This window comes from Pezoporus flaviventris, unplaced genomic scaffold, assembly GCF_033815535.1.
Source record: "Pezoporus flaviventris isolate CSIRO_AGI_PZ_B2104156 unplaced genomic scaffold, CSIRO_AGI_Pfla_v1 ptg000031l, whole genome shotgun sequence".
NCBI classification, from domain to species: domain Eukaryota; kingdom Metazoa; phylum Chordata; class Aves; order Psittaciformes; family Psittacidae; genus Pezoporus; species Pezoporus flaviventris.
The window spans coordinates 40963852-41207644 of record NW_026892579.1 but is presented as its reverse complement, the minus strand read 5'-3'; the positions used below and the strand labels follow the sequence as shown (position 1 = coordinate 41207644).

Sequence of the window (243793 nt, the reverse complement as noted above, 5' to 3'; positions counted from 1 at the left end):
TGGCTTGCGGAGCAGGCGGTCATCTCGCTACTGTGGCCGCGGCCGGCTGAGCGCAGAGGGGCGGCCCTAGGCCTCCCCTTAGCCGCGGGGAGCTGAGCTCAGGGTTATAGTTAGGCGGTGAGTGAGCGCTGAGCTATGCGGCGCTCGCAGCGCGGCCTTGTGGGTAAGGGAGGCCGGGGGAGGAAGAGGCCGGGCCAGATCGGGTCGAGCCGAGTCGACCAGAGCCGGGCGAGAGGCGGGCGCCGCGGGCAGGCGGGAGTCGCGCAATGGAGTGAGCGGCGGGGGCGGGCCGGAGGGACAGCGGCGAGGCAAGGCCAGGCCAGGCCGGCGGTGCTCGCAGCTCCCGCCCGAGCAGCAGAAGAGGCGGAGTACAAGGAGCCAGAGTCCGAGTCGGTCGCCGCCTTCCCCTTCCCTCCCCGCTTTCCTCCCTCCCTCTGCTCTCGCAGCGGGCGCGGAGCCCGCGCGATGGTCCGGCCAGCGGCAGGGAGCGGGCAGTGAGCCGGAGCCCGCTGAGGGACGCCCCGAGCAGGGGGAGAGGCGGGGGCACGGCGGGAAGCGCTTCCTCCCACCTCTCCCCTCCCTCTCCCCGCGTCCGGGCGGAGCAGCGGCCGCTTCCCCGCGCCCTTCATGCCAGGGCGGTCGCGGGACGGCCAACGGCGGCGCAGTGCTCTCCGCTCCCGCCTCTCTGCCCAGGCCCGGCCCGCCGGGCCCCCGCCCTTCCCCGGCCTCTCCGCCGCGCTAGGCCCCGCGCCGGCCGGCCCCGCTCAGTCCCCTCCTCCTAGCAGCTGGGGACCGTCTCTCGCCGCCGCTAGGCGGGCCGGAGGATGAGCCAGCAGCCGGCGGGGAAGATGTCGGCGGCTCCCCTCGCTGCGGAGGCGCTGGAGCCGGCCGCGGGGATGCTCGAGGGCCGTCAGAGGAAGCTGGAGTCCATGATCCGCGACCCGCGCTCCCCGGTCAACGTGGAGAGCCTGCTGGTGAGGGGGGCAGCAGGGCCGCTCTGCGCCGCACCGCGCCGCGGGGGAAAGCGCTTGGCGGGGTAACAAAGGGAGCACTGCCCTCGCCTCGGGCGGGCGGGAGGAAGGGAGGGGGAAGGAAGGAAGGAAAGGGCTCCCGCGTCCTGGAGGAGCTTTCTTGGGGGAGGACGGAGGCTGCTTCCCCGGGGTTGGGGGGGGCGCCTCTCCACGCCCCCGGGCGGGCCGCCGGCGAGGGGCGCTGGGCAGCTGACGGGGGGCCCCGCCGGCTGGGAGTGGGCTCTTGGTCCTGGGTCTGTTCGGGGGGCACACACGGGACGGACACTGCACCAAGAGGCAGCGGTCTCCCTTTAGGTACGGCTTATTTTGGGGAAAGTGAGAAGCGTCTCTGGAAAAATCTGACCTGGGGAGGAAAGCGCCTTTTTTTCTTCATTTCCCAGCATCGTTTGCATCGTTTGCTTTCGCGCCTCGTAATCCTAACGTGTCCGTTCCCAAAGTACCTGCCTTTGTGTGCGCTGCCAGGCACCCAATCCCCATCTTCTCATATCCCCCTCGTACCCGCACCGTAAAACCAGCCTCTGGTGAAGCTGAGGTTTGCTGTGCGATGTGGAAATAGTCCAGGAAAAGGGCACGCCTAAGGGAGAAATGTAAACTGGGGTGGAGGGGAGTCCTATGGGGTCACTATTATTTTCCATTGGGGCAAATTGATTTGTCTGTCTTCTATTTCAAATAGCATGTTTCTGTGTAACTGTATGAAATAAAATTTCGTTTAGGTAAGAAATCTGTGCCCTCAGGAAGAAGTGGGAAGAGAGTTATATTTCCCCATTTAAAACATCCAAACCCTGGAAAGACAGAGGCTATTATTACTGCTATTGCTGGGCTTCAGAGTCTTAAAACCTTTTATTTACAAATTTCCAATCTGTCCCAAGATTTCCAATGTGTCCCACTTAGGAGGAGCAGAAAAGGGGGCAGAAATCCCAGTCCTTCTAAGAGCTGCTCAAGGCGCTTCCATTGAGTCTCTTTTTTTTTCTGCTTTCAAATGACTCAGTTCTGTTTGGCCAAGAATACAGGAACTGACTGAACAGTATGTATGTCTGTGCTGTGTGGAGAATATAAGAATTTCCTATAACATCTGAAAAATGTTCTTCTCAAGGCTTGAGTACTGTATTACTTCTCTCATGGATGTTCAGAGGCATAATGACAGCCACAGTAGTCAGTGGAGTGGGAAATAGTGCTGCATATCTAACTGGATTCAGATAAGTTTTCTCCTAGGCCAGAGCAAAGAGAGCTGTCTCTGGGCTTTGCTCCCAGCATTTTCACTTTGGTATTTTGCTAGGAAAACTTTGACCTGTGGCCAAAAAAGAGCAGTTAAAAATAGTACAGTCATTTTGAAAAATGCATCAGGTTAATACTTAACCCCAATAGACTTCTTCACACTCTCTGCTTTTATATTCAACAGTGTTTCTTTTATTCCCTCACCCCCTCTGCCTTGAACATAGATACACTAAATCCCATTTATGTTTCTGAAGAGAAATTCTAATTGCAAAATTGAGACTGGGCTGCTTAGCACTTGATTATTTGTTTGTACTCTTACAATGATGACCACCACTTCATGTAATACACTGGAGAAATTAGCAAACCATGGGAGATTGTAAGCTGGATTCTGAATGTGTATTTTTTTTTTTTTTTTTTGGCAAAGTTCATCACTTCGTTCTCTGCGCTCTTCCTGTAAGTGTGTTTTACAGAAATATGATTTCTTTCTGTAATTATATTTTACTGGCTGCTAAAAATTAGCTGCCAGTAAAATATAATGCTGATCAATGAACTTTCCTAGCTTGTGCTTTCTACATGTCTGTGTATGAAATGATGAACTACTTCAGGCGTATCTATTTGTTTTTCTGGTTTAGAAAATTTGCAGCTGAGTTCCTGTAAAAGCTTTTTCTTTTGGGCTTTGGTATAGTTGCTTTATGCTATTTGACATCAGTTTTGTAATGGCATTCTGCTAGGCAGTCCGAGTATGAAAACATATTCAAATGGCAGAATTTACTAATTTACTAAACAGCTCACTTTAAGTGTAAATTATCATGACTGGAAATGTGTTTTCAATTAAAAGTAGAAGTACAGCAACAGAAACGAAGTGTCAGGGAAAACATCTTAAAAAGGCTAGCTGGAATGCCACTATTTCATCCTCCAAAAATAACATAACCAAAACTAAAAATGTGGAATGGAATTCAAAATGGAATTCATTTCCTTACACTGCAAAAAGTCATAAACAGCTGCTATTCTGCATTTTGTATGCATGCTTTATTTTTGGGAAGTCGTAAAAAGCAAAAAAGTAACTGTTAATCTGCAACACATGGTGCAAATTTGAAAGACGTGAGAAGCAGAGGTAATAAGCTGCCTTCCTCTAGTTACCAATTCCACAGCTTATCAAGAAAGATTTTATTCAGTGGCTCTAAATTAAAAGACTTTCTTTATGTACCTTACTGAGCACAGGATGGCAGACCACATCCATCTCTTTCTTCAGCAGGAGAATCCATGAAGCCAAATGCATTGATTGATTATTTTCCTCCCATCCCTCTTTGGGCCTTAAGAGAAACCGTCAGATTTTCTAATGGGATTTTTGCTGTATTGTATGCCTTAACTCTTGTCTATTTATGCCTGTGTTGAGCATAATCATTTGTGTTTGATGGAAACATGCCTTTGAAAAAGACAGGTAGTCTCAATTTAGAGGCATTAAGAGATGGAGAATTTGCTACTTAGTTTATTCTGGTAGTTATGAAGGCAGAATTTAAAAACAATGCAAATTGAAATGTGTGGCATGATCACCATCATCCTTTTCCTGCTGGATAACTCCCCCCCCCCAAACAAACAAACAAACAAAACCCCCAATATAGAGGACTTTCTGCTCATTAGCATGGGTCAGATGCATAGCCTGTATTTGATGGGTGTCTTCAGCAAAGATACGTACAAAGGGAAGTGGTTTTTGCAGCCTCCTTTAGACATTCACTGACTGCTCTTTTTCTTCTTGTATCATATTAAAAGCCTGTGTAAGGTTGCCTGTGCTGAGATAAATAACACTTCTATTGTCGCAGCTTTTTGTCATACGGTCTCTTACTCTTTTTGGTTGTGTAACATTGCATTAGTGGCTATGAAGACCTGTTTTATGTATTATGTTTACCTGGTGCAGATCACTTCGTAAAACTACTGTATTATTATTTGTTCTTCTGCCAGTATCTGTCATCCACTAATTTAATGAGGTGACATTTTTATGTGTACTGCATGTACACATTGATGGTAGTGCTTAGTGGTATTTGACCTCGGGTAATCTATAAGAAACACTTCTATAAATACATTCCTCCCAAATAGTTCCTAGTTGCTAGCTACATTTAAGAAGAGCCTAACAGTTCTCAAATACATTTGCGTACTTATACTTTTGCATATATGTTCTATCTACAGTATTAACTGTATTACACATGTTATTTAGGGGTGCATTGGTAAGTGTTGGCTGAACGCTGAATGTGTTCTAAAACTAGAACAGATAGGTCAATGTAGGCTGTGCAAAACTAATCCAGACCTCCACTTCCTTGCCATGTGTAATTGTATCACTTCAGCACATGCCGAACTCAACTGTAGAGTTTTATGGTGGTGACGGACAGCTCTGATAAACCTTATCATCCTCATCCCTGCAGTTGTCTGCCTGCTCCTTTTGCTGGAGCTGCAGTTGCCTAGAGAAAGGAAATGGTGTCTGCCCTCTGTATTGTTCAGTGCAAGCCTTAGGATTTTAGTGTTAAGCTTAAATGTTGTCATTATGCCAGAGATGTGAAGTGTTGACTATCTTCTGCCTGCTCTGCTGTGGTTGTGTCAGTGTTTGAAAGGGGGAGTTCTTAAAACTGTTAATTAGGCAGTGCAGCAGCAAAATTGTGGGCACAGTGCTGGGCTAGGCTGGGAATGCATTCATGTACTGAGAAACCGAGAGATGATTAGCAGGAGAGTGGTTAAGCATCTCAATACACATGCCTTAAAACTTAAAAACAAACAAACTGAACTAAATTGCTATTTGTGTCTTTAATAATAAAAAAAAAGCTGTCAGGTAAAGTGTGTATTTATACTAGTTTGAATATAAATAGGTGTTCATCTAAGTTGAACCTTACCATGGAGACCCTAGAATTCCACCCCTAACAAAAGGTGGCCTGCAGATACAGCAGTGACTCTGATCTTTTCAATAGGTGCATCTGTCTGTAGCAATCTCATCAACTGGATAGATAACAACTTTGTGCAAAGAATGTTAATTTAGCAGGTCACTAGACTGAGCCTTGTTAATACAGGGTCTCCAGGTCATCATGGTTATACCCCTACACTGAATTTTGGCCTTGTGAGCTTTCAGAGTGTTTCGCATTTAACATGGAGCTTACAGATTTGGTGTGAAAGTTGTCTCATTTTCCTGAATTTATTGCCATATAATTTTGAATCAGCAAGAACAATCTGTTGTGTTAATGTAAGCCAGCAAGCACAGGGAAGAGCCGAAAATGTAGCAGTTAGCAGGATCTGACCTGAAACTTACTGCCCAGTAAGTAGTTGAAAGGCCAAATGATTTCTGTTCTTGAAGAAATAATTTATTCCTTGTTTGTTATAGTTATTGTGCTGTTATTTCTCTCTTAGCTTCTGACTCTTTCTATAAATTTTCTATCTATAAATTTTTTATTTTTGATCTGTGATTTCAGAACATCTACTGCAGGGTTGAAAAAGATGAGCTTTAAAGAAACAGAATAGTCTTTTGTTGATTGTTCCCATGTGATTGATTTATATATAGCAATATAGTTAACTCAAAAGGGACAGTTCTGTTTTCTGACAGTTTTAACGTGTTCTTATATACTGTGTTATTCTACGCTAGGCTTAAAATACTTGTAGTTTAAGAAAGCAGAGAAGCCAGTTTGCTCAGCTTCAGTGCATTTACCACCACACATGAGATGCATGCAGATCTTGTGTGTGTACTCCCAAGAGTATGTTCACTCCCAGTATTTCATCTGTGTTGATCAGTTTGCAGAGTGGGTCATTTGTTCAGTATCTGTAACAGCTTAAGGGGTGGGGGAAAGAAAAGGGCAGCCATGCTGTCAAATGAGCACGGTTCTCTTCTGCTTTATATGTGATGGAATGAGAATCAGAAACTCTTTACTTTTCCAGATATTAGTAACCTCATTGTCAGTTGGGGATTGTGTGCAAATGCTGATATTGAAAATATTATTTTTTTTTTAAGTACATCTGCTATTTTCAACTAATGCCACAGAGGAATGACAGAGTGTTTGGCTGCTTGTCTAGTAATGCAGTCCATAACAAAAGCTGCCTAATTTAAAATAAAAAAAAAAAATGCTGCCACAGTAACCAATCTCTGCAGCTTTCAGTTGATGATTTCTTGCCAGTGTTTGAGCTACAAAATATGACTGGAATTGTATCACTGCCACAGAGGAACTGATGTTGGATTTTAAGGATGAAAATGATTGAAACTTGCTAGTGGAGTTTTACATAATGAAAGAATATATATATATTTAAATATATGTATGTTTTTATAACCCATACGCATGGGGTGTTTTGGGGGGGGGGGTGGTTGGTAGGGGTGCTGCTATGTTCTGTCCAAGGTCGGTCTAAACTGTTATAATAAAAAGCACCAAGTGTTTCTGGTAACAAATCTATTTAAAATACTTTTGTCTTGGTACATCACATTGGTTAAGAACAAGAATACTATGTTTATATTGGCAGCCTTTGCTAGTAATAAATTTATTTTAATGAGTCTTTTGCTATGTAAACAGAATGGTGAATGTAATGCTTGGTTCCAAAGCCATACCTGCTGTCATGGAGCTTTTGCTGCTACAGAGTGAAACATCAAAGCGCTCCTCATACTGCCAGCAGCATCTTCACAGCCAGTGGCATTTAAGCTTCTTTAGTGCAGGTGAAGCATCACCTGCATCCTTATTTTGGAACATTATATTAATTACCTGCTAACAAAGTTTTATGACTGTATGCTTGAAGTGGTGATTTGGCTACCCTCTAATATGCAAGGGCTCTATATTTGGAAGATTATGATTCAGTGAATTTTGTCCTGATTTCACTAGGTTGGATAGTCTCAGTCAGTAAAGGCTGCTTATGTGGCGTGGGCTTAGCTTTTTCTTTTTTTCTGTGTTCATCTGCTATGGATACAGAGGGGCGCTTTTTTTTTTTTTTTCCCTATTATGAAATATTGTGAATTTAGTTGGCTTGTTTCACATGAAAGGATGGACAGAAATTCTTTATCAGCTTGTGAAACATCCCTCTTGTTCAACCTCTGCTTCTGTTAGGGGATCTAAAAGGTGATAGGTATGAGAAGAAAAACAATCTGGGTGCCACATACAAGTAATTTTTCATTGTTCCTGTTTTTCATTAATTGTATGTAGAATGATTTACGTAAGACAAATCTTTTGCAAATGATCACTAATTGCATTGTTTGCGTTTTCTGTGTGGCCAGTTGGAGACTTGGGTTTGATGACTGCTGGGATTTGATGTTAGTGTGCAGCAGTGCTACTTTAATACCATAGTCATCTCATTGTTCATTTCTGTTAGCAGGACAGTGTGGTTCAGATGGTACAGGCAGAGAGATAAATAAAAAGGATGGTGTGCAGCAGGATCTGAAGCCTAATATAATGCTGGTGCTGCATGTCATCAGAGAAATCTTTCTTCATTTCCAGCTGTATGAAATGGAGATGATGAAGCTTTTTTATTTGTTTAAACCTCTACTAGAGAAGAATTTAAAACTTAGAACAAACTTATGTGATATAAAAAAGATTGTCACGAGGAAACTTTATATGAAGGTGTTTAATTCTGAACCTTGAGGATTCAGATGACTGCGTGGTTGCTTTATTGCCTCTTGATTGTTCTAAATCACAGATACTGATTTATTAGTCTGTATTTAAAGTACAGAATAACAGGATCCTACATTAAGCAGGGTAAAGTTTGGGTGACTCATCCAAACACAAGATTTTTTTTATACTTTTCTTCAGGAGGAAATGAAGAGGAGGTCACATTCAGACAGGAAAGAAGGTTTGAACCATGATGAAAGAAGAAATGCTAATCTTACCAAATATTCTTCTTATATTTTTTTTTGTAAATCTTAAAATGAATGTTGACTGACACCATCACCAAATAAATAACTAGAAGGAAAAAATGCTGAAGTTCCATACTTTCTTCTGAAGGTATTTAAAGTTTAACTAAAATCTTGATTACTATTTAAAGGCTTGTAATACATTATTGTTCTTTGTCCATGTCTGTCATTGCTGTTATGGGTAGTTGTCCAAAGTCTGTAGCTTAGTTGTTGATTAAGTATCAAATGTTGCACTCTCAACAGTGTAGATTTACCCTAGTGTGGTAAATCTGTGCTTTTGTTCAAGATGAAGAGTGCTGCATCGCTAAATTCACTGTAGTGTGTATGTACGTATCTGCAAAGAGATTATGCTCTAAAAGTTGTAATAGCATGTTCTTGTTGAGGGGTTTACAGTCGTTTGGCTTACCTATGCTATGAAAATGTTCTATTTCATACGGAAGCTAGTTTTAAACTGGTTTTCCTTGTGGTTTCTGAAACTGGTTTGTTCTGGTCTCTGTTTTCAGTTTAACGTGGATTATCTTGAGTGTGAGATTAGGGGCACAAGCCTTATAATTTCTTGCATGTATAGGACAGGTTTTTATTTGTAAATTACTTTTAGCACCATCTGGTATACACGGAAGTGTATGTTGGGGTACTTCTAATATGTGCAGCTAAAGTCATTTGGAACAAGTTGTAGTAAGTAGATAGAAGATGTTACGGAGTTACTTAAGACTGTTTCTGGCCCTTCTTACACAATCATATGATCATGCCTGACTACTCAGTGCTTTTTTAGTGGAGTTTTTAAACCTTTGTGATAGAATAGCAATGAAGTCTCTCACTTTAGGAATAGAATTATTCTAACAGTGCAAGAAAATGAAAAGCAGGGAATAATACCATGTTGGAAGCTGTTAGTTTAGTGAATAATGAAAACCTTTCTAATGCCATCTGTATGCACACATGATCTGTTTCCATTAATGAACATTTCAGGACCTGTTCCTCTAACAGTAAAAGTCAGCCTGCTTAGGCATTAAGCCGTAGTTTTTATTTCTTGGCTTATTCAATTTAATGACCTCTTTAGGTTGTATAAGTGTGTGTGACCCCTCCCCCCCCCCCTTTTTTTTTTTATTCTTTCATCTGAAAAGTGACTGAAAACAACTACTTGAATTACGCATGTATTCCCCATCCCTCTGGGTTCTCTGCTGTTCATCTCCCCAGAATTGAACGGTTTATCTCTTCTTTGGAAATGGCATTTATACCAGTGAGGGTGGGGAGCAGCAGAAGACCTGTTGTCAAAATCTTGGTGACAAAACCTGAATGTAGCAGCAAATAAGGTAGCAGAAACACCTGGTATATGTGTAGTGTTCATTCTGTTTTGGGGATATGTTAAGCTTAAATTAGAAGGTAAATATTTAAGAAATAATAAATATACTAATACAAGCTGCATCTCCTGAGAAATATACAATGCTGGCGAAGCCTTTTAATTGTAGATATCCAGCTATTATTTGAAAATAATTTTTTTAGGAATATGAAGAAAACCTTGAAATATGGACAGTATGATTAAGAATGGTTTGTACGTGTAGAAGCCTGAAACAGTAGCACCATGAGGCATGAATCACTTCATCTATTTTAATGGTTGGCTGCCTCTGAAGAAAGGCAGTTTAAGTGTCAAAATAAACTATTTCAGTGCTCTTCACTTTCTTAGCAGAAATACCAGTATTTTTCCTATGTGTGTGCTGCATGGTGTTTCTCAAGTGCCAGAAGTCCCAAATGTCCCTTGTCTACCTGTGAAAATATCTTAGACAAAATCTGGTATATTAAAAATGGAAAATAAACTTTCAAACTGGTTCTGTAAGTGACACTGCTCACTAGTAGAAGATTTCCTAGCTTTATTTTATATGACTCTACTGCAGGACTTTCTTCATCAAATCAGAAAGCCAAAGACAATGTTGAGCCCAAGTGTAGAGTTTTCTGCATAGTATGGTATGCTTTGGTTAGACTGTATTGCTTGTAGTATATTTGATAATACAGGATTCATGGTTTGAAATCACACTGGCAAAATTTATGAGGGAAGATGTACAGTATGTCTTTCAGACTTTATGTATATCGGTGAAGTTTCATTATACCTGCAACTCAAGTACTTTTTTATTAAACCAAAACCAAGCAGTGTACAATGAAGTTACTGCTGTTTATCAGCATGTTACATCAAATGGAAGCTGAATGTGAGGGAGGGGAGAGAAATGCCATTTTGTGTAAGATACGGCTTTTTGTAGTATGTAGAAAGCAGGATTGAAGAAAAGTCTTAACATTTCATTCCAAGATAAAACTTTCTAGTTATATTTTGATTTCAAGCTTAATTTGTAGAGGAAATAACCACCAGAAGAGTCTGCCATGTGACTGGACATCTTTCTTGGCACATGAGAATTATTCTTGGTTTTATACACCGAATAATTTTCTGAATTGTGGTATTGTATTTATTGACATTATGCTTTGGTTTATTTTCTAATGTATGAAATCTTACTACCTTTTTGTTAGTTGCCTTCTAAAATGGAAGGTGGGGAGAAACAAACATGCTTGATGCTGTAATAGCGTAGGGTTACTGGTGCTGAAAGTACATGAGAATCGTAACATTTTTTCTCTGTGTTTGATTATATGCAAAATAATCATGAATGTAAAATACTGCTGTGGTCTGTGAGTCTGTATCTATAATGGTAAATATAAAATATTGCTGTGGTCTGCGAGTCTGTATCTATAACGGTAAACCAGAGAGTGCTGGGGTCCTGCTGTGCTGTAGTTGGCATGGTATTGCCCTGTCCCTAGTGTTCTTGACTGTGGTTGTCCAAAAGCTGTGGTTACAGCATAGGGAATGGAGAGCTGATCAGCATGGTGGGAATTGATCTTCTTAGGTCTAATAGAAAGGAGAGACAGGCAGATACTATCAGAACCAATTCTTGCCAAAGCTTAAGGAAATTTTTTGAAACATCAAGTTACTATCTATGGGGAAACTATTTTCCACTTATACAACCGTGATGAACTTGAAATCTGTTTTCTGTTTTCCTTTTTTTTTTTCCCCAAGTAACTTGGAATATTCACTTAGCCCTGAATTTCTTCCCACATTTTTGTTTCACAGTCTTTTTTTGTTTTAATCGTTTGTATTCCAAATTAAAATTTACACAAAAAGGGGAAAGTGATCATTTTGGAATAAACACAGGCTAAATAAACTGAAAAATATTCTTCCATTGGCTACCATAATATCATCTTGGATAGCATTGTCATTTAACTGTCTCTTTAGTGGCATTTAGGGATGTGGTTTAGTGGTGGACTTGGCAGTGCTAGGTTAACAGTTGGACTCAATGATCTTGAAGGTCTTTCCCAACCTGAATGATTATATGCTTAAATCAAGACATGGATGTCTTCTGCTAAATGACATGGGGATTAAGGCAACATTTCATTGCCCAATGTATGAAGGTAGTACCACTACCTTGCAAAGCTATTATCTCTTGGTAGAAAACATTTATACCTGTTGTAAGTTTTTAAGTGCCTGGAAGTCTTTCCTTGCAGTAGTTTTGTCTTGAAAAGACTTTGAGCTAAGCCTACAGTTCTGAAGATACAAGGTATTTAATTGTCAGATTGAGACTGAAGTTCCTGAGGATGTGGGTTCCTTTGTGAAGATCTCTATCAGACACAAAGACCATTGGGATGTCTTTCTATCTTCTCAGATAAGCTCTGTCGTCATCCATGGGTAGTCAACGGATTAGGGAAACCTTCAGATGGTGTAGGATGCAGTATCTGGTTTTGAATTACTTCTAGAAGCAGAAAGAGATGAGATTTTGTAGATAGGAACTTACCGAATAAGCAAGTGTGGTCCTTGGGCCTGCAATGTGGAAGTAAATTAAGCAGTAATTAAGACTAGCCTAGTTATTCTCAGGTAGTCTCAATGCTCTGAAGGAAGGAAGATACAACAAAGAAGGTGGCCCTTTTATTTTTAAAAAGATGGGCACAGCAGAGGACAGACATACATTCTCAGTGGTATGCATGTGCAAAAATTAATGGAGCCAACTTGGCTTTTCTGCCTTAGAAGTAGCGTATTTAGAAGAAGAGTAGACATGATGGTCTTTATAATTTAAATACGGTTTTCTGGAGTTTAATAGTGTAGATTTTATAATTTTTTTCTGAAAGGTGTGTATGTTTTTGTATTTAAGGGCTTCAGTCTTTAAGAATACTAGCAATCAAGTTTTTGTATATTTAACAAAAATACATTCATCTTCTAAGAGTTTGTGAATAAATCAATAAAATTGCACACTTAGTCGGAGATACCAAGCAGCTTTTGATAATAGAACAATAAATGTTCTATTATTAAAATGCGAAGAAGAGAGAAGTTTTTCAGTATGGGAAAATGAACCTGAGTGATCTCAGAAACTTTTTAACCTGTGTCTTTCTCCCTTAAGTTATATGGATCCATTTTAAACTAAATGGCTTTACAGAGTTCCACAGGTAGTTTTGCTATCTGTTAAAGAAGTAGCTCCACCTTGCTTCCTTGGGGCACCACCTTGATGGTGACACAAATGTTTGTGCTGGTGTGTTGTGAATTGACTTGAGTAACCAGTCTGGATTAAAACTAACCTGAATCATTTTCCCAGTTAATCTGGGCAGATTTGCAGAACACAATGGTAACTACCACTGTGACATTTTAAAAAAGAGAAACGGCTCATTTCGATCCCAAGCCTGTCCGAAACAGACTAAAAAAATCCACACTGTGTTTCCTTTCCTCAAAGAACTAGGTTTCAAATGAATGGTGTGTTTATTAATTCAAATACGCAGGCTACTTTTTTTGAGTGCAAGCCATTATCTGTGTGTCCTGACACGATGTTGGTAATGAAACTTTGAAGGGAGCATGGGGACAAGAGCAAAGGTCTGTGTACTGTTGTACAAACACTGTAGCTACTTTCAAAATTGCAGAGAACTTCAGTTCAGCTAGAATCTGCTAATATAAATTTAGAAGAAAAAGGAACTAGAAAAAAAAGTGAAATAAGTTCTGCTATCACATTCAGATCTATATAAGAAAGTAGTGGGTAATAGCACACTGTCATGCTAGCCTGTGTATAGAGAAAATTGTAGAAACTGGAAAGTTTTATTTTTTAAAGGAACTTGTAAAAGGCCAATTCCTGTTAGTACTTGTCTATGCTTGAATTTGGGTAACGTGAACCTATTTTTTTGTTATTGTAGCCTGTTGCTTTAATCTGTTGTTTCTTTCCCTCTGTTTTAGGAAAAAACAACATTGTGTGTGTAAACAGGCTTGTTTTAAAGATGAATACTGGCTGATATTTACTTCTGAAAACAGTGGAATCCATCAGCGTACAAAATGCCAAAATGACTAATTTGAGGTTTTAGCTGCCAGTGCATATTTGGAACTTGTTCTTAGTGCCATGTTACTATTGCTCCATCTCTAATCTGCATTATGTTACACTGGCACAAGGAAGACCAGATCAGTCAGCCTGCTTTGATACCTGACTGGATTAAATTTGTAAATTTATAAATACTAATTTTACCTTACACTTCTGCAGTTTTCTGATTCCATATTCTCACAGCAGGGGAAAAACATCAACTAGTAATGTTACGTTGCATCAAGAATTTTTAAGTTTTAAGAAAAAAACAGGGTTAGTTCTAGGTTGGTGGGTATACTTATCACAGATAAAACTATTCTGAAGTTTCCACAGAAAATAAATGCTTACTTTTACAGTTGGTAGAAGAAAAAAGTATTTTTAATCCACAATTGTAGAGGCTGGAATGGATCACTGGAGGTCATCTAGTCTAACCTTCCTGCTTTTGTTGGGCTTCCAGAGCTGGGTGCAGTACTCCAGGTGGGGGTCTCATGAGAGTATAGTAAAGAGGCAGAATCACTTCCCTTGCCCTTCTGGTCATGCTCCTTTTGATGCGGCGAGGGTACGATTGGCGTTCTGGGCTGTGAGTGCCTGTTACCAGCTCATGTCTGTTTTTCATTCACCAGTACACCCAAGTCCTCCTTTGGGCTGCATTCATCCCCAGCTTGTACTGATACTAGGGGTGCCCCAGTCCAGGTGCAGGACCTTGCACTTGGTCTTGTTCACCTTCATGGGGTTTACGTGAAGGATAGGCCAGTAGTTTACTGGAGTTACAACTGGAGTTGGTATTCTTCATTCTTTGTCTGAAAATCTTATGAAACTCTGTCAGATATGATTTATGGAGGGAATGGACACATGCAATGTCACCACACTCAGTTTTATGTTCAGTTTGTTTCCTATTTGTAGTGTGATACTAAGCAATTCAGAGCTCTGTGTTTGGTAACAAGGCAGACTGAGGGGATGCAAAAACACTTTTTCCACCATTACAATACAGGAACCTTGACAGGATCACTTTCTGTAGATACCAGATCTTCTGATCAGACATGCTAATAGAAATCTCTTTTCAGAAAAGTGTGTATCCCAGGGGATGGTATTAGTTAGTTATTTTCATGAAGTTCCTTTTTATTTTTTTTGACAATGCTAATGTGAAAGATCAAATACAGCAAATTGAAAACCTGTATTATTATGCTGTCCAGATATTCCTAAACCGTGACTTTATCGGCTAGTCACAAAAAAGGTGAAAAAAGATTCTCTGTCACACTGGGGAGTTTCTTTGGGTGTTTGGACTTTCTCTCATATCTCTCGTCCATTATAAATTCCTTTCCCTGAGATAAACAGCTGAGATAGATAGATTAGGGTATTTAAAAAAAAAATAATCATTACTTAACTAATCATGACAGTAAAAGAGATCCTTAAGAGAAGTTTCCTGAAAGTTCTTTCGAAGGTACTTTTTGGGCAGGAGGAGAGTTCTTCAGATGTATTATTAGGCTGTAGATTTTCAAGCACTTAGATTGTTTAGCTTAAAACATTCTAGTAAATATAACTAAGTGGCTAGGACTACTTTATAGGCCCAGATTTAGGCATGAGGTTGTTTTAGTCCAGAGGACAGTGGATTTTGGTGAGTGTTGCCAGTGAGTGTGTAATTATTTTTTTTTTGTCATGTCTTTGATTTGTAGGATGCTTGTTGTACTGATTCATTTTAACCTTTCATCTTAAAGCAACATGGAGCCATTTCAGTTAAGACTAACAACTGAGGTTTATTTCTTAGTAAGAATACATTTTGTTTAAGTGGATTCCTGACATCTTAGACCTGAAGTTTGAATGTGTGTTTTCTTACTGTGTAGTTCTGTGAGCTTAGTCATTACTGCTTTGAAGCCAAACAGTTTACCTTATATGAAATTTAGTAATACATTCAGTAATTTAGTGATGGGTTCAACTGACTTCCATGGAATGCTACCCGTTCTTTCTCAGGTATGTCATTGTGGTTTTTGGAGTGAGTTTTGTATGCCTCATGGAGAAATAATTGGAGGAAGAGGAAAGGGCAGACATCCTGGGCCCAGTGATGATTTAATTTTTTTCAGACTCCAGATGTTTTGTTCTATTACTGGAATATTCGGGTGAAACTTGAACTGGAATGTAACAGGAATATTTACAACTGTGCCACAGTGATGAAAATCACAGAATTAAAATTACTGGTTTATCACATCTTTAAATAGGAAGAGATTTCTAGAAGCTTTTTATTATTTTTCTTAAAGGGTTGTATTTTTGAACCTTTTTCCGTAGTACTGGCAGCCTTTTTTTGAGATCACTGATTAGGAGTTACAGTGTGTCTTGTTATGCATATATGTATGTGTACATGGAAGTTTCTGTGTTATTTATCCACTTGGACAAATTTGAGTATGTAACACTGGAAATGATAATAAAAACTATTTTTCAGTGTTTATAGTGAGGAAATACATACATAACCTGTCTTTTCTTTCCTCTGTGCTTTTCAGGAAGTTTAATCAGGTGATATGGCTAACAGATGTTCTGTCCTGTTCATCTCATTTTATGAAGCATTTAGGGAAAATTACTTCAATTTTATATATAGTTTGCTCATCTTGGTGTGGGCTGAACTACCTTTGTTAGGCTAGTCTTTGAAAAGCAGTTTCAACCCAAACTGTCAAATAATAACCCACTGCTATCTTTCTCCCATTTCTTTCCATATGCACACAGGCCATCTTTAAAGAATAAATATACTTTTAAATTCTGAGATAAACTGTATTATTTCCTAACCACTTATTTTATAAGTAGTTACGGTAACTACTAACTTTTATATTGTATGTAGGAGAAACTTTCTGCCACAAACATCAAATGTTGCTGAAAGAACACCTTTCAGTGTTAGGAAATGCATTTTGAAAACAAGCTCAACATAGGTAAAGAAAACTGAAGTCTGTCTCAGACTTGCAGGGCTGGAGGCCCTCAGTGCTTGTCCTTGGAGACTGGGGAATTATATTTCCTTTTCTGTAAGCTGTTATGCTGGCTTCCTTAACTATGATATCTAGAGACAAATATTGTAGCAAATAAGCAACATCTGACTAGGAAATGCAGCTTGCACTGGAGAACTTGGTGGGCATTTCTGTGATGCTTAATTAACGTGAAAAGTCATTCTCTAGTTTTGGATCAGTCTCTCAAAAGCTTAGGTTTCTGGATGGAGATGATAAAACTCATCTCTTTTTAGAAACCCTGTTTGTTCAAGATGCAGTTATAGACCAGGATCTTCAGGTGGGAGATTTCACCAGAGCCTTGGTAGTGTAAGGTGCGGTTCATGAAGACAGTGTTTCTTTATTCCAAGTCTAAATCAACCACAGGAGCCAGAGGCAAGTGTGTTGAGGGAGCCAGTCTGGCTGTGGAGGAATACTGCGGTGTTTTGGACAGCAGGACTAGGCTCCAAAAGTCTTCATGTCCATAAAATTGTATGGCTGTACTCCAGCCAAGATTTAAGATGAAGTGTATAACCAAGGTTTATCTGCAGAACGGGATAGGAAGTTGAGGAGGAGAATATGAACAGATTTTTGCAGGGTGGGTTTTTTTTTTGAAGGAGAGGGAGGAAAGAGGTTTTCAAGTCGACAGCACAGATACACAAAACTCCGGATAAGCAATTCTGTCAAACTAATTAATATAAATCCAAACAACACTTTTACGAGGGGGGTCATGACTATTGTCTTAAATAGAATGAGGAAGAAAAACTATTTGAAGAGGTGAAGTGATGGTACTATTTCTTTGTAGAGGATGGATCAAATTCAAATAGAATTATTTAAATGAGAATAGTTTGTGATTAATCTTTTCCCAAAATACATACTTACTGATATAGCTGTGTGTTAATTTGCAGCTGAATGTGACCCTTGTGCAATATGTCAGTGTGACTTTGTTACAAATTACATTTCCCTTTTTTTACTGTCTCTAAATTTCCTGCTCTATTTCATAAGGAGGTACAGCGTTAATGTTTGAATAGTGTTATATTCAATGAAATAAATACTCACTGTTCTGACATGTTGCTGCCTTTTGTTTTTTGTTTGTTTGTCAGGAAATAAAAATGAATTTACTGGATGCCTCTTTAAAGTATGTAGGGAGTGTTTTGTTCTTCAGACATCTGTCTGTCCGCTTGGATGTGAACCATAACTCAGTGAAATGCAAAACATTTTCTGTGGGTAATCTAATAGCTATTGATAGTATTTTCAGCATGTTTTTCTTGCAGACTTATGAAAATACCTTCTGTTCTTAAAATAGACTGATTAGTATGACCAGTATATCTTTTTAATTGAAGTTTTATTGGTAAAATAAAAGAAACAAGTTCTTTACAGTTCTTGGTGGGTTGGTTGGTTGGTTGTTTCTCCCCCACACTCAGTTTTTCAAGTTTGAATGAAATGACATTTTCGCAGGATTAATTCCCTGTGCATCCAACTGATCTGTCATGGTTGATGTATTCTTTCTGCTGCCTTTCCACTGATTATTTTCCTTATACCTGTTTACTGCATGGCCAGATAAGGAGCTAAATGTCCAAAAAGGAAAACTGCAAAAGGCCTGTCCCGTTTAGCTTCCTAAACTGGCTTGCTCAGGATGGGAAAGGCATCGTTGAGGGTGAGGTGGGGATTTTTGTTTAGGGGACAGGGAGACTGGTTTAGACTGCCCTGGAACTTCATCCTCAGACCATGAATAGATCATTGCTGTATGCAAACTTATGCTGCTCGACTGGTTGCAGCCCTGAAAATTACTGTGGGTTGCTGTAATTAATTTACTCATTGTTAGATGCCTGCAACATACCCAGCTTTGGAAGCACATGGTAATGTTAACCTGCCTTAGAAGTTTGTTCTGAGAAGAGTCAGGTCAAATAAGTTCTTGAGACATCCATCTTAACTGCTGTGGATATCACATTTTACTTAACTATGGCATAGCTGAGCTTCTGATTTCTCTGCAGTTTCTATTGAAATGCTTCCTGATAGCATCAGCAATGTAATGGCTGTTGGGAGCAAATGGAAAGAAATAAGCTTCAAAAGGTTCTTTTACACTTGTCCTTGATACTGCATGTATATTAGATAGCCATGTAATGATAAATAATTCATATGAAAGTTATCATTTTCATTTGGAAAAAGTGAAAATTGATTAATCTTAATGAAAAAGTACAACCTGTTCACTAAATTCCGTCTTGGAATCCCTCTCAAACTACTTTTGATTATTTGTCTTCAGTGAATTAAAGCAGTTACCAACATATCTTAGATTTACAACATTTTCACATTTGTTATTTGTGGAAGTCCTCCAGGCTTTGTTAAAAAATGCAGGAAATAACTACTTTATCGTGTATTCCAAGTCATTTACTACAACTTCTAGGCTTTTTCTCATTTTATGTTTAACACAATCCCATTTAAATGATTTTAATCGACTGTGTTTAAAGGTAGGTTTCAAATTTCTCATATTTATTTTTTTTAAAACATGCATTTTTAAATAACTTTTATACATTCTGTATAGTTAATATGTGCAATATCTGTTTTGTGTAAGTCAGACATTTTGAGATATTGAGACTTGGAGATAGGCAATGTAGGAGGGGGGATACAATACCTAGATTTTATTTATAAACCTCTTAGGTGGTTACTGTTAATGTCTCGTTAGGGAATGAATGTGTAAGAGGGGAGAGCTTGTATTAATGTTCTCATTTACATAAGCTTTTTAATGAAAGGCTTAATTGGCTGAAAGCTGTATCTTGTTAAAGAGGTGAAATGACATTGAAATGACATCACACAGCTAAAACAAAGATTGGGAAGGTTTCTACACTAAACTATGAACTGCTTTCCAAGAAATTATGGAAAATAAATACTATGAATGTAAGGCTGCAGATTCATATGGCCACCCAGGCACTCTGTTGATGTTGGTGTTCTAAAACCCCAGTGGTTTATGCAGTGATGTGAGTCTCCTCAGAAGATGGTGCAAGGCTAGATCCTCTTTTTCTTTCCAGTGAAGTTTTTTAAGTGCTCTTAAATAATGCTTCTCTCAAACATTGTCTAAGTTATTGACAGCATTTTTCAGTTACATTGGCTACTTCTGTTGAATTTCACTGTGTAGGCTTGCTCACTCAAAAATTCTCTTTGAAGCATATGGAAGTTACATGTTTATAATAACGCTACAACTTAACTCAGATTGTGTCATAAGTGTAATACTTCCATAGAGAGTGCTGAGGTAGTATCATTCCATACAGTAGACCTCCAGAAACTCTTTCTAAATGGTTATTAATAGTAGTTATTTAGAATTTCTGTGTTTTTGTGAAGTTGGTGGGGTGCCATTGTTTAACACAAAATAGGCTTGACTATTGTATTTTGCCATTGTGTAGACTGAAAACTGAAAAACCTTCAGAGAGCAATCTAAAGAAGGCACTAAGTTCAAGGAGAACATCCTGGTGTCCTCAGGCATGTATGTGCATCTGAGGGGGAAAAAAGAACACCTGAACTGTTGTAATATAAAGGGAAGAATTCTGATAATTGTTTAAGAGCTTGACTTGCCTAAAAATGTCCCCAGTCTTCAAAAGTTTGTGGTCTTTTCAATCTGAAGGTCTGAAAAGGTCTTCTACTACATGATGTGATACATTTCAGGTCAGTACAGCAGACCTCTTGTAATGAAGAAGAATTGTCACGGCAGCGTGGACTGTATAGATGAGTTTAAAAAGCTGTAAATCTAATGGCTGATTATGACTTTACAACTCTGAATAAGGTATATGACCATGGTCAAACATTTCATATTAAGATCAGTTAATGACAAATCGTGTAAATAATATAAGATCAGTTTTGAAAGAATGAAATTTTATCTGGGAATCAAGCTGAGATGAAGATACAGCAAGGAATGAAACCGCAAAAAAGAAGGAGACATGAGGAACATAGGAATGTGTCTTTGTTAAATAACTACTTCTGACATTGTATACTGACACAGACACTTTTTGAAGAAGCCTTAGATATTAAAGACAGACAGTTCTGCTGACTTCAGTAGAAAAAAAGTGAATCTTAACTGAAGTGCCTTATTGCAGCATGAAGCAGTAAGAAACTTTCAGTTTTTCCCTCATTTATGTAAGCATAAAGAACTGGTGCAACTTAGTTTGCAAGGGGAAGTTGTGAAAGAAGTTACCTCATTTTCATGCTCACTGCGCAGAATAGCTTACCTCTGCATTTATGGGGACAGTATTTCATGTTCCTCTGTGTTGCCCAGAAAATCACAACATAAATTTCCATTGATCTTCAGGCTTCTGTCTTAACTTTAAAGTGTACATTCAGTCTGTTTCTGTCCAGGGAAGGAGCTAGATCTTTTAGTAGAATATGAGGTGCCAGTGGGAAGGTTGTGCAGCCGGAGGTGGTTTGTGGCATAGGGCTTTTGGAGAGGTTGTTGAAGGTCTTTGAATGCCTCCTCATTTTTGACTTGGTGAGAAAATTTCAAAGGAGGGAGTTAGTTTACCCAGATCATTGCTAGTTGGAAGAATATGTGTAGTTACAGCATGCCATAATTACATAATCACTCAGAAAGTGAGTCTGCTTAGAGCATTGTGATTTACGTTGCTACAGCTACATTGAGTGTAGCTGTACTTTTTTATGTTGTGAATGTCAAAGTGTGATGATATCATATATTTGTTAGAGTTTTAATTTTGACATACACATAGTTTGGGTGAATTACAGGTGGCTGTGATACTGTTAAAAAATCCTGCTTTTGACACCAACATTCACACAGTAGCTCAAGCAGATGGCTGTGTGTTATGTAGCACCTTCTTAAATTGGAGGCAAATCAGGAAATTAAACAGTACATCTAATCATGTACTTACCAGAGGACAGTATTTGAGCAGCTGTTCCCAGGGGTGGGCAGGTGCCCTATTCTGCTTTTGTTCAACTACTTCCTGCAGTGAGTGGAAGATTATTTTAGGTGAAGCAAAGGCTGACTATAACTTCCTAAAGATTTGAGAAGGTGAAAACTTCATGCTGTTAACTTTGCACGTAGAATCTTAATTACAGCCACTGAGGGGGTAGGAATCAATATATAGCAAAGCGTGGTTGCAGGTTTCCATGAATATTATAAAGTAAGATTAGATTGCAAATTTTAGAACTTGGGAGACTTGTGGAAATGTCTTCTCAGTATGATTTCTACTTACTTACTGCTAATTTTCCCATCATAGTTTGTTGCTGTTTCTTTTTCCTAGCACTTTTTAAAATATAAAAACCATAAAATTGTGCTAGGAAGAGGTTTCATATTTAAAATACTTCTCCATGACAAAGGGGGTGAGTTAATATCTTCACTGGTATTCTTGTGAATTGAATAGTGCAAATGTAAATGTAAAATTGATATGCAAAACAACACATTCTAGCAAACAACCCTGATTTCTGGTAAACTGACATTCACATGCAATTGAAGGACAGCCTCCTAGGTTTGAAAATGCTTGTCTGTGGGTTTTGTGATTTATTTTATTTTCTTTCCCTTTTGTGGTCTTCAGACAGACAGATGTTATCGTGAGATAGAAGGGAAGAGCTGACAAGTACTGGTGAGGAGGCAGCTCCAAAGGCTTCTTGGCACAGGGGGAATTCTCATTTTCACTTCACATAAGGGGATGTCCACACTCTTGACTGTACCTGTGGAAGAAGGGAACCAGAGTGGCTGTTCCCTGCCTGTGGCCATGATTCCTGCGCTGAGCAATGCACTGTGTGTTGTGGATCCCTGACTGGCTGCAGGGGAATGTGGTGCTGCTTCCTGGCTGCTGCACTGTGAAGTGTGCATCTGTACAGCCCCTGCTAGTGGGCAGGGAATAGCTCTTGGCTTTGCTAAGAGTGCTTGATAAGCGCAGAGCAATATATCTCTTTTAAGCATGTATTTGTATATAGTATATTTTGGATATTTCATGGAATTGTAGAATATTTTGGGTTGTAAGGGACCTTAAAGATCATTTAGTCCTAAGCCCCTGTCATGGGCTGAGACATCTTCCATTAGACAAAGTTGCTCAAAGCCCCATCCAAACTGGCCTTGTTTGAATTTATTAAAGCCAAATAACAATCTGTAAAATTTGAATCAGCAAATGAATTATATAGTGAAAGGGTCAACTTTCATGCACAGTTCTGAATGATGGTGGTCAGTGAGGGTTTTTTCCAAGTTTAAAATGTTACAAGTTTATTACTTTGGAAGATATGTCATAAAAAGATACTGTACTTTCTTGTTTTACTTAAAGTACTCTTGCTATATACAGCACTTAGCACTTCTAACAAATGTATTTATACAACTGTAGACAGGGGACATGTCAAGTAAGTGCAAGGTTTTGAAGTGTTAGGGAACTCCTGAGCTGGCACAGCTACGGGTTGAGCAGAGAAGAGATTCAGAGCAGCCGTGCGGGGGAAGGACCTGGGGGTGTTGGTCAATGAGAAACTTAACATGAGCTGGCTTCAGTGTGCGCTCGCAGCCCAGAAAGCCAACCGTATCCTGGGCTGCATCAAAAGGAGCGTGACCAGCAGGTCGAAGGAGGTGATCCTGCCCCTCTACTCTGCTCTTGTGAGACCTCAGCTGGAGTATTGTGTGCAGTTCTGGTGTCCTCAACATAAAAAGGACATGGAACTGTTGGAACAAGTGCAGAGAAGGGCCACGAGGATGATCAGGGGACTGGAGCACCTCCCGTATGAAGATAGACTGAGGAAGTTGGGGCTGTTCAGCCTGGAGAAGAGCAGGCTGTGTGGAGACCTCATAGCAGCCTTCCAGTATCTGAAGGGGGCCTATAAGGATGCTGGGGAGGGACTCTTCATTAGGGACTGTAGTGACAGGACAAGGGATAACGGGTTAAAACTTAAACAGGGGAAGTTTAGATTGGATATAGGGAGGAAATTCTTTCCTGTTAGGGTGGTGAGGCACTGGAATGGGTTGCCCAAAGAAGTTGTGAATGCTCCATCCCTGGCGGTGTTCAAGGCTGGGTTGGACAGAGCCTTGGGTGACGTGGTTTAGTGTGAGGTGTCCCTGCCCATGGCAGGGGGGGTGGAACTAGATGATCTTAAGATCATTTCCAGCCCTAATTATTCTATGATTCTAACTGTAAAAATTCCTGCCAAAGTGGGAACAAGCAGGTGATACAACAGAAAATGATGCTACTGAGCTACTCTTAATTGCTTTCACTGCATTGGTAGATGTTTTGTCACGAATGATACTGGTAAATATTTGTTTATTTTAATGTATGGCATGTCACAAACTTAGATCTTGAGACCATTGTCTCTCATTCACAGTGTGCATTTTCCTGCTGAATTTGGCTGATAAAGGGATGGAAATGCAGCATTTTTGTTAAACTATCCTATTTCCCAATTAAGGAAGTCAGTTGCTTACCTGAGTGTTGAGTTTGCAGCATGGATGAGATACAAGCTGTGCCACTGGTAGAGTGAAAATTAGTAAGAGGTAGGAGAAAGGAAGTGCATTGGTGGTCTTAGGTGGTTGTGCACCTTCTCCAGGCAGGAGTTTCCTTCTAGAAGTCTACTGGCATTTCAGGTTACAGTGGGAAGTGTAAGTAACAGCTGTTGAGATCATCCACCTTGTCATTTGCAGTGCAGTGAAAATTATAAAGCCCTATGCTTATCATGGAATCATTTAGGTGGAAAAAAAACATTAAGATCATTGAGTCTGACTGTTAACCTAACATTATAAAACAACAAGCTTTCATTTACAGATTATTTATTCCCATGTTATTCCCATGGATGTAATGTGGGGGATCCTGGAAACCATTTACAAATAACAAATCATATAATGTGTGATGTACAGTACTGGTGAATGATCTGAAAGAAATCTATCTTACTGGCTCAACAGGCAACTTTAAGGCACATGTATTTTTCCATAGTTGAAACTGGGAAGAATTCAGATGAGAGGTCGTAAAATGGGATTGTTAATTCATGATGCTTTATTGGTGTGATATTTTTATATATGTATGTAGGAGAACCTGCAAAACCCTTATGTGGTCCTTTTATTAAAGACAGTTATGAACAAAAATTGTACCTGATTGCAATGCTGGTCTAGAATTCTAGCACTAGTCTGTGTTAATAGTATTTTAAAATTTTATGGGAAATCTCTCTTGAAATAAACAATTTCAGTTTCTCCTATGGTATGGTTCAGTGGTAGTTAGGCATCTGAATTTCTATTTAATTAATTTGCTGACATTTTAATATAAATTTTAGTATATAATTATTAGTTGTCATACAGTTTGGTGGCAAATACGATTTAAAGACAATGCAGAAACATTGGTTTACAATTTGACTTAAACCATTCAGATTGAAAAGGGCATAGCAGTTTCATCTGGTCCTCTCTTCTTTTGCCTGGTCTAAGTGATAACAATATTTAGAATTCCTTTCAAAATCACTTTAGAATGATCTTTGGCATTTACCTTTGTAACTCTTTTCTGTCCTTTCATCTTCTTAACTGTTGACTCTTTTTCGTCAGCATTGTGTCTGCTGAAACTCTGGCCTGCTTTTTCTGGTTTATTTTTTAGTATAAACCTGATTTTCAGTGCCATGATTTACTGTACAGACTTGTTTGTTGATTTTCATTCTTCCAAATCCTTTGCATGAAAAACTGGGATCTAGTTTTCAAGCCAGACATTCATCAATATTTATGATAATTAATGTTTTAGGTCTTAAGTATTTCCAAATTTGATGATTGGGGTATTTCTTAGCCTCTTTAATACTTCTTTGCCTACTCTTTTTAGAGAGAAAACCCCTAAAACCCTACTCTAAACCATCCCTTTTTAAAAGAGATTTTACATTGCTGCTCTTAGGCAAATACAGTTATATGTACTTTTCAAACAGGAACTCCATTGCCTGGTTATTATACAGATGTTTTTAAGTTAACTGTGAGATCAGGCAAACTGTCAGGGAATAATTGCATGTTAGTCAAGTTTCACAAGTAGCTGTATTGTGTGAAAACTGTAAGTGTAGTTCAGTGTTTCTGAAAAGTACATTTAAACTTGGGTGATTTGAGCACATAATCATAGAATCATAGAATAGTTAGGGTTGGAAAGAACCTTAAGATCATCTAGTTCCAACCCCCCTGCTGTGGGCAGGGACACCTCACACTAAACCATGTCACCCAAGGCTCTGTCCAACCCGGCCCTGAACACTGCCAGGGGTGAAGCATTCACAACTTCCTTGGGCAACCCATTCCAGTGCCTCACCACCCTCACAGTAAAGAACTTTGTCCTTATGTTCAATCTAAACTTCCCCTGTTTAAGTTTTAACCCGTTATCCCTTGTCCTATCATTGCAGTCCCTAATGAAGAGTCCCTCCCCAGCATCCCTATAGCCCCCCTTCAGGTACTGGAAGGCTGCTAGGAGGTCTCCACGCAGCCTTCTCTTCTCCAGGCTGAACAACCCCAACTTCCTCAGCCTGTCTTCATACAGAAGGTGCTCCAGCCCCCCAGTCATCCTCATACTCCAAGTTGGAGTATTGTGTACAGTACTTACAAGAATAGAGTAGAGGGGCAGGATCACCTCCTTGGACATGCTGGTCATGCTCCTTTTGATGCAGCCCAGGATATGGTTGGCTTTCTGGGCTGCGAGCATACGCTGAAGCCGCCTCATGTTAAGTTTCTCATTGCCAATACTCCCAAGTCCTTCTCCACATGGCTGCTGTGAATCCCTTCTCTGCCCAACATGTAGCTGTGCCTGGGATTGGTCTGACCTGGGTGTAGGACCTTGCACTTGACATGGTTAAACTTCATAAGGTTGGCATCAGCCCACCTCTCAAGCATCCCTTCAAGGTCCCTCTGGATGGCATTCCTTCCCTTCAGCGTATCAACAAACCACACAGCTTGGTGTCATCAGCAAACTTGCTGAGGGCGCACTCAATCCCACTGTCCATGTCACTGACAAAGATGTTGAACAAGGTCGGTCCCAACACCGAACCCTGAGGGGCATCGCTCATTATCTGTCTGTGTTTGGACATTGAGCCATTGACCACAACTCTTTGTGTGCGGCCATCCAGCCAGTTCTTCACTCACCGGGTTGTCAGGCCAGATGTCTCTCCAGTTTAGAGACAAGGATGTCATGTGGGACAGCCTTGAATGCTTTGCACAAGTCCAGGTAGACAATGTCAACTGCTCTACCCCTGTCCATCAGTTCTGTAGCCCCATCATAGAAGGCCATCAAATTGGTCAGGCATGATTTGCCCTTATGAAGCCATAGTGAAGTTAGGTATATGCTTTCGCAGAACGAAAGTTACATTTTCAGATAAATGAGTCAGCATAAAGGATTATTGCTTCTAGGAGTTCTATTTTGGTATCATATTTCCACTGAGAGTGATGGCATTCTGACTGAAGACATGGTTTAAATATAGAATTGCATACTGTGTAATACAAGGTGATACATAATTTAGCAGTACATATTAGAAAGGAAGCTGCATTGTGGGTTATTTCACCTTTAAGTCATTAAAATCAATGCACCAAAATTTTATAGTGCTGGATTTCTGCATTACTGCTTTTGCTGGTATGTTAGTATTATATTAGAAAAACAATAAATGTTTTTCTCTTTCATGTGCATACCATTGTCTTCCCTGTTTGGGCCAGGAACTCTTTTAAAGAATAAAGAAGATAAAGATGCATGTCAACTTCAAAATGTAGTGGATTTAGACAGGATATTTTCTTGAGAGGTTGAAAACTTGTGTGTCCATCTGAAAATCACATTACAGGTCTCGTGGCTGAAAAGATGAATGTGCGTAGTACAGCAAAAACTTTAATTTTACTTTATCTATAATGAACAGTGAGTGTACAATAGCTCAGGGACTTCTTTACTCTGAAAAATATATTTACTTCTAATTCAGAACAATTTCACAGGACTACTTCTGTTAATACAGATAAGTCTTTTGAGTTGGATTTGAAAACGGTGAAATTGTGCAGCTGATACTAAATTTTAAATTGATTTAGTAGTTGTGTCTGAAGAAAATGACACGAGTTCTCTTAAAGATAAATCTTATATTTAAAATATTGCTGCAACTTGAAACTATTTTCACTCTTAGCAATTAAAGGCTATATAATGCAATTTGCATTATGATTTTGAGTGTCTTCTATAAAGAGTGCAGTTTCCTTTGCTAATTTGATATGATTCCTTTCCAGAAATGCAAAAAAAATGATCTTGTATACATAAGCACACCAAACTGTTTGATTTGCGCCTGCCGCTCAATCTTTAGGAGGAAGAATGTTCTGGGAACTCGTTATGCAAATACCAGACCAAGTGTCCCACTTTATTTCAGTGTTAACAGCTAGAGTATTACCACAACAAACAGCCTTTTCTAACTAGAATGAGGTTTAACCAGCTGTAAAATCGATAATCAGTCATGATATTTCAGAAACTGCAGTTTGAGTGGTTTTTGCATTGTCTGTGTAGTAATGAAAATCAAGTTCTAGAACATTGAGTGTACCTGAAATGTTCTTTCTAAACTACCATAGAGAAATTTTACACACTTAGTTATGTTGGGTTTGTTTTCACCAAGTGAGAGATGAAGTTGCATGTGGGAAAGAGAACACAAAGCAGTATTGCATAGCCACATGTTCCATGCTGGATTATCATGATGTGGAAGCGGAGGTGAAGAAGGGTTGGGCACTCAACCTTTGTTCTGTTATATCCTAAGTTGCGATTTTTTTTCCTCTTTATATATAATTTTATGTGTACGTAGCTGTAACACTACTCCCAAAATTTATGAGTTAGCTTAAAATAGATGCCATATGACTTTAAAATGCCACTAAATGATAAATAGTTTTCTTGTAATGTGTATTGCCAAGATTTGAAAAAAAAAATTGTTTTATTCCACATAGGGCTGATACTAAGTCCTTTCAAATGTTTCTGAAAGTTTTTAACCTGCTTTATAACAGTAGCACTTGGTTTGGCTGTTTCCAGAGCTGGCATTTGAAGCCAGCCTCTATTTTTTCATGTTTGAGTCAAAACACAGTGTACTGCTGTTTTCAGAATGGCTTATCTTCGTCTCTGTTGTTGAAGCTCTTCTCTTTTTCCTGGTGTATTTTTGAGTTTGACATGTGATGTCCTCTTTTGTCCAGGCATGCAATACTGCGGCTGAAAGACAGCCTCTGTCTTATTTACTTGTAATTACTTGTAGGGATTGAAGCAGCCTCTGTGGAAATAAAAAAAGACAGTTGCACGAAATATTAACATGAAAGTGGATCACTAGGTTTGAATCAGTTTGTCTAGCCTAGCTACCCTGTTTCTAGCAATAGCCAATAGCTCAGAAGTGCCTAGGACAGGGTGTGGGAGAAGGACTCCATGTACGTTCTCTCACTCTGTGCAGATGAGGCATTTTGAGTACTCTCTGAGGTAGGTATTGGTGTTTTTCTGTCTCATAGATCTTGACAACTTTATCTCCTTTGAATCAGATAGGTTTCAGCCTGTGATCAGTGATGACACTGTGATAATTCACAATGAAATATTGTTTCACAAAATATCCTGTCAGCTCTTCTAACAGCAATGTGTGGCCAAGTAACTTGCAGTAGTTCTGGAGATTTACATAGCACCCTGTCAGTAATTGAGCTCTGGTTGAAGCTATTTTAAGAAATGAATAAAAATACTCATCATAGGATAATTTAGGATGCAAGGTTCCTATGAAGGTCTTCTGGCCCAGGCTACTGGCAGACTTAAGCAGGTTCAAAAAGATGATGCTTAAGAATTAATTCGAAAATCTCCAGATACAGACATGCCACATCCTCTCTGGGCAACCTATTCCAACGTTTGACCATGGTAGACAAAAGGTTTCCATATAGCCAGCTGCAATTTTCCATGTGGCGACTTGTGCCTCTTGCTTCTTGTATCCCTCTGCCACAGAGCCTGCTGCTGACTCAGGGCCTGCTTCTTGTTCATCAGGGCCCTTGGATCCTTTTTCTCAGAGCCACTCACTAGCTGGCAAGTGTAAGTCTATCCTGGTGTGTGGTGGAATTCCATCTCACATGGGGGAGTCTGCATGTGTCTTTGAACTGAGTGAGGTTCACAGTATCACAGTATGCTAGAGATTGGAAGGGACCTCGAAAGATCATCTAGTCCAATCCCCCTGCCGGAGCAGGAACACCTAGATAATGTTACACAGGAATGTGTCCAGGTGGGTTTTGAATGTCTCCAGGGAAGGAGACTCCACAACCTCCCTGGGCAGCCTGTTCCAGTGTTCCGTCACCCTCACTGAGAAGAAGTTTCTTCTCAAGTTTAAGTGGAACCTCTTGTGTTCCAGTTTGTACCCATTACCCCTTGTCCTATCATTGTTTGCCACTGAGTAGAGCCTGGCTCCATCCTCGTGACACTCCCCCTTTATATATTTATATACACTAATAAGGTCACCCCTCAGTCTCCTCTTCTCCAAACTATAGAGACTCAGCTCCCTCAGTCTTTCCTCATAAGGGAGATGCTCCACTCCCTTAATCATCTTCGTTGCCCTGCGCTGGACTCTCTCCAGCAGCTCCCTGTCCTTCTTGAACTGAGGGGCCCAGAACTGGACACAATATTCCAGATGGGGTCTCATCAGGGCAGAGTAGAGGGGAAGGAGGACTTCTCTCGACCTACTAACCACCCCCCTTCTAATACACCTCAGGATGCAATTGGCCTTCTTGGCCACAAGGGCACAGTGTTGGCTCATGGTCATCCTGTCGTCCACTAGGACCCCCAGGTCCCTCTCCCCTACACTGCTCTCTAACAGGTCGTTTCCCAACCTATACTGGAACCTGGGGTTGTTCCTGCCCAGATGCAGGACTCTACACTTTCCCTTGTTATATTTCATCAAGTTATTCCCTGCCCAACTCTCCAGCCTGTCCAGGTCTCGCTGGATGGCAGCACAGCCTTCTGGCGTGTCAGCCACTCCTCCCAGCTTAGCGTCATCAGCAAACTTGCTGATAGTACACTCAATTCCCTCATCTAAATCATTGATGAATATATTAAATAATACCGGTCCCAGTACTGACCCTTGAGGCACTCCACTAGTTACAGGCCTCCAACTAGACTCAGCCCCATAGACTACAACTCTCTGGCTTCTCTCCTTCAGCCAGTTCGCAGTCCACCTCACTACCTGATCATCCAGTCCACACTTCCTCAATTTAGCTGTGAGGATGCTGTGGGAGACTGTGTCAAATGCTTTGCTGAAGTCAAGGTAGACCACATCCACCGCTCTGCCATCATCCATCCACCGTGTTATTTCCTCATAAAAGGCTAAGAGATTGGTCAAGCATGATTTCCCCTTGGTGAAGCCATGTTGACTGCCCCTCATAACCTTCTTATCCTTGATATGCCTTAAGATGGCACCAAGGATAAGGTGTTCCATCACTTTCCCAGGGATGGAGGTGAGGCTGACCGGTCTATAGTTACCCGGGTCCTCCTTCTTGCCCTTTTTGAAGACCGGAGTGACATTTGCTTTCCTCCAGTCCTCAGGCACCTCTCCCGTTTCCCAAGACTTGGTAAAGACGACGGAGAGTGGTCTAGCAATGACTTCTGCCAGTTTCCTCAGCACCCGTGGGTGCATCCCATCTGGACCCATGGATTTATGGATGTCCAGATTGCTCAACTGATCTCTAACCCATTCCTCATCGACTAAGGCAAACCGCTCCGTTGACCTGACTTCATCTAAGGTCTCAGGGGTGCAGGGCTCTTCAGGACTGCCTGCAGCAGAGTAGACAGAGACAAAGAAGGCATTCAGTAACTCTGCCATCTCTGTATCTTCTATCACCAGGGCACCCATCCCGTTCATCAGTGGGCCTACATTGCCTCTGGTGTTAGTTTTATCTGCCATGTATTTGAAAAAGCTCTTTTTGCTGTCCTTGACCCTTCTCGCCAGGTTTAATTCTAAGGAGGCCTTAGTCCTCCTAGCTGCCTTCCTACATCCTCTAGCAGCAGCCTTATATTCCTCCCAAGTGGCCAGCCCCTCCTTCCATGACCTGTAAACTCTCCTCTTCCACTTGAGCATACCCAGCAATTCCCTATTTAGCCACGCAGGTCTCCTGGCCCTCTTCCTTGACTTCCTACGTGTCGGGATGCTCCAATCTTGAGCTCGGAAAAAGCAATCCTTGAATGCCAACCAACTATCTTGGGCCCCTTTACCTTCAAACAGCCTTGCCCATGGGATTTCCCCTAGCAATTGCTAGTTCCTCTCAGCCCGTTTTCCCAGTCTTTCCAGGTCCTTCTGAATAGCAGCCCTGCCCTCCAGCATAGCAGCTGCTGCCACTGGCTGTTGATACCCAGGAAGCTGCTGAAGGTACGTGGTGTCCTACCTTTTGAGTCATTAGTAAAAGCATTAAACAATATTGGTCCCATTATCAGTCCCTGGGGAATGCCAGTGGTCACAAGCTGCCACATTGGACATGATACTAGTGATCGTGATGATTCTTCAAGCCTGATGGTCCAACCAGCTCATCATTCCACCCAACTGATTGTTCATTACCCAATTGGCTCATGTGATTACTATGGGAATTCATGTTGAATACCTTGCTGGAAGTTCATATAAACAACATACACTGCTCACTCCCTAGGCGCTGAAAGTCATTCGTTACATATTTCAGACAGGTTTATTAGGCACAATTTGCTTGTGATCCATTTATTCGCTTACCTTTTTTCTTCGGGAGTTTGGAAATGGTGTCCAAGGTCGTGAAGTTAACTGGTGGTCATGCCTGTTGTTCTGCAGATCCTCCTTGTTTCCCTTGTTGAAGATGAGCACATTTCCCCTTTTCCAGTTACCAGAAATCTCCCTCAGCTGTCGTGACCAGACATGTCATGACCTGATGATGGTTTTGACTGTCTCCTTCACCCCCCCCCCCCGCCCATCCTGCCCCCAAATGGATGCCATCCAGGCTCCCTGACAAGGAGCTGTGTACATCCCAGGGGACAACAGTAAAAAAGTCATCAAACACCCATCTTCTGTCCCTAGGTGCCTTACCCCACTGAGGTGGTGTGCCCCATTTACTTCTTTAGCTGCTGATTTATTCATAGAAGCCTTTCTTCTTGTCCTTCACACCCTTTCATTGCCAGGATCTGAACCTGTCTTCATGTGCAAGAATGTGTATGTAGATTTGTATATTTTGGTTTTCTGGTGTAATTCTAAATGATTCCCCGTTTAAGAGAAACAGGTTTAATCACAGTCATTCAGATATTTACCTGTTTTTTTTAAACTTGGCATAGGATGTTCTGCTGTAAGTGAGCTGAAAATACGCTTATTTTATTATGGTCTTGTACGGCATTTGAGTATCTCACAAACACTGACAAGGTGATGTTTTTTCCCCATTGAAGTAAACTGTGCTGTGTATTAACACTGTGTATTAACACAAATATTTACTGATTATAGTTGGTTTAAGCTGCAATGTTTTGGAGTTTTTCTTTCGTGTCTGATATTATGTAATGTTTAGCTTTTTTTTTAGATACAGTTCCTTGTGATATAACTTGCAATTAGCATTATAAGCTTCTGCAAATTGATTCATAAAGCAGAGGGTATAATAATACCCACTGACTGGGAGTTACAGCTAGATAAACAGATCATAAGTCAAGAGCTGTTATTTTCCTGTTTGTGGTAGGAATTTAAATTGTCAATTGTGGTAGAAATTTTAAATTTTGTAATGAATTCTTCTGCTAGCAACTTCTACAACAAGGCTTTGCACTTAACTTTGATGTCTGTTAAACCTTGCCGTAAGTGGGTTTTAGTCACTAAACAAGTAACAGTTCTTCCTGACTAAATTAGTTCATTGATGAAGTAGTTGAAAAATTCGTCAGAAGATATTTCCTGCTCTATTCTGTAGCCCTTTGCATCACCTCCTCTTCAAGGAAATACAGCCAAAGATCTTAATACAGTCTATCCACAACTTAGGGGAGTGGTTGTTTGCGGTGTGAAAGGCCTGACTGATCTCATATATGAAATAGATAATTAATATAAATCCGTACACAGAACAAACTTGTCGCTTAGGGAGTGAAAAATGAGTAATTACAGCAGCACATTGCAGTAGGCACTCGCTTCTTCCAGCCTTCTGAATCAAGTCTCTTAGAATCTGCAGAGAGGAAGTTCCTATTCTTACTTCTTTGCTACTGCTTTCCTTCATACTTTTTTATAGTAAAGAAATTCCTTATTTAAGAACTATCTTCAAAAACTTCTGGTCTACAGGATGATTGACTTGTTGATACAAAACCCGATTTTAAGGGTGCTGACCTGCATACAGTGAGGTCAGAGGTAATTGTAGCATCGCAAAATGATTGAGCTTTGAAGACTTCAGGAGGTCATCTTGGTTCAACCTTTGCTCACAGCAGATATCTTCCCAAGTGTGGATCTGGTCTCCTTTATACGGGATAGCCAGTTATGTGGGTCTTATAGGCAGGGAAGGATTGCTTTTTGCCCCTTCGCTTTTTTCGGCAGGTATTTCAGGGATAAGAAATCTTCTCCAAATTATTTCAGACAACAAATACAATCTTACTCTTTCTGTTCCAGAGAAAAACATGGGAGATTAACACTTCTATTTGGACTTGTCACGAAATCCAGTGGGTTCTTTTCTAGTCCTAAAGACTGAGGCTAGTGACCTCTTAAATAGCTTTTAGTTACTGAAGTTGGTGAGAAAACTTCAATTCTTTGATAGTAACCCATCATCATGAATTTTACCTATGATGGAATTATTACCAAATGAATCCCTAGAAGCATATGTATTGAGTTTTAACATAAATCCTCCAGATAAGTTCCTGTTCTGCTTTAAAACTAGAATGTTGCATTAGTAGTCCCAACACTGTGGAATCAAAGTGTTATTTCTGCTATTTTACATATTTAGGCACATCTAATATTTACATATTTTAACATCTTTACATCCCAGTTTATTTTAAGGGAAAATGCATTATCTGTTTGGGAGACAAAATTAATCGTGAATTTAACTGCAGTCTGGAGTCATGAGTGAAGATTGCTCACAGATGCATGTTGGACTGTGGAACTATGTGCAATAAACGTGTGTATTTATTTGAAACTCCAAATGAATGTAATATTATGCAAGAAATGGGAATTGTGCCATGTGAACATACTGTCCTACAAAAAACCCAAACTTAAATACATTTATTCATACAAATTCCATGAAAGTGTGTTTTTTTTTTTCCAATTTGCATGCCCTTATTTATCACTAATAGAGAAGGTCTGTATTAACAAAGATTGTGAACAGATAGAACTACTTTCAAGAATGTCAGCCTTAGTAGTATTCATATTTCAAGAAAATGCTGTATATTTACTAATTACATATTTTTAAATTATTATAAATAATTTATTGTCAAATCTGCTTCTGTGAGGAAGCAGAATTTTAGGGCTGCTTAGTTATTTGGGTTTTTTTAATTAAAAACCTGTCCTCTTGCCAATCAATAATGCATGTATACTATTGCAAAAAAAAAAAAAAAGGTATGTTTTCCTGATGTTGCTACTTCTGCCACATTTATTTTAGATATTGGTGATTGATATAAATGGATATATGTACTCATTTTGTTTAAATTACATTAGTTTTCTTATCGTGTCATTAGGAAGCTACTCATGCAAAGATAAACTTAAAAGAATCGTTTTGTCCATATTACTAGACAGCAGACCAAGAGTAGTTTAACGTTGAGCAAGGCCTTTTGACTCATTGTTATTTAAAATCATATTTTACCCCTTCTGTGTTTTTTTTCTGTGTCTGTTTACTACTGTCTCTTACCTGCAAGCTCCCTGTCTTCCAGCAGTCATTTTTACGACCATTGACTTTTCCAGCAGCTTTTCTTAAGGCATTTCCCTGTGTTACTATGTGAACATCAGCTAAATGATAGGACTTAGTCTCAGTTTTGACTGTTTCTATTTGACTTGAACTGCTTTTCACCTGGAGTAGAAATGGTGCCTTTTTCTGCTAGTGTATGGATCAGCATATCCTGATACCTGATGGATTTGACTTGGTATCTCTAAAAAAAACACCAAAAACCTGTTTCTCCATAATGCACCCAAGTTCTGTACTACAAACTTAAGATGTGATTTTGATTGTTTCACTTTTATTTATCACTTTTAACTGGAAATTCAGGCTCATGGAATTCTGGTGGAGTACTGCACTTACATTTTAAGAAACACGTGGTGCAGCTGATTAGAATACACTGCTGACATCAAGTATGAAGTAGGCAGGAGATAACATGATAGGCAGGCTATTATTTATCGTGCTAAAATGTTCTGAAGAGAGATTTTGAACAGTTGCTGATATTTTTAGTACAGGGAAATTTTGTAATCATTTGTTCTGAGTCAGCGATAAGAAAAATACAAGTCCTTTTATTATTTCTAGTCAATCAAGCTTTTGGGGAAGAGGATTCTAGATGGTATCTTGATTTTTCCTTTTAAGCCTTGTTATTTGGAATTCCAGGTACTGTAAACTACGTTGTTCTAACTTTTGTTATTTACTGTAACAAGTGTCTTTTTTAGTAATTAGTTTGTGTTCTTGCATCTTATTTATCTAAATAAATTAGTAAAAATATATGATAAAGCTATCTGCATTATATGAAGGAACATGTAAGAAATATATTTATCCAAAAATCAGCTGACATTGGAATGAAGGAATGAATGACTCTGATGGTGGAACATGCCACTGTTAGTTGCTGAAACAAACTTGACACACTGAATTGTTTGAGTGTACAGAAAGGTAAACAGAATAGTTTTCATAATGGAGAAGCAGGAGTGTATTTAACATGGAACAAGAGTGGCCTTCTGTGAAAACATGGCTTTAAGAATTGACTGTATGGCTGTCTCCTACCTCTACCATAGATGAGTGTCCTTTTTTATCTGTGTTCTAAATGTTACTTCTGATACCTTATTCATTTGTAGCCCTAGAAAGCCGTGATTAGGAAAAGAGAAATTAATAAGAAGCTGCGCCTTGCATTTGTATTTTTATGAAACAGCAGGTAATTCCACTTTTTCAGGGTGTCAAGAGAAACAATTCCAGACATGGGTTTGGTTTTTGGTGCACTTGTAGCCTTTTTCCAGTTCTTGTACTATTCTGCTTGATTACTTAGAAAGTCTTCATCTGAACTGATCATAAATGCTTTGCTGTGGGAGAGTTAACAGTCAAAATTACTAGACAACTTTTGCTTTCTCGTTGAAGAGCTAAGCTTGCTGATAAAGGCCTTGGAAGGTTCCAGTAAATCAGAAATTATCTCCACTGTTATTTTAACAGGTTTGCAGTTCTAGGCTTGGGTGCACAGTGGTTTTTTGAATACAAATTCTAAAATCAAAGGTAGATTTTGAAGAAGCTGGAAACGTACAGTGACTTCACGTGAAAGTACATTATGCTGAACTACTGAACTTTAACACGGCTACAGTGATAACCAGCAAGACACACAAGACTAGTTTGATTTTATTAAGGCTTAAGGAAAAAATAGCAAGAACTGATTTGGGAAGAAAATGTGCATTCTTGTAATGGTTAAGTGTCAATCCATTGTTTTTTTTTTTAAACTGAATAATATTTTAGAGATTAAGTTGTATATTCATAGTCTACTTCTCTTTCTCAGTTTTTGCTCTTTGGCTTAATTTACTGCTTTTGTTTGTTTCTTCAGTTAATTTCTGAAAAGTTTTCAGGTAGGCTTTCAAGGAATTTAGGATGTAACGAGTAAAGTCCTCTTCACAGAGGCAGGATCCACAGCTGCATCTACTGTAATAAATATTTTTTTAACTTGTGAACTCTCATGAAGGTGATTTCTCAGCTTCATTGGGTAGGTTTATTACATCAGTACTTCACTAATGCTATTTAGATTTTTTTCCTAATCTGTAATGTAAACCTTCACTAATTTCATTAAATAAGCTCATTTTTCACATTGTTTCTGGGGATGTGCAGAGATGTCCATCATCATTGCTCATAACTGTTTTTTGTTGTTTGTTTTTTTTTTTTTTCCTGAAAGAAGTTGTCCTGCCTTATTAGGCTAACCTTTTTTTAAGTTTAAAGTCTCGAGTCTTTACAGTCTTCCCTAGCACAAATTGCTAATCACTTCCCTGCTCTTGTTAACTTCCCTTCAGTTCCTTTCCAGCTTGTGTTTTGCAGTCCTCTGTGTAGGGATGCAAAAAGCTGGACACAATATTCTAGCTTAGTCTGTAACAATACCAGCAAATGATTTCTGATCTTTATTTACAGAAGAACCTTATTTTCCCTGTGAGGTTTTATACAATACACCTCCTGTTTATACATCCTAGATTGGACATCTAGTCTGCTGTACCTTGTGTCTTTTTGTTATCTTCCTGTTTATTCATTACTTCCATTTTCGTGTTCTGTGCCTTTAACTTACATTAATGTAAATTAATGTTGGCGGGGATTTTTCTTCTCTTTTTGCATGTGATTATATTTTTTTTCTTCATTTGGAGATAAATTTAAATGCAATAAAAAAGATACTCAGAACACTGAGCTTGGTATCATTTGCTGATTTTTATTTGCTCTTAATAGGTGCGGGTTTTTATTCTGCTCTTTATTGTGGTAATGAAAATTCTCTGTAGAACTGGAACATTACAGACTCAGGGGAGGTGGTTTTTTTATGCACTTTTCCAGGTCCTTATAATTGCTGAAGTCCTGATAATTATCTTTTGGACATTTTCTACATGATTTCCTATACTGTATTTTTTTTACTTTTCTAACAAGAATGGTGAGTCTTGTGTTTTATTCCTATGTTAAAAGGCTTTCCTTTATCGATTACATCATATAATTTGCCAGAAATCAGCTACATGACACTTTCATTTTTGAGAAGGCAAAAAAATTAACACTCTTAATGTTAATCTTGTGGGTGTTTACAAGTTGATTAATGTCTTGTTCTATTTCCTTCTCCCCAAGTATTGTGATATGTAGCTTGGAAAGCCCTCCCCCATTACAGAAGTGCTTTGATTTGTCCTTTTCAGTCCTGATAACCTCTCCTGTTCTCCTGAATTCACAAAGAAAATTAAGACAGTCTCCTTAAATTAAATTTTAGACTGCATTTCAGTTGTTCTTACTTCCTCAGCATGTTTCTTCACGTGCCGTGATTTTCTTTAGGATTATTTTGTTCTTATCCCTTGTAAATACATCCAGATAGGTAACATTAAAAAAAAAAAACAAAAAAACTGTTGAAGCAAGCATGGAAAACTTAAGCCTCCTGTGCTCTCTTTGCCCTTTTTAACTCTTAATGGACTTTTGTTTTAATCTCTCTTATGCAAAATATGTTCCATTATTTCCTCTTGTCAGTTGTAAACTACAGCTTATTATACACCTTTGCCTTTCTGATCTTTATTTACAAGCTTTTGCTGTTCCATTGTGTTGTTCCTTAAAGTTCTTCTTATGGATCTTGAACAATTTTGTGATTATTTTGTTAGTGTTTAAGAACGAAGCTCTTTTTGGTATGTTATCATCCTGTGCTTACAATGGAACAGTTTGAAACTGCAATACCAAGGTGAATTGTATAAAACCATTGAAATCCACATGTAGGATGTAGCACATGAAATGACATTCCTTGAAGAGTAGTGCTTGTATGATGAAGAAAAATTTGCATTTATTCAGTAGTAGACGACATTAAAAGCCTTTCAGCCATTTAAAATTTTCAATATTTGTTTACTTTCATATGTAGAAATCAAGATTGTAAGTAAAACCTACTGTTAAGTAGTTACATATTTGTGGACCAACAGTTGCTTTTACGTTTCTCAACTGTACATAATACTGTTAAATCTGTTAATTAATATTGAACTACTAAAGAACTCCTCGAATAGCAAGACTTTGCAGTGGTAAATGTTGGCTGCATTATCATGCCCTGAATTATTCCTTCACATACTAATTATGCTAAAGTGAGGGGAAAATTAACTGCAACGTATCATAATGATATGTAATAGTATAACATGGGGAAAATGGTATATTTATCTTACATGTAACCTTTCAGTTGTTTTTGTATTATATGCTCTTACTGATCTGTTCACCGTGTATCGGAAGGTAGACCAGAATTATTTAAGGGACCATTTGGCATATGGAAGAATGTAGTGGGGGTTTACTGCTGGTGAAGTCATTAGATAGATAGTTCCTGTGTGCATAGATTTAGGAAGTTCTGCCTTAAAAGTATGTAGGTCAAGTTAGAAAAATGTAATCTGAAGTTACAGACTTCTCTATCCTTCCTTTCCGCTGCATTTATAAATAAAATTTTATTTAATTTTATTTGAGGGTTTGGGAGGGAAAAGCCATAGGGTTTTGTTTTTCTTATATGTAACGTTTTAGTGAAGTTCTCATAGAACAGCATGGGTTTGAGCTGGGAGGGACCTTGAAGGATCGTCTGGTCCAACCTGTCTGCCATGGGAAGAGACATCTTTCACTGGATTACACTTCTCATACTTTCCAGTTATTGCAGGATTATGAATTGGTTCCTGAAACAACTGATACCTCTCCTGTTCAGCCATCTTATTTTTCAGTCATCCAAAGTTTTATGTTTTTCTCACTGTGAAAGCGAGGAATAAATCACAGTAGCCAAAGCTGTTGTGACACCCTCTTTATATGTGCATATCAATGTTAGACAGGTTCAAATACATATTTTAATTTCAGACATTTGTAACAGCAGAGCATGATTTAATTTGGTGAGGGCTTTGGTGGGATTGCCTGGAACTAACATCAATCTCATTATTGAGCAGCTGCCATTCTCCCTATTGCTGTCCCTTTTTGTCACAGGAGAACATAAATATTTAGTTCCTTATCATGAACTTTTCTTGCCTGTTTTTTCTTCAGCGCACTCATGTCTTTAACACTGCAGGCTGTTTGCTTGGAAAGCCAGGCTCCTGTGTTGTCCCTAGGGGTGGCGGCTGCAGCCAGGAGTGACCAGGAGCTCTTTTCCTGGTGTATGAGGATGTTGCAAAACTATCAAGTTTGGACTTTTCTCTTGGAAAATAATTTGTGGAGAACATTTTGGCATGTTTGCATGAGCAAAAGGGTTTTGATGGGGGCAGAGCTGTCTTTACCAGCAGTGCATTTGTTTGGAAGTTGCTATTTTTGGCCTGTTAGCTTCTGAGCCTTTTGTAATAGCAGAAAGAGGAAGTGAACAGTGAAATCCCTTTAATAACACATTTCCTGGTTGAAGTGACTTATCTGTGAGGCCGAGACAGAGGAGATGTCATTTCCTGGATTGCTTCTCTTCAGTTTGAACGGTCTGTTTTACTGTGTAATCTTTTGACCCAGCTTCTTAATTGTAGCATAATCTTCATCTTGAATAATGTAAACTAGATTTTTAATGAAAATGTAAACTTCAGGGAAAGACCCCTTGACAAAATGCTAATGTGCAAACAAGTCTTTCATAACCTACACATTGATATGAACTGGAAATCCCTTACCTTAAAATTACATTCAAGAGTTTAAAATCTTCTCTTTAAAAGAGTGTGATAATAAGGTTTGTTCACAGGGATAAAAATAATTAACACTGTTCCTCCTGGTGCTGGTACTAATCACCTCTCTTTGATGCCAGCTGTAGCTGACTGTCCTCAAGAGTTAGGACACTTCCAAATAGTTAAGAACAGGCAGTTGTGCTGTTCTCAAATTTCTGTTCATTAATAGCTACTTGTGAAAATTGTTTCCAGAAGTCCATGAAAAGGAGGCAGAAAGAGCTAATAAAATTAGCTGCAAATATGGTTCTCAGTATTTATAGCCCACAGAAAGGCCATGGAATCAAAATGACGCAGGGGAAAACCAGTGACGTCTGAAATGATAATATAGAGCTCAGTTTAAATTGGAAGTTACGGTTGTTTTGGACCTTGTAATACAACTTTATTAAAATATCTGTTGGGGATGATAATTTTATTATTTTCCCTGACTTTGTGCATAAGTAAAGCACACTATAAATGTTTTACTCAGTCAACATCTAAAATACCTTTGCATGAAAAGCATTAAAGTATCAGGTGACTAGCTCCTCTGTCTCTCCCCCTCAGCCCCCCAAAACAAAGACCAAAAATATGCCTTGTTGATTTGTGTTAGCAGAGTGCTTTTAAATCTCCCTTAAAATGTTTACAGAGTTGGTTTTGATCATTAAAACATTAAAATATTGTTTCAATAGAAATGGGAGAAGATATAAAAGGAATGATAAATTAAGGTATTAGACTGTGAAGAGAGAGTAAGAAGGTGCTCAGAGCTCTAGAGAGCTAGTTTTGATTTTTCAGTCTGTGCAGTAGGAACAAGAACTGTAATTCATAGGAAAAATACATTCAGGACTAACTGTGAAACTAATAGCGTTAAGGTATTCTAAAGAGTAAGAATGACCCTTACTTTGATACTGTAAGTTGATACTGTAAAATACAGCCATATATTAATGCAGTTATATTGCAAATATGTTAATGAAAGTGTAGCTTCCAGTCATATTTGATGTTTGAGTTGGGTGTGGTGTGTAGGCTGCCAACTAATTGGAATTGAGACATCATTGTGCTAGGTAAAATAGAAGATGGCCCAGCTGTTCTCCATCGGGGCATTCCGTATGATTCTTTTCTGCAGTTGCAAGGTGAAGAAGCATACACCTGCTGACACGCTGTGTTACAGAAAGTAATAGCCTTTTCTGAAGGCAGTATTTGCTAATTTGGTATTACAGATTCTATTACGTTATTTTTATGGGAAGTCACCTGAAGTCAGTACCTTCCATTGTGTTTGCCCCAGGTTATTGGGCAGTTCTTGTGCAGTTCATGCAGTGACTAATCCATAAACATTTAAGTTGTTGTTGGTTTTTTTGTGTGTTTTTTTTTTACTTTGGTTTGGATTTACTGCATTTTTTGTAAAATGTCATTAAGACCAGGTGCTTCTACACGTGGAAGTGAGTACCATGGCCTAGTGCGTTACCCCTTTATCCTTAATGGGTCATGCAGAGCAGTTGTGGTCAAGGCTGAAATAATGCCTATAAATATTGTTCTTAAAGTAATTAAGAAACTCTTCTTAATTGACTTTCATTTTTGATTATTAACACTTTCTGTTTCTTTTTGTAAGAAAATTCTAATACATGATATACAAGACCTTCATAATGCAGTTCATGTTAAATCAAAGTGTAAAATTTCACCTTTTCTCTCTGTGGCAGTGTAAATACCTTTGGTGTGTATCACAAGATGGTTGAGGTTGGCAAGGACCTCTTGAGATCATCTGGTCCAGCACCTGCTCAGTGCAGGGCCAGCTAGGATAGGTTGCCCAGGAGTATGTCCAGTCAGGTTTTGAATATATCCACCAATGGAGACTCCATGACCTCTTTGGGCAGTCTGTTCCAGTGCTTGATAATCCTCACAGGAAATTGTGTTCAGGTGGAATTTCATATAGTTTAACCTTGTATCCATTGTTCTCTTGTCCTGTCAGTGAGCACTACCTTTTCTTCATTCCCTCCATCAGGTATCTGTACACAGTGATGAGATCCACTGCATTAAGTCTTCTCCAGGTTGAAGGGTCCCTGCTCTCTGAGCCTTTCCTCGTATAAGAAATGCTCTAGTGCCTTAATCTTCATGGCCTTTTGCTGGACTCACTCATTTAGGTCCCTGCCCTTTTGGTTTGGGGAGTCCAAAAGCGGATACTGCACTCCAGGTGTATCCTAACCAGTGATGTGCAGAGAGGAAGTGTCATCTCTGTTTCCCTCCTGACAGTGCTTTCTCTAATGCAGTGCAGGTTATTGGTCTTTTTTTTCCCCCTGCGAGGATGCATTGCTGGGTCATGATCAGCTTGTCCAATAAGACCCTCAGGTCCTTCTTTGGAAAGCTGCTTTCCAGCTTGTCAGTCCGCAGCCTGTACTTGGTGCCTGGCATTATTCCTCACCAGAAGCAGAGCTCAGCATTTCCCTTTGAAGAACTTTGAGATACTCTTTTCTGTCTAGTTCTCCTGCCTGTTGAAGTCCCTTTGAATGGAAGCATAGTGCTCTGGTGTATCAGCCCCCCCTTAACCCCTGGTTTTGTATTGTCTGCAGGGTGCGGCAGGTGTAATGAAGGTAATGAAGATATTAAGCAGTGCTGGCCCCAGTGCTGAGTGCTGGGGCACATTACTGGTGCCTGGCCTCCAGCTGGACTTGGTGCTATTAATCACGATCTTCGGAGCCTGGTCTTTCAGCCTGTTTTTAATCCACTTCACTTGCGTAACCTGTACTTTGTCAGCTTGTCGTGACACTTGCCAAGACACTTCCATTTGTTAGGTTAAATTAAAAAAAAAAAAATTGCAATCAAATAACTTAATTTTTTAAGCTGTGCTTAATTATTAATTCTTTCTGTGGTGAAAAGCGACATCTCCACACATGAGGTAGCCTTATCTGTGTATGTGCTTATTTAGGACAGTCTGGCATTCAAAAAGTATTTGATAATTATGGCCCTTGCCTTGAGCTCTATTTGCGTAGATGCTTTATTACAATAAGTTTAAAAAATTTCAGTGGTATTTGCAAAAAATGACCCCTTCCCAGATATATTAAGAAAATAGAAATAAATCAGCAGGCTTTTAGCTGTAGCATCAGTTATTAAGGGGACTGAAAAGCTGCCTAGTTCTGTTGGCAACCTATTAATAAATGTGATGTGGCCTCTGACTTAAGTCTCTGTGATGCCCTGTCAAGGTTCAAAAACCTGAAGAAACAGTCTCGGGCTTTTTCCTTAGAGCAATGAACAAAGCTGCCAGTTCAAGCAGATCGCTGGAGGTGCCGAGTATGAACGGAGTCTCTGGCTCTTCTTAGTATCTGAAAATAATTTTTATTTCTCCCTGTGTAACTAGAAAGGCCTTTGTGTTTTGAAGAGCAGTTTTTTAAGTTTTTCTAGGTTGCTGAAAGCTGGAATTAAGTCTTGTAACAGGTGTTTAAAATGCTATTTTTAATTTAGATTTTGGTGATCTCATCCCTTGCCATTTTAAGAGATCTCAGTTAATTTCTGTGGGGGCACTGATAATTGGTGGCAGAATAGCATGCAGAGTTCTGGCTTGTCTTCTCTTGAGTGGCTTAGAAGAAGTAATCTAGTCTTGTAAGCTTGAATTATGTCGTGAATTGTCATGTTAAGTTTAGGTTCTGTCTTGCTTCCAAGAAGAAGAATGTGCAGATGTTTTTTGAGAATGAGAAGATAGAGACTGATCAAAGCAATAATAGGGGTAATACAAACATGAAGGTTTTGAATATGCAGGAAAAGTGTAACGGAAGTAAGAGCACAGATTGACTTGAATATCTTAAATCAGTGTTTAATGAGTAAGATTACTTAGCGTTGAAGATTAAAACTAATACTCCATGAAGTCCCGGTGCCACACTAATCTGTGGTAATGTCTGTACTGTTTATAGACCAACTTGAAGTCAGTCCGTGTGTGTTAGCTCCTTTGGTGGTTTATAAACACACTTGAGAGCTTGTTTGATTTGCCTACTAGGAATGTGTAATGCGTGCTGGAATAATGTATCATCAGTCTCAGTGCAGTAGGTTTAAGAAAGTTGTTAATTAAGACTTTAGAACTCAACTTTTTTTTATTTTTTTTTTCCCCAGGATGGATTGAATTCTTTGGTCCTTGACCTGGATTATCCAGCACTGAGGAAGAACAAGAACATCGATAATTTCTTAAATAGATGTAAGTTGTGAGTGGCTCTTAAGTGACGACATTATGATCTCAGCTATAGGAAGCTGAGCGGTCAGAAATGCAGTAGTATTTTATTACAGAGAAATTTTATTTTGGGGGGTGATTGTATTGCTGAAAATATGTTGGAAAATAGCAGCTGTAGATTGTATTTTTTCCAACTGTAGTTGGAAAAATTGGTTTTATGTTATTTTTTTATCTTAAGTATGTGCAGTGACGTAATTTGTGAAACATATCCCAGTTACTGTTCTTCAGGATTTAATTACTGAAAATGTCAAAATTGTCTATACAGTCTTGTTTAATCTAGCAGAGAAATCTTCTGTTGATTTTTTTTAAGACTAAATTATTGTACCTTAAAATCTGTTGGTGTATTTTTGAACCTTTGTGTAAATGTTTGTGATTCTTCCCAAATTAACTGTGGACAGGATCTTGGAGTTTATTTACTGTATGAAAATGGAAGACTTACATCAGAGTAGCTGTATTTTGTTTTGTTAAAGTGTTTTTTATCCATGTATATAAACAATTTTTTTTCCCTTGTAAAAATAGTGGATTATTTGCTTTAAAATGTGACGAGAGAAATAGCTCTTACCACTGAAGTGTTACTCTATGTGTGTCTGCCCTCTGTTGCTCTGGGACTCAGTTAAATGGTGGCTGGTGTAGTAAATTTGTGGTGAGTTCTTATGTTTGGGAGTCAGTTCTTCTCCATGAGATTTAGCAGAGCCCCATAGCTGGACATACAGCTTTACAGTTGCCAGTAAAGTCTCATTTGGAGAAGTCACTGGAAACAGAGTAAGAAAGAAACAGCAGATTAGAAAGGAGAGGCATACATTGGGATTTTTCTCACTTTGAGTTTATAGGAAATCGAGCAGATATTTATGAAAGAAAGGGTCAGGAACAGCACTTGTAAGTAATTTTGTTACCTGAAGCTATGCACTGTATGTGTGATGTGAGGGAAAAGCCCTCTCTACAGGAAGAAAAAATGACAGTATCGGTAACTTTCATGGGCTGTTCAGATTCACTTTTACATTATTACTCTATTTTTCATTTGAACAAAATTAAAAGCTTTTCTAAACAGAAGACCATTATCTTCAGCCATCAAAACTAGCAGTTATGGCAAAACAGCTCAACCTTGGGAGCAGTTGTTTTTTTCTGCAGCCCCTGAACATTCTGTCTGCCTTCCTTTTTCTGAAGGCTGTTGCTCTTTCTAATCTAGGTTCTCTTCCCCTTGTTGTAGTAAATATTATTAAGCATCTGTTGTGGCCTGCAGGCTACCAGCAATGGCTGAAACCCTAAAATATACTTTCATAATTTTATTACTGACTTTTTTTAAAAAACAGCTGACAGTTTACAGTTGAAATAGTCAGATACTAGTTTAAGAAAATCCTGAGATGTATTAAAAGAAAAATTCACAGTAGTTAATTAAGAGCTTTCAGGGGTGCACTTCATCCTTACCCACTGAACTTTAGAAAAAGCATGTAAGAGCTGACTGTTCTGGCTCACACATTGTGAGGCTGTGCATTTCTCTCAAGAATCACCCATGTGACTTATGTCCTGTTTCTATACTGGATGGGAAAGAATGAAAAATAGTCCTGCAGATCTTCTGTAATTTACACTTAAAAAAAGAAAAAAGGATTTCTGAAACAAGAATTTTGTAAAAATTTGAACCTGATAATATTTTTGCGTTGCAACTGAAAGAATTAGTCTTAGAATCATAGAATAGTTAAGGTTGGAAAGGACCTTAAGATCATGTAGTTCCAACCCACCTGCTATGGGCAGGGACACCTCACACTAAACCACGTCACCCAAGGCTTCATCCAACTTAGCCTTGAACACTGCCTGGGATGGAGCATTCACAGCCTCCCTGGGCAACCTATTCCAGTGCCTCACCACCCTCACAGGAAAGAATTTCCTCCTTATCTCCAATCTAAACTTCCCCTGTTTAAGTTTTAACCCGTTACCCCTTGTCCTGTCACTACAGTCTCTAATGAAGAGTCCCTCTCCAGCATCCTTATAGCCCCCCTTCAGATACTGGAAGGCTGCTATGAGGTCTCCATGGAGCCTTCTCTTCTCCAGGCTGAACAGCCCCAACTTTCTCAGCCTATAGTCCTACCACAGTGATCTGTGTCAGAGTCCTCTCTGCACAGGTGTTTGTGTGGTTGTGGAACTGAGTAGAATTGATGCAAAGAGTGGGGTGGGTGGTTGGTTTGTTTCTTTTTTTAAAAACTAGTCAGGCAAAAGGAAAGCAAAGGCCAATTTCTGATTTTAATTTTCTGCACTGATACTTGTGCTAGCACAATGGAGCTGCTTAGGTGCAAGAAAAAACAGGACAACTGGGTTCTTACTGGCATTGTTGTTCTATGCAACTTAAAGATGCTGAACCCATAGCTTTTTTATTTCTTTTTGGAAACTCTTCTGAGTATAGCAATTATCAGTGGGACTGAAGAGTGTGTATACATGTGCTTGCTGCAGCCTCTCACTGTCTTGGACTCGGGATTGTATTAATTTATGGAACAGTAAGTTGTTGCTTTCTTTGGTTAAGGAACAGCGAGTTCTTGTCTCTCCTGATTTTTCGCAGCATCTGAAGGGCTTTAGCAAATGCCTAGATGAGAACTACTGTCAAAAGATTCTGACAGAATCTGATGAGCGGTCTGTGCCGTGGGCCTAGAGTCTGCATCCCTCCTTGAGGCTTCCTGAAGCAACCACATAGAGGTGGCAGGACTGTCTTATGAGCTAGCTCTCTATGCAAAGTGAAGCAGCTGAGGCAGAGTTGTTGCTTATGATTCTTCTAATCCATATTGCACAAATGTTCAAAAACTATGGAGAACACTGCAATAATCATCCTACTTCCAGGCTCACTTAATTCTTCCACAGTAACACTGAGAAGGAAATTTTTCTTTCCTACCATATTCCCAGGGGTTTGAACACACCCTACTTCAGACTTGCTGCAAGTCATTACTAATCAGGTTAAAGTTTTATTAATAGCTTATTTTAATTTAAAAATGAAGTATTTTGTGTCTCAGCTGAGACATTGGTATTCAGCTCAAATCACAGTTTCAAGCTGAAACTCAAATGTTGTAACTCACGTCACAAAGCTACAATTTATTAATTGCCCATACTATAGGAGTTTGGTGTATCCTGTATCTGTGACTGCTTTGCCAAAGCAGCTTCTTCACATGTTTAGTATGCAAGAAACTTCTTCATTGCCTGCTTTCCCTTAGTATTCTTATTTCTTACGACTTTCTTTAAGGCACTGAACCAAAGTAGAGCATGTCTTTATTTATAAGAGACACGTAAGTATCTCATGTAATACAACCATTCCTTTTCAGTCTTCTCTATTGCTTTAATGAACTGTTAGGATTCTGTTTAAATTGCTGCTTTTTTTTGAGTATTCATGAGGCAGGAAAGCATAATGTAGTATTTAGTTTCCAAAACAGTGAGAGGAATCTTGTAGTCCTCTGAGAGCAAATACTAGCTTGTTTATTATAGAAAAGAAGCTTGAGCTTTCCAGCATGGACTTGGTGTAATAAATATTTCTTGGTCTTTTGTTTTTTTCTTCTCATCTTGGCTATGGCAACAGGTTGAGTAAATTCTTCCAAATCACTTTTTCTCCCATGTTGAGATTTGATAAATCTTAGTGACATGTGCCTTTTGTGGTGGTTTCACATGCCGGTACTACATAGCCTGTTAACTCTTTAACAGAAAGTTGACTCCTTTAGCAGAGAGTTAAATAATTAAGCAACAGTTTTAAAGAACAGTTTAAAATATTTAATAATTTATAATATTATTATGAGAAATACAAGGGCATGAAGAATGGATGTTGAGGAAGTCTACGCAACAGCACATGGATTGGTGCCATCAACAGACCAGGTACAATCTAGAAGCCTAGATTCCCTAAATGGGTCAGTGACATCCTATGCGTTATTCAGCATCACTCAAAAATTGGAAATCTACTGTTAAAATTATTTGCTGATGTTTTGGAGGTTGGAAAACTTCTAGAGTATTAATGGCATGGGATGTATTTACAGTAGAAGGAACTTTTAGTACAGGTACGTCACTGGTGCAGCAGCTTTGCTAAATCCTTGAATAAACATCCTGGAAGGTTGTTTTGCCATTTTTCTCTTGTCATGCTTACTTAGAAGATCTCTTTACTAAGCTTAAATTCTTGCAAAAGTGACAGTTCTGTTTCCTTCCTTTACGTTTTGTTGCATTGCTTGAAGTTCCTGAATCGTGCCAGCTGTGCGGTTAGCAACAGAAATGCATTTTCTGGTGTGGTGTTAATGCCTGTCATGACTGTAATTCTCTGTGCTGTGACACAGAGAATTCTCTGTCAGTGACACAGATAAAATGTGAGATGCCAAAGAAGAATCTTAGAAATTTAGTGCACTGTGGAACTTGAGTTAAGGAGCTGATTGCTCCTATAGTTTTCTTTTGGCTTCATTAAGGCCATTTCTTGCCAGGTCTTTGCAGTCACCTCTGCAGGTCAGGCTCTGATTCCACTCTTAATGATACTGTTCTGGTAAGAGTAGTGATGGGAGAGGTATCAAATAAGCAACTTCTCTCAAGCAGAGCATGAATTAGAGCCACAGTGTTTAAGAATGTCTTAGATGTATAAGCAGCTTACTCATCAGAGTTATTGACCACTTTTCCATTTGGGTACTTTGTAGATAGAAATTCAGTTCTGCCATCAGGCTTACTTTCATTGAGTCAGGGGTATGTCCTCTCATGTCAGAGGACTGTTGCTTTCTGTTTCTCTATCTTCCACTCCTTTCATCTGTGCAAGACACAGTACTTCTTGTGTCCCCTCTTCTTTGATCTGGAGGGGGAAACTATGCCTGCTAGTTTCTCCTGCTTCTGTAAGGTCTCCAGCAGCTTCTTGTTACTCACACACCTTTGACCAGGTAATATGTATACACCCCTAATTACTTCAGTCTTTCTGTTGTGCTTTTTGTTTGGTTTTGGGCAGGTGTGGGATTGCAGCAGTTGCTGGCCGTTCTTCAGTTTAACTTCTGGCTAGACTTTTGCCTAGGGCAGCAACTTTTGACTTAAATGTGCTCCATAGCATCACTCATTGACTGTTTTTGCTCCGGGTGGATAAAATTGCACTTCCTTGCATTTTTATAGCTCATATATACATGCCCCAGAACTGCCTGATATGCATTCTTTTTAACTTTTAAGAAAATAACCTGAACATGGGGTTTTATCCCCCTTTAAGAGCAGAAAAGCTTGGTTTTCTTCTCCTCCCTGCCCCCTTTTACTCTTCGGGTTCACGTATCTATTCCATTTTCGCAAGCGCTTGTAACCTTCAGCCACATTCTTGCTGCCAGCTGTCAGTGATGATCCAAACACTCTGCCCTTTCAGAAAGTGAAGCTTCATTTGTTTAAAGGTTATAGTGCCATTTTCGAGTAGTAAATCAAAAGCTGTCTTTAAATACTCTTGCTATCCAGCATTCCTGGTCCTTTCCTGTGTTAAAAGAAGAAAACTGAGTCATATGTGATGACATTCTCTCATTTTAGGGCTTTTTCTCAAATGTCACAATGTTTTTATGAGATTCCATTATATTCTGGGGTTGGGGAGTCCATCTAATATCTTCCTTTAACATTTTTGTTCTGCTGGGCTTTGTGCTGTTGCAAATTCATGAGGCTGTTGGGTACAATCTGTGCATATAGATATCACAAATGTACAAAGTCATCCATGTGAAACCTTCTAAAAATATAGTCTTCTGCTAGAAGTATAATGTTCAAAAGGTCTACTGCACCTTGAATTAGACCATGTTATGTGATACATGAACTAAATCATATGATCCAGCATGTTGTAATTACAACATTGCTTCAGGATTTCTCTGCGCTTGCTTTCTTGTAGCCAGATTTTTGTTTCAGGTTATTTCCATGCTTTGATTATCTGCTCCGTATCTGTTCAATTTTGTGACAAAATAAACAACCTGTCCATATAACTGATACCTCCACAATGTCTTCATCCCTAGATGATGATTACTGTTATTAACTAAGATTATTAAGTCTTAGTTAAAGGAGTTAGGAGGGGCAACCTTATTGCTCACTTCAGCTTCCTGAGGAGGCGACATCAGGAGGGAGGTGCTGAGCTCTTCTCCCTGTTATCCAGTGACAAGAGGCATGGGATCGGCTCAGAGCTGTGCCGGGAGATTAGACTGGGCATTAGGAAACGTTTCTTTACTGAGAGGGTGGTCAGGCACTGGAACAGGCTTCCTAGAATGGCGGTTGATGCCCAAAGCCTGTCAGTGTTTGAGAGGCATTGGGGCAATGCCTTAATAACATGCTTTGAATCTAGGTCAAGCCTGAAGTGGCCAGGAAGTTGGATAGGTCCATTCCAATGGAAATACTCCTATCATGTAGGATTTCTCTGTCCTCAGTGTTTCACAGGGTTGATAAAACTGGTAATTCCTTGGTTGGTTCTCATTGCTTACTTGATACATTGTTGGGTTTTTCATTGCTTAACTGCAGTGTTCAATGCTAAAGCCGTTTCACTGGAGCTCTGTTAATGTTGTTCATAATTTTTGTATTTTACTTTGAACAGAGAAGTATTCCTCTAATAATGGAGCTGTGTAAAACTGCACCCTATTTATCGACACGTTTAACTCCCTGCCATCTCATCTCACACATCTAAAAACATTTGAAACATCTCAGAAACATTTGAAAATAAATTCATGTGATTCTCCTCCCTCATGAGATGTAACATTGTGTTCAAATGAGTAATTGCACATTTTTTCTGACTTGAAATTTGCTGATACTCCTTCTCTAGTGCTGCTTCCTGTGAATTTGCATTTATCCTCCTTGTCTTGTGCCAGAGCTTTTGATCTGCAGTTAAGTCCCAAGCAGTAAAGTTCCAAGCAAGTCTTCCCTTCTCAAACTGCAAAATTAATTCATGTCATGACTGAAATAATAAACTTGGTGTGGGTGAAGCTGTTGCTGTCCTATGCTTTCTGTCTAAGCCTTCATGATTCTCTGTAGAAAACAGTCTCAGAATTCTCTCAACTCTGGATTACTTCACAGTCTTACTGTTACACTGAATGCAGCAGATTTGTCTACTTTTGAAGTTTTAGTTGCCTCTGTCGTTACAGCTTTACTAGCAGTCTCTCTTCCCTCATTATTAACGGTTGTTGAGGGGTGTTGTTTTTGGTTTTGTTTGCTTGTTTATTTAGGGTTTGTTTGTTTTTTTAAATATCTCCCCTTTCTCCAATGAGTTTTTCAGTCACCCTGTAATTCCTCTGTGCAATCCATGTTGGCCTAGTTTGGCTACAAATATACTTTGAGATGCTGTCTTAGAAGTCACGGTACAGTCAAGACAAGGAAATGTGTACATCTCTCCCCTTATCCACAAGACAGGCATTTTGTCCTGGGAGGCAGTCAGCTTAATCAAACGCAGTTTGTCCTTTTTTAGATCCATTCTGGCTGTTCTCATCCTTTCTTGCCTTTCAAGGGCTTGGAAGTAGACTCCAGAGGATTTGCTCCTTAATTATAATGCTGTTCCAGCCTGTAGCTTTCTGGATCCTCCTTATTGCCCCATGCGCATGGCATTTGCCCTTTACCTGTCATCAGTAGCCTCCCCAAGTTCTTGTGACCTTTCAAAGGTGATAGAGAACAGCCTGGCAATGGTGTTGACTGGCTTCTTCAGCACATTTGGGTGCGTTTGTCTTGTCTTATGGCCTGGCACATGTCAATTTTGCTTTATTGGTCCTTAACTCTGACTTCCTCTACTGCAGTACTTCACTGCCCCACGCTGCTGTTAGCTCTGGGGAGCTGGCAGGCATGTGAGCAAAGCTTGCCAGTGAAGTCTGAGACAAATAACGTCATTGAGTACCTTGGTCTTCTCCAGGTCCTTTGGCACTACATCCCCCTACCCCACTGACAGCAGCAGGCCCACATTTGCCTGTTTTTTTTATTGTCAGTGTATTTATAAAGGCTCTTGTTTCCTTTCATAACCCTGGCTAGTTTCGATTCCAGATGAGCTTGGCTTTCCCAAGTCCATGCCTGGGAGATTTCCTGCTGGGTGCCCCTTCCCTGCTTCCATGTTCCAAACCTGGTTTTTGTGCTTGAGTTGAGGCAGAGGTTACCCTTTCAAACAGACTGGCTCTGTGCCATGCCTGCTCTATTTCTCACTAACTGGAATGAACTGTTCCTGTGCTGTGAACATAATCATTTTTGAAGATCAGCCCACTCTTCTACCCTCCTCAGTGGCTTCCCACAGGATCCTGCCTGTGAATTCCCCGAACGAGCCATCATCTGTTCTTCTGAAGTCCAGGGTCTGCTGTTTTCCTTCCTCAGTTCTCTCAGGGTCTTAAATCCCACTGTCTTATGGTTGCTTCAGCCAAGCTGCCACAGACTTTGTCATCCTTGGCCAGTTCTTTCTGGTTTGTGAGTAATAGATCCGAGTGCCTTCCTGATTAGGCTTGTTGCTCAACTGGGTCAAAAGAAGTGTTCTTGGCATCTTCTGGATTGCTTGTAGCTTCCAGGTTCATGAATATGTAGGAATGGTTAAACTATTTACTGGATGTTCATTATCATTAACTCCGCTCTGACAATTTTATCTTTAATGTCATACTGAATTAACTGATCTCTGATCCCTTTTTGTTTTGCTTGTATTCACATGTGAGATCCCCTTTAATGCCTTTCTTGGGATCAAATTCCATGGGCTTTGATGCTAAACATGATCCCGCAATATACGCCTCTGCTCCTCTCTGAATATAAGCATCCACAGCTTTTCATACAATTTCTTGCCTGGTAGGAGTCTCACTCCACACAACCTGTTCGCTTTGTTTTGTTCTTCCTCTAAGCATGTATGGGGGTAGTATCAAAGCTTGCCACGCTTAAGAAAGGTTACCTCCAGTATTATGGATTCTGTTCATTGCTCCCATTATCTTTTGTGCTTGTAATAAGAATAGATTTTTAAAATGCATTTAGGCAGGAATGCATTCACTAGTGTGCTACATTTACAGAATTGAAGAGTCTGGGACCTTGCATGTTTTTAGAAGTTGTCAGAGGTCAAGATTTCACTGGTTGCATTTACAGATTCCTACAACTGCCAGCAAGAAAAATACTGAAAGTTTGTCTACAGAATATTGCACTAGAGGATACTTCAACAGGGCATTGTAGACCTGATTTTAAAAAGGGCAGAACTACATGTGTAGTGAACACAAAAAACACTTTGAGGTGGCCAGCAGCTATGTAGACATACATAAACTTGAATCATTATTTCATATGGAATGAGGGTGAGTGGATTTCAAGCCATATGCTTGCATGATCTGAAGTTGTACGTGAAGGTTACAGGGAGATATTCCTTGTTGTTTGACTGCTGTTGAACCCTCCAGGTGTGTAGGAGCAAGTTGCACCTGCAGTGCTTTGGTGTGAACCAGGTACTTCACACCCCTGTGTTACTACTGGTGCAGTGTCAGTGAATCGTGGTGCAAGGAGTAATTGAAATTTCAAGATAGGTATCTCTGCTTCTCATTACCAGAGTCTTCCCATAAGCTCAAATGATTATTAGAGGTGTGAAACAAGAGTCAGCAAAACCCAAGAGACACTTCAGTTGCTACAGCTACAGGTAGATGGTTAGTGGTTTCCAACAGTAATGAAAAGGTATATTAATAGTGACTGTAGATTTCAAGAATTCCTAAGGCGGCTCTAAATATTTAAATAACAACTTTTTTTTTACTCTAAATGAAAAATGTTAGAGAAAATTCTTGCATTCTTCAAATACATGCATTACCACAACTTTCATTTGATTTGTTTTAGATGAGAAGATTGTGGAAAAAATCCGAGCTTTACAAATGAAAGCCGAAGACTATGATGTTGTTAAGGTGATTGGAAGAGGGGCTTTTGGAGAAGTGCAGCTGGTAAGAATGTAATGATTTAATGATTAGACAGATCTATGGCTCTAGCCAAAACCTTCCTCAGTCTTGCATGCATTATATCTAAAAATGCATTCTTACAAAGATGTAGTATTATTTTTATTGTATCATGATGTCATTTCTGTGCATAGTAGACAGTACATTTGAGTTTAAGACATGATGGATTCTCAAGGACTTAAAAACCAGTTTGCTATCCTTTGATCAAATGGAAAAGAAAGTTCATGGCAATTCTAAATTTTTTTGGACGCAAGCATCACTGTATAGCAATATCTGAAACCATCCTATGAAAGCAGAAGCTAATAGTGTGACGGAAAAGCTTTTTTCTCTTGTAATTATGATGCTTTCATTCTAGTTAACTGATAACGACTCATGTAAGATTTATTTTTAAGGCATTATCTACATCGTATCCTGTATAATATCTAATGTAAGAATGGCATTACTTTTGGATTTATATTGTGGAGAAATGTTTGGTTTTTTTTAAGGCAATCACAGAATCATAGAATAGTTAGGGTTGGAAAGAACCTTAAGATCATCTAGTTCCAACCCCCCTGCCATGGGCAGGGACACCTTACGCTAAATCATATCACCCTAGGCCTCATCCAGCCTGGTCTTGAACACTGCCAGGGATGGAGCATTCACAACCTCCCTGGGCAACCTATTCCAGTGCCTCACCACCCTCACAGGAAAGAATTTCCTCCTTATACTCAATCTAAACTTCCCCTGTTTAAGTTTTAACCCATTACCCCTTGTCCTGTCACTACAGTCCCTAATGAAGAGTCCATCTCCAGCATCCCTATAGGCCCCCTTCAGATACTGGAAGGCCGCTATGAGGTCTCCACGCAGCCTTCTCTTCTCCAGGCTGAACAGCCCCAACTTCCTCAGCCTGTCTTCATACAGGAGGTGCTCCAGTCCCCTGATCATCCTCATGGCCCTCCTCTGAACTTGTTCCAACAGTTCCATGTCCTTTTTATGTTGAGGACACCAGAACTGCACACAATACTCCAGCTGAGGTCTCACAAGAGCAGAGTAGAGGGGCAGGATCACCTCCTTCGACCTGCTGGTCACGCTCCTTTTGATGCAGCCCAGGATACGGTTGGCTTTCTGGGGTGTGAGCGCACACTGAAGCCGGCTCATGTTCATTTTCTCATCGATCAACACCCCTAAGTCCTTCTCCACAGGGCTGCTCTGAATCTCTTCTCTGCCCAACCTGTAGCTGTGCCTGGGATTGCTCCGACCCAGGTGTAGGACCTTGCACTTGGCATGGTTAAACTTCATGAGGCTGGCATCAACCCATCTCACATGCGTGTCAAGGTCCCTCTGGATGGCATTCATTTCCTCCAGCATATGAACCAAACCACACAGCTTGGTGTCATCGGCAAACTTGCTGAGGGTGCACTCAATCCCACTGTCCATGTCACTGACAAAGATGTTGAACAAGACTGGTCCCAACACCAATCCCTGAGGGACGCCACTCGTTACTGGTCTCCAGCCGGACATTGAGCCATTGACCGCAACACTTTGTGTGCAGCCATCCAGCCAGTTCTTTATGCACCGAGTGGTCCATCCATCAAATTAATGTCTCTCCAATCTAGAGACAAGGATGTCGTGTGGGACAGTGTCGAATGCTTTGCACAATTCCAGGTAGATGACATCAACTGCTCTACCCCTGTCCATCAGTTCTGTAGCCTCATCATAGAAGGCCACCAAATTGGTCAGGCAGGATTTCCCCTTAGTGAAGCCATGCTGGCTGTCACCAAGCACCTTGTTGATTTTCATGTGCCTTAGCATGCCTTCCAGGAGAATCTGCTCCGAGATTTAAAAAAATTGTAAAATTATTTACATTGTTCATATTAGTATCAGTCAAATTGGTTGGAGCTGGGGAAGAATCCCCTGCAACTAGTCTTAAGACTGTATGACTCATGGGTTATGTGCAAATTTAGATGCAATTTATGTAGCAGTTAACAACCTTCAATTGGCAATTATTATTCATTTATGTCAGGTTTTAAGGCAATTTCATCGAAGTGTGACAACATGAGAATGTAACTTTCTCTCCCCTATTTCCTTCTATTTGCACTTTTTTAATGCAGAAGAATTTATGAAGTAGGGTGAGGAGTGTTTCCAAAGATTCCCAAGATTCCCCTTTTCAAATAAGACTTTAAAGCTTTATCTTTATATGCTTTTATATCCTTGCTGGCAAGAGATTAAAACCAAGCCTTCAGCAGAACCTTTTTTTTTTTTTTTTTTTTTGCGAAAGGGCTGCTGCAGGGAGCTTTGTAAGCTAGCAGTCCACTCATTGTCTTCTCACTGATAGTCATGTCAGATGGTTTGTTTTAAAGTCTTCTACTAGACATTTTTATCATTATATATGTATCCACTTACAGCAGCTAATAGAGATGCTCCTTTTCATTTACTTGCATGGGAAGTCATTGAAGAATCAGGTTGTAAGGAGGAGAGTTCCTCATTTGTTGAGGCAGGGAGGGAGAGATGAAGATTTCAATAACGGAAGTCAGGTGCATTTTTTGGAAGTTGCTCTGATGTATTTCCTGGGGGCATCCAAGAGAATTGTATTTTTAATGTGCTTCAGCATTCAAAATGCATTGGTTTTAGATGTATATTTCTAATAGCCTACAGGTTTTTATGAATAATTTCCATTTTCTTAACATTTCATTTCACATAAAATTTCTTCTCTGTTCTGGCTTAGAATGGAAACTTTTTTCTTAATTCACTGGGTCATGCACAGTTTAAAGTAGAGTTGATTTTTCAGTATATGCACTGCAGTTAGGTGCTTTGAGGGGTCTGAAGACAAACTTCTCATTTGCCTCATCATTATAATGTTGTGGTAAAATGCATAGTAACTTGGTCGTATAATGATGGTTTTGTTTTGGTTTTTCATTATTCCTATGGGGATTTTTTAATTCTTTATGTAAGCCCTTCAGGCCCCCAAATCGCGAAAGCTAAGAATGCTAGGTTCTGGAAGGGAACTTCTTTGTGTACATATAGAGCTCTTCTGTACTTCTTGCCAACTTAAAAGAACATTTGGGGGGGGGGGAAATGTAAAAAAATACAAGTATAAATCATAATGTTATGCAGTCTTACAGCTAAAAAGTAGTAGGTTAATAAACAAACAGCAATAGATCTGAACTAATATTAGCTGGTGATGAGGGCATACGTACCTAGATTTTTTGCCTCACAAGGTATGATACAAGTTTAAGCTATTGAGCTAAGCTCTGTCTATTTCTGCTCCATTCAGAATGTTAACACCACAGTTGCAGATGATGGATTTGCAGTAATCAAAATATTTTGCAACACATTCTGTGATCAAAATAGAAATTTGCTTCAGTGAGGGCTAAACGCAGAAAGAACCATAAATAAAACATGATGAAGTACATGGGTTGAATTCCTGAATGTCATGTTATCAGTGTGTGCCATTGTTCATAAATATTTGTAGCACAAATATTTGTTATGTATTAGAAATAGTTGACTATAACAAGCCAAATTTTGAGTTTATTCATATACAACATTAAATAGTCAGCTATGTCCTCCTTAATTTAATTTTGTTTCCCCAACCTTTTTGCTCCAGTCTGGCTTTTTCTTGTGAAAGAAGTGGTGTGGGAGAGACCAGCTTTCCAGATCCTAGAAGAAAAAAAAGCCACATTCTCTACTGTTGTATCATATGGCTAGATTTTTTTTAAAAAAGCCTCACTTTTCCTTCCTTATTCCCCTCAAAAATTAATTAAAAAAAAAATCAGCCCAGCCAAGTGAGCATCTGACTTTGGTGGAAAAACAATTTCCTTGTAACTTCAGATGTATTAAACTATTCTCAAGCTCTGGCCTCTGTCTTTGCTGGGTCTGTAGTGATGGGGAAGGCAAAGAAAATAATTGCCAACTGCCAGGTTGCTTCTGTTATGCAGTGCCATGAATAAAAGTGACTGGTGTCTAAGGCAGACAGATAAATTGAATTATGGTGCTTAATATGTTACTTGTGGTTTATGCAGAAACAGTAATTTATGAAAGCACATCCTGAGTACCTCTTGTTTGTTTTCAGTGAGGAAAAGTCCTATTGATTTGATATTGAAGCATCTTTAGTTCCCTCTCCCTGGTCTAATTATAAAGCTCTGTTAAGTTGCAGTGACACAGCAGGCTGACTAGATCATGTACTCAAATAGAAAACTAATGCAAGGCTAGCTCTTGTATTTGGGTAGCAAAGAATGGTTTGGGTGATAGTCTTCACTATGTGATTTCTTAGTGTTGCAAATCAGTGGTTGGTGCTGGTTTAGTTTTTTTCCATTAAGTGCTTTCCTTATTAGGTTTAGTCCCCCAGCCACTGCTGATGTGTACCTTGTGTAGTAGTATAAATAAATATAAATAAAGCAGTTGTGGTCTATAATATATATAAAAATATATAAATAAATATTATATAAATATTATATATAATATATGGAATTATATATAATGTTATATAGAAATGATATATAATGTTATATGAAAATTATTTATCATATAATAAAATATAAATCTATAAATAAATATAAATAAAGCAGTTCTGGTCTATTACCTGAAAATTATCAGGGCATGAACTTCGATGCTCTATCTATAGTAATTTCTTAGGATTCTATTCAGGTAATTCAGGATATTTGTGATTATTTCAAACCTTAGAATTCATTTCACAACTCCACTCTAGGATCTCTATTTTCTCATATCATAAAAGAGATGGTACCATGATCAGTATGCATACTCAATCTGATAGCTTCAAATGGATATGTTACATTTTTGCTTACATGTAGTCTTCTGACATGAGTGCTGTAGAAATTGGGGATTTAGTTTGCATGTACTTGTTTTCTGAAAGTCTTAGGTTGATGAAGCAGAGTAGTGGGAAATTCTTACTTCTTCATGCATTTTCGTAGGTTAAACAAGGCCATGTTACTCAGTGCTAATGGCATGAAGGGATTTTCCTACCTATTTTGAGAGTGAGCTGTAGTGAGCTGCAGTTTAAATTTGGCAGTTCATTTAAACAGTTGGAAGAAATTGAAACATCATGACAGTTTAATACATGAATAATCTGCTATATGAGGCAATATATGTATGCACAAATATAGCTCTGGGTAAAGAGCGCAGTGGCTAGCAGCTAAACAGACAGACAGTCTCCAGCAGCCATGATGGTGATAAAGGAGTATTATCACTGGTAGGTCTGTGCACCTGTAAGGTGTCCCAAGACACCAGTCGTTGGGTGTGCCGGTATGCTTGTTGTTGCTTTGGTTCCTTCATTTTTGTACAGAGAATGAATCTCTGTTGAAAATACCTCAAGAAATAATTTAGCCAACTAATAACCTATTGGCACCACCCTCAGAAGGTGTACAGACTTTGGTTTCTGGTCCCTCTAGCCCTGTGCTTTGCTTCTCCTGTGCGAGTGCATCAGGCTTTTTTGACTTATCTGACTTATTCCCTAAATAGTGTGAAACAATTATTCTTGTAAATGAAGGCAGTGATGCAAACTACACACTGGCAAGAATACGTTACGATTTGAGGAACTGTAAACTACTGAATATGTTGCAGAGCTTTACATGAACAGTCACAGAAAATGCACCTTCAATTGAACATATTTCAATTGAATATCTTTTTGAGGTTGCTGGTCTTCATGTTTCTTGTGGTTTTGAGCAGGGTTACAAAAGCTCTGCTTTATGGAGTAAAGTTTGTGGTGTACCACCTTGTCTTTGTAAGTAATCCATGTGGGATTAGTAAATAGGAAGGAGATAGTTTTCAAAATCCTCTTTAAGGACACCTTCACTTGATGGTTATTAGTGTCTTAAAATATACAAGTTTATAGAGTTCTTGACACATGTAGGTAATGCATTTCTGTTTTGGTGTTTGGTTGGAGGTTTTTTTGATCTGCCTGTATAGAAAGCTGTTGGATAGTGCTAAACTATGCAAGATACTAATGCTAAAACTTTTGTACCTATATCTTGAGAGCAAAAACCTGCGATTCCAAGAACAGTAAATTCATAAATAATCCAGTTTCAGTTCATGTTCTCACTCTTTCCAAGATTACACACACACACACACACCTACTCCTGTTTCTAGAGGTCATTCCTGTTGGTTTCAGCAACATTAATGTTTACAGCTCCTCATGAGGAAGAGGCTGGTGTAAACCAAATAGGTGCCTCTCTGAAGCTTTGCACTGCAGCTGTAATGAACCTGAAACATTTACAGCTGTTCAGGAAAAGGGCCTATTAAATATTCTTTCAAGTAGCATAATTAAACTCGGACATTGTGTAAAACTAAGAGGTTGAGGGAGATGTTTTAATGTACTAAATGGGAGGCTTTTAAATGCACCAGAAAATCTTAACCATTTGGTTCCGATTTCACAAATTAGTCCACTGAATTTTTTATTTTCATGTGGAGAGTATACGCTGAAACTTAAGATGCAGTTCGATTTTTTTCTGCTGACTCAAGACAGCTGAATACTTCTCACCTTGATTTCAGTAAGGAATACTCAAGTATGTTAAAAACCTGGTCCTTTAGTAGTTGTTTCATAAAATAGCAAAAATCTTTAACAGAGCAATGACTTTACAGTCTGTACCTTAAGGATCTTGTTTCATATCGGTATTCAGATGAAGTTTTCAAAAATATTTTCAGATTTTGTCTTAAGAGTTCTAATTTCAGTTTTCCAACAAGATTTATGTTATTAATTTTACACCATGTAAAGTAAATTTAAGAACTACTTCAGCAACTGGAGCAATGTTTTTTTCTGGAAAAAAAAAAAAAAAGAATTGTAAGAGCCTGAAGTGAACTGCCTGCAGAATTTCTAACATGAGTAAATACAAGGATAGATGGTATTTAAATAAGAAAATACAAGCAGAGTTGCATTTTATTTCTCCTTACACAATGGAACTTTTAATGAGCATTTTCTTTTTATTCTGTAAACAGAAATCTTTTGTGTGTGTGTGTGTTCTGGGTGATTTGAAGTGCGCACGTTTACTCAGGAAATGTTAAGAGCAGCATCCCAGTTTTTTTAGGGAAAGATGGTACTTTTCTCATTCTAAGTTGTGGGTTTGGGTTTGTTTTGGTTTTTGGGGGGATGGTTGGTTGGTTGTTTTGTTGGGGTGGGGGTTGAGGTGGTTAGTTTCAGTTTGAGTAAGCAGACTACTGGAGTCAGCTCTCATTCACCATGGCTATGAAGATAAAAATGAGTATGTGCTTGTATAGGTGCATCTTCAGTAAAACCTCCTAAGGGCTCCTGCAGCCTGAGGCGCATCCTTAAGCTCCTCTTCTGGGGTTGCAGCAGCAGCAGCTGCAGCAGTTGGCCAGGCTCTGGCATATGTTACTTCATTTGGCATCCTTCTTGTCCCACTCTACTGTATTTTTCTGAAGCAGCTGTTAGGTTTTTCTTTCCAGGTTTGGAAGTTCTCAAATCTTTATGGTGTAGAAAACTGGGTATATGAAAACCTGGAGGCATTGCATCCCAGAAAGCAGCTTGCACACAGGAAACATATACTATGCCAGTATTAATTTTTTTTTTTTTTTTTTTGCAAGGTACTTTAAAAACATTGTTTCTCTTCTATTTTAACCAACAGGTTCGCCATAAAATGACACAAAAGGTTTATGCAATGAAGCTACTCAGTAAATTTGAAATGATCAAGAGATCAGATTCAGCCTTTTTCTGGGAAGAAAGAGATATCATGGCCTTCGCCAACAGCCCATGGGTGGTTCAGGTAAGGATGATGAGTAGTAGTAAAATAATAATAATAAAGCCATACATTTTTCCCAGTCTTGAGCTGGTTTTGAGTTCACATTGAAACTCAAATCATGGTTTAGGTTCAGATTTTATTTTTTAAAACATGTTTGCAGCACTTTCTCCGAGTTCTATGTATTTGTGTTAGACAGTAGATTAATTTACATTTTAGTCACTACAAATGCATCATGAAACAATTAAACAGGTTTTTGAAATACCTACACAATTATTTGGAATAATAGGTTACCTTTCCAGCTCAGAAAAATCTGTATAGAAATATAGAAACAAATGTCAACATTGTTTCCATTCTTTCCTCATGATACAGTCAATGGATCACAGGCAATTAGTAGTGGGAGTGCTTTAAGTAGTTCTTCTCTTTTCATTTGTGATTTGGTAGATGGATGAGTGCACACTGGGTCTCCTGTAAGACCAGGAGGTTGTAGCAGTAGTTTGCTTGAAACCATCTTCATGTTTAGTGGTCAGCTCAGACGTAATATCCAAGTAATGGAAAGTTGACTTCCTCAGCTGGTTTTGAACACTGTTGCTTGAAGCTCTCTCGTGACATGTATCATCATCATGTTTGTAGTAGAATTGTGCCTTCTGGAAGAATAAGTACTGAATATTGCAGTTTGTTGTAACTTGTAAATTATACCAGTTAATAAATGAGAAATGAAAGTGTATGCTTAGAGAAACTGTTAGTACTTCAGTTTGTTAAATAATTAATATACTTAAATGCTCTCACATATATTGCCAGCTTCTGTGTATTTAATAAGTAAAGACTGGCCTTCAGGTTTCCATATGTTCTTCATAGCGCTTTGCCTTATGTATGCAAGAAATGCTTTACAAAGTTTTTTTATTTAGATGTTTTGCTCTTCTTAGAATATTCTGTGTTCTTACCTATATTCAGCAGGAATACTTAACCAAATAGATTAATTTTTATCTAGTTCTTTGTTTTTGTTCTCATGACAGTAGTTGTCTGGAATGATTTTTACTTTTCACTTGCAGCTGAGAGTAACAAGAAATGTACGACACTCAGTTTTCAAAGGAAAGTGTAGCAACTGTGCTATAAATGTGTGTGTTTGTAAATTGCAACTGCACTTTGATTCATTTGTCATTATGCTTTCTGTGATGAAGTGTACTCGTGTGTTATATTTAGGGATTGTGTCCAATGTAATAGGACATTGAGCTGGCTTTAAGAAAATGTAGGTCCTGTTCTGAGCTAGAAACTGGGACGAATCACACTGCTTCGCTGTGCTGCCTTTTTTCTGTGAAAAACAAGTGAAACCAGAGTACTAGATAATTTAGATTTTTTTTTTTCTTAAAGCCCTTGAGGGCAGTAATGAAAGTGCTATATAAAGGCATAGTGTTGTTATTAATTATTGTGTTATATTAATATCTTTACATGTGAGAATGCAGAGGGTGTTTTGGATTTTAATTTAGATTTTAATGACCATTACCATATATATTGTATATTTGTGAAAACAAATACATTGCAGTATATATGTATTTATAACATAGGTCTTCTGTCTGTAATATACAGTTAATTTTTATCTAAAGGTCAAATCTCAATAGTAATGGTCCTGCCTTTCATGGTTCCTCATCCTCTACAAACTCCCTGTTCCTGATTTTTCTCCTTTCCACACATCTTCTTTTGCAATTGAATTTTGTGTGGGTAACTTAAAGGTGTGAATGATCTTAGTTTTTAATGTAAAAGAGCAGTATTCCCTGAGAAATAAAGTGAGAGACTTTCAGATTGAACATTGGTTAGTAATGCTTTTGTTAGTTTGGGCTGTTTTCAGACCTGGTGATCGCTGAGTGAAATCTCTAAAACTTCAGCCCCCTATGGCTAAACTTACTTTCACTGCTGTGCTAGTGGGAAACATACAAGCTGCAACCTATACCAGACTATTATTTTATTGTTAAGCTTAATTTCTTTGTATTGTGTTATAGCTGCCTTCAGGAGCATTTTTTTTGTTTCTTATTTCAGTATATGTGTTGATTTAGGATAAAATCAGAAGTGACGTGTTTTTGTAAAGTTGTACAGAGATAAGGAGATTTAGATGCTATTCACTATTTTGCTATTTTCAGATCAATACATGATGCTCCCTAGCTCAGATTTGGTATTTTGCATTTTGACTCAGTGATAATTTTTAATGCCAAGAAACATGCATATGTAGAAGCTCACACTCCTGAAATAATCAGGAAATCGTCTTTCATTTTCTTAAAATGAGGGGCTTTTGAAGTTCATTAAATTTGAAAGTACTGTCATAATTAATAGAAAATGTAGATTATTTAAATACACAAAATAGTTACATTAGTCTTGAAAACATATACTCAGGTTTAATGAAACTTCAGGTTAAAGTCCTTTACTCTTTTTCCTAGCTGTCTCTAAGAAGTAATTTTGGTTTTTTTTCTTTTTTTAATGTTGCAGCTATTTTGTGCCTTTCAAGATGACAAATACTTGTACATGGTAATGGAGTACATGCCAGGTGGAGATCTTGTAAACCTCATGAGCAACTACGATGTGCCTGAGAAATGGGCCAAGTTCTATACAGCTGAAGTTGTTCTTGCTCTTGATGCAATTCACTCGATGGGCTTGATACACAGAGATGTGAAGCCTGACAATATGCTTTTAGATAAATATGGGCATCTGAAGCTGGCAGATTTTGGCACTTGCATGAAAATGGATGAAGTAAGTATGCTACTGAATAATTTATCATCTGTAAAACTGTAATTCTAAGGTTATTTTCTTATGAATTACACTATCCAAAGGGATATTCATCAAATTGTACACTTGGTTGGAAAGCTATTCCTTGTTTCCTAGTTTTAAATACAAGAGTGCTTTAAATAGTGCAACCTCTTCTATAATAAAACTCTTCTGGCACACAAAAGAACCATGTAAACTCACTTTTTGTTATTTTTCTTTCTGTTATTTTTGAAGGCATGTGTGTTTATGAATTTCTGAGGTTAATCTTTTTTTGGCAAAAGCGTGTGAGACAACTCCTAATTTGGAACATTAGTAACCTTGAAATAATTCATAAATGACATTTTTCTGTAAATGAAATTATTTTTTAGGCGCAGTACGGTCCCTATTTATCTTTTACTGTCTAATTGTTCTCATAGCATCCTCTAGTGGTCATTAAAATGTCACAGTAAGGCAGCAGTGGCATGTGTGATACACTGAATAAATTTATGTTAGCTATTTCTCAAGATGTCATACATTTTTAACTGTTCAGATTTTACTGTGTAGAGCCATCATAGTTTTCTGATGAGATTGTATAAGAATATTTTATTTTTTTAATAAATAAAAAAAGGGTGTAATACTCTACATAGACTTAAAAATTACGCTACCTTTAGGAGTTTGCACTTTTAACATCTTCCCTGACAAACAGTATTATGCTGTAATTTATGCAATATATTCTGGTGAAAAATTACAACATTCTAAAAAAAACTATATATGAATTTGCATAATGATTTGCTGGGCCTTAGGAAAGTTTCTGTACTAATGTTGGCAAAAAGCATCCTTCTAAGTTCATTTGCTTTAATACATTAGATATTTTTCTGTATTGTTTAGGAAGTGTTCAATGCAGTCTCTGCAATGTACTTAATTTGTGTTTGCACCATTAAGTTAATGTCTCTTCAGGGGTAGCTAGATAGAATCTAGATAGAGACAGAAGTACTGTCTCTGGTTTGGGTTTGTTGGATTTTTTCCCCCCTGTGACCCTGTGACAATATATCAACTTAATTGAACAACTGCAGCTGTTTATGGCGATTGAGTGCTCTGTTTAGTTTTGCTGATATTGTAGTTATTATTCTAAAGGCATAGATTGTTTACTCCATTTTGATGGTTTACGTGCCTGTATTTTAGGGTACAGTGTTTATTTTGAAAAAATTAAAAGTAGTACTTGATCTCTTCGTTTACTCCTTAAAAAAATGAATCTCGGTTTTGAGCCAGTAGGCAGTCAGCCTTAAGGGAATTTGATATTCATCATAAGAGACAATGAAAAAAAAAACCAGCTCAAAAAGTTCATAGTATAAATCTACCAAGAAAGGATGATCCTTTGTGGTATTTTAGAGATCCCAGAAATGGTAAACCTAAGCCTCTTTTCCTTTTTTCCTTTTTTGTTGTTTTTGTTAACAGAATGGAATATTAAAATGTGGATGCTCACATTATAAATGTGAGAAGTGCATGCTCATTTCTTGTAAGGAATTTTGGTGAGCACCAGTTTGGACTGGGTATCATCAATGAAGCAGTGATTTCCTAAAGACGTTAATTTTTTTAACAGATTACATTTTAACTTCTTTGTGTTTCTCAGACTCAGTGGAATGGCAAGTATCTTTTATACAGGAAGCTTTACAAGTTGAGAGGTTCTGGATTGTCTCCAAATCTCATGCTACTTCTTACAAAACATGAACACATCCCAGCTGTGTAAATATGATACTGGTGTTGGCAGGATGATTTCTAAAAAATATATGCTTACTCAATACTTATTTATTTTTTCTGATTTGGAGTTCTTTAAGCAGTTGTGCACATTAGTATTTTCCTTGTGCTGTTGAGAGCCCAGGAAAACTCTGCTGCAGTTTCACGAGAGACTTTTTTTACCTTTGCTGTGGACTTGAATTCGGTGTCCTGTTAAGTTTTCCAGGCCAGTCCAGACCTCTGGAGCAGAATTCCTTCTTACCAGTATGTGAAAACAATTGCTAAGTGGTTTAGTGATCTTTTCTCACATAGAAGGAACTGGTCTATTTATATAATTCAGTTGTGATGGTTTGGGGGTTTGTAGGCTCCTTTCATGTTTTGCTTTTTTTAAAATCTGCAACAAGGTATTTCTGCAATTGAATAAAGATTGGAGTTGGCCTCAAAGATTCCTCAGGTCCAAATTGTGGTTCCTGTTTGTTTGTTATTTAGGTATGATAAGGTAACCCAGGGCAGGTTTCATCAGACTAATGTTCAGGTTTTCTGTGAGAAACTAAGCTGTAGTTGGCTTTAGCAGGTACCGTAGAGTCCGGAAGTGTTGCTGGGCTATAATACTGCCTTGTGCTAACTGTTTTAGAAGAGCACAGGTTTATAGGTATCTGTTGAAAAGAGCTGTGACCAAAAGGAGGCAAGTTTACCATTTGGGATTATCACCTCAGCTCAAGCAGTTCAGCTGAAAGAAGGGATGTGTACCCTTTCTTAGAACTCAATTTATTTCTCACTGAAACTTGTCCAATACTCTCCTGGATCCTTCTTGCTTCAGTTCATTGTCTGCAGCACTCATGCAGTGCTAACACCTGATCTGAGCTACCCTAATGTTTCCACAAAAGTACTCTTCAGCTCTTGTTTACAGAAAAGAACTTCCTGAGAGAGTTGAAAGCCTGGTTCTCAGCCTTGGATCAATACAGTGAGTCATTCACGTCTGATGGAGATGCTCTTGAGACTGAAAACTAAACTGCTTTGTCTTCAGCAATATAATAGTTCTGAATGATGCTAGGAAGCACTCCAGCCTCACTGCTAAGCTGTCCCGTAAGAACATGCTGTTTCTGCTGGACAGCCTTTTTAATCTTTGCACATCTCTCACATAGTTGCAGAAGATACGTTCCAAGATCCACCTTGATCTTTTTGAGGTGATGAGAAAAATGCTGGCCTGAGACTCCCAAAAGGAAGCTTTGTATGAGAACTGCTATAGTAAGTGTGCTTCTTGTGCATAAAACAGGTTTAGTATTCGAAACACAGGAGCAACACCATGTCCAGAGAAAACAGCACGCTTTAGATCTCTTCAAATGCTGAAGTACAGAAGGCAGTAGTCATCATGCAGAATGTAGGGACTATTGAGATGTCATGTACTGCCATGTATTGCACAGAGAGGACTTAGCTGTTTACTTGGCTTTGATGCCAGAGATCATAGAAGCTAGTCTGACTGTGGTGTTAAGAGTGTCCTGTACCTACAAATGCATACAGAGCAACACCCAAGTTTTTTGAAAGAGTAAGTGTGCAAATGAACAGAAATCTGGGAATACCATATTCAGTTGATAGTGGACCAACCTCCCCAGGGACGTGGTAGAATCCCCATTGCTGGAGGTTTTCAAGATGCAGTGGGACAGGGTGCTAGATAATCTCATCTAGGCTCCCTGTCCCATGACAGATTGGGCCAGATGATCTTTCACGGTCCTTTCCAACCCATGCTGTTATGTGATTCTGTGAATGCGTTTTTAGATATGTTCCTGAGACAGAAGGTAGAGAGTTTTATGAGGTACAGAGAGATAAAGTCCATTGAAAACTGGTGTTAGCATGTAGCAGGGCCCTTTCAGCTGCAGAAATATATTTTGGGGTTTTTTTGCTATTCATTTTTTTGCCATCTTGTCTGAAAACTTAACAGCGTTTTTACCTGGGGTTCTTCAGCATCTGTAATGTCATTGGAAAGAACCAGCCGTCAGACTTGGGTAGGGCTAGTGCTTTTTTGGCACAACCTTTGCTTTGTTTGCATAAGACTTAATAAAGTATCAACATATATAACATTAAAAAGCACGTATTAATTACAGAGGAAAGGGAAATGAGGTGTTATTAAGTGCTTAAGTGTCAAAGTGACAAGGCTGTGACTGAATCTGCAGTCTTCATAGAAATCTTTCAGAACTGTGACTTGGTTTTTAAAGAAGCTTCTTACACAGGGAGAGATTCAGGTGGCTTCAGCCAGTCTTCACTGAGTGAAGATTCAGACTTTCCCTTGTTCTAGTTTTGCATTTGGCTAAGGAGGATATCAACATGCACCAGTATCAGAGTCCTCATTAAGATGCCGTAGTCCTACTAGATCAGCAGAATCACGTGAGCCTAGAACAATTCCTCCAGTGCACAAAGCAAACTAAGGCTAAAGCTTCAGAGATGACCTGTAGGTTAGTGCATAGAGTGCTGTTACAAGCAGGATTTTCAAATGTTTCCTGCTGCATGCCAGATGCAGTTTTGAATGTTTTCAGCTTTAGATTTATGGAAGCTTTGGGCTTTAATTTCCCAGTATCAGAATGTGTTCATCTGTATTGTCCTTTGTCCAAAGGATGCATTAGTTCTTCTGGAAAGAATTAACTTCATTTTCTTATTCCAGGATGATCCAAGCTCTGTGTTGTCTGGTTCATAGTGTAGAAAGCAGAAGTTAACCTGCTCTTTATTCCGTAGCTGGCAAGTTAAAACTTCCTTTAGGTTTCAGCTTCAGTGTGGAGTTCTAGAAAATGGTAGGCATTTGGTGGGAGGATATTTGAAGAGACTCCTTAGATCTCTGCAGTATTTAGTCATCCCTTTAGTTTTTCCCTGCTAATTCTTACTTTCTAGGATTCTGGTTCACTACGTAAATGAAAGCTTTTGGCAGTTCATATTGTGTATGAAAAAAGTACCGTAATTGGATGTCTGATTTTTAAATGTCAATACGATTCCCAATGCAAAGGGATTTTCTTCCTTTCTTTAATATGTATTTTGACTTTATATGTTGCTGCTAGTATTTTGTATTAATATTCAGAATTAATCTGTATTGCCATTCGTGCTGATAGCAAAATGCAGAAAGAACTTTGTAAGATGACTTAGAAAATATTTCAGCCTGAGAGACAGGATAAAAGATGAGTGTATTTTTGGTACTTCCCTAACTTCATCCAGGATTTCATTTCATTCACCCATCTGGTCTCTCTGGAATGAATGCAGTGAACTTGATTAAAGGGAAAAAGGCTTATAATCGTGCCTCAGCATGCTGGCAGATCTGACGATGCTTCTGCATCATTTTGGTCCTGCAATTTTAGTCTCTCACTGTGAAGCAGAGGATGAAGCATCATTCCATTAATACAACTCTGTAAATATGTTAATAAAAATAGCTTTTAAAAAGAAAATAAGCTTTGCTATCTTTTATAAATAGTGTTTCTTTTTTTTTACCTTTAAGTAAAAAACAAGGTGTGACTATAAAAATTTACCTATTAGTTGATTTATTGTCTGAATTAGAAACAACTGTTACATATCTGCTGTGTAGGGCCTAGAACTCACAGCTTGTCAAAATCAATCTGAAGTTTTTCCCTGAATTCAGTGAGATAAAGAGTAGTGTGATATAATGTGAAGGCTCATATTGAAACCAATTGTAAAAATATTAAAATTGGTCTGGTTTTGAAAGATATAACCAAGAAAGAATGCTATGGAGTAGTCAGGGGCGAGCACATTACCAGCAATTGTCCTTTCAGTCCTTAAGCTTCTGGAGTGAAAAATGGAGTCTTTCAAACACATTACTCAAAACAGATATTTTGGGCTGTATTTTTTATGTTTTTTTCTGGTCTACTAATAGACAAATTGTGTAAAGACTCGGAAGTATTTTCAATTGAGCTGTTTGAATTCTTACTGTTGCACAGACAGGTATGGTGCGCTGTGATACAGCTGTGGGAACCCCCGACTACATATCACCTGAAGTTTTGAAGTCACAAGGGGGTGATGGTTATTATGGACGGGAATGTGACTGGTGGTCTGTAGGAGTTTTCCTTTTTGAGATGCTAGTTGGTAAGTGGTATTTCTTTTGCTCATCACATTATTGTTGAGTCTTAACTGTGCCCTCAGATGTACTTCACTGCAGGGGGTTGGTTGTACTTCACTGTCTAACAGCTTCTGACTTTTGGGTGATGTTGCTTTATTCCTGTTCGCTTTTCTCTCTGGCTGCTTTTTACTCTTAGGCTGCAACAGCTGTTTGCGTGCTTGCTGAGTGATTAGTTCCCTGACTCGGTTCAGCTTAAAACTTAATTCTTAGAATAGTTTTAACTGGGGTCAGCACCTCACCATCTCACGAACATTTGTGCCACCTCAGGGGCAGTACTGAGTTTTCAGCAATAAAGAGATGGGAAAGGAGTAGGAAGGGCACAACTGCCCTTCTATCTTTCTCTTTTTTCCCCCAGTACTAGCAATGGCTTCTATTAGATGAAAACAACTGTGAAAGTATTGCTTGATTCTTTCTTTTATGCTTGAGTCAGGATTTTCCAGTAAATTACACTGGACTGCTATGGCAGCTAACATTGAATATAATCTGTTAAGTAGATGAGTCATCTGCATCTTAAAATGCAGTGAGGATCAGTATTATAGTCTGGTAGCAAAACACTGATTATAGAAGGATGGAATCAAGCATATAATTATTAAAAATCCAAATCAGCATGTTCTGGGAATATTGCAGATTTGATATATCTGGTATCCTGAGCCAGGAAAGATATTTGGATGTATTAGAGAATCTCTGTGTCTTTCAGAATTAAGGCATTTTGACTTACAAAAAGCATGTTTTATAATTGTCTCTCATAAGCAATTTTAGCAATAAAGTTTTTCTGTTATTAAATATTTGACATAGCTGTCCAGAATGTTTTGTCAGTGTCTTATTTTTCCCCGTCCTTTCATCTGAGGGAGGATTCTCCCCTTCTGAGGAAAACATTTTTTTTAAAAAAAAAGGTTACGTACTTTATCCATATCCTCCACATTTCTAGAAAATATATATATATTGTTTGTATTTGTGTATCGCATTCTGCCTATGGTCTTCTAAAACATTATGCTTTAAAGAAAGCACAGAAAGCATCCTCTTGTTACAGTTTTAGTAAAGACAGTACTAATGAAAATGGTACTGCTTTTTATTGTGCATTTAATTAAAAGCTAAAGTATAAGTCACAGGATGAATCTTAACATTAATTCAGCGATTTAGGATTGTTCTGAAGTGTGTCCTAAATAAAAACTGTTTCTGAGACTAAAGAAGGTTTGGAATGAGGGAAGCAGCAGTGAATGTCAGTGATCCCCTCCTCCAGTGTGCTGATGTAGCAGCCAAATGAATTCACTAGAAGTCTAGATGTTTTAATTCAAGCTGTGTGTCCTAATGTCTTCTTTTGCCATAAAATGATAGACTAAAGGTAGGATTCTTGCATTTAGCTTTCAAAAAGACTATAAATGTGTTTTGTCCATTTGTCTGTTTATACATTTTTTCACATACTTAGCTTTTGACATTTTCAGTACCTTGTTGGAAGCATGGAGTCAGTATACTCACTGCCCTCCCAGGTGATCCCTACCTGCGCACAGCACACGGGATGGAGGAAAGAGGCTAGCTCATGCAATTGATTGGTTGTTCACCTTCCTCATTAAACCTGTGGATTAGCTGTGGGAAAGCATTTATGTAAAAGTTGCAGCCTCTTCATTACTGACTGGAACCATTTGTATATTCAAAATGTTGTCAGTTAACTTGAATGTCAGTTATCTTTATTGCTACTGATTCTTTTCAGTTGTCCCAGTTTTACCTATCTTAAGGATATTCCAAAGAAACTAGACTTGACTGAAGTCAATACTGCAAATCTAGGGTTTGAGTGGGTGAAGAAAGTCTGTGATTTTAAATGCACCATGCCCACTGTGGGCACCCAAGCTAATGTAATTTGTCAGACAACAAGATTTATTAATATGGGTTTAACAGTGCAGTAACACACTTTGAAGGCTCCTGCTCAGAGCTGATTTGCCTTAGGCACCTCTAGGGGTAGTCAGAGTAGACCTACATGCCTCTGAACCAGTCTTTGGAGAGCTTTGGTGGAGTCTTTTGAACAAATATGCATTAGCAAAACTAATGAGTTTCAGTCCATTATTCCCATGGAAGCACTTAAAGATGGGGATTTATCTGGATGTCAGCTGTCATGTAAATTAGAAACCACAGTGACAGTTTCCAGGTAGAACAAAAGATGTAGTTCACTGGGTAAAATTTTGGTAGTGGCATGCAGGATGGGAAATGATATAGTTTGTCACACAGGCATTTTAGAGAAGGAACATTTTTAGTAGTGTACCTTACTTTGTCCCTTATGTTCCCTTTACTGCTTGTGATTTTTCAGTAAAACACTATTTTAGGTAAAAGTGCTTATAGACTTTCCTTTATGTATTTGTCTTTTTCAACTTATATGACTTGAACATGACTCAAAATCCCAATCCATTTACTTTTCTTTTCAGGTGATACTCCTTTTTATGCAGACTCACTAGTAGGAACATACAGTAAAATTATGGATCATAAGAACTCATTACATTTCCCGGATGATGTGGAAATCTCTAAGCATGCAAAGAACCTTATCTGTGCCTTTTTAACTGATAGGTAAGTGTATGCATTATTCTGGTACTGGTTTTATTTTGGCTGGTAATTAGTATGTATTGTAAAAATTAATTCCTTCCATTACATCTCCTAATCTCTGTTCAAACCTCTTCTGCAAAGTCTACTACTCTCTAGTTTTTCTTCTGGAGTGTTTTTTCCAGGTATCGTGTTTTATTTCCATGAGCAGTTCTGACAGCTCCTGTTAACAACACAGTTTGTGCCACACAAATCCTTCTAATTGTAGTGTGTAATATGTAACAAACTTGTAAGATTGAAAGTGATTTGTAAGCTCCAGCGCAGGGACCAAATTGTTGTGCCCAGTGTTTAAGCAGGTGTTACTTTAAAAAAAGCAAATATTTTCGTAAAATAAGCATGTGTATACTGAATTTAAGCTTTCTTAGAATGTTTGAACTTTTTTTCATTTGCTTTGCGTTGCATTGACATGTATAGCAAATATAAGAAACCAGCAATGATACTGTTTTGGCTGTAAATAAATCCTAGAGGACGCCCATTGCAGAGCTGAGACATTTATTGATACTAAGCTGTGTAAGCTTTTTCTTCGTGTAAACATTTACATTCTTTTTAATTCCAGAAAGCAGAGATCGTCTTCAATTACTCTCATTTAAAAGAACATCACTGTAGGTCCATGGTTAACTTTGGATTGATGATGCGTTCTTATGCTTTCCTGTGGCCACCTGAACTTGGTTACAGCAGAGCAGCTAACCTTTATAGAATGAGGGACTGGGGGAAAAAAATTACCCTGTAATGGTTTTTGCATTCAAGGAGAGATTGTTTTCTCTGTTGAGCAAGGTTGCGGTTGCTCAGGAAGGATATGCTCTAACAGCGTTTTTCACCCTTAGTAGCTGAAGGGTAGAGAGCAAATACGAGTAGAATTTAATAATGTAAATGTGGCGAGGTGTACTTCCACTACGTGTGTCCGTCTTCCTGTTTATATTAATACAGAGCTCGAGCGATTTATTTGAAACAGATGCCTTCTTTCAGTATGCGTGATCACTGCTGAAACACTTAAAGAAGGAATAAGCATCGACCCTATGATTTATTAGTACTTTTACACACATTGTTTTTATGTCCTGTTTTTGCAGATAGTTTTAAGAGAGACTCTTGCAGTCAAACTAAAAGTTTCTTGTTGCACTTAAGATTTACTTCACTGCAAATATCAGAAAAAGATATGTCAGGGTTAGTTACGGGGCAGAGGATGAAATTCTTAAGATTTTTATTTGAGTCCAGCTTTGAATAACTGTTCTGTGCAGTAAGTTAGACCTTCCTTCACTTGCGTCTTAAGGTCTGTCATGTGGTTTGGCAGACATGAAACGTCTGCAGTTCTTTTTCCCCTCAGGGGTTTTGGGGTTTTGTTTGTGTTCTTAGTTTTTTCTTAGCTTTTGCTTCAGTGCTCTCTTTCTTGCTTTACTCCCCACGTGGACATTTTAGCAGTCGTGGGGAGAGGGCGTGCTAAGAACCAGAGTACATTTTATATGAGAAACTACAGATCAGTGGTTGGTGGTTTTTGATTTGTTGTTAATTGGTTAAATTTTGTCAACCATTAATGTGGTTAGCACAGACAGTCTTTACTGAAAGTTTCTTTGCTGCTTATGCACAAGTCTGAAGTTAAATAACAAAAAAGTGCTGTTTTTCCTAATGTGAATTTTGCTTTAATTGCTGTGTTTAGGGATGTGAGACTTGGGAGAAATGGGGTAGAAGAAATAAAGCATCACCCTTTCTTCAAGAGTGACCAGTGGAACTGGGACAACATTCGAGAGAGTAAGTAATTTAGCTTTAAAGTTCTATTTTTATTCATTATTTATTCATTATTTGCAATAGTAGAAATGAAAACAAAACCAACTTTAGGCTGTATAAATTAAGTATTTTCTATTTACCAAGAATCTAGCTCAAACTTCTGTATTTATCATTTGTATTATAAAACCTCTTATCAGTAAGGGTTAGTAAATACACATTTTCTTGCTGGAATTATCCTCACTTTTATTATGCATTTAATGTATCTATTTCTGGTTTGAATGACAGAACTGTATGTTTCAGAATTCTAGGTAAAAAAAAATTACATGTTAACTTCTGTTTCTTTGTGGCTTTTGATGTTTTGATTTGGTTTTTTGGTGTTTGGGGTTTTTTTTTGGTGTTTTTTTGGGTTTGGTTTGGGGATTTTTCAGTCTTCTGGTAGTTAAGACAGTAGTTTGGCAGCAGTCTTGTCAGTTTTACTGCTTTTCGTTTAAGGCATTTTGAACTTGATAGGTTTAGAAAGAAAAATGAGTATGCCAGTTCAGATTAGGAGCTTGATCATAACTTCTAAAGTGATATATTTACTAAAGTTTCTTAAAATGTTGAGTGTATTTAATATTGTATTCATTAATGTGATTACCTTAGCAAATGCATTTTGTGCCTTAGATAATACGTGCATTAGGCAACCAATGTAAAAATAGATTTCTCTAGAAAAAATTGTTCACAGTAGTATTTACAGATCAACTGCATGGTTAATACATACTCAACTCTCAGGACACCTTTATAGTATAGTCTTTTTGACATTATAAAGATACCTGTATATAGCAAGTGGCTGAATCTTGGAGTGAAGTTGATCTTTTCTCTCCTGTCATAGCTGCTGCTCCTGTTGTTCCTGAGCTTAGCAGTGATATAGATAGCAGTAATTTTGATGACATTGAGGACGACAAGGGAGATGTGGAAACCTTTCCGATCCCCAAAGCCTTCGTGGGAAACCAGCTGCCTTTTATAGGATTTACCTACTATAGAGACAATTTGTATGTGATACTTTAATATGCATTTGTAGAAATAGACCTGCAGATTTTTCTTATATCCTATTCTTTGTTTCACTCTAGATACATAGTTTATTCATTGAATTATATTCCTGTTCAATTGTGGAGATACAAAATGCAGAGTTGAAGCAGAAGATATTTGCTACTATTTTGATTATTTTTATAAACGAGTAAACACAGTTATTTTTTATGCACAAAATTATATTGTTTCTTAAAGTCTTTTAGGCTTAAGATCCTAATACATATGTAATTTAGTTCTAAAATGGCTCTTTATTAGTAGCTTTAGTAAAAAGTTTACACGAGATAATACTGTGCTAGGACTCCACTTGAATAGTTAAGAAATAGCTGTCTTAATTAAAAAATTATGCTATGGATTTGAAAACATGTGATATATTTCACTTAAGAAAAGATTCAAATCAGAAAGATGCACTCACAATGAGATAAAACAAGCTTCTTTCTGAGCACAGCGTTGGACAAATTAAGACTTGAGAGAACTGATTAAAATGAGTTGATTGGCAAGGCTTCCAGAGTTGTTCAAAACTTGAATAAGAGCTGGAGGGATTTGTTTTTGTTTTTGACAGGTTGCTAAGTGACTCTTCTCAGTCTTGCAGAGAAAATGAATCTGTGCAATCTAGTAAAAATGAGGTTAGTCCTTTTTTTTGTAAGTATTGATGGTATGATGTTTGTTAAGGCTGTTAAGAAATGATGAAGTCTAAAATACATTTTCCAAGAAATTATTTTTTGGAGGGGGGGGAGGGGGGTGTTTGTCTTTTAGTGATTCTCAATAAAAATGATATTTTCTATTTACAGGACAGCAAGGAGGTAAGTACATTATTTGAATTTTGAAAGGAATAAAAAAGTTATATAAAAAAATAATTTATATGCGTGTGAAGTAGCTTAAATGTTTATTCACTGGTTGTGTTTTGAAACAGTTATACTCAAGTATTAAGGTACTATAGTATAAAGGTATATGAATACAGATTTTCTTCTCACATTCTTTTGGCATCTCGGATTTGTTTGGAAAACAAACATGTAAGGCTTTGTTTGCCACGAACAGCATCGCTCTTGAGAGCATTGTGAATTCTGGCTCCACACTTGCCTGAGTGATTCATAACTGATTTGTTCAGAGTTAGGAAAGGTAAATCGTCACCTGCAGTGACAAAGAAATGTTTAAATCGTGCTCTCAGTTGAAGTAAGTGTATGGAGAATGTTTATTGGGTTTTTGAAGATTGATAATTGAATTTAAATTTGCAGATAACAGGAGAATGCTATGGAATTTTCATGTAGTTACGTCATTATGTTACTTAAAGTTTTGTATTATTCAAATGTAGATAGTGTATTGTTAACATTTCTTAAAATTAAAACTCCTTTTCAAAATTTAAAAAATAAGTAAAGGAAATGAATATATTGACCAGCATAAATTTAAATGCAAATGTTTACTAGACTCCATTTCTTCCTGTCATTGCTGAACAGATGAATAGTTTTAGAGTTAGAAACACACAGTGTGACATCTGTGATACTTGCTTTATGTTGTGATAGAAAACGATTTTTTTTTTTTTTTTAGAAAATTTGGGATTTGCCTTCTGTCAGTTTTTCTCACTCATTTTCTCAAACGATGAATCTCTGGTTTTGATGTCCCTTTCAGTGTCCCTGTTCTGGGACTCTTCTAATTGTAACAATTGTAAAGTGTTTAGAAAACCATGTTTTACATTTCATGCTTGGGGTTAGGGGAGAAGGGGGAATGGAGGAAAATAAATGCACTTGAAAGCTGAAGACATGAGACGAATCCAAAATTAATTATTTATAACTTATTTCGTAAATATCTGGGTACTTGACTCAGAATTTTTTAAATATTTTGATAAGTAAACCAAAGCATTCCTAAGCCTGAAAAGTGTTTGTTCGCTTTTGTATGTATTAGAGTAAGAAATTGTTCCTTATGCGAGGTCATTGAATATGCTTAGTAATAGTCGCTGAATATTGTCCAGTTTGGTCATGTGCCCCCCTTTTTGTTTTGTAATTTCATTTAGAAAAGACTATCCCCAGAATTCTGCTGCAGTGCAAAGTGTCTGTCTACAGAGAAGGAGTACAGCAAAGGGCCAGTAACAATATTCTTTGCAGTGGAAATTTTATGACTGACAATCTGTGACACATAATTCTGTGATGGTTAGACTTCATGCAGCATGCATCACATTTTGTTGCTATGGATCTGTATCTTTAAAAACATCAGGATTAGTACCTTGTAAAGATATAAGATTGAATTTTCCTCATGTTCCCTTTTTCTTGTTGTTTAATTGAATTGCACTCATTTTATGTGATAATATTTTTATATGTGGGCCGTGCTTTTTTTGACATTTTGCACAGTTTCAGAAAAAGCTAAACAAGCTGGAAGAACAGCTCACTAATGAATTACAAGCCAAAGATGAACTAGAACAGAAGTACAGGTGAGACTGTTTTGACGTGTTTGGTGTGTTTATAAAGAATTTTTATTACACCTTTTGTTTTTGAATGCTTGAAAGCATTTTAATCCATCTGGGGATTCCTGATCCTGCAAGCAGACCTCACTGTGAATTGCTGGATAATTCTTCCTACTCCTGTGACTACTGTTCTATTCTATTTTTTTCGCCTGAATGCTCCATAAGAATCTTTCTATTGTTTGAATGATTTCCCCAGTCCTTGAAGTTTCATGTGATTGCTGAAAATAGAGTATCTTACTTAAAATTAATGAGATAGATCCAAACATTCTGGTTTCTGTATAATCAGCAGGGTTTAAAAATACTTTTCAAATTTCTTCAGGTCTACTAATACTCGTTTAGAGAAGATAGTGAAAGAACTAGATGAAGAGGTAAGTCTGTAGTTATCTCTTATTGCAATTAGAACTTTAGTATTTGTGTGTGGCTTTTATCCTTAGGAAACAGCAAATTACTTCTGAGTAGCTGCTATAAATACACAAGCAATAAGTAATACTGATTGATTTCTTGATATTCACAAGCATGAAATTGTTGTCACTGCTTAAATATTTTCATTATGATTTTTGTACTACAGCTGTACACCTATTTCCAGAATTCTTTTTTCACTGTGTTTTATTAATTTGGTGGACAGTGTGATATAAATATCCCATATAAGATTCTAAAAAGTGAAGATGTGAGAGCAGTGTTGCTAGAAGAGGAACGCCATTCTTTGCATTGTTCAGTGTCAGTAAAAGGACGCTATTTCTTCCCCAGCTTTGCACCTTAGTGCTACTACAAATTTATCATATCTGTAGTGGATGTGTACAATTTAATGTATCATTCATCCAGGCACAAGTCAAGACCTTACATTACATCTATGTTTCTGTGCCTCTGGATTGGCTGCTAGGCAGGTTTGCCAGATTTCATCAAATCCAAATGATCAGGCAGTCTTGAAATTGTAGAAAAATTATGGCTATAGTTGTCCTGGGCTGTGTTTTTAGCGGGCAAATAGCCTGTGTCTTTCTCCATTACTAACTAAACTGAGCTGTCTTTTTTGTCATGTAAAGAATGCCTCTCTCCTGAATGCAGTTAGTGATGTTTATTTCTTAAATGTATCCAGATAACTTCAAGGAAGAATGTAGAGTCTGCAGTCAGACAGTTGGAAAGGGAGAAGGCTCTTCTTCAGCATAAAAATACAGAATACCAGCGAAAAGCAGAACATGAAGCAGATAAGAAGCGCAATTTGGAGAACGAGGGTATGTTGAACCATGCTTGAAGGGTTGTGCATTGATGTGGATTTTTAAGAGATAAAAGAATTATAGTTCAAATGGAAACTTTTTCATGAGAGTGATTTACAATGTTGAATTTTGTTCTAGTCAACAGTTTGAAAGACCAGCTTGAAGATTTGAAAAAGAGGAATCAGAACTCTCAAATATCCAATGAGAAAATCAATCAACTACAAAGACAGGCATGCCAAATTTATACTTGTGTATTTTAAAATAATAGCTGTTTGAAGTACAGATTTTGTTAGTAGAGAACTGAAATGTGTAATGGAGTTTTAAATGCTGTTCATTCTTGTCATATTTTGGTGTTCAAATTTTGTAATCATAAAATATACTCCTTTTATGTCATTAATTCATAAAATATAGTATTCTGTAGTATCAATGGTAGTTACTGTATTTTAATTGTTTCTGAAGTATGTTTTTATTGTCTTTAGTTGGATGAAGCCAATTCTTTGCTGCGGTCAGAGTCTGATACTGCAGCCAGGTTAAGGAAGAACCAGACAGAAAGCACGAAGCAAATCCAGCAGCTGGAAACTAATAATAGAGAACTACAAGATAAGAACTGCCTGCTAGAGAATGCGAAACTCAAACTGGAGAAGGACTTTCTCAATCTTCAGTCAGCTCTAGAATCAGAACGGAGAGACCGAAGTCATGGATCAGAGATTATCAGTGATTTACAAGGTATTCCTGCAAATCTCAGGAAGATACGCCTTTTTTCTTGTTTCAGAAATAAAAAAAAGGTTTGGTGATGTTACTTGAGCTTCAGATTGTGACTAGATCAGTGTGCTGTTCTATACAATGTTACGTAAGTGTGGACACCCATTTAAGAGAAAATTTGTAATAACATTTATAAAATGTTATTGATAATTTTTAAAATCACCCCAAAGGGAGTGACTTAATGTCAGAATTAGAAGCTCTTATGTTTGAAAAATTGTATCTCTAATCTAAACTGTATCTCACAGTAGGTAAGTGCATTCTTTTTTCACACCCTGCCCAGACTCATTGATGTTTCGGTCATTTTTAGGTCGAATATCTAGCCTCGAAGAAGAAGTAAAAAATGGAAAGAGTGCATTAGCCAAACTGGAAACGGAGAAGAGACAGTTGCAGGAAAAGCTTACAGATTTAGAAAAGGTAGGAGCACTTGTAAGCGAACGTTGGTGTTACATTCTTATGGAATCTTGCAATTTGCGCTTTTATTACTTGAGACATGGAAATAAAAATATTCAAAATTAAGCCTTGTTTTCACTTTTTATTCTTTACCTTTGATTTTTTTTTTAATTGTTTTTGCAATTTGAGAAGTAGGGGAAAAAAGACACCATTTCCCTTATAATCGTAATACGTTATACTTCTAATGTGTAAAAACATATATTTCAGTGTATAGCTTAACAGTGCAACGTTTTATCTGTTGGGCATTTTTTAAATTCTCAATAATGCCAAAACCAAAAAAGCTTTTGCTACTTTCTTTTTTTTTTTCTGACAAATTTATCATTGAAACAAAAGTATTGAAAAAGTCCTCCATAAACTCAGTCTCTGAGCTACTCTTATTACAGAACGTTCGTTGTTAAAGCAATAATTCTGTAATTGCAGCTGGGTACAACTGTGGATGCTGTGCATTTTTTGAGCACTTTGCCATCCATAGAAAAACATTTGTAGAAAGGAGTTCTCAGCTCCTTAGAGACTGAGCTCTTTTCTTGGCATACATCCAAGCAGCATGTAAGTGTGGTCCAGATTTTTGTCTTTAACCTGATCTCTGTATTTAATGTTTTATTTTAATATAATTTTTTCTTTAACAGGAAAAGAGCAACATGGAAATAGATATGACATATAAATTCAAAGTTATGCAGCAGAACCTCGAACAAGAAGAAGCTGAGCATAAAGCCACAAAAGCACGATTAGCAGACAAAAATAAGATCTATGAATCTATAGAAGAAGCAAAATCTGAAGCCATGAAGGGTATGTTTTTTACATCGCAGTTGGACTTAGGTGTAAATGATGCAAAGTAGATAATACAATCTTTTGATGCTAGTGAAAGCCTAAGTGTAGGCTTTTTCTCTTGATTCCCTTACTCTTTTAAATACAGTTAGTATGGTAAAACTCAGTTGTAGCCCCTTTGTTAGCCCCTTTGCTAGGTTAAAGACACACTGGTTTAGTCTCAGAGTGAAACATTCTGTTTCACACTCCACTAATTCATTTTCTGTGCTAGTGCGTGCTGAATTAATTTTTCTTAAATTTATATCACTAAAACTGCTTGAAACATTTTTGTTTCAAGTTTATCAGTGTTCTTAATCAGCATACTCACACTTTTTTGTGTCTTCCTAAATAAATGTCAGCAACATAATGATTTAAATATGTAGACTAGATAGGGGTAGTGACCGTGCATATTGTGGTGCATCTCATGACAATTGGAATCCCTTGGAGAAAGGGATAATTACCAAACAAGTCCAGAAGATGGGTCTTACTTTTGAATTAAATGGGTTATGTTTCTTGCGGTTACTTAAAATGGTAACTACAGATCCTGTCCTTCCAACAGCAGAGAATTCACAAAAACTGTGAGCATGCAGATGTTCAAAAGAAGCAAAAATGATTCGGTGATACTGGCTGAATCACTTGCAAGATCAGCTTCCTGAACAGCTTTCAAATTATCGTAGTCAAAGCAATACTTCAGTAGATTTAGATGGATTATTTAAAAAATCCACCCTTTTATCCATCCCAGATTTGCTGCTGTTAAACTGGAAGTTATCTTGGAAGTCAAAGGCAGGAAGTGGCTATCGGACAGGAGTGCTTGCAAAAGCGTCCTGTGGGCGTGGGTTTACTGTGAAAATTTTAATCACTTTGCAGCAATATTTCTCCCCAGTGTTAAAAGGATAAACGTGTTGATTACTGTTACTATGGTCCTTCTCCCTCTGCTCTCCAAAATCTGCTGGTTTACACTGACTAACATATTAAATCTCTTGCTTCACAGAAATGGAGAAGAAACTTTTGGAAGAGAGAGTTTTGAAGCAAAAAGTAGAAAATCGGTTGTTAGAAGCTGAAAAGCAGTGCTCCATGTTGGACTGTGATCTCAAACAATCGCAACAGAAAATCAATGAGCTCCTTAGGCAAAAGGATATACTAAACGAAGATGTAAGGAACACTGACAAAAGCAGTCTTGAGCCAGTATTTCAGTATCCTAATATTTTCCTTGTTATAGCTGTATTTAGGAGTATTTGTGAATGAAAATGGCAGAAACTTTTTACTTCTCTGTATTGGGAGCTTTAAAAAGTCTGCAGAGTGTGGTTTTATGTTTCTGAAATATTTCAGTGTTATTAATCTAAAAAAGGTTTTCTTCTTGAATGTAAAATGCTGTGGGATTGACATGGAAAAACTATCTTATTTATTGTGTGCTAATGCCTTTACTCAGGAAACAGCTTTGACTTATCAAAAGATGTGAGCATGTTGTACAAAAATGTAGAGGAAGTCAATAAAAGAAACTGTTTAAATGTTGCTTTCCTGTGTAGGTCTGTAAAGTTCACAGGTTTCTGTTTATTTTTCAGGTAAAAAACTTGACATTAAAAATAGAGCAGGAAACACAAAAGCGCTGTCTCACTCAAAATGACCTCAAGATGCAAACGCAGCAAGTCAACACCTTGAAAATGTCAGAGAAGCAGTTAAAACAAGAGAATAACCATCTTCAGGAAATCAAATTAAGTCTGGAAAAGCAAAATAATGAACTCCGCAAGTATGCAGTTGCTCTACATTTTTCAGTAATGTTACTGATTTGTAATTGTTTTGGGGCAAAAGCTGAGGGCAGTATTAATTCTAAAAATATGCTGCACAAAATATGCTCTTCTGCAGTCCAAAACTTAATTGTTGTTTAACAGAAATTACAGTGACTCTACTTGAGATTTGCCCCAGTGACTCAGCAAAGTATAGATTTGTTGGAAGGGATGTTTGTTGTCCTGAAAATCTTAAAAAAACCCAAGCTTTAAACACAGGAGTGTGAGGACTTCAGAGAAACACTTCTTTAACAGAAAGTCTAGGTACTGGGTTTTTTAAATGATGTACGACACTAGTGAAGAGGAACGTTTCTGGCATTTAGTTCAGGAAAGCTTATTAGAGTTGGAGATGAACCCTAATACACAGCTGTGAAGCATAACTATTGAAATATCTAGTACTAGAGATGTTTAAATACATCTGATGGACCTGCAAATAGGACTTGTTCTTCAAGGTCTTACAAGAAATATTTGCACCTGATAATAAATATTTTTTTAATTTATTGAGCAACCTGATCTAATGGAAGGTGTCCGTGACAGAGGGGTTGGAACTTGATCATCTTAAGGTCCCTTCCAACCCAAACTGTTCTGTGATTGTGTGATATTATGATTATATATATATATACTATATAAATATATATTTATATGTATATAAAATCCCTGTGAATGAAAAGCCAAGTATAGCACATATATCAGATGAATCTTATCCTTAACTCCTTTATGACTTTTGATAAACATCTCCTTGTGCCTTATCTTTTCTTTCAGCAAGATGCAGCAGAATATGTGATGGTTGCTGTAATGTGAAAAACCGCAGAAATATTTTCTGCTACATTACTGTCCTTTGTTACAGGACTGACTTGTTTTAGTAAGAGATGGATTCCAGAAGTGATGCGTATTGAAGAATACAGACATGTTTTCACAGATTAAGCTCTAGCAAATAAGAGACCAAAGCAATGTCAGATCAGTGACATTTTGCACAGAAATAAGATTCAGTCGGTGTCTGTTTGCTTTGTCAGTGTCTCTGACTGGTTAAGCTATGTGACACTGTAGTAATTACTGTGTTAACAGTATTAAACTAACTTATTAGTGCAGTGTTCTCAGCTGTGCAAATGAAAAAGGGAGCTGGTATGCAGAGGAAGCCTCAGGTTTAACAACTGAAGATCTTAAGAATGTTAAAGCTGTCTTCTCTATTTATTGGTTTGGGATACCTTCATATCTTTTATTTTGAAGTATGCTCTTCCTTCCTAGGGAACGTCAGGATGCAGACGGACAAATGAAAGAGCTTCAAGACCAACTGGAAGCTGAACAGTATTTCTCGGTATGTTTTATGCTTATTTTTATACTAATCTATGTACTAAGTTCAATGTTAACTTTTTTTCTTTGTCCTCAGACATCAGGTGTTTCACATCCCTAACCTAAAGCTAATTCTTTTTCTTGTGTCTGTCTTCAGTCTTGTCTGTATCCTTGTCATCACTCCTTGATCACTGGGTAGTATGAAAGAGCTCATATTAAGAAATATCCCAGCTTGGTAAGGGAGTCCCAAACACATTTCACAGGGAGGGAAGAGTCAAACAGCTCATTCTTCCACAGTGTGAATAATTTTCTGCATGTTTCAAGCCTTTTGCATTCATCATCCATTCTATTCTCCATGCAAGAGAAGAACTGTATTCTCTGAATCACATGGTGTGACAAAACTTGTGCATTTAAGTCTTGGAAGGGAGTTTTTGCATTACAGCCAGACTTCGTAGAGATCAATTGGGAGTTCTTGCTTTATTGTGGTAAGGTACAACAGAATAAATGGGTATTTTACATACCCATTTATTCTGTTACAGTACTAGCATAAGGAGGTTAATTTATATTAACGATGCACAGCCAGTCACATTGCAGGTAGAGGACGAACGGCTTGTCTCAGAATTAAAGTTAAGATTTTACTGTGATGCTAAGGTCAGTGAGGGGGAAGACTTTTTGAAGTTTCAGTAGGTGAAAAAGTTGTGCACATTAAAGGAGAGGAAGGGAGAATTGAGGTCATTTGGCTGCTGTGGATGGGCCAGAGAGGGACAGTCTGTCTTAAAATCCCTGCGGGAAGTCCACTTGGTGTTGTCTGTGAGACTACCTGTATTCAGTCATTTGAACATACAGAGCAATACATTTTTTGTTTCATTTCCTTTAGGGCTCTGTGTATTCATTTAATTTTTCTTTAAATACTTTTCCAGTCTGTTTTTCCTTTCTTCTAACTGTCATCTTCTTTTCAGGGATTTTTATGGTTCAAGTCTAAATTTAACATACCTACCTATGTCAGACAAAGATTTAAAATACTAAAGAAAAATAATGGTTTTCCTTGCTTCTGATACTTCTGAATTTCTATCAAATAGTGATTTTCACATTTAAAGTCCCCTTAACAGTATTTTTACAAGCGTATAAAATGTATATCATATATATATTCATTCACAAGTACATAAGGTTGACAAAAAAGTGAAATAACTGAAATATTTGTGACTTATGATGACTTTCAGTTAAAGTTAGTGGAGGCATTGCACAATGACACTCTTAATTGAGTGTATGATTAAAGAATTGCATACAATTTCATTTTATGTCATTTTTTGTGTACCTTCAAACTAGAATGTGCAAGTCACATCCTCTTCTTTCCAACTTTAAATTCTAGACTCTGTATAAGACGCAAGTTCGAGAACTTAAAGAAGAATGTGAGGAAAAGACCAAACTTTGTAAAGAAATGCAGCAAAAGATACAGGAGTTACAAGACGAGAGGTAGGTTCTACTAGTTGTACCACTAATACGTAAAAGATTAGGGTAGCATTTCATTGTTGTCTTCCCGCCCCATAACCTGCCATATAAGTTAATAATACATATCAATAATTTGCAGAGACTCCTTGGCTGCTCAGCTAGAGATTACTTTGACAAAAGCAGATTCAGAGCAACTTGCACGTTCCATTGCTGAAGAACAGTACTCTGATTTGGAAAAAGAGAAGATTATGAAAGAGCTGGAGATTAAAGAGATGATGGCCAGGCATAAACAGGAACTTACTGAGAAAGATGCCACCATAGCCTCTGTGAGTTATATGAATTGTAATTTTAGTAGAGGCTTACATGAGTTTGCATTTTACTTGCAGTTTGAGTTATCCATTACTATTTACCATACTTAAAGGTAAGTGATAAGGAAGTAAATCTGACATTTTTAAAATGTTTATTTTCTATGAAAGAAAGAAAAATATCTCTTACGCTGTTTCTTGCACTGAGCTCTCTGATCATTTGTTCTTCTGTGCCCCTACCCCTCTTACAGCTAGTCCTGTTATCTTTATCCTGGTTTCACTCTAAAGCATTTTCTTCTGTATTGTAGTGCTTTTGTATGCCAAATGAGTTTTTGTTACATGGTTCTGTATGCTTGTTTTGTAGTTGGAGGAAGCAAATAGGACACTAACTAGTGATGTGGCTAATCTTGCTAATGAGAAAGAAGAACTGAACAATAAACTGAAGGAAGGACAAGAACGTATGTATTCTCTGAAATGTAACTTAATTTGAAACCAATTTTGTTCTTTAATAGTACTATTTTCTTTTGAAATGAGCTTTCACAGATTTATTTTTTTATTACCTTGCTGCAGAAATTATAAAGCTAAAAGAAGAAGAAGCAAATGTGGGAAATATTAAAGCACAATTTGAGAAACAGTTGTTGAATGAAAGAACATTGAAAACCCAGGTAAGCAATTATCTAAATGAGCAAAGAGCTAGTATTCATGAATCAAATAACTTTCAGTAGAGATCTTTCCATGGTAAACTATACATCCTGTTAATGCTTTGCTCTTTTTTTCACCCTGAAACAAAATATATTGATTTTTTTTTTTCTTCTACTAAGTAGACTTTCAGTGTAGTGAAACTGCATCCTCATGAGTTACCAGGTGACCTCCTACTCTAGATGCAGTCCACCTACAGTAATCATAATTTAAGTCAGATGAACTCCTATTTTACTGTTTTCCATTTTGATTTATATTCCTCTATAAATTACATAAAACAGTAGATTTCCAATTTTAATCTGGATTGTCTTTTAGAACAAGTGACATTATAATCCAGAGATATATTTTGGAGTTAACTAATGAAAATGGAACAGATTACTTAAATGAATAGAAGTGTTCACAGCTAATGCTTGCTCAAAGTGAAAAAGTCATCATTACTTTCTTTTCAATTTTGACTAATATATTGAATTAAAGCAACTTTGTAGTACAGGACTACAGAGGTCTTGGTTTACAGTTAAAGTATCTGTTCAAGGACAGGAGAAAAGACTTTCTTCGTGATGTAACTCTGTATTTATTAGTGCGGGTTTTGTCCTTTTTTTCTTTCCCATGGGAAGGCTGTGAATAAACTGGCTGAGATCATGAATCGGAAGGGTCCAGTGAAACGTGGAGCTGACACTGATGTACGGCGGAAGGAAAAGGAAAATAGGAAACTGCATATGGAACTGAAGTCTGAACGAGAAAAGTTAACCCAAATGATGATCAAATACCAGAAGGAAATCAATGAAATGCAGGCGGTAAGATCCTTTTGCAAATACAAACACTGATAGCATTTTCTGTAATTCTCATTGAATTGATACAGGCTTTAAGGTAGTGTATACAGCCTCTCTATTCCTGAATTTCCCATGATCAAAAGGAACACGCAGTATCTATATTCATATTGGCTGCATAGTCTCTGAAATTTTCTACTTACATTTTCTCTGAGTAACTATTATGATAATAGGAAATCTTGTGATCTGTTTGCTTGCAGCAAATAGCAGAAGAGAGTCAGATACGGATTGAACTCCAGATGACTCTGGACAGTAAAGACAGTGACATTGAACAGCTTCGTTCACAGCTGCAGTCATTGCACATTGGTCTAGACAACAGCAGCATAGGCAGTGGGCCTGGAGATGCTGAGGCAGATGATGGATTCCCTGGTATGTCACTTTTATTAATATTTCCACATTAATTGGTTTTATATCAGTGTTTTACCATAGAAGCTGAAGTATTAAATTAATGCTCTGATGATTCTGTGGCTTTTCATCTTTATGTGTTTCTACCATCTTATCAATGATTCAGTAGTGATCACTATCCATGTACTAAATCTGTCTGTAATCATAATTCATCTTACATTTATTTAAAGAAATTTATTTAAAGAAATTTCTTTTAAGAAGTCTATTTTACCCTATTAAAACTAAGTAATATTTTTCTACTTTATTGTGATGATTACTTTGCGATTACTGTGTTACATGATGAAATGTAAAACTAATACTCTCTTCTTAGAGATTCTATTTTGACTTTTCTACCTTTTTCCTCCTTTATCCTTTATGTTTAGTCCATATCACTCAGTCCCACACTATGGAATCCATGTCCTTTACCTACCAGCACTCTTCTACCTCTGTCAGTATTGCCACTAAGCCTTCCAGTTCTCGCATGCTTCTCGATTCTGATACTGATTCTGACTCAGAGGAAGAAGCTTTGTCTTGTTCCCACAGCCCTACAGAAGTTGATAGCACAGGTGACATCCCTGAGAACTGTTTGGTTTTGTTCTTACTGTGTACTTTTCTCTGTTTCAAAACTAACGCTATTAATATATTATTTAAACAAGAAACCCAACGTATCAAATCTGGCAGTAAACATGCTGCATTGGCGGTAAACATTGCCATCAATGACATGAAAACGTTTGCATGAGCAAATGATTGGCCTGTTTTCTCTGAATGTTACAGATGCTTACTCCCATTTATAAAACCACTATTTTTATAAAGGCATTGAATAAATGAGGCTTACAGCCTTGTTTTCTAGGTAGCCTCTATCCGGTATCTGCCAATGTCTGTATGACCCTGTAAGATACCAGATACCAGAAAGTTCAGTCCTTGTGTTAAGACTCCCCACCATCTAAATTTACATTATTAATCTTAGAAATTCAGCATTCTGAGCATTACATTATTTTGCCTTAATTTTTGTCTTATTTTTGATTCTTGTATGGAAAGGCAAGCAGAGTTTACTCTCATACATAAAGCTTATAATGAAGTGATATGGCTCTGGTAAAACAGCTTTGTATTACTAATGGGTACTCATTTTGTATGACAACACATACACCCTGTTAACACTAAACAGAAGTATTGATCAATGTCAGAGGTGTGGGGTTTTTAATTACATTCACATTTCTGTATTTCAGTTGAGGTTCCTTTAAAGTCTTGAATACCTTTCCACTGATGGCAAAACTTGTTTGGGGATATTGCCATTGCTTCATCAATCTAGAGTAAAGAATAATGCATTTCCTCTGTTTTCATTATTCTCTGTTTTTTGCTATTTTCTCATAAAAGAAAATTAAGTACATACATAAGTTTTGAGTTGTTAGCTGCTGTTGTGGTATCTGCATGGGTTTGTTCTAAAGAAAAAATCGTATCTAAGGACTTTTTGCTGACATAATTACAACAGCTTTGAGATACAGTGGTTGTGTTTTCTTGCGTTTTTTCCCTCCTAGTGCTTATAAGCATGTACCGTGAAAATGTGGGGATATTCTGCATTTCTCTGATCCGTTAGTATAGAATGGACACCAGGAATGAAGAAGTGTAATCAGAAATTTATTTTGTTCAATTCGTGCCATAGGATTAGAGATTACAGAGAAAGGGAAAAGATTAATGTATTTGGTTTTCACACCATTAACAAACTATACATGCTTCTTGGATGGGGGCAGAGGATTTTTTTTGCATCAGCATTCTGCTTGCCACAATTTAAAGTGGCAGGTGTGAAGCAAAGTACACATTATAGAATTACTTCATTTATAGTAGCTTGGTATGTATATTAAAATGTGCCTTCAACAGGAAATACTTACAGGGGAATAAACTTTGAAGACAGTGCATGTCTGAATAAATAACTGCTTCAAGTCTCATTAGACAAAATAAGGATTCTGTGAATATCTAATGACTATCTGTTGCACTCTGTTAAACATGGGCAGGAGCCTGCAAATGCCCTCTGATGAGAAAGAAAATGGCTTTTGCAATTCTGGAGCATGTTTATGCTCCTTACATGGTTTTGTTTGTTAAGGCTTCAGAATTTTTTGACTTGGAGGTTCCTCAGCAGCAGTAGAAATTATCTGCTAGGCTGGGAAACTCATTTGAAAAATATTATCGTAAATGAGTGGTTCCTCTTAATAAAACATAGGGGAAAGAAATGCCTGTATTAGGTGCAGCTCTAAAAATAGGGCCCAAGGCTATGCGATACTGTGTATTACCAAGCACTAGGAAAGTGTGATCCTGATGAGCTTTTGGTTACCACTGAAATGCGTATGACAGACAACAGCTGAGCTGTTAATACTGTTGATAAATGCAATGTGACTAATGTGCCAGTGTGATATAAAATACTGCAAGTGTGTGAAAGGGCAGTTGAGCTTAGGCAATGTATAAGGATTGGCCAAAGATGACTTCTTTTGGATGAGATAGCCTAGGAGAGTTAAAAAAAAAAAAGAAATTTGCAGAGCAAAAGATATGAATTAGAATAGTAAACTCCTGAAATTTTACCTGGCATATAGAGGATATAAATTATTTGTTGTGGTAGTTTGCCCTTTTATGTCTTGACCTGGATGTTGTGTGGTCTGTACTAATGTCTTCAGATGCTATTTTAAAAGGCAATGTTTGATAGACATAAGCATTTTAAGTCTTGAAAAAATTACTAAAGGGAATGTGTATGCTGCAATTGCAAGTTTGCTCTCCCCCTTCTTCCTCATGCCTACTACTTCTTTGTGATTGCATCATTGCTTATTGGTTGTATTCAGGAATACTCGATTTAACTTGTTCCAGAACAGTTACTGTGATAAACTTTGTAAGTTTGTTGTTTTAAATAGTTCATGTTCTCATGTTTGCTTTGTTGCTTTCTTACTGATCTTCAATAACTATTTTAAATGCCCAGTAGTCTCTAAAATAATGTTGTGTGAATATTTATGTTCTTCAATATATACTTTTTTTCAGAATCAAGATTGGAAGGCTGGCTATCGCTGCCGGTTAGAAATAACACTAAAAAATTTGGATGGGTTAAAAAGGTAAGAAAACCAGATCTGTGATCTTGTCTCATGTATTGTCTGGATTTAAACATACTGCAGGCTTTCAACACATTAATCTTTCTTTCATACATGTTCTCTCATTACTTAAATACAACTGAAAATATGTCAGCTGATATAGCTACCTCTGGGGAGGAGCATGTTAAGACAACTGTAATAGATTAAACCGCTTCTTTGTCCAGTCAGATGTGAGAACAGCCATTCATGATCTACAAATGTTTGTAGATTCAGGCACCAGCACTCCCAGCAGTAATACATAGCTGGAATTCAGCAAAGTCTGGAAGCAAATGCCCATGACAGATTCTTTATTTAGGAGATAAAAATAACAACTACTTGTCTGCCTTGTGCAGCCTTCACTCATCTGCTGCTTTTGAGTAATCTCCTTGATGGTTCTTTGCCCAAAGAATAACATATATATTTTCATACCAGTTCATGTGCTTCTCAGTCAGACTCTTAATCTGGGACAAAACTGAGGAAATAGGAGGGCTTATAGGTAACTAGCTTTCTTATGAAACTTACTATCAATGGTGCTAGATGTAACAGTGATCCTTGTGAATATGATCCCCATTAGTTATGAACTACACATGTAAAACAGGTATCATGACAATTACTCTCACTATCAGTCCAATTGAAAATTAATCAAATAGAAATGAAAAGCTTTCATCTTACTGTGTTCCAGACTTTAATTTTTATCTCTTCATAGATAACTTAAATCTGTTTAAATATCAGTTAATCTGATAACATAAATTGATTTATCAGGTAATCAGGATTTTGTTTGTTTTGCAATTAATTTATTGGTAAATATAGCCTTAGCATACAGTTCTGTTGTCTATTTAGCTACTATTTTATAAAGCTGTAGAAAAATATTGCCATGACAGCTGTGGTAATTACTGTGACATCTTTGACATCTGTGGTGAGCTGGATTAAAATGTGTGTTTTCTCCTTTTCTGTTTCCTAACAGTATGTAATTGTAAGCAGTAAGAAGATCCTGTTCTATGACAGTGAACAAGATAAGGAACAATCTAATCCTTATATGGTATTAGATATAGAGTAAGTATTACCATATGAGATTCCTTCTGATTTGTAGGTGAACTTTGTCTGAGAGACTTTGGCAAAAGGCCTTTTGAGTTCCAGCCTGGGAGCACAGTGTCAAATGGGATGTACTTGTGTAATCTGACTGCAGAGCTGGGACCTCAGGATCCGTTGTGATGAATTGTGCTTGCTGTAAGTAGTGGTGCAGCAGAAGTGGGGTGCTGAGTCTGATACATGGTGCTGCACTGAGCTCTCATGTAACTGAACTGCTTCCACAAGCTCAGCTAGGTGTACCTCACTGAAATGTTGTAGCAAAAAACATGAAGAAGACTGTAGCAGACAGGCTATAATTCTCAGTGTTTGAACATTCTTACTTACAGCGTGTCCTTACAGGTGGGTTGTATTAATTTATTTTCTTACTAAGTGCAAAATGTGGAGAGGTTGGAGCATGGGAAGAGGATTGTTAGAAAGCCACCACCAAGCATTAACAGTCACATGATGCTGGGTTTTCAGTGCTTTTAACTTACTTTTTTTAATCTGAAAAATATAGCTGGATACTTGTGACTTCTTTTTATTTAGGGTTTGGGGAAGTTCATGTGTAGGATGGAAAGATAAGGCTTCAATCAAGTGATTAGAAATTTGACCTGACAAATCTATAATGGCTCAAAGTCTTAATGTGGTTTGTTGTATCCTAACTTAAATCTTTCAAATTAGATTTCTTATTTTGGTAACAATTTTTGTCCTATTGAAATAATTTCCTGTAGCAAACTCTTCCATGTCCGACCAGTCACTCAGACTGATGTGTACAGAGCAGATTCCAAGGAAATTCCTAGGATATTCCAGGTATTTAAATTAATGTTTTTAACACGGTAAAAAAACAATCTCACACGTTGTAAAAAAATATTTTCAGAACTTTGTCTAATTAAATATTTACTAAAAATTGATGGAAACAAAAAGATTATGATGCAGTTTTTCAATCTTTATACTTACGTAATGACTATGAATTTACATTTATCATCTAGGAGTACTGAGATTATTTTGCTTTGATTCTAGATTCTATATGCTAATGAAGGAGAGAGCAAAAAGGAACAGGAATTTCCTGTGGAGCCCATGGGAGAGAAGTCAAATTACATTTGTCACAAAGGACATGAGTTTATACCTACTCTTTATCACTTTCCAACTAATTGTGAAGCTTGTATGAAGCCACTGTGGCATATGTTTAAACCTCCTCCTGCTCTAGAATGTCGCCGTTGCCATATCAAATGTCACAAAGATCACATGGATAAAAAAGAAGAGATTATAGCACCTTGCAAAGGTAAGTGGCAAGTGTTTGAATACACACATAGTTGCTGGAGTCATAAGGTGTTCTAATAGATGAAAGGATTCTAGTAATGACACCAACTAAGCATAAATAGGTAGGGGTTTTTTTATTAGTACATAGCCATCAGAACCTTTCTAAGGGTGTCTACATGAGGATCAGCCTATTGCTGTGAGTTAATGGCATGTGGCCAATGTACATACATGCCCACTGTGTTGTCAGCCTTGTGCAGTAAAGCATGATAGATTGAAGACTGCTCACAATACGAGTTGTGCTGCATTGCTGTGTGAAACAATAGTGTTAGTGCATGTTATGAAATAGATAACATTCAATGAAGTTTACTGTGACTCACATTACTTGTTTTCTTGGGCACCTCTCTTTGTGTTACCCTTCCCTGTTCTCTTCCATGTGAGTGTGTATCTTCCATAGTATGAAGTTGTTAGCCCCCGAATGTAAGGGGGCACTGTCAGCAGCCGGGAAACTTAAGGTTTGGCAAAATTGTTTAGCTTTTAATTTCTCTGCTTGATTCTCATTGTGTTGGCCGTGGTAGAACGTAATCTGTCAACTAATTTTTGATGCTGGGACATGTTTAGAATAATAACAGTATTTTTATTTTAAAAATTCTTACTGCAGTGTACTATGATATTTCAACGGCAAAGAATCTGCTACTGTTAGCTAACTCTACAGAAGAACAGCAAAAATGGGTGAGCCGACTGGTGAAAAAAATACCCAAGAAGCCTCCAGCACCAGACCCCTTTGCTCGATCTTCTCCCAGAACTTCCATGAAGGTACAGCCAAACCAGTCCATCAGACGACCAAGTCGACAGCTTCCTCCAAACAAACCAAGGTGACACAAGAGCTGCTATTTCATTTATTGGTTTAAACATCTGACTACAAATAATGTCAATCTGTTGATAAGGATAATTGACCACAAATGTTGTGGACTATTGACACACGTGATCTAACATGTCATCTTCTATAAACCTCAGTTAAGTTAGGAGAGCACCATGTTTGTTCCCTTCTTTAAAGGACTTTGCATTACCTGTTAATTAATCCTTCCATACTGATAATGTATTCCATTGCTCCTACATGTAATAGGTAGAACTTGTAGCATCCTACAAGTCTCTGGCTTAACAGTTCTTGTGAACTGGCAGGGAAAATGGGGTTTATCTAGGCAAGAGTCAGGGAGAGGGGCATGAAGGTTAAGAAAAGAAAATTAAAAAGAAAATAAGGCTTGACAATATTAGAGTTGGCCATTGCTGTAGCTTACTGGAAGTTGAGCAGTGAAGTTAGGTGCTTGTGGTTCTAATGAACCTTAGAGAGAATTGAGTGCCTTCAAAAAAGCAATCTAGACAGCCTTGCATGCAGCAAAGACTACATGTCTTTTGTTTCTTATTGCTTGGTTTGGAGGCATGTGTTTGAATTCCTGCCCTGCTCTTAGGTTAGACACCTGATTGCAGATTTGTCTGTTATTGTGTGTTTTCATCTGACCAAATCTGTATATCTCTGCATCTGACTTCATTTACAGTTCATGTTTAGGAAGAGTTGGTTTTAGGTTTCCCATCCTCTTAGTGTAAAAAAGGAGCATGCAGCATGTTTCTGGATGTCTACAGTGAAAATCTAGTTCAGATGAATCTCACGTTTGCGTCTCTGCCCACATGGGATGTACATTGTGGAGCCCATTGCTGCAGTGAAAGTCATTTGTCTGAGCTTCATTTGTGCTTCTTGAAAGAGAGCAGGAAGATTGGACAGGGGGCAGGGGGAAATCATCATTTGTGAAGTAGCTGGAGCACTCACCAAAGGGTTGAGAGTTGGTTTCAATCCCTTACTCAGCCTAGGACTTATGCTGATGTTTCATCATTCCTAAAAGAATAGTCTTACCAAGTTCCTCTGATTTGGGGCAAAAAAATGTCCATACAAAACCTAGAAATCTATTACTGGATCAGTTTTAAGGGGCAAAACCCTACAGTGTATTGTGGAAGTGACAGCATTCTGCAGGTAGTGCTCATGTGATTGCACAGCAGAATTTTGGGGGGGGGGGGCAGTTTTTTCACCACCCAGAGCACTTGCTGATACTTGGTTATATCAGTGCCCAGTTGTTGACAGCCTGTGTTTGGTCTGACTTCTTTTGTTTGATGCAGTATTCCAGCAGCAGTGGGCATTCCAGCAAAGGCTTAACATTTCTCTCCAGTGAAGTAGTTTGGCAGTGGCTAGGCAGTTTTGCTGCCTTGCTCCTGTGACTAGACTGCCACCAGTACCTAAACTGGCTGGTTGAAAACAGGGTTGGGTGAGTCACCAGGGTTCCAGTAGAGAACACAGGGGAAGTGTGCTCTTACTGGGATGCTGCTGTTGTGCCTTATGCCATGAAGAGTTAGATCTTAAAACAGTACTGGTATTTTAATGTATGGAAATGCATAGCAAAATGACTCAAACTCTTTCACTTTCTTCCTAACCTCCATATAGTCTAGTTTTTGGTGATTTACTATACATATTTAGAAGAAAGTCAGATCTCATAATTTGGATTTTAAATGCTTAGGTATTATTGTAACTATGAAGGTAAAAAAATGTTTTAATCACTACTCTTTATGGACCAATTGAAGAGGTTTTTTGTGCAAAGCTAAGCAGAATATCTATGATAGGATTGAACCATGAATCAAGGAAACATACATGATAGCTTGGGAACAAGTAGAAAGTTGACAAGTTGACATAGAAATGGTGTATTATAAATTCTGATTCTTTTTCCACAGCTAATTTTGGATGTTCTAAAAATAATCTTTCTAACACCGTTCTTTCAATCTTCATGACCTCTTTTACGCAATGCTGTCATAACACAATATTTACTTTCACCATTCTTTTTAGTTGTGGTCCTCCTCTACTACAAATTGGTCTTGAATGGGATTTTTTTAACTATGTATTTTGTAATGGTGGGAAAAGGAGGAGGATGGATATTTTGGTGTGTAACCCATTTTATTTTTGCAGTTAAACTTTCCAAGTGAGCTTTGCAAATCTAACAGATGGAAAAGTGTAGTTCTGTGAGGTCATGTCACCTGTCATCTTAATAATGCAGGTTGCTCCAACCAGTGGAAATTTGTATGGATTTAAACACTTTTAATTAGAAACCACATCCTTGTATTACTATAATTGCTATGGCAAATTTATATCTGACTGGTGCTACTATGGGGCTTTCGTGCAAGGACTTACTGTATGGAATAATAATTTTCTGTTACAAACTTCATTAGGAATTAGTTAAATCTGGGGACTGAGTGGCTGGGCAGGAGCTGGAGGTGAGCCAGCAGTGGGCCCTGGCAGCAAGGAAGGCTCTGGGACTGCATCAAGAGGAGCACAGCCAGCTGACTGAGGGAGGAGATTATGCCTCTCTGTTTACTCCTTAGTCTGCAGTAAGATACTGCCTCTGCATTTGGGCCCCCAAGTTCAGCCAGTGATTGACAAACTGGGAAGGTCCAGCGGAGGCCACCAGGATGGTCAGAGCAGAGGCTTGAGGGAGCTGGGCTTATTCAACCTGGATGAAGGACAGCTCCAAGGGGGTATCAGAGCAGCCTGCCCCCATCCCTGCAGGAAAGGTATCCAGGAAACAGAGCTGGGCTCTTCAGTGCTGTATGGTGGGAGGGGGAGAGATGAGGGGCTTGGTTCACCCAAGACAGATTCCAACTGGATAAAAGGAGAAGCCAACACAGAACCCAGGAAGAGAGGCAGGCTGGTGAGGCTGGATGGGCTCCATCTCTGGAGGCTTTCAGTACCTGACAGAACAAAGCTTTGGGTAGTCTGGGCTGGCCTTGTGGCCGACCCTGCTTTGAGCAGGAGGTTGGGCTAGAGGCCTCTAGAAGTCCCTTGCATCCTGCATCATCCTGCAAGTGCTGTCCCTGCTAGGAATTCTACACAGTGATTGTTTCTCCAAGGTTTTCACAGCTGTTATTCTTCATGATGATTTAAGAAAGGGCAAACTAGTCCCAGATACAGAGCACATTAGTTTCTGGTTATCCATTCAGTTGGATTGTGCCAAAAGGTTTATGCCAAATTAAAAAAAAAAAAAAAATCAACTTTAATACATTGTAATGCCTAATAAATTCTTAAAGTGTTTTATAAATGACAGTGACCATAGTTCATATAACAAATGAATATTGAGCCTTTTCGGGTTTATAGCACGTTTAAAATTGTAAAATCTTTAAAACCTGAAACCCCCCCAAATCCATTTTGTTTAAAGCATCTGATTATTGTTAACATCGTACCATGTTGCAGTTAAACACACTGAATGCTGTCTGCTCTGTTAGGGTAAGATTTCTGTCTCTGCCTCCTATGGCTGACGTATAATCCTGCTTTAAAACCCATTGAGGTCACTGGAGGAATGATTTGACCAAGTTTCCTTTCTTGTAGCTGTAGCAATTGAGAAGTTTGTACTTAACGTACTTGTCTAACATCATTCGTAACAACAGAAAGATGAATGCTTCTAGACACCGATTCATCCTCTCCCAAAATAAATGCCTATAATACGTAAAATGACTCATTTGCTGACAAGGTTTGACTTGCTGGCTTGCTTTGTTCTAGAGTGACCATAGAAGGAGCACAGGCAGTGATGCCTAGAAAACTAGTTGATAGCTTGTCTGGTTTTGGCATTGCTTAGCTTTAAATAGTGAGCTATGTTTTATAGGGTAATCCCACTGTATTTCGGATACAATAAAATCCTACAGTATCTCTTTGTAAATTCAGATGATGCTGGTTTATTTGATAATGTAAATCTTGGTCTCTTCATAACATTGGTACTGAAATTTTGGGGGAACTAAACCCAGTATGGTAAGTGTTCTATAGAATTGAATGATTTGTGAGATAAATTCCCAATTAATACAACATTCCTGGCTTACATGAACACTGACTGACTCTTGATAGTCCATGATAGGTGAAGGAAGGAACCCACCTACCTTAAGTCTTTTACTTAAGCAGGTTTAGTGGTAACAAATGGAATTTTGAAGTCTTTTACAGAAGTGTGACCCACATTAAACATCAAACCCTCCTGTTGCAGATTACTTGATCTGGCATTTAAGGACTGGGATTGGTCATTTGATGATGTTGATGATATTGATGGTGATGATGATGACGATGTGTTTGATTTCTGAAGAAGTATAAGGGGTAAATCTAAACAGAGAGGAATGGATTTGTTTGCCTTTGACTACAGCATGCTTATATTGGACTTAGTTTCTCAAAGCAGAGAAAACACAAGATCTCATTTTAATATTTTAAACAGTAAAAATGAGATTGTGTTCATGATGATGATGATGACTTTTTAAAGAAACCATTTTTATTAAAACTTTGACAGTGTTTTTATCTCTCTAATATTAGGTGTTTTTTCAAAATTCATGTCTGCCTGCCTGAAAAATACCCTAAATCTGTTGTCAGAGTAGTTGCTCACCAACAGTACCAGTACTGCCAACCTCTGCAGATAATTCTTGAAGGCTAAAAGGGAGATTGTAGCTGAAACAGAATTGGTATTTGCAAATACTTTTCATTTTTAAGCTTTTAACATAAACTGACTGGTCTACGGCTAGCAGACATGAAGTCAACATTTTGCCTTTGTCCCTGTGTTCTGAAGTGAGTTTGACTTGGCTTTTCTTTGCAGTGCTGTGCTTTTTGGGTACCTAACCATGCATTTGAAAACTTATGTAAACAAATGGGATTTGCAGCTTCTGTGACATGGTTTCCTTGACTGCTTTAGAAAAGATATGCCCATTTCATTGACCTAATTTGTCCTGTGGCTTACTTAAATATGCAGCGTGAATATACTGGAAATAGAGATAACAAAACTTTTCTATGATAATTATTTTACAGTTTTCAATATTTAATCATTTTACATGTTGATGCAATGTTATGTTTATACAGGAAAAAAAAAAAATGTTAAATTCCTGAGGATTCTTTTAAGTAAGGTGTGACTCAGCCTCATAAAAGAATGGGGGATGACAGCAGCAGTAGTGTTGCACCTCAGTTGTCTGTTCAGTTATATGAGATACCAGCTCTTGATTCAACCTGCTTAGTGTTTATAATAACACGCATTATGTTAAATATATTGCACCTTTATGTATTAAAAGCCTACAGATTACTAATCTTTTGGAAATGACTGTTACACTGTGCATATTGTACTTTACCCTCATACATTACAAGGGGATTTAATCAATTTGGGATCATAATACATAGGGATGTACTAAAGTAATGATGCTGTTGAATGCAGAGGAATGATGTTTTCCACAAATATGCTGAGCCCATCTTAAATGAAGACTCTGAGGAAGTATATTTGTGTCAGATTTACATTTGCTGCATTTACTGACCAAACTTCCTGCTTCTTTTTCAGCTAACTGCTTTCCATGAATGCAGACACAATTCGAGGTGATAATTTTCTTCCTGTTACAGCAAGACTGAAACATATCCCAAAATATATTAAAAATATATATATTTTCCTGAGAGATTGTGTTATATATATCAGAGGTTTACATTTTTGCTGCAATATAAATTACTAATCTCTGAGGGTTTTCCTGTATTCCCCTGAGTGACTGATCAAAAGAGGAATGGCTGGTAAATAGTAAAACGATATATTAGGTAACCTTTTAAACTGTGTTCCACAAAAGCTTTCTTGGCAAGACACATACACTACATTTCACAAAAGGATCGAGAGAAATGAATATTAAAATGGAAGAAACTGACTTTTCAGCTTTCATAAAGATGCCACCAGCATGTCTGCAAGAAAAACAGGAGGAGGATCCACCACAGTGATATAGACTGCATCTGTAAGAAGTGACCATTATACTGTGTATATATATTGTACTGTAATACTGCAAGAGGGTTTTAAAAATCTTTCCACTTTATTTTTTTATGCTTATTAATCAGATACCGTTACTTATTGCAGTTGCAACTATGCACTTGTATAAAGCCATAATGTTGAAGTTTATATCATTCATACACGTCTATCAGAAGCTGCATGTCAGTGTTCAGCAGCTAGTACAAGTTTGAAGTATATACTAGTTTCAGCTACATCATCATGGGCAGTCCTGGTTTACCTGTCTAATTGCCTTAATTTAATTCTTTTTTTCCAAGTTTTTTGCCCACTCTCTCTATTTAAGAAAAAAAGAAAGTTTAACAGCTCTTAGGATGCAATTTTGCTTTGTGGCAGAAAAAATAGTGCACTATTTTTACACCTAGTAAGTATATCAATGTCAGCCTATTTTGAATGTATATCGACTGGTTTTAAGGGTGGAGGAAGTGTTGGTTACAGAAACAACATCTGATACCATTGGAGTTACCTGACCATTTGCTTGTACATGTAACTGCTCATCCAGCCCTTTTTACGAACCTCAATATTAGTTATTGACTTATATTAACCCTCATTAAGTGCTATGAAACTTCATTTTGCCTTGTTTTTGCATACTCTCCTAGATGTGTTTTTTATTTCTGGAAAACAAGAAAAGAATCTGTGACTATTTTTACATTTCACAACACAATAGCCGAGGACTGTCACAATCTTTAAGTAAAACATACTGTAGGTGTATTTTAAACTTTTAAATCTGGTTCTCTAGCACATAGCTGTAGGCATAGATAAATATTCCAGTAGTGTGTCTTGAGAACTGACAGCTGGGAAGAAAAGGCCTCAGAGGCACTTAATCTGACTTTTTTTTTTTTTTTAACTTGGAGTTGTACAAAAAATATAATTTATGTGGGCTCATTCATGATGTGTTCATAATTATCCCAGAAAATGCATGTTTTATACAACTACAGTATGCGATGTTAAACATATTGACAGTAAAAAAAATGTAGTCTCCTATTTGGTCTCTTTATATATATAAATATATATATATTTAAAATATATATATATAAAAAATATTGTGTGGGAGTGCAGTAATTTAAAATATGATCTAACACTTCAATGAAGGAGGACATTTCACTTTAAAAATTGTTTGTTTGTATTTTGTTTTAAAGCGTGTTGAATTGTTTGGAAGGATAGGACCATGATTTATTTAACACTATCATGAAGGGTGGACTTGGAAACACTGAAATACTGAAAACAAATAAATATATTTACATTTTGTAACCTCTGCTACAGTTCTGCTTAACAGAGCCAGAATGTATTCAGTCTTCTAGTTATGCACTCGCAAAGTAAACTGTTGTTTGTGAGTTCTGAAATTCAAAACTAGAACTTTCATACCATTTCTGTTAGGTATTATAAGCCAGCACACAGCTACAGTGTTTCTTCCCTGCTTGTTTTGATTTACAGAAGTATGGTATATTTTTAGGCAATGCAGATTTGCATAGAGTACAACATTAAAAATGTATACAGTAAAACTGTTTCCATTCACTGAATGCATAAATATTTTATATATATATATAAAAGTTACTTTGTGGGAAGTTCTATCCTTTTCTGAATTGGAGAATATTATATATATATTTTTAAATAAACTATTTGAGTAAGGTAAAATAGTTCCTGAACTTGAGAAGCTGGTAATTAATTGAAGTATTTAAATACATAGGCAAGTGCTTTGGCAGATACGGGAAAGGTGAGGGCTGCTCAAAAGGAAGCCAGGCAAAGCCTGTGTGTGGAGGAGGCACAGGCTCCTCAGGAGCTCTTTTGGCAGCCCATCAGGGGCTGAGGCTGTTGCTATTTCTCTCCTTGGCTTGCCCACGTAATACTGTGAATCCCTGGGGCCCTTTTAAGCTGGTATTTTTAGGAAATGTAGTGTATTACTGTATTGTGGCACTCCTCTGTTCTCCTTCATGCAGTTTGTCCCAGAACAAAAGAACAGCATGAGTTCTGTTGAGCTGCAATGTAGAGATTATTGGCAAATGGTATGATGTACGCGAACCTTCTGCCTTCTGGTTTTGTACCCAGGACACAAAAGAACAGCAAAGCTGCTCTTCTGTTCTTACTTGTCCTGCTCGAGACAGAGCTTCCACCTGCTGATCTATGGATTGCAAAGAACTTTTAAGCATTAGTTCCTCAAAATTACATTGTTTTCTTATTGTCCAGTGGTAACCTTTTAAAGTCTTTGAGAGAAGAGCATATTCCTGAACTAAGCAATATTTGTCTAAGTCACTGATGATTAAACACTTTCTGTAACAGGGCTGTCCCAGCAAAAGTATGATGTAGTGTAAAAACCTGCTTATTTTACCCTGGTGCAAAGACTGGATTTTTTTTCTGGGACAGAGATGGTGCTTGCCTCAAACAACTTCCAAGGTCGAATGGGATAGTCGACAACTTTAAGGTGTCTATATGCCTGGTCTTGCTATCTGGCAGGAAGCACCCGAGGTCCCTCTAGACTCAGGTCTCTGAAGTTGCCACGGTCTTACAGTTGGATCCAGCACAAGTGATGAGCTGGCAGGTTCTTGCAGTGATACTTACTGTGACTCCCAGACACCTACTTGACCTCAACAGCCATCATCTCCGAGAACTCTTTTAAGTGTCTTAGAGAACTCTGGCTCACAATCAAGCAAATTAAATTCAGTGCAAACCAAGAATTTAATAACATCCCATTTTAAGGGTTTTTTCAGCTTGCTTACATCCCAAACTGGACATCCTTAAACCATTATTAGTGATGAAGGTATCGTTTCATGTTCTGCTTCATACGAATTGTTTCATGTTCTGCTTCATATGAATCTCGAATATCAAAGAATCTGGAAAGGAATAAAACAAACCAGCTTGAAAAGAATTAGCAGGGAAGTAATTACTGTTTATCATCATAGAAAAAACATGGCTGGGAAACCACCTAATTTAAACTGATTTCCACATCTGTGTAACTCTTCTTTTGTAATAGCTCTTCCTGTGGGCTCTGAGGTGTTATTTCCTTTTTTCTTTTTCCCTATTACATATGTCCTTAAATGGATAATGATTGTTCAGTGCAGGAAGTGTCATTTTACCTCATTTAAAGGAGTGAATGAAGACTTTCTACACATTATATGCTGTTTAGGACCTTTTAGCTAATAGTGAATGACTTTCTCCAAAGAGTCAACCCACTCTAAAATCCAGTTTTGAGCTCCACCAGTTGAGTTGTGTGTCCACCTCCCCACTGCATTCCTTTCAGTCATATTGTAGTAGTTCAGGTTGGCAGAATCAGGCTATGGAGCAGCTGTGTGCACAGCATAAGGCAGTGTAAAAGGCTCAAGGGTCAGGCACTTCCAAGCAGTCCAGGCACTGGCGTCTTCTGCTGGATTAGCGTAACACAAGGAACAGGTATGTCTACATGGTGTTACTCTGCGCAGAGTGCTAAGCGTCACAGAGGCCCATAGGGTAGGGGAGAGGATGGGTTTGCATTTGTGTGCAACATCCTGTTCACTGAGGACAGTTCAGAAATAGGCTTTTGGGAACAGTAAACTGTACTTGTTTTCCATTGTCTGTATCCTCACTTTCAGACCAGCAACCTGCTGTCTATGGAATCATGCCCTCACTCTTTTTGGGGGTAGTAAGTCTCAGGATAAACACTTTGTCTGACTGTTAGACGTGTGGCTCAGTACAGCTTGTAGCTTATCAAACACAGTTGCAGCTCATCGTATTCATGGCTGGAGACATTTGGGGTTACCTGGTGGGCTTCACTAGAGTTCAGACCTTGTCCTCTCAGTCAAGAACGCTCACACTGACACAGTCCTGGCAGGACCTGCACTTTCTCACCAGGACAGGAAAGGCTGCATTACCTTGTGAGCATGTTATAAACTGGTGCAGGGAGATACTAAGTGTATAACCAGGCACTTGAGCAGGACCTGCCAATGGAGACATGTCACCTCCTGCCCTGAGGATGACAGACACTTCCTGCCTTACCCACACTGCAGTAAATCTGCAGTGCTGTCTGGCCCTTCCTGCCTTTGGATTGCTGCTGCATCATGTGGCAGACAATTTGCTGGCCTCTCCCGATGCTGTTGAATGACAAGTTTAACAAGATTTATCCTCCCCTTGTTCTTGTCCTTTAACCCAGCCCTGGAGGTTACAGTTTATGTACTGGAAAACCACAGGGGCTGCGCTCTCTTAGGGCTTGCCCAGGACTTGAGCCTATGTCTGCCTCTCCAAAGTGACAGAAATTGTTCTCTGGGGAAAAAAAAAAAGTGTGTAGAACTTTTGCTACCTTCTGATTTGTTCCATATCTCTTGCAGCTTGAATGAGAACTCGTGGTCCAGCTTTCCAAGTCCACAAAATTACTTTACCTTAAGTTTGTGAATTCCCCAGCCTTCTTTTCCTCAGTCTTCCCCCCCCCCCAGGTTTCTAAAATGCTTTATTAAAAATATGTTAAGTAATGTGTAGAGAAGTTTTCTTAATCACATTTTCAGCATTTTATGATGAAAAAAACCAACTTGCAGTGCTGATCCTCAAACTGAAAATGGAGGTCTTCAATTTGCTACAGCATCATTCAGGACTATAAAAGAAGTCACTAACAGAGAAGGTTTGGACTTTACACAAATCTTTATCAAGAAGAGGCTTTAGTTAAGAAAATGAGATGGGAAGTGTTTTGTTCTTTTCAGATGCTGGAGCTCTTTAGTATTTTGCAGGTGAATGCACAGCCTGATGTTTCAAGTATTAAGGTGAAAACTGCCAATTAATGACCCATAATGAGTATTTAATTTTCTCTCCATATACTGAAACAAAATAAAAATTAAATGCAATGAAACTTAACTGTAAGAATGACATTGATCAGTCATGAAAAATAGCATTTATTAACAAGACCTGGAAAATACATCACATGCCACCTGCCACCATTTAGACCACTTCAGGTATCTGACACAGCTTTACTAGAATCAGTAACAGGATATTTGCAGTTACTCTCTCAACCAACATAGAGACATGCATACATTTTACTGGAGCAATGAAAAGTGTTCATCTTCGAGCTTGCCCTCGAGAATGTGAGATACGTGAAATCATGTCCACAGATGCATCTCTTCCCAGCACTTTCCACTCAAATGGGAAAGAGCAGCTGTGCTCTCTGATGGTGAGGTCTCGGTCTGACTGGAGTGTGCTCTGGCACAAACAGCTACTTTTGCTGTTGCAGAGAAAATCCCCCTCTTCCACAAGAGTCCTGTGATTCAGTGTCTTGCAAGGAAAACCTGCCTCAAGTGACGTCAGTAGAGTCTGTCACTAGTTATCAAGGGTGTCAAGATCAAGGGTGCCATGATTTTAACTTGTCAATAATCAATAATACTGTAAGAACTCATGAAATACCTATCTTTTCATTTTGGAAAATGAATTTTGATTGTTCTCCAAACAATCAAATTGTTTGGAGTTTTGACTGGAAAGGCATTACTTCCAGATCTGTTAATAGTTCTCAAGATTTTACCTTTTTAAATATCACAGAATCATAGAATAGTTTGGGTTGGAAGGGACCTTCAAAGGTCATCTAGTCCACCCCCTCTGCAATGAGCAGGGACATCTTCAACTAGATCAGGTTGCCCGGAACCACATCTGGCCTGGCCTTGAATGTCTCCAGGGATGAAGACATTCACATCCATCACCTCTCTGGGCAACCTGTGCCAGTATGCATATTGATTAGCATCTGCAAAGTAAAAATTTAAGTGAAGCCTGTATGCTCTTCAGCAAACTTAGACAGGCTAAAAACTGACAGAGCACAGAGCAGTATCTTAACTGTGAACCACTGGGGAGGAATCAATGCTGCGCACCTAAAAGCGCACGTGCGGCTAGGCCAGTCTCCATAGGGACTGCATTTGGGGAGCCTGGGTATCGGTTCAGGAATTCCTGTTTGAATGCGGTTTTTAACACTGTTGTTCAAAGTTTCATTAATTACTACACATTCTAGTCTCTCCTGTTCCCAAAACTGTATGTTCAGTGAATGAGAGCTTAGGTTGAAAAATTAAAATTCAGAGCAGAGGTTTTACTCTTATCCTAATCAAAACTGGGTGTATTGAGGAAAGTGACTAGGTATCCTGTGTCAGCTGTACAAACCGCTATTTAAGTGTTTCATGTGAGCACAACAGTCCCAGCTGGATTTGTGACTTAGCAAAACACATTTAGAACTTGATTTTGGATTTGGCCTTTAGTTTTCTTCATCCTAAAATACAGATAGTTAAACTAAGTGAGTTGCTTGCAGGAAGACAAACATCTGTTGTTTTTCATACAGCAGATGAAGAAAGATGAGTTGCTATGTTGATGCAAAATTGAAGAAAATCGCATATATGTAACCAGAAGTACTGAAGTGATACGAGAATATATAAACATCTAAATATGAAATACCTTGTTCATTTAGTAAAAAATCCCATAGAAAATGTGATACCAGTGAAGCTTGTCTTATATGACGAATAAAAATATGCTGCTTAAATTAAGTATCTATCTTAGCAGAATTATTTCTAAGAGAAAACAAGCATGACCGTACTAGGTATGCTTAGGGATGAATACCAGGCTTAAGAGAGAGACAGGGAGCTTCCTCAACCTTTCTTCTGTTGTTTAACCTTAATTGTGTCAAGGGTTTTGATGGTAACTGTGGTATGTGCTGAGGAGTGTCTTCTAATCAGTCTTTTTAGTCTTCCTGTAGTGCAGGATTGTGGCTGTGACCCAAATATTGAGAATGAGCATGGTTATGAAACGGATGAGAACTAAAAGGGGGAAAAAAAAAATATCTTGTAAGCATAAATCAAAACATGTCAACTGTGGTCATTTTCAGAGGACAAGCTGTTTTCTAATCTTCCCTGGTCTGCAAATAGGCTGGGTCCCATTCTGCAACTCTTTTCAGTCAATTAATTCAGGAACACAGAAGCAATTTGAGTAAATATAGCAGAGGACAGCATTTAACTTAAAATTTATAGTTAAAAATAATATGCTACAGTACCTTTAACAGTAGAAGTCTGGAGTAGCCTCATAAAAATGTATATTTACACCAAAAATTAAACTCAGTTTCCTCTCACGTGCCCTTTATAACTGTGCGTGTTGTTTACAATAAAGGGATTATTCTGTAGTGTCACCTGTTAAGTTTAGACTTTGGGGAGACAGGAAATACTTGTATCTGTCTGATTTTAATGAGAGAAAATCTGACAACTGAGAAAAAAGTAGGGTTTTTAACCAAAAAAAGTCTCTGCCTGTGAGTGCACAATTGGAAGTGTAGGTATTGCTAATACACATTTGATATCTGCAATATTCACAGAAATGTGCACAAGATTTATTTTGAGAAATACGTGATATTTGACAGTTTCATACACCTGTATGAAACCAAGAGGAACATGCCAAAGTGTTCAGTTAGAAGTTAAATTTTAATTTCCCATTAGATCAGCACAGCATCAATGTTTGCTGCCATCTTTTTCATGCCCCAGTGCATCCTGTGCTGAATTTTTAAAAGCAGCTGCAACCAGAGCCAGCTTTTTACATTCAGGATGTTTTTCTCCCTTCCCTCCTCCCCTAAATACACCTCTCTTGCTTCTCTCATCAGTGTAAGTGTGTAGCTGTGGGCAAACTGAACTTGATAACTGATCTAGACTAAACGTCTGCGTGTGCATTATGCCAATTTTTTGGTGAGCCAGTTAACTGCCTGGCCCCACAGACTCTTCCTCTGGCAAAGAGAAAGCAGCAAGCATAGGGGTGGAAATGAGTGACTGAGCCAGGGACTTCCTTTTCCTGAGGAAGAGCCACTTTAACTGCTTGTAAAACCACAGCCTTATTGTGCTGCAGTGTGCTGCTTAAAAAAATAAATAAATCCATTCTAGTGCTGTTTCTGATGAAACAGGAGTTTTGAACCAGAACAAGGACCAAATAAAGTACAATGTGATTTTGTTACTTGTCTTACATCCACCAAGTCTTGTTTTGAACCACTTACTGAAAAATCTGCTGTATTCCTTAGCTCTTTCAGTTTTGTCAGGATGGTAAGCAGCTGTTAAATGAATCTGCTTTATGATGAAGGCGGATGCAAATTACATGTTTTAAGCCAGTTTTTTTATATCTTACCAGCCTACTATTTCATTTTCAGCCTGCAATAAACTTTCTGAATGTGCCTAAAACTATTGATATACTAAGAGTTCTAGAACTTCAGATTTCTAGAAGAATTTTTTATTGCACAAACCCCCCAATAAGAAGCACTTACTATTGGAAAAACTAACACTCAATTATCACAGTTTAAGTTGTATTTTACTAAATTTATTTATTTATGTATTTAAATATTAAAGATTTTTAATGATTTATTCTGCTACTTTCATAATTAAGTTGATTTTGTAATGCTTTTACTGTTTGAAAAAAAATAATTCTGGACCACTTGTCACCAAGCGATAAGCGTAAGCAGGTTTGTTTGTTTGTTTTCCCCAGGTATTTCACTGATGTGTAACCCTGTGCTCCTTTCTTAGCTTTAACTTCTTCCCTCACAGTGCCAGTATACCAAGTTCATGGTTTGGTCTTCTGAGACCAGATAACTGCATTACCTTGGAAAGACAGGCAATTCCAGGCTTTACTCACCCCCAAGATCATTTGTAGTCACTATGGTTGTAAATATCCTTGCTGTAAATTGAATGAATTCTTATTAGTGTATTAGATACAACATGTTTATACCCTCAAAAATGATGAAATATCTATTTTTCAATAGAGGATAATCTTGTAAAATACTTGCATAATAATATACTCTGTAGAGATATTCCCACTTTCTGTGCATCACTGTTTTAGCTTCGGAGATCAAGCTCTCAAAGCTGTGTGACATTGTATTAATGGTCTTTTTTAATGAGAAAATGACTGATATAATTAGAATTTTCTGTCTCTCTCACTGTACTGGATGTAGGCAGAGTTTACTGCTCCTCTTTCTGTTCAGCTCTCTCCTCTGGTAGCTGCTACTGAGCTACACCCACAACCAAGTTAGCATGACTTGGCCATTGTGAATGTTCACGTGATTGCTTTTAGGCTTCTGCAAATAAGAGGAATCCAGCTTTCCTACCCACAACAAATCTAAACATTAATTATTTCACATTTGCAGCATATTAAAACCATTTAGAAAGTTCACTGCCATTGTTCAGTGAACATACCACAATTCATAATTATGTTTCACAGGGCAATACATCTGGCATCACTGTGTTTTACAGTAAGAACATTATGAACAAGTTTTGCGAATGTGACAGAGACTTCTGACAAATAGCTATAGAAGAACTGTTCATGCAAACCACTAGCTAGTTAACACATGAACTGTACAAATCACTGTTCTTTGCATGTTCTTAAATTTGCCTCTGTTTAGAAACATTTACACATAGTCACAGTATTAAAGGTATTTAGCAGTAAGTGTGTACCTATTTAGAATCACAGAATAGTTAGGGTTGGAAGGGACCTTAAGACCATCTAGTTCCAACCTCCCTGCTCACACTAAACCATGCCACCCAAGGCTCTGTCCAGACCAGCCTTGAGCACTGCCAGGGATGGAGCATTCACAACTTCTTTGGGCAACCCATTCCAGTGCCTCACCACCCTCACAGTAAGAACTTCTTCCTTATATCTAATCTAAACTTCCCCTGTTTAATTTTGAACCCGTTACCCCTTGTCCTACCACTACAGTCCCTAATGAAGAGTCCCTCCCCAGCATCCTTATAGGCCCCCTTCAGATACTGATGACTTCTCAGAATTAGTGTTGTCCAACTCAAAATTTAGTACCTTTTCATGCTGGATCACTAGTAATTTTATTAAATCCTACAACATTGAAATTGTTTCTTTGTAAAGACACTCAGTTATTTCAACTGTACCACGTTATCTTGAGAATATTTGCATGTTTTCTAAGTGAAAATGTCATTGGTCTCAATGATAAAACTTGACTTCAAGACCTGTGTTGTATCTGAGTCCCAGAAGTTGGCACTGAGGGGAACCCTATTAGGCAATATTTCTACGTACTATGACTGAGTAAAGACCTACTGAATGAGGCATTAAGAGGTACTGCTTTAAAAGAGGAAAACTCAGTGATTCACACCGAGTTGCCCATCGCTTACTTGCGCAGGTATATGCAGACATACTCCAGGTCAAGGCGCTGACTTGTCCAGAATCTTTTGTCTGCCAGAGACACTGCAGCTGAGCCAGCTTACTGGCCGCACTGATGAATGTACACAAATTCTGAAAAGCAGATTAAAAAAACGAGAAAGAACCTCTGTCTCTGCCATTGCACTACCTCAGTGTTTAGCTTATGGCTGTTAGTATGTAACTCAGCAAAAACCGTGACTAAGTTTTCATTTAGAATAAAAAACTGTACATGCTTTTTCAGTATTTGCCAACTCAAGCGTTTCAGCTTCTTACTAAGGAACCATAAAGCAAAAAACTGAAGTTGCCAGAAGAGAGACCAATTTCCAAGGTACTGCCGAGAAAGAAACTCAAAGAGCACAACTGCTACTACTGTTGGCAAATGCTTGAGAGAGGCAAATACAGTAAGAAGCAAACAAACTAAAAAGCCTCTCAACCTGCTACATAAAACTGTTTATACCAGTTAGCTAAAATGAGACTGGTCTAGTCTAAACAGCAAAGTTGATTTAGACCATCTGTTACCATTATGTCTGGCAAGCTAAACCATCAAAGAATGAGAAAACTAACTAGAATGTGTGGAAGATTAGTCCAATTGGTGGGGAAAAAAAATGAAGGGAACAGACTATTCACTCTGTCATCCTTTTGAGGGGGGGATTTTCAAAGGCAGCAGGTAGAGGGGACCTCCACATGCCCAGATTTCCCTTGCAAGCAAGGATCACTGTTAGGCTTAGAAGCTTTTATCCTCATTTCTATCATCTTTTGCATTAGCAACTCCAGTTCATCTCAGTTCAATTTTAACTTTCTTCTGATTATAAGGGGAAAAAATTCTTTAACCTATGTAAGGCATTATCAGATGGTAGCTTCCTTGCAAAATTCTAGGCCAAAAGGGAAAAAAGATCTTGTGAAATATTTAACATTCCCTGTATCAAATGCTTTGACTGATGCTCTATTGCTTTCCTCTCGTGGTAAAGTTTACTAATCAGGATTATGACATTAGGACTAAAGAGGCAATACTTTTTCACCAGCTTAAACCTTTGCTAGTTTTAATTAAGGCACCACAATTAACAACCTTAACCTCAGAACATAACTCCACCAACCCACCTGAGTCTCTTGCCAGTGCTACTCACAGAAGTGAGAACCAGCTGTATTTGAAAACTGGCTAGTTGTTCTGAAAGCTAACCTAAATGATGAATTCTTCTAAGGACAAATATAAGGAGAGATTTCAATGATAAAGATTTCCAGAAAAAAAATCTTTATTTCATATGAAGACCTAATTTCAAATAATCATGCAGCACTTACCAAGGCCAGGTCTATTATCCACTTCCGAAGTGTTATCATGTACCAGCCCCCCCAGAATCTTACATTATGTTAAGGTTCATAGCACTGAAAATTCTAGGATTCCAAAACTGCCTAGGGAATTAGATTTTTTTAAACATCTGGATAAAATCTTATTGAAACTTTTGTAAGACTATACAATCTACATAAAACATTAAGCACTGCTTGAAACACTAAGTATTCCTATTCTTCACACTGTCTTTGGTTGAACAGTGCCTGGAGTTTCTCCAGAGCTGCTCCAAAGCACAAGACTTGAGATTTAAAAAAAACCTCAAACACTGCTGTATTCATCACAGCAAGTACAATTTGCGTGGATAGGAATCCAAGAAAACAGATTCATCATTTCGACCCTGCACCTCTAGCAAAGATGGAAATGAAGCATTGCTCTTACTCCTTATCAATCAGTTGTGGTCCTTCTAAAGCACATAAAGCTTATGTCTTGTAGATATTTTACTGGGATCCCAGAAATCAGCATGTAATGTGGAAGGGTGGCTGAAAATTATTTACAACAGTAGCACAAAACAAATGACATCATAGCTGCTATGCAAAGAACTACCAAACAAGCTACATACACCAAAATTCCCAGATTTCAAAGGATACATGACTGCATAGAACAAAGCTCGTTTCTTGTTTCCATTGAAATGCAGAATAAACAAAAGAAGAATGACATCTGAAAGAAAGAAAAGATTGCTTGTCACAGAAGGGAGAGAAGGGTCCAAATGCACCACTGGGTGCCACATCTATGGAAACTTGTATCTTACGGGGTTTTGTCTCTCAAATTTGATTGTGTCTAAAACAGTGCAAACTCCAAAATGAAGCTTTTCTTAAGAGTCTGGAGTGTTTATAATGTTTTTCTCCCACGTGGAGTTACCAGATAAAGGAGGAACTTACACTGCAACTCCATGTGTGTATTAGATCTTTTTCTTCTACCCAATAATGTTTTCATAAAATTTATAAGAATTCAATTACATTGGAGATGTGCATTCCCTCTTTTCCCCAGTTCCAGCTAGAACTGGTCAGTAGATTAACATCACTGCACTGGAGTACTGCACCTACATGCAGATCCTTCGAGTGCTGAATGAGCCCTGTTTTATTTCCAAAGCATGGCTTAAAAAATTACCTTGTGCAATGATGATGGGATATTCCAGGTATGTCTGCAGGGGATAACCATAATAGATCTGGTATCTCAGAAACACAAGGAAGCTGAACAGAAAGACACAAAACAGTGTGACTGCACAAAGGAACAGGACAGATCCTTCACAGCTGGTTTGATTGTGCCAAAGGCTCCAGATAGGTGTAGCACCTGTTGTCAAACCGATCAAATGAACATGAAGCCAAAGTGCAAGGCTGATGATTCGACAGTCTACTTCTGTCACCCTCCAACAGAGTAAGATGTAGAGAGCTGCCCACACTTCTTGTCCAGGTCTTCATGTAACAGTGTGTAACGTGTAATTTTATTAATTACAACTGATGACGAAGAGAGACCAGACCTAGAAGATACCTTCACTTTGCAACTGCCTTGGTGCCTCTGCGATAACTCTTGATTTCTTTCTTTATGTTTGCAGTTCAATCTATACGTTCAGCAAGTTTACAGGAACAGAAAACATCTTCCAAGGTGTCTAGACCACACCGATTGCGTAGTGTAGCTGTGCTGCTTAGACTAAGAGCCTATTCTTTACTGCATAAAACAAAGACAGTTCACCTTCCTGCCACTCCACAATAAAGTATCGAAAAGGCATTTAATTTTTATGATGTTTTCTTTACTGTCTTCAACTTTCATGCAAGCCCATGCAGACAGACAGAAACTTGAAGGCTGCATTAAAAAACAGAAAGGACTCTTAGGGCATAGTTTTATGTGAGGAAAAATTGATGGGTTTCCAGTGTACAAGGATGTAATAGGGAAGGAACTACTTGCCTTGTAAGAAACTGGCTTTTACAGAATTCAGAATTTAAATATCAGAATTTCCTAGAAGTCTTTAGGGTCAAACTGGACTCCTTGCCATCAGCACCATATTTCTGTGTCACTCCTCTGCCAGGTCACTGCATGCTGACTCCGCAGAACCATCCCAGTTTATACCAGTAGCTCCAAAGCTCCCTGCAGCTGCAACATTTCTAAAGGTTGTGGGATAAATAACCTACTAAATAAACAAATAGTCCTAACAGAAGTTTAAAAAAAGCTTTGCTGCAACTCTTTTAAAATAGTTCTGCCCAGAGCAGTTGCACATCCTGCACTGGTGTGGGTACTGTGGTTATGACGCAAGTGCTGAGGATATACTTACGGCTTCTCCCTGCTCTTCTGAAACGTTCTTAAAAAGCCTTTCTAATGCACACCAACTCACATGATTCATTTTAAAACTGCTTTCTGGCTGGGCGGGAAGGTTAGTTATCTCTGCTGGAACTAGAATTTAGCTCACTACTCTTACGTGTAAGGGTAAAAAGCAACCACAAGGGCTCAGTGCCATGGATAAACATGGGCTACAAACAGCCACAGCAGACACCAAGACAATTCTGCACAGCTCCATGCAAAGAGGTGTCTGTATGTCCAAGCCTCTGCAGTGCCAGAGCTGGGTGGACAGTTGCTGTGCACCTAACCGAAGATGAGGCACAGGTGCTTTCAGAAACAAAGTCTAATTTTTGTGAGGTGATTTTTCTGAATAGAAAGCCCTTTTCTGGCTTGGTGTGGATGGCTACATGTTCTGGCCATCTCCATTCCTCAGTACAGCAAAGATGAGACTCTTCAGTGTACTTTCTCTCACATGCTTGTACCCACATTTGAATCACAGAATGGTTTGGGTTGGAAGGGACCTTAAAGCTCATCCAGTTCCAATCCCTGCCATGGGCAGGGACACCTTCCACTAGACCAGGTTGCTCAAAGCCCCATCCAACCTGGCCTGGAACACATCATGCACATGAATGTGCATGCACATGCACTTTACTTATTTCTCATTCCATGCAATCCTATTTAAGCAAGATTTAATAAGCCTAGCCCATGTAAGCTTATTACAGACTGACAAATCTTTACAATTGGACACGGTTTATAATTTTCTTAAAGAATGTTTTACATATTCAGATGAGAGAAGCCCGTCTAACTAGTACAATTACCTGCACAACATGGCACACGGACCATTTAATAACCTAAATACATGACATAAACCAAACAGCAGGTGTTCACTCCAGCCGCACTGCCTGTCTCACGCTGGTTTGGGGTAAGTTTAAAAAAAAAACAAAAAACCAAAAAAAGCCGAGTTTCCCTTTAAGCAACAGCGCGGAAACACACTAAAACGGGAAGTTTCTGCTCCAAAACGCCTGTACGCCCAACGAATGCAGGACACGGCACACTCACATGACAGGGGAACCGGGAGGGGGCAGGCTCAGCGGAGGCTGACCGTGAGTGACAGTAAGGAGCAGTTTCAAACCGAAGAGAGCAAGGACTGCTCTCCGACCATTTCAAACCGAAGAGAGCAAGGACTGCTCTCCGACCATTTCAAACCGAAGAGAGCAAGGACTGCTCTCCGACCCTTTCGCCCCGCCACTCAACACCCTCCTGTGCGCGGCCGGCCCTGCTAAGGCAGGAACTCCATCACCAACTGACACCGCCGAGCGTCCCGCCCGCAGCTGAAGGAAGCCCCGCCGAGGCGAGCCCCAACGGTCCTCTCGCCGCACGCCGCCCCCGCGCAGGGAGGGGGAGCCTCCATGTCGCCCCCCGGCCTCCCCGCCGCGGCCTTACCCGGCCAGCTCCAGCAGCAAGCTGCCCGTGCTAACCCCCCGCGCCGACCCGGCCGCCAGCACGGCTGCCAGCTGCGGCAGCTTGATCACGGCGCACACGGCCCAGGTGCTCCAGTGTGCTAGCTCCAGCAGCGTCGGCGCCATCCTGCTGCGCTGCACACCCGCGGCAAGCCGAACTGGGCAACCCGCGGTGTGGTGCGGTGCGGCGTGGCGGGGTGTGGCGGGGAGCTCGGCCCGACCCGACCCGGCCCGGCCCCAGCCGTCACGGAGCGCTCATGGCGCCCGCGCTGCCCGGGGCGTAGGGCGTGGGGCCGTGGGCTCGAAGCCCGCCCGGCCTGCAGGCAGAGGAAGGCCGGGCCCGGCCCGGCAGCCGGCGTCCCAAGGTCGGCATCAGGCCCGCGTCTCGCCAGCCCAGAGGGCCGCTCTTGGCAACACCGGGAGGGCGGTGCGGTTTCCTCAGGAAGGGGGAGTGCTTCCTGCAGCACCGCGGGGAACGGGGAGCAGGTGCGTGCGGGAGCCGAGTCTCCCGGGTGTCTCCATGCCGCTGGCTGTGGGCCTACCCACAGGTCACGATCCTCGGTGTTGGGGCCGAGAAACTATGAGCGTTGTCCCTGGACTTATTCTTTATTGCCTTAAATAAAAGCCACAAAACAGTAATCATCATATGCTGTGTTGGTTTAAACAGTTAGCCATGGGTTGTGTTCATCTAGGACTGGTGGTCGGCTCATGGTTTGGACCTGCAAGCTGGGTTTCCATTTTCTGACCCAAAATGGAGTCACCAGTGTTCCAGCTCCCATGGTTTCAAGACACACTGGTGCTGGTTGCAGCAGCAGCAGTGGTGTAGTTCTGACAGCAGTGGTCTTGGTTGCACAGAAGGAAAGTTAAGCAAAAATAAATGTTTCTGAATGCCAGACTTGTCAGCTTATCAGAGATGGAGCAACTTCACCGGAATGCACACCTACCCACCATGCACAGTAACGCACAGAAACAGTGAAGCACAGTCCTTAAAGCTTCCATACGCGTCAGTTTGTCAGAACTGAGCAAGAGCAGTTATCCAAGGAAAATGCATTCGTATTGATCGTGCACATACATGGTTCTTTCGTACCAGCATATGGCTAGGACAACTCCATGTCAAATCCATACCATTAATCAGATTTTTACCTACAGCATAATTGCTTTAACACGAGGGATTATTTTCAGGCATAACATTTCTTCCTTTTCATTTCAGTGGAAGTTTCATTTCTGTATGCCTGATAGTTCTTGGCGCAGTTTAGTTTCAGCTCTTTTGCATTTCTCACAAATTGTTTTCTGTTGTTTTGATAATATGATTTGACAAACCTGTTTGCATTCATTCCACATACCTTTTTGTGGTATTTTAAAACACTGTTTGAATTCTGGGTCATGCTGCCCTCTGTAATTCAGTCATTAAAGGAGACATTTAGAAATACATAAAATCTCAAAACTCTTGAAATAAATGCCCCCCATACAGAATTTTTATTTAAAAACTGTGTTTCTGTTAATAGAATTTAAATTAAGCTGTTCAAAGACAATAAGACTCCAAAGGAAGAAATGAAAATTGTAATATAAAAATTAAAGCTGTTCCAAAATCTTCTTGGTAAACCAAATTCTCAGCCTTCTGGAAGTATTGTTTACTTGAAATAAAGTGGAGTAAGCCATTAGAGAAGATGAAGTTACCTCATTTAAAATGAGATTTGGGGTGTAGTTGTGTCTATCACTTCAGATAATCTGAAAATAATAATATAAATACTTAAAGTTGTGTATTGCTGTGTGGATGCTGATCCAACAAGATGCAGTAAAAATACCAATAGAACGCACTGCCTTGTATCCTACTAGAGTCATCAACAAGCTGAACTGACCTTAAGCTATTAAGCAGGTCCATGAGCATTTTTTCATTCAGCTATTTTTATATTTAACAAAGACAAACATTTAACTTCAGTCAACATTTCAGCTTTTTTAAAAATACATCCTGCTATGCACTGCAAGCAGTCAGTTAAGCAAAGTGATTTAAAGATAATCTTCTATATCTTTTTACTGGCCACTTAACTAGCAACTTGGGGAAGAAAGAGCCATCACAGTGCTGGGCAGCCCCATTCAAGGTTATGACCAAAAAAAAAAAAATTAGAAGAGTATAAGAAATTCTTCCTATTCTGCTTATATTACTTAGTTTCATATCAAATTCCAGACTCTTCTACTTGATAAGTTGCAGAGGAATGCAGAACCACTTTAAATTACAATTCAGTAATAAATTCATTACAGTTGAATCTACAGCCCAGATTGTCTGTTTCACAGCAGGTGGGCAGTGGTTTAATGCTGTTGCACTTCAAGGAGGAATGCAAATGTTGATTCCCATTAGAAACAAAAAGAAGGAAAATAATCTTTCTATAAGAACCAAAGACAGAATGCCAAACCAGAAGAATTTTTTCCAATAATGATGTTGGCTTATCATAGTTGAGTTTTTAAGCAAAACGATGTCTTGAATTCTGTGGGTTTGCAAGGAATGCAGAGTGCACTCTGGCTCATTATTTCCTCAGCCTACCATGCCAGCAGGGGAATAGTTCACTTGATAGATAATTGGTAGTTTAAGCTTTAGGTTAGCATAAAGAAAGTTCCACAACTGAGGAACCTGTGGGGATGGAGACAGCTCCCTAGGAGATGTGTGGAGGAAGCCTGGGAGTGGACAGAGATGGCCAGGGACAGCAGGCTGTGGGAGTCATGCTCACTTGCCTTGAGAAGGGAGTGCGAACACCCTGTGTGAACAGGGACAGCCTGGGGGGTGGGGGTGGTGGGAGGTGGAGAACAGAGGAATTTTGATATACCTGCGCAGTTGCAAAACTGTGACCTCTGGGATCGCAGGGACAGGGTGGCATAGCTCATGATGACTACTGTGATGAAAGGATGCTAACTTGAGTAGTAAGGCTGATGCAGAGTCATCACAAAAGCTCACCATAAGGAAGGAGTGCTGAGAGACTCCCCAGTGGCAGAATGACTGTTTCAGCACTGTTAGGAAGAACCTCCTCTTCCTAAAGAAGTCCAATGGATCCCTGTATACTTCATTTTTGAGGTTATGTTATACAAATGTGTGTGGTAGGAGTGTAAAAGAAACACTGGAGGTTGCATGTAGTTCATTAGTTTTGTGTGTAGTATGTTATATATATTTGTGGAAAATTGGAAACATGGCTGCATTTATTTAACATTTACTTGATGTTAGGCTGAACAGAAGTATCACCAATGGAATGAAACTACCATAAGCAAAAAATCCCTGGACCTTGTCGTCTCAGTGTTTGCTCTGTGAAATGGTTTATTTAGTTAACTGAAGGCCATTCTGGGTAATGGCACGTTATGTAAAATAATAGGATAGCTGAAAAGTAGTACTTAAAGAGCCTAAAATGTGAAACACAGACTTAAAAACCTAACCCAAAAGCCAAAGAACTGGAAGGAGCATAAGGGAAGGAAAATATTAACGAGTTTGTACTGGAACTCCTTAAATGGGTTTTCATATTAAACTTGAAATTGTCCCTTTTATGTTGAAAATCTACATTGAGCTTGTAGCCCAGAGAAGAGGTTGAACTGTAGCATTTGGATCTGGAACTGGTACTGTTCTAGATCCATGCTTACCTCTGAATTACTCAAATTCAGTAAGAGTTGAGTGTGAGTACATTGTGGCAGCCCTTTCTGACATCTTGGTGTGCGATGCTTCCTGCATTCTTGCTAGACATCTTATGATGCTCCCAGAGCTTGCCAGTGGATCTGCCAGCACTGTGAGGAATAGCCACAGTATGTATAATCATGCTTGTTCCAGTGAAGACAGCTTACTGTGTCTGAAACACTGCCATGTACTGTTTTCACCCTGTGGCTTTATATTTGTCACTGGAAAGCCATTAAGTAGCCCTGTGGTAATACAGTGCTAGCAATGTGTCAGCGTTCTGTTAAGTTTTGCTATAGAAGAGTTGATATAGATGTTGTGTTTTCAGTCCATTTGCCTTTTAAGAAATATAATTGTGTTACTGCTAATAAGCACTGTAATAGTTTTAGATGGTTCTGTGCTACATCATTGGTTTGGTTTGTGTCTCTTTCTGAGCAATAGCCGTAGTTGAAATAAGAGTTACTGCATGAATACATTTGTTAATTCACAGATCACATAGAATACATCCAGTGATGATAACTGATCATTAGTGAATGGGGAAAATAGACATAGATTTGAAGTGATCAGGTCAAAGTCATAGAGTGAAACCCAATCTCATAATTTTTATAGCTATCATGCCTGTATATTTGCAGATTACTTCTTAATGCAATTTTTCAATCAGTGTATGCCAACTGAGACTTTCCTGTGGGCATTTTCCAGTTAAGAGACATTTTCGGCAGTTTTGCTCCATCAACCTGGCATGAAGGTCTTGTGCTGAGGTGAGACTGTAACTCCTGATACTTGGAAGTTCCATTTAGAAGAACTGGTGGATACGTACAGCTTCTGAGAGAGTCTTTGAGAAGGTTACAAGCTGAAGTCAGTCTGTGGCATCTATGCCCTGTGACAGAAGAGGTCTGTGGATGGGGCTGCAGCTGACAGAACTGCACAAGCACCTCTTCAGCCTTTGGCAGAACTTCTGAGTTTCTTGGAGAAGCATTTGTGTTTCAAGGAATTCATTCAAGCAAACATGGAGTGTTCTGAAGAGAGAAAAGCATACCTGAGTTTTAAGAAGGGCATCCTGCTTTAAGAAAGTTTTATTGGTTTCTGTCTCAGCAGGATTTAGGAAAAGCAGCTTGAGACCCAACAAACCAAAAAGAACAGCCCACTTCAGAAAACATTGTCTGCTCTAAGATGAACTTCAGGTCAAAAATTTTGTTCTATAGAAAGGAAACGTTGTGAATGTGTATACACATGAATAATACATGCAAACATATGATGTCTGGACTGGCAGTATTGTCCTTCTAAGGTTCATACATAATTTTCTTCTCCTATCCTTATTTGGAAATCTTACTGTTTATGTAGTAATTTCCACAGCATGATGAGACCACTGTTGTAGGAAAATCCGTGTAGTTATTTTGTTTGTTTTAGAGTAATTACTACATCAAGAAACAGTTTTACAGTTTCTAAGAACCACAGTTGGATTTACAGGAGTCACTGATCTTATGAGACAAGATAAGTGTCTCATTTTCATTTCTTCCTTTGGAGTCTTATTGTCTTTGAACAGCTTAATTTAAATTCTATTAACAGAAACACAGTTTTTAAATAAAAATTCTATATGGGGGGCATTTATTTCAAGAGTTTTGAGATTTTATGTATTTCTAAATGTCTCCTTTAATGACTGAATTACAGAGGGCAGCGTGACCTGACTGCGGGTGAGGTGTCTCAATCAGAACTACACTTCATTAGTAAAGGCTTCCTGAAACTGTTGAAAGAAAATTAGTTGCTGCCATTGATCACGTGACCTAAGGATATGAATGTGCTCTTTGAGAAGTGTTCTTGCATGGCTGTCAGGAGGGCACTAGTCAAGTGTCTTAGGTGAGTGTGATTAAAAGAAAGAGGCACATCTAGACTTCGTGAAAAGCATTTGCTATAAGTAATTAGAAAAATCAGAAATAAATTTTCTATCAACAAGTTTAGGTGATTAATATGTATTTTAGAGGTGTGATCTCTTTAAATCTGGTGTAACTGAAATAGGATTTTCTTTTTCTTTTTGAATGTGTTTGAAAAACCAAGTTTGCAAAGTGTTTTTTGATCCCAAGAACTCTGGGGTAGTCAGAAAATTGGTGAAAAGCTCTTCAGATGGTCATTCAGTTCAAGACAAGTTGTATTTAATATATCACTCTTGATGGATGTGTGTGTTTAACCATCACACATGGAGATTCCTTGGGGAATCAATTCCAGTGTTGTATTAGCCTTACCACTAACTTCCCAAAAAGTGAACATGATTCTGCCTTGCTGTAATTGAAACCTTTGATATTTACTATTGTCTTCCACTCATGTGAAGTGCAAATGTTACCTTTTCTCATTCCAGAGCTATAAATGTATCTAAAGACTATCTTCTTGCCAGACTGTTTCTTCCTCAGATTAAAACCAATCTTTTTTAATTGTTTTATCATAAGCCGTACCTTTCTGTACTCCAGTTACCATCACAGCTTCTCTAGACTGCTTAGTGGCACACATTTTTAGGGTAAGACCTGAAAGGTCTTGCCCAAAACTGTGAGACGTACTTCAGCTGAAACAAAGCCAGTGTGAAGTGGAGGGATTAAATCATGCATTGCTTAGACCATGCTCTTTCCCATATCCTCCAGTTTGAAGGAACTCTGGAAGAAGGATTCTCTGGATTCACACACGGAAAACAAAGTCAAGAATCTGAAATTATTTAATGTCGCTTGAAATTGACGGGGAATTGTGTAACTTAGCGTCCTTTTCAGTAGATAACCTGATGTGGAGTGAGTGCCATCTGGAGGTTAGGAAACGTGGAGCTCTATACGCTTTCATGCTGGAAAACAAAATCCCCATGCTTTATAAATGAGATTTCTTACATGAATAGGAGTTTAAGCCTAACAGATACTGGACATCTGCCACTCAGTACAGAGTTTGTGACCCATATCAACACTTGAGGCTGCTCAGTATGTCTCCAAGTAAGGCATGCAAGTGTAATGATTCTCAGTGTTATGCTGTTACCAGTAAGTACATAACCTCTTGAGTGGCCTGTGTAGTTTTGGAAGATAACGCAGGGACAAGGAAAGGTATAATCTTCTCTTTCCTCTGCCTCTTTCAGATGTTTGAAGACAAACCAGTTCCTGGTGCAGTTTTCAGCTCACAGGAGGGAGCAGAAAGCATTTTTGCTGAACAAGATGACTTTTTCAAAAGCAGGTTCCTATTTGGTGTCTCTGAACACAGTTGTCTATCAGAATTCATGTCTGCGTTGACTGGAATCAGTCCACTTGGGCTGATTGCATAATATGGTCTCCTTTTTTTAGGTAGCTTAGCTGTCATCTTGAAAGCCTTAATCCTGCAGTTCTGTCTGTGTTGGGAAAGCCAGGAGGAAAACCGCTTGGTGCTGTGACTTAGTGACTGGGATTTGGCTCTTCTTTCTACAGTGTCTTTTTCCTCCTCTCCTCTCTCCTCTCCTCTCCTCTCCTCTCTCCTCTCCTCTCCTCTCCTCTCCTCTCCTCTCCTCTCCTCTCCTCTCCTCTCCTCTCCTCTCCTCTCCTCTCCTCTCCTCTCCTCTCCTCTCCTCTCCTCTCCTCTCCTCTCCTCTCCTCTCCTCTCCCCTCCCTCTCCCTTTCCCTTTCCTTTTGTTTTTTTGTGTTTTTGTTGTTGTTGTATTTTTTTTTCCAGAAACTCTTTGGGTGCTGACAGTGATGACACTTGTTCATGCCACCACTTGTGCTTTTAAACTGCCTTCTGAGGTCTAATCATAAAAACAAATAGACTTAGTTGCAAAACATAGGTATATACATCTCCATCTCAGTGTGGTGAGAGACTGCCACCTGTTGTGTCAAGGCAATGCTGATGGCTTCTATGTTGATCTCCACAGAGGACTGAGCATGATCCTGCAGAAGCTACATATAGCTCAAAAGGCCATATGTAAGTTATTATCAAAGTTTGCACCTATGTAATGGAGATGCACAGGTGAACAGGCTTCAGGTATTGCATTGATTTAGCTTGATGTTGGTTTCCCTGGGCAACCACAGATTTTAGGAACTCTGAACCTGTTAAATTCGAGGTTGATGATCCTAAAAGTGTCAGACAGGTTGCTGAGCCAACACTCCTTCAGAGCAAAATGTGAAAGCCTGCTTCCTTGTCAATTAGTTCCAAGAGTTAAGGGAATTTGAGAGCAGCATTTCTAAAGAATCAAAAATGAAAACCAGTGTGAAAAAAAATTGTTCTCCTTTCCTCAGCAGGAAGGGATGAAAAAGCACAGAACACATCTCACGTGCCTTAAATTTTATTATTTAGAGCAAGCTTAAACATGCAAATGGCAGAGCTGATGAATCCTTGGCCAATTACATTAAATGCAACACGCTGCTGATTTTATTGCTCTGACTTTCAGAACTGAAATATGTTGTTTGTGTTGGGACTCAGCAGATCTTCATTAATTGTTTATTTTCAGGAGATAAAAATTTAGGAAGTAATTGCCTTTTGGCTGTAATCTTGATCTTTCTGGTGTTAGTGGCAGCCTTACTGTAGGCTGCATGGGAAGATGGATGAGGTCTGTAGTTCCAACCCTCTTTATATGGCCCAGCCACCCAAAATACAATGAGGAATGTCTCCTGTGGCATTGTTGGACAACATCCATCTTTGCTGTTGAAAGAAAATCCATGCTAAAGAGTAGCATTGGTCTCTCTGAGAAAAAGATTGAGGGATTTTTACCTGCTGTGGAATCTGTTGGCTAGAACCATTCAGCTTGCTTTGTTACTGTTATATTTTTACCAAAGTGCTAGGAAGGCTGGAGCTCACCATCAAGTTTCCTCTTTCGTGCACCAGTGCTGAAGAAGTAATCCATGTTTACCAAATCCCTGCCAAGTTCAGTATCCATTCGACTGCCAATAGTCTGGTTGGTTGAGTTGGGAACTTTGCTTGAGAACACAGGCATATAGTTTGGCAGTGGCTTCTGCTCCTTTTTCTTACCCTGGATAAAACAAACACCATTAATAAGTTTTCAGAATTACATCCGTTGCTTGTTACAAAAATACAAGTTACTGAGGTTATTTATAACATCACTTTTGCCTTCAAAGTTAGAGTTTGAATGTACTTAAAAATGTCATACTGAATGTACACGAAAGTGCTGAAGAAGTAAACAGTTGTTTTTTTCCTGTCTTTTGTGGGACTAGGATAACACAGGGAAATGAATAATTTTCAAATGTGTTGCGTAAAATGTCAGCTGAGACAGAAGTTATCCTGGTCTAGAATGGTCATGAAATGGGAGGTATTTTGTTTCATTTTTAGTTAAGTGTCTTGGATTTCAGCATGATGACACGATCTTTTCTCCTAGGAGGCTGGTTCTTCACTTGTCTTTCTAGGGAGTTGCTAATACTGAAACAGATTGAACACGTGTGTGCTGTATTTCTTTGCTGCATAGGTAGCAGATGAAAGGCACTTCAGTTCTCTTTTATTTTTCCTGAAGATTTTAGTCTGATAGCATTTGCCAATTATGCCTAAGTATGCTTCAATTTTAAATACTAGCATAGCTCAAATGGGTGAAAACTAAAAAGAACCTGGATTACAGTTGAATGTTTGTTCAAAGCTTACCATTTGGTCGTAGTCCTTTAGGAAACTCCAGTTCTGGTACCTTGGGGTAGAAGTGAAAAATAGCAGTGTGAAATTGACTGTCTTTAGCTAGAATAGTTAATGTTGGTCATATTTGAATACCTATTTAACTGCTCAATTTGATACTTAGAACCCAGCTCTTATACCTGCAACCTCTTTGCACCAAAACCTGTCTCTTCTGTGGTGAAGCACAGGGGTTTTTTTTATTCCTATAGGAACCTCATACTATGTGAGGAGTGGAGCTTTTTTGCTAAAGGAAGATGAGCCTATCATGTCCACAGTGTATTCCTTGTGCAAATGCAGATGAATAAGCAAAATCCTGAGTCACTCTAGCAAACTTTTGACCCATGACTTGAGCAAGACAAAGATTCTTATTTTCTAAGTAACAGATCCTCTGCTGGCAGAAGTCCCTGGTAGGAATACCCAGAGCTGTATTTGCTGCAGCCAAATGCCCATGGGAGTATTTTGTGCAGATAGGCATCTGTGCTGGGAGTAAACTGAATCAGAAGGCCTCAGTTTTGCTCTTCAGCTTAGTTCTATACCTGGTGTGGGACTGCAGGGCAAGTCCTTTCATTTTCTGTCCTTTGGTTTCCCTGGCCTGAAATTGAGAAAACAAAAGTTCACCTGCTATTATAAAAGTGCAGTGAGGCCAAGAGAGAAAGCAGTTGCCTACAGCTGTATTTGCAGCAGGGCTCAAGGGACACCAGGGTTGACTCTCTGAGCTGGTTACCTGCGTCTATACAGTGCTGCATCTAAGCTCACCGATCTTGTGCTGAATGTACATCCTTCTGAGTTGAGCTTATCTCTACAGAAGAGCCATGTTCCCCGTTGAGCTAGGAGCATTGAATTCCTGTGCTGCACTGCCCCGTCCAGTGCATATACACCCTAAGTGCATGTAAAAGCTAAGTTATGATTGTCGTATTTATCACTATACCTTTTGGTATAACGGCACAGCACAGAGGTCCTAAAATTTTTATCTTACTATGCCAGCCACTATTTGAACATACAGATTTGGGTGTTACTGGATGGTGTTAATTACTGAGAAATGCTTGGCTCTCAGACATTTACCTATATCCATTTTAGGTCAGACCACCAACACATAGCAGGCTTTCCCCACCATCAATTCTGGTAGGGGATACAGAGCTGAAGGGCAGTGCTCTGCAGGCTGTAGCATTTGTAGTCTGCTGGATCCAGCTTTAGGCGTCTGTCCTTCACATTCCCGTCCTACCCTTTTACAAGAGTTTCTGTCTTTGTAGCTAAGATTGCAGAGCAGAACATGCATCAGCTGAACAATCTGTTACCTTACTTACCCATGAAAATGAGTTTGCACCACTGTTCCTGACTGTGAACCCCAGGGGGCAGGTACAGTCTCTTCTGCTGCCTTAGCTAGGGAACAGGTATGGAATGTGCTGGGCCCATTGGACAAGAGTCTGAATGCACAGCTGGAGGAGAGTAACATTGCCACCATGGCCCTGGCTTTGCAAGAGTCCTGGCTCAGCCTTTCCCTCAGGTAAAGGGAGCCAGACAGGATTTCAAATGCATCTCTGGGGGAATCAGAGCTGTTATTTGCACCTCCTCCAGAAGGCTGAGGAGGATGAGGGTTTTCAGATGGTTTCTTTTTCCATTCTAAAAAATCCTGAGAGTGATGTTCTTTTTCCTTCCTTTCCCTTAATTTGTCTAGTGCACAGTGGGAGCTGCAACTGATTTTGTTTTTACAAAGGATATTCTTCTAACAGGCATGTTCATGCTGTGTACTGAAGTACGAGCATAAACACTCAAGATATGTGGCAGAGACAGGATCTTAATTTTGGGTTCCTTAAGGTCACTGTATACACAGTTAAAGCTTAGTTTGTATGTGTGTAGTTCAGTCTACTCAAACACTGTAACAATGGGGCATGGCCAGTAGATTTACAGATTGGGAATACAAAATCATATTTTGGCAGAACACTCTGTTCAACTCCCATTCAGCCATTTCCAAGAATATGAGAAGACATGATAGTATCAGTGTGTCTGCAATAAATTATAAAGGTTGGCACATTTAAATCTTCATTCTGGAAATTTCTATAAAGCTAAAAGATACTTAGCATGCAATTTTTTGCATCCCTTTCAGCTTAAGCCCAGCATGCCAGGAGATACTAGATTTTGTCCAGAGAAGACAAACAGAGATAATAGGGTCTGATCCAAAGTCCCTGCAGAAGAAAATTTTCTTTCATAGTATAGGCTTGGGATCAAGCCCCAAGCCTGTCAGCGAGAATCAGTACCAATGTCAAGATGAGTAGAAGAGGCATGAACTGGAGCAAGTGACTTACCAAATCTTTCTTCCTCTCTGTTCAGCCTCCACAGACTCTCTCCAGATCTTATCCTGTTGAACCTGGTCTTGCTGCAGTGCCGACTGCTCATCTGCCCAAGCCTGAGTATCTGGTTGTGCAACAACAGATCTTCTGGGCTGTGTGCTGCCAAGAGACACAGATGGAGCTAAGGCTGGTTGCCCCAGAGATGTGGTTGCTGGTTGCCGAGACCTAACCAAGATATTTCTTCTGAATCCAGAACCCTTTCCCAACTTGTCCATTTTGGGACTCACTGTATCCCAGTATCATCAGGTATATTGTGAGTGTTACGAATGTTAAACCTATTTTTACACTTTTAAAGCTTCATCTCTCCTAAGTTTTCTTTTAGCTGCTGATTTGGAGTGCTTTCAGAAAACAAAGGTGCACAGCAGCACTAACAGGCAGTGCTCAGTGCTGTTTTACTTCCCTCTTATTTAATGCTCATTTCCTACTGCTTTATGTTGCTTTGTTGCTTGCTGAGGGAGTTCTCATGGTAACTGCAATTTTGTAGGAAACGGCTGTTACTGAAAGCCATCAGATATCCAGCTGTACTCAGCAAACTCCCACTTTAAGAGGGGATTACTGCTGCTGGCAGCTGAGACCACATTCTATTCAAATTCCTCAGAACAATGAAGTCTGGCTTAGTAGCAAAGGGTGCTGTGGAGATTGCTGCTGAGTATGTGAGGAGGACTTTTGTTGTTATGTAGCAGAAGCAAAACCTGAAAGCTGGAAGCAAGTCTGACTTGTGAATATTCATCAGAATGGGAGCAGAGACCCAGTGGGACAGCTGCTGGGGCCTTGAAATAGATTTTGGGCAGAGCTCGTTTGTTTAAAATATTTCAATGAATCTGTGCTGAAAGCTTCTTATTTACAGATTAAAAAAAAAAGGGCAGCCAGAGATCACCAAAAGTCCCTTTTAAGTATTTAGAGATTTCTGCAGAAGGTATTAAGCAACTATAAGTAGTTTTTAAGTAACTATTAACATTATACAGGGTTATTAGCATGCAAAGTGAGAATTTTCAAAACAGTGTCCAAAATCTCAGTGTTTGTCTTTACAGTCAGCCTGTTAGGTTTCTGTGGTATGAAGTCACTTCCTCAAGTATGTGTGACCTTGCAGGAAAATGGAGTATTTTAAGTATAAATTTCCTCTGAAATTCTTGACTGACTTGTTTTGAGTAGTGTGGATTAGCTCCAGATGAATTCTAGCCTCTTGCTTCATCTTCCTGGTAAATGCTAATGAAGTTTGAATCTACTTTTTCAGGGGATTTTGGCAAATTTATTTGCTTTCAGTGTTAGGAAATGCATGCTGAATTTAGCAAATAATTGCTTTTAAAATAGTTGCAACTGTACAACCCAAACACTTCATGCATGAAATACTTCTATATTTGGAAAAATTATTCTGACTTGAAGATTGCAGTAACATAAGAAGAGGTAAACTCCACCTCAAACCATAATTTTTGCTTTGGGTTTTAATGAAATTTTAGTAGACTTTTTGTTTATTTGCTCATTTTTCTGAGACAATTGAAACCTAAATAGTGTTGTTCATCTGTTTCAACCCCCCCAAAAAAACAAAGTCTTGTATTCACACAGCATTATCCTGAATTGAAGAAACGAAATGTTTGCCAACCTAACCTGATGGTTGTCTCTGTTCCTCTTGCGGAATCTGCTTATTCTGCTGCATTTGTTCCAGGGTCCAGTCCAAGTTGGAATGTGTGCAGCTGGTTGGAGAATGGGGTTTTAGAAGCATGTAGCTGCTTTAAAAGGAAGCTGAGGCACATTTGGAAGACCCAGTGCATTAATCAGTGCGAATAGGATTTTTAGCTCCTTATCGGATCAGGGAAGGATCTTGATGAGAAATCTGTTCCTATGCATGGAATGCTTTTTATTTCTTGTTTACAAAGTTCTGGTGTTATTTCAATTCTAATCTTTCCTTGAAGTCAATTTCTTCAAATTAAACATAATAATAAAGATGGTTATTGAGCTGAGTACATAGCCTCCAAATGACTACTTGTAGCCACTGAATAAACTGGACCAGAAAGATTACAAGCAGGTATACCTACGACAATGAGTGGTGTCTGCAAAGATGCAGGAGCTTTAACTACCATAGTTTTGATGCAGGTGTAGGGCTACAAAATGTCTTTCAAAACATCTTACTGAAAGTGAATTCTTAGGTTACAGAGAGCTCTGTTGGCCTGAGACTCCACAACCTCAGAAAAGAAGAAAGTCTTAACTGTTTAGGATATCTGTAGGCTTAAACCAAAAATAAGCTATGAATCGACATGGAGGCATTGGACACTTCATGACGTTCAAGCGATTTCTCTGAAAACAATAGATGGGAATGGGATCATGGCTGTTTAAATAAATTGGAGTTTAAAAAAATATGTATTAATATGACTTTAAAATGTATCTGCTGTTTCCAGAAATTGGTCACTAAAAGATGGTAATTTAAAAATTATCCTATTTTCTGTTGGGACTAGAAGACATCAGAATGTGGTTGTGCACCATTAAAGAGCATCCAGGTGATTGCAAGGTTGACATTTCTGGGTGCTACTATAGATTCCTTACTGGATCTACTGTTAGCCCATTTAGGCCATTTACTAGAGTAGCAGCTTGACAGAACTGCTGAAGAGACTGAACTGTTTCCTCTTGTATTACCATCTGCCAGTTTAACATTTTATTTGTTCATTATTACAATGTGGGGCATTTAAGCAGGGAGTTCATTTGGATTGGTACACCTGATCTACTGCATACTTCTTTTCATCCTGCAGTACAAGAGGTTGATGTTCACTATGGCTTTGTGCCACATGTTTCTATGTAAATTGATTATACCATCTTATTTTTTCTGGTTAGTGACATGAAACTTCAAAAAAAATTATGAGTGTCACTGTAGGAGGTGGTGCCTTTGCTTAGGAGTTCATTTAGGGATTAGTTTATCTGACAAGCAGAGTTGGTGCCCGTCATTCTGAGGAAGAACTTGACTGAGGTTCATCTTTTGTTTTTTCCAGACAAGTGATGATACGCACTACAAATTCATCTGTGAAAAATATGTTACTTACTTACCTCTGTCAAAGGAAAAGATGTCTGGAGAGGCTTTTTATGGAGGAAAAGGTTCAGGTGTTTAGACAAAACATTTTTGTTTGACCACAAGAGGGTATTGCAGTATAAGTTATGTAAGACTTCAGCTAATGTTTGTCTTTGTATGCACTGCCTTATTTTTAAAATACACAGTAGTTAAGAAAATCTGAATTTTTATGCCAGTATTTGACATCCTTGTCCAGAGGCAATTTCTGAGCTGCTCATTCTAAATTTTGGTTTGGTTTTATAGTAACAAGTTTCTAGAAGCTCAGGAAGTTCTCATAGATTTCAGGGAATTCAGAGGCTTATTCTAAACCACTGTAAAACTTAATGGAAATTGCTTGGCTAAATGCAAGAACGTATCAGTTACAGAAGAGAAATAATAACATGAGATGAATGTGTTGCTGCTTTGGTTGGAAGTGCTTGTTGGTCCATGATGGGTGCTGTCAAAGTCACTGAGACTCTGATCTGATTTTCCCCTGTGGTTCTAATTGCAGGATAAGATCTGAAATCTTTCTTAGCTTATTTGTGCTTCCCAGATTTCTCCTTTACATCCAAGTCTTCTACAGTTGGTTTGCACTGTTTTCATAAGTCAGTACTGTGTTGGGATACTTGCCTACAAAAGTTATCTTCTAAACTTGTGTTACCAAATGTTTGTCATGTTCTGTACAGTTAAGACCATGGAAGAGGGAGCTAGAAGGATGTCTGGATTCTACCTCTTCTAGGTCTGCTGCTGAATTTAGGAGAAGATGCATGGTACACCTAGCTGTCTCTCAACTAGCCAACCTGTAAAAGAAGAAGGATCACAGCCATTTCACATTATATGTGAAGTGCAGATTAGTGATTTGGTGGACAACAAAGCAATTTTCATGTAAGAAATTTTGTGTATGTGAGATACTGCAGAGATATAAGAAACACGCACATTTGGAAACTGTATATATTGTGTGAATATGAGGCAGGAGCAAAATTGTCAGCTGGCAGAGAGGGCATCTCCCTGGAGACCTCAGCTTTTCAGAGCTGATCACCATTCAGAAGATCTCTGCCACTTCATATATAGTATGGAGACCCCCATTTAATTTTCCAGTATGAACAGTATTGCCTGCCCCAAACAGTGACATTCACATTGTCACCGTCATCTTCCTCAAATCAATAAAAGGTCAGTCAAGTCACTTAAGACTGCAGGCTGGAAGATGGGCCATGTTGACGGCTAGTGGAGCAGTGTGTTAGGTGATTGGTCAGAGGATGCTGAGCACCCAGCAGAGATGTGGTAGATGGCAGAGCAGAACTGTGCTGCCTTCTCACTGGCCCTAGCCTTTAATCACCAAGGGCCCTAGAAAGCTTGGAGGTGACAAATCCTGCTGACAAGCTGTGTCTTGGTATGTCAGGAGCAGAGTGCTTGGGTTGTTGTACGGAATCAAACCAAAAACAAACCCTGCAAACTACCACTTTGGAGTAAAACTCCTGTAAACAATTATGTAGCTGCTCATTTAAGGGCATCATGTGTGAAGTTTTGCCATAGCTTTCAAAAAAAACAGATACAAACTTCTTTCTTGTCTTGATGGAGTTGTGCAGAGAGAGCCTGGGAAGTTAAGCGTCTGTTGCGTCGGCAGCATACAAATGCCACTGGGGGAATGTCTGCTTGCAGTGACACAGAGTCTGACACTTTGAAATAAAATCAAGGCTGTAATGCAAATTGTAAAAAACCTGTTATATTTTTTTTCCATCCTGTTAAAAATTATAGTGTCACAGAATACATTAGGCACTGACAGGCAGTTTGCTTTATTTGAAACAGAAATGATTTATTTGAAAAAATACTATTTTCTTGAAAAAATATTAAATAGCAGCTATTTCATAGACTCTCCAGGCCTGTTACGTTAGAGTCTTCTGCTTAAACCTGCCACCTGAACAAGGTGAGGGAATTTCAGGGAGGGAATGCTGCAGGGCTGATGTGTGAGTGGGGATGTTTGAGGAGGAAGAACTATGAGTACAGGAAGGTGTGGCTCACTGGCTGAGGAATGTTTTAAGTTGATATTTCACATAATGTCAGTCTTAGAGGCTAGATCCTGTCAGAAGTGCAGTATTGCATGAACAATCAAGGTTGTCTTCATTAGTCAGTTGATAAGTCACATCCTCACCACAGCAGGGAGCTCCGGTAGCTGCATAGTGGAGCTTGGCTTTATTCTGTTTATCCTCTCTGTTCCCTTGAGCAGTTCCTTAGCAGGTCGAAGAGAAATTCAGTGTATAAAGTGATGAAGTCCTTGTGAAAGGGCTGTGCTTCATGCTGCTTGAGTACCTGGGGCAACAATTTGACCTCTGAAGTCTGGTGTAGCCCTGCTTTTCCATGCTTCTGCTATATACATCTGTTAATAGTATCAGTTTATGATCAGTTTGTAACAGTGGAGGAGAAGATGCTTCACGAATACTACAAAGATACAAGTTTCTCTCTCTGCTACCTGGGGCACTATAGTACATACAGACGTATTTTATCATGTGAATTGCAATAGTATATCACTATATCTTTCAATGCTCAAGATGCTATTCAGTTATTTTTTTGATTCTTCTGTGCCTGCACTTTAATACACTAAACGTTTCATTTACCATCTGCTCACCATATTCAAAGGACATTAACTTCTGTTTTGATGTGAACTACCAAAAATTCTCTGCTGCAATGTAGGCAAAGTTTTCAAACTGTGGTACCTAAAATTTGTTTTAAGTTGTGTCTTTAGCTATTAAATGAAAGGGGCCTGTTGTTCTTTCAGATGTTCTTAACCTTTGCAAGTTCTGTTGGTTGAGAATTGAGCTATTTCCTTTTAGCTTTTTTCAAGATAACTGTCAGAGTCTAAAATTGAGAATCCTTGTCTGAACATGCCAATCACAGGCTTTCTCTGTTTTTTAGCAAAGCTTTTAGCATCTTCATTGCAGCTATTAGTGTAGGTTTCCATCTTAACTGTAGAAGCTAGTGTTAAGTCACACTTCATTCTGGTGTTTGTCCAACTCTGACTGTTGGGAATCAGAAGGAAGTTCTTCCTAAAGGCAGGATGTTCCTGTAATTGTGTGCAGGGGAGGTTGTGCATAGTCTTTTTTTTCTTTTTTTTTGACACACTAAAATGTAGTGGCAATTTTCTTGAACTCATAGGAGAATTCAGACCTGAAGGGACCTCAGGAGATCTCTAGCCCAATTTGATCCTCAGAGCAGGATTAGCTATAAAATCAGACCAGCTGCTCAGGGCTGCATGCTATTGGTCTTGAAAGCTGCAGAGCCTTTTGGGATAATGTGTTTTGCCACTTGGCTCTCCTCATTATGAAGTTTTGCCTTATATAGAGTCAGAACCTCTCTTGTTTCTGCTTGTGCCTGTTACTTCATTCTCCCACCAGGCACTGCTGCAAGCAGGCTGGGTTTTTTTTTCCAGTAACCCCCTTGCAGGTACTGGGAGACTGCTCTTGGGTCTCCCCGTGGCATTCTCTGCTCCATGCTGACCAGGATTTGATCACCAGTCACATTACCTGTGTTACCTAGATCTGTCAGATCTTTGCCTAACTCACTGCATTCTTTGTCCCTGCCTGATTTGACCATGTACACTGCTTGTGTCCAGCAGGACAGATACTACATGAGACATATAAAGAAAAGTAACAGAGTATCAGGAATGTGCAGTCTTGTTTTGCCATTCTTTTCTTGGATCACCTGCACTGTTCTGTAGTTCAGTTCAGCCTTATTCCTTCTATGGTTGTAGAGAGAATCTTTGTTCTGCTGTGGGAACTGGAAACTTTTGCTCCCTGAAGAAATGGACAGCCAGAACAATGAAATCTTCTGGATGTGTTTGGAGCTTTGTATTTTTAGCTCAGTTGTGCAACAGTTCACATGCAAATACTCCAACAGTAAGGAAAAACTGAAAGGAAAACAGCTGTGTCCCTACACCTTAGGGCCAGAGCAGCCAAAGAGACTTGGAACAGCTTTCAGACCAGACTGTCATTGTACCAGATCCTTCATTAAAGATCCTGTTACACTTTAATGAAGGGAATGGGAACTTGGCTCTTAGCATGGGCTTCTCCAGTTTTCAGGACAGGTCCCAGGTTTTAGGAAACCTTTTGCTTAGGTTACTACTTAAGAAAGCTTACAAAGCAGTGGACAGCTATGCAATTAAAAATACAGTTGCAGAATTAGGATAAAATCCTACTTTCTTACTACTGACTACATAAGGAGAAAAAGGCAAGGCCTTATCCTACTTTTTGTGTGAAATATCTACATAATGTACACATGCGCAGTATAAGGATTCTATATCTCTCTTTAAAAATCCAGCTTTGATCCCAGTGCTGACATAAGTGCACCTCCCAGCCTCTTCCACACAGAGAACGTAAAACCACTTTTCAGCAAAACTGAGATTGTGTAAAATAGTTGACCTGTTCAACCTGCAAGAGTTCATCATGAATTATAATGAGATCAGTGAATCTTTGCTGAATGCAAAGCAGGGTTTTCAAAATGCTTCCAGGATCTGGAGTCCCGGGATAGAGAACAGAGTAAAGCCAGCAGCATGACAGTATGGAGAACCCTATCAGGTGAGGTCTCCTACAGCTTCCAGCATTCCTGCGGCTTAACAGCAGGAACCTCAAAGCTCTGGGGTATTGGGGTACTGTGTCCTTGGTTTCTGGGCAAACTACTCATATTTTTTTTTAAAAAGTGGAATAGATAACAAGCAAAATAGGGATATTCATGTGTGTTTCTTCATTCTTGATGATCTGCTGCAGCATTCCATGTCACTGGCAGTTTAAACCGTAAAAAGAACATTCTGCAAATATTGGTTCTTGTCTGCCGTGAACGCTAAGGATCCTTTAAATGTATTCTAAATTGTTTAAGATTGACTAACGTATGCAAAATTGGTCGCATCAGGTGAGTTAGTCGCACATAGAGGCAACTAGAAAGTCCTAGGGTACTTGAGAAATCCATGCATAGCAAAACTTAAGGAGACCTATGTCCTTCTATGACAGCAGGAGAGAAAGGTGGGAAATCTGGCCGTTGGATTGGCCTGGATGACTATGAGTGCGTCAGTATTCACATCTGATGTCTGGTTAAGAGTGTTTTACAAGCAAATCTCCTGGTCATCTCCACTTACTGTGTTTTGGATGGGGTGGTCTTGGAGCATGTCAACTCTGTGGGCCCCTGGGTTGCTGCTGGAAGAGAAGGCAAGCTGCACCCACTCTCCAGCTGCTCATGGGTGAAATGCTATGGTCCAGGAAAGAGCAGGCAGCTTCTAGCTTGCAGAGTGTGTTAAATGTCCTTGTGAGTATTTAACAACAGTTGGTTTCACTCCACAGATACACATGGCCTGCTACTGCAGACATTCCCTAGACCTTCGTTATCTATAAGGTCATTGGAGACACCCTTATGGAGCCCTACATGCAGATGTTCAAAATGAGATTTCTTGATATGAATGAAATGTAGAGCTACACCTACACTAGGAAAATAGCGCCAGGCCTGCTCTCTGGATGAGAGTCAGAAACATTCCACGCCTTAGTAGAAGAAATTTACTATTGATTGCCTTATATTGCATGATATTTTATGTTACTTATTTGCTGTTTTAAAAAGGACTTACCCAGGAGTAAAAGGAGAAGTTGGGTGGAGGACTTTGTAGAAAAATAACTTAAATTTCCAGTCTTGTGTTAGAGGAACATATATATGGTTTTGTCTACTCGATATGGTTTATATTCCTAATTCCAGCCATTCTTTCATAAGATTGTTTTCTTATATACTTGAACCTGGCAATTGGAGGATTAAGGATGTGTCTGGACTGGCTTTTTTGCAAGTCTGATTATGATAATCACCTATGCCATTAGCATAAAATAAAAAGCAGAACCTTTCTTATAAGTGTAGTTCTAGTAGGAGACCAGTTCACAGGAACCAAAGTTTTGCTGGTGAATGAGAATATCCATTCTGGAAATAGCCTGCACCAGCTCCAGAGTTAAAATGGTGCCCTACTCTTGCAAAAGGCTAATTTAGGGATTTTGCAAAAAGCATCTCTGTGTTGTACCTGTTTGCTCTTTGCTCTTTGCCCATTTCCATTCCTCCAGGGTCAAATTAACTTACGGTGATGTGAATATTCACCTAGGCTGCATACTGAACTTTCACAAACCTACAATTTTGCAAGAGGACTAGAAAACATCAACAATCAAAGCAGACTTTTCAAATTGCTTCTCCTTGTTAAAGCCTTTATCACAGAATACAGGTTAAAGTACCATTTTTTACCTAAAAAAAAAAAAGGAAAAGAAAGTTTATCTTGCTTTTCTACATACCTTTGTTTCTGGTGAGCATTCAAATTCATTTCATTAGAATAAGGACTTCTCAGAACTGTGGTGTGTAATGGCTGCTTTACTTTATACTTTCTGTTTTATAGGCTCCACTGTCGGTACTGTTGTTAGATGGGAGAAGTAAATAGACTGTGAGAAAAAGATCTCACCATAGCAACCCTCAGCTTCTGTTTACAGTTCAAGTAAACGGCTGTGCAGCAAACGTTTCTGTCCTGAGGAACTTTCTAAACCAGTACACTAGTTGGTTTAATAAGAAAAGGATTAATGCAGTATGCAGAAGACAAATTTGCACTCTAGATTTAAATGGTGAATAACTTAATTTTCTAGAAGCTGCCAGCAAATAACACATCACAGCCACTCCATAGGGAGAGGGTATTTTCTTACTTATGTATTATACAAGCAAGTACATGACAGTTCAGAGGGAGAGGTTCATGTAAGCACTCGTCAGAATGTGAGTTCTCCATTAAAATCAATATTAAAGCTCCCTTTGTTCAATGGCAGCAACTCTCTGTGTGTTTTGAAAACTAAACCTTTTGGTTTGTCTTTTGATTAAAGAAGAAACTTTTGCTCAAGCAAAACTTCTATTGACTAAGCTGGGCATTTTGCTCCAGAAAAACTAGTACAGTAAGTTAGATGCCTCTGAAAATCCTGGCTGCAGCAGGGTTTAGACCTTTAAAGGATATGGCAGGAAAGGACATTCTTTCCTGTCTGCAACTGGTACTAGGACAATGTTTCTAGCAGTGCTCTGGATTTGCTCTGTCTTGGTTTGTGGTTTGGGTTTTGTTTGTTGTTTTTTTTTTTAAATAATTAAATTGGCAAGATTTTATTGCAAAGTGCAAGTATTCTTCTGTATTCCTTAGGGACTTCACCCATGCATGTTGGTCTTTCTTCTGGCTTGCCTTTATGATTGGCTGGCAGCACGGAAGCACGGTCAGGGGAAGGGGTAGTCTGAGATGGAGTCACCGTTTTGGAGGATCTTGTATCTGGTGAGGCCTTTGTGGGTTTTGACGTGGAAAGTGGCTGGAGAAGCTGATTAGGAGGCAGATATATAGTGATAAAGTTATTACCCCACTCTATTCAGTGCTTGTGAGGCCACCCCTGGAATACTGTGTTCGGTTTTGGTCCCAGTATTTAAAGGGTGGTTGTGAAGAAGCCAGAGACTCCCTTTTCACAAGGAGCCACGTGGAAAAGACAAGGGGCATGGGCACATGTTACTCCTGGGGAGATTCTGACTGGACACAAGAGGAAAATTTTTCACATTGAGAACAATCAGCCACTGGAATAATCTCCCCAGTGAACTGGTGGACTCTCCAACATTGGACACTCTTAAGATTCAGCTAGACAAGGTGCTGGGACATGTAGTCTAGGTCATGCTTTCCCTAGAAAGGTTGGGCCAGGTGATCCTTGAGGTACCTTTGAACCTCATATTCTGTGATCTATGTTATAGGAACCAGGTGCCACCTGTTTAGGCTGGGGGTGGTGGCACACTGTATCTCTTGAGGTATTGACACAGAGTGGGTATTGGCTGGCTGGTGCCAGAGAGGTGAGAAGCCTGTGGGGCAGAGCATAGGGCAGTCCTGAAGTGGGTTAGAGAGCCTGGGGCAAGCCATTGGGGTGAGGTGTGACATGGGTGGTGAGAGGCAGGTACGCAGGTGTTGGGACAGTATTGCAGCAGGACTGGTAATAATGGACATTTTTGGGTATGTGGCACCCACTGGGGAGCTGTGCTTGTGGGAGTGAGCACCAGGAACAGGCCCCCTCTGCACAGGGAGCTGAGGAACAGAGGTGGTTTTAATAAAGAGTGGCTGGGGAATTGGAAAATCCTCAAGGTACCTCCTCCCTGATAGAAATGATCAGAAAAACAATAGCTACAGAACATCATTGGAACATGAGTCCAGGGATAGTGATCCCCACAGAGCCTCCAGTGCAATATTTGTGCAGAGTCCTCCTGCAACACACACAGGGGCAGGTTTGTGCCTCTCCTCTCCCAACTTCCTCACATCATGTAAAGATTACTTAGGCGAGGGAAAAGTCAAGCTTTTTTATATAGTGCTCGCTGCTATAGAAACCACTAGCTCTGTAACAACATGCCCTGCCATGGAGGCACAGCTGGCGGCAGCTCCGGACCAGCTTATGTTGTAACCTGCACAGTCAGTTTTCGGTATTTTCAACCAAAGCCACTTTTTTTTTTCAGTTCTGGACTGCCCTTCATCCTTCACTTGTGCAACGTGCAGCTTTTAACATTGGAAATAAAGGCACCAAACATCTGGAGGTTTTTACGCTATAAAAGAAATCCATAGCATTGTAGTATAAAGGTTTATCTGCAGTTTGAAGTCTGTCACAATGTGTGGATGACATTAAGCCTCTGCCAGGTTGAATTATGGCTGTAACTTTCCCTGAAAAGTCACTTTCAGCCATCTTTGTGTCTCTCCAACAGGAAAGAAAAGGCAGCATTAAAGGAGGTGATACATGAAAAGCATTGTGTCTGCTAAGCCTTTCATGATAGTGTTAAGATGTCTTTAAAATGACTGTAACACTGATGAATATTTCTGAAGTCAGAGGAGGTTGGAGCTGTCAGCTTTGAGGGCAGAAAAGCAATCTAGTATTGATCTTCAGTCAATAGAGCAATCCTGCTAATGCTTGTAATTCTAATTTCTGTCACTAGAAAACAAACAGAACAAGAAGAGAGAAGATGAACGTAGAACATCCCAAAGACATCTGAAGAAAAAAAGTGCTAGAAGTGAAAAGGAGATTGAATTCACAAAGTGTATTAAAGGAATAGGTGTGCTTGCTTCTTTAGAGGTTACAAGATCTCTAGATGAAGAAAAGTCAGTTTATTAAAATCCAAATTCTGGATGTTACAGCTGAGGCAGTATTTCAGAAGCATTTATCTGAGAAACAGATCTGCAGATAAATACTCTGATGAGAACAAAAAAGCAATGCAGAAGATACAGTACAAAATAAAGCTCTCTTTTTAATGACCAGGCTTATCTTGTCTTGAGCATTCATGTGGTCTGTGTCCTCACTGAAAATAGATGTCCAGGAAACCCAAACAGTGGCTTTCTGCAAAGGTGAAGAAGATGAGGATAGGCCACAAGGACAGGGTCTAAAAACAGTTGGTAGCTTCCACCACTAGTACTGCTTCTGATTCATGCCTTATCCTCCCATCCTCCTGAGTGGGCAAACCTAGAGGCCAACCTTCTTTCCCCCAACCCCTTTACGTGATTTTTTCCAGTGGCTGCACTATGTTTAACTCATGCAAAACAGAATCCCAAAGTGTGGGCAGGAAAGTGGTAGGCAGGTGGTGTCAGCAAGATACTTTACAGACAGACTAAGAGGGTTCCACCTGTGGTTTAGCAAAGCCTCCTCCGGTGACCCAGCTGGGTTTATTAACCCAGCCAAGCCCCTGCTGCTGCTGGCCTGAGAACTCCTCACAGGACACAACCTTGCCCTAGTCTTGCGCCAGGACCCTCCCAAGGATGCACACAGAAGCTTGTTGCAGTACCAGGGTTTGTTTGGCTCCCAGTGCTAAGGGATTAATTGAACGCTTTTTGGCACAGGAGGAGGAGAAAAAAGTCCTCAATGTTCTTACAGACATTTTGCAGTACCCAAAGCTGTCACTTGCTCCTCTTCCCATTTCACAGAGACACACTCACCTCCAGAGGATCTTTACCTTCTATAGAGGTAATCTTCATCTTACAGCAAGTTTGTCTTTGTTTTGCTGTTATCTGCTTCTTTCTTCTTCAGATGCCCTAAGCTTATATCCAGAGGTAAGTGGCTAAAGTTCAGCTGTTGATACTGTGCTGTTGGCCTCAGCAAGAGTTTGCATTTGACTTCTATAGCATTTAGCAATGGCCCTTTTGTGAGGTTTGACCTGTTCTTTGCTCACGCGGAGCCCTTTAGAGAGTTTAGGCAATTAGGCTGCTTATTTCAATAGGGGCTTATTTGCAGGTTTAGGAGCTGGATTTATTTCAGAGGAACTCAGTGTTACACTGGTGAAGTACTGAGTAGGGCAGAGGCAAGGCAAGGATTGTATGTGGAGCTGGGGACCTGCTGTGGAAGGGAAGGGTAACAGCTTAGAATCCTGAGCCCTACTTCTGCAAGTTAGAAGCTAATTCTGTAAGCTTTCACATTGCTTTATCTAGTTCCTCTCCTTTCAAACACTAGGACAGACTATATGCCCAGCAGCCTTTTCTTTGGGTAAGAGATGTTGCAGGGGAAGAAAAGTCACAGCAAAGTGTTTCTCCAGGTACACTTGTGTACCTTCTGTAAGCACAAGGTGTTCTTGACTTGTGAGACCAGTACACCTTAAAGTACAGAGAGGCAGATATGTGGGATTGACAAACTGCCATACACAAGTTACTGGAAAGTGCAAGCTGAAAGATGCTGGCCCACCATCTCTTCTTTGAAAGCATTAGCCAGCCTTCTGAAGGTCTTTTTCAGAAGTAAAGACGCTTTAGAAGTATTGAAGTTCATCCTCTAGTGAGATGAGGATTCTGACAAGCTGCAAAACCAAGTCTCTCTAGAAAGACTGCATGATTTACACTCCCACTTGTTCTTAGTTTTGAATAATCTAGGATTATTGCTGCCAGACAAACTAAATTAGTCCTGTCATAAGCTCTTAAAGCCAGGCAATAGCAAAACCAACTCAAGGGGTTTTGTTTTCTTCTTTAATTTTTCAGGGTTTCGCAAGCTGTGAAAATGATGAAACACCTAAAAGAGTGTGAGAAGACAGATTGTATAGGATTTATACTAAGTAAGCTTTCTGGTGGGAAGCATGCAATTATATATTATGTACTGTCAGCACATGGAGCGCAATGGGACTGTAATTTTACCTATGTCATTTCCCCTGGTTGCCAGAGAAACCATAATAACAAAAGTCAAAGTGCTCTTGTCCTTATTGATCTTCTTAACAAACTCTCAGAAACAGAATCAGATGTTATAATTATTTTCTCTTTGCTAAGCTGATATCTGATGTGACACATACCGTTGTCAAAATTAGCTGGTTTACCAGTGCAGAAATCTAGGCATACAACTATATATAAAAAGCTACACTGAAGGAAATGGAACAAGCACATTAAATAAAAGTAGTCATGCATATGAATGATTTCCTTTGCCTTTTCTTGAAAATCTTTTCTGAAGGACATAGAAATGAGAATAAAAGCTGCCAAGATCCAGAGAACTGGTCCTCATAAGTTTTAAGGTGAGTGAGTTAGTGACGAAGGTCTTGTTGATTGCTTGCAGTGTGTAAGCTGTGAGGAGCTGTGTTTGGGGAAGAACAGGAGCTCTTTGGAGACCTTATGTTTCTAACCACAGGCCAGAGCAGATTTACTTGGCAGCCTTGGGAAATAATGGCAGTGTATCTTGGATGGAATTCAGGAGATGCAGGACAGGGAGGACAGTGGCAGAGACCTTTTGGAGGACAAACAGCTCTGAGGCAGCAGTAGGGAAGAAGGAAACCAGAAGAACATTTCAACCCTTCTGCCTTTGGAACCAGTGGCTGAGCAGGTGGCTGAAGGCTTTCTCCTTCTCCCCTTCATCCTCCTCCTCATCCTTCTCCCTGTCATAGTCATGTAGGGAGTAAAGTCTTTAGGGCTCTGTGGAGGAGTCCCAGAGTGGTGGGGTAGTGGGACCACACCATGGGAATGCGGGAAAGCTACCCATCTGGCAGATCCTGGAGTTAAAATTTACTATCCTTTGAGGAGGGGTGCTCTGCGCCTGAAGCAGCAGTATCTCCATGATCGATGTAATCATATTTTTCATCTGGAAAACTGGGGCTACAGATAAACAGGGAGGAGTGTATAAAATGAACCTAGAGTGGCTGCAAACATGTCCCATGCTATTTCTGCAGCCTCTTGTAGCAGTGGCCTGTGGCCCCATGTGTGAGAACCTCTGCTGAGTTGTAGGTACAGAGAAAAGAGACCTCTTTTTGAGTTTTACTATTATTGTATAAATAAAAGTACAGGAAAGCCAGAAGGTGTTTATTTTGTAGGTGAAACTGAGCAAAATATCAGATTTGGTCTTTAGTTAATCACGGAATGGTTTGAGTTGGAAGGGACCTTAAATATCATTTAGTTCTAACCCTTCTGCCATGGGCAGTGACGTCTTCCACTAGACCAGGTTGCTCAAAGCACCATCCAACCTGGCCTTAAACACTGCTAGGGATGGGGCAGCCACAGCTTCTCTGGGAAGTGTTTCAGTTTTAGGACTAGAGAGGGTTTTGGTTTTCTGGAGCATGCATCCAATGAGTATTCCCTCCCTCAGGTTCTCATGTTCACCCATGAAGTCTCTCTGTCCCCATTGCCCTCAGATGATGAGCAGTCACGGTCTCCCCATTGAAATACAGCTATCCTGGGAGGCTGGGGCTGGAAAGGCTGGCGTCGGGTCAGGAAGGTGCATGGCATTGACAAATGTGGCATACCTGTGGCTGATATACAACTTTTGCTGGGAACTGTGAGATTAAAAAGCTGGTTCAAATTTATTCAGGGTGGTGAATGCAAAGCAGGCCTGACCACTTAGGAGCTTCCAGTGCAAGCAGAACAGTTCAAGTTGGGTTAGTGTGCATATGTTTGTCTACCCTTTCCTAATGTTAATGGAAAGTGAAGGTTTTCCCCTCATTTTTGGGATAATTTTCTCAAGTAGGTTTAATAGTATGTGAAGAAGAAATGACACCTCCCTGCCTGATTAGCAGCCTGCAGCTAATTTGTAAAGAGTTTTTCTTAATAACATTTCAATTATTCTTCCCACTGAGGGTGAGTGCAAGATATAATTTAAGTAAAATTATTACAGCCCTATTTTTAAATGTACCCATGCAGAGTAACAGTTGGGGTGTCGAGTGGCTCTGGTGTTTGGAAATTATGTCCAATAGCCCTAAGAAAGCATCAGAGAGCTGTGACAAGCATATGAGCAGCCCAGGTTTGTGTCCAAGAGAGATTTTGGGTCTCTTGTCTTGATGGAGATTTGATGAAACTGAAAAGAAACCATTTTTAAGCAGATGATTGGAAGAACAGAAAGCATTTTTCTTACTGTATCATATAATTAGTAGAAGGAACAAGGTGGCTCCCACTGGCCAACCTCCCTGCTATAAATCCTCTCCAAATAAAATTTCATCAGATCTTCAGTAACATCTTGAGAAATCTTTCACCACCAAAGTCCCCAAAGATAGCCAAATAGTTTGCACATTACAACAGAGCCACTTAGGGGAGTGGAGGTGGTTTTCAGCCTGTCCTCTTCCTATGCTGGTTTGAAGTCTTTTCACAGGGCATCCATACCGACCGCTGAGGAAGCAAGGGAATCATAGAATCATGGAATACTAGGTTGGAAGGGATTTCAAGAATCATCTGGTCCAACCTTTCTTGGCAAAGCATGACCTAGACTAGATGTCCGTGCACCCTCTCCAGCTGAGCCTTAAAATTGTCCAACACTGGGGAATCCACCACTTCTCTGGGGAGATTCTTCCAGTGGTTGGTTGTTCTCATGGTGAAAAAATTTCCTCTTGTATACAGTCAGAATCTACCCAGGAGTAATTTGTACCCATTACCCCTCATCTTTTCCACGTGACTCCTTGTATAAAGGGATTCTCTGTCTTCTTTATAGACACCCTTGAAATTCTGAACATGGTGGTAAGGTTTCCCTTGGGCCTTCTTTTCTCTAAGTTCAACAAACACAGCTCTCAGCATTTCCTCATAAGGGAGGATGGAATTCCAAGCTTACTGCAAACAGACTTTTGCATCATGTAAGGCATCGAGCAAATCATCATCCATCAGGCTGTGGTCAGTGGCTGGTGAAATTGGATCTGAAATTATTGCAAGGTCTATCATTAGAGGCAGTTATTATGGCATAGAGATTATTTTCTGTGTGTATCATTTTGCCATTATTTTCTACTTGCTATGCAAAATGTCTCTTGACTGAAATACACTATCTTATCCATCAACAGCACAGTTCGTTGTGACCATACTGTGTATTTTGCCTGTAGCTGGTAATGGGATCATAATTGTGTGACTGACACAGCAAGCAAAGAAACCAGCTGTGTTTTTTTTATGTTGATTTGTAGCTTATGAATGTATATGAACCTGAGCATTTTAATGAAAATTTGACTCAAACAACAACCCCAGCATTTTGTACTATTATTTTTTTTCTTTCCTTGTTTCCTTGTACGTAATGTTGGGCCTATTTTATGCTCAGACAACTGGTGAAATTCTTTACAAGTTCTTTACAATTTCAGGATAATAAATCTCTGTTTGACAAAACATTAAGGATTTTTTAAAACTGCCATTCATTCAGCATATGTAATTGAACACATACATGTTCTATGAATACATCTGGATACATACATTATGCATGAATGCTTCCATATTACACAAAAAATGCTGAAACAAACCAGTTTTTGATCTGATTCCAAGGAAATTCCTGGGCCAAGGCATCCTTTATTCTGATTTCCCTGTGGATATATGAGAAGCCCTAAGTTTTATGCCTGTATACTGTTTCTGTTGTAGATTCACCCTCCCACTGAGAAGGTGCTTCTTGACCTTCAGGGATACCTTGCAAGCAGATGCCACCAGCTAGTTCAGGCACAAGAAGATGATCAGAGGTGTGTTCCTGTGCTGCAAAGCTCCACCGAAGTGGCAGCATCTGGTCTTTCAGGTAAAAACCTTCTCTGAGAGACCCTGTTCCTGGTACATGGGATAGCTCTTCAGCTGTTCCTGTTCTCCAAGGTGATGTGTTATGCTGGACAAACACAGTCATAGCTTAGGACTGCATCTACACACCCCTGGAAGACACCCTTGTCCATGATGTTTAAAAGTTTTAAGAGTCTATTATTCAGGGCATACATAATTTAATACAAATAATAGTATATGAAAAACAGTAGGCAGCTTCCTTTCTTGGCATTAAGCCAGGTAAGTGAGACTTCTTTAATTTTGTGGTATTGGAAGTGATTCAAACCAGACCTCCTGTACTTACAAAGAAATGCCCTTTGTACACAGCGGAGTTTAAGCACCTTCCTTATTAAAAAGTCATATCCTGTTTTCTTGAAGTCAGCAGCAGAATTCCCATGATCAGAAAAAAAACAATCAAATGAAATCCCTAACCAGACAATGTAGAAGAAAAGCACATTTGAGTTACAGTTGTTGCTTAAGGGTACAACCAAGCTTTGAATGTGCTGCCCTGTTTTCAGGGTGCAGTCTGAAAGCAATCTTGGGCTCCTTGTCTGAGCAGTGCCTGCAAAAAGCCCCTGGGGCATCGTCGGGTGGGAGAGTTGCTGCCACGTGTTCTCCCAGCAGGTCCCTTCTATTGCTGTCGTCAGTAGGAAGGGTGTTACTAGCTCATTTCGGGTGGTGTTTTGACAAGATGCTGGATGTGCAATCTCACAGAAGGGCTAAAAACGGCAGTGTACTCTCAGCACAGACAGGCTTTTGGTAGAGGTTTGCTGCCAAACTCCAAAGTCTCTAGCTGCTCATGGGTAGAGAGGCATTTTTTGATTCTGAGTTTATAACTTGGCTGCGTACTCTCTAGGTGCAGGTATAAAGCAGTTCCCAAACAGTTGCTTCCAAATTTCAATATTTTGTTGGAAAAAGTTGTCAAAAGTGTCGTTCCCCCCCCCCCCCCCCCAAAGAACCCCAAACCAAGCAAACAAAAAAAAACCCACAACCCCAAAACCAGAAAACCCCTCCATGAACAAATAATATGAAGGAGAAAAGAATTCTACTCTTCCAGAAATGAGTTTCCAGAAATTGTTGAGCTGTTTTGGTAGAATGTTAAAAAGAATCGTTTTGAGGTAGAGATCTGACAGGGAAATTTCCAGTCATAATCATTAAAGTTTATAATCACATAAATTTAGAATCACAGAAAACCTGGTGTTTATAACAAGAAGGTCAAGACACCCTGACCCCAGGCAGTACAGCCAGTCCCCCTGCAACAAGTTACTGATCTTTGCTCAAAGAATTTGTGGCTATTGCTTTCAAGTGTGCTTGCCCTTGTAGAGTCATGCCAGGGGAGGTTTAGATTGGATATGAGGGAAGATTTCTTTCCTGAAAGGGTTGTCAAGCATTGGAACAGGCTGCCCAGGGAAGTCACCATCCCTGGAGGTATTTAAAAGATGTGTAAATGTGGCACTTAGGAACACGGTTTAGTGGTGGATAGGGCAGTGCTGGGTTAACAGTTGGACTCCATGATCTTAAAGGTCTCTTCTCTCTTAAATGATCCTATGATCTGTGAAATGCTGATCACCTGCCTGAAAAAGCATCATTTAATGATTATTAGCAGTTTGAGCTCTTGTTGCTTTTCACTTGCTGGATAACAGCCGCTGGGGAGTTCTGGCTATGGCTCCATGCTGTGCCCGGATAGCAGGCAGCAGAGAGGAGCCAACAGCCATGCATCCATCTCTGCCTGCTGCAAGAAAGCACAAACCGCAGAGGAATGAATGAATGTCTTCCTTTGCATTTCCAGCTGCTCTGATTTTTAGTTTCCTGCTGTGTTGTGGAGGTGCTGGAATTGGGCTTTCTACTGAATTAGGAAATTGAAGTGATGGGTTGATGACATAAATATACATGAATTCCCAAAATAATGAACAGTACATGTTCATACCCAGAACATTTTATACTAGAAAATACATCAGATGAAACTCAGAGCCTCTAAATGAGTCTTTAATAAAACAGCAGGTTAATGAAACAAAATTACAGACAAGGTTTCATGATAGAATTGCAAGTCTGATAAGCACATCCCTGATAATTTTATTCTACTGGAATATTCCCAGGGTCTCTTTTCATCACAAACCATGAAGGACCAGACATAAATGGACTGGAAAACATCATTTAGCAGGCTGTTTCTGTCCCTTGCTTATGTGATGACTCTTCAGTGTGTTGAGTGTTGAGGAGTTTCTGATTTATTTTGCTGGCAGATTTAGCCTGCACAGAGCCTGAAATCACCTGCCGAATTTAGGGGCAGCAGAAGGCCCGTACTCTGCTCACAACCCATGCTTCTTTTCCCAGCAGGAGCAGAGGGCAGGAGGGCAGTGGCAGGAAAAGCTCCAGCAGTATGTGTGGAATTGATGGAGAGAAGAGCATTGACCAGGGATGAAGAGGGTGCAGGGTCAGTGGTTACTGTGCAGCATCGAAGGAGGAAGAGAGGATGCACCTTTCACAGTGGGACTTTCACAGAAGCACTTATTAAGGTGAGAGGTGATGTGGGAAATGGGAGTAAGGCTTAGAAATATTGGTGAGAGCAGCTTTTGGAGTTGCTGGCAGCTGAAGGTGGAGAGTAGAGATTAATGAGGTTAAAGGAGTGGTTAAAAGGTTGAAAGGTGGTGGATCAAAAATCAAGAGGGAGAAAGATGAACAATGTCTGTGAAACAGAAGAAAGATAAGCACCAACCAGTGTGGGTGTCTGGTGCTACCCCGTAGCCTGAGCTCTCGCTGTCCTCAGCTTGACTTTTACAAAATGATGCTTCTTGACTTTATGGGATCGCAGGACTCTTCTGGTTGAAAGTGGCCTTATGAGAACATCTGATTTTTGCATCATTTTCCCTTCCCCCTCTCTGCCTTGCCTAAGTTTTTCCTATCTTTTATATGTGGTGTTATCACAATGTCTTTGTGTAGATATAACCCCTATATTACAAATAACAGCACCACCCTTCCCCCCCCCCCCCCCCATTACTCAGAATGTTCAGGCTTGTAAATGCACAATATCTTAGCAGCTATGCAAGGGAAAAGTCAAAATACAAGGTAACCGGACTTCTTCTGACTTTAGTGTGGTTGCATCCATGCTTATGTTTCCTAAATCCCTCCTGTATCAGCAAACTTCTGTGTTACTTACTTGAAGCATGCTTGCTTGTTGTTTTGTCCAAAATTCATCACAGGTGTAATGCAAATGAGAGGTGAAGCATGATACATCTATCTTACGGCATGGAACAGCTTTGTGTGACAGCCTCTCTCAGACACAGAGAAAGGCAATTCCTGGAAAGTAGCACTTGCTTTACAAGAGCAAGCAGTCAGCTTCCCTAAATTACCCATCAGCTCCAGGAGAGCTGTGCTCCTTTTCTGTTTTGTGTTATTATTCCCACTATTATCGTTATTATTTTCAGATTTACTTTTGCTTTCTGAGTTTTGCTAGGGTACCCCTACTAGATAGAATCCTAGAATCAACTAGGTTGGAAAACACCTTTAAGATCATACCACAATTACTGCTGCTGTGCTGTAGTCAGCAGGACTAGTGGGCTTTGAAGAAACCAACTGTGCCTAGAAGGTGGGAAAACTGCTCCTCTGGAAGGAATAGGAGAGTATTTAAGAAGGAATAGGGTGTGCTTCGTCCTAAAATACCAGGGTCATTAATACAGAGAGCCAGAGGAAGCAGTGATTCTCCTCTCAGCTAGGGTGGAGGCAGTAGGGATGACTGCCCAGCCCTTCCCTTTACCCTTGCTGGCCTATGGGGAGGATGGCAGGACTTGTCTCCCCACTTATCTCCTTCACATGACTTTGCCGAAGGACTAAAGCACTCCCTTGCAGGGCTGCTGGGGTTCTCTTGGCAGCCTGTGGCATGGTTCCCAGCACCACAGCCGCACAGATCAAGAACAGGAGCCAAAGCATTGACAAAGCTGCTCCTGATTGCCTTGATTGCTGCACATTTTGACCTTGTCAGTGGGGATTCATGATTGCTGTTGGAGGCTTTCATGCTGCAAACATGGGTTTCTAACCCTTCTTTTATTCAGGGGAATTGTGCTCTGGAAAGACAAAGTGCACATGCTGAATGGGGAAGAGGAAAGACTCTGATCTTTTGCTTTCTGCCATTCTTTATGAAATTCCCTCTTTCTCCTCAAATGGGTCTGTTTAAGGGTATGTTAAGGTAAACACATATACATATATAGAAGTAGTACCAGTGATCATAACCATCATTACTTCTGGGAAGTAATTTTAGCTCCCCTCTCCATCCACTGCAGATGATTTTTAAGGGCAAATGTCATTTCAAGGCTGTGTGTTGACTAAGCCTTTCGAGTGCCTTTGGTGGACCACAGTTAATGAAGCACAAAAGAATAATCATCTGGCTCTTTAGAGAAAGTGAAATTATAGGCTGTTGTAAGCCAAAGTGCTGTGGTTTCCCCAGTATCTCCTTCCACTTGATCCAAAAGAAAGCCCTTAACAGAACAAAACAAGCTTGCATTTGAATGTTTAGCTGCTATGAGTGGTTGAGCCTGGATCCAATATGCGCACAATTTTTCATATTAAAAATATACATTCCTTTCCTGTGTTTTCTGCAAAGTGAAATGGGAATGAAGGCAGATTCCAGTCGAATTTTAAGTTGTCAACCCTCATTTCTGAGGATTATTAAAATTTGGCAGGATGGGTTTATCCACCCTGAGCAACTTTGGCACAATGAGCCAGGAAACAATGGAAATATTGGGGGAAAAGAAAAACCAATTAAGACCTTCTGCCTCATTTTCCAGACCTAACTGTGAATGGACCTCTGAAAATAAAATACATCTAAGCTACCCTTGGGCTGCTCTTCACTGCTCAGAGAGATGTCTCCAAGATGCTTCATTGTCCGCAGGGCAGGCAGGTTGCTGATAAATGACCAAGTGACAGTGCCACTGTAAAACAAGAAAAGGCAATAAACTGGGTTTCCTGTAAAACAGAGACCCATTAGAATCAGAAAGATGCTTTTCGCATGAGCACTCCCTGAGAGGCTTGAGTGTTCACAGTCCTTGCTGGCTGAGGAGCAGAGCGTGCCATTGCACAGCTATAATCTCACTTATATTTTAGCATCCAGGTCAAGTAAACAGGAATGCCTGAGGATTTTTGTTCAGTGCAGATTCACAGCCACATCAATAGATCTTTTAAAAATTCTTCTGCCAGCATTCCCTAAGGTTCTACCTCCATCCTTTCTGTTTCATAGACATATTTCTTACAGGCAGCAGAAATAGAGCCTGCCGTTTTGCTGAGCAGTAATACTGGTACCTTCTGTCTTGACCTTGAGTCTTCTATGTGATATACCTGCCAGTTTACAGAGGTGTACTGAGATTTCTCTCCAGTTCTCCTTCCTAAATAATCCAGTTCTGTGTCAGTGCTACAGTAAAACTGTATCTCTAAAGCCAGACTTTGATGAACCAGAAAGACTCTCTTTGTCATGCTCTGCACGTTTTCACATGTGGCTTTTTTTGGATTGTAGCTGTAATAAACTCTCGGAGGAATAACCCTGGCAGTTTGGGCACATCTCTGCTGCCAGCTGTCTAACAATAATCTCAGATGTTATTCCACCATCTGAGATGACTCATTACTGTAGGAATATTTGAAATTCTCCCAGTCCCATTATTCTGGACCAGCTATAGGGGAACAAGTCACATTTCCCTAAATATGAATATCAGGTTAAAAGACAATTGTTTATTGATTCTGTGTCTTGACTTGATGCTCAGAGTTCAAATATTTACAGACTTCCACTTTGTAAGACTCTTTTCATTATGGAAAGTAAGTCATGCAATTTAAAGTAAGTGCAAATTAACGAGATGAAGAGCTCAGAGTGTTTCTCCAAATTAAAGAAACACTAAGATTTAGTAGGTGTGTAGGTTCAGTTAAAATTAAACAACACAATTTTGATTCAGCTTGGTGTATCATTATTATCCAGCCACAGACTAATGAGCTCTCCATTCTTCAATGGGACCAGTTTCATTTTACATGAATTCTAATTCCTTCCGTGCAACTTTTGCAGCATCATCTCTCCAAAAGCTACTGAGGGTTATGCAAATTTAGCTTTGCTTGATTGGAAAATCCAGGGGTTTACTTATTCTTTATTTATTCTGGGTTTATTTATTTATGCTCCATCCCTGGCAGTGTTCAAGCCAGGTTGAATAGGGCTTTGAGCATCTTGGTCTAGTGGAAGCTGTCCCCGCCCATGGTAGGGAGTTTAGAACCAGATGATCTTAAGGTCCTTTCCAATCCAAACCATTCTATGATTCTATGACTTTTTATGGATTATTTGTAGAAGAGCAGCACTTCCCAACAAAACTCACTGTGTCCTGACCAAGTGAGTCAATTTGCTTGGGTGTGCTCAAACTCTCTGACAGCTTGCTTGCAGGGGCAGCTCTGCAGCAGTCTGGCTCTGAGGGCTCCAATACTATAGATTAACCTTTCTGGTTCTACATCTGCTCAAGCATGGGATGCCTGTGCCCAGTGTATAGAGTGTCCCGATGAGCCTGGAAACACCAGGGAGCCTCTGGGCATCCTGCACATAGAAGGTGAGTGCAGCATTTCTAGGCAGTGCAGGACTTGGTACATCTGTGTCCTTTCAACAGCATTTGCTTTCCCTCAGTTCTTTCCCTGGTAGATTAACAAGACTTTCAACACCTGCAGCTTCTTCCCCAGGGAACTCCTTAAATAACTGTAATCAAGATAGCAATCTGAGAGGAGGATCTGGCTGATTATAAGTGTTTCTTCTGTTGTTCTTCTCCCATAATCCCTTATATTGCATTGCCCAGAAAAGGGAATAGGGATATTAACAGTTCACAGCCTACCAGAAACATGCTGAAACAAGTCTGGCCACTCAGAAACACCCACAAAATGTTCCTGTCTCCCATTATTTTTTATATTTTGTGACAGAAAGCCAAATCTTAATGTGAAACTGATGCAGAAACTATTTAAGAAAAAAAAAAAAAGGTTCTTTGTACACTTAACATGAAAACAACAATAACAAATGCTTTTGTAAAGCAATTGGATCATTCGGGGTGATTTCTAACACTTTTATTTAGCACTACAGAGGCTTATATTAATATAAAGGTCCTCAGTGTCAGACCAATCTAATCTCACAGATCAATAGTCTAATCTTTCTCATTTCCTGAATGTCAAACCACTCTTCTGACCTTCCAGGTTCTTTCCAATAGGGACAAATTAACACATCCTAGTACTTTTTCTTCTGAGTTAACAGGAGCTGAGATTTGGTTTTGTGGCAAAGGCAAATCATTCCTCCTTCCACTGTGATAATTGATAGTGTCCTGCACCAGTACAGGCTCACAGGAGTCCTGTCACTTTCTATGACTAGTGCAATTATGGTCCAAATTAGAGGGTACGTTCCTGTTTAGTTTTCTTAATAACAAGCACCGGTTCTTCTGCTGTGACTTCTGAGGCTGAATAGATGCTTTTTAAAACAATAACTGATGTGTCAGCACTATCATTGGTATATTTTAAATGCTTATTCTTAAACATGGGATAGCTGGTGATACTTTAAATTCTGCCTCAGACCTTTAGATAAAATGTTACTGTCTTTCTGAAAGCCTGAAGAGGCATGTTATCCAGAAAGTGCAGAAAGTTGAACTTAAATTGAACCATTTAATAGTTAATTTGGGATTACACAAATGTAGCTTCATAGAGGTCCTGTGGAATCAGGCTTGCTTTGCAATGGCCATTGTAATTTGCTGGGCAGAGACAACAATCGCAATATGACTTACTGTGTTTCAAATGATCTGGAGGGTGTTAAAATCTGCTGCTGCTGCTTTAAACCTGCAGCATGCTCTGGAGGACCTCAAATCCTGGAGATCTTCCCACATGCACAGTATGGCATGTAACTGCCCTCCCAGCATAGTCTTCCTGGAAGGAATTGCCTCCTGCTTTAGCTGTTTTGAAGTGATGGTTTTGGAGGTACTGTGCCTCTCTTCAGAGAGTCTCAAAAACCTTCCCCTCTTTACTGCATGCAGGACAGTTAGCAGCTATGGTGGAAAAAAACAGCTGTGTCCCTGGATGAAGTTACAGATATTAGGGCAGGGATTCCTTGTGCTACTAATTCGCATAAATGTATACTCTTCTGTGCAAGCATTTATAGACATGCTAAGGTTTCTAAGCTCTAAGTTCTCAAGAAGCTCCCAACAGAAGCTGGTAGCTGGAGGCTACAGCAGGCTTTCCATTTCTGAACTGCCACAGGGCTGGGGGAGCAGTTTGCTTTTCTCTTTGATGCTTCCTGTGGCAGCATCTGACTATGGGACGGCAGCAGTCTTCTCATTGCATCTTCCCTGAGTACCAGGGCAAGGCATGGGTGTGGAGAGGGAGAAGGGTCCTCCAAGTACAGTCATTTCTGTACAGAAGAGTATTAGAAAAGTCTTTTTTTTCTGAGCTGTGGTTAGAGGGAGAATCCTCAGTGCTGGGTCAATGGTACCATAGGTCGGGAATGATTCCCAGGTTTTTAATGAGCAAAGGGGAGATTACAAAGAGAGGGCCCCTGTAGAAACCTTGACAAATTGTTCTCTGTGTGGTCCCTGAGGCCCAGGAAAGACTGAGGACATGCAACAAGCACTGGCTGAGAAAATGTTTGCAAGAGGAAAACAAGAGAAGAGTCTTCCCTCCACCCCAGCTCGTTGCAGTAACAGCAATTATAGAAACGGAGCCATGTTCCCCGAGGCTGCACATCACTCAGTCCTGTGCTGTCAGGCAGCACAAAGCTCTTCCTATACTTTATGCTGTGGCTCTGAGCTGTCTGAAGAGTTGCAACACCACAACATTAAATGTAGCTATCTGGGGGTTTAGAATAAGTATTTGAAACCTGTTCTCTTCTTTTTTTGGTAGAGGAGATAGTTTCATAAGGAAGAGTTTGCAGAGAGCTCACATTGTTTGAGAAGCTATCTTGACAGCCATCCCAAATACATTTTTACTGAAGTTTATTTCAAGTAGCAGATATGATAATAGAATCATAGAATCACAGGATGGTTGGAGTTGGAAGGGAGTTTAAAGATTATCTAGTTCTGGCCCCCTGCCATGGGCTGGGACACCTTCCACTAGAGCAGGTCACTCAAAGCCCCATCCAGCCTAACCTTGAACACTGCCAGGGATGGGGCAGCCACAGCTTTCTCTGGACAGCCTGTTCCAGTGCCTCGCCACCCTCACAGAAAAGAGCTCCTTCCTAATCTAAACCTACCCTCTTTCAGTTTAAAACCATTCCCCCTGTCTTGTCACTACATGCCCTGGTAAAAAGTCCCTCTCCAGATTTCGTGCAGGCCCCTTTAGGTATTTGTCGTGGTTTAAGCCCAGCTGCCAACCCAGAACCACGCAGCTGCTCGCTCACTCCCCCCTTCCTCCCCCTGCTCCTGGAGGGATGGAGAGGAGAGTCGAAAGAATGTAACTCCCATGGGTTGAGATAAGAACAGTGCAGTAACTAAGGTATAACACAAATCACTACTGCTATCACCAATAATAATAATGATAAGGGAAATAACAAGGGAAGAGAATACAACCGCTCACCACCCGCTGACCAATACCCAGCCCGACCCAGCAGTGATCTAGCCCTTCCGGATAACTGCCCTCAGTTTATATAGTGGGCATGACGTGCTGTGGTATGGAATACCTCTTTGGCTAGTTTGGGTCAGGTGTCCTGTCTGTGCTTCCTCCTGGCTTCCCCTCCTCCCTGGCAGAGCATGAGACTCAGAAATTCCTTGGTCAGACTAAACATTACTGAGCAGCAACTAAAACCATCAGTGTTACCAGCGCTGTTCTCAGGCTGAAAGTCAAAACCACAGCACTGCACCAGCTACTAAGAAGGAGAAAAATGACTGCTACTGCTGAACCCAGGACATTACTGGAAGCTGCTCTAAGGTCTTCTCAGAGTCTTCTTTTCTCCAGGCTGAAAAGGCCCAACTCTCTCAGCCTGTCTTCATAGCAGAGGTGCTCCAGGCCTCTAAGCACCTTTGTGGTCCTTTTCTGGACTTCCTCTGATCTAAGGTCTCATTCAAGATCAAAACCAGTCAGAACAAATGGCCAAGGACAGGAACTGATAAAACATATGTGAAGGCATGCACAGAAACTGTGAGGCTGTGATAATCCTGGGAAGGCTCTTGCGATGTACCTGTTTCTATAAGTGATGGTGGTGACGAGGTATATTACTGTCCTGCTGATATTGATTCCAGATATGTTCTTTCCAACCTTTCTACTGTAGAAAAGAAGTTGATGTGGCACAACTGACTGCTTTCAGTCCCTAAAAGACAACAAATACAGCATGGTCCATCAGGGTAGCATGCATGAGACCTGATTTACATCTGCTTCCAGCTCACGACATATCTATGGCTAAATACCTCATCCTGCTGTGCCTCTGGCTCTCTTCATGCATTTACATGTGTTAGGGTGGGTTTTTTTGTTTTCTGGGTTAGTTGAGCTCATTAGGATTCACAGCCTTGGGCTTGCAAGCCTTGTGTATATGCAGCACTCAATGGGCCCTGGTCTCATCCACAGCCTTCAGGGTAATGGTGATAACACAGTAATGCCAAAGTGATCTGGGGAGAGATCCACTGCTGTTTTCTGAAACAGAGATCTGTATGGGAGGATCTCTTGCATCTCCTTTACTTTGAACTGAGTACTTTGCTGCCTATGAGTTGTCTCTCTACTATGCTCAAAAATACATCAAGTAAATGGGAAAGATTTTAAAACGTCCCAAGCATGTTACACTTTTTCCTCCCAAGAGGGGCCACCTTGTGGGTATGAATTCCATCATTTATTTAGGTTCAGACCCTACTGAAAGTAAGATTTTCAAGTCTGGGGACAGAGAAAATACTGGGTGACTTAAGTGCCTACTCACTGAATTCACATACCCACTTGTTACCATGAGCGATTGCTTATTCATCCACAACGTAAAATGTAATAATTTAAAAATGCCAAAACAATTGCAAAGAGCAGACAGCAAAAACTGTAGCTAGGTTATTCACAAATGGAAATAAATAAACACATAATGTAAATTATGCATTGCACTCATTTGTTCAGCTAAAGTAATAATGTTGTGGGCAGCAATAGTTACTCTTACAACCCGTACAAAAGAAAACAAATTGTACCCTGACAAGAACATCCCCAGGAAATTAATATGATGACATTAGTAACCGTTTTATGGAAACCTGGAGAACTTTTTAAATATATTATAGAATCCTAGAATCATAGAATCATAGAATAGTATTCAGTAATGTATTTCTTTTAGGAATTAGTAATGCAGTTTTATTGCTCTCAGAAAGTAAGTGGAATCTCTTTAAAAGCAACCCCAGCATTACACTCCTGCCCAGCCCCAAATGGGAGCTTTTTCCTGGAGGCAGTCCACTAACAACGTAAAAATGTCTCATGTAAAAGCTGTATGTATTTCTGACCCTGTCAGCTCAAGCAGATGCTATGGCATTAGTTATGTGTGAATTGCAGATCCTGTATTGCCTTAATTACACTATCTTTGTAATACTTTATTTCACTTACAATTGGGAAGACCAGGTTGCTCAAAGAATTCAGAGACTCCAGGTCTCTGAAACCATCAGCAGCTTTGCTTCCTGTCATGCCCAGTTATTTCTGCCAGTGCTGTGCTGGGTTTTAACAACAGCAAGCCTAGGACAGGCTTTGAACAGGAAAACTTTGGAACTGGTTTAAAAGAAGAGACTCTGAAAATGAACCCTCCTTGCGAATGTGGCTTGGCAGAACCTGCTGTGCAAAAATGGTGGTGCTTCGCCTACTGCCTAGGACTATTAGTCTGCCAACACTGCAGTGGTTTACAGGAGGATTACCTTTGCTCTTGCACACTGGCTCACCTCTGCTGAACAAGAAAAGATTCAGCTTCAAAATCCAAGATTAAACCTCATGAAATACTCCTGCAAAGGCTGCACATGCATAGCTCTCTGGCAACCCATACTGTCTCACTAAACCACAGTCCTTCACTGTTGTAGCAGATAGAACGTCTCTGTAACATGTTCTTTTCTGTAGCAATACGTTTTATTTTGTTCAGGGAATATCAGAATAAAACCAGCATTCATTAATGAAAACACAGATGAGGAAATTTCAGAAACTGCTTCTGGGCAATTTTTTTCTTGGTTTTGTTGTTTTAGAAAAAAATTGAAAGAAGTTACAGAAAATATTTGACAATAATAGGAAAATATTTCTGGCACCAATCTTTCTTTAGGCAAACCCCAGTAGTTTCCCTTGTGTGTTGTCATAATATGTATTTTGCTGGAGCCGGGTGATGGAACAGTGCATGCCCGAGCGCTTCTGGTGGGGTGGGCACTGGGCATTTCCATCAGTGCCGTTACAGCAGTGCAGGACACCCAGTGGGACCTGTTACTGAACAGTGCTGCTACTGTCCTGGTGATAATGTTGTGTCTTCCCTAGCAGTTCTTGTTGCATTCAGCATTGCCCATCTCAGATTGTGGTCACATATTCAGCTTCTTCCTCTGTTGGACCCAGTGTTTCCAGTTTCCAGTATGGATAAGTAAACATTTCCCTTCCACTGTAATGGGGTAGAGGGTGTTTTTCAGTGTGTCCAAGCAGTAAATAAGCACATTAGAGTAGTTGGTAAATAGTTGAAGACCTAAAATTTTGCAGCAAGCAATTAAATGCCGTAACTATCATTATGCTGAGATCACATTTGCTATGTTTGCTTATTAGCTCATATCTAAGAAGCTAAACAGTGCCAGGACCAGCTCTCTGTGCAAAACCATGGAGAGGAGGAGAGTCAGTTCTGGAGCACGGGAGTGCAATAGCACAGCATAGCCTGGCTATGTCAGTAATGCCATGTTCTTCCTAACACTGTTCAATTTACTCGTGTGAATTTTGTTGGGTTTAGCAGAGGAAAAAAAGAATAGCTGACACAGGGGGCAATGACTAGGACTGAAAGTGTATGAGAAGGCAGCAGTGGAAAAGAGGCAGAGGCTGCAGAAACACTAGGTGAAAGGAACACAGAAACAAATTTCACAAGGGGCTTTAGAGATTACACAGGCAGCTGGTGATAAATGTGACATATGATTAAGGGAGTGGAGCATCTCCCTTATGAGGAAAGACTGAGGGAGCTGGGTCTCTATAGTTTGGAGAAGAGGAGACTGAGGGGTGACCTTATAAGTGTCTATAAATATATAAAGGGGGAGTGTCACGAGGATGGAGCCAGGCTCTACTCAGTGGCAAACAATGATAGGACAAGGGGTAATGGGTACAAACTGGAACACAAGAGGTTCCACTTAAACTTGAGAAGAAACTTCTTCTCAGTGAGGGTGACGGAACACTGGAACAGGCTGCCCAGGGAGGTTGTGGAGTCTCCTTCCCTGGAGACATTCAAAACCCGCCTGGACACATTCCTGTGTAACATTATCTAGGTGTTCCTGCTCCGGCAGGGGGATTGGACTAGATGATCTTTCGAGGTCCCTTCCAATCTCTAGCATACTGTGATACTGTGATATTGAGGAAATGGGATATTTGTCATGTAAATGTCCTTGCGATCAAGAGGCCTATGTTTTTGGAGTAGACATCATCCAACAGTCCTTTGCTTCCATCACTACCTCATCCAGTTACACCAGTGATTTAGATCAATTGCAAACAGTGTATGATGGATTGACTCCTAACATCAGTGTGACAGCGAAAGCCCTTTGCTAACCTTCAGATGAGCAGCTGCTGTGAAAAACTAAGGTCCCTCTGAGCCACACAGTACGAGTAAACTAAAGATGAGGACATGGGGCAGGGCTGGCGTGTGACTCTTCATGCTGTGGGACTGCTGGCATGTCCCTGACACAGCCTTGGGGCAGCTCTGCCTTGTAGCACCCAGGCACAGTGCAGGGGTGAGCTGGATCTCCTCCAGGGAGTGTGGGTGCTGGGAATAACAGAGTTTATGTATACAGGTGAAAGCCAAGTCATACCATTCACCTTCCAAACTAGGCAATGTGCTGGGAACAGAATGGGTTATTCACTAAGGTACATGGAGCATATTTGGACAGAAAAAATTTAATTCACATTTCTGTGAACCACGACAGCATTGGAAAGTCTGACGCTGTTTACAGAATGGTTCTTTGCTGCCTGCAAAAGCTGTGCTACAGAAAGCTAGTTGAACTACAACACAAAAATGATGCTTATTCCCTTTGGTCATTTTGTATGGCTTTCACCTAGGTAAAAAGAGTCCTTAAAAAGCTGTTTTTTTTCCTTCCCTTCGTTTCATGTAGTTAATAAGAATCCTGATAGAAATGTCGTCCACTGGAGATGTATCCCATTCATGAGTGCATCCCACTCATCCTTCTTGTGAGTTGAAAAATAAAGTGTTTTGATTTTTCCCAAAAGCTCAGTGTTCACAGTTTTCACAGTGCTTATGATACTATTATGTTACAAAGGTTTTCTTATTCCCAGCTCTTTGATTAGAAAAGCTGCTGCCTCATACATAAAGTTGCAAGAACTTGGTGTACTTCTGATGCTGTGTTGGCAGTGGAACACATTAGAAGATATTGTATTCCATGATTTTCCATTAAAAATGCAGTGCAATGCACTGTACTTAAAGGAACATTAATATCAAATGAAAACTGATTATTATAGTAAAATTTGTTATCCATAACACAAGGAGAAATTTCATGACCAATAATTAATGATAAGCAGGAGGTGAGAACGTGCAAATAAACACAGATATGACTGGGTTACAATACTCGTGGCAGCTCATCGCCTAGGCATGACATTTACAATTTTTATTCCAATTCTGATTTCTTGGATGTAAACCCACATCTAAAATAAAAATAAGACAAAATAAAAAACAGAATTTGAAATAAGGGATATTTTCCAACTGGGAATTAAAGGTATGCTTCTATGCATGTGTAGTAGTTACTGTTTCCCAGATAATATTGATGGACTCATCAACATGCTGATGTAACTTCAACACACTCAGTGGGGAAGCAAAGGGAATATTAACACTGACCTGCTGCCCACTGGCACGTATAAAGTTTCACAGAGAAAGCACAAATATATTAGTATTGATAGGTAACTTACAAATTATCAGCAATGTACCAAGATCTTTTCTAGATCAGAATGCAAACCTCCCCAACGTACTTCAGTTGACACCTAAGTGCATCACATACACTGAAACCTGTTGCTACACATGGAGAAGTGTTGGTCCACTTCGGTTGGTCATCTATCATTTGTTTTTTGCTGATTCGTGACTGATAACCTGAGCCCCTGCCTTCAAAGGAGCCAAATAACAGTAATCAAGACACCATTTATAATTTTTACATCCTCCTGCTAATGGAATAAATGCTTTGTGAATATAGGGAAGGGAAAGAAGGGGAAGGTAAGGCAATGCAAGGGAAGACAAGGCAAGGCAATGGAAAGACTATTGCTGGTGTGAAACACTGTCTTTTTTTCTGTACGTTTTTCCTTTACTCTTAGTGTTTACTGTATGCAGGAGGAAAACACTCCCCAGCAAGTTGGAATGATCCTGACATAAATCATCAGACCATTTTTACAAGTCATTTGTTACAGCAAGTTCTTGTTAGAAGGATGTTAAGTAGTTGATGAGATCTAATGATCTGCATTTGTTTCTTTCATAGCTTACAAATTGCCACCTTGTAAGACTGTCACTTTAGAGATTGTATTGTCTCTTCCCGGTGTATTCTTACCCTGCTGAGAATTAACATGCTCGGAGGTTCTCACTCTCCTAAGGTGTACCTGCAGGAATGACTGCTTGGGCAGGACTTCATAAACAGGTCCTGTTACATCAAAGAAAAAGTACACAAAGTGAGTATAATACTACTTACTGTGAAAAAGGATGACAGTGATACCCATCAGTATTTCTGGTGTTGCCTTTGAGGACCAAATGCCTATGGGTTCAGCTTGTTTGAAACCCCTATATACCTGTCTCTTTGATCATCATTTCAGTTCTGTTTTACAAAACATAGCAAGCACTCCTTGTTCCCTTTCTCTGCACTTGGCTGTTTGGACTCCTGATTCAAGGGGCTGTCCTCCTACTCCAAGGTGGCTGCCCTTGGTCATGACTTTTTCAGGCTGGAGAGTCCTAATCTTTATTCTCTTTTATGGAGTCACTTTGTACCTCTTCTCATCCTGTTCCCTAGCACAGTCACTCCATGCCCACAGTGGGAGGAGGAGCACAGACCAACACATGCCCTTCTTTTAGACATTTGTGTAGCTGCACTTCAGAACTGCTGTTATTTTGGTCATCCCAAGGTGGGCTCGGTGGCATCCCCTGTACTCCTGGAGTGGGGCACTGCAGACACTAGCCTGAGTCACTTGAATAAAATTAACTCTCCCCTTTGTGTTCCATCCCCAGCCATATCAAGCTCAATTCTAAATTTAAGCACAGAAAAGACAAAGAAAAAAGTGTGAACTACTCCATATACTGTCAGAGAGAGAGGTAATAGTCATATCTTTTAACCACCAGAAAGCTATTGGTTTGTGGCTGATCCAGTCAAGCCAAGTTTCCATTACGTGTCTGTTAGGTAGGGTTTTAACACTGGTATGAGTGAATGCAGGATCAAATATCATCATTATTTTAGCTATTTAATAGCATCTAGATACCAAATTTAGTAATATCAAACTACTGATAAGAGAATGAGAAGTGAGGGCAGATCCTGAGCTGGTATGATCTCTTTTGTCTCAACTGATCTCAAGAGAGACTTAAGCCAGGTGTGAGGTGGTCTGTATGGCATCTGCTCCAAAAAGATTCCAGCTGTGCTGTATATATCATATATCTTGTGCAAAGACTGTATTATAAGGTGTAAGCAGGAGCAAGGATTAAAGCCTCTGGCCATATTCTTTCTTTGCATAAGAGTTCCAGGTATGTCTGCTCACCAGAAATGTCGAGAAAACCTGGTGGAGAAAGGCCATCTGGAGGAGGAGAAGACTGTGACGTATTTAGTACAGAATAACAAAGACTGAGAGAGGATAAATGTGTAAAGTAGGCAGCCATCATTAAGCCTTCAGGGGTACTAGTGACTTCTCACTCTAAGTCATACCTCTCTAGGTCCTGATGCTAGAGTTAAAACTTCTTTCTTAGTTTTAGGTCATCTGACACAGTAATTTACATTCTTATCTCACTTCTAGAAGGAGTTAATTATGATTCTGAAATGTAATAATACAGTATCAGTATTAGCAATGTTGGAAAACTTAAAGTTATTTCAGTCAATTAATCTCCCCCTAAAGGATATTTTATTCAAAAGTGGTTTGCAGTACATAATACATTAAATTGTATAAGTGGGTGCCAATAAAACTGTATTCACATACTTTAGGTCTGAAACTGGACATTTAAAGTCTGCTGGTTTACAATGGGAGATTGCAGGACTATTTTTTAGTACTCTAATCTTGGCCATTTCCATAGGCATTTGTCACTATTTCTGTATAAGCCCAGGAATCTTGCCTAGTTGGACACTTGTGAACAATCCTGTAGCATTGCCAGTGGCTGTGTGCTTGATGACATGCAAAAAAATTCCTCATCAAGCCAAGCATCCAAGACCAAATTTGTGCTGAAGTATTTGCAATAGTGTGGAAGAGCTACGTTAGAAATCAGTACAATCAGAGTAACAACTTGTTCCTTTCTAGAGCACTACGAGATCAGAAAATGAATTTGTGTTTCTACAGCTGCACTACAACACTGGCAAATACACAGGCAAACACCTCACAGGAGAGGAAATAATTTAAAGAAACTCATCTATATTGTGTTAGGTATTGTAAGGTGTGAGTAGTTGAAGTTTTTAACACAGTGTGATGCAAACTTTATGTTGTTTTTAGCAGATAGTAGGCTTTGTGTGTAGGCAGCAGAAGAGACAGAAGAGGGGACACATGAATCTTCTGTTCTCCTGAATCAGCATCATTAGGCTTTTCCTTGGAGACTGGCAAGCAAGGAAAAGCCAGGAGAAGCTGAGCATGTTCACCCATCACCTAGTGCTGGCAGCCTGAAAAGGCTGGGGATAAGCCCACATCCCTCTGCTCTGCGTGTTTCATGGAATCACAGAATGGTTTGTCTTGGAAGGGACCTTAAAGATCATCTAGTTTCAGACCTTCTGCGATAGGCAGGGGTACCTTCCACTATACCAGGTCGCCCAAGGCCCCATCCAGCCTGGTCTTGAACACTTCCAGGCATGTTCCCCATGTTTCTTTGTCTGTGCCTTTGGAAAAGGCTCCAGGGGAGCAGAATAGGGTGCTCTGAAAGTGTAATGTGCTTTTACAGAGCTTGCAGTGTGTGGTTGTGTGTTTTCCTGCCAATAGGCCCCATCAGATAAAGAACACCCCAGCATGGAGATCAAGCCCTTCCTTGCCTGCCGCTGAAGCTCTGGGTCAGACTGAACTGCCTTATGCGATATAAAAGAAAGCCATCCATGTTCCTGTCTAGCAGCAGCTATACGTTTCTGTTGCCATGATACAACAATGAAGTTATAACTTTATTCAAGATTAGCTATTTTTACTGTAATTACACAATAGGAAATTATTAGACTATTCTTCCCTCCTTCTCACCCACAGTTTATTTATATGATGCTTCAGGTGCACGTACTGAGACCCCAAGCACTCAACTGCTTGTGGCCTGGGGCTGCTGCTCTGCCAGGGGGTGTGCAGTGCTGAAGGTATCATCAGTCTAAGGGATCTGCTTGGTGGCACAAGCAGCAGACTGCAGGCAGGAGTCCAGCCAACAGTGGCATGCACCTGTGCTGGAGCTGTGCAATTAATTTACTGCAGAGTTATTGAAGACTTGGATCAAGCCTGCTTTGAATCACTCTCTGGGAGGGAGGTTGGGATTGTCCCTGAAACTCCAGGGCATGGGATCCCAGCAGGGCAGAACATTTTACTGCCCATTGCCCGGTTAGGTGTGGTGTGGGCACCCAGCTGTGGTTTTCATTGATGACTGCTTAAGCCTCTCCACGAGTGTCAGGGCTTGTACAAAGCCATTGGAGCTGCATAGGGTCCTTTTCTGAGATTTTGTTTAGAGTGCCACTGTGCACACCACATCAGGGATTCCTAAGTCTTTCTCCGGACGTGGCGGCACATGGCTGCTGTAGTTCAGGTCAGAAGTAGTAGTAAAAACAAGGACTTAACTGTGATTTTTTTATTACCATGATTCTGCAGGGTCCTCAGTCTAAGATCCCTATGAGAAAAGGTCTATAGAATTTAGCAGAAAATAAAATCTGAATAGATTTCTGCAGATTTTTAATAATCCAGTATGATACAGCTCTGGAATTGTACAGAACAGCAAAGGAATCATTACAAGATAATGCACTTTTTGCTGCTTCTGTTAGGCCTTAGAGACTTTTTGCATGGCTGCTGCCCTTGTTTTTTCAGGAGTTGTGTAGCTGGTGGGTGCAGCAGCCTGTACTCACCTCTTCTTGCAGCAGATGCAGGGGAACAGGATTGCTAGCAGTTCTGTGTGAAGACAGGTCTATGAAAGCAAAGTGGATGGGAAAACCTGTCAGGCAGTTGCCTTAGGGAGCATGACTGCCAGTGATGATGGACAGGCAAGTGAACATACTGCATGATAACCAAATGCTGATGAGATGCTCAGGAGGGGAGCAGAAGAACATGTAGGCACCCAGGGACTGGAGCTGTATCCAGCCCAGTTGTGGGAAAGGGCATCAGGAAAATGAAGCCCAGACACTCCAGGCTTCTTGATCTGTCCAGAGCAATCCAGCCATCCTGCAATCCAGCATCAAATGTAAGAGTGTTACCGTGTAAACCAGAAGCAAATATAATTTCACAGCATGTGTCTCATGCAACCAAGGCAGCTCTGTGCTGGACTCCACATCTGCTTTAAAATTCATAAAGAGAGAAAAATCCTTTAAAAAGGACCTTAAACAAGAAGAGTATGAAACCCCCATCACTGGACATGAGGATGTTTTACCATTGCACCTGCCGCTGCTTCAGTTTATTAGTGATGGGTTTCTCAACTTTGCAATACTGATTCTTTTTGATGATTTTTTGGCCATTGGTTGCATTGATCCAAAAGAGAGATGATGTTGAGCCAGGATTTGAGAGACATGGATTAAATTTTGAGTCTGCCTCCCCTTCTGTGGGGCTGCATCTGACTCAGTTTCTGCATCCTGCCCCCGATCACCTCTTTGCACTGGCTACATTTGGCTGCACAACTGAGACCTGTCTGGAGCCCCACAGGTTTACTTTCCTTTCATCTTTGTGTTGTATTTGATCATGGTTCAGGGAGAAGACTCTATGCTCATGGAGTCTTTTGGCTGCTTTCAGTGGTTAATAATAAAAATAATTTTTTAAATGGCCCCTTGGAGAGTGGCATGAAAGAACATTTGAAATGATGAAAATTTTGGAGAATTGAGCACTTTATTTGCTATTTTACTTGTGAAACTTCTGGTCTTGGTGCCATTTTTGTAATTCTTCAATTTACAAAAATGGATTGAACTTAATTCACCTAAACTTTTAGCTATCTTAGGGCATTTCAGGACTGAATTTTTTATAGCTGATAAATAATAAATGCAGAAAGAAAATGAGGTGAATCATTCAATGCAGGGCATTAGCAGCAATTCTAATTTCTGAAAAATAGGCATTTAGAAGTGAAATAAATAAGAATGAAAGAATGAGAACCCTGCTCCAGCACCATTGCTAACTCATAGGGAAAATCTTAGAAAATTTGTAATTGCTCAGCAGTCTGATAGAGAAATGCCACTAAAAATGTGAAAAGTACTGTATTGGTACATGGAAATTATTTGCTGTATGTAAAGAACTAATGAAAGAAATAGGAAGTTAATCTAAAAAATAGAGACAATGGCTAAATTATCACCTTTACCCACTGAGGCGTATGAACTGCATCAAGTTATGTGAAATGTTCAATAGGGTCTGTTACCTCTACTCTGATTTTTTTTGGGGGATTAAACCATGACATGTTGCTATCAAATAGACCTGTCCCAGATCTTAAATGTCATTGTCTAATATTAAAAACTAACTCTATATTTGGCCATGTAAGTAAGTGTTACCTGCTCTTCCAATCTGCTGAGGACCAGTTCACTAAGCAGAACATAGATGGAGATCCAGCTACATTTAGCTTGTTAAATTTAGGCATCTTGCGTTTGGCATTTAGCTTTCATTTGATCAGAATTATTTCACAGGATGTGCTGTCTTTCTCTGCTAAGGCACATGCCAGCATTCACTTCCATTAACATATCACTCTTAATCAAATCCAGTGTTCAGAAGTCTCTGCATCCCATCATCTTGCCAATCATTAATGCTCTTCACAGGAGAGTATTTTTGCCCTTCTTGGTATGCCAGATAATTTTGCCTGAGTCCTTTGAGACCCTAAGGGAACACATCACTTTTGGTGCTTTCCATCTGCTTGCTGAAATTTCCAGGGCTGCAGTCCATTTGCACTCCTCTGTGAGACCAAGCACTGGCAGGAGTCTTATCTTTAAGAAGAAAGCAGACTTTTCATGGCTTTAACAGTAACACTGAGAAATTAAGTATCTAGTTATGAAAGGCCAAGCTTGACACTGCCCTTAATCCAATTAAAACTATGTTTGAAATACTGTTGCTATTTTGCCCTAAGTTATTAACCAGTGCTTGGAAACTTGCATTAGGACAATCAAGAAATAATGTTTAGGGTGTGTCAGAAAGATCTTGGGTTTATAATCAATTAAGGCCTACAATCAGTTAAGACCTATAAATGCAATTATCTCCAAGACCAGAATTCTTCATTTTCAAAAGACCAGTCCTGTGGTTTATTATCACTTTGTAGCAGCGGATGCTAGTTGAGCAATATAAAGATCTTAATTACAGGCAGAAGTTTATGCATGAAGAGATTAAAACGAAGTAAAAATTTGCTGCTTAACATATTTTATCAATTTTAAGGATTCTTTTAAAGCACTTGATGCCTGTTTCCTCAGGTCATTGTGTCTACAGATTTTTCAAAATTGTATCTTCATTTCTCATTTTGGGAGCCAATTTTCTTTTTTTTTTTAGGGCTCCCCTTTTGATTTATATTTCGCAATGCACAAAGCCACAGACCAATTTCTGACATCTTCCCAAGTTGAAAGTACTTTTTAATAACTGAAATCTACATACACAATGGCAAGGAAGTTTGTGTAAATTCAATTTTATTTGACAAGTTGTCGTGGTTTAAACAAGATTATAACTATGTGGAAATTACTTTAATGGGCATAGATTAGGTGGTTTCAGACAGAAAGCTACTCTGAAGGAAATCTACGTGGAGTTCAGAGGAGTTATATTGTTAAGAACAATAAAATTTATTTGCAGTTGCTCTTATGGATTCAATCATTTCAATCCTTGGGAATTTGCTCAATGGGAATTAGCAAGATTAGGCCTTTTTATATTATTAATTCAGTAAGAAGTTCCTTTCATTCTCTATTCCACATAACTCCATCCTTTCCTTGCAGGTGCCATGGTTCTTTGAGCTTTCAGGTCTTCAGGTTTAACTCTTCAGGTTTAATTCAGAGAGACTACCTTTCTCTCCCTGCATCTCATCTCCCCAAGTTTATCATCAGCACCCCCTGCCTAATTATCAGACTCACTTTTCATGTCAATCAAGGGACGTTCCCATGGTCAAGGCTCTGTGGCAGTGCAATTATGTCTCTAAAGAAGAGCCATTGCAGGAAAACCCAGTGTATTTACCATGGTTTAGAGTAGATCTGCCTGAGAGCTGTATGATCCAAATAGAGTTCCAGCCATTGGATCAGACTAGTGTAGTGTTGTTCTCATTTTTTGTTCTCACAGAATTGATTTTGGTCTCAATTGAACATATAAAAACGGTTGCCAGCATTGTTTGCCATGGGTTCTCGCTAAAATCATGTAATTTCTTGTGCACAAGACTGCAGATGGGAATGTCAAGTGTGGGAGGAAGATGTGGAAAACCAAAAGAGGGTAATGACAGAGCTGGAAAATGAGATAAGGAAAAGAGTTTGGGAGGGCAAGAGGATGTTAGGACAGTGAGCAGCTGGGGAGAACTGCATGGAGTAAGGCCAGAGAAAAAAATAATAAGAAATTGGAGGGGCCCTTAGCAGGAACAAGAAGAAATACCATGAGAAGAGCAGAAAGTGGATTTGCAGAAAGTGGAATTCTAATTGTGGATGCAATAAGAAGCAGATGTGGTTTCCTTTTCATGAAGGAAAATGTGTACATGTGACTCATTGAAGGCAAATTTGCAGGTAATTGTGACTCAGATCTGCAGTCAAGAGAGTTAATTTTCTCCAAGCTGAAGTTCTACCAGCTTCAGGATCCAATCATCTCTGCATGTGTCATTAAAGTATTTGAAAGGCATTTTTGAAGATATCTACACTTACCTGCGTTGTATCAGGCCAACAACATGCAGTATCTAAGATCTCTTAGTAGGTCCAGCCTGTTCTTGACATCACATTAGATGAGGAGGTTGAATGGATCACGATGTTGAGTGTCCATAGCAGTAGGGGGGACTCACAACAATCTGATTGTAACTCAGTTTGGATATACAAGTCAGTGGAGACTATGCCAGGCACCACACCTCTTCCAGGACTGGCCGGATCGTGTACATCACATACAGGGATCCTTCCTTCCTTCCCTTTTGCAGACCAGGCAGAGACATGATATCACTGCATTTCCTCATGGCACACACCAGGTTGAAGTTCTGAATTTCAGACCATCTTTTGCATTCTTGTGTTATGGTGCCTTTTGTGGGGGTTCCTTCCCCTGGGACATTCCCCACCATGCAATGTAAAGTGGAGTTCAACCCAGTTCTCCTAACTGGGGCAACTGAAATAAATTTAGCCTAGGCTTCATTTGAAATCTCTGTAGGAAAAAAGGCACCTTCTGGTAGTGCTCATATATTCTGTTATGGATAGCTAGAACAGTTAGGGTGCTCCCAGGTTGGACTTTGGGGATGATCTGCACCTGCTAAAGTTAGAGAGAGAGAGGTGAGAAAGGCTGACTTCAAACTGGCTGTCCAGTGCAGACTAGCTGCCCAACTATATGGTTAAAATTTGATGAGATAAATCTCAGTGTATAATTTGCATTCACATTTACTTATTAATTAGAGAGTTTATTTCAGTTCATGGTAGCAACTGTATTAGGAAAAAGTGTGGGTTTGTTCCCTGTTGTGGCATCAGAAACAGATAGTTGAACATGGAATTGGTACTACGTTTAAATTTGTAGAAGATTAGGTTGGATCTTTTCCAGAGATATGGCCATTTTTTTTTAAATCTGCTTGGTACTTCTGAGTTATTGTTGAAGATCACAACTTCTATTCTTCCTGAAGGTATAACAGATGTCAAAACACAAATTGTTGGGAAATCTGGTTGGTTGTGAAGGGTAATTTTTCTATGAAAAGATTCATTACTTACAGACCAGACTTCTGTATGAATTTGAATTTCTTTATTCTTACTAGAAGTTCTATAAATAAGAAATGCTGCTTTCTATTGTTTTCTGTTGTACCAAACATGGGCCTCTTCTTAAAGCATGTCTTTCAGCCAAGTATTAATTCAACAGGTACACTTGTCTTTCTCTTTTCAGAACCTTTTTTAAGATTTGTGAGGGCAAATAACGAGTCCCTTTATGGTCCCTTAATAGTCAATGGAAATAAATAGGCATTTTTATGATGGAAATCATTGCCCTGTTCGGGATGCTTAGCTGGAAATGAGATAAATCACATCCTGTCAGCGACTGTTTCTCTCCAAGGCAGTGTATACTACTAGATCATACATATTTGGGTATGAGCCCACCCTCGTTCTGTTGTTATCTATCTATCTATCTATCTATCTATCTATCTATCTATCTATCTATCTACCTACCTACCTACCTACCTACCTACCTACCTTTGCTGTGTGTGCATATATATATATATATATATACATATGCACACAACACATATATAAGTTTGTCGAATTTTGTAGTCATGCTACTTCTGAAGCATAATTTTTTTGTAATCTCCTGAACTTTTACTTCTTTTTTCTATGCATCAATATTACCAGGCTGAAATCCTTTCTTTTCTTGGTTAGATAAAAAGCATTCCTTTCATATGTCTTTGTGTGGGACCATCTCAGCCTCAGGGCAGGGAAGATGGAAAGAAGAGCAAGAAGGCTGCACAGCTACAAAGCTATGACCACACTGACTAGTAGGAGAGCTTGAGAACTTTACTCAAGACTTCTGATGGGCAGATGGGAGGCAAAAGCCCCTCAGGATCAGGAAGCTAACAGTTGGATTTTTTCTTAGATTTAGAGAAGAACTTCCATTGGAAAACTACTGTTACATTTTTGAGCAAGCCTTGAAGTGAGCTTTGAAATTAGTGATCAGTTTTGTCTTCTCAGCTTCTAAGGCAAGATTTGAAGTGCTATAGGCTGATGCTGATTTTTTCTGAATTCCTTTAGACTCTTACGACTGGTATTGGATTTGAAATATTTGCTATTTATAACAAACATTTGGGATATCTGCTGTTCGTATTTCTCTTGGCATTTGTATCGCATCTGTAGATAAAGGGCCAGTGTCCAAGGACATAGCATCTCTTTCTCCTCAGGCTATTCATTCAAAGATGTAGGGAGAAGGGAACCCAGACTAGGTATTTGTTTTCTTTATAAAGAAATCTGTTACCCAGGCAATTAAATTAAATGTCATGCTAAAGAGTCTTTTTTTTTTTTTATTCCATCTTTTTAAGATGTTCCTATTCTCCCTCTTTTTCTCATGTGTCCGAATGGGCAAATAATCAGTCTCCTCTGTCTCCTCTGCTGCAGTTCATTAACCATTGCTGAGCCATAAATTGAGATTCAACACCATGGTTTCCTAAATTGAGAGCAGGCTGAGTCATTAAAAAACAACTGAATACACAATATGGTGGGATGTTACTTTCCAATTTTGTCACAGATGAAGACTCCTTTACTCAACTCATTAATGATTCATGCAGTATCCTTGATATCTGGAGACTTCATAGCCATTTTGGCTGCTGTTCTAAATATAATTGGTTGAGAGTGCTTAATTTCTTAATGCTTAGCATCTTAACTGAAATGTCTTATTCTTCTGGAAAAGAGAAGAGCCTGTGGGACTGGTGTCTTCTCAGTTGCTAAAAGCAGCTCATCCAGAAAATGTCTGTTGTTGCTCTTCCATTACATCAGAAGCAGAAACTATGCAATGAGTTCAATCTTTCCAGCCAAGCACAAAACCAGCAAAAAGGCCTGCCATTTGCCCCAGATGCTTTTGCAGCACCCAAGCAGTCACTGGCTGGTGCTGTCTGCTTTTACGCTTCAGTTAGGGCTTGTCCTCAGCAACAAACTTGTGGATCCACCCAGTTTCATGCCTTATACTTGAGACGAAGTTGTCTGGCCCTCCTCAGTGACCCCTTCCACCATATTTCTGTCTCACTATGAGTGATATCTTGCAATATGTCAATCTTTACTCCATTTGCCACATACATCAGGTCAGCATGTGTGTCATCTCCTGATCACTTGTGTCCAGTAAGTGACATCTCAGGGCCAAAGAGGCAATGTTGTAGCAAAGCCTGGAAGAAACCTGTCTGGAAAAGCATTGTGAAGTTATGGAAAAGTTAATCTTTTAAGCCCATTTCTACAAATCAAGTTCTTCAGAGAAGGAAGTTGTTATTGTAGAAATTTTCTTTGGATGTTTTAAGTAATGTGTTGGTGTCTAAAACACCATTTTTTTTTTTTGTTTGTTTGTTTTTTTTTTTTGTTTTTTTTTTGTTTTTTATATTAGACTCTGTGTTCTTCACACCTATGTTTCCCGACCATCTGGAGTGCTAAAGCCTTTGTTCACCTTCCGTTTGCCTATAAGCAGGCAGGTAATCAAAAAAAGGTGCTAAACCCACAGAGAAATGGAAACTACCCAGAAGAGAGAAAACTGTTGGTTAGCTACGGGCAATGAAGAGACCAGGGAAAAGGAAAATTGGAGATAATCTTCTATACCCACTTAGAGAGTCCTAGAATCCTTAGTTCCTTACCTGCTGGGGGAAAGAGATGTAAGGTAGGTAGCTTCATTCAATCATACTGTTAGCAAGACGACATTTCTCTGTGCCTATTTAAGGCTCTAGGGTGAAGGAATGCATGGAAGACTGGATGAAAAAACCCTTACATTTCTAAAAAAGCCCCAAAACAGTAATACTTGAGGCTCTCAGCTAACAGGAACAAGAGAAGAGATCTGAAGGGAGATTGAATTTGCCTCTGAAGAAACTCTTATGGGGATGTAAATGGTTAGTGACTACTCAGATATCATTCATAATAACAATTACTCTGTCCAACAGCACCACAGCCATCCTAGCCCCAGTGCTGCCTATTTTCTGTCCTTTGCAGACCTCCTTTTCCCTTGGGGAGTTGGAAGACTTGCTGTGACACCATGCTAAGGTCTGAAGGCAGAAACCCTATGCACAGCTTGAGGGACCAGAAACTTTGAGTCAAGGAGCTGATCTATCACCTGGGAAAAAATTAGGAAGCATAACAGCAAATGGCATTTGGGGAAAAAATTCCTTCTTAAAGGTGCTCAGTGAGCTGTGAGATAGACAAGGCAACATCCTCCAAATGCATGGTGCTGGCACCTCTGTCATCCAGCCGCTTGTGCTCATTCCTGTGCTGGGCATGAGGCACAAGTTCAGGTTTTCACTGCATTCACAGTTCTTTTGAGCTGCAGGGGCTGGGAGAAAAGAAATGCCTTCAACCTGTCTTGCAAAACGAGCCTCACAGCAAAGGCAGCTATTTTCAAGGTGCTATTCTGATGTCACTCAATTCCTCTCATGAAGTCATGGCTTTATGCTTGTTGCTATAGCAACCCGTTAGTCTTTTTTGCTGTTACTCATGAAATACAAATGCCTACAGTTGTGTCACTGTTGTGAAGTTCACCTTTAAAATGTTCATTTTAAAACCTCTCTCCTGTGCAATATCTCACTGGGACAAAGCACACAGCTTCACAGAAATATTATTTCTGAAGAAGAGCCAGTTCCAAAGCACTGTGTGCTTTCTGAAGTAAAAAGCTAGTAAACTATAAGAAAGAGCATTCTTTGAGTGAACCAGCATTTTAGCTGAAAGCTTTTCCCTTTTATGTTCAGTATTTCCAAAAGCTTTGTCAAGAGCTCATTTTATCCTTTTAGTTTCTGCTTTTAAAAGTCTCATTCTGTGTAGAGACGTTCAAACTAAGCACCTTTGATTTCTGTGGCCAGGCCTGCAGGCCTTTCTGTATCTGTATTTTTTTTAGGAAAGGTGGTAAAGAGCAAGTGCCCTAAGGAACTGCATTTATCATTTTGGAATCAGTCCGAATAAATATTAAACAGATGGAAATATCAAACAGATGTACAAAACAGTCTTATACCTTAATAAAGATACAGAGCTTGGCTTGTATCCCCATGTAGTCATATTCATGTAACAAAAGTTTAGCTATGGGATTCATGAGTCAGTGTTTCTACTGTCAGGTTTCTGAAATGTGGGCTGACAGCACTTAGCTTGGCCACTACAATAGCACAATATCCAGAGTAAATAACTGCTGAAATGTTTTTCAGTCCTAGATCCCACACAACATCCTTGTCTCTAAATTGGAGAGACATCAATTTGATGGATGGACCACTCGGTGGATAAAGAACTGGCTGGATGGCCACACACAGAGAGTTGTGGTCAATGTCTCAATGCCCGTCTGGAGACCAGTAACAAGTGGTGTCCCTCAGGGATCAGTGTTGGGACCGGTCTTGTTCAACATCTTTGTCGGTGACATGGACAGTGGGATTGAGTGCGCCCTCAGCAAGTTTGCTGATGACACCAAGCTGTGTGGTTCGGTTGACAGGCTGGTGGGAAGGAATGCCATCCAGAGGGACCTTGACACACTTGTGAGGTGGGCTGATGCCAACCTCATGAGGTTTAACCATGCCAAGTGCAAGGTCCTGCACCTGGGTGGGAGCAATCCCAGGCACAGCTACAGGTTGGGCAGAGAAGAGATTCAGAGCAGCCCTGCGGAGAAGGACTTGGGGGTGTTGGTTGATGAGAAAATGAACATGAGCAGGCAGTGTGCGCTTGCAGCCCAGAAAGCCAACCGTATCCTGGGCTGCATCAAAAGGAGCGTGACCAGCAGGTCGACAGAGGTGATCCTGCCCCTCTACTCTGCTCTTGTGAGACCTCACCTGGAGTATTGTGTGCAGTTCTGGTGTCCTCAACATAAAAAGGACATGGAACTGTTGGAACAAGTCCAGAGAAGGGCCACGAGGATGATCAGGGGACTGGAGCACCTCCTGTATGAAGACAGGCTGAGGAAGTTGGGGCTGTTCAACGTGGAGAAGAGAAGGCTGAGTGGAGACCTCATAGCAGCCTTCCAGTATCTGAAGGGGGCCTATAGGGATGCTGGGGAGGGACTCTTCATTAGGGACTGTATCGATAGGACAGGGGTAATGGGTTCAAACTTAAACAGGGGAAATTCTTTCCTGTGAGGGTGGTGAGGCACTGGAATGGGTTACCCAAGGAAGTTGTGAATGCTCCATCCCTGGCGGTGCTCAAGGCCAGGTTGGACAGAGCCTTGGGTGAGATAGTTTAGTGTGAGGTGTCCCTGCCCATGGCAGGGGGGTTGGAACTAGATGATCTTAAGGTCCTTTCCAACCCTAACTATTCTATGATTCTATGAGTCTAAGAGCTGGTATTGCCTCATTGCCACATCTGAGATGAAGACTTCTCAAATTGTAGTTTCTATTTCACTATTGCTTGAGCACGCTGTTCTTGCTCTCCTCTGTTTTGCTTCAGTTACATGATCTGACCTTGGTATCTTGTGATCAGCTTTGTTAGCACCATAACTTTTTTGAGAGCTGGAGATGATGGAAAGATTTGAATGGCATAACATAGGAGTGTTAAAAAGAGTGATGGTCAGTCTCTGTGGTCCAGAATGTATTCCCTATTTAGTTGCATGAGAAACCCTAGTTGAGCCCTTAATTTGCAGGCGCATATTAAAGCTGTATATATAGAAGGAGTGTCTGGACAACAGTGTCCATGTCATGATCAGCTCCTCAGTGTGGACCAGGCAGGTGCTGGTCCAGGGGCTGGCTGCAGCAATCAGGTTTCTTGCTTAAGGAATTTCATCAGATTTCTCTGGATTATCAGGCAGCTTCTCCTTCTACAGCAGATGTTAAATTATGCCCAAATCAGCTATGCATTACCTGAAACTCTAGTAAAGACAGCAGTGTGAAAATCTTTGTTCCACGTGAAAGACTTAGTTTCATGACTTCTGGGTGCCAGTGACTCTGTGAAACCTGAACTTCGCTGTTTGTTAGGGAACAAACCCCACAAATACTCCGTTTGTAGCTCAGTCCACCAATTCTTGTCCTTCATAGTTATCAAAAGAAACACTGAAAGGAGAAAGATACCTCATCTCCATGTACCTGTTAGACTGAGCATACTACTGCCTTCTCTCTCAGTTCCCTTCCATGTAAAGTATTGCTCCTTGTTTGATGAATTTCTCCATTTGCTGTTCTCAGATTGTCAAAACAGATTGTGACTCTCACAAATATATTGCAAGTAGTTGCCAGATATTTTTATATGCTGTACTTGAGCTGCAGTTTAATCCTGGAAATCCTTGTGAAATTTTGATTAAACTATTTCATGATGTTAGAACCCCCTGCTTGGACTTGGTAGGTTATAGTTTACATTTATGTCCCCATTCATATCAATGGATACACTCAATACTCTGTAATATTAAAATCATATAATTACAAAATCATTTAGGTTGGAAAAGTCTTTTAAGGTCGTCAAGTCCAACTGTTAACTCAGCACTGCCAAGTCCACCACTAAACCGTGTCCCTAAGCACCACATCTGCACATCTTTTTAAAACCTTCCGGGGTGGTGACTCAACCACTTCCTTGGGCAGCCTATTCCGGTGCTTGACAACCCTTTCATTGTAGATTTTTTTCTGAATAGCCAATATAAATATCCCTTGGTGCCACTTATAAAAGATCAAAAAATGGAAAAGGTTTTCAGAATAATCTGCGTCATATTGCTACAATGTGCTATCAGGTGACTTAATGAACCTCTAAAAGGTCTCTAATGTATGTTATTTCCTCTGGACAGTGTATGTTGTGAATTAATATTCAATCACAAAAGGGTGTCATGGTTAAACATGCAAGCATGCATTTGTTGGTTTGTTTGGGGACTTTCTGCCTGGTAAAGCTGTGATAAAAAGTGGTCAGATTTGTATTTCTTGCTATGGAAGTTTTATTAATAGTTCTGATTTTACCTGTAAAAGATGTTTCTTTCACAGTAAATGTTATGTACCCAGGAATAAATGCATCATAGCTACCTTGAAAACTAGAAGCAAAATTTGGTGCTCTCAAATCAGTGAGGATTCAGCCATGGATGTCACCAAGAGTGAGCACAGACCAAAGGTTTGCAAGCTGCTAGGGATTTTGGAATCAAAACTTAAAGGGGCTGACACTTCAAGTTAGAAGATTTAGAAACTCAGGTTATCCCATCTTCTCATGTGCACACAACTTCCTGGTTTCTTCCAGGCTGAGTGACTCACAGTAAAGAGGACTTGTTGCTGTTTTACAGTCAAAACATTGGCTAATTCCCAACCTACAAAAGCTCCTTCTTCATTGCCTGTTAAATTTCTTTAGTCCATCATACCAGGTTGTTAGTATTCACTAAATACTTTACCAAATGGAGTAGTCCCAGAGGCAGGCATGGTGAGGGTGCTGCCCAATGTCTAAGTGGTACAAGAAAACTTCTCTTTCACAAGACCCTGACTTTTGGTGGGCAAGTACCATTTCAAGCCATTGACTATACACAAAAGGTATTTAAGCGGCTGTGCCCTGACTAGTCTTGAGTTATCTATAGACTGTTATTGTGAAAGAATTTATGCAGTGATTGGAGGATATCTATAGAATATGGAAATTTTTGCACATGGATCACTACCTCCATAATAAGACCTTCTTTTCTATAGAAACCTACACTGTATAATAAGAAATAATAGCTCTCTACAGATTTTTTTAAAATAAATTTTAATAATTATTCTCCTTCTTAAGAATTTAAAATAACTTGAAAATCTATAAAGTGGGGCCCTAGGCATTTTTTCAAGAGATAACGTTCAATTCCCAGTGCTGCTGCAACTACATCCTTCAGCAGTCTGTATAATGGCCTTCTCTTATCTAAAGGAAAGGTATTCCTGTTTTCCTCTTACATAACAAGGTTCATTTTTCTACAATATGGGATTATCCTTTTTGGTAGATTATTTCTAGCCCTTCGGATATATTAACCCGCAAATATATTTCTCTTTGTGCTGGTAGCCAATGTTACTAACCTCTAAGACAATCCTTGCTCACTGATGATGAAAACTGTACTCTAATTCCCAAATTTTTAGGGAATCGCAGTGATCAAAGACTGTGTCTGCCAAGCACATAACATGCTGCTTGTGTGGTCTATAAAATTATCAAATTCCTCTAAGATTAATCAACTGTCTTAACAGAGACAAGAAAACTTATTTTGCTATGAGTTACATTCCCAATTAACAGAACTCTAAATAAAATCACTGGAGAAAAATAACAAACCACAGTATGTTTTTTTTCTTTGTTTTGGGGTGTTTCAGATGGTTGAGAGCAACTAACAACCTTCACTTTGTTAGGCTTGATGTCCCTGGTGAGTTTTTAAAGTTACCTGTCTGTGCTTTTGTTTTGCTAGAATTGCACTGCTTTGCCAAGCTTTCCTCCTGAACCTCCTCCAGTGAAAGTACTCTCAGGAAGGGACATGGGAAAGCTCATTTCAAGTTGTCATCTTATAGAGTTGCCCATGCCTGACAGTGTCTGAATCAGGTTTCTTCCTTTCTCTCCAGTTCTTTGCCCTGAAGGTTTCTCATCAACTTTTTTAAAGCCTTAATGGTCTGAGTCAAAAGCCCATTGGGTGCTGTGAATGAAGCATTCTGGGTTTTTCTGGAGGTGGAGATATCACAACAGATGCAAGACTTATTTCAAACTATCTAAATTATGCATTGAAATCAGTATTCACTATATAAAATATTCATTATACATGGATCTTGCCAAACTCACATTTTTTGGTTTATATCTTCTTCTTAGAGATAACACGTGACATAGCAACAATTTAAAATTTGACACTTGGACCACTTTCTAAGTTACTCTCTCCCTCTCTGTTTCTTTCCTTTAAATCCAAAAGAAGAGACAAGAAACCTTGAAATAGGTAGCGTAGGATAACAAGTTTCTCGGGAGGATTCCAGTAGAGACTAAGCCCTGAAGCATTTAGATAAAGCTCTGTCACAGAAAGGTAAAAACAGTCCATGAGCCATAGTTCAAAAAGCCCATCATCTCTTTCCTTCTAAGAACCTATAAAGTACATCTCTCACGCAATACAAGAGCATTTGCCTAACAGCATCTTTGTATTTATGTATTAAAAGCATGAAGATGCTGAAGGGGTTCTCAGATGTCATAAATGATATGTCATTTGGGTAGTAAGTAGCCTTTAGACATTATGAAGGAAAGTGATAAAAACATAATTCAGCTTCTTTTAATATTCATTCATTTCTCTTCCTGCTTTTCCTTTGTGCTCTGTGCAGTTGACATCTAGATTGTTTACAGAAAATGAAAATCAAGTAAATGGATGACCTGAGTATATCAGTAGAAAAAATGTTCACCACAATTTTGGATTTCCAGAAGAAGAAATTATCTGTTGTCTCTGAAAGTAAATATCCATTAAGGAGCTGCCTTGCACAGTGCTTTCTTTTGGATTTGGGAGAGATTCACTTTCATTGAATCATAGGATCATTCATGTTGGAAAGGACCTCAGGAGGTTGCTAGTCCAGACTCCTCCTTAAAGCAAGATCAGATAGAAAATCAGACCAGGCTGCTCAGGACTTTATTCAGTTAGGATTTTCTCAGAGTTTATTTTTCCTTGTTAGATAGCAGTGGTGTTCTTCTGAAATACTATGTGCAATACAACAGTAATAGCTGTGTGGAATAGAACAACCTGCAGTTTCTTAGACTCCCTTTATAACATACATGTCAGCTTTCACAAGTGCCCTGGGCATTGTTGGCTGTCAGGTCACACCTGAAAGTTACAGAAAGAGAGCTTGAAAGTTACAGAATACCTCAGTTAATGTTAAGTGCTAATAGTATTATCATTGTAATGGTCAAAGGATGCAGGGAAGTAATGCTTGTAGGTACAGGTAACACCTATATTTAACGTCTTGTTAGACCAAGAAACACAGCTGAATAAAGTTCAGTTTCTGGTTGAGTCCCTTTTTCATTTTCACTTGAGGAGCTCAAAAGAAAAGAACTTCAAAAATAGCAGTAATATTTGGTGAATGGACTGAAGGAGGAAGGAAAGCAGAATATTCTTTGGCAATGGAAGACTGCTTTGAAATCCTACATGGAAAATACTGGAGAATGTAGATTCCCTGCAGTATTTATCAAACATCTGACATTTTAAACGCTCTTAACTCTGGGTAGCCCCACAGGTTCTTCTGTAGAAAGATGAATACTAAAGCACAGTGAAATCAACAATTCATTGGGAAACCAGGAACCGGGGCTGAAAACAGCAAAATTAATCCTGAGGAGAAAAGGAATTGGAATGATTTTTGTTTCCCATTTTGTATATAGAGAGTTCAATAAATGGAAGCTGTGTCAGTTGGGAAAAATAACATTAAATGACATCAAGTTATACCCAGTCAGATCAAACATATGTAAATATAAGAAACTTCAAGTTTCATTAATCCTACTCTTTTGCAGGATACACAGAGATCTACTGTCTTCAAGTTGAAAGCAAAGGTAAAACTGTGAGAATGGTGACCATTTTTTAGCAGTGAAGGTGGCCATTTTAAGCTACTAGCAAAGAGCACAAAACTCTTCCCACTCTTCAGTCTTTGATTCAGAAGAACATCCATCTTGAATATATGCTGTAGAGCAAATACAAGTTTGAATGTATGAAGGAATTACTGGATAAAGCACACCCCAATGGGAGCTGATAATGGGATCTGATAGCCTGTTATCATGGGCAAGCAATGAACCAGGGGCAGGATCTATCCAAGTGTTCTAGCCAGAAGCAGAATGAAAGAAAGCCAAAGACAAAGCTGGGAAGAAGCTTCAACATGGCTCCAAAGTCCATCCATATGGGTGCACCTATAGTACCACTCAGATAGGGACCCACAGCTGACATAGGGCTAGTCAGATGCAAGTGCAATAGGAATTTTTTACAGTTGAGCAAAGGAGGACCAACACATCTTTATATCACAACAGTTAAATGTTCATTTTTATTGAGTGTTATTCCAGTATCAAACAGCCTTCCTAAATAATCCACTAATATCGGTCTTTCATCATAAACTCACTTGCTTAATCCCATGTAGGCAGTAACAAATGGCAAGCTGTGCCTGACTCAACCATTTTTCTTGCACACTCTCATTATATGCATTTGGAATCAAACTGCTCTATACCCTGCTGAGTAGCCTTTACAAAGCATGCTGCTTCTCGGGTAGGGTTCAAGGAGAGATAGAGGAATTCAGACTTTGCATGAACAGAAGCCAGCCAATTCAACTGGATTGAATTTCCAAAGTAAGGCTAATAATTTTGGTACTGAAACACAAATAATTACTGTTATAATTGTTTCCTGGTCTCCACAGGTGTGCTGGCTGCCTCTCAACCTGAATGACAGAACCAGGACTCCTGGTTTAAAAAGCTCACAGCGTTCCTGCTTCTGCAAAGTTCACTGAAAGCCAGTGGGAATAATTTTCATAGATGCGTAAGTCTCCTTCTGAAAGCTTTACATTTGCTCAGATGTCTGGGAAAATTTATTCAAGGTTAAGATTAAGTTACCAAGACAAAGAGCATACTTGGTCTCTGTGAGTGATCTGGAATTCAATGCAGCCCTCCTGTGTCCCATGAGAACATTAAAATGGTCATACAGGTTCAAAGGAAATACCCACCTAGCCCAAAAGGGCCTGTCAGCAGATACCTAAGGAAGCATAAAAGCAGAAGTCTGTGTGATATATCTTCCTGCAACCTTACCCTACTTCCGCTAATTCCAGCTCAAAGGACTTCCTTCCTCTGCTGGTCCTGGCTTGTCTGTTTAGTAACCTCCAAGGGATCTCTCATGTCATTCCTCAACTTCCCCTCAAAACCAGTGTTTACCTGATATTTCCTTTCATTTTCTTTGCTGTTTTGACTTCTGCCAAACACTGAACTGATGGATTTAAGTAAATAGCTGCCATTTCCCAAGGCCTCGCTTCTGGGTGGTTACACTCTGCTCAGAAGCAGGCATTTTATTTGTGAAGCATTTGCCATCATGTGCACCTTTTACATTAATCTGTATTGCACTTCATCTGGCATTTTACTGCCTCATCACTCATTTTCCTAAGGTCCTTCTCTAGTCTGCCCTTGTTCTTACTACCTTGAGCTGCTCTGCATCATCAAGAAACCTTTCCAACACTCTGACATTGTTGCCATTGTGATGGAGATGGTCTGGAGGACTTTGGGGCTGGTGACTGCTTAGGTGTGCTCCTTTTATCACTCTTTAAGGTTCTTCCTGTACACAGGACTATATTTCAAGCACACTCCCTCATATAAGACAAGCAAATTTTAAACCCAGAAATTTCTTTTTTTGGCTTTTCTTTTTCACAAAACATATTGGTATCTTTGTTTTTCAATGTTTAAAACTGATTTTCATTTTGCCCAGAAGGCAAATGGTATTACCTACAAAAACAGTGTTTTGCTTTGTAGCTTCAGCATATGTACATTTCTGTGTGTTCTCAGAAATATGTGTATGGAAATACTGAAATTAACATTTAATGTGAATGCATTTGACTCTAGTTTCAGAGGACAGTAGTCTTTCAATAAATGTTATACTTTCAGATGTGGCTAATGTCAGAAATGTAAGAGAAGAACTAAACTTCCTGTTCAACTTTTTGCCTTTCCCATGCTATTTTATTTTCACTTCATAGATGAAAGAGGGACTACAGGGACTAAACATGCTGAAGACAGAGGCTTTCCCTTTCTGAAGTTGCAGCTGCAGCATAATGGACAAATAAAGTATTAAATTGCTTCTCTTGTATTAAATACAGGTTTAATTTTTAGAAATGCAAGCATTTCTAAGGGGTCAATTTAATTCATAGTTTACTGGTGCATGATTACATTCAAGAAAAGTGTCCATCCTTCTCCAAAATGCAATAATCTGTGTATTCTACTTTGTGACCACTGTTCAGCTGCATGCAGAAAGACGTTTTTCTCCAGGCAGATAAAAACCAAAACAAATTAACTTTCTTAAAAGCTCAGTAAATCCTAAAGCCTGCCAAACATTACTGATCTCCTTACGCTCAACAGTGCTGCTTAAGAAGGGAGACACCATTATCATGTATATTTTTCAATGAAAGACAAGTTAATTCAACAAAGATAAACCAAGTTTGGATTAACAAGTTGCAGTCACATTAATAAGTATTTCATCTGTTGTCATGACCTATTATAAATTATGTCTTATTATGCAATTCATAATCACAAAATTTTCCTGCAAAGACTGTAAAGGTTTTTATATCAGTCAATTCATTTGTGCTCATTCCTTCACAGAGTTGAAAATATTCCTTCTTAGACCTTCTGCATTAAGATTTGGACTACATTAGCAGCCACCATGTCTAGCTTGCAAATGCTCTCCAAATGTCTCGGACTTCTGAAGTCAGAGACTTCTAACATGTTCTGGCTAACCCTCATTTAGTAGTTTTAAAGTTTGTGTGAGTTTAAACCTTTGAAACTGTCACACTTCATCAGACAACAAGGAAAAGATATTTCAAAATGAACAGGCAGTGGTCCAGTACAAAGACTGGAAACATATAAGCTGAAGACCAGTATTTGAATGTGATCAGACATCTGTATGTCCTATGACTGCTAATACCAGTATTGCAAAAATGTCATAAGAACTGTTTCTCACAGTGTGTTAATGTTTTAATTTAGGATTTATCTCTACTAAAATACGAGACCCTGCTTCAGAAATATCACTGCAAATCTTTGAAGGAAGAAACTTGATGAAAGAGTTATATTTAAATTGTACAATGGGTAAATTTTATTCTCTCAAGACACTGTTCACTGCTTCTGCCTTTATTTTAGTTAGCTGCCTAAATACATATTTTATCCTAAAGTTATGCTTTGCATTTAGCTAGATGTTTCGTGATGGTAAAATGAAATACTTGTGTATGCACATACATTACATGGGGCCTTAGCTTTTTAACTCTTCAAGTTTCCTCAGATGCTCATGTCTACTCACAAGAAGATAATCTGTCTTCCACCACTGTCTTTACTCTCTCCATTAGACAGACTGAGGGCACCTGCCTGTGGTGAGGGCACCTCTTGCGTAACCGGGGTTGGGGAAGCCCAGCAGTAGTGTGTCCCTCCACATCTGCTTAGATAATGCTGCCGCATTTGGCATCCAACATCAGCGTTGCCAAGAACAATGAATGTGTGAAGCTTCTTCCACATGGATTGGAGATGATGTGATCAGTAAATACTGACATACAAAACCTGTATGAAAGACCAAAGATGGTCCTGCATGCTAGATCAAATTCTTTTATGGTAGTCAGTAAATTCAAGGGAAGTGTATGAATGAATAGTTATAGTTGAAGAAAGATCTGATGTGATAAGAAAAAATAAATTTAGATAATATAATATATATTAGATGAATTAATGTAAATTAAGATGATATAAGGCAGGATTAAGCATGGAGCTCTCCTGCGTTTATAGCTATAAATAATGCATGATTAGATTATTACAAAATTATCATGTTACAACATTTCAGCTATTTTATATGGGTCAATCCCTAACACTTTGAGCTGATATAGCCTTTTGCTCTTTTGAGCAATTCCGCAGCTTCTGCCTGGAAAAGGCAGCTTCATGCACAGACAGTGTGTTAGTGCTGTCTCTTGGGAGAGGAACAGGGAGGGAGGTGGGCAGCAGGCTGACAGAGCAAAAGTATATGCATTTCTCTCCAGAATAAGTAGAAAGGACACCGGGGAAGGAAATGAACAGACAAAGGGAGAAGTGATGGTAAATTCAAGCTATGGAACTGAACAGCCGCTAGATACTCTGAACTCATGTCAATTTGGAAATGCCACTGAATCCTTCTCATTTCTGTGATAAGCCTCATAGAGCCAGACAAGTGTGCCCTAAGGAGTGTCTGAAACCACAGTTGTGGCTTAAAATGGCATTTGGGGATTGAAAGAAGATGCATAACCCCTCAGTCATGGCACTAAGCTTTCCCTGTGGAATGTGAGACCCCACCTGGACCAGGCACTATTTGGATTGACAAAATCTGTCAAACAACTTTTACTTTCTCCCCCAAAGGTTGCTCTCTATGGGGACAAGGCAAGGGGGCTTTTCCAGTCTTGGCTTGGCTTGCAGTGCTGCTCAGATGAAACCTGTTCCCCCACTCCCACTTCACTGAGCTCCACAGGCAGCATCCCCTTCTGAGCTTACCGACTGGGTCCTCACTGCTCAGACCAGGCAGAGGGAGCAGGCTGCAGGAAAAACCTTGGCTGGGATGGGGATCTGCAGCTGCACTGGGATACATTTGCATCCTACATTGCTCCTGGCGTGCAAACCATTCCCCAGACTGGAACTGCAGGTTTGCAAGGCTTAGCAGAGAAATTGGAAGGATTCAGTGGCATTTCTGTACTGAGATAAGGTCAGAGTATCTAGAGACTGATCAGCCTATAGTGTGAAACGCTTCAGTTTGCTCTAATTCCCTTGCCTTTATGGCTGGAGTTAATAATTTCCTGATGTCCCCATATGGTGCCAGTATCTAATATAAATCAGAAAATAATTAAATGCACCAGAAGTCCTTCAATTCCCTCTGCTGCTAGTTTATCCTTCCATAAACTGGCTGTTTAAAAAATCCCTTCTTCTGTCTTTCCTTAGTAAATAGTAGAGCAAAAACTTGCATTGTCTTTCCAGCTAGAAGCAGCATAGTTCTGCAATGAGGCAGCATAGATGGCAAGGAAGAATGCTAGAGGTAGACCAAGAGTGAGCTCAAATTAATAAAAAGGGCTAAATGTAATTGCAATTTACTTGTAAAGTGCTTATTGCTTTGGAAGTTATTTTATGCACAAATGCTGTAAATAACTCCTGTCTAATGTAAGTGAAAAACCGTTAAGACTAAACTTCTTTTGGCTGTCATGTTACAAATTTGTACATGGTCAATGCAATGCTATAGACAGGTTCTCCCATACCTTCATTTACTTTAAAATGCTTTTTCATGTGATACAGAGAAATCAAATATAAGCAGTTGGGGAACAGCTTAGTATTCTTTGTTGGTTGCGGTCTGGCCCAGGGGTCCCACTCAGAGCTTCAGGCTCCTGTGATACTAACTGTCATACGTGCGTGCAAACAGTGACAAATTGGTTTCTGCCCAAGGAGCATAGAGCTTGCTAAAAAGAAAATAAAAAAATAAAAAAAATAGAGGCTGTCTCCTCATTGTACATTTACATAGTACTAATCTGTCAAGTCTCTTGAATCTGGGACAGGTTCCCACAGCTGGCTTTTGCTCCATGCTCCCCCATGGCTATGCACTCTGTTGCCTGTTTGCAGAGCTGCACCCCAGTATCTCTGCTGGGATCTGCCCACCATTGGTTTGTGGTGTAAGGCATGTGAGGTACAGGAATGAAAGAAATGCCCCAGAGTTGTGCAGCTCGCTGCCTGATGGAGACCTGCCCACAAAGGAAGATGGTAGTACTCCACAGAGACAGCCCCACGGTCATGCTGCTGCCCAGGCTGCTATGGTGTGGTCTGATGCAGAGGGCTGCGTGCACACTTAAAGGAATAAATCCAGAGATTTCTGCTCAGGAGTACAGAATAGGAGATGTCTTGAAAGATACAAAATACCCACAAAGATTGTTGGAACTTGAGGACAAACACTCAGTGTGAAAGCATGTTTATTTGTTTTGTAAAGCTACTGGAGCTAAATTGATACTTCAGGGACTGGATGTTAATATCCAGTATATCACAAGTGGATTATTGCCGCTTATCATTACTTGCTTCATGAATGGTTACAGACTTCTTTGAAATCCCCAGATGACTCCTGAGAAATAAACAAGCAGACGTTGTTCTGTATTGCAAAAACCTTTAGTTTCTAAGACATCAGGTGCTTGGTACTGACCTTGCCGCTGAACCTCAGGCAAAGCTACCTGAGGCAGTTGTAGACTGCCAGGGTGGATCTGCAGCCTGGCAGACCTTTTTTTAGCTTGACCTATTTCTAATTATTTGTGTATTTTTTTGTTTTCCAGATTTCTCTTTCAGCTGTCTGGGCTTCCATGGGCCAGTGAGTGAGGGGTCACTTCTGCGTTCCTCAAATATGTTTGAAGGAAAATCTCTCCAACTTTAAAGGAGAAAGAGTGTGCAGAGCTAACCCCCTTGAGGTTATTGGATTAATAGATTTCTAAAGCAGAACTAGGAGAAGATGGGAAAAAAAGAGGGAACAGCATCCAGCAAATAAATATGATAAACTGATTTCTGGAGGTGACATTTTTCTCTTCTCTGTTTCTGGCTGTCAGGGAGCAGCAAGGGCAGGCTGCTCTGCAGGGAAGGGGAGCTGGGAGCCAAGGACAATGAGAGGCTGGCACAGCAGCAACCTCACTTACTACAGGCATCAAAGCAAGGTGAGCAGATTGGATCAAATGAGAGTCCAGCGAGTACCAGCAAGTCCTCAGCAGGTCTCAGTCAAGCCAGGAAGCCAAGTCTAATGGTCCAGATCAGCGAAACATGAGAATGGATGCAGACATACCTATGATGGAGGCGTGATGACTCTGATAAGGACAAAGTGCAAGATTTTCAGTTTAGAAGAATCCCACAAATGAGGGGAGGGCATATCCAGACAGTTCCTCCAGCTCTTTCATTTCAGGCCACTGGCTAACCTCTCTCATCTCACCCTGGCCCTAAGTAACCAAACCCCTCGGATGGCCTTCAGATTAACAGCCCAAATCCAAATGATTGTCCTGGGGTTCATGTTTTGCCGTGGGTCAGCAGAAATGCCCAAGGAAGCCCTATCTCACTGCTGCCAAAGCTTGGTGGTAAACCCAGGTACCACAGATTAGGTGCAAGCTGAAAAGGAAGGCAGATGATGGTATCACCTGACAAGTTCCCGTGGGTTTTTATTGCTTCAATCGCACATTCAAAGGCATGACTCAGTTGTGTAAAATATGCACTGTTTAAGTCTACTGACCAAAATTTTCATTGGTATGAAATACTCCTTCAATCTGCATTCACTGGAACTGCAATAGGTTATGGAGATCTGGTTTATACACTGTTTGCAGGCCCCACTGGTTGCAACTGCAAACAGACTTCACAGTAAAAAGGCGCTGATCTTTACAAAATGAAGACAGATCATCCCTGTGGAAAAAAAACCCACCAAAACAAACTAACAAACACAGCACTTCCAGAAAATATATTTAGTCAAACCTTGCTTCATCTGTACCTATGCAAACCACACATTGCTAAATAAAATGTCAGGAATGTCAGCAAAAGATTTTACCCCAAGCCATTTGATGGCATTTTGGATTGACTGAATGGTGCCCTCTGGGGCACTAGTTCTAAAATACAGTACAGATGCTCTCTGAAGTAAAACAGTTTTAGAAATCTGGATGGAGAGAAAATGCAGAGCTCTATAGATTACAGCACAGTGTCTCCCCCAATCAGCCCAGCACTGCTCATCCTGACATTTACTGTATTGCTTTTATCTGAAAGAAACAGCATCCTGCAGCACCTGCAAATAGGTCTAGTGGAATGCAGAAGATGGTATTTGTAAGGTGCAGAATTAATGCTTGAATGTGCATTTTAAAGACCATTATTTTGGACAGACCTCTGCTTTCAGAGAGTCTGAGTGTCTATTTTGATTGTGACAATCCTCTATCCTATCTGTATATCTTTCTAGGCAGCTTTCACACTCTATTTATGGAGTGCATACATTACTTGGGACCTCATCAATAATAAAGAATCCAAATATGTATGCTGAAACTGTGATATTTTTTTCATTTTATATACCAGGATACTGCAACATTCTTGCACTGTAAAGGGCATGAGTGAAATCTGACCATCACTAAAGGCAATTAAAACTCAAATTGAGGGAGGGGTGTAGATGCTCTGCCTCAGGACCTTATTGTGATGAAGTAGGAAGGCTCAAGGCTGGAATGCACAGAGCATCAGGCTGGGGTGTGGAGACTGGAAATACCTTTACACAAGTCAGAGAAAGGAGCAGCCCTACCCAGAGCCCTTGGAGAAGGTTGCCTGAGGAAGGAGAAGGTCCCAGTGGAGATGGACGCTCAAGGAGGCATGCATCTGAAGTGATGCTGTTTTCCGCATAAGTAACTAATCCCTAAAGGTCTTTCAAAAGACTGGCTTGACCACTGGCTCGACTTCACTTTCCCAATGCGCAGTCATGCCTATCTGTCCTGGATTCAGCAGTAGCAGTCATTTTTCTCCTTCTTAGTAGCTGGTGCAGTGCTGTGCTTTTGACTTTCAGCCTGGGAACAGCGCTGATAACACCAATGTTTTTAGTTACTGCTCAGTAATGTTTAGTCTGACCAAGGACTTTGTGAGTCTCATGCTCTGCCAGGGAGGAGGGGAAGCCGGGAGGAAGCAGAGACAGGACACCTGACCCAAACTAGCCAAAGAGGTATTCCATACCACAGCACGTCATGCCCAGGATGTAGAACTGGGGGCAGTTACCCAGAAGGGCTAGATCACTGCTGGGTCGGGCTGGGTATCAGTCAGTAGGTGGCGAGCAGTTGTATTCTCTTCCCTTGTTATTTCACTTATCATTGTTATTATTGGTGGTAGCAGTAGTGATTTGTGTTATACCTTAGTTACTGAACTGTTCTTATCTCAACCCATGGGAGTTACATTCTTTCGATTCTCCTCCCCATCCTTCCAGGTGCAGGGGGTGAGGAAGGCGGGGAGTGAAGGAGCGAGCTGCACAGATGACTGGGCTTAAACCACGACACTGTCACAGGGAAACTGCTGAAGAAAACACACAGAAAAGGTACACATTAAGGAATCCTTTCTAAAAAAGTATTTAACATGTGCTGGACCCCCACAAACACTGCTGATTTTTCTTTCCCTTTATTTAAGATAACCTCTGCAGTTCAACTGAGAAGGCAAATCAACAGACCAATGTTGGTCCTTCACCATTTCTTATCATGAAGGCTTTGGCATTGATGGGTAGCTGAAGAGCTTCTTGCATCCACACTTGTATTGCAGCAACACGCCTGTATTGCAACATCTACAATGGACCTGCAGGTGTTTTAGGATGTCTTCCTTACAGGTCCTTCATGTGCTGCATGCTAGTGAGAGCTGAGCTAATCCGCTTTTGAGAGTGGATGCTCTCTTCCACCCTTTCCCAAGGTGGTGGCTGAGGCCTCAGCTAAGCATCCAGTGTGCAAGTAATGATGGGCTCTGAGCTAGCAAATGCTTTCATGGAGGAGGACTGTGGACACTGGCATTTTTTGGCATGCCCTTTTGTCCTGGGTTCAGCTTAAACCGTGACACCCCTGCATAAGATTTTTCCTCTTGCTGCAACTTTCTAGTCTGTACTTGACACCTGGACCTGGAAGTTTCATGGACATCAGCTCCACCTATTTTTTTATGCCAAATGACCATATCCTCCCTAATTTTATGTCCTTAGTGGGACAAAGATTCTGAGCTATGTGACCTGTTTATCTTTGACACCACATGACGCCTTTTAGAGTAGCTTCTGTGAACTGTACAGGGAAATACAAGTCTCACAGCTGGTGTTAGCCATGTGCAGGACTTGAGCAATTTTTTTTTTTCTTCTATTCTTTTCTGTCCACTTTTCCTTTTCCATCCTTTGTGAGTGAGTGTGGTTCCCCTTGTGTGCTTTGCAGGAGTACAAATAGAGTGATTTGCTGGTGAAGAGGTGACGAAACCAGTAAATGCCATTATTATCTTTAATGGAACTATGAAGATAAAACTATATGAGCCTTATTATCTGGTATTGTATGCACAGAAGGTATAAACATAATTGCAGTGGACTTTGGTTATTGCATCAAAAGTATTCAGTGGGAATATTAATGGATTGAACAGTATAATCAAAAAGAAGGATGTAACATTAAAAATTTAATTTCATTTTTTAAAGAGAAGCTTATCCCTCTGAGCATGTGTCTGGAAACATTCTGATTAAGTCCAGCAAGTTTTAATACCTGCCCTTTATTTCACCCTTTTCAGGCAACAGAAGGAGAATTGTAATACTGACAACTTTTGAAGTCTAAAAGATAAAAAAATATGACATTTCTTACAGCAAAGAACATGAAAGATGATCGTTTAGAGAAATACCTATATGCATTCCTCTGACATGCAATTCTAGGAATTAAGCTGTTTTCTTTTAGGTAAATCTCCTTGGAATGAATGGAGTAACTCTTGGGGAATATATTATATGCCTGAAGTTTGTGACTCTACATTGTCCCTGTGCTCATTTCAACCAATTAGCCCATGAGGGCTCTAATGAGTGATTAGATGAAAAACCATTTTTCAGTTTTCTTTTTTTTCCTACCTCCTGTTCCTTCTGTGATTTTAAAGATAGAGATTTATGATTCTATTTTAAAATGAAATTTGCAAGCCTATAAAATTCTTAGAACAAATTCTGCTTCTTGCTCCTTCCTTCCCCAGATGTCACTGTTTATCCACCAGAGTGGGTCACAAGGCTTGGCTGGATATGTTTCCAGCTAGTCATGCCATGACCCTTTTTTGTCACGTCATCATCAAAAATCTTCTGCAGAGGTAATTCAGGCCTGTTCATTCTTTCTATTGGAATATACATGGTCTTTCTTCCAGGTGTGTGAACTCATCCTAGCCCTGACTATGCCCCAGGTGAACCTCCAGACAAGTAGCTGTGAATCATAATGCATGGTGGGTTAGCACTGACAAGTTGCTGTAAATTCAAATGCGTGGTGGGTTACCACTGACAAGACTGTGGTGATTTATGAAGGAACTCTTAAATACTTGACTTCCTAATAGAGCCTTATTTCCAGTTGCAGTGAGTACGCTTCTGTCTGGTACTTACAGGTCTCAGAAATGTGAAATTGTTGTGTCACATCTGAAGATTCTGGATTACATCTTCCAAGGAATATGCAAGTCCACCTACAGGTTCAATGCGATGTCTCTAGTTTTTCAATTTCATTCTTTCTTCCTGTGACTCAATTACTGCTGAAACGACACAATGGCATTTTTTGAATGCATACTTTACAAACTGAGATTGTATCTGTGCCATCGCTGGCACCAACACAGTGAAAGCTGTGTTTGGAATTAAGTGATGACTTGGAGCACACCAATGATTTTCAATTTGCTAACTAACTACTTGCTCAGTGACAAAACTCTGTCTGAGAGACCTTTGTGATTCCTGAATGAAACTAAAATTTTAAATGGTCCTTCTAAATGATAAAACAACAAATATCTGTATGATGTAACAGCAGCATAGATTCAGTAGAGTGCTAAGTGTTATCGACAGCCTGCAGATGTGTTTGGCTTTACAGGGTGTGTTTGGGGCAGATTCTTTCCCTTGTTGCTTACATTACACATGGTCCATGAATACCAGGGGGAATGATCCACCACTGTGATGGAAGAGGAACTCCTCTGATATAGGCACAAAGAAACCAAAACAACTGCATTGAACACAAAATATGTCGGAAGGAACTCCATTCACCGATAAAGGATTAAGAAGTAAGGTCAGAGAAAGAAATGTAAGATTAAGTAAAAGAATTAGGAGAAAGATTAAGAAGTAAGGTCAGAGAAACCAAGACCGAGAAAGGCATCAACAAAAATGTATCTTCTATGTTCTGCTAGGCAGAATTTGGGCATAATAACCTGATTTTGTGTGATAGAAAACACCTGTTATTTTCTCTCTGAGCCTTGATTATAAGAATGAATGAGAAGATTTATTTTAAGGGCTTTTGATTGATTGGGCTGGGGGTGGGAGGATGTGCAACCTGTTTTAGACAGTGAGATGCAAAACTGATACAGTTATTAATAAGCATTTGTGGTTGTATAAGCTCAGAGCAGTAGCTGCTGGCATGAAGACCACTCTGTGCAAGGTGCTGTACTAATGTACACAGACTGACTGCCCCTGCTTTGAAGAACTGACCTCAGGAAAGAGGTGCCCACTTCTGTTTCTCTATCTTGAGCTTCAGTTGCCAAGTTGGGCAGCTAGGTGCCTTCTCCATGATAACAGGTGTCTAACCCTCCTATGCTAGTTTACAGGACCCCTGTGATCAAGGGTTCATATAGATGTAAGATCTCTCAATATTTTGCATAGGGGCAGAACATGCCCACGCCATGTGTGGAAGCCCTGCCAGAGCAGGGATTGTGCTTATGGTATTGCTTGCTCCAAGTTAGCTTCAGGGCAGGCAGTTGTGATGTCTTGGCTTTGGGCATTGAGGTTGACTTGTGCAAGACAGGAGAGAGATGCTCTTTTCTGCTGCCCAGGCCCTCCCAGTGCATAGAAGACCAGCACTCCCAAACAGACCCTCCACACCACTTTTTGCAGAGGACACTGTGCTCTGGTCCCTTTGGAGGGGATATGCAGTGCAGAGGAATTCTGCTCCCACCCTTGGCTCCTGCAGCCTGGCTCTCTCTAATGCATATCAACAGTTGAGATTTTTTTATTTATTTATCTGTTTAAGGTTGGGCTTCTGTGAATCTGCTGGGAAAGAGAGACTCTGAAATGAGCTGCTTAAACTTTTCACACACTTCTTTGTAGCCTTACATTCGTGAAAATAAATCCTAGGGACACAAGTACATTACGATATACAAACTCACCCTCTGAGCTCCAGTGAGTCTATTCTTCCACTGCAGCGCAGTACTGTGAAATCAGAATATATTTCTTATCTTCAAAGCAATACTATTCTGTGCTGAAGCACCTTCTATTTCCCAGCAATCTCTCTTCTTCCACTGCTTTTGTTTTTAATTGACTGTCTTTTGACAGTCAGAAACAAATTGAAGCCATGGAAGTAAAAAAAAAACAAACCTCAAACCAAAACCCCCACCCCACAAGCTGATTTGTGTCTGGTTAAGGTGAGATACTTGTCACCTCCTAAGAGGACTTTTTTTGGTTTTCCTGAGACTTTGTGGTAAAACACACTCTGAAGTTGTGCTCTAGATTTAATTTTTTATTATTTTTGTTTAGCTCAACATGTCTTGGAGAGATTAAACAGAAGAGTATCTGAAAGTGAAAAATCCAGTGCCAGTCACAGATAGAAGAACGTGATATGTCTCCTGTTAGTCCCCTTAATCCCTGACAAGTTTATTCTTACAGGTAATTTTTTCTCATTGCCATTTAGGATGCTGAAACAGAAGTTGATTTTATCTTAGCATGTAAGATAAAACCTAAAACTTCTATCTTTCTTAATCTCAGACAGCGCAGTTTTAACTTAAAAACATGAAAAAGTGTAGGACGATGAACAAGAAGTGGCTGGTATCCTTGAATGTCAGCTGAGTGGTTCTGGCTGATGCTTTTGGGCAGGACTAGGGTGCTCTGTGGCTTGCCCCTGTGCTGGGCAGAGAGCATGGCTGGGCCAGGCTGGGAGGGCAGGCAGAGCGGTGTGAGTGTTGCTGTGGGTGCCAGTGGTGAAGGGGGCTGCAGCCACCACTTCTGACTTCAGAGAGGAGGAGGGCTTGAAGAACATTTTTTCCTTATGTCCTTCTGTAGGTAACAATGGTGTTTCATTTTCTCATCTTGGCTTTTCTTTTTAAAATCACTTTTATCTCCTCGAATGCATGATTTCTGTGACAACTCTGGACAGTCTTCACCTCCATGGGCTCCGTTTGCTGTTTTCTCACTTCTTCTAGTTAATGGCAGGTTGGACAGATGAGGGACTGTATAGCCTATCAAACAATTTACCTCTTTAAACTAAGCTTAGCCTCTAAAAGGCAAGAAAAGAAGAAATAAGTTGAGCTGCACAACAGAAGCTGCAGAACTTCCCTGAATTAAATGCGCATTTCCCTGACAATGCCCTAAAGCCGAATTATAGGAAAAAAAATAGGAATAAAACAAGCATGTGTTATATTTCCTCTGAGAATTTCTAGCCTTCATCCTCCACTGTCAAAAGATTTCTGAGCCTGCACTGCCTTTATGTATTTCTCCTCAATCCATAGCATATGCCAGTGACTGTAAGGCTGAACTGGAAATGTTCTCTCCTAAAGAATCCCTGCACAATTTAGCTCAGGCATTATGTCTTCCTGTATCTTTCTACTGCAGCTTACAGAGAGTGGCAAAGGCAGTGATCAAACTCTCAGCCATTTCCCAAGTGAGAAGACAGAGCACGATTTGAATCACTTGCAAGATGCTTCTATTTCCATAAAGTTAATGTAAGCCTTTCAGTGCTAAATATGGAAGGTAAATTGTTGCTGCCTCTAGTCTATGATATCGCTTGGGTTGCCATTGCAAGGAAGGGACAACTTTTAACAGCAGCAGTTGTGAGTGATTAGCGAGTCCCCACCTTTTAAAATCACAGCATTACAATCTGCCAGAATGCAGGAATTAGGCACTTGGTCCCTAATGCCTCTCATGGCTCCCATTTCCTCTCTGGTATCAATTTAGATTTGGCAATTTGTTTGGCATTTTATCAGTGACAGCAGAAAAGTGTTAGAATCTAGGTCTGAAGTGGTTCCTTCTGAACTCCATGTGGTGGTGCTTGTTTGGTTTGTTGGGGGGTTTTGGGTTTGTTGGTTTGTTGTGTTTTGTTTTTTTTTTTGGAGGGGGGGTGGGGTGCTTGGTTCCTTTCCTTTCCTTTCCTTTCCTTTCCTTTCCTTTCCTTTCCTTTCCTTTCCTTTCCTTTCCTTTCCTTTCCTTTCCTTTCCTTTCCTTTCCTTTCCTTTCCTTTCCTTTCCTTTCCTTTCCTTTCCTTTCCTTTCCTTTCCTTTCCCCTTTCCTTTCCTTTCCTTTCCTTTCCTTTCCTTTCCTTTCCTTTCCTTTCCTTTCCTTTCCTTTCCTTTCCTTTCCTTTCCCCTCCTTTCCTTTCCCCTTTCCTTTCCTTTCCCCTTTCCTTTCCCCTTTCCTTTCCCCTTTCCTTTCCCCTTTCCTTTCCCCTTTCCTTTCCCCTTTCCTTTCCCCTCCCCTCCCCTTGTGCTTCTGACCTTGGTTCTAACCATGTATTTCCCCCTGTACTCACTAGACACAGAATGACACAGAATCACCCAAAATGTGCCAGATGTGGATTCTTTTTTCATTTGGGTTTTTTTTTCCTTTGTTGCCTCAGAGGATGCCTCCCTAGAGAGTGGTGATCATGGGCTATCTCTCAAACACTGCTCCTGACCCAGTCAGTGAATCAGAGATATAGCTGACTGCATCTCTGAATGCAACAGCTAAAACACCAGTGTGTTATCAGCATTAATCTCAGACTAAAGCCCAAACACAGCTCTGCACCAGCTACCAGGGAGAAAATTAACTCTACCCCAGCCAAAACCAAGCTGCTTCTCACTGGATAAAGGATGTAGATCACCTGCACGCCCTCACTCTCCAAAGCCTGGGTACATTTCTTAGACCAGTTTGCCTGTCGGACACTTTGTCCTCTGCAGTTGTTGCCTTAGCCTCACAAGTGATCACCATTCAATCTAATTCCCATGAAGACTTTGTCCTTGATAATCCTAATAGATCTTATTTTCCAGAGCCTCACTTCTCTGATGGTGGGAAAGTCCCCTAACTGCCAAACTGCGTATACAACCCATGAGTGCCCAGCCTTTGTACTTATGCATTCATGTTTTCTGTTAGCTTTTCTCCGTTCATTGCCCAGCTATGCTTTTGCAGTAAATATCTTATTTCAGCCTTCATCATACTCAGCTAAATAAGCTAAACTGTTAAGTTTCATCTGTAAAAGAAGCTCCTCTTTAGTCTAGTCATCTCAGTTATCCTTTATTCATCTTTTTGAATACACGTGACTGGAATACTACATGATCAAGATAAGGCTGTTTCACTGCAGGAATCATTTTGTATTGTTTGACTCCAAACAAAACCTCTTAGCTTTTAATTCACTTTGAAAAATCTTTTGCTGTTTTGTTTTTTTTTTTTGTGGGGGGGTGGGGCGGTGGGGTTGTTTTGCTTTTTTTTTGATTTTTTATTTTTTTTTTTCCTAATTGGGTAGGTCTCTCCAGAAACTGCTTTTGAGTCTTTTGTTTTGGCACCTGTATTGATAAAACAATTATTATACTGCTAGATGTTTTCAGATGTTGTTTGCTTAGTCACTGTATTTACAAGGATTCTTAAAACCTTGAAATGCTTCTGTTTTCTGCTGATATAGCCTTCCTGCAGCGCTAAAATGCCAATTAGGCCAGAATCCATGACCTATCAATCTAAATGGGAGAGACACCTTAGTACACATGAAGATGTAGGTCCCTGTCATGATGCTAGTTTCATAAGCTGTTTGGAGTGTGTCTAAATGCAGTCAGTCCCTCCATACATTGGGTTAGCATATGCCATTTAAAGTCTCAATATTGCAGCTGCTAAAGACAGAAATGGGGAGGAAGAGCTCTGTCCTGTTGCAGACTGGATTGAAAAGCCCTTTGGTTTTCACGCACTAGCAGCTGTTGCAGCTTTCAAAGCCACAGTTCCGAGAGCTATCCCCACCCTTGTAGACATAACTGGGGGTAATACAGCTGAGCAGGAAATATCATGGGGAAGAGATCTTCAGACCTGTCCTGTTTAAAACTCCAGAATTCATTAAGAATTTGGTCACAGGATATCTGGCATTGCAGGTGCTTGCAGATTTATACATGAATATACATATGCATGAAAGAGGAATGCTTCCTCTTTCATGCTATCTCTCTGCAAGTGCTGGTTATGTGAATACAATCGTTTTCATGGACACTGGAAAACAAGCAATTAGGAAGTAAAAGCCCTTCTGCTGTCAATGGATGAAGTGACAGGAACCTTAATTATGCTTGAATTCACAGTAATAAAATATTCAGGAAAGGAGAAAATTATCAGGGTATGAAAAAAGAGGCTTTTTTTCCTTATTATGTTGTGAGATTGTTCTGGACATGGGCCAAATCTACTTCGCAGTGATGCTGATGTAAATTAACAGAAACAATGTTTACTCACAGTGAAACCTTAACTTGCATCATTGTAACAGAAAGCAGAGCTTGACCCAGTGGGCTGGTGATTTTGACCGGCTGCCTAGTTGCATGTAAAGCAGTTGGACCAATTGTCCTCTGTATCTTTGAAACCTGAATTCAAGGCCAGGGCTGAACTGTAACCTTAATTTACTGCTGAGAGAGGCTGCACAATGCCAGAGAGAAATGCAGTCCCCAAATACCTTTGTATTGCAGATGTATAAGTCCATAACCAGATGTCATGACTTGAGTCTCCCTCAGTGGGAGTGAGAGGGAGCTCTGCAATCCAACCAGAAAAAAACATACGAAACGTAAATGCAGCCAACTGGTCACTGATTACATCAAAGTGAGTTAGAGAGATGCTGATCAGAGAGTTCTGTCTAGAAAGCATACTTCAAACAGCTATTCGTTTCTTGTCTGATCTCTAGTCACTTTCTAAATCATTATAGTTTACAAAAAAATTTCAAAGCTTCTTTTTGAAGTGTTAATTGAAATGTACAGGGCAACATTTTCAGCAGTGAGTGGTTTGCAAAGTTTGAAACTGTATCTGTCACCCTGTTTTTGCTTGGTGGCTTGTAAAAGGGCAGATAATTGACCACTGAATTGAAAAAGAAAAGGAAAGAAGCAAAACTGAAATGTGGTGGGATTGCCAGAGCTGGGGTCAGTTCCTAGGTGACATGAGAAAGTCACTTCAGTCTGGTGCAAGTACTGGAGGCTTTTTGGGGTGGTAAGTGCGAGATCAGTTTATAAGAAATGATATTAGAAAGTATGGTTATCAAAGCTTTTGTTAAGTGTAATGGCTTGTGGAAGGCTAACCCATATAAAATATTCCTTAAGGTATTACTTAATTAGAGCTTTATGTTATATTCCTGAACTTGTGTCGTGGTTTAAACCCAGTCAGGTAACTCGTTCACTCACTCCCCCCCTTCTTTCCCTCCCCCTACTCCCAGAGGGACGGAGAGGAGAATCGAAAAGAATGCAACTCCCACGGGTTGAGATAAGAACAGTTTAGTAACTAAGGTATAACACAAATCACTACTGCTACCACCAATGATAATAATGATAAAGGAAATAACAAGGGAAGAGAATACAAAACCTCACCACCAGCTGACCAATAACTTGCCCCCCCAGCCCCGACCAAGCACCGACCGATACCTCCTCCAACCCTGCAGTCTCCCAGCCCTTCCGGCTAACTCCCAGTTACATCCTGGGCATGACGTGCTGTGGTATGGAATACCTCTTTGGTCAGTTTGGGTCAGGTGTCCTGTCTCTGCTTCCTCCTGGCTTCCCCTCCTCCCTGGCAGAGCTTGAGGCTCACAAAGTCCTTGGCCAAACCAAAACACCACTCTTATCAGCTCTGTTCCCAGGCCGAAAGTCAAAACACTGCACTGCACCAGCTACCAAGAAGGAGAAAAATGACTGCTACTGCTGAACCCAGGACAACTTGTCAGCTAAATGTCTCACTGAATCACTCTGGAGTTACTCAAAAGCCAGTTGTTTCAGCAATTGACTGATGCTGGGGAAATGTGAATTTTCAATATACCCAATGCTGGTTTTTAATAGGCATAATTTTAATCAGAACTGCTCCTAATTTCTTAGCTCACAAACTGGGATCCTGAACCTAACTGGATAAAAATAAGTTATTTCTATAAGAAGAAGACCAGACTTTAAAGATAAACCGTGAAAAATCTTGTCTTAGTAAGTTAAAGCAATCCACGGATTTTTTCCTACTCTTTTTTTTTTCTTTTTTTCTTTTTTTGAGATTGTAATTGAAAAAGAAAAAGAAACTAATTGCAACTGTTTGTGCAAGATCCTGGGAGTACCCAGCTGACTGACCCATCCACTTATTTATAAATTAAAACTAAAGGAGCACAAGATACTTTGAAAGTTAACAGTCTTTAAATATTGAGTATTTTCTCTATACAATCATATTGTCTCTGTTTTCCAGCAGTTTTCTGAAAAAGCCCTTTCAAGTACTTTGTATACTGTAACAATAGGATAATGCAAACCTGTAGTAACAAAGCTGTTTATTCTGGCTGGGCAAAACAATGCTTTAAAAAGGTTTCTAAAAATGGTTTTATTACATGACCTTTGAAGAACAGACAAAGATAAACCAGATAATATAAACAACAAACAGGGAGAATTGAAGATGCCAAAGAAAGCCAGAGAATCGCTCATCTGATTTGTTACAGTGCCTTTGCTGAAATGCTTAAAATAATATGTTGATAATAAAATTTTATTATTATTTTTTTCCACAAGATGTTCCTTTGAGTAAAATAATGCGTAAGTACTAATGGTATAGAACTGAGCCTGTGCTTGGGTGTTAGGCAAGATGAAAAGACTTCACTCTGCTTTCCAAATGCTCTTCTTTTTTACAGTATTTATTATGTGGAATAACCCTCTTTAAACTTTGAATGAAGCAGTGTTTCAATCACAGACTGGCTTGTCTGAAGAAAAGGTCAGTCTCTCTAAATGTCAGCCAGCACTTCCTTTTGTATTTATATTGAATTCAGTGATTTATCTGGTGTGTTTCCCAGCAGATCTGTTTTTATACAACTGGGTTTAAAACATAGGCAGTGAGCTGGAGCAGGTTAATGAACAGTAGATGTGGGTACAGGATGATTTGGAAAAACTGCAATTTTCTCAGCTCTAACAGGTTGAAATTATGTATTTTAGGTATTTCTTTTCTGCAGTATCTGCATATCTCATTTCACCAAATCCCAACAGCACTTTCAAACAGGGAGGTGCTGCTTCCTTCAAGTGGTATATGTTGATGAAACTTAGACCCTCAAATCCACTAAAATCAGAGAAGTATTGAAGATGTGACAGGTTTGCCTTTAGAAGACATCTCCATCTGAGATATTGTCACCTATGTCTCCCTTTGTGGTCACTGAGAGGATATGACTAAGGATATCTTTTCTGAGAAATATCAAAATCATATACAGTATTGAGTCACTTTAAAAAATAGGTGCATGAGTTAAGATCCTCTCCATTTAGGTACATGAATTATACTCTGTTCTTGGCATCTAATGGAGCATACCTCCAAAAGCTAAAATTCACTTTATAATTAACAGGGAAAAGTAAGTGCCTTTGAGAACCTCCAGAGAGAAATCCAATCTGCTGAAACGAAGGCAACCAAATTACAAGCCTGGTTCCCAACCTGTGTAAATAGCTGCTATATCCCTTCACTGAGGTAATATATCAAATAGATAGTAAAGGGCAATAGTGCCAGCTAAATTTAGTAGTCTCCACCTATACATGGTGTCCAAATATACTATAGACACTGTAGGGTGTCCTATCTAGTCTTCAGTTGATGCTAGGGAAGAGCATGGGTCTCCCATAGATCCAGTGTCTTACCTGCACTATCACATGGACATCTTCAGTACCTCCTCCAATGGCACTGCATACATGTCTGGGGAGAGTTGAATCATGCCCTAGGAATGACTCATCTTGACTGAACTGAGATTTCTGCACAGTGGAGGTCTACATTATCATTAGTTACCCACAGTGGTCTTTATAGTCCTGAGAGAAACTGGCACTTTAAGAGTGCAGTTCATCAACGTGTTTCGAGGTCTACAGGAGTGCAATAAATTGCACCCTATAAGTGACCTTTCTCTTCACTGAATATAAAGGGAGTGGAAAGTTGTCATCTTAAATGTATATCATTTAAGATTTTAAAAAATCCTATGCTCAGTAATTGATTCAAAAACAAATCAATAATATAAAAACAACTGGCTTTCTTATTGTTAATACCCTAGGTCAATCTGTCTTGACATGCTTCTCTTTAAGGAAATTGTTTATTAAAAAATCAACAAAATATGAGGGTGGTTTAAATAATCCTATGCCTTTCTGAAGTCATTTTGCCCTACTTAGAGATAAGAAAATAGTTACAATATGTTCCCATACTCCCACTTATTCCTTTTATGTGCAATTGAAGTTTATTATTCTATTTTTTCTCCCTTTTATCTTTCAGCATATATTTTCTTTACAAGTATTAGAAATTCTAGTGTAGTGGGAGGGAATGAATTTAAATGGCTGATCTGAAAGTTTTACCCGATTTCTCTTTGTTTGTCATTCCAAAGGCTTTTTTTTTTTTAATAATTTTTACTAAATGATTTCAAATCTCTTTTGATTTTGATTTGTGAAAATGTCCTGTTGAATATTTATCATTCCCCACCAAACAGATGATTACAGAGCAGTTTTGTTCTCAGTCCTAAACAAGTCATCCCATCAGCTTTTAAGATGAAGTCTAAAGGATGGTGAAGTTACATTTAAACTGAAAAAGGAATTATAGTGTCATAAAATGGCTTGGGTTGGAAAGGACCTTTAGGCAATCTAGTTCCAACCCCATTGCCGTGGGCAGGGACACCTCACATTAGATCATATTACCCAAGGCTCTGTCCAACCTGGCCTTATACGCTGCCAGGGATGGAGCATTCACAACTCCCCTGGGCAACCCATTCCAGTGCCTCACCATCCTCACAGTAAAGAACTTCTTCCTTATATCGAACCTGAACTTCTCCTATTTAAGTTTGAGCCCATTACCCCTTAGTTTTCCTTAGGTAAGTTTAACATTACCCCTTAGGTAAGGTTAACATCACTGCAAATTCAGTCAAAGGAGAGTTCCCATTTGACTCCTTTGACACAGCACACAGGGTACTTGTGTAGTCCTTCAGAGTCAGAATATGCTGGCTGCAGTTAATGAGTTCAGCTGATTAATGATCACTCTGGGTCAGTATGGCTCTTTTGCTGTCTCTCTAGTTCCTTAACAGCTTCACTTATTCAGCTCAGAAAACACTCTTTAGCTACACAGAAATTCTCCTGATGTATTAAGATGAGAAGGCTTGATATGTACCTAATTCAAACCTCAAAATAGTTTGCTTTTTACCCCTCCCATTATGCGTATGGGAAGATTGTTCCACAGTCTTACTGCTTTAAGGAGCAGGAAGACTTTTTTGGTATCTACATTCAGTCTATTAAAAGACAATTGAATGCAGGTGTTGGATGTTCTGCTATCTGTTGAATGAAATTGGTATCCTGTCAGTTATGGTTTTGTTCATATTACCTGCGCTAATCTCAGACAGCAGTTGTTTCTGTGCCAAGAAGACATTTTCCAAGTCAGACACCCTATAAGTGCTTCTTATAAACAAAATTAAAACAAAACCATCCTGATTTAGAAAACTTTTCTTTTGCAAATTCATTTGTTGTGTATGAAATGAAATTTCAAACCAGTGCAATTTCTTTTTAAGTGGAAGTCCCAAGCTCTGTTCAGTGCTGTTCAACATCTCAGTACCAATTATGGTGCATACTCAGACTGAGCCAGCAAATTTGCTTTGACCAAGTCTGTGCTGTGTGTAAACACAGGCCTTTCTGTGCCCAGAGTTAGCAAACTAGCAGTTTTCATGCATACTGAAGAAAGATTCACTTAAAGAGATAATGTTACAGAATAATGGATTATTCCCACAAACCATCTGTTCTGCTCCTACGCTAAATTAAAAAAAAAAAAAAAATCTGAATTCAATTCCTTTGTTTTGGTTAAAGGTTTCTTTGCAAATTATTGTTTCTGAACTTCAGGAAACAGAGAATGCCTTAACAAAACCCTGGATTGGAAGAGAAATGTAATTCTTCCCTGTATACTGTTAATAAATGGATGCTAGTTATCTATGGGTTGTTAACAGTTTTAGAACCTAAACCTCTGTAGTTTTGCTGTAAAACAGGGAAGCTATTATATCCATCCTGTCAGAGGATTCAAGAGAAAGTGAGTAAGAAAACCCCAGGGTATGAGATCTGCCATTCATAAGAAGCTTCAGCACTACTTCTCTGATTTAGGAAAGCAGCATGTTTTTAAAGACATATCTTTGGTGCCATACTTCACTAGCTGTCTCAAAAAGCATATCTAATTTTCTCCTCTGGGAAATGCTTTGCACAAACTTCAAAGTTCACAAAATGCAGGACCTAATCCTTCCTTGCTCTTCTGTCTGGTCCCTCTCTCTGCTCTCTCTCAGCCAAGCTCCCCTGCCACCAAAGGGCCCTCCAGTCGGTCATCAGGATGTCCTCCATCCTGCTAATTGGGGGGGGGGGGGGGGGGGATTGTAAGAAGAAGGGTACCCCCACAGTACTGGTACTCCCTGATACCAGCCATGCAAAACTTATGCTGGCTATCACAAGACAGCCCCAGCACAGGTCTCTCTGATATCCAGGGACTGATATTTAAGACCCAGTCTTAGCTAGGCAACAAATGTGGGAACCATATTTCCTTAGTACCTGTCTTCCACAGCCCCACCTTTTAATACATCAAAACTAAGTGTCGTAGTGTATAGAATAAATAGAATCCTCCTTGATTGGGCCCCAGAAGAATGCATCTCAGGTGACTAAGAATGGCTAACAGAGAAGAACTGCTAGACCAACAGAGTACTTGTTATGGCAGTTAAATTTCTCTACCCTTTACAGATTTATCTGTCCTGCCTGCTCCACATTCATGTCTTCCACGAGTTGAGACATGGGTAGGAAGGACAGCTTGCCTTCTCTGCAACATCCTCATTCTTGCTGATGGTATTATTCCTTTATCATGTGCATAGTAGAGGCTAGAGAAGGCACAAGAGAAATATCACAAGCTGCTGGGTATCTTGCATTTGATAAAATCTACACAGTAGACAACTGCAAAGCCTGCTCATGAGGTACCAAGAGGTGTGAAGAAGAGGTGTACTTTAATTTCTAACATGTTACAACTGCTTATAGCTACTCCTGTTCAAAACCCAGCTGAAACAGCTGTTGTCCATTGAGTCCATTATGTGAAAAGCTTTTTCATCTGCTGGTTTATAGATGAGTACATCCATTTACTATGGCTGCTTGTGTTGACCTGAATTAGGACAGAGGGTTTCAGAGTCATCAAAATAAAAGCCTTCATGGATGAAGAAGAGCTGATGATTTATACTTCCCTGCATTTACAAGCTGAATGCATTCAGTGTAGTAGACTGTATTTTCCACCTCTGTAATGATAAGAATATTTGCCTGGATTCAGTTCTGAGCGATTCCCAGCGACAAAACCATAAGGGAAGACATCCCTACTGTGAACAAGAAAGGTTTATAGTTTTCAAATGGATGAGGGGTTTATGCTTATAGATACCAAAATTATTTATCACATTCTGTGTGCCTTCTTTAGGGTCAGACAAGCAGCAAGATCATAGACTTTCTGTAGGAAATACCTCTTTGCCCAGTACCATCAGCAGTCTCAGAGGACTACAGGATCTGTCAGATGCAGACAAATTATCAGCGTCATGACAGAATCTCCTTCAAAATCCTGATTCCTTTCAGGCTTTCTCCTCTGGATCATGTTTTTTTTAGGAAATGTAAACTACAAGATGTCTTTAGAGTGCTAACAAATATGGTGCTACTTCTTAATGTGTGTTGCTGGAAGAACTGGCTTCCATAACGCTGTCTTTCAGCTTCTCTTTGAGACAGGCTCATGACTCTATCTTAAAATGTCCATTAACCTGGATTTGCTTCTAATCATATTAAACTTCGTACTAGTTGAGATTCTTACCCTTTTTGTCCTTCCACACCACCCGTGAAGGTTACCTCAGCATGTGGCCATCTCAGGCGCCATGAACTCACAGCTTTCCTGGGTTGGACTTCAAAATCAAAAGAAGAAAATCCAGTTTACCCAAGAAAAAGCACCAAGTTCATAGTAGTCATTTTGGATTCCAGGCCACAGAGAGTTTCTCTCTCATAAGACAGGTAAAATCCTGTCAAAGATCTGTTCCGAAAAGTCCAAGCTCAACAGCTCCAGAAGTCCCGTTCTTGGGAAAGAGGGTTACTGTGGAGGAAGTCTGAAATTTTTTCCTACAGTCCCACCTAAGTCTTCAACTCCCTCAGTTCATGCTGGTTGTTACTCATCCTGTCCACTGAAAGTGCAGATCCAAATACAGACAATTTGCAGCACATATATGCTGTGATCCTGGCCCACTAATTGCTTACGTTGAAGTGTGGGAATACAATGAAGTAATCCAAATACCATCATGAACACACATTCCCTTACATACCAAAGGAAAGGAGCAAGTACTATGTTATTTAATATAGTCTAGTTCAAAATACTGTAATTTAAAAAAATCATCCTAAGATAAATAAGCTGTGAATGAAAACTCCCCACAGAAAAAAAAACATCCAGCACTAATGTGCAGGAATGGTCTCTAGTTCTGTAAAGCTCACATGAAACTGGGAACATTTCTTTTTGCAACTTTGTTCGTTTATAAAGTGTCTGTTGCTATAGCAGTTAAATGCTAGTAATAAACACAGATAAACAGAAATGCATGTTATCAAAAGTGTGTTGTAATAGTTAATGCCTGATTTTATTCATATTTCCCAAATAAATTGGCATGCCATGATCTGGTGAAAGCATTGGCCATTGAGATTGCAAAGGCCATATATCAGGACATTTTCATTTTATTCCTGTCTTCACCTGAACTGATATATAAAATCCTCTGAAGTTTCCACTGCCATTTAGCACTTGAATGGAATAAATATCTGTAAGAATGTTTTGGAAATTTGTTATCTGGATGTCTAAAGCACTCAGCTCTTGGGATGAAGGACTACATACACTATCAGTACAGAAAGACTGCAGTCATGGCCTAATTTGGAAGTCGTGTGTTTAAGAATACAAGAGCATACACCAGTGATCTTGAAGGTCTTCAGGACATCATGAGCCTAGGCAAGGAAAATGTCCCGGAAATATGTCCCATATCGAAAGCCCTCATGATGGCGATCCTCTGATATTGTACCCAAATGGCAGGCAGAAGCCATTTCAGGCAGAAGGCCCTTAGCCCTCCACTCCTGTGTGCATTGAGCTACCCTCTGAAAGACCTTCCCAGGGATGTGCCTTTCTGCTGGAACCAGATCGCTCCCACTGTAGTGGTGGGAGCACAACAGTGCATAGAAATGACTTCTCAGATGTCTTGCTCATCAGCATAGATAGTTCTGGAAAGAAAAGCAAACAGCATTTGTCAACAACAACTTTAATAATTGAAATAAAGTAAAATATAATTATAATAATTTTAATAATAAGTAATGTTTTAAATAATGATAACTATCATATTTATTATGATAATATGAAAAAAAAGAGAGAGGAATAAACCCCAAGACAGACCAGTGATGCACAATACAATTGCTTACCACTTGCTGACGAATACCAAGCCTGACCCAAGCAGCGAATGGTCCCTTCTGGGTAACTCCCTCCGGTTTATATACTGGGTGTGACGTGCTGTGGTACGGAATACCCCTTTCGTAATTTGGGTCAGGTGTCCTGGCTCGGCTCCCTCCTGCCTTCTTGTGCCCCTCCTCACTTGCTAAGCATGAGAGACTGAGAAGTCCTTGATCAGAGAAAGTGCTATTGAGCAATAACTAAAACATCGGTGTGTTAGCAGCAGCCAAAACCAGGATACAAGGGAACACTCCTGGAAAAGTCGGAAATCTCCTGCTGGCCCTAGCACCACTCCTTTAGCTGCTGCTTTCCATGTCACTAATGTGCTCAAGCGACCTCAAATGGGATAGTAGATGCATGTTGATTTTTACACTATTATGCATTATGTTGTAATATGATGTCCCAGGCAGGCTGCACCACAGGGGCATTAATCCCCAGCTTCTCATGGAGGTGCATTATAAAGCCAGTAGAGCACATAACTGGGTACATCCTCGATTAGCAAATATATCCTTACAGATCCTGGCTGGCACTCCCCCCTTGGCAGGGTGGGGGAGAGAATTGAAAGAGCAAAGACTAAAAACTTGTGGGTTGAGATACTAAGTGAGAGTTATTTTAATACAAAAAACAGAACTGCATGCAGAAGCAAAGCAAAATAAGCGTAGAGCACTCTCAAGTGTAAGCACTGCTCAGCAATAACTAAAACATCCCTGTGTTTTCAATACTGGTTCAGTCACATATCCGAAGCCCATATGGTCTGCTGTGAAGAAAATTCACTGCATCCCAGCCAGCCAGACCCAGTACATATCCTCATATATGTTTCTAGCATAATTCGTTTTTTTTTTAATCACAGCGGTGGTGCCAGTATTGTTAGCTATGGGTCGTTATTCAGCATTTAGTGTAGAATAGCTAATGCTTTTTCATCAAAAACGCAGAGCTTTTTTCTTACAGAGAGCTAACCAGCAAGGGGCTGTCTTTCTTTGCAATATTCCAGCTGAAGACTTACCCAGTTATGGCCTTTTCCTTTAGCAGCTGGAACTACATCCCATTGAAACACGTGGGTAGGAAGGCTTTTGGTTAGGAGAGGCAATGTCGGCAATAGCATCACATACCAGCTGTGAGAATTGGAGTAAGATGCACATTAAAATAATTAGAGACTCATCACTCAATTTGACTAGGTGCACTTTGTTTATTTCAAGTGGAGGTTCAAATGAATTAGGTTTGACTCTGATTACTCTGATATTAGCTAGACAGGAGTGTTTGCTGACCCATGAAACAATGTTATTCAGTCTGAATGATTCCTAGATACACATCAATAATATATTCCAAAAGTAAGCAGTTTAAAATATCTAAATGCAGAACCCAATCTTAGAAGCAGACAGTGATGGGTAAAGCTGATAGATTTTTCTTCCTTTTATATACAAAAGGAAGAACTTTATTTATTCTTTTTGCCATCTCTGTAACGAACCCAAATTCTTTTAATAAGATTTTGGTGTATGCAGTTGCATTTCAAGAATTGAAATGCCTGCTAATGTACCAGTCAGTGAAGTGCTGGAGGAGGACAATGGTGACAACAGAGCCAAACTTCTCTGCTGCAAGGGGGAAATAACCATTGGAAGGAAGAAAAAACAGTCGAAGACCACAGAGCATAGGAAATGATATTTTTGCCAGTTTTGTAGGTAATAACGGATTTTCCATTGTGGGAAAATATCTAAGCATTTTCTCATCTTCAGGAAGATGTTGTCAGTAGCATTTACTGGAATAAACCTCTCTAAAATGCCTTTCACTGTGTTGAGTTCCTCAGTTGGAGGCTACATCTGTAAATGAAGGAGGATCCCTTGTGCAGATCTCCCAGGACTAAGTTCCTCACTAACTGATGTGAGATATCCCACTTCTCTCTGCTGTGTGAAACTTAAAATACAGAGCTGGGGGTGATGCCCAATGTGGGGCACAGGAAGGGTCCCACTTCTGCTGTCCTTCACAGAACAGAGGTGCCCCACGCTGCTGCTCTTCTACAGCATCTGCTCCATCCCCAGGGCTGGGGACCTTGTCACACTCTCTCCCAGTAAGAGTCATTGCTGTCAGCCTAAGACATCACTGCAGTGCTATCACTAATGCTACAGAGGTTGTCCAGGTGATCCTGGACAAATGACAGCCCCCAGGCAGCTTCAGGGTGTGCGTGTAAGCGGCGAGGAGAAGCAGACAGGCCAACGCAATATGGGTGATAAGCAACTTCTACCTTATTTGTGACGCAGTTCACATATATATAGGACTGGTATTCAGCCACTCCTCCTTGGCACAACAGTATTGGTTAGCCCCACACAGTTTCCTCCACGTTCTCCTCCCATGTCCGGTCTCCGGTTACCTGTGGGGGCCACCCCCTGCCTTGCTCGCACAGTCTTCCAGGGCTCTATGGTCCTGCTCCTAGAGTCATTCTGCAACATGTGCGTACGATACAGGATAACAGAAAGGGAGCCACTAGTGTATCTCGCCTTACCTAGACATATTTGAATTACACTGTAAAACCCTCCTAAGCCTCCCTGCACACAATACAGACTCAACCAAGACAAGGAAAGGCAGCACTACATTTATCTTCTTGTGAGGTACTGAAAGCAGGAGCTGCTCTCCTGCTACATTTCAGCACAAGTATTGACAAGTCTGGTCCAGTCTGTTTAAGTGGTTTACCTCATATGATTTTCCACATTCAAGCTGAGGACATTGTAACAGGTCACTCTGCTGGAAGTCCTCATAATGCCAGCTGTTCCCAAAGCCAGCTGTGGCTGAGGGTTATCATAGAATCGTAGAATAATTAGGGTTGGAAAGGATCTTAAGATCATCTAGTTCCAACCCCCCTGCCATGGGCAGGGACACCTCACACTAAACCGTGTCATCCAAGGCTCTGTCAAGCCTGGCCTTGAACACTGCCAGGGTTGGAGCATTCACAACCTCCCTGGGCAACCCATTCCAGTGCCTCACCACCCTAACAGGAAAGAATTTCTTCCTTATATCCAATCTAAAGTTCCCCTGTTTAAGTTTTAAACCGTTACCCCTTGTGCTGTCCCTACAGTCCCTAATGAATAGTAAGCTATTAGATTTAATTTTCTCTTTGGTTACAAAGACTTAAACCCATTTCTTAGCTGTGTAACATCTAGTGGTAGAATGATGCTATATATACATATATGTATCTTACTGGTTTGGGTATCTGGTATCTGCTCTTATGGTTAATTCTTTCTTTCTCTTCTGGGTGGATAACAGACACCAGTCTACTCTTGAGAGTAAGATAAGCAGTTGCTTCATGTTCTGCATGATACACCTTAGCTGGATGGCAGCAAAACCAGAATTGGGCATGAAGTGTGCAGTGCTTTGGTATTAACGCATCTCTTCACATGTACAACTACTAGGAGTTCATCAAACCTTTCCTCCCTCATAAGTGAGGACCTAATTCAAGCTTCTCACACAGAAGGTTTAGGCGAGCTTATGTTTTCAGTCCTTATTGCCGAAGTACTTTATGACTTGAGGCTAAGGATATGCAGAAGGCTGCTTACAGGCTCCTGCAGGCATGCAGATGTCTGTTGCCAGGCTTCATCCTCTGTTACACCATTCCCATGATAAAGAGAAAGGTTGTTTATGCAGAATTTACCAAAATAATCACCCTGAGACCCTCGAAAAAACTCCCTAAGGACCAGGGTTTCGTCACAGACCTTGTTGCCTACAACTCTAATGGAAAAGTTCAAATTTCAGCTGCTTTTTCTGCCTCAGCTATATCATAAATTTGTCTATTTTTAAAAATGTATCTATAACTGTCACAACACACTCTTTCAGAAAAAGTAACTCTTCCTCATCCTGCCAAAGGAAAATCCCCAAAAGATAAACCCCATATATGAGAAAGGTAATTATGTTGATTAACACAGTGTGGGAAAACCTTTAGGTAATACAGTGATGAGTATAATGGGAGCTTTGATATAGAATAAAACAGAAACCTCTTGTAGCCACATAGTTCATGTGCATTGAAAATGTTGTATCTATATATATTAATATTTAGGTAATTTCATAAACAAAAGGTTTCAAGCAGCACATTTTGCTCTTACAGAAACTTTCTTACTTGGTTATCTGTACATACAACAGCACATGGGTACATGTTCTATGTATGTTTATTTTTGTATCCAAAATGGCTCACAAAACAGCTCTGAATAGGAGAGAGTAATGGAGGTGACACCACTGGTAAATCTGTCCAGCAAAATGTATATTCCTGGAGATGGTGTTAGGTTGAGGTGAATATTGGTTACTGGGAGAAAAGCTGGCTTCACCTTGTACTCTTTCTGTATCTGCTTTGTTATTTTGTTACGTATTTCTGAGCTCCTACACCAGTGTTTTTTGCAGAGCTTCAGAACATGATGGAACGGTGCTTTAACAAGTTTTAGATCCTGAGAAACAGTTGTGAGGTCTAACAGAGTATAAAATGCGGTCAACTGCCTAGGAATGCTGAGCTGGATGGGCTCCAGCAAGCGGTACAAAGGCTGTCCTGGCCTCTGGTCCTCAGTAGGGTAGACTCACAGAGAAGAAGACCACTCTCTGCTGTTTTCTGGCTCTTTTCTTCTATCACTGTCTATCCACGTATCTTGTGAGTAAGTGCTTTTTTCAGTCTAAATGCACTACTTAAAAATGTATCAGATATCCCAGGAGGAGAAAGATACCAGATATCTTCTTGTTCCTTCTAAGTTTCTTCATGAGTGGATAAAAAAATTGCTCACAGAAGATCCCTCAGAGGGGCCAGCCAACAGACTGGTTTGTTAACTCCAACACACTGTCTTGGGTGACTCCAGGTTTGCTTCTGAGGGCTGCAGAGTACCTGCAAGTGGAACTGGAACTACAGGGTCTTAACTTCAGCACTCATCCTTTTATTTACCAGCTATCTGGTGCTTTGTACCCATCTAGTATTGATGAAGATGGGGAGTTGTGCTGGGGTGTCTGCAGAAAACTCCCTTCACATGGTAGTCAGGGTGGAAAGGGGGAGTAGATGCTTCAGGCTGCCTCCTGCTTAGAGTCAGTGCCTGCAGAGGGGCCAGGGACAGTTCAGGCAGGTGATTGTGCATTGTATTTCTCACCTGCCATCAGTGAGAGTTTGGTGCTTGCAGTGTGAATGCCTCGTCAAGCTCTGTAAGTAGCTATATCTTAAAAAAAAAAACTCTAAAACAATTTATAGTTATTTCCTGGCTGGATGCTGTAACCTTGAATCTTCCTGTCATATTTTACTTTCACAAAGCGTAGAAGTCAACAATGTCCCCCAGGGTGTATGTACAGTTGAGATGGGGTTCTCTCCAGCTCCTCTGAAAATCTAACTGCTGCGGAGGTGAAGCAAGATTCATGTTCACAGTAGAGCACTAAGAGTCTGATGTAGCCTCTCTCCTGGGACTTAGGAAAATCTAGGTTCTGGTTCTTGACCCCTCAAACAGCTTCTGTATATGACTATTGCACCGATGTGTGCCCATGGGAGAGTGCCTTCTAGCATGTTAAGCTGAGAGTGCATAAAACCAGGATCTGTCTGAGCAGCTGGCTCTAATATTGGCATCCTTGATGGGAGAGGCTCAAAGATGGTCTCTTTTTCAGCCTGTGCACTGTGCAGGGAGAGAAGATTGGAGTGTGTGACCTTCACTGTGCAAAAAGACAAGTGAATCCCAAGTGATCCACACCCCTGCTTCTGCTCCTCACTGAAAAGCAGGAACTATTCCCAGTTGCTCTGGCTCTGGTTTCTGAATGACAGTAGCTGTAAGAAATGGTGAGTCATCTGCAGCACATGAAACACCCTGCACCCTAAGCATGCCTCTGGCATTGGCCACCAGGGAGTGTGGTCTTGAAGCACTTCATTTGTGAGTCCTAAAGGGATGGGGCAGTGATGGGTGGGTGCTGAGCTGGTGGCATCTGCTCAGGCAGTGCTGTGAGGGCTCCAGGAGCCTCCAAGGTTCCACCACCTTCCACTGTGTAGGAAGCTCCTCCCAGTGCTAAGGGCTAGGGAATGGTTATGGGAATGTCAGCAGCAATATAGCACCTGTTCAGCTGTTGCAAGAAGAAAAATCTTATAGCATCTGAAGCATTTTGCTGTTCCCAAGTCAGCGGCTCATAATACTGAGATAAGGAATGCCAAGGGCACAGCTGTATCTTTGGGTGGCTGTAAATATGCTGCCTTTACCCCAGGATGCTGACATTGCTGAGTCACTGTCTGAATCCTACCTCATACCACCTACCAGACCCTTGCCCACTGTGTGTCCTGGAGATAAATATCATCCTTGAGGGTTTTCCCCTTGCCCACGGTGTGACTTGGAGATAAATATCATCCGTGAGGGTTTTCAGCAGCTGGCAATTCAAACTAGCTGATAGATTAAAAGAAAAACTGAAGGTATCCAGCTTTTTTGGTTTTTTTTTTGTTATTATTATTTAAAAAAAAAAAAAAACAACAAACCCAGACTTCCAGATGAGATAGGAGAACAAAATCCACTGCTGCTTTGAGTGGCTGGCTTATGCAGTGAGGAATACATTCCCCTACAAACTGTCAAAGGGCTTCTTAAGGAAACCTCAAGGAAACAGCTATGTTCAATGGATATCTATTAATTCTGCAAAATAAAACAATAAAGTGCAGAGAAACTCTGGGTAAAAAGCCTTGAACTCAACAGCGGTTTAATTTTTTTCCATTTTTTTTTTTTTTTTAGTTGTCCTTAAATAAATTGGTGTAAAAGCAAACAAATTCTACAAAGCTCGTTCCTGGCTAATTTACCACTGAGGGTGTTTATAACTGTGCAATTGCATGTAAATCCAAAAAGAACTAAAAAGACAGTCTAGCCGCAGACTGAGAGCTCATTTATAGGCACTTTTGAGGTTTTATGAGGGTTGTTACTGCAACATTTAAGCCATTTATGAGATAAATGGCTGAGATAAAATCCAGAGATCACTGTTTTTTAGAGCTCTGAGGATATACAGTCACAGAGCAACTTCTTACAGATAGTTTGTGAAGGGTGGTTGCTTTTGAAAACTCAGTTAAGGTATCAGATCCTCTGTCTCTGAGCCCATTCACCCAAAAATGAGGCAGTAAAAATTTGGTGCCCTGAATAAAACCTTACTGCTAATTCACACCCTCTCTATCATGCTAGATGGCTTCAGAAAGAGACAGTTTTTAGTGAACCATGGCGAACAGAATTCATCAAACTTTTTCTCCCACCATACCCCGCTGTAATTAAGGGAAAATGCTGCAATTGAAACTTAATGTGAGGTTTCTTTTGGAAGAAATAGTATAACAAGATAACAGAAGAGTTTGTCTCTTGCAATCTCTAAGGTCAGTGCTATCTTTAAAGCCTGTCTGGGAGCGATGTCACCACTGTTGTGCTGTCTGCTTTTGAATCTATGAGATATAAACAGGAAAAATTCTGTTACGACTTTTATCAATGACTTTCCTACAGAAGCAAAAACAAGTCCAAGGTCTATGAATCTCATAGGATTTTGCATAATGGAATTTGCCCAGGGATAATATCTGGACATAAAGGACTAGAATTAAGGCTAAGGGCTATGCATTGATCTGTGCTACTTAATTAAGCTGTGCTCTGACCTCTGTGTCTTAGTTGTTGATTCTGCGCAGTTGTGAGGCTGGTCATTGCCATTGATTTGGCCACACCTGCTAACTCTCTCCCAAAAAATTCCCAACCATTATCTCCAAAATAAAAAATAAATACTTTGCAAGTGCCGGGCAACTGGAGAATGAGAAAATGTGGACTATGAGCCCATGACAGCTGTCATTCATCTTTGTTCCTGGTGCTAAGGGGGAGGCAGGACTAAGGGTTCATCTTCCCCAGGGGAAGCTGTATATCAAAACCACATTAATGTCTGCCACTTCTGCTCCCCAGCTGGACATTGTACAAAAGACAAAATGGTTTCTCAGGAACCGTTTAAGGGGGACAGCTCTGTCTGAAGAAAATGAAATATCAGCAAAGGAGTGTCTGAGAATCAGCCTGATGAAAGGCTAGTTAGTGAGACAGATGCAGGCTGAAAGAGGTGGTGGATATCAGCCATGAAAAAGGTGGTCTAAAAGCCCAGAGGTACTCTTCTAAGAGTACGGCAGCAGAGTATGGTTATATTGTGGGGTGATGGCAGTTTCTGCACAATAGACAGGGTGCTCCTAGCAATAATTTGCACTGAATGCTGAAGTATCTTCAATCAACCTAAAAGATGGGTAGGTGGCTTTGTAGAAGAGAGAAAGGAGGAGATTAATGGTGGTGTAGCAAAGCTATAAAAGCTTATTGAGCAGTGCAAAGTTACAGTCTTTGATCTGGATCACTGAAAACTGTTCTCTATGCCATTTCTCAAGTAACGCACAGCAACCTGAATGCTGATGACAGCAGCTGAGGGCAGATAATGGTAGCTTTCAACAGTAGCTGTCTTGCTTTGATGAGACACATGCCTGTAAGAGCCTTGGACTTCTGAAACTGGTGTCTCCTTGAATGCAGGCATTCTAACACAAGGAACACAAGATGAACTAATGCTCTGCAGTGTTTACAATATGATTCAGCTGGGCATCTGTGTAACTGCTCTGTCATTCATGAAGGCATCCTCTTCCTAAAGTACTTTTGCAACATGCCCAGAAGGTGAGAAGTTTGGGATGAGTTTGGACTGGTGGTGGTAGCAGTGGAGTATTTTTCAATTATTATTTTCTTCCAACTTATTCCAAAATACTAGAAACCCCATCTAGCTAGGAGAAAATGTGCAGAATTTGATAGCTGCAGCTGCAGCAGTATTATCTCTCCTATACTGTACTGTTCTGAAGAGCTGTTAGTTAAAAATGGAAATGACTCATGTTCTTTGCCTCTAAAGTTGTATTTGATAAGGATCAAGAGGCTTTGGTGATGAAACTAAATAGGCCAGTTATTCAAAGGTAGCGTTCCCGAAATAAAGCTTGCAAATACTTTAATGTACAACTGATGCATTTCAAAGGACTCTCACGAAAAGAAGTAGTGTTAGTGTCAGACCCAGATTCTTGTTAGGAGGATGATGGAGGACAAAGCTCTTCAAAGAACTCCAGTGTACTAGGATAGACAGAGCTTAATACTCTCACAAACTCATTTCTTCTCTTACCTTTGAGAAAAATTTCCTTCAGATAATAGACAAACAATAAGAGCTAATACAAACAGCTTCTGGCTGCAGGAAATTATATGCTTCTCGTGGATTATGAGCATTGCAAATTACCTGTGGAAAATTCAGACTGGAAGTAAAGATTAGTGAGTATGCAGTGACTGTTTCTGAGGTTGTTCCAGATAACCATAATTCCTGTGTAGTTACTTTCAGCATAGGCTTTAAAGCATTCTGCAGACATTAATTACTTCCACCTACCATGCAGCAGGACAAGAGAAGAGATGATGACACAAGGAAAAGTAAGAACAGTATGAAACAGTCTGCATGACTATTAGAAGATACTCTGGCTAGGCTGAGTTCTGTCCTTAATGCTTTGTGGCCTTCAGTAAAATGGTGCCAACTTCCAATTATTTTCAACTGGATTCCTTAAATGATATCCACTTCAATGGCACTATATCCATGAATGAGGCCAGTACAGGAAATAGAGTGCAAAAGAAATGTAATTAAGAACAGTTTTTCTCATGGAAAATGTATCAACTCTAGGCCCACTTACAGTCAGTTGCTTAGCAAATGTTTTAAGTCCTTTTGGGCATATGGAGCTGTAGGTCTGAGTAGCCTTAATTACTCCTCACTACCCCGCCCTGATTATCTAATTGCGCTGTAAGAGTCAGTTATCTACTAAAATGTCTTCTCACTTTTAAAACCCCCATGTTTTGGGGGTGAAAGGACAGAAGAGAATATCCCTGTTTACAAAGTATCCATGGCCAGAGTTTTAGTACTGAAGGTATGGGAGCCTATTTGCTTTTTAACTAAGTCTCTTTTATGTTGAGGCCTGTGTTTATCAGGCATGTAATACATCAACATAATTTTCTGAAGTAAGCGCAGTCCTGTAGAGCCCACTCCTGGAGCTGTATGAAGTCATATGGAGACAAGCTCCAGTCATCTGGTACAGATGTCCCCCTCCTCTGCCCTCAGGCTGAGACATGGCACTGATGCTGTGTCATTACCAGGGGGTACTGCTACCGTGGGATGGACGTGCGGTATAAATACAGTTCCTCTGAGGTCCTGCTAGTTTGTGCCTTATTGCGCTCTTCCATCTCACAGCAAAGCCCAAGAAGGGATCCTCATGTGCTTGGCAAAAAGAAGAGAGCTACAGTAGTAATGTCACCCTTGCCTTTTGAAGATGTTCTATGAAAGGGGAAAAGAAAATAAAAAACTCCTCTGACAGATCTATCATACTTTCAAAATAGTTGAATCATTCTCCTTAACTTACAGGAGTCTGACAAAGATATTCATAAATATTTCTCCTATTTTTCTTCTGAAACTTATCATCTTAGAGCCTTTGAAAGGTGCTTTGAAACTATAGGGGATGAGTATCTTTCTTGCACTGGCCATGAAGACTTAATTCTTCACAACGGTAACGGGGGTATGTATGTGTCCAAACATATTTATATCTGTATCACACTGGAGGTTTCGTGTTGTAAGGACTTGAGTGGAAAGCTTTTATTAAATGAACTGGATCACATTAGGCTTGTATGGATTCCAGTGTATCAACATTTCTAAAGATGGACCAAATTGCAGAGTTTTGAGCAAAGGTTAGGGTGCATACTTGGACCTTGGAATCTGTCCTATTGTTTTAATTTTAGAAATGCAGATATGAGCAGAACAATTCATGTACCCTGCTCAATTCACACTACAGAAGTAGCCAAGTATTTAAGTAGATCTGCTATTCTTTATACTCTTGGGTAAAGAACTTTCTTCAGTTCTTGGAAGATTAGAAATGAAAAAAAAAAGAACCTAATTTCACAGCAGTGTTCCCTCCTGAGCTCGTTCAGCAATTTCTATCTGTCATAGCTGACCTGCAGCAGTCTTCCCTCTGCAAGTCCATTAAACAATTTCTGATACATGTTGTGAAAATCAGAACTGAGCGGAGCATATTTTGCATTCTGTCAAAGAGCTGCAAGCATGCAAGGCTTCAACTGTAAAAGTGGCATCATTCATTAGTGGAAAACAATCTGAAGGATCCTGATATCTTAAATAATTATAATTGTGTACCTCTTGAGTAAGGCACATCATATTTTGAAGGCTAGTAACATCAAAACAGAGGCTCATAAAGAACTGTTGCTGTCATATTTCAGTGACTATTAATCCAAAATAATGAATGCTTATCACAAATACTGTTAGACACACTCTGGTCAGATCTGTCGTTATCTCAACCCTTCATGCCCCACATTGGGTGCCAAAAAGAACTGTTGTGGTCTAAGTGCAGCCGGCAGCCCAGAACCACGCAGCTGCTCGCTCACTCTCCCTGCATCCTCCCCCTGCTCCTGGAGGGATGAGGAGGAGAATTGAAAGAATGTAACGCCCACGGATTGAGATAAGAACAGTCCAGTAACTAAGGTATAACACAAATCACTACTGCTAACACCAATAATAATAATGATAAGGGAAATAACAAGGGAAGAGAATACAACTGCTCACCACCTGCCGACCGATACCCAGCCCGACCGAGCAGTGATCTAGCCTTTCTGGGTAACTGCCCTCAGTTTATATAGTGGGCATGATGTGCTGTGGTATGGAATACCTCTTTGGCTAGTTTGGGTCAGGTGTCCTGTCTCTGCTTCCTCCCAGCTTCCCCACCTCCCTGGTAGAGCATAAGACTCAGAAAGTCCTTGGTCAGAGTAAACATTACTGAGCAACAGCTAAAAACGTTGGTGTTATCAGCGTTATTCCCAGGCTGAAAGTCAAAAACACAGCACTGCACCAGCTACTAAGAAGGAGGAAAATGACTGCTACTGCTGAACCCAGGACAGTTGCCTATAAAACTGACAAACTTCAAGGGTGCATGTGAAACAAAGCAGAGAAAATGTCTCTTTTCCTCTATGATCAATAATAAGTTGATGGAAGATGGTGGCATGAATTTAATGTTTTGGGGTAAGGATGAAATATTCTATATAATATAAAACATAACATTTAATTATGTTAATTCAGGAAAGGTCTTAGACATGTCACTTAGTAGTCACTTAGACTACTTTATGACCATGTCAATTTAAAAAATGTAGAGAAAGTAATAGATCACATTTGATATCCTTTCAAAGGCCCAAACCAATGAAGACAATGTTGAGACTTGTTGAAAGGATCAGTGCTTATAGTAATAAGCACTGATCACTAAAAACAAGTCAAAGTAATCCTCTCTTGACCTGACTCTAACAGCAGTGAAATAAGAAAAATGTATGAGGTGCCCATCAGTGTACTGCTGGGCAAAGTCTCCTTTAGTTGGTACAACAGACAATAAGTCTCTCTATCTCTACTGGGTCTTTAGAAGTTCAGTCCTACGTCCTTCCCTGCCTGCCTCTTCCCTTGTCCCATGAAGGAAACTATAGGAGATAAGTATCCCACATTTCCCAGTCTCGTGTGTTAGTGGCCTTGGCCATGCAGTTAGACTGTATCAGTTGTTGAAGTAGATGCCTTGATAGCAGAGAATGGCAAAAGGCAGGCTCACACCCATACCCTTCTTGACCTCGCCTACCCTTTCTAAAAGACTTTTCTCCAGGAAATCCCACTTATCTTGAGAGTCATTCTTCCACTTTATTTTTCTTAGCTCCATCAATAATTTTTATTAGCTCCATCAACCAAAAAACCACAAAGGTTTGTACCAATAAGAGCTGAGAGAGCCATCCAGGCATCTCGTTACTAGCAGACTGGATAGAAAAGAGGAGGATCAATTATCGAGTTCAATACTATGTTTTAAACTAGACATAGGCTCCCTGTGCTGACATACCAGCTGCTCAGCACCCCTGCTAAACAGCCACTCCAGCTCTAAGCACTAGCTTTTTTTTTGAGGCAGGATAGGCCATCTTGAACCCCACTGAAGCAGGAGAGCAAAAGCCATGTCTGGTGTGAGAACTGGAGCACTTTAGTACTGGAGGGCTGAGTCGCTTCCCTCAACTGCTATAAGCAGTGCTGTGTGTGCTAAGTTCTAACCCTTTCTATTTTTCACCTGAGCAGTCAAGTGGGGTTTTTTAATGAGATTGAGGTTCCCAAGACCCTTGAGTTCTGTGGGTGTTACCTGAAATGGACTAACAACTAAGGCTACTTCATCTCCCTTTTGAAAAAATGTTGGAGTGCTGTTGAATTGCGAGTGGGATCAGGAGTCATAGATGCTTGGTAGTTGGCATAATTTAGCCCATTAGTAAAATCTGACTGAAATAAGGGGTAAAAAAGTGTTTGAGATTTGGTCAGAATGGCTGAGCATGCAGTGCAGGAGCTTAACATGCTACCTGGTCTGCTGTATTTCTCTTACTTTTGTCTCACAGCTTTGAACAATGTTTGACAGGGGAGTTGACTTTTGGACACTAAGCAGAAAACTCCTGGGTATTTGCAAGACTGAAGTTTGATTCTTAACTGCGGTACTTGAGATTCTTTTCTGTAGCTACTGAATTTCTATGAAGCAGTCACACTGAAAGATTTTAGACCAGAAAGTAATACATGCACAGAATATTATACAAAAGAGAACTCCTAGGCTTTCTGTAATGGTGTTTATGCATGTGGGATACTGTGAAAGCTTACTTTTGAGGGGGAAGAAGAGAGGAACTTGTCTTCTCTTCTAAGATTATTGGAAGTTGAGCAGCGTGTGAAACCCAATTTACAATTGTCATGGTTTAATTAAGCCCCACACAGCCACTTGTTCACTCCCTGGCAGTGGGATGGGGGAGAGAATTGGAAGAGTAAAAGAGAAAACTCGTGGGTGAGATAAAGATAGGTTAATAGGTAAAGCAAAAGCTTCACCACCAGCAAAGCAAGACAAGGAATTCATTCAGTGCTTCCCGTCAGCAGGCAAGTGTTCAGTCATCGCCAGGATTCCATCACACGTAATTGTGACTTGGGAAGACAAACACCATTACCCTGGACATCCCCCGTTCCTTCTTTTTCTCCCCTCTTTTTATGCAGAGCATGATACTATATGGTATGGGATAGCCTTTGGGTCAGTTGTGGTCAGCTGTTCCAGCTATGTGCCCTCCCAATTCCTTGTGCACCCCTAGCCCGCTCACTGGTGGGGGGGGGGTGAGGAGCAGAAAAGGCTTTGACTCTGTGTAAGCCCTCCTCAGCAACAGCTAAATCATCCTTGTGTTATTAACAATTTCCAGCACAAACCCAAAACATAGCCATATAGTATCTACTTTGTAGATAGCCAAAATCAGAACAACAATCTGCTGTCATAGTTACTTAAATTGTAGAAACAATCCAGTTTTAATATTTCTGAAAAAAAAACTTTAAGATAAGAACTTCTGATTTTTAGCTGTTGGTTTTGGACTGTCTTCTAAGTTTCAGACAAGATCTGTAGCCTGAACACAAAGTTTCAAACTGCTGTATGCCTCCTGTGGCAAACGAGCACTTTTATGAATTTATTCATTTGTCTTCCGGAACCCCACACAGACTGTTAGGCTGTTATGAGCAAAACTATTATGAGAAAACCTGTGCTACTGTGAACTAGAAGGTACTGATGTGTAGATGTACCTTCTGAAAATCTGCAGTGTGGGAACATATACTTACTTATTTTGTTAAGCTCAGGTGTCTGGTGAGAATGACTTAAAAGCCTGTTGGCAAGTAGATTTCTGAAGTGGGAATAAGATGATGCCTTTGCATGACTTGCCAGTGAAAAGTTTTCATCAAACTGTCCTGTAGCAATCAGAAAACCTTTTGAAAATATTTAAATTTTGGTAATAACCTAAAGGGAGTTTATTCGTCATTTGTATGCTTAAACAAGGCTTATTTTGAGTAAGTTCTTGGATGCCTGTTTAACCTGTTCATTCTCTTAACGAAGCCCCCTATTACCGGTTCTACTGTGGGCTGGACTCAACCCTCCCACATCCTCTGCTGCTTTGTTACCTGGGTAGCCTCACAGGACTCTCTCTTAAAAAAATAAAACCAGCTAAGGAGAGCTAATAATGAGCAGCATGTTGACAGATGGGTGGTGCACAATCCGGGAAGTGAAAGATGATGAATAAAGAGGGATTAAACTAAACCCAAGTCCCATTTGGTCATGCTGATGGGAGTTTTTGAGCCTTTTGATATATTGAGATGTCTTGAGAGAAACATAAAGTGGTGGGTTGACCCCAGCTAGCAGCTAAGAACCCATATATCTGCTCAATCACTTCCCTTTCAGGTGGGATAGGGAAAGAACAGGAAAAGCAAAAGAGAAAATCTGTAGATCAAGATTGTGTAACTTTAATAAATGAAGGAGAAAGGAAAAAGAAAAGAAATCATGCAAAGGCCTCCTACAAGCTGACTGATGTACCAAGCAACAGTTACCTTGGAAGACAAAACTCTCCATCTTTTTTATAGCTGAGCACAGTGTCATATGGCACGGAGCACCCCTTTAGCTAGTTTGGGTCAGCTCTATTTGCTGTGCTTCCTATCAACTTCTTGCCCACTTCTGACCTGTTCACTTGGATTGGACAGACTGAGAAACGGAGAATGTCCTGATGCTGCGCAACTGTTCAGAAATATCCAAAACCCTGCTGTGTTATCAACACTTTTGGTTACAAATCCAAAGCACAACACCAATATGGGCTGCTATGAACAAAGTTAACTCCATCCTAGCCAAAGCCAGTACAACAGCAAATTCAGGTCTGCTGATAACAGAACTTTGGTGAGCAAGCCAGTGGCAGGTGCATTTGGTTTTGGTTATTTTTGTCTTTTCCAATAGGCAGGTTTCGCATGATCTGAAACAGTCTTGCTTAGCACCCATGCCTTGTAGAAGACAGCATATACAGAATTGCTAGAAAACAATAGGCAAACTCCTGTTTTTCTCTAGAATTCTCACCTTTCAATTTACTTTTTTTTTTTTTTTTAAAAATCTCTGTCAGGGTTTCTCACTCTTTAGGTCTCTAAATTTTGTTATTCTTGATTTAAACTCTATGCTATATTTATACAAGCATGCCTTCAAAATTCCCATGTGTTCCATATCAAGTACTGATGAACAGGCCTGGCAAATAGAATTTGAATTTTCTAGCTGTTTGGGTAAATGTGAAGGATCATAATACTTTCCTTTAGGAACAGGGATAAAGCTGCCATCTCACAGTTATTTTGAATTCCTGCAGGTTGTTTTTTGTGGGTTGCCTGTTTAGGACAATGATGTAGTAAAATGTGGTTATATTTACTGAAATCACAGTGCTGACCTCCAGCCCATTCTGTAAACCCTGCTGCAAGGAGACTTCCAGTTACTGCTTCTTGCCAAGTAGTAATGAAATTAGTTCATAATGTGATGCTCTAATGCAGTTTGCTCCACAAAGCCATTTGGCTAATCACTCCAACACAATAAAAAATGAAAGCCTTTCGGTATTTAAGAGTGAATTCGGAAAGCTATTCCCATTGAGGTAATTGCCCAATGTTTAGAGATGGGCAGAAGTGGAGAACCTAGGGACAGAGCATTCCTGGGGTGTGGGAGTGGTCTTCCTGCTCTCTAAAGGCCAGAGAGGTTTCTGTAAGTTTTAATGGCCAGTGTAGTATCCAGTCTTACTGCTAGCTCCAGTGCAAAGGACACAGCTTGGATTGAAGTTGCAGCCCTGGGGGAACACACCAAGTGATTGGTGAGGTGAAAATCGAACAGGCTAATTTTGCAGAGTCTTCATTTCACAGATGAGGTCCTGGTGTCTGTGAAAGTTTGCCTTTTAAAACCCACAGCTTAAAATCCATGCCAATACACAGGCTTACACATAGCCTGTAGACTGAGGGAGGCTAAGTGGTTCATCAGGTCGCTGAGAATGACTTCTCTTCCTTGCTTTCACCTGGTGTTCTTTTCATTTATGTTGTTGTATCTCCTGCAGTGCTACGGACAACCGCATGGCCCTTCTGCCCAGGCAAGGGCTTCTACTTGTGCTACAGAAAGTCTGGGAAAAGCAAAGGTTGGAAGGATTTACCCCAGTTCAGAAGCACTGGAATCTTCCCTTGACAGTGTATGCAAATAAATGGCAAATAAACTTTGACTTTGAGCATGTCACTCTCTTTTTGTCACCTCCAAATTTGAATACCCCAAAGGGACTGTCACTTCCTTCTGGACTTGCCTAAGATCTCTGTGTGTTTATCACCTCTGCAATTAAATTAAATGAAATTCTTAGGAGTGTAAAGTTTTAATTCAGTGTCCAACACAACCCAACTCCTGAAACAGTGTCTTGAGGCATGTGTACATGGCCTCTCTGTGAATAGTGAATGGAATGACTGAAAATGAAATTGCTGACCTTTCAATCCTACATTAACCCACTATAGAGGGAGCTTTCTGGGAGATGAGGAAAAAGTGTATTGGATCATTACCCCTGCCACCTTCGGAAGAGTGAACTTTCCTCTGAATTACTGCCTAAGGATCTGCCAACAACTTTCCACTTTTTAGAAAGGGTTTCATAGTTCCCTGTTGTATTGTCTTTGAAGTAATGGACTTTACATGTCCCATGGTAGAAATGAGGCAGGATTTAAGACAAGGCAATTGTCTCAGCATCCTGTCATAGCTACTAGTTGAGAGTGCCTATTGCTCAAACGCTGCATAAGCACTTACCTTGTGAAAAGTATGATATCCAAGGGTGACTTTCCACTACATATGGAAACATTTCATTGCCATTTGTATGATGCTATTTGAGCTCCAGGTTGAGTGCTTGGCTCCTTGACAGCACTGTTGTTAGGACAGCGTCCAGCTGGCTCTACGAAACCCAGCTATCAACTGTGTCAGTAGGCATGCTCTTCTAGCAAATGTCTTGGTCATCATTTTTTCTGCTGAACCATGCTTTGTTCTTGCTTTTTCTTCTGTTTGAGTAGAAGTAAGAGGACTTGTAACTGTACCACCTTTCAGGAAATGTATGCCTTTCCTATGTGTAATTCCTTTGAAGGTTCAAGTTCAGGGGAGTTCCTAGTTCTGCAAGCCATTCCAAAGATACTTTTAAAGTGAGCTGGAAGTAGCCTGAAACAATGGGTAGGGCTCATGGGCCCTGGATTAGCAAGTAGGGTTTATCAGGTAGACCCCCAACACTTCGTATGGGAGATCCAGTCTAGATTAAGCCCCTTAAATACAAGAAACTACATATAAAATGTCTTAGTTCTCATTACCATTAATGAAGATCTAGTAAAAGCAATCAATGAATGATTCAGCTGTCCAGCCACTAGGTACCTTCTCTATGGTAAACTGAATTGTTCTTCAGGCTCCAGTGACTGCAATGGGAGCTTAGAAACCTAGAGCACCTGAAAGTTCCTAAATTTAGGTGGTTGTGTCAAACTAATTCCATACCAAATGTTCCCTAGTCAATGAATAGCAGCAGGCAATTTTAAAAAGTGCTTAATTTGACCCATTTTAGAAGTCTGAAGGGAATACATGAATTTCCTCTTATCTAACAGGCAAGTAAGGTTATACCTTTAAGATAGCTATAAAGTCAAGCAGTCCTAAAACTCTCCGGTTGATTCATTCTATGACTAGAACCTAAAAAAAAAAAAAGTTATATTTCTTGATATATGTTACCTGTTTTTATTTTTAAAAAATGCGGATGGGGTGGGGGGAGGAGGCAAAGAGAAGGAAGGGGAGGGGGAAGAATATACTTTTAGGCTCAGTAATTGAGGGCCGAGAAAGCTTTTTGGTTTTATTCTATATCAATATTTAAAATGTTGGGTGGTTTGGTTTAGATTTTTCTTTTTTATAAAATATATAATCAGTGTTGTGCTCATTTCTGTAAGATGTTTTCCAAACTAAAAGTTTAGTAGAACAAAAATGGTTGATTTTCTATGTTGTGTATATGTAGAGTTAAAAATGTATATCTCACTTCTCTATTATTAATCAAAACTGCCATGTGGTAATACCTGTTTAATTCCTAATAGGAAAGCAAGTCATAAAACAAATTAAAGCTGTGAGACCTGCATAATACTGTGAATAGCGGCTATTAAAAAAGGAAGGACTAACAAGTTGTGTGTCTCTGGCCAATAAAGCAATTCACCTTTAATTGAGAAATCCTTTCTTTTCTGTATAGGCATGGAATAGTCTGTCTTCTCCATTTTTTTGTATACATTACTTTGACATCACTTTCATTATTCCTTTTGATACAAGCAGTCTTCAAGATATTGTAAAATGCCTTTTTTGTAATTCTAAACCAATCTTCATTCTTCTGAAATCATGACCACTTGAGCAAAAGGTGTGTGATCAGTAAGACTTTAGTAAGGCAGTTAATATAAATGGAAAAGCTTTGCATCTAATACAAAACCTGTGTCTATGTCAAGTGATGCAACGAAAATCAAACATCCTAGAGAAGTAAAAACTCTTCACAGTATATCTCTCTCTCACAGAACTTCAGTCACTAATGAAATGGTGCTGAAGAATCCTTTTAAGCAAGCTCTAATTATCGACATTCACTTGTCATTAATTCCTCTTTATTATCTAGTAGATACACAATTAATTTTACTGGTAGGCTTTTGCTTGTCCTTACAGTTTAACTGTTTCTTCTGGAGTGCACATCTGAATGAATCAGTCAGTGAAAAAAAACCCACAAAAACTAATGAGCTTTATAGGAGACTTGATTTAGGGAAACAGAAGTCAGGTCCTCTGGTAGTTTCCCACTGAGGGTGCAAATGTTTTCCTGAACTGGGTAAAGTGGATAACTGAGCTAGAGATGCTCAGTTATTTCTCTAAAGAAATCTCCTGATTTGACAAAGTTCCCAAAACTGATTATCTTCAGAAATGCTGTTAATCTCTACTGAAAACTGCCTAAAGAAACAACTAAGTTCTATTCAAAGGGGGAAATAAGTATTGTCTACCTTCCAAAACCATTGAGTTTTACATTATGTTCATGTGTAGATCACTTTTCTGATCACTTTGTAACCAGTGACACAATACGGATACCTAAATCTTGCAGGTTTAGGCAACTCACTAAGAGGCTGCAGTGATACTACTTGTTCTGTCTTCATCTTCTATAACACTCTTGATTAAGAATTCTGATATTTCAAAGTGACACCCTGTCTCAGACCTGATTTTCCCACATTTTAGAACCTCTCAAAAATAATTGGTTTAGAATCATGTCAGGAATGGAAGACTTTGTTCTTAGAGAAATACCTCAACAATTTGCCCTATCCCCTTTTTTTTCCTACTAATAGGAAAGTGTTGGAAAAAGAGTGCATTTTGGTGCTTGGCATGGGGGGAGGTTCTCAACTGATTCATTTATCAAGACTTGCACATTTCTATGTTATGCACGTACACACACATGCATCTATTTTGGTATTGAAGCAAGTTCCTGATAAACATTTTTAAATTCTTATTTTTAGCTAAGATTCTATTTATATAGCACTGACAATGTGAAGATAAGCCTGAAGGCAAAATGAGACTTCCAGCAGAATAATTAGTTTCTTTGGAACAGCAGGCAAACCACTTGGTAAGAGGGTGTAAAAGGGTTGTAAACTACATGCCTGCAAGAGAAAATGCCTCTTGGCTCAACTGGTGAGGCAACACGCTCCAGTTCCCCTTGTAATTTGGATGACTCAGGAGGACTTTGCACTACCACTGTGTATTTGTCTACTATTACTTCATAGCTGTTCAGTTATGAAGGACCTCATGGATTCAAAAATCTGCTTTAGAAGAGATGTGATTGCAGGATCTTTTTATAGACACAGGTTTACAGTGAGCAATCTGTGTTATCAGATGGAGACATTTTTAGTGCTTGTGCTTCTCAGGTGGGCAGTGTCACTAGCGCTGATCTGTACTGTAGCATGTTTTCAGAAGTGGAGAATCCTACCATTACAAGGCTCATGCATGTGGTGTTGGCAGAGAATGGGGATCTCTGTGAACATGTGTGTGCGTGCTTAAATGTGTTTAAAGAAATTCAGAGTTTGTAAATATGGAGAGAGTAAGTCTGCATAAGGTTGGATGTGATAACGCTGCATGTTGCTGTTGTACATGTAGGTTAACTCCATGGGTTCACAGTGATTTTTAGTCTGGGGCTAAAACTGGAAAACAGGAAAAAAGAACTCAGCTCTAGGCTTTGACATCATTGCCTGTACACTTCTTTCAGTGATCACATCTCTGTCAGTCAGTACTGGGACCAGTGCTGTTCAACATCTTTCTTGGTGACATGGAGAGTGGGATTGATGCACCCTCAGCAAGTCTGCTGATGAGACCAAGCTGTGTGATGCAGTTGACACACTGCAGGGGAGGAATACCTTGACAGGCTGGAGAGGTGGTCCAGTGCAAACCTCATGAAGTTCAACAAAGTGCCTGCATTTGAGCAACCTGGTCTAGTGGAAGGTGTCCCTGCCTGTGGCAGGGAGTTAGAAATAGATGATACTCAATGTCCCTTCCAACCCCAACCATTTTATGGTTCTGTGATTACCCAGATAATTGTTGAAGTGCAGAAAAATATTTTAGAATAACTCTGCAGAAAAATATTTTAGAATAACTATAATTAGCAATGATATTTTGTCTCAGGAAAATATTTTGTCTCTTTTGCTAAAGATCAATGCCAGGATTTTAGATGTTAGCTTGCAGTGAACAAGCACTGATTAAAGAAATCCTTTTGTTTCCTTACTGAAAAGAATGTATGGATTTTTATGAATGTGAAAAGACTAATTTCTTTTTCTCTGATACAATTTTACACCTACCCTAACTTCCATTTTTGCAGTCTGGATTTAGCGAGTGAGCTTTTACTCATAAACAAAATTAACTTCTTACAAAAGGCCAGGTGCCCCAGAATTGGATGTGATGCCTCTTATCCTTCATATGGCAGCTCAACAACCAAACATGAAGGATAGCTGATATTTTTTTCTTTATGCCTGATAGGAGCTGTGAGTCTGCCTGGAGTCACACTGCTTCAGATACAGAGTGGCTGGAAGTAATTCTTATTAATGAAATTGCCAAGAGCTCTTGCAGCTAAAACTCACCATAAGCATTATTTTAGCAGCTTCATTTCAGGAACAAAAGGACATTTCTTTTACAATATGACCTTTTTCTTGCTTCAAGGAGCTCTATATCTAGGAATTATTCAGTCTTTTCATTTATGAAATGCGTTACGACATGCACACAACTCTGTACATTGAAGACTAAGCTCAAGGCAGCTTTGCATATGTATAACTTGGAGCAATCTAGTGTGGAGAAAACCTATTTGCACCAACAATTGTCTTAGAAGATACCAGTCTGCTAAGCTTAAGGAGAACAGGACCCTAAATACCACCCAGTTGTAACTTCACTTGGCTGCAGCTCTTGCTGGGTTATCACCCAGGGGCCCTGGAAGAAGTGGAACAGCCATTCCCATGTGCCACCTCTAAGGGTCCATGTTGCTGTGCGGTGAACTGGGGTGGAAGGTGACCCTGTCCCCCTGGCATTGTATCACATTTCCACACCTTACTTTGTCACCCAGCCAGGCAAACCTCTGCCATCTTCAGGCACTGATCAGAGTTGGACAGAAAAAGCTGGGGAAACAGGGGGTCACCACCTGGTTTTGGATTTGGACTGGTTCATGTTGTCTTAAGCAAGTTTTGAGCAGCAGCCTGAGGCTATGGCTCTGAGAGCAGTATTTTTATTTCTCTGGCTCCCTAGAGGCCACAATGCAAACAAGGGCGCAGAGCAGGGAATAGAGGAGCTGGAGGTGTGTTTGTGTGTTTGCAGGGATCTGCAGCACAGCTGGGCTATCCACCTAGGGGATGGGAACAGATGGGACAAGAGCCCTGTATGCTGGTGCTGCTGCAGGAAAGAATGAAATGTGGAGATAAACCTGAACTTTGGAAGTGCATACTCATGAGCTGTGTCCCTGGCTGAAGAGGAACTACCTCTGTGGGCAAATAGGAGATATAAATATTGGCAACTTTTGCTCCCTTCCATAGGCTCTGGAGAGATGACAGGTTCAGGAAAGTAGCACCTTGGTGACCACTGCCCAAGGAGCATCCTGCCTGTGAACTCAGTGCTTCTGCAGAACTTTTCCTGCTTTGCAGGAAAGCTCTCCATCCAAATCACTGGAACAACTTGGCTGACACTTTGGGACCCCTTGTCCCAAACCATGGTGAAGAAGTCCCAAAGCACGGTGAAGAAGGGCTGCACCTATGACAACTACAGGAAGTGGTCTCTGCCTTTGATAGGAATTTTCTATTTCTCTCTCAGATCATCCTCAGTCACATATATGACACTATGCCTGACCGCTGCTGCTGATGTTGTCTGCAGCACAGAGCCTGAAGCAGTGAAGAGCTGCTGCAGACAGCACAAACTTTGCTAGGTGCATTCTCTTGTCACAAAGCAGGGGCAAAAGCCAGTGAATTATAGTGAGTAGCACATCACTGCAGCTTCTTTGGAATGGATCCAAAGCCCATTAAAGGCAATAGAAAGACTCAACTTCTCCACTGTGCTTTAGAAACTATTATCCTTTATTTCTTACAGGAGTCTTGTTTCACAGTAGATAGCACGCACTGTTACAAATCACTCAGAAGAAACAGCAAACACTTACTTAATATAGGGTACCTAAAGGTGCACATTCAAATGTATCTTATCTGGCCAAAGCATATAAAGCTATTTCTGGACAAAGTTTTCTGCTGCAGACTTCTGCCCTGTGTTTCTCTCGATAGTTTACAACCTTTCCTCCTGAAGTCAAAATCTCAGACTTACTGGCACTCTGAAAAATGTCTGTTATGCTATATATACCTTCTATCAAAATAAAGACCAGTGTGCTGGAAAATAACTTTCATTTAAAGGTATTTCAAGCAGGTCACAAGCTAATCAAACAAGTTGTGACTCTCAAGTGTTAGTTACCCCTCATCTAAACAGAGCACAGCTGTGTGTGGGGTTTAAGTTGAATAAAGTTACTTGTTGCTACATGTCTAATCACCAAAGAGAAGGATGATCCCAACCCTGTGCATACTGTCTCCCTTCCAGCTGCCCACTGAAAAGCTCTGTACAGTAAAAGTGTAAGTACTACCCATAAAGGTACTTGTTCTTCACGACCTCTTCAAATCATATTGTAAAGGTAATGGAAAATTCCAGCTACCTTAAATATAAACTGTTCTGGAACATAGAGCTAACTTTATCAACCCAACAGATGATACTTTTAGCTAGAAGAAACAACATAAAGCATGGGCACTGAGATGAAGCTGTCCCTGCTGCACTGAGCTGTGTGATCTCCGGAGGGCACATTTGCCATGTGAGCAGATGCAATGTCCTTGGTGTAAATGGCCCAAATTGTCTATTTGCTCAGTCCTCTGGGTGTTAGTATTCCCCCTTGTGAATTGCTCAGTGAAAGTCAACAAGACAGGCCTCCTTCTTCAAGCAAGTAGTGCCACTGGTGCTCATTCAGTGTTATCTCTCCCAGATTCTGTTACAGTTCCACTCAGAAGAAAATCATCTCTCAGGTTAAGTGATAATCCTGCTGGTTTTGTTAGGAGAGCAGGAAGCATAGCTCTTGCCTGCACCGCAGGCAGTCACTTTGCTGCCAGTCGTGATACAGATTAATCCAGAGGAACAGCTAGGATGTTCTACTGATAGCACAGGAAAAAATGTACTTGCCGTTTCAGACAATGAGACCGACTGCTGGACTGGGATCCCTTCAAGCCCCCAGTCAGATTGCTGTTTGGCCTCCAGGTGCTGGTCCTTACTTCTGGGTACCCACATTTCTTCCAGGAATGTAGTTTTCTCTCACTTCTGATGAGGGAATAAAATATTGGCACAAAATTGGACAGAGAAATGGAGAATAAGAAAACACAAAACCTGTGAGAGGATGACAGATCACTTGCAGTTGGCCAAAATGTTGCACGGCCAACGTCCTTCCTGCTGCTCTGTGTACAAGGGAGGGGTAAAGATCTCCCTTGTGCTGCTGGGCACAAGGGAGGGGTAGAGATCCAACTTGCTTCTTAGTCCATTGCTGGGTTCCCTGTATTAGGCAAGATGTTGCTGAAGTCATAAAGTATGTCAGACTGCAGGATCAGACCTGAGACTGGCATGGGGTGATGGCCGCTCAGGCAGTATGAAGTGAGTAAAGTCTTCTGAGCATCTTTCTTTAAGCCTGTAACTTACCTGTACATGATATGTTACTGCCTGTTGATCATAGGGAAGACAAAGCCTTATTCATATAACAGATTGATACAGTCCAGAAACACAGTTTTGAATAATTTACTTCTTTATCTTAGACTAATAATTTCATTTTGGAGTTCCCACAATAAAAATGTAAGAAGAAGAGAGAAAACCTTCACAATAATCTTTGTAATAAATGCAAGTTTTACTTTCTCCTCACAAAACAATATCTTTTGGACTACAGTTTTCTCCATAGTCCCTCTGGCTTTCTTGCATTCACCAAGAACCCCTCCTTATTACCATTCAGACTTTAAACCAGAAAGTTTGTATGAGGTCAAATCAATTAGCTGAATAAATCAAGTCAGGAAATGAAGAATCATCACTCTTCAAAGCAGGCTTGTGACAGAAGAAAAACATTTCTCTTAATTATTTGGTTCTTATAATCAAATACACTCAAAATGCTAGTCTTGAAAAAAAAGAAATCAATCACCTATAAGTCAAGCTAAGTTTCTGCAGCTATTTCAGTGAATGTACTTGCATGGGGTGGAGGCTGAATAGATGTGGCTTTGAGTCTTTACTTAACTGTATTAGCTGTTAAGTAACAGGCTTAACTGTATTAGCTGTGGTAGTTACAGGCTGTAGACTTGCAGTGCTACCAGGCAAGTCTCCAGGGGATGGAGAGCTGACATGGGTACTTGTGATACCTTCTGAAAGAGTTGTGCACTGGCACAGAGCTGTCTGAACTGGAGGCTGTTTCCACACGTCTCTGTTACTCTGAGAGACACAACTGATGCCTTCCACACCCCCTGGATGTGAAATAAGCAATCAGCTCTGGGATTTGTGCTGACTCCCATGCAGAAGTGGGAGGAAAGTTGGCAGTACCCAGCTGTCCCAATGCAGGAGCTGCAGGGTCTATCCAACCTAGCTGTTGCCTTTATATTTAAACCATAGCTGGAGAACTACCTTGACCCAGTTAATTACAGTTTTAAAATTGACAAGGTGAGATTGCCAGGAAACAGAATATAAAATGTTGGAAAATTCACTTTCATTCATATCCTGGCCAAAGAGTTGGTTTCACTTTTCTCAGACATCTGACTGGTTATAAAAACTTTAATTATTTGATAAGTCAGAGACACTTCTTGTACCAAGAAACTTACATTTTAAATTGACAGAACAGAAAATAATTAGAAACTAAGGCCCAGAGAAATTCACTGCTAAAGAAGTTAGCTGAAAACTAATGACAGGAAGCTCTGTTCGCTGCTGTGAACTCTGTGTGTGCAGAAGGGAGCTTTGGGGAGGCTGGTGGAAAGAGAACTGGACTTCTCCTTCCACAGATATTACACATGCCGACATTCTGCAGGCACAAGTAAAATGTCTTAGTTGTTGGATTTCCATATAATTATGTTCTCATCTGCTAAAACCATTGGGTTTGGAAACTAATAGTCTTATTATTTGGAAATTTTGGGTTAGTGAGCTGTATCAGGTGTAGTCTCATTGCTGCTGACGCTGCACTGCTCTAGGGCTGCCTTCTGTGAAGGAATGAGTGATGCCGAAGTAAGGAGCTGCTGTTCAACTGTCTAAATATATACTCTTTATAATGGGCATTTCAAGTGAAAAATGAATCATAACAAGAAAGCAAGCATGAGAAATATTCACTTCATTTACCGTTAGATTCATAATTTGTTAGAGTTATGGAAAATATATTGAGATGTAAAACTGATGAGTTCCAGTTGATCATGTCTGGATTTTGTATATTTTACATTTATAAAATTTCTCAGCTGGGAGGCCACACAAGTGTGTTCCTAGTCTGAGTGATGAATTTGATCCATGCTTTTTGTATGTGACATGAAAATAAAGTTGCATTGATCTGCACAGTCAAGGAGGTATTGACTACTAAGTTGAGATCTCTTTCACTGTGAGCAGAAGTGGGACAAGCAGCCCAAAAGTTTCTACTAATTTCTTTTACTGTAGTGCGTGCACACAAGTGACAGGGCACAACAGGCTGGCCAAAACCCACCTGGTTAAACCTCCTGTTTGGTAATTAGATTTTTATTGTATACTTGGACTACAGATGGCTCAAAACTGTCATCCACAATCTGGAATAATGGCAAATTTTCCCTTCCCAAAACTGTCAATGCTTTGGAAATACTGCCTAAATTGTTCCCATAGCAATCAACCCTGTTTCCATTGCCCTTTTTGAAACTAACTCCATGACAAGCAGGACAGGGCTTGGCAAAAACAGCTGCATCCAAATACTGCATTCCCTGGCAGCGACAACCTCTCTGCTATGACCTTAAGGAAGCCACTCTAACTTCCCTACCTCTTTGAAGCAGCCTTTGGACCCTCAAGAGTTTGTGCACTGTAGACTAGAAGTACCTGTCCTTGGCTGTTGTTGGCAAGCAGTTCACAGTGGTTCCTAAAGACTAGAAATACAATGTGTTGGAATAGTACAGCCCATCCTGTTTGATGTGTTATTATTATGTATTATTTCAACATGTACTTCATGTTGCCAATTGTATTCTCTGTAATATTACCATCTGTCCTTATAGCCTCCTTTTGATTTACTGCTGAATGATGAGAGTTGGAGCACTTCACACACACCTGGCACCTTGTCATTATCGAATTAGCTATCTGTTCAAGTTTAATTGCGCAACTTTTTAATATGTGAGTCCACTCCTCAAAGGTCTCTCAAGAAGAGACCTTGAGACCCCCTTTGGGTCCACCACTACTCTGACATGTCCTTTTTCTCCAGGGAACCACATTTTTGAAGTAATGTACATCTTGCTGTGTAGCTGGAAGATGAAGTTCCCAGCACTGCATGAGCTCACTTTAAAGGGATAATAACCTTTTTAATGTTAGGTATTAAATTAAAATTTTTCCTTGACTGCATTAAATACAAAGTTTTTCTTGATTTCAATTGGTTTACTGCTAAAAGTTGATCCTGATCTCTTTTTTTTCATAAAAAAAGTCTCATTGTATTCTGAGTAATCAAACTTCAGGGGGTAAAAGTTTCACATTCTCACGTTCTGTGTGCCAACACTCATGGATGGTTTGGTGCCAGTAGCAAGAAGCTGCCAAACCACACAGAAATGCTGTATCCTCTGAGCACCTTCAAGTAGTGGAGCTTTGCTCTCCGTGATGACAAGTGACATATTGCTTATTAAAGATAATATTTTGCCAGCTCCCATCCCTCACTCCCTTTTTCCCCTGCAGTTGCAGAGCTAGTGAGGCCAGGCTTGTCTGTCATCTAGGCAGTGTTTGGGGTTTTATTTTTTTATAATCTGCTTAGTTGTGTATCAGGAACTTTGAGGGTGCAGTTACTATGCATCAGAGGGGCAGGCCAGTCAGTCCTGCCATGCAGATAAAAACACCACCAAGACCTGGAGGCAGATGCTAGACCATGACTGCCTTTGTGGATAAACTGCTGGAGCCATCCCTGGCATTTGGTACCTTTGCAAAAAGGTGGTTTGGATGCAGCCACCCTACTTTGAAGGCTAAGCATGTTTAGTTGCATGGAGATGGCCATACCGTGGCATCAAGACACAGAAAAGTGTAGAAGTAACCTGAGTATGCAGGGGTGACTGATCTCTTGCTCAGCCTTTGGCAACTCCTTAGGGCTGTGCTCAAAGTTAGTCCAGCATGTGGGACCCACTCAGAGGTGAGGACAGCAGCTGAGCAGAACTCATTCATTTTAAAGCCTGCCTGACAATAACATTTGCTTTCCCATGTTGACATCAGGAAGTTTAAGACCTGGATTCAGTTTCTACTTCTTCCTGAACTGGAGAAGATGCGCATCCTACTTCCAGCTGAGCACCTGGCACACTGGGTATGTACAACAGAAACCACCTTTCTTGCTTCTGAAGTAAGGTGCCCATGTGCAGATCACAGCAGGAGAACTAGTGAGACAGAGGTGACACCTCACCACAGTGCTTCAGCACTAGGTTGACAGTGTGGAGAGCAGGGAGAATTGAAGTCTGCTCCCCAGTCCCACCTTCTAGGAAAGAAAACATCACTAATGGCTGTACTCTCTTTGGGCTGGAACTTAGGCTGTCAGCATGTAGTCTCTGGAGGATAAAAAAGTTAAAGCAACTCCCTGCATTGTTCACAGATCCCAACAAATTTCTGGCAAGAGCTGGCTTCTGGATCCTTAACTTGCATGCTCTGGGTTGCACATATCAATACCAAGGTGGCCACTTCATTTTTCATGTTGTGCTTAAATACACCCATGTTCTGTCTAAAGCATTGAAGTGAATTGTCTGAATGTTGCTATGAAGTAAATGGGAACTTTATGTGACCTGCTTGAAAAAACAAATGCGAAAATTATTTGGCACAGAGAAGCCCAAATAGGACATTGAATGTCAGCAAAGCAAGCAGTCCTGGAACTCACCAAACCTCATTCTTACCCCATGCAGGTCTCTGGCTGCTTCCAACATGAGTATGTTTGCTGCTGTTACGATAAGCTTCCTTAACTTAGGTTTAGGAAATATTTATTGCCTGCTACCTGTACTCCATATACTTGTCATTTTGAAATAGAGGAATGTATTATTAATTTGGGTCATTTTTTATTACCTGTTACTTGGGAGAAGAGACAGATCTCCACCTCAGTACTACCTCCTTTCAGGTAGTTGCAGAGAGCAATAAGGTCTTCATCCTGTCTCCCTGTACTCAGACCCAGTAGCATCAGTAAGCATGAATTCAGAGATCAGAGAAGATTACATTGTGCTTCTCTCACCATCCACTTTCCTTCTCCTCCAGCCCTGTGAACTTCTAAACAACTTAAAGCATGGTAAAATGTGCAAACAGAAGTTTTGGCCAGTTCTGAGTTCTGTCTAGACTGGGTTTCCTTTACAGAAATTTAAGTTCTGATACTGTCAACCTACTTATTTCTGGCAAAGAGCAGGAAAAACTTCTGTGAAAGATGGTACATATTTTCCATCAAGGAAGACTGTTTTAAAATCACAAATGAAAAAAGCACAAGAGAAAAAAAAAAGAACCAACAAAAAAACCTCAAAAGAAGTAGCCTCTTACTAAGAATTGAAGTCCAAAATGAACAGCAATTCCTCTAGTTCCTGGGAAGCTGATTTATGATTTAAAAATCTGAGAATAGCTGTATCTGATGAATAGTAGAGGGAAAAAGGAGACCTGGTGTGGTTTAAACCCAGCCAGCCAGCTCGTTCACTCACTCCCCCCCTTTTCCTCCCTTTTCCTTTCCTTCCCCCCCCCCGCCCCGCTTTCCCCACTCCCAGAGAGATGGGGAGGAGAATCGAAAGAGTGCAACTCCCATGGGTTGAGACAAGAACAGTCCAGCAACCAATGTACAACAGCAATCACCACTGCTACCACCAACAACAACAATGATAAAAGAAAATAAAAAGGGAAGAGAATACAATACCACCCGCTGAAAATGAGTCCAACCCAGAAGACCCTGTGTCCTTCTGGGTAATTCCCAGTTACCCCCCACCCTGGGCATGACATGCTTTGGAATGGAATATCTCTTTGGCTAGCTTGTGTCAGGTGTCCTGTCTCTGCTTCCTCCCAGCTTCCCCTCCTCCCTGGCAGAGCATGAGACTCACAAAGTCCTTGCTCAGGGTAAACATTACCGAGCAACAACTAAAAACATCGGCGTTATCAGCACTGTTCCCAGGCTGAAGTCAAAACACAACCCTGCATCAGTTACCAAGAAGGAGAAAAATTGACTGCTACTGCTGAATCCAGGACACCTGGATATATGTAGCATCGGTCTTCATTCTAGGAGAAATTTTCAACACCTAGAAAATTCAGGTCCATCATAGAATCATACCTAAAGAACTTGTACATACCAAAGTGCTCTTCTAAATTTTACAGGGTTTGTAGAATATTTTTCCTTATGTTGTCACTCCTTACCATTTGTAGAGCAATGAAAAGCTGTTTCTTTTCATTTTGAAGAGTTAAAACGAGGGACTATAGGAAAAAAAGTGAAGTCCAGTATTTTTATTGGTCTTGCAGTCTGACAGATCTCTTGGGAGAGGAAAAATAACCTTTATAGGTATCATCTACCTATCTGCTAGCTGTCTACCATGAAACTGCGTTAGGCACTTGTGATTTGTTTAGATTTTCCCTCATAAGGGATACTTGGATGGCTTTTTAGAGGGCTGATAATTAAGAAAAATAGCCTCATGCTTTCACTCTGGAGACGGGGAAAGTAAACAATTCAAATGTTACATGCCTTCCTTCTAACAGGCTTGATATCATGAAGGTGTTTCCCTAACTGGCTCACAGATGAGAAAGCTGTGACTTTTTTTGTCTCTTCTGCAGTTAATGAGGCTGCTCCTCCATTTGCAAGCGTATTCACTGCTACCACTCTCTAGTTTTAAATTTAGTTGTAATTATATTTTTTTGTGGTGATGGAACTGTTGCTCACCTTGGGGAACAGAGAAGCATTCCCACATCAGCATAACCTGATAAAGAAAATCCCCTCCTTCAGAGAGAGAGAAATAGTTGACAGGGAAGAAGCAAATATTTAAAATGTTGATTTTGGGACCGGTTCCATGTCTGGATAAAAGTTTGGACCATTTTCCAGTGTGGCCAGCCTGGTTTACACAGTGTTTCTTTCTTGCCTCAGGGAAGCTGATATTAGATCCTGCTAAAAGAGGGCACCTTAAATTTAATTCAGGTTTATTATTAACTACTAGTAGTATAATTGATATTTATCTAAGATGAGAGAGAAGTGTGAAGAGTACAGAGGCCAATTTATGTCATGGCCATCATAATAGCATTCTAAATAGCAAGAATTAATGATGATTCTAATGCTCTTTCTCTGACAAGAGAGATGCACGATCAGTTTATCTGAAGAAGTATAAAGGGCAAACAAGAAAATATGTTCAGTGAAAGTCCCAGGAGATATCTAATTACTCCTGGAATTAAAAACGGGTATTGCAGACTGCACAGCAAGTTACTGAGACAGTTACAGTGTGACAAGGGCTCCCCAAAATTGCTTTTTTAATTATGTCAGAAAAATGTGTTTAAATCATCAGCATGCTAATATGCCTGGTGGGTTTGGGAACATTTATTTGACTTTCCATGATGAATTCATGTAGCCAGTCAATCTGTTATTTCTAAAGACCCTCATATCCAAAACCCTGTTATTCCTGAAGACTCCTATATCAAAAATCCAGTCCTCCTCCTTTCCAAGGGATGAGGGAAGTCTCTGTACCATTCCATGGCATTCTGGAAACAGTAGAGAGCTAAACATTACACTCAAAAGCTTCTGAAAAGATGTGGGCTTTAGTGTTTACTGAAATCATTCCTCCTTAAGTTGAAATAGGGTTATGGAAGCACCAGACAAAGGAAATGCTGTGTGTGGGATGAAGCCATAAGTTAAAATTAACCAAGGTAAATACTTTGTTTCCTTGGTTTCCTATGTCCTTAAATTTGTAAGGAACTTGGAAAATAATGCAATATGCAACATGGATAAAAAAATATCCATCATCGTTCTGTGGAAACATGAGTGATAGTAAAAAGGGGCTCCTCCTTCCACAGGTGAAGTAAATAATTTGTTTCCTCACCCACTTAGCCTTTTTATGTCTCACTAGCAGAAATGTTTAAAAGAGCTGAGCATTGTTTGGTGTTTTGCATTTACACAGGCAAAATATGCTGGAGAAATGAGGACAATTTGTCAAAATCATATCAGGTTAAGAGTGAAATCTGACAGAAGAACTGGCTGGATGGCCGCACACGAAGAGTTGTGGTCAATGGCTCAAGGTCCAGCTGGAGACCAGTAACGAGTGGTGTCCCTCAGGGATCGGTGTTGGGACCGGTCTTGTTCAACATCTTCGTCGCTGACATGGACAGTGGGATTGAGTGCGCCCTCAGCAAGTTTGCTGATGACACCAAGCTGTGTGGTTCGGTTGATACGCTGGAGGAAAGGAATGCCATCCAGAGGGACCTTGACATGCTTGTAAGGTGGGCTGATGCCAACCTCATGAAGTTTAACCATGACAAGTGCAAGGTCCTACACCTGGGTCGGAGCAATCCCAGGCACAGCTACAAGTTGGGCAGAGAAGAGATTCAGAGCAGCCCTGCGGAGAAGGACTTGGGGGTGCTGATTGATGAGAAAATGAACATGAGCCGGCTTCAGTGTGTGCTCACAGCCCAGAAAGCCAACCGTATCCTGGGCTGCATCAAAAGGAGCGTGACCAGCAGGTCGAAGGAGGTGATCCTGCCCCTCTACTCTGCTCTTGTGAGACCTCACCTGGAGTATTGTGTGCAGTTCTGGTGTCCTCAACATAAAAAGGACATGGAAATGTTGGAACAAGTCCAGAGAAGGGCCACGGGGATGATCAGGGGACTGGCGCACCTCCTGTATGAAGACAGGCTGAGGAAGTTGGGGCTGTTCAACGTGGAGAAGAGAAGGCTTTGTGGAGACCTCATAGCAGCCTTCCAGTATCTGAAGGGGGCCTATAGGGATGCTGGGGATGGACTCTCCATTAGAGACTGTAGTGATAGGACAAGGGGTAACGGGTTCAAACTTCAGCAGGGGAAGTTTAGATTGGATATAAGGAGGAAATTCTTTCCTGTTAGGGTGGTGAGGCACTGGAATGAGTTGCCCAGGGAAGTTGTGAATGCTCCATCCCTGGCGGTGTTCAAGGCTAGGTTCGACAAAGCCAACCATGGGTGACATGGTTTAGTGTGAGGTGTCCCTGCCCATGGCAGGGGGGTTGGAACTTGATGATCTTAAGATCCTTTCCAATCCTAACTATTCTATGATTCTATGATTCTATTCTAAGACAGGATTTTGGATCATGGTTATAGATATGCTTTCCAGCATTTGTACTCACTGCTGTGCAACTGATTTTGACTTATTGACTGTAAATGCAATAACTTTCTAAAACAGCTCAAATTTTAGGTAATACAATGGCTCTTCCTTTGGTGGAAGCAGAAAAACTGCCCAAAGCCTTTTGATATGGAGGTGGCTCAGATTAGTCGGGGCCCTGTCTCATCTTCAGCATCATGCTCTGATTGAATTTTCCCCAAACCATACTACCTCGAAGTTGTCTTTACTTTTTTGTTTGTGCATGAACCTATCAGGAACCATAGTTCAACTCCTCCCCTTCTTTTTACAGATCTCTTGGTTACTGTTTCTGTCCCACATCATAATTAAGACATCTGGATTCAAGCAGCTTGTTCTTTTTTCCATCACCTGAGAGCAAAGTGGTGTAACTTTAAGAAACAGTGTATTTAGAAAAATTGTAATGAAAGATTTTTTAATATTTCATCTAATTAATAAATTTTAATTAATATCTTGAATCAATAATTCAAGATTGAAAAAATTACACATAGCATTAAAAACATAACATAACAAGAGCAGAAACCCCATTCATCTTGTTAAACATAGGAGTACTTGATAGCAGTAGATCAGAGCTTGTTCTACCTGGGCAAGGAAAACGCTCTGAAAATTGTGGTTAAGAAGTAAACTTCTTGGCAGCGCAGTTAAAATGTGTGTAATCCATCAGGAAACTGTGTATAGAGTCACCATCTAATATTTGGAAAAGGTGATTTTTTTTTTTTCTTAATTACTGATTTTGCTAGCAGGGACAGGTCATTAACTTTGTCTTGTTGGTAACATTTTCTTGTGTCACCTCACACTGTCACCTTCTGGCTGTAATTTACTCTTTAGCCTGAAAATATCTCTGAGAGAGTGAGCAAGACACTAAGGTCTAACCAAAACTCATTTAGGCATGTGGCTGCTGTTGGTTGGCAGTTGGTACCTCTTTGCTGGCAGTGTACTTCTGCCTCTCTGATCACACCATCTCTTTGATGATGACCCCTCTCCCCAAAAGGCTGGGCTGAGACACTGAGAAAACAAAACAGAAATGAGGACATTGTCCAATGGAAGGGCAAATCACAGCATTTTGTGTTCTAGTTTAATAATGAGAGACATATCCATTTGAAAGGCTTGTGTTATTTTGTCTGAGATTTGTTTGATTTCTTTCTCTCCACTGAGACTTTTGCAGCTAAGATTTCAGCACAAAGTTATTTTTTCAGCATGACCCCTTGTTACAAAAGCAGGAGTTGGGAGTTGCAGGAGCTGGTGTACAGCCAGAGGATAGGTCAATTTTTGAAAGGTAAGTAGAAACGGCTGGACATACAAAAGAAAGCAGCTGTGTGGTTTCCTGCTCTCATAAGGGCTGCTAGAGGAATAGCAATGTGGATGGTGTGCACATACAGGGGAAGTTGCTTCCTGAACCAGAGTAAACATCCCAAGAACTGTATAGTTTGTAATAAGAAGATAGGAAAATATGACTGAAGAGTCTGGCTGGAGGAAGAGACCAAAAAAATTTGATTTGTCATGGGCAAAATTTGACCTGGATTTGCTGTGGCAATTCAGCAGCTGCAAAATGTCAGTGACTGTTTAAAAAATTATCTTGATGAAATCGTCAATTAAAGTTTCAGGATGATTCAAAAAAGAGGAATTATTGACCATCGCTTGAACTCTGCAGGATCTTTTTCCACCTTTGCCAGGTCCTGCTCTTACTCATCAGGGAACATTTTGGAAATGGATGTTTGATTTGTAGCAGAGACAGCAATAAGAGAGGTGAAGTCAGATAAAATAGTTTGGTTGGATTTTTTTTGCTGTTGACATTGAAACTTCTGACAGTTCCTTTAATTGGTCTTTTCTGTGTCATGCATAGGTAGAACTGGAAAAGTAGAGCTTTTCTCAGGGATGCTTCCATGTGAAATATATATTTTTTTTTTTTTCAGCAAAGGATGAACACATGAAAAAGGGCTTTTTCTTTCCCCACACTCATAAACTTTCACTCTCTTCCTGCTTTTTTTAGAGCTGAGAAATAGTATTGAGTGTGGAGAAGGAGAAAAATACATTTCATTTTTAAAAGTAACAAGTTCCCTTTTACATGCTTGACAATGATTTCCAAACACGACAACTTATCTTGAGAAGTAACACTACTAATCCATTCCTACCATTTCACAGCTCGTAAGGCTACAGGTAAAGTCCATGTGGAGAGTGAACATGCTTCTCAATTCCGCAACAGGAAACTTTGGCAAAAATCTTTCTGACACTTTTTAACTCTTTTCTTTCCATTTTTACAAGCTATGGCTCTGTCTGGCAAATAGCTTCTCCTTTAAAACACGGTCTTGGTCCAGTTATACTTTCAGATGAAGAGTATGTTGGAAAAATGTTTGTTGTCTCTCATTGTGAATGTGATGATATTCCCTGAAGGTTCCTGTAAGAGGCTTATTGGTTATAACCGATTCCTCTTCCCTGGAAGAGAAGATTTAACCTCAGAAGCCAAATAGCCACAAGATCAGAGAGTCAGCTTATTGAATCAGTAGAAAGCACTGAAGAGCAAAAGCTAAGACTTGGGGTAAGATACACAATTCCGTACATGGACCTCCAGTGCATCAGACACAGTTTGAGTGCCAGTGTTCAGGGCATCAGTCCAGCTCCAAGTCCTAAGCCT

At 39.9% G+C, this 243793-nt stretch overlaps 3 protein-coding genes and 1 long non-coding RNA gene across 9 annotated transcripts; 2 read left to right on the top strand and 2 right to left on the bottom strand.

The window, feature by feature from the left end:
- Positions 1-424: 424 nt before the first annotated feature.
- Positions 425-102832, top strand: ROCK2 (Rho associated coiled-coil containing protein kinase 2). Of its 3 annotated transcripts, XM_061460808.1 has the most exons (34): positions 425-974; positions 44885-44966; positions 54738-54838; positions 62425-62562; positions 65014-65274; positions 70935-71079; positions 73528-73666; positions 75351-75442; positions 76290-76449; positions 77046-77109; positions 78826-78905; positions 79258-79306; positions 80032-80167; positions 80288-80379; positions 80629-80875; positions 81219-81325; positions 81988-82147; positions 83157-83317; positions 83728-83912; positions 85195-85264; positions 86609-86712; positions 86828-87014; positions 87358-87451; positions 87564-87658; positions 88307-88486; positions 88720-88888; positions 89287-89469; positions 91922-91992; positions 92972-93060; positions 93807-93885; positions 94096-94357; positions 94994-95207; positions 99396-99502; positions 100716-102832. In XM_061460808.1, the coding sequence occupies exons 1-33, from the start codon at positions 825-827 to the stop codon at positions 99487-99489; spliced, it is 4440 nt and encodes a 1479-aa protein (XP_061316792.1). In that variant the 5' UTR covers positions 425-824; the 3' UTR covers positions 99490-99502; positions 100716-102832. The 3 variants fall into 3 exon arrangements, with proteins under 3 accessions (XP_061316792.1, XP_061316794.1, XP_061316795.1); XM_061460810.1 differs by lacking the exon at positions 99396-99502 and having other exon boundaries at positions 426-974; XM_061460811.1 differs by lacking the exon at positions 89287-89469 and having other exon boundaries at positions 427-974.
- Positions 102833-105587: 2755 nt separating this feature from the next.
- On the bottom strand, positions 105588-116852 carry SLC66A3 (solute carrier family 66 member 3). The gene is given in 10 exon segments (XM_061460816.1): positions 105588-106123; positions 106168-107935; positions 109776-109817; positions 111278-111398; positions 112602-112659; positions 113238-113307; positions 113758-113840; positions 116365-116579; positions 116582-116664; positions 116667-116852. Coding segments are annotated over 9 exon segments (849 nt in total). The 5' UTR covers positions 116755-116852; the 3' UTR covers positions 105588-106123; positions 106168-107846.
- A 3392-nt stretch (positions 116853-120244) lies between these two features.
- CUNH2orf50 (chromosome unknown C2orf50 homolog) lies at positions 120245-137454 on the bottom strand. Of its 4 annotated transcripts, XM_061460818.1 has the most exons (5): positions 137310-137454; positions 127932-128075; positions 125605-125644; positions 124813-124984; positions 124289-124698 (listed from the first exon to the last, which is right to left on the bottom strand). In XM_061460818.1, exons 1-5 carry the CDS (start codon positions 137336-137338, stop codon positions 124448-124450), a joined length of 636 nt encoding a protein of 211 aa, XP_061316802.1. In that variant the 5' UTR covers positions 137339-137454; the 3' UTR covers positions 124289-124447. The 4 variants fall into 4 exon arrangements, 3 of the variants coding, with proteins under 3 accessions (XP_061316802.1, XP_061316801.1, XP_061316803.1); XR_009744629.1 differs by lacking the exons at positions 124289-124698; positions 137310-137454 and adding an exon at positions 120245-121043 and having other exon boundaries at positions 124726-124984; positions 127932-128638; XM_061460817.1 differs by lacking the exon at positions 137310-137454 and having other exon boundaries at positions 127932-128626.
- A 60610-nt stretch (positions 137455-198064) lies between these two features.
- Positions 198065-199987, top strand: LOC133273454 (uncharacterized). The gene is made up of 2 exons (XR_009744815.1): positions 198065-198906; positions 199476-199987. It is a non-coding gene; the product is annotated as an uncharacterized LOC133273454 (long non-coding RNA).
- The last annotated feature ends 43806 nt before the right edge of the window (positions 199988-243793 follow it).

Excerpts from the sequence above, each read along its gene's own strand:
- ROCK2 (XM_061460808.1), top strand. The coding sequence starts at position 825 with ATGAGCCAGCAGCCGGCGGGGAAGATGTCGGCGGCTCCCCTCGCTGCG. Across the intron at positions 975-44,884 it reads TCAACGTGGAGAGCCTGCTG|GATGGATTGAATTCTTTGGT; the intron begins GTGAGGGGGGCA and ends TTTTTTCCCCAG. Across the intron at positions 87,659-88,306 it reads AAAGAACATTGAAAACCCAG|GCTGTGAATAAACTGGCTGA; the intron begins GTAAGCAATTAT and ends TCCCATGGGAAG.
- CUNH2orf50 (XM_061460817.1), bottom strand. The coding sequence starts at position 128,191 with ATGGACAAGTTGGGAAAGGGTTCTGGATTCAGAAGAAATATCTTGGTT. Across the intron at positions 125,645-127,931 it reads CAGAGAGGAAGAAAGATTTG|GTACCAGAACTGGAGTTTCC; the intron begins GTAAGTCACTTG and ends TTCTACCCCAAG. Across the intron at positions 124,985-125,604 it reads TAAAGGACTACGACCAAATG|GGTAAGAAAAAGGAGCAGAA; the intron begins GTAAGCTTTGAA and ends TGTTTTATCCAG.